Below are 288,358 nucleotides of genomic sequence, written 5' to 3'. Positions count from 1 at the left end.
GTTGGTCTCTCTATGTCCTTACTATACTCTCCTGGGGTTTTCTGGTTTCTACCTTCATCCAGACTTCTGGTTTACCACCAGAGACAACCTCACATAGGTCTTCTGCTATGAGGCTACTACAAGGTTGCTGGTTTTGCTACCCATACTACACTGCCAAACTCCTCTGGAACCAGAAAGCTCTAGATCTGCATCACCCTCCAGTCCTCCAACTCATCAGCTCCCATCATCCTTTGTACATGATTGTCTCTGTGTTGACTCCCCAGGCTTTCTCCCCTTACAAAGTTGAAAGTTAAACAAAGCTCAATAGCTGTGAGTGTCTTTAGTGGAGGAATCTCAGAACCACAAAGGGAAGGGAGTTGTTCCTCTTCTTCCTCCTCCTTCCCCTCCATCCCTCTTCATTCCCCTCAGTCTCCTTGTGTTTCTCTAATGAAAACTTGTGGAGTTTGAGGAAATACCAAACACCATTCTCTCAATAGCTCCCTTTTTTATTTATTTTTTTAACCTTTGTACTTATCACTGCAACATCTTAGAGCCAAGAGCTAACAGTCGTGTATTTAAATACTCTCTATGATCTCTCCTCTATATATTTCCCAGATTTAAATCCTTTAGAGTCAACCAAACAGCAGAAAATTCTATTATCTTTCAAGTTCTCCCTTCAGTATCTCTACCATGAATGCCACTGTGATTTTTCACTCTGAGTAGAGCTGTTCATTCCTTTTCATTTTCATGGCAGTTTTCTGGGACTCTGTCATATAACCCATCCTCCTTTGTCTCCTAGTTAGTGGCACATTTGATACAATTAAATATATTATACTATTTAATAGTATAATATTATATTAATATATGAATAGTACATTAAATATTTATTATAACATATGATATATTATATGAAAATATACTGCAATACATTTATGATATAATAAAATTGTAATATGCACATATAATATATATGATCATATATTATATATGATATATATTATGATATATATAGATATAGTCCAAGAGACTCCTAAAACAGTATAGACTATTGCTATTGCCTTTGGTTTCCTCCTAGAAGGTAATCCCCTATTGCTAAAGATACCATGTCTTTGAACACAAGACTCACAGGATCCAAGTTGGCTGTGAACTGAAAGCTCCCTCCCTGAGGCTTTTGTAATACCAGAAGGTTCTATGTGAGCTAACAATGAAAGGAAGCAATTGATAGTCCTACACAACTATGTGTGTGAACCACAACAATGTGGCATGGCAGGATATCCTTAAGGGTGCAAGAGTGGCATGCCTATCTTGGTAGCAACCAACAGTTATCTAATTGAATTTAAGGCCAGCTCAACAGGAGAGAAGTTATGTCTGGTACTAGACACTTAGTCAACTACCCAGATCTAGAGAAATCCTGGATCTTAAAGGAAAGCCTACAACCTCCACCTTCCTAGACCTAACTATTCTAAGACTTATACTTAGATCCACAGAGAAGTTTAGCTCTCACCAATCATCAAAGAAGCTTCTCTCTGTCTTTGTGTCAGAGACCTTTATTAAAAACCACAAACATGCTAAATGCAGAGAACATTGCTGTTCGCTTCCAGGGGACACGTGCAGTATGCAACCCCTACACCTAAGATGCAGGGAACATCTCAGAAGATGAGGGAGAAAAGAGGGTAAGAGAGGCAGGAAATCTGCTGTGATACTGTGTCTCCAAAAAATAACAAGGAATCTCCACTCAATAATACCTCAACAATATGGCTGCCCAAAGAAGTCCCGAAAAAGAACAATACCGTAGACATGCTAACACAGGAAGGGGAATATCACAGGGCAGCAAGCCTAGACAAAAAGTCACAGGCAACTAAGAAATGCCGAGAGGTGGAGAATTAGTCTTTTGCAGGGGTAAGCCCCTTGATCAGTTAGCCAATGCCAAGTAGGCAGTATGAAACCGTGTACATACAACCAATACTAATGGACTATATTTATATATTTAAATACCTATATGTGTAGCAATAATAAAGAAAACGAGTTTAACTTTTTTTTTAATTCTCAAGAATTTAGAGGGAACAAAGGACGGATACAAGGAGTTGAGGGATAAAATGACAGGGGGAAACGGTCTAATTGTATTTTAATTTTTAAAAAGCTAAAGTAAAAAAAAAAATACCTGCCACATCTAACTAGATAGTTTACAGTGTTTCTCTGTAAAAATGGCCTTCTCTAGTCCCTGAAGGGACCAAAGAAAAACCTTTGGCTTCATAGTTATGAATTAAGAAGAGAAAATCATAAATATGCCCAGAGTTTGGCAAATATCATCTTCAAAACTTTATTGGGCAGAGTAACATTTGCTGGCTCCAGAGTGCTGACAGTCATCCAAGGTAATTTTACAGCAAGTTCTCGTACTTAAAATCTTGACTTGGATATCCACCAAGTCCATGCAGGAGTATTCTTATATGGCCAGAATAGCTCGACTGCTCTGGGAGAAGACTTTCTCCTTAAGAAGTGCTGTAGAATAGCCCAAGGAGGAGGAGCTAGTTGCCCTCCTGGGTGTCAGAAGCTACAAAAGTGCATCCTGGGATGGCAGCCAGATTCAGGTGTAATCAGGCATAGTACAAGCAGCATTAGAATGGGAATCGAAAGGCCTAGGGCACAATCGGGAGGAATAACTGGTCCTTAGGCCACCTGCTGTTTGAATGTGGCTAAGGGATGTTCTAACATTCCATTCTGTAATGACTGCCTTTCTCCTGGTCGGTAAACCTCTTTTTCCTTAGCTCAGAGGTATGAGCTCAACTTAGTCCCTGTAAGTATGATGTGCATGGTGTGAGCAGTTTATAGAACCACATTTGATCTTCCTCACATGGTGTAAATGCTTGGTGGGTTTGCTCTTGAATGCAAGCCTCTAAAATCTACCCACTCTTCCCCTTTATGACCTGGCTTTCATCAGTTTTGCTTCTTGATGAATTCCTAGATGGCGCTCCTTAGAGATGAATGCATTGTTTATTATCATGCTTCTGTTCCTGAACTGCAGATTTTAATTGCAGGTCTTCTTATAAACCTCCAGGCCTCTGGAGCTCTCCTTTCTCCTTTGATTGTTAGTGTGTAGTTCCTGCCATTTCCAGTTGCTGAGTTCTAAAGGATATCAGGTTAGTCGCGTGTTCCTCTCCCTGTTTCCTGACTTTCACGTGCTGCTGCCTACCTGGATGTTGGCCCATGATGAGATAGAATGTTTCAGACTCACACAGGACTGGATATTCCTGTGTCTCTCGCTGAAAAGTAGCTTCATTTGGATACCTGAAATGGGCAGATATTTCTATCTGCCAGGAATCTGCTCCCAGAGTCATTGCCCACCCCACCAAGAGCCAACACCTGGACTGGACCAATTTCCTTACATTTCACTCTTTTTCCACACATGTTCTACAGATCTCTATTTCATCAGTGTTGGAAGACATAATATACAAAAAGGGCTTCGCAGCTGAACTTGAGAGAAGGAGACCAGGTGAGACTTTTCAACCAGATGCTTTAGAGGAAGAATTTGTGGCACCTTTGTTCTGGGAACATAAGGACCATACGTAAGGAGGGGCAGAGTTGTCTACAAAGTTCACATTATCCTGTGTTTTAGTTTGGTTTTACATTCCTGTGACAAACACCATGACCAAAAGCAACTTGAGGAGGAAAGGGTTAATCTACATTATGGTTCCACATCCCCTTCATTGAAGGAAGTCAGGGTAGGAACTCAAGCAGGAGCAAAGGCAGGAAATGGGAGAAGTACTGCTTACTGGCTTTGCCTCCTAGAACCAGCAGCCCAAGGATAGCACCACCTACAGTGAGCTGGGCTCTCCCACATCTGTCATCATTCAAGAAAATGCTTCACTGATTTGCCTAAAGACCAACTGAGGGAAGCATTTTCTCAGTTGAAATTCTTTATTCCCATGACCCTACCTTATGTCAAGTTGAAAACAAAAATCAGAATACCATATCATGTTTAACCTGATATTTATTATTACACTTAATGTTTATGGAATAGACATTGAGAAATGTTATCTAGAGGAGAACCTACTATCATTGCATAACAGTCTTTCTTGCTTCCATTTCAAGTTAGTGCTGGTTGTCTGTAGTTTCTGAAGAGAAAAAATAAGAATGTGATAATTCAGCATGCCTTCTTTTGTCTGAGCTTCCAGAAAACTTCAAACCTAATTCAAAACTCTGTCGAAGATTTTTGATATTTCAGAGGCACAAAAAATTGAAGACAGTGTTCTCTGTCAGATTTCACTGGGGTTCTCAAGAGTTTCATAGATAGATAGATAGATAGATAGATAGATAGATAGATAGATAGACAGACAGACAGAGGAACTGAATGAAATGACTGAGGTGGAGATGTAGCTTCTGGAAGCTAAAGACCTTGAGAGTATGGGGCATAAGACCTGGAGTGTTGATACCAGATTGCCTTGCACTCTCCTATCCAAACATGAGGAAGAGCACGGCCTATCTTTCAGAAGGAGAGGAGTTGCCTTTGTCCTGACTGGATCCTAGGCCATTGAATGGCACTCACTTGGGTTGGAGACAAATGTTCCCACTCAATTTACAGACACAAGACAATCCTCTCTGTAAACCCTCAAAGATTTACTCAGACTCTGTTTTAACAGTTCTTGAAGTATATTTTTAATCCAGCCAAGTTGACAATTAAAGTCAGCCGTCATCATGTTTGCCATGTTTAGTCATGATGAAAATGCAAAGCAAAGCCGTAATGCCATGCTCACTGAAAAGCCTTTAACAAGAAGACAGACTATAACAAATGTTGACAAGGATGTGGATAGAATAGGACATTCATTGACTGCTGGTAAAAATTGTAAAGTGGAACAGCTGCTTTGGAAAATAGCTTGGCACTTCCTTGAAAGTTAAATATATCATTACAGTGTTACCTAGAATTTCTACCCCTAGATACTCATAAGAAATGAGCACTGATCTCTCTGTCTCTCTATCTGTCTCTGTCTCTCTCTGTCTCTCTGTCTCTCTGTGTCTCTCTCTCTGTCTCTCTGTCTCTCTGTCTCTCTGTCTCTCTCTCTCTCTCTCTCTCTCTCTCTCACACACACACACACACACACACACACACACACACACACACACCATTACAACTATACCATACTATTTAATTAATGGTAACATCCTAAATGTTCATCAACTGGAAAATCAATGGAGCAGCATATCTACACACTAATACTATTTCATTCGTTCATCAGAGGAAAGGAAGAGTCCAGCACAGATAAGTGTTGAAACATTTCGTAAAGTGAACAAAGTCAGTCACCAAAAGACATATCATCAATGATTCCTTTACATGTAGTGTGTGCATGTAATTTATACATCATCTATGTTTCCTTTACATGTAATGTATAAAATAAGGAAACTTACAGAGACAGAAAATGGGAGCTTTCCAGGAATGGGAAATGAAATTGACAGGTGAGAGGATTCTTTCTCTTATAACATAAATGTTTTAAAATTAGACTTTGATTACATAATTGCATAATTCTATGAATATACTGAAGAACCTTAAAAAACAATTTAGATGGTAATTGTAAAGTGTGTAACTTATATCCTCCTAAACTATTAATTTTTTGACTAAAAATGGTTGCCCTTTCTCTGTATCATTTCTTTTTGAGAGCTGTCAAATAAACGTAAGTTTAGTTAGATAGGAAGAGTTCAGAGAATCGATTGTAAAACAATAATAATATTGTCTTTCTTTACAAATAGGTTTCAAGTTTTCACATCACTGGAGATGGCAAACATGAGACGATACACGCTCTCTTGCTCAAATTAGCCAGGCATCAGTGTATCCATGTTTCAGTGCAGCATATTTTACATCCTCAGTAGACACACTTTAATTTGTCAAAAATCCACTGGTTATTTTATGTCACTTGGCTAAATGCCTAACAGAAGCAACATAGGGGAAGAAACATTTATTTTGGTTCACAGTTTGAGCCATCAGGGTATGGAAGGCATGGTGTCTGGAGCTCTGTACATGTTGGAAGAATCTTGATTGGTCCAGAAGGAAAAAGAGCTTCAACTAAACCAGCAGTAGATTTCCAGCTTCAAGGATAGCTCCCAGAAATCTAGTTTCTAACTAAACACTAGAATCCAAAACTGGCACATCTCAGAACAGTACCACCAACTATGGACTCACAAACATAAACCTCTTGGGGACATCCAAAGCGTAAGAAGGTAAGATGGACAGGACATGGGTAGAAATAACTTGTACAGCAGTTTCCTCTGATGTTAAAACCTTTCATCTTGTAGAGCAACGTCTTAGGACATAAGATATGAAAGGGGAGGTAAAACAACATGGTACTTTAAGACAAAATGTATACAAGGAAGTGAAGCATTACACTCTGTAGGGAAACTTGTAAGGCAGAAAATAAACTACTCAAAAGAACTTCAGGAAGTCCCTGAAACTGACCATATTCATTAGGTCCCTCCAACCTCAAGAGTATATACACCGTGAAGACTGCTGAGAAAAGACTCCCAGACAAGCCAAGGATCAAAAAAAAAAAAAGGCTCTGAGAGAAGCCAGGAAGCTGAAAAGCCTGCAAGAAGCAGAAGTCAACTAAACCACCTGAAAAGGACACTCTGTAACCTATTGAATGGCCTTCAAGCTGTGCAGTGAGCTCCAGGTTGCCAGATTTTATGAGCCATCACACATGCTGGGGTGGGCTTTGGTAGTGCAGCTGTTTTAGGGGTCATCCTGCACCTATAAGTAAAGAGTTATGCACACTCTTGTAAATAACCGCAATAAAATTCACTGTTTCATCGTATCCATATTTTGTTGTTGGTTCCCTGTGTCTACCTGGAGTGAGCGGACATTTATGCACATGTCCCAAGGAGTAGTGTCACACAACAATAAGGAATAATGGGAATAAGGAGGAAAGACAGAAGTATGAAAAGAGAGAAAGAAGGAGAGAGGAGAGGAAGGCATCAAGAGCTGTTGGTGAAATGAAGTAACATATTCTGGTGGTGTAACCATACCACTGTCTTAAGAAGGCAGTTCTGTATTGAATAGGCAATTATCACAGGGAAGGAAAAAAGTATAAATGACTCAAAATTCTCACCACAAGCCCAGAACAATTGGGTCCAAGTCACCCTTTCTTCTCAGTCCCTTGGTATTTGTCACAGTCATAGAGTTTGCTATTAATGCTGGCATTCTACCCCCTAGCACTTCAGGTCATGCTAAATTATCTTGTTTTTATCCTACTATAATAATAACTGGAATTTATGAAGACTAAATGCTACGAACTTTTCAAAATCTTCATACATTTTTTTCTCTTGCATTACTAGGGCCTTGAATATACTAAGTAAGTGTGTTATCATTTAACCATACCCTGAGCCTTCTTTTCACCTTGGTTTGTGTTTGTTCATTTGTTTGTTTGTTTGTTTGTTTGTTTGTTTGGGGTAGTGTTGAGGATTGAATCCAGGAACATACATGTGATAGGCAAGCACCCTAGCACTCACCTGTACCCTGTGCATCCTTTGACTTGAATTTTGAGACTGAGTCTCACTAAGTTGATGAAGCTAGCTTTGACCTTGCCATCCTTTTGTCTCATCTGTGATGATGTGTCTGTGGCATGGGGCCTGGCTTCACTTTGGGAGATCTTAAGTAGCCTGTAGAACAAACGACACTACCTATTTTCTGCAGACAAATTAATGTGAGGCTAGAGGTGGTTAAGAGCTGTGCCTGCTTCTAACACAGCCCCTGGTGAAAGAAATGCTGGACTTTCCTCAGCTCTTCTTCTTGGCTTGGATCCAGTGAGAGGGTCAGACGCTGTTCTTCTATCTCCTGGAAAACAGTGAGACCAGTGCTCAAACCCCAGGAGACAGATGGTTGCTCCAGATTCATGACATTTGGTGAGTCACAAACTTGTCCTGAGTGTCACCTCTCCTGTCTAGGTAGGGATTTCATCACTGACTTGTCATATGAGGTTAATTTGGCCACGACAGCATCTTCTAGGTAACACCTGATTTGACTGGAGGGGAATCTTCCATTTGACCTTCAGCCCAGGCTTAGGAGGGCAGAGACAAACAGTGGAGCCCAGTTGGGTGAGTCTTCAGGCTTGGCACTCTGTTCTGCCCGGGCTGCTATTAGTGAGGACAGAGAAGGAACTTGTACTACCATTAGCAAGGAAACAGAGCTGACTGCATAGGTGCAAATTCCAGGAGGAAACCTGCCTCCCACTTCAGAGCCCAGGAACAATGAGAGCCTTGTTCTTCTTACAGCCACTGGCCTGGCATGGATAAAGGCTTATGTGTCCTTCAGTTTCGTGCCCCATCTCTGTAATCCCCCAGCAGGCTTCAGCCAAGAATCCTGGGCTTCCTCTTTCTATTTCCTCTCTTAACCCGAGGGCCTGTCGATGCATGCTCTAGAAGAACTGCCCCTCATGAGAGATCTTTGCTTTTCCACCTACACTTGGAATGCTATCAATCTTCCATGAGTTCATATAGAACAAAGCCTCTTGTTTTCTCCACTCTGTTTTTCTAGCTCTTATATTTGGCCTTCCCAATGCTTTGAATATCTCCCGAGTACTTTCCAATTCTCTGAGCATCTCTCCAGTGCTTCCCAAAGCTTTGATTATCTCCCTAATGCTTCCCATGCTCTGAGCATCTCCACAAAGCTTTGAGTGTCTCCCCAATGCTTCCCAAGGCTTTGAGTGTCTCCCCAGTGGGTGTTACATATGCTGATGACCAAGACCACATGCTACAATTCTCTCGCACTCCTTTCTTTTAAATGCCTTTGTCCATGACTATAGAGTACTTTTAGAAGAAAAATTAAGAGAAAAGGAAAGAAAAGGTACAGAAAGTAGGACATGAGCCTAGAACAGTGAAGTCCTGGGGAAAACCAGCCAACCAACCATGCAACAGTATCCATCTGGAAGGCCTCAACTTTTAGAAACTGGTGGGAAAGTGGTTCCACATTTCAGAATTGGTCCTCAGTGCTGCCTCTCCCAAGAACCAAGTGGGTCAAACTTTAGACAGGTTCAGCTTTGTCTGATGGTTGCCAGGTCACACTAAGTGTCTCCACAGCCTGAGTGCTGGTTCTAATATCTGTGGTGGGATACAGACCATTGGAAGATTTCGCAAGACTGGTCGAGCTTAATATAGTAATTATGTGAAATAAGTGTGATCATTATCCTAAGAAAACAAAGCAAGGAACCCAGAAATCGTGGGGTGAGCAGCACTGGTACTCAGGACAGTGGCTCCTGCCAGTTGCTGAGAACAACTTGGACATTTATCTTCCCAAGTCCACTTTAGTGACATTGAGCCATTAGCTGAGATTCAGAAATCCTGAGACTATTGGCACTTTAGAAATCAGCAAAGGCCACAAATTAGGCCTTTCTGTTTGTTTGCTTGTTTTTCTGAAACCCAGCACTGCAGTCCTAAGTCCCTCCCTTGAGGCTGGACTAGGGCCTTGCTCAGGTAATACATTGTCATCCAGTGAGCGTGTCACCAAATGCCTCATAATTTTGTATTTGTGGCCCAGTTCCTACCCTTGGTCAGTATTGTGTTCTCTTTAAAGTGTGCCTCCAAGCACACATTCTGCCCGAACTATTACCTGTTTAATAACTTTGCTCAATCCTCAGAAAGTTTTATATGCATAAAGATGTTTTTGAAGGGAAAACTTATGAATAATGGGTTGTTTTGTTTTGTTTTTCTTTTTTTTTAAGTTCAAAAAAATCCAAAGGGCTATGAGTCTGGAGACGTGCTCATTTGCAGTGGAGGACAGAGAATGTGGAGACAGAAGTGCATTCTGGGAAGGAGGCATTAATGTCAAGGGCTTAGGGAAAGTTGGTGATGAAAGAGGAAAATGTTCCAGTTGGGGGTGTACCCTGAGGACGAGAGATCAGAGGATGTGATATGTATCTGTGCCACTGCTCTGACTGAGAAAATACCAGGACTCAGGGAAAAGTGGATCCTGATGGAAGGCTGAGGAGGGCTTGTGAAGGTTGGAACGAAGCAATGCAACAGCTGAGTTGTGCAGGCTACTGCGGGAGATGGAACTCAGAGGAAGGCCGTGATGTGTCTCACGAGGGTGGGAGTTACTATTCTGGACTGTGCCAGGGAACACATAATGTTGATCATCTTTCAGAGACATTGTGGCATCCACAGTCATCTGCATGAATCCAAGGGACAAAGAGACAGACAGACAGACAGACACACACACACACACACACACAAACACACAAACACACACACACACACACACACACACACACACACACACACACACACACACACACTGGGAACATGGCCTTCTAACAAACCAGCAAAGCTCATTGTACCTAGAGGAAAATGAAGTCATGTGCTTGACCCTTCTTAGGGGAACCTTGTCGCTGTTGGACTGACCTGAATGTGTGTTTTTCCACGTTCTAAACAGTTCACTGTCAGATACAGTGCTTGCATCCATATTAAGTGTGGGATTTTCAAATTTTCAGGCTCACTACTGTTTTCCTAAATAGAGACAAGAGGGAAGTGGGGAGAAATCAGCCTACAGGTAAGATGTCAGCACTAAGGGTCAGGGGAGCAGGAAGAAGAGAAGGAATCGTGAGTTATGCCAAGCAGATCCCTGTTCCATGTCAGCTCTGCTTGGTCCCAACTGTTAGATAAACAGCATTAGGCCTAGAAGACATTGGGAATGGACCCTTATCCTATTTCCCTGAAAACCTTAGAACAAGAAACAGAACAACTGTCCCCTTAAGATTTAAGCTTCTACAGGAAAAGGTGAAGATGTTGGGGCTTGTTGGACCTATCAGGAGAAAACTACTTCCTCCTGGTCAAAGGTTTTATCCCCATCCCTGACATCCCTGGGACATTGTTATTTGCCCAAAGATATATACTATTGTTCCCTCCCTTAAAATGTACTCCAACTGGGCCTGTCAATCACCTGACTAGGAAACCACCCCTCAGGAAGACTGATTCACAGGAAGACATACTAAGGAGATGGGAGGGATAATTTTCCCCTCATGAAGTCATGGTCTTACCCCTTCCAGAAGCCCCTAGTTCAGTGGAAGCCTCGCATCACTAACATTACCCATTAGCTGAGTTATACCTTTCCTCTTCCTATCTTTTTCTTCTAGATCCTAGCTAAAAGCCTATACACGTTTTCCCTGATAATAGGGTGATAGGTTATAACAAATATCAAAATAGAAGAGGCTAGAGAACACTTGCTCAACTAGGAACTCTTGGGGTTCAAGTAGAGATTGTAACCCATTGACAAAAACAAACAAAGCAAAACAAAACACCCTGATCAGGAGAATCTGCTTTCTGACCTGCGTGCAGACCCAGCATTCCAGCTGAGCTGAGTCCATCACAGGGCCAAGAGACCACCGCAAGGAAGGTGGACTCACCCTGACCCATGCTAAAGGATGGATGAGAGATCTTTTACTTTAAGCAGACTGTTGTTTCCCTCCCCAAATCCCCATTCCCCAGCATAGTCCCTAAGTGGTGCAGCTACAAGGTATAGTGAGGTCTGCTCAGCTTTCTGAGTCTAGACAAGACAGAACTTTTCTGTCTTTTTCTCTTTTTTTCCTTTTTCTTCTTGTTTTCCTTTTCTTTCTTTCTCACATTGGTTAGAACCTTATCTGTGGTTTCTTTTGTTTTTGGGTTTTTTTTTTCTGATACCTTAGACTTCCTTATTTTTTCTCACTCTTTCTTTAAAGCCTACTCCCTTTCATGTGCTCGCTTGACAAATATCTTTTTTTTTTAATTTCTCTTTATTCTCCTCCTCCAGGCAGCTGCTGAGATTTATAGCTGCCCTGCCCTGGAGTCTTTTATTCATGTAAACGCTTAATGAAACTCTAACATATTATCCGTGAACTTCTGTGTAAGTCCATTCTTAAATTCTCTTATTAATGATTCCCCTCCCCATTATCATCTGGCAAGCACAAAAGGATTTCCCCCAAACTCTAGTAACAATGCCTGCCGCCGTCTCAGAGTCACTGTCATCAATAAGCATGACTTACTTAAGTCAATCCTTTCCAACGTGCTGTTCTGCGGCAGCTGCCACACCTTGGAATTTGTTAGAAATGCAACTGGGGTCTCACCCCAGCCCTAGTGAGTCGGAAGGGAGTGGGGACCTGCCATCTGGATTTTAATAAGCAGCCCTCCAGGGGATTTGGTACCCACTCAAGTGTGAAAACCATTTCCTTAAATGTACTGGGAGAAGAGAATTTGCATGAATGTTTCCTATTATTAATGATGAGTGCTTGATTTGAAGTCAGGGGTTAGCATCCTTCTGCATTCTTTGTCGCAGCCCTTGAATGTGGGCGGTCTTAAACCCTCCTAAGTTGAGACTATTTTTTACACTTTTCTTTCTTTTTTTAAAAATTTGTTTATGGGTGTGGTACATGTGTCATGGCAGAGAGGGAAAAGTCAGAAGGTGACGTGCAGGAGTCAGTTCTCATCTTCCACCAAGTGACCCCAGTTCATCATGCTTCACAGGGCCATCGCCCCGTCTCTGGGTTTAGAATCTTAAGTGACTGAGCTGGTGCTTCTGGAAAACTGAGTCGTGGGCATGTATTACTGAAGCCATATTAGAATAGTCTCCACTTCTCTTAGGGCTATACTGCGGTGTCAAGGTAAGAATTTGTTTTCTTCCTAGAGACATATACTATAGTGTTTTCTACTTTTTAAAATTGCCATAGCTGTGGCATCTTATAATTTGGGCCTGCTACACATAGATTCTCTCTCTCTCTCTCTCTCTCTCTCTCTCTCTCTCTCTCTCTCTCTCTCTGTGTGTGTGTGTGTGTGTGTGTGTGTGTGTGTGTGTTGTTAAATAATTTTAAGCTCTGATTTTTTTTCCCTCTTAATATGCAACTGGAGGGTTCGGTGTTATAAGTTCTGTGAATATTTGTGTAGAGCAACCTGCTCCAGAGATAATTGCATTAGCAGCATTCAGGGCCGATGGGTATCACCGGCACAGTGTGATCATGTTAGAGGGGAAGTGTCTTTCACCCGGGGACTCTAACATGTGGTTACTGTCTCCATAATTAACCCATCGACCTTGAAAAAGGAATGTAATTAGAAGCAAAGGCAATTAATTCCTTCTAAGTGATTTCACTGCCATACCCATTGCCACCCCAGAAAGGGGATTCCAGAAGGGCTGGGAGGAAGCAAGAGGATGGGAACAGCCAGAAAGATCACATCAGGAGTGCTAATGAGGCTTTAGTGTCTGGGAGAGCCAAACAGTTCAGAAAGTGAGGAATCCCTACGTTTCCAGGGTTATGCACCCTCCCATTGACTCCCCTGGAACACCAAAGGCCCGAGTTTTCAGGGTTCAAAACCAAAGAGCAATGCTACTATTCACTAATCCTAGGCATTCCATGTAACACGTCTGTAACACCATAGCATCCCCTTCCTCGGGGAGTGTTAGGGTGGAAATACGGTAACTGTAAAAGGATTTTAAACATATAGCACCAGACTCATCTAAGATCAAAATCATTGTTCTGGTCCTCAGAGCATCCGACAGGCTCCGGATGGAGCTCCGGGCTGATCTGGAGCTCACTGTCTTTCTGCTTCCGAGTACTGAGATTACAGGTGCATCCCAGCATATCGGGCATGTGGCAGCCTTGGGGGAATTTTCTGTCCCTTCCATTAAAATGCGTACCGTATATTTTTCTGAAATGATAAAGATAACCTCTGCTTCCTGATAGAAGGGATTCAAAGCCTATTATACAGCTCCAGATCAAAATGAAGTAATACTTAGTTTCTACAAACTGCAATTCCAAGCCATTTGAAGGTTCTCTGAGGACATCTCTACAGCCTTAAAGCTGTATAAAGACACCAGGGAACGATGCTCCCTGGTTACAGGAGTGAGTAAAAAATCCAGCACTAAGCATGGGCAGGGACATGCATCCAGAAAGGTAAATGGCATCTGTAAAGAACTTGGAAAGAAACAAAGATATATAGCCTGTTTGGGGAAGTTTGCATAGTTCAGAAGGTTGGGTTAGAGAATGTGTAGGCTTACAAGTTGGGGTGGGAGGTAGCATGGAGACAAAGCCTATGTAAGAACAGCCTGTTTGAAGTTATGATGCACTCATATGCAGGAGGCTGGGCTGCACAAGGCCTTTGAGACTAATCGAGAGTCAATGACATGAATAACCAAAAATTTGCCTCATTATCTAGTTTGCGTTGGCTGCCTATTAAGTGAAATCTCTCTTGGATGGAATTCTTGGCTCTTGGATCATTGGGTCTGTTTGTCTGTCAGCTGTGCTTGTCATACCACAAACACTACTCACCCCTACTGTGTGTGAATGAAAGGTTAAAATAGACTGGGATGTTATGTCAGCAACAATAAGGAGTCACTGCAGAGTGCTGCCTCAGATTTGCATGTTTCATGCTTTGTGCCAAGGGTGAAGAGGCCCGAGGCAGAGCCAGGTATGTAGAGAGGGAGGTGTTTTTCATCCTGCGAAGGAGAGCTCGCTCTTGCTTAAAGGACTGGATAGGCACGGTGCCCAGTGGTATTTGTTGTTGTTGATGGTGTTATTGTGGTTATTGTAGGCGATGGTGTTTTGGTTGGTTGATTGGTTGGTTGATTGGTTAGTTTTTAGAGGCATGGTCTACTATTGTAGCCCAGAATGGCTTAGAGCTTACTATGTAGTTGAGGATCCCCTGGAACTAGTGGCAGTCCTCCTAGAATAGTGTCCCAGGCGCTAAGATTACAGATGAGAGCCACCAATCTTGACTGTGGTAGCAATTCTAAACCAGGCATATTGTAGAGTACACAGAACACAGGAAGGGAGAAAATGAAAGCACTTCAATTCTAAACCCCGGATCATTTCTAGAAAGGCTGAGTCCTAAGTGTAATGCAACAGTCCCCGAACCCTCCAATAGAGATAACACATCCTAAATAACTTTATGCAGACACATTATAGTCAAATGAACTATTCTAACTAGTGTGTTGTGAGTACTGCCATCAGGGGCCTGAATGAAGATATTGGGCCATAAAGAAGAGAAACTATACATGGGGAATAATTACAGGTCTTCTTATGCCTTGTATGTAACTCAGTAAGGGAAACTGAGGACAACTGCTTGCCTTCTGAAATTCATGTTACTTTTCAATACAGCCTCTTGCCACACCAGTTCATTTTTTGGCTCTGAAAGTACATTATAGGGTCACAAATTATACAGGGTTTAGCATTGCAGTTGGTACATCTTGCTAGTGATCAAAATTTAGGATGAATCATTTCAGGAAGTACTGAACAAACACCAACCAGACTAACTCCATCCCGGAGTATCACAGAAAACACTGACTAGGTGCAAAGCCCATGAGGGTAGTAGCACTCTGGGTAGAAAGCAAGGTTGTGAAACATATGCTTCTGACCTGGAAGGGAGATGGAATTACCACCTTTCTCCTGATGGTGTGAAATCAAGGAAGCCTGGGGTCAGGCGATCTGTGCAGAGACAGCCCAGGAGCTCCAATTCTAGTTCTGTTTCAGAAAGCAGACGTGACATGCCTTCAGACTCAAAAGTAAGGACATGCCCCTATTTGTTCTCTCACCTTACTTTCCCATTATTGTCACTGAAGGTCACCATACAATGCCTGAATTAGGTGACCCATGACAGCCTGAAGCCCTAGAGTAGACACAGCTTCCTTTCTGATAAGATCTGCAGTCCTGAGCATCAGAAAGTGTCCCTGCACCTCCATGGATCTTTGCTTTGCTGCCCTACCTCATGGCTTACCAGACAGAATAATAGAAAGTACAGATTAGAGCGAAATAAATAGCACCTCACCTTTCTATCCATAGGAGAGCCCCAGGGTGACTGAAAATGCAAAAGGAATCGGGAAAAATGGAGGAGATCTCCTGAGCCACCCATAGGTGTTTACCAATCACTAAACTTAGCCAGAAGCAGTGAGCGTTAAATATGGACCCCAGCAGTGCGCTAAAGTCTGTGAGCACAGAGAGCCCATCCAAGTGCAAATTGACCACAGGGTGGAACGTACACAGGACAGACCCAGATAAATATTTTGAAAACATGACCAGCATGGAAACCACAACCCACTAAAGGCTGGTCAGAACTTCAACCTGAGCCTGATGGTTGCTGAAACAGACCTGTCAACATCCTGTCTACAACACACATCAGGCTCAAAGCCTCACACATTCCTAGTAAAGAAAATGTCCCACAAAAAGCAAACACACATGAAAACAAAACAGAAATCCTCCGTTCAGACAGGAAGTGGCACTCGACAGAAACAAATGCCGACAGAACGCACCGTTAAAGTCACATGCCTGAACCACACTTTGAGAGGAGCAGGAAACAGGTAGTAGCAGAGAAACAATACAAGACAGACCAAACAATGGATGGAAATTAAAACTATAATGACCAAAAATTGAAACATCTCTGAGTGAGACTGAGCTGGCATTACAGAAGACTGGAAGCCATGGTGTCCCTGTGGAAGAGCAGGAAGACCTCTCACCACTCCAGCCTAACAGTAACTTAAATTTAAAGATGACTCCAGTAACCAAATTTCTTGTGAGAAGCAATGGAGGCTGCAGTCCACCCGGAATTCTGTGGCCAGTGAGCGTGCCTGTGTCTCAGTCATGGTTTCTATTCCATCAGGACCAAGAAGCAAGCTGGGGAGGAAAGGGTTTATTCAGCTTACACTTCCACATGCTGTTCATCACCAAAGGCAGTCAGGACTGGAACTCACACAGGTCAGGAAGCAGGAGCTGATGCAGAGGCCATGGAGGGATGTTACTTACTGGCTTGCTTCCCCTGGCTTGCTCAGTTTGCTCTCTTATAGAACCCAGGACCACCAGGCCAGGGACGGCACCACCCACAATGGGCTGGGTCCTCCCGCTTGATCACTAATTGAGAAAATGCCTTTCAGCTGGGTCTCATGGAGGCATTTACTCTGGGGAGGCTCCTTTCTCTAGCTTGTGTCAAGCTAACATATAAAACCAGCCAGTACAGTCCTTAAGGTGGAAATGACTAGAAACGAGCTAAGTGAAGACCTGAGACACCATCTGAAGCAGGCCTTTTCTCTTAAAGAGACAAAGACACACACTCCCAGCACTGTCTTTGGGCTTCAGTGTATGCAGAGGTAGCATTCAAAATGCCTATTAGGTGAAGGGTAAAGGAGAAGGAAAGGTAACCCAAGCATTAAAGGCTCCTATATCCCACCTGCAGTGAGGGAAGATGGGCCCAGTGTAGATTATAAAGATGCATGTGTCTATAGTCACCACAGCAATCAATAAAATCATTGCGCTCAGTTGGTTGACTTGGTTTGGAGTTTTGAAAGAGGCTCTGTAGCTCTGGCTGTCCTGAAACTCCCTCCTGAGGCTGGTCTTGACTCATAGAGATCTGGATGCCTTTACCCTGAGTGCTGGGATTTATGGCATGGGCCACTACATTCAGCTCAAACAACCAATAAAATTGTATGAAAATATTTAATCAAAAGTACTAGATAGGCTCACATATAGTATTAACAGCAGTCCAGATATAGCAGGGGAGTAGAAAAGAAACATAGAAATGGAGACACAGTAAACAAAAATAAATGACTTTTAATTAAAGATTAATTTATTTATTGTGATATAATATATGCAGCAAATTGTAATTATGTATTAACCACATGAACTATTATGTATAGCAGGTATAATATTTAAAAGTATCAATATGATTATATTTTCTTTAAATGTAAATTCATCAAATATGTTGATTAAAAAGAAGAAATTAAAATATGATCTAAGAGCACTCAATCCTGATGTAATAATATAAGCAGTCTCAAAGCAAAACATAGAACAAGAGCATCATGGGAAACATTGCACAGAGCGAGCTGCGGTGGCTATGATGGACTCTGGACTACAGAACAGAGAAAATCACCAGGAGGTGCAGATGGCCTCATGCAGAGCACCAGCCAAAAGTACTTCTGAATAGATAAGCCATAATAACAGACTCATACATAACACATAAAAGCCATGAAAGAAAGGAAAGAAGGGAAGGGAGATGTAGAGAGGGAGAGGGGAGGTGACTGCAGTGGATAGGAGGGGAGGGAAGAGTAGGGAAGAAAATGGAAAGAAGGGACAGGAAGGAAAGGGAAGGAAAGGGAGAAAACACATCTAGGTTACAATAAACTCCAAATATCCAGAGTAGTGGTCACTCAGGGACCTTCTCCAATTATCATGGAACCAATCCTGAAAACAGTATTTAATTCTAGGAAGGAAATCTTGTGCTTGTGATACACTGAGACTAGGCTGTGCTCTTCTAAATAATGAGTGTCACACCGGAAGTGTCAAGGGAAACTAGAAAACATTTTGAACCAAATAACACGAAAATACAAATAATCAAATCCATGAACTTCAGCTAAAGGAGCAGAGGAAAACTGGGGGCCTGGAATGTAGAGTCTAAGGAGAAGGAAGTTACAGAGCTCTCACTCAAGTGTCCTCCCTGACGGGAAAGCACAAAGCAAATTGAAAATAGGAAAAAGATTGGTGAACCAGTAGGGGTTGAAGGAAGTCTTGATTGATTCTGTGCTGTTGACATGGGCACGAGCCATGTCAAGGACTCCGATGCTTCAGACTCACAGGAATTGCCAAGTCCCAGCCTCGCCTATCTGTGATGAGGCTCAGAGATATGGCAGAGTCTTCCTCTGGTCCAAGTGCAAATGTTGATAGTGTGTGCAAAAGGTGTCCACCATAGCTTCCCACCACTGCACTCTCCACTCCGGAATATTCACATCCCGAAGACTGCTCCCTACAGAGCCTGCTCTTATTGAAATGAGCTAAATCTAACTCCTTGTCTGCTTGTGTTTAATATTCCCACTTCCGTTTTATCTGTATGTAGTAGTCCAACCTCCCTATTCAACAGTGTTTATAAATACCTCCCAGAGCCTTGAGGCATTTCCACCAGAGTCCAAACCACCTGTGTTGTAGAATTAGCCAATCGATTCTACTCAAATCTTCCTGGCGATGGAAGTCCTCCTCACTACCGGCCCCAGTGTACTGGGTTCTCAAATGAAAGACATACACACACACACACACACACACACACACACACACACACACACACACACACACAGCCTAACATTTTAGTATGTCTTACACAGCTCAATGGTTGGGCCACTTCCTAGCTCCACGTGGCTGATGTACTTTTCAATAATCACTCACTAATCACTCTATACTCCATCTTGGCTGCCCCAAACCCAGACCTACAGTCTTCCTGGGCCATGATCCCAGCTCTTCCATGTCGACCATCTCTCTATCCTGCCCTTCTCAGGTGCAGCAACTACTCCATTCCCCGGCAGCTACCTCCTTTCTCCTCCCTCGGTCCCTGGCCCAAGACTCCCAAAAGTCCCGCCTCTGTCTCCCTGCTGGCTTCCTGTTGGCTGCCAGCAACTTTATTTACCAACCAAAACCAACTGGTTGCAGGCACCCTCAGCATCTTCTATACACGGAGTTCTGAGTAATTTTGGGGACCAAATTAACATAATGTACGTGGCATTAGATCAAATCCACAACACACCTGCTCCCAGATTTTTTAGGTCCATGTTTTTTCCTCATCCCCTCACTGCCCCAGTCAGTTCGAGCCTGGAGTCTGTCTTGGATGTGCAGACTCCACCAAAAGCCTGAGGGAGAAGAGCAAGAGACTGGGCACACTGCCAGCTCAGAGTCAAAAGCAGGGACTCTTAAGGGCTACATGGCTCACAAGTTGGGGAATTTGAGGAAAATCACTTTCAGGTTCCTCTCCCAAATATTCAACTCTAAAAGACACTGAAACCCAACATAGCATTGCCTTTAGGACCATGACAATGTGAACATTCCCTGCTGGAGGCCACCATGGTGCTCTGGTATGTCAGAACCACTGGCTCCTTAATTCTTGTTACTCTAACTACCATGGCTTCCTTACTCAAGATGGCCTCACTATGCAAGGTGGCTGCTGAAGCGAATCATGGACATTCGTGTCATCTGGGAGTTCATGAGAGATGTAGAGAAGCACACTCAGAGGAATCATCTCCGAAAACTGGAACATCACTTCCACGTTACCTTTTTGATTGATGGGACTTTGTGCAGTCACTGTAAGGGATACTGAAAACTGTGCTCTCTCCCCAGTGCTCAGATACATATATAAAATGGGAAAGGAAGAAACCGATAAACCACAGACTTAAAACCAGTAGCATTTGCCAGAGAAGCCTTCTCAAGATGGTCTCAGAATAGTTTATACCCATGAGGAAACTACCAGGAGGGAAGGAACAGCATGCCCTGTGGGACCATCTGGGAAACCCCACTTTCAGCCCCAAGTCCATCTGGGCTCATTTGCTGTAGATTTGGCAGAATGTGACATACTGCAAAGTCCTTCATTTCTCCCCATAAAAATGAGACCCCCATGCTCATGCAGAACCATCTGCATCCCTGTGCCCCAATTTCCCTCATCCCGAGGGATGCTTCAGCTCAGATATGTTTCCAATCTGAAAGGAAGACAGTAGCCACCTGGGAGAAGCTACAATGGCCAGGGTCCTCTGAGATTCCGAAAGGCTGGGGTACCCTGGAGACTTTACACCCTTACTTTTCCTGTGTCTTTATTTCTCCTCATGCCTTCTCTTTCCTCCACCACCCTGGTTAACTCAAAACTCCCTCTGCATGAAACTTCTAAATAGTTCACTATTCCCGCCTCTGTGTCATTCAGTTGTCTCAGTATCTGCGGGAGGCTGGCTCCGGGTCTCTGTGTAAAATGCTTAGCATCTGTGTGTCCTGTGTGCACCCTCCTGTGTTCTTTGCATATCCCTAGCATTCTAATAATATGTAGTGCAATGTGGATACTATATAAATAGTCATCATACTGTTTAGGGGAATGGTGTCAGGAAAAAGAAACTTGCACGCTCTCAGTGCAGGCACAGAATTTTCATCAAACCAGTTTTCTCCCTTTTAAGATAAGGTCTCACATAGCTCAGGCTGGTTGTGTAGCCAGGGTCGACCTTCAACTCCTTCCTTTTAAGTCCTGGGTTGCATCAGGCTCCCTAAATATTTTTATTCTGAGTCTAATTGAATCCATACAGACATGGGGACACAGGAGTGACTAGACACCTGTTACAGTTGTCCTGCCTCCTTAACATATCCTTTTATTTAAAAAATAATTTATGTGTGTGTGTGTCCACCCCATATGTGTCTATAAGTCCACAGATGTCCAAAGAGGCTACTGATTTTCTAAAACTTCAGTTATAAGTGGTATGCAACACCATGTGGGTGCTAAAAGCCAAATCTAGATCCTCTGCAAGAGCAGTGAGCACAATTAACCTCTGAGCCATCTCTCAGGCCCCTTTAACATATCCTGAATCTTCATGGCTAAAGAAAGACCTAGCATCCTCATAGGTCTATGCCAGGGGTCAGAAAGCATTTGCTATAAACAACTGGTAGAATACAGTTCTGACTTTGAGGAGCATTCATCATCCATTTCATTTCCTTCCTCTGACTTGCAGAACATTCATGGATACAGAAACTGATGTCTGTGATTGTGCCAATAAAATTTTGTGTTTTATTTATTTGTTTTATTCTCCTCTTATAAAATACATCCTAACCACAGTTCCCCTCCCACCCCCAATCCTCTCTTCTCGTCCCCTCTCACCCAGATCCACTCCTGTTTCCCTTCAGAAAAGAGCAGGCCTCCCAGTGATATCGACCACACATTACATAACAAGATACAATGAGACTAGGGATAAACCCTCATAACCAAGGCAGGATTGGGAAATCCAGTAGGACGAAAAGGATCCCAAGAGCAGGCAAAAGAATCAGAAACATCCCCATCTGCTGCTGCTAGGAGTCTTCCAGAATCACCAACTCTACAACCATAACGTACATGCACTGGATCTAGCACAGACTGGTGCAGGCTCTGTGAGTGCTCCTTCAATCTTGTGAGCTCATATGAGCCCTGCTTAGTTGATTCTGTGGGCTGTGCTCTAAGCTCCAAGGGGAGTACCCAATAAAGATCCTCTCTCTCTCTCTGTCTCTCTCTGTCTCTCTCTCTCTCTCTGTCTTTCTCCCTCTCCCTCTCTCCTTTCCTCCCTCCTTCTCCCTCTCCCTTTCCCTCACCCTCTCCCTCTCCCTCCATCTCCCCCCTCCCTCCCTCTCTTTGCGCCTAATGATTGGCTGTGGGTCTCTGCATCTGCTCCCATCAGCTGCCGGAGGAAGTTCTGATGAGACCTGAGCTAGGCTTAGATCTCTGAGCATAGCAGACTATCACCAAGAACCATCTCGTTGATCTTTATTTTAAATTTTATTTTCAAAAACAAGCAGTGGACTGAATTGACATTCTACAACCCCTGGTCTAGAATCTGACTGGGCTAAGTTCCTGTAGCTGACTTTACAGCACAGTCTTCTGTCTTTGTCTTTATTCCTCAGAGGTGAACGAAACCCTTCAAAGCTCACTGTCCTGTATTGTATTACATAGCACTTTCAACCTCATCGCTTCATCTGGTCACCGATCTGAGAACACACACTGGAATGACTTTTTCGGCACTGAGCTGAGGGGTGATCATCCTGAACAGCTGCAATCAATACTTCTTCATGTCTGACCTTTCTTGATAGCCATCTCGGGGAAGAATTGCTCCACAGATACCCTTTTCATTCCTACTGAAGAACTAAACACTCGAATTAATGAATTCCCCCATTAAACTTTTTCCTTCTCTCTGAACTTTAGCTAAGAGTAGAAGGACAGCTAAATTGAAAATGAATCAAGTTTGCACTTCCCGTTCTGTCTAAGGGAATATCAGGGCTCAAAATGTATTTGTTCTGGAGGTTTTCCAGGGTGAGAAGGAGACATCCAGTGTCACACAAGAGGTACAGGATATGAGTATGAAAAAGAGTGGAATGATCCCAGGTAGAAAGAGAAGTTACAAATCAATGATCCATCCAGGGCCTGAATCGAACCCAGAGGCCTCTTGTTTAGCCTTCAAAGAAACTTTAAACAATCTGAAGCACTAAAAAAGGATAAGATTTTTATATACAAATATCCAGATATCCTGACTATCTGAACAAGTGACCAGCCATGGTCCAAACTCTCTCAGACCAATAATAACAAGCCACACCTGGGCAGGCTCTGTTAGACGGGAAGTAAGCTCATTTCACACCATGCCTCCTCCAAGCTGTCATCCAGCCCCGAAGCTCATAGATTACTTCTGTCGGTATTCTTCTGTTTACAACAAAGATGTGTTTTCCTACACTCTTTTCACCATCAAAAACTAGTAAATAAATGACAGAAGCCAAACCGTGTGGCTCATGGACACATGCAGAATACAGCTCATTCCCCAGTCTGTAGGCATTTGGGTTTTAGCCAAGTACAGGCTAAGAGGCAGGGGTTGCATTGAGTTCTTGCTTCTATCCTCAGTTAGTGTGAGCGCCCTTCTAAGGAAGGTGCACACTCCTTTTCTCTGACTCAGTTTCTTCCCTTACACAATAAAGAAGAGGATTTTTTCCCTTTCTTTTTTTTCTTCTTATGTGTGTTCGCATGTGTTCGCATGTGTGCGCGGGTGCACTTGAGGCGAGGGCTGTCAATCAAAGCCTTGGGATTGCCCCATCTGAGCCATCTGGAGGCTAGGCTTGCCAGCTACTCTGCCGTGTCCATTCCCATTCATGTGTGTGTGTTGTGGGGATCCAGATTTTAACCCTCCTGCTTGCTGACAATTGCTTTAACTGTCAACCATCTCCATAGCCCTTATGACACATGTATGTTGAAGTCACAATGTTTGAACTGCAGGAGGGAAAAGGTGCTTATTTGAGAGGATTCCAGCTATCATAAATGGAGCTGCAACTGAAAAAAAAAAAAACAAAAAACAAAAAACCAACCCTGAGAAGAAGGAACCTAGAAGCTTAGTGGGGAAAGCAGCAGAAACCCAGACCTGCCACAGAGCCAGGTTGGGCAACGGAGGGGCAAGGTCCTGGTTTTTATCCTCTACAGCTCCTGCACACTGCTTAAAAGTCCCCACATGGCTTTCTGCAAGTGACAGCAGGTCAGAGAGCCAACAAGCCTGGGAAAAGAAGGCTGAGCGGCCGTGTGCCGAGATATAATTATAGTCCCAATGAGTCTTCGACAAGCAGGAGAAGAGGCAATTCCTTTGCAGGAGATAAGACAAAATCCTACGTGGAACCCAGCTACGCGATATACGTGAGTCCAGCAGCTCTGTCAGAAGCAGCAGCCCTGCCTGCTTCTCAGTGACTTCCTGACTTCCCGCTGTGCTTCAGCTTCAATGGGCTTCTCACTCAAGGCCTATAGAGCCCAGGAGGTCACAAGACAAGGAAATCTGTATAGTCTTCGAAAGCAGAATCGTTGCCCTTTGAGGGAAGGCCAGAGAAATTGGCGGAGTGTCTACCAGCTGATTGTGCTCAGAGATTCTAACTAGACAATGTCTGTAAAATAAATCTTGTCAGAGAGTTGAGTCAGGAGAATTGTTCCCCTGAGAAAGGAAATACCACCAGTACACCGTTCTCATTGAGTATTGATTCAGGACCTGGCTCCCAGATCACTCACATCAGAGACATTGATGTCCATGTTGACAGCTAATCATCACCAGCACCTCAGCATGTGACACGCCTCTGCTACTGCTGGATGGCCAGGGACATCTCCCAGGCCACCTGTCCTGTGCGCATCAGTATGTCTTCATCCCCTGTCTAGCACAGGCAGGAGCTGATGAGCAAACAGACCCCTGTGAGCTCTTAGCATGAGTGATCAGCAGGAAGAAGCAAGGAATGTGAGAAAAAAATATCATATTTACCAAAGAGCTGTTTTGAATAACAAGCCACTTGGGTACAAGCAGCTGGAAGCAAGCTCTGAAAGTGCTTAGGTGTTTACATTGAGCTGTTCTAATCGCACACAACAGCAGAGAAGGCTGGGCCTTGTAGAAATCATCAACACTGGGGCTTTTAGGATAATTTTTTCCCATTCAGCAAATACCCCAACATCACACTGTTTTATCTGCCAAGTATCTCTGTGGGACTTGTGTTTGGACAGGACACATGCAGCTTGGTCAGCAAACAAAAGATTTCTTTTTGCAAAAATTCCATTTGCCAACTCTTAATTGAGTCTTCATGTGTGACAATCCAAGGGAGAATTGAAGAGATTTAGGCCTTGAGGTGGAAACTATAGAGTAGGCTCAGTACCTTATCAGAAAGGCCAGGGGGACTGCCCTCATGCTTTTTGACCATGTGAAGACCCAGCACAAAGAAGCCAGCAAGTAGCTAGGAAGCCCACCTTCCCCAGATACAAATGCCACGTTCTTGGACTTCAAAGCCTCCTTATTGTTTATACACACCTCAACTCACAATGTTTTGCCATTTCCATCCTAACAGACTAAAGTAGCTATTGATAATAAAAAAGTTACTAAATGAAAAACTTTAAAACCTTCACTATCCAAGGGGGGATGCTGGGATCACTGTGGCTACTCATAGGTGATAAGAAGTGCTGTCTCTCAGCCAAAGAAGGTCAATCTCCAAAAAAGCACCAGAAGAAAGGTTGGAGGTTGTGGAGGGAAGACCCATCTCCTTAATATCATAGGATTCAGGAAGAATTCCCTGGCCTTGCCGCTGGGCAGGCATGCTTTAGACCTTCTGAGGACAAGTTCCAGGAGCCAGTGAGTCAGCTCAAACACTCCTTGCTGCATATGGGCTCATCTGAATCACACAGGAAACTCAGCTAACAGCAGAGAAACTTGTCTGTCCCAGAAAGAAGCCTTGAGATACCTGACCAGTGGTCCTCGGTCTCAGCTGCTCCCCTTATCACATAAGGACAAGGGAATGTGTCCCAGCCCAAGCACTGGAGACCTGAATATTAATCTCCAGGGCTGCCACACACACAGCCTGGGTGATCTTGACTCTGGCTCTTTTCTTTTTTCCCATTTGCAAGTTTTAAATATATCTCAGTTGGCACATGGAGGGTTGAAGGAGGAGCGTGCTACAGGGGCTTCTCAAGGCGCTTCCTACATAACACTGCTCTAAAAGCACTGGCCTCATCGTCACAGACTGCCCAGCAGCTCCAGTCTTCTCATAATTCGGGGTATGATAGAGTTCCCTGGGGAAATGGGTTCAATACTTACCTACATGGGCTCTGCTCCAGACAACAGCACCAAGCTCAGGTTACTGAGCTTGAGGCTCAGACAGACAGATGTGTTTCCACTGAGCTCTGCTGGTGACTCAGAACAGACTAGAGGTTGAGGTCTATGCTTATGATTGGAAGCAGGCTTATAAATGTAGTCAAAGCCAAAGGCTCAGCCATACTCACACAGTCAACACAACCAAGAGAATGAGGCGAGCAAAGGACCACAAAGGTGGAGATAGAACCAGCCCCTCGTGACTGCAAGTGTTTCAGTTCTGAGGGGAAAGGCTTCCTCAACACAATTGTTACAGCCCTGGAGGGAAAGGTGGTAACCTGGCAGTCAGGAACACAGGAATATTACAAAGTCACACCACACAACAAACCTCACACCAAAGATTCGTTGGGAAAGGAACAAGAGGGTGGCCACTTCTACTCAGACAAGAAGCAGCAGGGAACTGAGCCGAGACAGGCTTCTATATAATTTCTTGGAGGTAAAGTTTTCCAGGGTGGAGAATCCAGGTTGGGGATTAGTGGGATTTCAGGTCTTGAGTTTGGAGCAAGCCTGGTGATTAGTGGGTTTTTGGGGTTTTTGAGCTTGGAAATTGAGGGAAAGTTTTTCAACCCAGAAGTGAGCTTGGAACTTTTACTCTAAAGTGACCATCCCCAAACCAGTCTATAATCACATGTACAACCTACAGATGCCTGCAATCTCTCATGACTAAAAATTTTAATAGTGGCCAAACTCACTAGCTAAGACCACACAGAGGAGATAAATGTCTTAGTGGACTCAGCTAGGTAACAATTGCCCCACCTTTTACCCATTGGCCCTCATTGGTAAAAATTATACCTGTCCTATGTTTACCATTTTGTCATGGAAAAATTATTCCAGGTGAGTTTTTATCAGTGTTGCCAATGTGCTTTGTGAGCCAGTGATGATTGGGCAGAAAGCAGAATGAAGAACTAACTGGCTGCTGTGAGATTAGAAAAGCAGGGAAGACTTCTCAAGTCCCTTTCTCCTGGTTTCTGACTCTGGCATGAGAGTCCAACAGTTTATTCTCGTAAGTCCTGACATTTCCCAATGTGCCTTAAAAAACTTCCAGCCCCATATACCCTGGGTCACTGCAATGATGCTGGGCTCTGGGTAAGTGGATTGCTTGTTATGGTTTTCTTATGTTTTCAAACAATCTTAGAATGTAGCCCTGGCTGGCCTGCAACATATTATGTAGACCAAGCTAGACTCTAACTCACAGAGATCCACCTGCCTGTGTCTCTGCCTCCACCTCCCAGCTTCTGGGATTAAGGGCGTGTCCCACTACACCCTCAAATCTCAATCTTCCTGCCTCTGTGAAGGCTAAGTGCTGGGATTGTAGGCAGGCGTCACACTACCATGCCTGGCTCAGTACCTGGCATTTTAAATTTAGAGATGTATCCATGGCTGATTGCCAGTGTTTTAAGTAAAGTTTTGTGCACTGTTTTTTTAAATGCCACACCGAGGAAATATTTCAAGCTGTTAACGCATTCAATGCTTTAATATCTCTGGTGGTTTCTTCAGAGTTGCTAAAGTAAAAAAGCAACCATGATACATACTTGATACCAAAAACAAAAAGGTGTTTGTTATCAGAAAGTCAAATTATCTCAGCACTTTTCTTTTTATTTATTACATGTGTCTCCCTTCCCTGAGGACCGCAGGGTAAACTGGGAGATATTGCCAAGAAATGAGAGGAGAAGAGGAACAGAGGACTCCATTGACTGGCTTGTCATCCCCCTTCATTCCTCTGGTAACCACGTTGTATCTTCCTTTAGAGACTCCTCTTTCCCTCCCCGTCTATGCGGTTAGAGTGTGTTCACAACATGACGTTGTTCCTGCTGCTGTCACCATGACCAGCATGGACACAGTGTACTTAATCCACAGTGCACCAAAGGGACGCCAATCCAAAATCTTTGTGTAACTTTGTGGGAAGAGACACTCTTAGCATCCCATGGGGTAACTTCTTGAATTATTGGAAATATCAGTCCAGCTGAGACACAAAAGATCAGGTTCTTTGGAACTGTGGCACCAGACATACTTAGAATCTGGAATTAGCTTTTTTTCCCCCTATGCCAAGCAATTGATGATGGTGGTGGTGGTAATAGTGGGGGTGGGGTGGGATGATTATGTTTAGCTCATAGTAATTTCAGTTAGTTTGCTGCTGTTAGCTCCTTCAAGAAAGTCAAATCCAATACATAGCTGTGTGGGTAGAGAAGCTGAGGTACAAAGATAAGCTGTTGCTTGCTTTAATGGATGTCTTGTGACACTATAAATGGTCCCTTCATGTGCACCAGTGAAATTCCACTAACTACAGTTTATAGATGCCCCACTGTTCCTAATTGCATCTTTCCTCCTTTCTCACCTCGTAGCTTGTTCCTTCTATCATGGTGTGTTTCATACATCACAGCTGCTCATAAGGGCACCCTCAGAGGCTTTCCTTATCTCTGTAGGCCTGGCCAGAACTCTGAACCTCAGAGGTGCTGAAGCAGTGTTTGTTAAATTAAACCGTCTGTCCTTTGCATGACTATATTGAAGCACAGTTGGGTATATTGCAGAAGTGAGCAAAGGCGCGCGCGCGCGCACACACACACACACACACACACACACACACACAGAGAGAGAGAGAGAGAGAGAGAGAGAGAGAGAGAGAGAGCACTTCCAGTGCCATCCTTACACACACAGAGGCACACGCACAGGCACACACACACACACACACACACACACACACACACGCACTGCTTCCAGTGCCTTCTTTGCATGTGCATGAAGATCAGCTGTGGCTTCTGTGTTCACCCCCACCCCTCATCACGCCATTCGACTTTCGTTTCACCAAATTAATATGAGCCATGTTTAGTTACTGCTTCCCTCCATAGCCACAGGGGATTGGTTCCAGGGCATCCCTGCAGATACCTAAGTCTGCAAATGCTCGAATCCCTAATGTTAGATTGGTCAGTCTTCCCCAGCAGCCTCCCATTTACACCATCACCAGGTATGTAATGGCGTGCCTCTGAGTTACCTGCCTCACTTAATACAGTGCAATGCTGTGTAGAAGCCCAACCTACCACGCTAAGAAAGAACAAAAATATATGTATATCCAATACAGGCATTACTCTTTTCAAATATTTTCAGTCCTCGGGTGGTTGAAAACCACCATGGAGGCTGAGAGAACTATCCAGTCCACACTCACTTTAAGGGCTCTGTAATCACAGGACATTCAAACTCACTTTATTCCGATTGGAATAAAAGTAGCTAATCGGCACGTCCCCGTGAATACAGTTCATAGTTGGTCAGGTCCACAAATGAAGAGACATCCAAGAGCTGGCCACACAGATGGCCTGTGGTGCTGGAAGCAGGGGGTGATGGCTTGAAGTACATGCTGACCCAAAAGGAACAGCATGATGGTCAGAGAATGCAGTTCCCCTGAGGCCGAATGGGGCGCCTGGTTTCCCATCACCTAACTGAAGGATTCTGGGCCCATCTTTACTCCCATGCTTCGCTAGCAAGTGCAAAACCAAAAGGCAGCCCTCTGAGATATGGGGAGTGGCGGCCTTCTTTGCTTCTCCTTCAGACTATGACAGGAGGACATGGCCTTCTTCTGAGAGTGTGACACCTGACAGTGTCTCTGTGTGCCCCTTTGTAGACTGGCACAGGCATTTCTTTTGAACTTCCCTATGCAACATTGAACTGTGATGAAAATCAGCCCCCTCCCCAATTAAGCTCGCTAAGAGCATTCACACTCTACAGGGGGGCTCAGCTCTGGCTGCTAAGAATTCATAGCATTAGATCCTATGAAAGTGCTTTCAGGAACCAACTGGGCTGTTAAGTTAGGAAATCTGACTGGTCCTTCCTAAGTCATCAATTAACAATAACTGGAGCCTTAATCTGGCAGAAACCTCTCACCACCAGGCAATGAGTACTTTGAAGCCTTAGAGGGGTCACAGGAGCTCCCATTCAGGGGATTCCCTTTGAGTGGCTTGTCTCTTATCTTGGGGAAGATATTACAAGCAGTGTCAACCCATGTCTGGGGATCATGGCTAGATACTGCCACTGCCTAAGAGGACTGTCTCCATGTTCTACTTTAGAACTGCCCATCACCCGTTTACTCTGAGAGATTTATTCTCCAGTTAGGAAACCTATCTTGAGTAGCAGTGACAGGGCTAATTACAGAGGAAGAAGGCTCATGACACAATCCTTTTAAAATGAAGAAAGGGCATGTGGGAGAAAAGAAGCTCAAAGGGCTTCACTTCAAATGGCTTGAAAGGAGGGCTGCGCTAATTCCTTCTGGAGATTATTCAGTGGTGTATCCTGGTCTTGGGGAGCTCTCAGGGAAGATAAATTGTGGGTGTGGGCCCATCTGACTGATGTAGTTCCATAGTCCCTGGGATGATTTTGGAGGCCCTGAAGACAATGTGGAGTTTCTGAGCCTTCTCTCTTTGGCACAGGTTAAAGGGGTCAGAGATCCTGGAGTGCACCCAAGGCTAACCCTACTTGACATATTCCTTGACAACTCTTCTATCTTGAACTTGATTCCCCAAGACAACATTTCTCCTCTTTGAAAGGACCACGGTCTTTTTGAACAGCTGTGCTCATCAAAATATCTGGGATTTTGTTTGTTCTTAGCAGAGGCTAAATTAAATGGTTTTCCTGGTAAATTTCACATGGTGGTCCTGGCTAGATGGCCCAGAACATGAGAGAATCATGTGTACTCCTCCAGAGACAGTCTCAGGCACCTGTTCCCCAAGTCAGTTGTCTTCTGATATTGCTTCTCCAGTTGTAGGGAGCACCTATGGAAGGCAGGGCGAGTTTGTCTCTGTTTCTGCCCAATGTCTGTTCTTCTGCACAGAACAGGTATTATTAACATGCACAGACACCGTGGACATAGAGTACGGTGATATTTTTTTGCATGCCTTCTTTACTCAAACCAATATTTCTTTTCAACATTTCGAAACAATCTTACTGTGTAGACAAGGTTGATCTTGAACTTATGGTAATCCTCCTACCTCTGCCTCCAGAAAGCTGGGATCACCGCATGTGCCACTATGACTGCCTCAAGAAATATTTTTAAAATCATAAGGGGTTGTTGTAGAAGGGTTTAAAAGAGAGTAAAACATTACCCAGAGAGCCTTTGGTGATTAATTCTTTGATGCAGAAAAAAATTAGCCACTTTGGAGTGTGAAAGATAATCTTTGTTGTCAGTTGGACAAAATCTGGAATCAATGAAACCCAAGCATCTGGTGATGCTCATGAGGAATTTTCTTGAGGAATTTTCTTGTTTGGGTCCTTTGAGATGAGAAAACCTACCTCAAATTGGGCAATACTTTGGTAGCACTCACATAAGAGGACATGGAAGATGGCAGCTTTGGCTTTTTCCTGCTTGCTCTCATGCTTGCTGTTGCTGGGCCATTCCTTGCTGGCATTCGAACCTACTTCCTCAGGATTCTAACACAGACCAACACCAGATGAGATATCCAATCTCGGGTCTGAGGAATTACCAGACTCTTACCCTTTCTGCAAACAGATAGCTATTGTTGGACACAGCTTATATGCCTCTCTAATAAATATAATATTCATATGTGTATATATGTATGTATGAATATATATGTGATTGTAAGTTCTTGTTCTTTAGAGCAGTGGTTCTCAACCTTCCTGATGCTGCGACCTTTTAATACAGTTCCTCATGTTGTGGTGACTCCCAACCATAAAATCATTTTCATTGCTACTTCATACCTGTAATTTTGCTACTCTTGTGGATGGTAGTATAAGTATCTGATATGCAGGATATCCGATATTCGACCCCTGTGAAAGGATTACTTGATACACCCCCAGAGGAGTGGAAACCCACAGGTTGAGAACCACCACTTTAGATAATCCTAATACACTGAGAAAAATCATCATTTACTGAAGAATGGCTATTGAGAAAAAAAATGATCCAGCATCATGCTGGCTTTGCTGGTGTGATGGCCAGTCCTCCTTGCCAACTTTAGAATTACCGTGGGTACGTCTGGGGTAGAGCACATTTCTAGAGAGGTTTAACTGAGGTGGGAAGGCCTGAGTGTGAGTAGCACCATGCAGGAGGATGGGACTGCAAAAACAAGCAGAGCATTGGAAGAATTCACGGAGAGGATCATCTCTCCTATCTCCTGCCAATGTGATGTGGCCACACCCGCCCTCCTGCCACAGTTCCTTCCCAGGCATGATGCACTGCACCCTCAAACTGTGAGCTGAACTAAACTGTCCTTCAGCTGTTCCTTATCAGGGTCCTTAAGCAGTGTGAGTAGTAACTAGGACAAGCCGCCTACCCCTAGGAGTTGTTGTTTCCTCATGATGACACACAGAAATCCAGGACTGCTCTGGGGACAAAGCCTTCCAGCTAACTCAGCTATTTACAACTTTTACTGTTTACACAGCACAAATAACGTTATCTCATGACTGCTGCTTGGCTCTGAGGAGGCAAGGGTTCGCTACTTGTGGGGCACGACCACCTTGTGGGTCAAGTGACCCTTTAACAGAGGTTACCTAAGACCATTGGAAAACACAGATATTACACTATGATTCATAACCATAGCAAAATTCCAATCATGAAGTAGCAATGAAAAGAATTTTGCAGTTCATGGTCTCCACAATAAGAGGAACTGTATTAAAGGGCTGAAGCGTTAGGAAGATTGAGCACCCCTGTTCTAAAGCCACGTGGTGTACTCACCAGTAGCATGCTTATAACATGCTTCTTCTACTGGGTTTCCATGGTCAGTGGGCTCAACCCTTTTAAACTGAATTGACTCACCTGTTGGGTTCAAACTCAGCCAAAACAGTGTTGACATGGTCTTTGATTCCCTTTGTCCCAATGGCTGATCTGAGCAGCCACATTCCTACTAATCACCCTCCCTATACTAATATTGACACTGGAAAACAAACAGAATTTTGGGATCTATGCATTTGCCTGGTGCTCAAAGACCCAGGTCAGTGATGTGAAAGCCCCATGGGCCAGCAGACATTAAGAGAGAAACCCCCATGCATTGAGCTGTGTTTGTTGTTTTGACAAAGTGGAGAGTTTAAGGACAGGGGGACGGTTAATTGCCATCATCAGGGTCACTGTATAAGATGCATGATTTTGGGAACAAGAGTCAAAGAGTCAAGAACTCTGGCATAAAACAAACCATCTTTGTCTGCGTGGACAATGAAGGGAATCTGCTCCTAAGACCGAGTTCAGAAAGGCAGCATGGGGTAGTGCCAAGTTCTGTGCATGATCTCTGCAAAGCTTTCTGGGTCTGCCAAGCTGCACCCAAGCAGAAGACTAGGCCCCAGGGAAGCTATGGCTTAGCACAAACCGTGTCTTGCAGTCCCAGATGTAGAAATAACTAAGGTTTTGTCATCTGGGTCACCATAAGTGACCTATGTCACAACTGTACTGTGAGAAAGGGGACTGGTCTGCCCTGCATGCTAGTGTTGGGTAGATCACACCATCTACTTTGTAGAATGTCATTGATACCCACACAGTGTCCCTGTCTCTAATGATTACATCGTTTCTAAATTAGGAGGACACTGAGTTTTGACTACCAGGAAGATAGTTAATACTACTTTACAAACATACGTAGGTGTGCGTATCTTACAGTACGTGTCTATAATATTGGATGTGTTTTACATTATATATTATGTATTTCACAAATTAAATATAATAATTAGGTTCTGCATACAATATTACATTTGTATAGTCTGTTTTGCATTAAAATAATGCCCAGAGGACCTTAGCATCCTTACTTATTGTCAGCATCATGGGGGCCAAGTCCATGTCCTGCCACCTCTACGTCCCCCACAGAGCATCCCTGCAGGCGCTCCATCTGGGCTGGTTGAATTCTTCTTAACTTGACAGACAGCTGCAGTGCTGTCCTGTCAGATCTCCCTGTGATGTCATTTACAATAGCAGCTTCCTGCCACTCTCAGGGTTGCCAACTCTCTTCCTTACGTCCTCTCTCTCATCTTCTTTTTCTGGCAGAGATGGTCAATTTTGTCTTTTCCCATACCATCTTTCCCAGAGACAGAGGGACCTGGCAACTACTCATATTTCAGCATTTACTCCATAGTACACCAGGGAATTAGTTGAAATGCCATCTGATAGACACACTTATTTGGTTTGTGAACAGAAGATAGGATTCACTTACTTCTCTTCTGTGCTAGTTAATTTTTGTTAACATGACACAAACCTAGACATATTCTGGGAAAAGAGAATCTCAACTTAGGAATTAACTCCATCAGATTGGCCTATACATAGGCTACTCGGTGCGGGCATTTTCTTGATTAATGATTGATATGGGAGTGCCACCCTTGGGTAGGTAAGCCTGGGCTGCACAGGGACTGTAGCTAAGCCAACCAGGGGAAGCAAGCCAATACACAACAATTCTCCATGGTCTCTATTTCAGTTTCTACTTCCAGGTTCCTGATGAGTTCCTGCCTTGACTTCTGTCCATAATGGATTGTGATGTGGAAATTAAAGCAGAAGAACCTTTCCTTCCCTATGTTCAGTGTTTTTCACAGAAGCAGAGAAGCAAATTAGTACAGTATCCATTTAACAACACAATAACATTGGCGTCTCTTCTAGGGCCTTATTACCTCCCAAGGCACAAACTTTCATATTATAGGACCAGTCATGGTTCTCCTGTCAATCAGGCCTTAATGCAAATCAGAAAAGAGTTCTATCCATAACGGTGGTACCACTGTTGTACCACTGAGCACATAGCACTGGAATGTTAATGGGATAGAATAAAGGTCTGCAGCCAAGTAGAACTGTGTGTGCACCCTGTCCTAGCAGGTCATAGGCCAGAGGCTATGGTTCCCATGGAAGGGAAGTTATGCTGAGCTGATGAGGCCTTTGGGTGACTTCACTGCAAGATGCATTATCTTCAGTCACATTCTATCACTGTACTGACATAGCCTAATTGAAAGCAGAGGAATCAACAATGAGGCCCTCTCTGTTTGTCCTCCTCACTCTAGATATACACACACCCACAAATATACATTTGAATCCATGCATGCAAGCACACACAAACACATAAGCATGTGTATATATGGGCATACGAACATATATATACATACCATAAGATTCAGGCATATACAAGCATGTACATGTATACATACACAGAAACATATGCACACACATACAAATTAAAAGGAGCATGCATCTACACACTAATAGATGTGAGCATGTGCACATATACACAGAAATGCATGCAAAGGTAAACATGGACATATGTAAGCAAAAAAGCCCCCACATAAACACACTTACATGCACTAATAGACACAAATAAGCTCACACATGCATACATTCACACACACATACATACATTCATATGCACATGCAAATGAATAGATTCACATGCATGTCTGTGTGATCCAGTCATACACATCCTCACACATAGGCACCCACACAGACGTATTTAGAAACATTAAAATACACAAACATAGATAGACTATATACATAAGCTAACACAAAGGGTAATGCATATATATATATATATACACACATATATACCTATATATACATGTATATACATATATACAAATGCACATACACAGACATATACAGTCTAATGCACACCTACCCCATACATACATTCCTATACATGCATGTGCATGCACCTAATATATGAATACACACACATCCATGCTTACAACCACACAGGCATACATGTGTATGCAGTCACACATTTGTGCACTTGAATATACAATCACATATACATATCTGCTCATACATGTGCATGCACACATCCCATCATCATATTTTAACTTCCTAACTGACTATTTTTTTTCTTATTTGTTGAAAAGTTTTGCTTGAGATTTATACCTACACTTCCTGGGAAGAAGTCTTCAGTTTTGCCAAGATCATGTCTCCTAAGATCACCCTAGTTTTCTGTCAGTGGGGCATCATAGCATGTCCACACAGCTTCAGAAAAACATGTACAAGTGCATACGCACCTACATGCATGCACACGCACTTTTGTTGTACTAGCACCTTCAAATCCAGTGCATATGTAATTTTTTTAATTCACCAATCAGCTGAATAGAGGAGTATTATTATAACTTGGGTTAAATTGACTAAAACAAAATCCTTTCTTTAAATATAATACCCTTGATGTCCAATAATGGCCAGAATGCACAGCAAGCTTGCATAGTAAGTTCTGAAGACTTTACAATAAAAATATAGAAATGTTAAAAGAAACTCCATTTCAGATATGCATCAGTCATGGAGGTAAAACTAAATGGGCTTCCCATCTCCTCTCCGGGCCAGTTGCCAGGATTAGTCATTTTATTAAAGAAGTCTCCATAGACCTTCCGGCCGACTTTTCCTTTCTTTGGAGATAGGAATGCAATGATGTTAAGGATGGATTAAAACCAGGGTACAGGTCGGACTCCCCAAAGTTCAAATTCTGGCTTTGCCTCTGAATGTGTGACGTTAAACAAGTCTTCACTCCCTACACCAATAAAAGGTGGATTATGGCAACAGCCTCACAGAGTGGAGGGTTACAGAAGATGATGATAAATCAGGGTCCCACCCCACCTCTTCTTCTTGGTTTGCACTGTGCCTCTGAGCACTTCTCACTGTCTACTGGCACACACTACACGGAAATCACCCCAACTAAGGAGAGATTAACTGAAGAAAGAAATCCACACAGAGTCCTGTATGCTTTCCCTCGGCAACTGATGCCTCTCTCATTCGGAAACTGGAGAATGGTTGTTAAATTGGGAGAGATCGTGCTTTAAACAGCATCGGAAATATTATACTGACTTTGTCCCCATAAATAGGATTAAATATTTTCAGTAGGTGGCTCACAACTGAAGTGTAACTACAACTGTAAGAATAATTTAGAGCCAGGAAAGTAATGCTGTGTGTGACTTTTTAAAGCCTGAATGAATAAAGTTTTCAGGAATGGATTAATTTTCTTGATATGTTTATTTGCCGAAAAGGATTCTAATTACAGATCATCTGAGCATGGTCGATAACATGAGGGGAGGGCCCCACTAACATCCTTTGTGGCCAGTGCAGCACTGCGAGGCTAACCGAGAATTCCCTGACACCTTTTATGTGCATGATGTAGTTCAGAGTGCTTATGACCACTCTGTACCTTCTGAGGTTAGAGAACCCCAGGTTGAGAACCATTTGTCCATAAAACCCTGAATCAGTGCTGAGGAAGCAAGAACGCCTGGCCCCACTGTTGTATAAGTAATAATGATATTACTAATCATTTGCAAGAGCCCACTAGGGACTTCGGAAATAACCTCAAAGCAATTAACTAATGACCTCCCTTTGATTATTTCTCCTGCTTTGAAAGCAAAAGGTTAGAGTTCATCCGCCAGACTGACGCTGAGAGAGTGACACAGCCTGGTGGCCACCACCCTCACGAAGGGAACCCGAGACTCCTCTCACTGTACTTCCTGGAGATGCTAATCTTTACAGCCTTTTAACATTTCTATAACGTCTTTTTTTTTCTTCATTCTAATCTAACTGAACGAACTATTGTTCAGTGTGGAAAACCGTAAGGACTACAGAGAAGCACAAAGGTTTTAAAATGAGATTGTTAACCATATCCCTGTCCTGTGCTCCAAGGCTGCTTTGGACATTTTGTGTTCAGGTTTCCCACCTATGAGCATATAGTGTCTTTGTCAACAAGCATCAAGAGTTCCCAAATGCTATTTCTGCTTCTTTCCATGAGAACTCACTTGTACATGGGCTTCCACAACAGTGAGCGCACAGTAGTTCAGGCTTTCCTTTAATTCCTTTCTCTCAAAAATGGAAGCAGCTCCCAGTGTCTTGACCCTGGAAGTGATGCTGAGGGTGACAGCTGCTGTCCTTTCTCACAGGAACAAGTCTCCTCCCACCCACATACTGACAGCAAGAACACATTTCCAAGTGAGCTTCTGTCAGCACATAATAAACACGTATGTATAAAGCATGTTTGAATGCCTTCCCCCAGAACTTTCGTTTCTACCTTATTTTTCTTTGGAAGTATACTTAAAGGTGTTTTCTTCCCCCAGAGTTAAGAAGCTGAATATTGCAGGGATGGATAAACTACAGCACCCCCGTGTTTCTGCTTGTGTGGCTTTGGGTAGTAATCAAGTGAAACGCTCTTCTTATGGACTATTAGCGGTTCCACTGGACTTCTTCTGAGCTATGATGTATGTCCTTTGAACATTTTCTCTACCAGGATATTAACCTTTACTTATTGATTTCCTAATTGGTTTTCTGATTGACTTATTGTCATTTTTATCGTGGCCATCTCTGCAAGTTGGTAGGTATAAGGCTAACATCTTTTGTTATCTTTTATAAATTGTACTAAGTATTTTAAAGTATCCAGGTGATATTTGGGTATCCAATATGCCTTCGTATTTGTAGGTTTTTGTATTTTGTGTGGACTTATTTCTCTGTGTGTGCAGAATGAACACTTAAAGGAATCAAGTCCCATCGTGCATAATAAATTCAACACGCAGGCTTTTTCTTGTCTCATCCCATTCCTTCACCATTCCCACCTTCACCACACATTTGCAATAAGTTATGCTAATGAACTAGCATGCATCTCTTTTATTTTATCCATTTTCTAATAGTATCTCAAGGTACACACAAATACAAAAAGAAGCATGTACAAAGCCAGAATTTTGTCATTTATCATTTTATAAAAATGAAATTGTAGTATTTTTTGTGTCTTGCTTTTCTCTTTCAATATCTCATTTTTTTAAAAAAAAAAAAAAAGCCCTTCCAGAGTAATTGATATAACTCTAATTCATCTTTTTTAGAAGCTATATAAGGTTCCCTCGGGTAAGTGGACCACAATTTATTCGACCGTTTCCCCTTCACTGGCACTCACTTTTTTTCTTTTGCAACCACAAAAGGGGCTGCAATAAATGCCTCCAAGGGGGCCACGGCCGCAAGGTGTTTAGAGTTTGATGGGATGGATTCCCAGGAAGGAAACTGCAGAGTCAAAGCGTATCATCAGCTTGCTTTTTATTTTCACTGATGCCACCAAATTGTCCCCAAAAAAGCTTATAACAATTCATAATGCCACTAGCAATGCATGATTTCCCCCACGTCTGCATTACCAATAAATGTTATAGTTGTTCTCAATGTTGGTACATTTGGAAAGTGGAGACCGGGCCCTGGCCACTTGAGAGCACAAATATTACCTGACTTAACGACCTTTTGGATTCCATATCTCTGAAACACCATTTATTCCTTGCTCTGGTTTTTTATCCCCATTTTCCCATGCAAATTTACATAATTTTACATAATATAGATTTTAGCTGTCAGTTGCACTGCAGGCAATGTTTTTCCAGAGTTCACACGTAATATGTGCTTTATGAGCAGCAGGGCTTCTTCAGTTCTCTGTGGCAAAGGCCCCAATGTTTTTAAATTGCCAATGCCAGCCCAATTACTGATTCAAAATAGACAAAATCACAGACTCAAATGTCATGGAGATACTAAGTCTGGGTGAATGTTTGTGAATGTTTATTCTCCATCTGGGTGCTCCCTAGCACTCTATTCTCCGCCTGAGTGCTCCCTAGCACTCTATTCTCTGCCTGAGTGCTCCCTAGCACTCTATTCTCCGCCTGAGTGCTCCCTAGCACTCTATTCTCCACCTGAGTGCTCCCTAGCCCTTCATTCTCTGTCCAAGTGCTCCCTAGCACTCTATTCTCCACCTGAGTGCTCCCTAGCACTCCATTCTCCACCTGAGTGCTCTCTAGCCCTTCATTCTCTGTCCAAGTGCTCCCTAGCACTCTATTCTCTATCTGAGTGCTCCCTAGCACTTCATTCTCTATCTGAGTGCTCCCTAGCCCTTCATTCTCTGTCCAAGTGCTCCCTAGCCCTTCATTCTCTGTCCAAGTGCTCCCTAGCACTCTATTCTCCACCTGAGTGCTCCCTAGCCCTTCATTCTCTGTCCAAGTGCTCCCTAGCACTCTATTCTCTATCTTAGTGCTCCCTAGCACTTCATTCTCTATCTGAGTGCTCCCTAGCCCTTCACTCTCTGTCCAAGTGCTCCCTAGCACTCTATTCTCTATCTGAGTGCTCCCTAGCAGCAACCTGTAGACTGATGATGATCCACCAGCCACATTCAGAGTAACCCTAAGGTTTATCGTCTTTTGCTCTGATTAGAATATCTCACTTTTGCAGAGTCAAAAATATTTTCATCTATAATATCTGGTGTGATCTCTGGTCCTTAAGTATTTGGTCTTGTTCCTAAAATTTCATCGCTAATAACCACCCATTTCAGTCGAGTCCAGGCAGATCACTTTTCTGATTTAATTTTCTGTATCTTTCTTCCTCTTACTTCTGAATTTCTTAAGGGAATGGTATCTAGTCTTTCTCTCTCAGGCATACTACCACATTACCTTTGTCACCATAGAGAATGCCATGGCCTGGCTCCCTCAGAAGCCATTCCCTCTCCTACTCAGTTTGACTTCTCAAAATATCATGCAGAGGTTCTCAACCTGTGGGCCGCAACCCCATTAAAGGTCAAACAGCCTTTTCATAGGGGTCACCTAAAACCTACAGAAGACACAGATGTTTACATTATATTGTAAATTTATAGTAGCAAAATTACAATTATGAAGTAGCAATGAAAATAATTTTATGGTTGGGGGGGGTCACCACAATACACAGAACTTCTAAAGGGTCACAGCATAGGAAGATTGAGAACCACTGATATAGAACCTAGAAAAAAAAAGAAAGAAAGAAAGAAATCTCATCACATCTGCTGCTATATGGCGCCACTTGTCAGGCAGACACACACAAAGTGGGTCTTAGAGCAAAGAACAACATGACAAGTGGCTTCCCACAGGCAAGTTCACTCTCTTGGGTAGCATATTTTGAACTCCTGGGGCAGCAGCAAGGGGGACAGTCTCAAATTCTTCCAGCATAAATGCCAACAAATCACAGTAGGACAGGTGCACTGTGCTTGAATAATCTCCCAAGTGCGTGGATACCCTTGCTAGCTACACATCACCACACCTTTATGTTCTAGTGTCTAGACCAGCCCATAAATATATATATATATATATGTGTGTGTGTGTGTGTGTATGTATGTATGTATGTATGTATGTATGTATGTATGTATGTATCTTCATCTGTTGAATGCACTGAAATGAATTCCATGGTTTGCAACAGAAAGCCTAGGAAAGAAGGCATGTTTTTTAATGATGTCACATTCGGAGGGGCTTCCTCACATGGATTCCTGTGCTTCTTTGATCCGTTTTCAATGGTCAGTATCCATGTGTTCAAACCTTCAGATTTCACCAGGAGGGTTTGCAATGGGCTCTGTGCTGTTTAACTCGATTTTTTTCCCTCCTCCCCGACAATCAGAACTCCCTTGGAACACTGAGATAATCGTGTTGCATTAAGTAAACGAAGGAAGAAATACACAAGTCCCAGCTAAATAGAGCCTTAGGAAAGCTGAGGGCAGGCAAACCAAGGTGTCACTAAAGTACCACCAAGATCATTACCATGAGAACCCTTATGTACAAAATCCAGCTAATGGCTGCAGAAGCTAAAGCCATGAGGCTTGTATGGATGAAGTTCACATGAGATCTGAGTATATGCTGCTGAATGTCCACTGTATCTGCTCACAGCTGGCTACTGCTCTGCTGTTAGGAGTGTGTGTGTGTGTGTGTGTGTGTGTGTGTGTGTGTGTGTGTCTTTGGGTGTGCGTACGTGCATGCGTGCATGTATACATATTGTTTTTTCTTTCAAGCAGCCCAGGCTAAAATCTGAGTTTTATAGCTCAAGCTGACCTTGAACTCAAATTCCTCCAACTCAGACTTCCAGAGAGTGAAGGTATACTCTCTGGAAATAAAATACTATAGAAACTGGACTTAATGTGACCAGACATAGAAGAGGGAGGAGAGGATAGTTAGCCCAGGAGCTAGAATATTTTGTCTGTGAAAATGCACTTGGTAAATATTTAACTTTAATGAGCCAGATGGCCTCTATGCAACTCATCAGCTCCACAACTTCCCTGGAGACAGCCTCGGAGGATGCTAAAGCCGTGTGCCAGAGAACTATTTTGAAAATTTGACAGTGGCTGGATTTGGCCAAACAGCAATAGTTTACAGACCCCAGTCTAGAGTGGTGGCAGGAAGGTGGAGTTAAAGCCCACATCTGAGCAGAGAGGCTCTCAGCATCTCTCTCTAATTAGTCACATCTTACCTCATTCTCCCACCCACTAAAACCGGAAATTAGCAAGCTAAAATACTTCTCTCTTTGTGCCCTTTCTCCATTATTAATTGAGAATTTATAATTTAATAATCTCAATTATTAAAAATTAGCATATCCAAACTTACTACTTTGTATGCGTGTGTGTGTGTGTGTGTGTGTGTGTGTGTGTGGTGTTTATTTACATGGGGTTTTTTTTTTGGTTTTTTTTTTTTTTTTGTAGCAACCTAGATTAAACTCTGAGGCTCAGGCTGGCCTTGAACTCAAAAGTCCCCTTGCTCAGACTACCAAGTGAAGGGACTCCAGGTGTGCGCTCTCCCATCCAGCTGTGGTATACTTGATTAGGGAAATCATTTCCTTTTAGGTAGGACCTTAAGTGTACTGACACACAAGACTTCGATGCAGAGTATGGATGAGCCATCTAGTTTCTTCCCTCTCCGTGACAAGAACCCTCTGCTTAAGTCCTGTCTGTCTTTTCTCTCACAGCACTAAATTGATTTGTTGGTACCTTTGATTATCCAGCATTTGAATTTGTTTGTCCTTCCCCTTATTTGCTTTATTGCAATAAACACTTGTTAAATAACTAAATGACAAGCTGTAGCCAACACAGCCTCCCCATTTTCCACAGACCTGTGGACCACTAAGACCACAGAGAGCATCAGCTTCTGTGCATCTCATTCCTTCCCTGCACTTATTCAATAGCAAACTTCATTTATAAATCAAGCACAGCGAGAGGATGATAACTACTAACAAGATTTAATAATTACCCTAAACAGGATATGCAAATATGAAAGCTGTGTATGTTCATCCCCCTTTCTTGCCCATTTCCCTCCCATCTTATATAATGCTTACCTTCTTGTTGGCTGTGGCTGAACACAGATAAGGGAAGGCCACCGCAGAATGATTCTGGAGTTTATCTGTTTGATCTGAGAGAAAATGTGTTGACTGAGGAATCTTGAGTTCTCTTAAGGACACCCAAACCTAAGAGTTGAATGAGGTGGGAGAGATCAGAAACAAAGGAGATTGACAAGAAATCTGATAAGTAAGAGAAAAACCAGGGAAGCATGGTTATCTTCATCCCAGAAGTGTCACAAGATAGAGAACCCTGTCAACAGCCCCCAGAAGTCCTCCGGAGCTTCTTGATTAAGAGCCTACAAGTATCTGAGCGTTCACCAGAGAATAGAGTGTGAACGACCTTTGCCAGGGCAACTCTGATGTTAGCTGCAAAGGCCAGGTTGCAGTAAGCAAAAGAGCAATGAGGGAGGGAGGGAGGGAGGGAGGGAGGGAGGGAGGGAGGGAGGGAGGGAGGGAGGGAGACTGGTCAGGAACAGAAATATATGTACCTGTAACTCCATGAACCGTCAGGCAGAGGCAAAAGGATTGAGTTTGATAACAGTTTGGGCTTCACTGAAAACCTGAAGCCTGGTTGAGCTGCTGAGAAATCTCCAGGTCAACCTGGGACACTGGGAGACACAGGAAAGACTGTCTCAGACATTCCTCCCCTCGTCTGTGAAAGCCTCACATGTACTTTAAATGAACTGGGAGAAGGTGCTCCAAGGTGTTGGGTGGAGGCACTGAGGGGGAAGGCAAGAGCACAATTGCAGATTAAACTCCCTCCCTCCTCTTTTCCTCAGATGACAGAACATCCGAGGTCCTCCAAGGGAGAACATGCTTTTGTAGATGGAAGGAAGGAGGCTATGGAAATCAGATGGAAATCTATAAATTCTAACCAGCACACTTAGAATCCACACATCCGACACTTGAACTGCCATGAAGGCGAATGAACCTTTGTCGTCATTCTGCTCCTGAGCCACCCCCATCCCCCATAGAAGGACCTTCCATCAGCACCGGAGCCTGTTTAAGATGTGAGTCTACACATGTGGCAGCCTTCACATCGGAATAAAGATGAATGAATGGCTTGGTCCAGGGATGCCTGCAGGGAAGACAATCCTGATGGCTGCTCTGTTATCTGGGAGATTCTAGAACTCTGCCTGTGTCTACCCACCCTTCACCCAAGTAGCCCCAATTTCCAAGTCTTCTTTTCTGCCTTTGCTATTGAAGGAAAAAAATTAGCCTTTGTGAAACTTGGCAAGACAGGCTCTTAACCTACCTCTTAGACTCAGCATTCACACTGGAGTCTGAAGGTCACGAGTTAGGACCGTTCCCTCCCTGACAGATCAAGGTCAGAGACTCTGTATGAACTCCCTAGAGCTAGGCAGTGCTGGGGCTAAGAAGGGAAGGAGCTGAGATGTATTTTCTGTCATACATTCTTGTGATTTTCTCTAGTGAAAGAAAGGCTGCCAATCTCAGCTTTATTTTATGCTATTTTTTATTTCAAAAGAAAAATATATACATATATGTATATATATACATACATATACACATATACCAATAAACGTACATTTATATGTCTGTACGTTTCTATGTACATTCTATGCAATCTATCCATTGTGTGTGTTCTATATGAAGATACTATAGTCGAGCTAGTCCATGCACATCTAAAGACTACATGAATAGAAAATTAGTGAGAAATAAAATTTTCTTCTCTACACCTCAGCAGCGAATATACATTCATTTGTAGTAAGAAAGAAATCAATAGAATGTATTCTTTCAAAGTCATCTCATTTAAACAAATTTTTCCTAATAGCAGATTTAAAAAACATAAAACCAGATTCTCATATTGTTCATCTGCATTTGGAGAAAGCTTTTCCAACATGTCTTGTATATCCTTAATTTGATTTCCACATGGGAAGAATCAGCTTTGAACAAAATTTTAAATTCCAATAGACTATGTTTACTTACACAAAATTCTTTTCTTATCTAATTTCTTTTAATTCCTGCTTAGACTCGTTCTGTTTCCTTCTCAGCTCAAATTGCTTCTTATTCATCTTTCGTCTCATTTGTTTGTGTTTCCTCCAGTCAGAAGAGTGAGGCCACATTGAATAGTTTCTTCTGCTTGCTGCAGTAGCATTTTTAATCAGTATTTTTGTCTTTCCTTCCCTCTGTATTACAGCATTTCTTCACAGGCCCCACCCTGGTTTGCAATCATTTACCTCCTTCTATATAATGGGAGATACAACAGTTTATCCTGAATGTTAATACATCCCACACTGTTCTTAGATGCTCTTATCATTGGGATCTGTCACCTGACCTAGAACCAGTGCAATGACCCAGTAGTCTGGGAAGAGCTAGGACCAAAGGAATTCTGCCTAGGTGGGGTGCCTCCTGGTTTTCTGCTGAAGCCTCTCTTGGAAGGGGCTGACATCATATATAGTTCATTTTCTTTTTCATTGCTTTAAGAAGTCCTGCCTCCAAGGATTAGAAAGATGGTTCCGTGGCCAAAAGCATTGTTATTATTGCAGAGGACTCAGATTCAAGACAGTTTACAACCATCTATAACTCAAATTCCCCATCATCCAATGTCCTCTTCTAACCTCTGTGTATACCAGGGTGCACACATGGTGCACAGACATACATGAAGGCAAAACACTTATACACATAAAATCAAATAAATAAATCTAAGAATAATATTTAAAAGATTCATTTAAAAATTTGAAAAGAAGATGACTTGGGTCAAGACCAAAGCAGCCTGTGACATCCTAACCTTCAAACAAAATTGATCCTGAATTCTTCTTTTTATTTTACAGACCAAAGCCCCAGCATCTAACCTCAGAGAAGAAAGCTATCTTATACAGAGGGGCATGCCCCTGCTGCTGAGTGCTCTGTATGCTGTCTATGCCTGAGCCTCTGGCCAGCTCTCTTTATCTCCCTTTCTTCTTGCTCTGAGTACCCTGCCTCTCTTCTGCTCAGGGACTGCTAGAGTTCCCAGCACAGGGATACCAGGGGGCAGCCTACAGAGACATAAGAGATCCCAGGACAGGTGTTTATCTGCCTGCATCCTCTTCCCACCTTGTTTCAGTTAGAACTCTATTGCTATGAAAAGTCACCATGACCAAGGTAATTTATGAAAGGAACCAATAATTCAGGGCCTGCTTATACTTTCAGAGGGTGAGTCTATTGTCATTGTGGTAGGAAGAACGGATACAGGCAGGCATGGTGCTAGAGAAGTAGCTGAGAGCTATTCTCTGGCCTACAAACAGAGAGAGAGAGAGAGAGAGAGAGAGAGAGAGAGAGAGAGAGAGAGAGACTCTGAGCCTGTCATGGACTTTTTGAAACCTCTAAGTTCTAAGTCCACCCCTAGTGACACACTTCCTCCAACAAGGCCACACCTCCTAATCCTTCCAAACATTTCAGCAGCTAGAGACTAAGCATGCACATATACAAGCCTTTAAGGAAAGTAGAGGGCATCATTCTCTTTCAAACCACGCATACTTCATCTCTTGTCTGTTTGGTCATGGGATGTTCAAGGATTTGGGACCCCTGTTTTCTATCCTTGTAAGCTTTCTTGGCCTCGTCCCATGCAAACTCATCAGTACCACACCTAGAGGTAGACAGTTGGCATTTATAACATGCAGATGTTAGAAACCACAGCCTCCTCTACAACTGGGCCTCTACCACCTTCAAGGAGCTGTGTTTGTTCTTCATTAAATTCTGCCCCTCACCCTCATCTGTAAAGCAGAGGAGACAGACGCATCCCTCCACGTCGCTGCCAGGAATGGCATCCTGGACCACGGGGAGGAGTCAGTCCCTTGTCTAGAACCAAGTAGCCATTGATCCAGTCAGTGTAAATTTAGGTGTAAAGTCACTCCTGAACTCATTTAGATCAGAACAATGACTAATACCTGGCGAGGCTCCCTTGTGGAAGTGGTGTGCCAAGTATGAAGTAGTGTTTGTAGTTGGGCCCACATGATTTTTCTAGCTATGAATGACTGACTTCAAAGACGTGCAGAGACCCCTTGCATATAATGGAGAGGCTTCTTGTGTAGGCAAGAGGTGCTGGCAATGTCAGGACTCACTCAGGAACCATTGCCAAGTCCAGGTCATCCATGGGAGGAAGGGACCCCACTACACAGGATCTGGCTCCTTTACAGGCCAAACCAGATGAAGGCCAAATGGTGGTCTGGTTAGTAACCTCAGCTCACTTGCAGAAACCATTTTCACTAAAACTTCCCAGAGGCCAGATCTGGATTCTAGGGCAACTTTATGAGGTGTTACCCTGAGGTAATGAACGCATTTTTACCAAATGTTCCAGACTCACAGAAGCAAGTGTTGAAAATGCCCCTTTGTCAATCCCCCCAGAGCCGGCAGCAGATCATAATCCTCAATCGGTATCTGAGATTTACAAAAGCCAGCAGGGCTCTGGAGCCACAAACTCGATGAAGCATGTCACCATCTAAGCCCAGTATCCAAGACTATAAAACGAAAGTCTCCCATCGTGAGACTTTATCGTCTTCATGATGAATCAAAGAAACTTTTTTAAAAATAAAATTTATTTTCTTTTATGATCTTTGTGACCCAAACCAGTATTGAAAGTAGCGTGAGTGACAAAGGAAGACGGCTGCAGTGATGGGCAGCAGACTAGCATCTATATTGAGTCGCCATGGTGACGATGCCACGAGAACAAGCTTGCCAGAAAGGTGGGCGTTTTATTTTATAAAAGGGTATTTCAAAACACAAAAACTTCAAAAACTAAGCATGGGGCAAACAAACAACTTGTTTCTTAAAATATAAAAACCAGATGAGAAGCTGAAGAAAGAGTTCTCAGAAGAAAAAACACTAATGGCCAACTAATATTTTTAAAGTGTCCAAGCCGGGCAGTGCTGGTGGTACACGCCTTTGATCCCAGCACTTGGGAGGCAGAGGCAGGTGGATCTATGAGTTCGAGGCCAGCCTACAGAGTGAGTTCCAGGACAGCCAGGCCTACACAAAGAAACATTGTCTCAAAATGAACAAACCAACCAAACAAACAAAAAAACAGAAACAACCCAAAAAGTGTCCAATATCCTTAGCCATCAAGGAAATGGAAGTTAATATGGCTTTGAGATTCTGTCTCACCCATGTCAGAATAGCCATCAAGAAAACAAATGACAGCCAATGCTGGTAAAGACATGGGGAGAACAGAACTCTCCTCTACTGGTGACAGGAGTGCTGACTGGTGTGGAGAGTCCTCAAATAGCTAAAAATAGAACTAACATGTGACCCACCTAACCACTCCTGAGGATATACCTTAATGGTGTCGCATCCCATTACAGAGATAATCATTCATGTTCAATGTTGCTCTGTTCATTATCGGTAGGAAATGGCATCAGCCTGGATGTCCACCATCTGATGACTAGATAATAAAAATGTGAAATGTACAAGCCCTGAAGGGTATAGGAACTCCACAGGAAGACCACAGGGTCAACTAACCCGGACCCTTGAGGCTCTCAGAGTCTGAAACACCAACCAAAGAACATGGGTAGCAGATGTATAGCTTGATCTTCATGTGGGGCTATGTCCAAAGCTGTTGCCTGTCTGTGGGATGTGTTCTTCTAGCTGGGCTGTCTTGTCTGGGAGAGGAAGTGCCTAGACTCACAGGGACTTGAAGTGCCAGGGTTGGGGAATTCACAGGGGATGCTCCCACCTCCTCAGAGAAGAAGGAGCCAGGGGCTGGGGGAAGGATTGTGGTAGCAGTAATCAGGAGGGGAGCAGTGAGTAGCTAGAAAGTGAATCAGTAAAAAATAAAGTAAAATGTTTAAAAACTGTGAAATATAAGCACATGTGTAAATATAAATGGAAGTTTATCCAACCATAAAGAAAACTTAAAATTTCGAGAAAATGGGTGGAACTAGAGAAAAAAACTATACTATGTGAGGTAATCCAATCCCAGACAAACACCGTGTGTTCTCTTTGCATGTGTATCCTAGTTTTTATATTTGTGTGTGTCAAGTGACTGTAGAGACCCAAAACAAGAGTGAATCCAGCGTCAAGGGAGATCACAAGGGGAAGTTCTTAAGAGAGCAGGGATAGAAGTGCATGTGCTTTTATATAAAGCACGGGAGGTGGGGAGGTACTGGGGGGCAGAGAGGTGTAGGTAAAGGTGGGGTGAAGGGGATAGAAAGGACAATTAACCAAACGTAAGAATGTCTGGGAGAACCATTTGAAACCTACCTCTCTATAAGCCCATTAGGCAGATAATGCTACCATAACGAGACAAAAATCAGAGTCCCTGGCCTTGGAGCAAAGTCTTAGCTATTAAAAGCACTGGATGATCTTCCAAAGGACCCAGGTTCAATTACCAGCACCTACATTCCAGTTGCAAAGAATCCAGCACTGTCTTCTGGTCTACTTGGACAAAGCACATATGTGGTGCACAGACAAAACACATGCATTAAATGAAACAAAACGAAGACACCTCAGTGCCAGATATGACATGTTGGTCCCGGATGTCCTGGAGGTACCCCAAACAATATGGTCTATTCTCATTGCTCCTAACAGAAATAGATGCTTAAGATCCTATCATTAACGATTTATTGCAGGACAAAGAGAAATCACATTGGAACTGAGCTGGAATCTTCTTCCCTGATGCCTAGCTTTCATAGGATTGGATGGTGGGATGCAGGCTGCTGGAGGAGAAAAGTCATCAAGGGACTTTCCCAGCTAGTGGCCCTGTAGGCTGCAGTATTGATCTCCGGGTAGGATATGGCTACGGGGTAACAGTGGCATGACTGTAATGGGCTAATCAATTGCTTCCTGACTGGACTTGAGGACCACTCTGGGTGACAGAGTTCATGCCTGGTGCTGTAAACGCAGCCTAACGCCCGTGGCTGGGAAATGTCACAGACTCGAAGGGGAACCAACTAAGGCTGTTGCATGACGTGATCATGCTGTGAAAATGCCATCTAAGTGTTTATGTTTAATGTCTATAGATCTGTGGGGCTCCCTGCCTTGTTCAGAGAAGCTTCTTATTGCAGTGGGCAACAGTTAATACAGATGCTTCATCCCAGGCTAAAGAGCTGAGAATGAGTGACTGCTCATCCCTAAGTAAGATGCTAATGTTACCCCCTCCAGAGCCCAGGAAATGTTATCCAGCTCTTAAGAGCTGAAGGATGAGGAGGAGTGCTGTGAGATTGTCTTAAGGACATTGCAATAGTGCTATCACAGCCTGTGGTTAGCAGCACAGACCTGTACAAGACTGCCCATCCACATTCTCCACCACAGATGGGGGAGGGGCTCATGAAGCCTCCCTCTCCTCGCCAAGAACAGCTGTAAGCAATGGTTGCCAAGGGAGAGAAGCCATTTTTCTTCAGTGGTATAGCCACTGCATGTTGTCCTCGCTCCCCACACAGCCTTATAATTAAATTTCATTAAACACAGTGGATCCCAAACAAACAAAACAGATTGACTAAGGTCCTGAAATGAACCATGTTCAGAGTCATTCCAAACCATCGTTATCATCACAAGGTGCCACCACCCAGAACCAGGAGATCACAGGGCTCCTCCATCATTAACAGCATTTTGCTTCTGTGACTAGCTCTGAGTATTTCCCAGCATATCCTTATACCAAGGAGGAGGCAAGATTAGCTTCCTACTGGGCAATTCTCCACACTTCCTGGGAGAAAGAAAATGGCAATTCAAATGTTAACCCTTCCTAGAAACACCTCAGAGACACACCCAGGACTCTTGTTTGATATGACTTACCCTCTCATACTCCAGTCAGTGTGGGGGCTTTAAGAGAGAACTAGGCTGTGAGGGGATTAAACCCTTATTGCCCGAGACTGAATTCATGTACAGAGAGTAAGGGTGTTAGAAAGTGACGGACACTCTCTCTTTGGCGTGTCCCACCAGGCATCAAAGTACTGTGAGGCCTTCACCAAAAAGAGCTGACCAGTCTTAGACTTCCTAGCCTCCAGAATTGAGAACCTCAATAAACATAAAACATCCAGTTTCAGGTATTCTGTTACAGCAACAGAAAAGGGACAAGGAAGCCCAGGAATGTTTTGTGTTCCAATCATGTAAGCATGAGATGAACATCACACTTCCTTGTTTACAGTCACACCTTTGATAGGGGAGGTTTGACACCTGACCCCTGGTATAGTCAGTGACATCAAGTTTTTAGTTTTCAGTGAATAAATATAAATGTTACGTTAGGGGCTGGAGAGATGGTTCGGCCGTTAAGAACACTGGCTGCTTGCTTTTCCAGCAGACGTGAGTTTGATTCCCAGCACTCACATGGTGGCTAACAGCAGTCTGTGATCCCAGTTCCAGGGGGCCCAATACACTCTTCTGGATCCTGTGGGCGCCATCCATGTACATGTTGCACAGACATACATGCAGGCAAAAAGCTCACACACAAGATGTCTTTTATATGTATGGTTTATTTTTATGTTACATGCATTGGTGGTTTGCCTCCGTGCATGTCTGTGTGAGGGTATCAGAAGTCCTAGAACTGGAGTTGTGGACTTGTGTAAGCTGCCATGTGGGTGCTGGGAATTGAACCCAGGTTCTCTGGAAGAGCGGGCAGTTCTCTTAACTGCTGAGCCATCTCTCCAGCCCAAGATGTATTGTTTATTACCTTTATTTTTTTACAGTCCAGTCATTGCCCCACTCCTGGTCCACCCTCCCACAGTTCCTCATCCTCCTCCTCCTCCCCTCTGTCTTCAAAAGACTGCCACCCCCCCCCAAGATGTATGTTTTTAAACATTGTGTTTATAGTATATTATAACCCACCAGGTTTGAAACAGCATTGTACATAAAAGATGCATATTATTGCCTTAAACAAATCTGTGGCTTATAGTCCTAATGGTTCTTTGATATCTCAGGAAAGGGAGAGGCTTTCGTAGAGTTCTTTGGGAAGCTCAGTCAGGGATGTAAACTAAAATAGAATGTACCCGTGTGCACTGTTGCACGGGACAGGCACTTCAGTACAGGCTAGGCACACAGCAAGTATGCTATCTCGTGGCAGTGCCACCTCAGGATATTAAAGACTTATTCTAGAAGAAGCCTAATAGCAAAGAAAGAAGCCTCCTTAACAAGGTTCAGTATAGTGAGGTCAAGTTTTATTTGCGTATCTCTTCTACCAACATTCTCAGGATCGCACTCCAAAAATACCAACTTGGTTTCCGAGTTTATAAATTTGGGGGCCTAAAACTTAAATATAGCTTATGGACACACGTTGATATTTTATGAGCGATTTGTTATTACTTCGGAGTGACTTAATCCAGGTTTTTTTTTAAGTGGGAGATATTTTTAAAAGTCTGGATCTTAAAATCTGTTTTTAAAATGGAAAGACCTGTTATCAGTAAAACTGTATCTTCTACTGGTAACACTGGGTGTGCCTGGTACACTTTTTCACCACGGGGTGGGATGGCGTGAGCTCGCAGCCACACGCGAGCAGAGTTTTTGGGAGTTGCCTGCACCAGTGTTCCAGCGAATGTCCAAACCTGGCCACTGTATCAGTGGGAGTTACTTGCCCTGCTGACAGCTGTGTAGAGTTGTCAGTGTCTGTGAAGAACTGATTGCAGGGCCACCTCCCTGACCCTGACCTACAGACGCTTGAGTCCCTTAGATAACGTGGCATGGCGATTGCCTATAACCTAAGCACATCCTCCACATAGCCTGAACCATACCCAATTAGAGAGTAATAAGTTACTATTATTATAGTGTGAGTGCTAGACATACTATTTGTTTAGGAGATAATGGCCAGGAGGGAACTCTGTACACATTTAATCATGGTGGAGGTAAAAGATATTTTTATTTCTTTGCATGCGCGCGCCTGTGTGAGTGTGTGTGTGTGTGTGTGTGTGTGTGTGTGTGTGTGTGTGTGTGTGTATGTGTGTCCGCATGCTCATGATCATAGGCATGCAAGCCTATGTGCTGCCTTCTGCCTCTTTGCACCTCATCCATTAAGATAGGGTCTCTCACTCAACTAGAAGCTTACGGTTCCAGCTAGGATGGCTGGCCAGGGAGATCCCAGGGTCTGCCTGCTTCTGTCATTTGACACTGGGCTTGAAAGCACGTTCAGCCACGCCTGCCTCTTATGTGGGTGCTGGGTATTTAAATTCAGCCCCTCACACTTGCATCCAAGGTGTGTTGTCCACTGAACCATCTTCCCACCACATTGAGAATCCAGGAGTTGACCCCACAGACAGAACCAAAGGGTATCACAAGCCAATCCAATACACCTGCTACCTAAGCCCAGTCATCCTGATCTTCAGACTAGTAAAACAATGTGAAGCTGGAATGTTTGTAGCCTTGCATTTAAAGTCACCTCATTAGTAGACGGTGACCAGGACTGTCCCCACATCTCCAGCCAGTCCCATACGCTGCTTTGGTTTCCTACCAATGTTCATCCATTTTCGCTTCTTCTCTCTCCACACCTTAAGAGAACCACAGAATCCGTGAGCCCCATCCCATCACGTGCACTCAATTAGGTGATTCTCTGCCTGACACAAGCTGGCTCTCCACTCATCACTTAATGAGATACTGACATGAACAAACCAAGGGCCGAGGGAGCCCCTGTGGAGGCCAGAATTCCCACTGTGATACCGGAGATCGCCCCAAATTCCTTAGATAATAGCTCAGCCTTCTTGTTTGGACTTAATCAAAACATCATGTCCAGGGCTGAGAAAGAGCACCCAGGCTCTGAGCAGAGCCCCAGCTTGAGGCAGAAGGAGATAGTTCCTCTGGGCGGGATGCCAAAGCTGCCAGGATTTAACTACTCCCAGAGGAAAAAGCGTTCCTCCCTGCACGATTCAAATCTCCGATGGCTGATGCTTATCTTAAGGCCAAGGCCAATGGCATCCCGCCCCCCTTTATAACAAGAGTTAATTTCCCTGGGGAGCTTCAACTACATTTAATAAGAGAATACTTATCTTAGAGAACACACTCCCGTGTGTGTGTGTGTGTGTGTGTGTGTGTGTGTGTGTGTGTGTGTGTGTGTATAGAATGTGTGCATGCTCTAATATCTGTGTTAGTGTGAAGTTAACCTGGTGCACTCAGGACTTCTTCTATCCTTGCGAGTCTCTTGTGGTGATATAAGAAGTGATCTGTAGAAGAAAATACTAGAGTCAGACGTTTAAAAAATAAAACAGGTACACTCATGAAGCCGAAGAACAAAGAGTGGTTCAACTTCAGTGGCCCTTTCTCTACTTAGCCCACTGCATGCTGGGATCTAAGCAGAGTGTGTGAGGAAAGAAGATACAGTCTCCTAGTTCTGCACATTTTCAAATGCCAGCTTTTATATCTTCCCAAGAAAAGTTCGCATTTCCATCTCCTCATGATAATGCATACTGGCTCACTGGAGGGAAATCCCATGGAGGGAAATCTAAAGACTGCCTAAGATCAGCCTTGGGAGACGTCGCCTGACTTCCATGTCTCCCTGCAGCAGCTGAGGTTAAGCCCAAATGACCATGCAGAAGCATAGCAAGTCTGAGATCTGTGATTCCTTCTGCACAGCAGGCAGCAGCAATTTGCACACGCTTCTGTGGCTCTGGCAGAAGCAGGGGCTGAGGAAAGCTGTGTCCTCCTGCGAGGTAAGAAGCACATACCAGGGACCAGTGAGAGGAAGAAAGAGGAGGGAGGGTGGGAGAAGAGAAGACCACATGAAGGCTTGTGGTGTCCACCTCCATTGAGACTTGAAATTGTGTGCTTTTTTTCCCCCAGAGAGCAGTCTTGCAGAAGTTAGGATAAGCAACTGGTTTGGGGAAAATCAAACAACCAAGAAAGATTTTATTTTCCTGTTAGCTCACCAGAGAATCAAAGGTCATAAAAGGAGACACCAATCATAGCCCCAACCCTGCTTACTAGCGGGGTAGCTATGTAGTCAGTGGTCCATAGGCACCAGGTCCACCTTGCCTTGCTACTGTCTACAAGGTTGTAGAGAAAGTGTATAGAGCATCCAAATTGTTTTCAAAAGGACACTGTATCTGTCCTTTTGACACTTCAGCTTATTATCCACAGATTTAGGGAACACCAGGCTGAGTACATTTTTCACCCAGAATAGGAACCAGTAAGTGGGGTCCTTGTACAGGCAAGAGAGCAAAAAGAGCTGGGCTGGGGATGGTCTGCAATCTCAGACTTTGGGGAAGGGATGGACACCTACTTCCTTTCAATGAGGTACACACCTGCTGACCCAGCCGGGACCTGTAAAACTCGCTGCATCTGGACTCAGTGGTTAAGAGTACTGTCTGTTCTTCGAAAGGACCCAAGTTAACTCCTAGCACCCACATGGTAGCTTATAACCTTCTGCAACTCCAGGTTCAGGGGACTCCAACACCCTCATATGGACATGCAGGCAGGCAAAACACCAGTGAACATAAAGTAAAAAGAACTAAGTAAGCAAACAAGCAAGCAAATAAATAGTAAAGCAAAAGATGTTGACTATATCTAAAAGCCCTTAAGTAGCAAGATGAGTCCAGTGACAAGGAGCTCCTTCCGAGTCAGTGGAACTATGGTGGAGAGTTTAGAAACAGGGAGCAGACGAGGGAATGGGTAAAAGGGTATCTCCAAAGGAACCGAAATGTGCACAGTAAGAAACGTAAACACGCGAAGGGGCTGGGGTCTTGGCTTAGTAACTATGAGGACTTTCTGCTCTTGCAGGGATCTGAGTTTGGTTTCCATCATGGCTGCTCAGACCCAGGGGATCTGATGTCCTCTGTGTATATGTGGCGCCCATGTAGTGAAGCAGGCTCACACATGAGCACATCCATAAAAACAATGAATAAATCATTGCTTTTAAAGGAGTACTAAATGTTCCTCGTATCTCAGACAGAGCATACATGCCAGGTTCAGCTGCACCACCCTATGGGACATGCTCTCCTCTGGGCTTACCTCAACTTACCCAGCTAGGACACGTGTAGGGAGTGGACAAAGTCCTGAGTGAGTATGCATTATTGACATGAACACAGCCATGTCAAGAACCACAATGCCTCAGACCTGTGGGACAAGCAAAGCCTTTCTTTGATCCAAGTACAAACCTTAGAAAGGGTTGATCTTCAGCTGAATTAAATTTGTGTAAAAACTCTCAACCACAGTTTCCCTCTCCCAGATGACTGAAGCCTAAAATTGTTCCCCAACAGAAACTCCCTATGAAGATTAGCTAACCCATGTCTGCTTCATTCCTATTGACCAGTCTTCCTGTTCAGCTGTATATAACAAACATGGGGAATCCTTGGGCTGCTGGTGCCTCTCCGTCAGCTCACATGCCTCACCTGATCCCAACTTTTCCGTACATGAATCTTTGAGTTTCTTTTTTTCTTCAGTCCCTCATATTCCCACCCCAAAGCTGAGCTGGTCAACCATACATGAGACAGGAGGTAGGAGATGGCATACAAAACCGGCTGTGGCCAGAGGGCATGAGAATGGGAGAACTGGCCTTAGCCCTTGCCACTTGAAGCAGGCAGGAGAGCTGGCCCTGGTGGTATGGCACAGGAGAGCTGGTGGTCTGACAGACTCAGCCACCACCCAGACATAATTCCACAACCCAAGCCCAAGCAAAGGGAGGAAAGAGCCTAGCCTGGGTTGTAGGCTCATTGTTACCCAAAGAAAAGTAGCCAGAAGGCTCTGGGCATCTCTGGGATTCCATCTATGGCGTAGCAAGGACGCTGACAAAGCAGGCTGCACATGTGGGAAGACCGGAAGTAATGAGCTGAGCAGCTACAGTGGCTACAGGACTGTGCTTGTGGGACCATCCACCTCTCTATGCCTCATCTTGTTAACTAGGCATGATGGGAAATCCTACACACTCATTTAATTTAACCCTACAAATTTATTTAAGCCTACAAATTTAATTTAATCCTACAAATTATTTTCTTTCACAAAGGTAATGTATTAGCACGACACAGGAGAGTCTCTGAGCTTGGCATATTACCTGACCAAATCCTCTGCTATTGACCTCACCCTCCCTACTGGCTTTCCCCCATCCCTCCTGACAAACAGCATCTGCAAAGGGCAAAGATGTTAAACATGAATTTATAAGTGGAAAGAAAAAAAAAAAAAGAAAGAGGGATGCCTGACAATGAGATTGACTACCTGAGACTCAATAATGTCAATTTAAAAGAACGACAAAAGAATTACAGTTTGAAAAGATGGAAGGGGTAAGAAAAGAACAAAGTGACCCACAAGAGGCAAGATGTTCAGAGTCAGAGGGGAGACAAGAGAGAGGGAGGGATGCCCAGGACACGGGATATAGGAAGAAAGGGAGTGGACAGGTTGGCTCCCTGATGGTGTTTAAAACAGATGAAAGAAAGGTGAGACAGAGGAGAGAAGGAGACAGATTAGGGAGGGGAGGGAAAGGAAAGGCATATTTAAATACGAGACACCTAAATGGACCTGGGGCTTTTGTAGTAGCCTGGGAATGGAAGGAGAAGGAGCTTTCCAGTTTGCTGGGGCCCACGGCAAGGGTCAGAAGGTAACTAACAGGTTGCCCTGACCAGCCCCAGCAAGCCTCTGGTTGAATGAAAGGAAACACATCAAAGCAAGATGCTGGGCTACTTGCCAAATGCAAGGCGGAGCCCGTGCATCTGTTTGGGAGCCTTGGTGCCAAATCCGCACCGCAGTCAGGTGTGCTACCCCAGAGCCACGGAAGAGCCTTCTGTGCCAAGTTGGGGGTGAGCCACAAGGACAACAGCCCCCATGATAACGGGAGACTTAAAAGAGCCCTTCAAACAGGACACCTCTCCTCCCAGACTGCAACACCTGCGCCTGGCTGTTGTTTTATAACCAGACACATCGGGAAGAAGGGGAAAGAATTCAGCTGCGGAGCTTTGAAGGCCCTGCTAAGCGGTCTGAATTAAGTTACCTGTGACAGGAGCGAGCAGAGCTCAGACGGAAGCCACGAAACTAATTTCTGTCTGTGTGGCCTCTTGTCCCACGTTCAACACGAAACCGTACATCTTGGGATTGCCGTTAGACTTAAGCTGGCCTAGAGTGGGAAGTGAGACAAAATGCTGAGGCCCTGGAATTTTCCATGTGCTTTTATGTTCCTTTTTACTCCTTGGATGGCAATTTAAAAAAAAAAGGCAAAGACAAAATTGTGTAAAGGGTGTGTATGTGTGTCCAGGAGTGTATGTGTGTGTGTATGTGTGTGGGCGCGCGAGCATGAGTGTGTATATGTGCATGAGTGTGTGTGTGTGTTGCAGTTGTTTTCCCAGTCAATAAAATTAGCTTTCTCCCATTCCTCTCTTCATAATTGCCTCAATATTAAAGGTGCTTGTATCACTGTGTTCTTTTAAAAACAAAGCATTTATTTAAAACATTTTTATTTATTTAAAATGTATATTTACATTAACATAATATTTGTTATATTAATTCAAAATACTAGCATTCCTTTAAAAGCAATGGTTTACTTGTTTGTTTTAATGGATGTGCTTGTGTGCGAGCCTGCTTGAGTGCATGAGCACCACGTCCATATAAGAGGACCTCGGATCCCTCGGAACTGCATTACAGGTGGTTCTGAGCAGCCATGTAGGAGGAGGAAACACATAAAATAAAATCATTATTTTATTTTACTTTATGTGTATGGGAGTTTTGCCCGTACATACATACCAAATGTATGTACACCAAATGTATGCAGTTCCCACAGAAGCTAGAAGAAGGCTTAGGTCATTTAAACTGGAGTTAGGGATGGCTGTAAGCCACTCGAGAAGTGCGTAAGTTCACAGGAGACACTTTCATTTCCCTGAGTATTAGAGGGGTAATCACTGTAATAACTCAAAATAGTAAAACGGTGGCCTTCCTCCTCCATGACATTGAGGAGCTAGGAGCCCCAGCTTCATTACATTGCAGAATAGTCTGTCTACACAAATGAGAAAGTAGAGAATCCTGACAGTTCTGTGAAGTGACAGTACAGAAGCATCTTCATTTCACACGGCTGTGTCTAGTCCACTGAATGCTCAACTCGGTTGTCTTTATGCAACAGGGGGGAAAGGACAGCAACCAGTACCCTGCCTCAAACTGCTGCTAAGGCTCCATCCTTCCTCCCAAAGCCAAACAAGATCCCTCTGAGCGGGGACTCCCTCCCCTAAGTGCATACTGTCACTGCACTAAAGGAGATGATGCAGAATCAAGAGTTAGAACGGACAACACCTCACTTTCTTTCCCACCCACCATTTGTATTTCACGTTTGCATCCATGTGTTGTGATGCCAAGGAGTTAAGCACTTTCCCAATCAGGGCAGAAGTCTATAGAAGTTCTTGTTTATGGCTTCCACGCATTTCCCCGGGCCGTACATTTTAGCTTTCATATCTTTCCAAGAGATTCCTCCCACTATCTTGGCAGTGGAGGAACTTGGAGGAGGCCTATTCTCCATCCCCATAACTGCTGCCCCAACCCCAGACAGGCCCAGCCTTGCTGAAGTACTGGCTACTCCCTAGAACCCCTTCCCTTACTACAAGCACACCCTGAGTCTAGGTCCCTCATCCCCAAAGCAATAGATGCAACGAACGGGATGGTGGCTCCTTCTAGACTAGTTTGGGTTGGGCCAATCTCTTCGTCTCAGAGTGGACATCTGTTTGGTTAGAACTTTGAAAACCCCATCTTACCTCAACCCCATCACTTATCAATACTCCCAATACTCCATTGTGTTGATTTTTAAGACAATCTCATGTGTGCCCGGACTGCCCTCCCACTTGCTTTGTAGCCAAGAACGACCTTGAACTTCAGATTCTTCTGCTTCCAGCTCTCCAGTGTTGGAATGACAGACATCTGTTACCATGCTGTTTTTATGCAATGCTGAAGATGAACTCCAGTGCCGGGTTTCCTACATGTCAGGCAGGTTCTCTACCCACTAAGCTAGGGCACAGATGTACCTGACTCTTGCAACTCCAGTGTGATGGCTTGAGTGTGACATGTCACCACACTGGCTCATGTGTCTGAGGCCTTGCTTGACCCCCAGCTGGTGGAGATCAAAGTAGGTATCCAGGCAGACACCATGGCTACTGTATCTTACAGCCCATATCAGTCACTAGGTAAATTGTGTAGAATCCTTAACCAGGTGGATCCCAAAGGATACACTATGCAATAAATGATTATATTTCACAAATTCCAGTGTTGGAATTCTAAGCCTCCGGGGGATTATATCAAAAAAGTGAGGACTTGGGGGATGATCATATTATGGAGTATGGACCTTATGAATGAGATTAATATTTGTTTTAAAATACACTGAGGGGTGATTCTTTGGGAAGAAATAAGATAAGGTACTCATGTGCAAACCAGGACCCATGCCAGATGCTGAGATCCACCTTGACCTTGGACTAATCAGCCGTCAGAACTTAAGAGATACATTCTTTTCTTTACGTCATCCAGTCTAGGGATATCTCCTCCAGAAATCTGAACTCAGAGGAGGCCCCAGACTTCTCTCTGGAAGCTTTTTAGTCACTGATTTCTATGCCCATTGCTCCTACGTCCCAAAAAGAATCTGAGACAAATTTTAACCTTAAGGACAGACGTGGTGGCACATGCCTTTAATCCTAGCATGCAGAAGGCAGAGGCAATCGGCTCCCTGTGAGTTTGAGACCAGCCTGGTCTACAATAGTGAGTTCAAAGCGTCAGCTGCAACAGCTAGTAAGATCTGCTCTCTAATTTTCTTTCTTTTAACTTCAAAATGCATGCAAAATATTTTCTTCAGACAAAGAAAAAAGCCAAGCCTTGGCTGCCATGTGTTTTAATGAAAAAATACAGAAAGATTCTCAAAATGGATGTTTCACGCACACCCGTTAGATAAAAGCTCGGGAAAGGCATTAAATCTTAATGGAGAGAGGCAGCTCTGGAGGGGCCTGAGATAATATGGACCAGACACATGGCTTTCTGAAGAGCTAACTCAATATCAGTCCTGAGCTCAAAGAATGCAGATGAATGGGTGTTTAACACGAACCTCGACAGTCTCTTACACACATCAAATGTCTCCAGTCAGCTTCTTGCTGAATCGGAGCAAACTCTTGATGCATTTCCCCGATGAGTTCCCAAAGTGTCCGTGGATCTTCTCTAACCTGTGAAAACCAAAGGCAACCTTCCAGGATGATGGGAACGCCACAGGGATTATGGGAGGAGCTTCGGGACAGCCGCAGCCAGGTGCCACAGGCAGCAGCCCTCCCTTAGAGCAAACCTCACCACATCCCTGCCCTGTTCAGCTTTCTTCAGAGACTCCCCATCAGCTTCTAAATAAAATCCACACCCATTGGAGGGAGAGAAAGGGGTCTTCTTAGAAAAAACGCAAGTCAGAGCTCTGCCCCATGCTCTAAACCCAAATACCTTCCAGATGGATGAAAGAGGCGAATGGAAGAAATAAAACCAAAAAGAATCTGGTGGAAAAGACACAGGAATAAGCCTTCTCTGATCTGGGTACTGCAGAGATTTATCGAACAGACAAGCAACAGGGAGAAGATGTATAGATTGGACCGTATAAAAATTAGAAAGGTCTATATATCACAAAAACGAAACCATGAAACCAAAAGGCAAGTGGCGAATGGGAGAAGATGTTTTACTATGTGATGAAGAGTTAATGTCTTTGAAATGGAAACAGCTCTTTGCAAAATAAAAGGGGGCAGGGGGGATGTGGCAATAGAAAACCATGAATATAAGCTATGAGTAAAAGTTGAAATAGGAATTCATTGATTTCTTCAACTCCAGATCTCCTGTTCATCCACATAAAGTGGAATTGTAATTAGAGGGTGCCATGGGCTGTCCACCACAGTGCCTGCTGGGGGAAGACTTGGCTGCTGGGGTTCTGCTCCTGGGTTTTTCGTGAAACCACCTCTTCTTGAGCAAAGCTAGTTGCTGCTTCTTGTTTGTATCCCTCCAGGCAGAAACCCTTATTCCTGGTACTGGTCCACCTTGGGGCTACCAAGTGTTCAAGGAAACTCTCAAGATGACCCAGGTTACACCATTCTGTCCCTGGCTTGACAATGCTTGTTCAGTCTTTCTTGTGGGCCCCTAGGATGATTAGTCTGCAGAGTCCTTGCAATCGAAACACCTCAGGTCAATTTCCTGATGTGAGGCAGGTGTTTAGTTTAACCAGGGGCCAATGACATGCAAACGTAAGCAGTAAAATGCCTTCTTACCAAGTAAGTTAAAAAAGATATTTCTAAATGATAATACCCAATAGTTCTGACTTTGGAAAAATTATTATTTAATTGTACAAATTTATGGGGTACAGCATGACAATTTCGTACACATATGTGATGTATGATGGTTAAACCAAGATAGTGAACAGTTCCATCTCGTTATACATGGTTTTATGTTTTTGTACAATATGAAATAATTATACATATTTATAAGGTACACCATGATATTTCAATATGAATATATATGCTATGTACTGATCAAATCAGGGTAATAAATATCTCCAGCTCTTCAGGACTTTGTGTCTGGTATCTTCAAGCTCTTCTCCTCTACTGATTCACAAAACAGACAATAGAAAGACAGTAACTTACAATACCTTACCCAATACCCAGGATGTGACCCTACCAGGATGCTCTTGATGTGACCCTACCAGGATGTCCAATAGAAAGACAGTAACTTACCCAATGCTTCTACAGAAACAGCCTCTCTAATCAATCTAGCAAGATGCAAAATGGTGAGACAATTTACCAGCACACCAGAATGATAAAACTATGCATCTCTTGTGATGCTTCCAGTTCTAAAGGCTTCCTCTCAGAGAAATATCCTCTACCTGCATGACTTCTGTGTCAGACATCCTCAATATGGGAGACTATACTTGCTGAGACCTTCAACCAAGTTAAAAAAATTCAATAAATTATGTCATAGACCTACTGTGCCCACTCAAAATCATCTTCTAGAATATAAAGGCATAGGAAAGTAACTACTAAGCTCAAGCATTAGTAGATAGTTGACAAAATAGTAAGCATGCTATGAGCTTGGGCATCACAACTTACATAGAAGAAGACTGATGGAACTTGGCCCTGAAAAGTCCCCCCAAAGGGGAGACTCATGTCTTAAAGACTTTGTCCCCTCTTAGCACTATTGACAGGAGGTGGAACCTTTCAGAGGTATAGTCTGCTGAGAGGTCTTAGGTCACAGTTTCTCTTTTGCTTCCTGGCCATGGTCTTTCTTCTGGGCGAGCTCTCCCACCATGACATGCTCCTACCAAAATGCCCATGATTTACCCCTATAACAATATTCATAATGTGACCCTTTCATGATGTCTGTGATGTGCCTCTACCATAATACTCATGATATGTCCCTACCAGAAGGCCCATGATGTATCCCTACTGTGATATTCTTGATGTGACCATAGCAGGATGTCCAGGATGTTCCCCTACCATGATGTCCAGCATGTGTCTCTGCCTTGATACCCATGACATACCTTTACCAGGATTTCTATGATGTTCCCTGCCTTGTTGCCTGTGATCTGCCCCTACCATGAGCTCCATAATATGCCTCTACCATGGTGCCCATGAGGTGCCCTTTAACCACAGACCTTGAACTGAATCATCTGAACTGGTGTGTGACACACACACACACACACACACACACACACACACACACACACCCTTCTCTCTTATAAGGTTGATTTACCTCCCATGATGTTTGGGACACTGGAAAGTTGACTCACACATCCTCACTATTCACTATCAGATTCTGTCACAGCACAGGACAGAGAGATGAGTTTGGCTTACAGTTACATTGTAGTGGGCTCAAGAACAATAAAAATTTTAAATAAATGTTATGCCCTTTTGATGGCCATATGATAAACTGCCCTATAGCCCCCACTATTCTTTATTAACCTGGTTGCTTTTTCTGTCTGTTTTTGTTTGTTTGCTTTGTTTTCTCACAATTACTAAAGCCATTCAATTCAGGACTCCAGTATAAAGGTTGGAAATGAAAGAAGGAAGCAACTCAGGAAGTGGCTTTTATTTAAGTAAAAATGTTATGGACCATTTTGATCGCTGTGCTGGCTAGTTCTATGTCAACTTGACACATGCTAGAGACATGGGAAAAGAAAATCTCCATTGAGAAAACGTTTCCACCAAACAGGGATCTGGGCAAGCCTGTGGTACATTTTCTTGGTTAATGATTGGTGTGGGAGAGCGCAGCACATTATAGGCAATGCCACCCCTTGGCTGGTGGTCCTGGATGCTATAAGAGAGCAGTCTAAGCAAGCCATGTGGAGAAACCAGGAAGAAGCATGCATCCCTCCACCACCTCTGCATCAGCTGCTGCATTGAGTTCCTCCCCTGAGCAATGGAGTGTGGTGTAAAACTATAAGCTGGAATCTACCCTTTACTCCCTGAGTTGCTTTTGGTCATTGTTTCTCACAGCAAAAGAAGCCTTAAGACAATTGTAGAAAAAGTACTTTAAAGCGGGTTACTTTCTTTACATGAGCAAATACAAACATTTGTGCCTCTCCGTACAATGGGACCTGGGAAGGGGAAAGATTCCTGGAGGCACTTGTGTGATAGCCAACTAACGACGTCCAGTGCCAGTACCAACACCAGATCTGAATCTGAGTGGAGATGAGAATGAAAGGAGACCTTGCACAAGTGCCTGTGAGGCATATGACAGTACCCACAGAGAGAGCTTCAGTCCCAATATTGCTCAACCGAGAACAGCTGCAAACCTGTTGGGTTCCCCTTTCTCAAGGGACACTTTTTCTAAGATTTCTTAGACACAGCTTTCTGCTTTCTCTTTCTGGGAAATAAAAGTCCAAGAAAGAAAACAATAGGGCAGCATGGGCCAGAAATCCAGCTTTTGGGAGGTAGAGACAGGAGGATTAGGAGCTCAAGGTTGACCTCTGCTACAAGGCAGGTCCAAGGCAGCCTGTTACACCTGAGATCCTGTTTCAAAAAGGAAACAAATAGTTTCGGAAAGGTTGGCAATCTGATAAAGAAACATACCCATGTAACAGTTTTGTTCTAATTTGCTGTCTGTTGCTGTGATAAAAACCATAGCTAAAAGTAATTTGAGAGGGAAAGGGTTTGTTTGCTTATATGTTTCAGTCACCATCTGCCAGTGATGGAGAGTCAGAAGGAACTCAAGCAGGATCAGAACAGAACTCAAGACAGGAACTGACCAGGAAAAGTAGAGGAATGCTGCTTACTGGATTGCTCACCAGGGCTTGTTCAGCCTGCTTTATTATACAGTCCAGGACTGCCTGCCCAGGGAACACACCACCCCCAATGGACTGATCCTCCCACATCAATCCCTAATCAAGAAAATGCCCCACAGACATGTCTACAGGTCAACCTGACGCAGGCAGTTTCTCAGTTGACTTTCTTTCTTTCCCCATGGCCCTTACTTATGTCAAGTTGGCAAAATTTTAACAAGCCTAGGAAGTAGTGACTACATGTAACAAAAGACACAGCCAAAGAGAGTAAGCTAATGGTTTTTAAAAGCAGCCCTTGAATGCAGCAATAATCAGGGGTTGCGCAATCATGCAAAGATCTTCAGGGGCAAAAACAATTAAAATTTGAGGAGACAAGTAACTCAACTCATTTGAAATGTAAAACCGAGGTATGTGTGTGAGAGAGAGTTAGGTTGTAGCTGATGTGACAAACGTGACAGAAGATAGTTAGGTGAGGGTTTGTTTAACTCACAGTTTAAAGAGGGATGGGGAAGGCAGGATAGTAGGAGTGGGGAATGCTGTGTCTACAGCCAGGAAGCAGAGAACGATGTTGGTGTTGAGCTCAGTTTTTATTCATTCAGGGATCCCAGCCCATGGTACTGTGCTACCCACATTTATAGTAGGTCTTGCCTCCTGTATTAAGCCTTTCTGAAGTCTTCCTCAGACACACCCAAGAGTGTGTTACGATGGTGATCCTAAAACCATGACAAGTAGCATACACATTTTTTAGAACAGTCCACATTTCTGTGCATTTAGTAGCATTTATACATGCATGTACGTGCACGATCTATACAGTCACAAGCAAGGGTCAGCAAACCACTCTAAAAAGCAGAGAATAATTAACCTCTGTGCAGCACATGATCTACGTCAACTAACCTGCCATTGTAAAGTTTCCACAGAGAGGCTTTCTTCAGGACCTCTTAAACTTAGCTTGGATCATAATTCACTTGGAAGGCCTGAGAAATAAGGTAGGGCTTGAAAGTTTGTGTTTTTAACATGTACCCACTTGCCGAGGCTGCTGGACCTAGGACCACACCTGGACAAGCACTGCTCTAGGCTCTACTGTGAGGGATAGCTCTCTTATTAAGGTGGAAATCCATGGAAAGGATAGTGTTTTCTACTTCTTTTAAGGCTAATCTGTCTCCTTTGGACAACAAAAGAAAACTCTACTTCTATCTTACCAATAGGCAACAGTCTACCTTCAGAGTTCATGTGCATTGTTACATAGTGACCCTGGGTCTTTTCCTGTTCGGGATGTATGAGACAATAAAAACGGCCTCCAAAGCCTCATATTCTGCATGCCTAGCCCTTAGTTGGTGAAATATTTGGAAATGATTAGAAGGCATGGCCTTGTTGGACAAAGTGTGTTACTGAGAAGGGCTTTGAAGTTTCAAAAGTCAAGGCCAGGTCCAGGTACCATGCCTATCTGCTTCCTAACATGATGACCATAGACTAACCCTAACTGTAAGCAAGACCCCCAAATCAAATACTTTTTTTATAAGTTGCCTTGCCCATGGTGTCTCCTCATAGTAGTAGAACAGTCACAACAGTCACTTCACTAGAAGAGTGCCCAATTCCCAAGCCTTCAGATGTGTCACTGGCTTAGAGGGTCACCGGATTGCAGTTCCCATTATGTCTAACACATGGGCAACCTCATTCTAGCTGCCAATGAGACATTGTACAAACCACAGTATGTGAGCCTTAGCCCAGGGTTCTGTGTCAGCTCCAGCATGCCCAGAAGGAAAATGGTGGGCAAGAAGATCTCTGCTGCTAAATACCCAGTGACTCCACTCAGCTCAGCACCAGGCTGGCTAGTCTCTCCATGAGTCATGAGCCTGAGAGATGGAGTACTAGGATAGCCCTCATGGCTCTAGTAGAAACCAGTTTAAATGGTACAGCTTTTTAGAGCCTCTCCCAGAAGCCCTTCCTTCCCACACATCCCTTGGCCTGCTCATTTTCTGAGGGGGTTCTAGTGAGCTCCTCATTTTGTCTGGTCAGAACGGCAGAAACTGACTCAGTTCCTAGGACCTTGTGCTTCATCCTGCCTGGTTTTAGCCACTTGAGGCTCAGGGGTTATAGAAACAGAGCAGGGCCCACAACCTACTATTCACCAGAACAGCCTAAGCAGTAATTGTTTACCTCCAGATCTTCTGGCTTAACTGAACTGAAGTATGAATGATATTAGAGACTGAACCATGGCCAGCAAACATGCACAGCTCATGGCCTACACAAATGCACACCCCCTTGTCCTGCACACGTACACTACCCCTGGCCTACACACATGCACTAGCCATTGCCTGCACACAGGCACACAGGCACTACTCCTGGCCTATGCCTTAAAGTTTAACACTGGCTTTCCACTCCTTTATCTTAAGCTAGATCTTGCTGACACGTTAAAGCTGAGACCTATCCTGCAATCCTCCTGCATCAGGGTCTTGGGTAGCTGGAATTACTCATCTGCCTCCATGCCTTGCTTTCTGTTGTGCAGAGAGGATTGGCAATGCTAAGTTGGAATGGAAGTGCAAGCAGTGAGCTGTTTTCCAGAAGAAAATACTCCGCACCCACAATGAGAGAACCAGAACCCAGAAAGGAGATGACTGCCTCACGGCCACAGGCTGGTCACTGCACAAGCATGCTTGGAACCTGAACCCTACGCACTCTAGTCTGCCACTCCCTATACCTGACATTCATTCTTGGTGTCTGAGAAGCCACGCCAAAGGCCTTCACCCTTCTTAACATTCCTATGACAGAGGCTGGAGGACTCAGGCGCTCACCTCATATCCCCCTTTTTTCCATAAGGAGCTTGCTGGTTTGTATGCTACAGGAGGATAAGCTAGGTGTGACAGTTCCATCGGTATATAATGAGATGTCTTTGAAACACGATTCTCCACCAACCTGAGGGAAAATGTTTGCTTGGCCTGTCGTGTGCTCACAAATACACAAGGGGGCGGGGGGGGGGAGAGAAAGAAAAAAAATGATTAAATTTACTTTTATGTTACCAAATGTGCCATGCAGGTTTGTAATTGACCATGAGAGTGTCGGGAAAATATGATCTGTCCTCTATAAATCAGAAAGTCTTCAACAGGCTCTCTAATCGTAAATGCCGGCCCTGGCACTGTCCGAAAAGACTCATGTTTATAAATTGTTCCCTGATGTTTTAAGTAAGTGCACAAACACAAATCATACAAAGGGCTTCAGAAAAGACTTAGCTGTGTGGCGATTTATTATAAGCTGTGTAATTTTCATCAGTCAGGCAGCCACGGACTGTAATTACCTCTCTACCCAGAGTCACAATTGCTTTCATTACATTTTCCTAGTCACGTGTTTCTCCCGATAGCCACAGAGACACTGGGTGGAAAATGCATTTATTTACTGCCAGCCCTCCTAATGGCTCCTTACTTGGTTTCTAAAGATGTTATCGAGTCTCTAGCTCGCCTTCTTCCTCCCTGCCCCCCACTCAGACATTTATAGAAGAGAAAAAAGAGACTTTAACTTGAAACTCTCAGCTCCTATGGAAATTTCCCAAACCTCCCCCACCATCCACAGATAGCAAAGCTCTGGTGGGAAGGCCTTGATATGTTGGCTAAAGTCCAAATGCCGGAGGTAGATTAAAACCATTGGGTACAACTACCAGTCTCCTAGTCATATGGTGTGTGTGTGTGTGTGTGTGTGTGTGTGTGTGTGTGTGTGTGTGTGTGTGTGATCGGGGTGCCTGCATTACATTCACTGTCCTTAAGGCCTTGCACAAACATCTAAAGAGATGGAAAAGTCAACTTCCCATCCTGACTCTCATGTGCTTGAGTGTGTTGATTAGAGAAAATTTGTCTTGGACCTTAAAACATCCAAGAGGAGGGATATGTCTTCTCTCACCTAGTCTTATTGCTTCTGATATATTAAAAGTGAAACTAGAAACAGAGGCGTCAAGTATGGATTGTGGGAGCAGAGTCTACCACTGTGGTAATGAGTTTTCTCAGGCCAAGCTATCAGACCCGTAGGGATGAAGAGTCTACCTGTTGCTTACAGGAAGGGGCAACTCCAAGTCACCAGTCATGGGGTCTTCCCAAGGCTCTGTAGAGTGATTGCTACTCTGCTATCAGTAGCTATGATCTGAGCACAGCAGTTAACCTTGGTGAACCTCTGCTCCTGAAACAGCCACGGCCCTTTCAGCTTTCACACAACTTGAGTACCTAAGGAAAGTAAAGGATTGTGTACAAATACCAGGAGAATTCCTCCCTGTGCTTGTGCTTGCGCTCTTGTCTTTCCCTATTTAAATACTTGTTTACATACATAAGCATTATCGTCCACCTGAGAAAGCCTCACTGCTGGTGTTGGGAAAGCTAAGCTGACCAGATATAAGGAATGCTGGGAGTGTAAGTCTAGGGTGGAGTGATATGGTCCGCCCTAGTAGTCTCACTGTATAAAGTTGTAGAGATGGCTAATAAAAGAATAGAATCAAAGGTCTACTTAATCGCCAGTATCCCAAAGACCAAACCAGACTCAGTCCTTCCAAGTCACCCCTTCTTAGCACCTTGCTTGAGTGACAAAGCTGCTACAGATGGTGTCCACCTGGCATGGTCTCTTACCATCATGAGGTGTTCTTCTCTGTCGTGTTTGAAAAATCTCTTAGAGGAAAGCCCTGGTGTCAATGAAATCTGTATGCTCTGGCTGATAAGAGTCACAGGCCTGGGTTTAGGAATAAAACTAGAATCTTTCCACTAGGGATGGCTCTCAAGACAACAGGCACATAGCATGAACAGTGGCCAGCTCTTGGTAACTGCTGAACACTTGAGAGTGTCCCCATCCTACCTCACCTGATTCCTATGAGAATGGGAGGCACATCTTTCCAAGTCACCCCAGATGAGTGCTCATTTCTGTGCTACAACTAGATTACACAAATCTGAAGGCTCCTCACGACAGGTACATGGAAACGAATACTTTAGAAGGCTGGCTCGTTGTAGGTAACAGTTCTAGTTGGTGTGATTTGTCAAGGAGAAGCAGGCACTCTTGCTTCGGACAAGGCTGTCACTCCAGCAGAAATCCTACACCCTTCATTTCCCCCATTCACTTGTTTTCACAAATGGCCGCATCATTGTGTCAAAATGTGGAACCACTTGGAAATTGGGCATGGAGTTTTGCATAATCATTCATGTCATGCCTGTGACATCGTGATTACACATAATGGCCCCGGGGGAGCCCCGATACAGGAAATACTCTCTGGTCCACTCTGGGGCCGATGCCTTGTAGTTGTCACATGTACTGGGACATTGAAGAGAACAGTCACACCGGGTCTCACACACACACACACACACACACACACACACACACACACACACACACACACACACCTGTCTCCGAGATATAGCAGGAGAGAGGGGAAGACACTCAACTGGGCAGACTCATCTAAAGTTAACCCTCTTAAATATTACTACAATTACGTTAACTTTGGTGCCCAGACACTTCAACCAAGTATCACTAGAAGAAAGTTTTAACTGAAGACAGCTGACCTTTCTCTAAGAGGGTTTAAAAGAAATAAGAGTGAAAAGAAACCATTGGTGGTAAAAATTGAGTGGCATCCACACAGAAATTTATTGCTACTCCCTCTTCTCTATATCATGAACATTTTTTTACATTAAACCTTTTTTTTTTAAACATTGGCTCCCATTCTGTGGCCTGGAACTTGCTGTGTAGATCAGGCCATGAATTACAAATATTTACCTCTGCTTTCTGAGTGCTGGGATTAAAGGCATGCACCATGAGTCCCAGTTCACATTAAACTTTTAGTTGTTTGTAGCTTTATTTGCAGATGTTTTTCCATATGTTGACTTCCAGGTATTTAGAAAAGTAAGTAGACCACAGAGAAGCAAAGCCTCCTAAAAGGAGGTGAGATGGCGGAAGAGACATACTCCCTGACTTACTGACCCACTTACTGACCTAGGGAGGACTGCCCAGTGTTTAGGGTACATGTCTTACACACTCTCACAGAGTCTCCCAGGCTCTTCCTTGGTAAGGAGCATGAGACATGGGGTGCACATACTGGGCAGTGACATTGGGGCACAGTAATATTGAGGGTGTGGAAAGGTTGGACAAGAAAGACCAGGCAAGAGGAATCAAGAAAACCTTAGCAAGTGTTGTGCAGCCGGATGACATCCAGAATGCAACGTACCCAGAACTTTGAAATGTCCCAAAGAAATGGGAACAAGGATCCTGGAATGGCAGGCATTATGTTCCCGATGACCAGAGAGTGAAAACTAGATCAAGCTACAGACAATGAAGTTCAATTCACGGCACATTTGAGTGAGAAACAGAGTTCCACCCCTGCCCCTCGGTCCTGCCGAGAAGCCACCTGTTCTGTGCCTTACACTTTAAATTGGCTTATGTATTTGAGTGGAGCACACATGTGGGCACGATGGCGTGAGGATGCCACAGTGTGCTTGTGGAGGTCAGGGGACAGTGCTTTGGGTATCAGTTTCCTCCTCTCATCTTGCTGAGGCAGGGCCTCTCTTGTTTCTGCCTCTCTGTTGTGTACCCCAGGTTAGTTGGCTGTGAGGTTTCAAGTGAGTCTCCAGTCTCTGTGTTGAGACTTCAAATGTACCCCACCACATCGAATTTTTTTACATGGGTTCTGGGGAATTGAACTTGTGCCCATAACCTTCGCAGTAAGCACTTGTACCCACTGGGCCATCCCCGTGGCCCAACTTCCACATCTTATCACTACTCAATTCTCAAGACTCTGCCAAAGATCACTACAACCATGGACCCTGTCCTGGAGAATCTAATACTCGATCAACCCTTAGTTATTCAGCCCCTTCTCCATGTATGTGCTCCTCCCTCTCTTTTTAGGGTTTCTTTGTAAACTCATCTCGTAGGTTAGGCTCCTCTCCCCGACAGACTGTCCATCCCAAGAGGACTGAGACTAAGTCGCACACCATAAAGCTTCCTAGAATTAGTTTAATGCCTACCTTTGAGGAACTGGAGAGATAGTGCAGCAGTCAAGATCATGCACTGCTCTTCCAGGGGTCCTGAGTTCAATTCCCAGCACACTCTCAGGCAGCCTACAAGTGCCAGTAATTCCAACTCCAGGGGAATGTGACGCCTCTGGTCTTTGGGAGTGCCTCTGCTCATGAGTATGCACACACCCTCACATAGATGCACACATAGACAGGTAACTCAAAAATTAAAGTAAAAACTTAAAGATAATAAACCTGCTACTATGCAGTTGTCTCCAGTGAACGGCCTACAGCATCCTCACATGGAGCATTCTAATGCCTGTATCACAGCTAATGTGTAGAGACATTCTCAGCAAATGGTATGTCTGCATTAATTAAATGGCAGAGTAATGGTGATTTCTGCGGGGTGCTGTGGGAGGGAAGAGTGACAGGCTCTCAGTTGCCTATGGCTGCTTCCGGCCTTGGTCTTTTCTATCCTTGTCCACATCTGTCCTGGACTTGATGGAAGCTCTGGGTAAGACTGTGCAACTTAACAATTATTTGGCTTGGGATCTGTCAGCTTCAGGATGTACAGAAGCAGCATACAGCCAATAAGGGCATGCTTTGAACTTTGAAATTTGGTCTCTTTTCAGGCAGCATAGAGCCCAGCTCCAGCCTGCCTTGCAGGATGAAGTTAGACAGCCCAGACCTTACAGCATACTAGGGTGCTATGCTATGCTGGTCCTTTAGGGTTTATGGGAATGCAACCCCATTACACATCAAGGTGCAACTAATACTACCTATGCCTCAGCTCCTTTGGAAAGCATGAGATGCCACCATGGCCAAGGAGATGTCAAGAGCGTTCCATGAGGAGATCAAGGGTGGTTTTTGCTTTGGTCAACAATGGGAACAAACACAACAGACAAACCTCTTCTTTCTTTGCCCTGCCTGTCTTTTCGATTCAGTGCGGTATCTCAGGTTACACCTGGTGATCACGGAATGGGGTAAAAGCAGGGCAAAGTTGCTGGGTCTGACCTCACTGAGCTGCTGAAACAAAGCCAGAATCAGAGCTGATGGGAATCCCCGACACCGGTACCTGGTAGCATCTGACACAAAAGACTTCACAGATTTAAGCATATCATAAAAAGAAAATGGAAGGAAATGGAAAATGGCATAGCAAAGGAAACTTAACCTAGTCCCTAGGAAATGGACTAAAAAGAGCCAAGGAATAACCATCATGGGAGGAGGCCTCTTGGGCAGCCTCAGAAGCTGGCAACAGTTCACCGTGACGGACAGGGATGAGTGAGGAAGCAGGCACCTGAACAGAGACCTATACAGAACCAGTCTATCAGAACCCCATAACTCAGAGTGGGACTACTACTCTACCTAAGACAGATTAAGACAGACACAAAACCAAAGAAATAAGCAAAAAAAACACATCAGTCAAAGGTCATAAGTAATAGAGATGGGACTATTTAATTTGGTTGTAAACTTAAATGGAAGTTGAATCCCATTATTTTAAAAACAATACTCATTTGAAAAGCTTTGTTTTCTTGACAATTGCATAGATTCACACATATACATTTATACAGTATATTCTATGTTCACCTCATTAGCTTGTTTTGTCGCCATTCTGCTCCTGGTAAGTAATAATACCCTTTAATTAGGAAATATGCTATACCTACAGTTAGATACGATCACTCTTTGCATAGAAAGTACTCTGCATTGTGGTTATGATAGAGTGGGTTATGACTAAGTTTGCCAAAACTCACAGGACATTTTGAAACGTACGTGAATTATATTTTAGTGAAAGATAAATGTCTGCCCATAAAATTTAAGCCTTAACAAAAAGAATTCTTAAAAGAGAAATAACAAAAGGAAATTAAAAGTGCATGCAGGCTAGAGAGATGGCTCAGGGGGGAAAAGCATAGAGTTCCTGCAGAGAATCTGAGTTCAAGTCTCTCTCTGTCCTCTCTCTCTCTCTCTCTCTCTCTCTCTCTCTCTCTCTCTCTCTTCTCCTTCTCCTTCTCCTTCTTTTCTTCTTCTTCTTCTTCTTCTTCTTCTTCTTCTTCTTCTTCTTCTTCTTCTTCTTCTTCTTCTTCTTCTTCTTCTTCTTCTTCTTCTTCTTCTTTCTCTGCTTCATATCTCAGTCTCCTGTAATGGTAGCTCTAAGGTAATCTGTCCCCTCTGGCAACTATGAGTATTTGCACTCAGGTACATATACATATCCACAAACACAATCTAAAAGAATGTACATAGACCTTATGAGAAAAAGAAAACAATTGCAGTCATCTTGGGGAAAGTACAAACAGCATGTTAAGTCAGAACAATATTAAATGCAGTGACTACTGCCGTATTTTGTTGAAAACCAATGCAAACCTACAAGAAAGACACAAATACAAATCCCTCAGTGCTATAGAGCATCTCACCCAAACCTAGGGCTCCAAACAGAAAGCAACAGCAATAATCATACCCAGGAAATTTAATATATCATTGTGAATTTTATGGCACAGATTAGGCAACATAAAAACAAGATTACAGAGACATTTCACTATGAAATCAACAAAGTGGAATTTGTAGCTTATCACACTTTGAGAATGAGTTACTAATCTTTCACTGGAGATATGTAGATATTGATCAAATATCTTTCAATAAAACCTCAAGTTTTTCTAATATAAATAACATACCAACCCTGTTTTCCATTGACTATGTCAATAAACAGCATTTTTAAAGGACTTTGTTTTATTTTGAATTATCTTGAACATGGTGACGGGGTAGTACATGCACACAAATGCAGGGCTCACTGAGGCCAGAGAGGATGACGGGTCCCCAGGAGGTTGTGAGCTGCCCAACATGGGTGCTGGGAACTAAACTTAGGTCCTCTGCAAGAGCAGCAAGGCTCTTCACTGCAGAGCCTCAAACGCAACGGAACTCTCCACTCCAACGGATTTTCTTTTAATCATTGTGAAATGTGAGAAGGAACTAAAACCTCTTCATTAAAACACAAATCAACAACGGGAAAGTCAAAATGCCATGAGCACTGACCAGAGAGCTTTCCCGTGCCTGCTGGCCCTGCTCAGAGGATGCCACCAACATCATGCATTTTAACCTATTAAACCGTAATCAAGAAAAAGACACTGCACAGACACCTAAGAGAGCTGAAAAGGAGAAGTAACTGAACTGATGCGGAGACCCGAACCTCCTAAAATAATAAAAATTGAAAGTATTGAGTTAGAAGAGGAGAGGAGGAAGAGGGGGGAGAGAGAGAAAGAGGGAGGGAGAAGAGGAGAGGGACTGGAGAGAGAGAGAGAGAGAGAGAGAGAGAGAGAATAAATTTGATCATTAAATCTAGATATGGTCCTTAGACACATCAGTGTAATAAAGGGTGAGGGCTCCTCTCCTGTTAGGTCCAGGTACTAACTTCACAGACTTTGGAAGCCACACACAGCGTCTGCTGTATAGTCTGTTTCTTTGCTTGCTTGTGACTGATTCCCAGCTTCAAGGCCAAAGGAGAGGAGGCTGAGCCCCACATCAGGCCAGCCGGCCACTGTTTACCGTCACCCAGAGCTTCTCCAACCCTGGCTGAATCCTCAAACCTAGAATAATTTTTAAAAAAGAAGTCCTGGCACCTGGATCCTACCATTTCCCCATTCAAATCTCCTGGTTGAAATTGGGCAGCATTTGAGAGCCTTTGCAACAGACACGAGGTTCTGGGTGTTAGAAATGCACATTCTTGGGACTTCCCTCACATTTAATGAGTTAGAAAGACCTGGAGTGAGACCCGGAGACCCACACAAGCTCTGTGCAACCCTCTGTGGCACACTTGAAGGCTTGGAAAAGACCAGCCAGGGACCAAATGTATTGTGCTGGTGGTCTGTAAAACCGCTGAAGAGTGTGAACCTGGAAAAGCATTTTAAACAAACACCTCTGGTAAGCTATTATGGTTTTCAAATTATAAGAGCATATTGGGCCAGTGAGAAGACAATTTCACAAATACTAATATTATAAATTTTTAAATGTTTGAAATGACAGATTCACATGCGATTTGTAAACAAATAGAGGAGTCTCTACATAGGAAATATGTTTGGATTTCTCGAAAACTGGTCTTACCAATTCGTAAGCATTCCACATTATGTTACAAGTGATTCATTTTTATATCTTCCAGAAACAGATAATTCCCATGCAGAGAGTCGAGTCTAACTTGAAGCTGGCTCAGATGGTTGGCACAGCATTTGTCAAAATTAGGGTCTACCAACATCAAGCTTCCCAGATAATTTCAGAGCTCCAGCCGAGACAGGGCGCAGACAGAAGCCGACCAAGAATGCTGTGGGACCAAAATGCTGCCAGAGAAAGACAGCATTTCATGTGGAGCCTGGCTACCAGTTCCGAAGTGAAATCAGCACTTACAAGGGCCTTAAGGAGTGGGTCCAAAGTGAGATCTGTTTAGTCTGCTTAGGAGGGATTTGTATGTGTCTAAAGTGGTAAAGAAGCGACAAAAAAGAAACACACATATATATAAAACCAGGCATGTGGTGGGACTGAGAGAAGATTCTGGTCTCCCACTCCATAAAGCTTACCAAAAGGTGGGGACTGCAGGACCAGCCGGAAAGAGGAAATTGAAACTGACCTGAGGAGTAAGCAACAGTACCGTCCAGAAGCTACACCCTATGCACAGAGAAGAGACTCACAACGTGCTGTATTGTGGTTCGCCATGTGAAAAAGTAGGACAGAGAAACCAAAGCAGGGGAACTGCCCAGAGTTGGTGGGAGGCAGGGAAACAATGGAAGAAAGGAGGAGAACCTCCTCCCAGACAATAGGCCTCAAATAGCTTGAAGGAAGCCCAGCATGAGAAGAACTGTGTGTTTTCCTGTTTCTGGGCCTGAGAAACACAAGGGTCATCACCTAAAAGTCCCATGAGACAAAGGAGCTCATGAAAGATGGATTAACCAGCCTGGGCAGATGAGACTTCAATAAACGAAGGGCCACAGAGTCAGATAGGAAAATAAAGGTCAAATGAACAAAAAGATAGATGAAGGAAAATGACAGAGACCGATCACTGCAGCCTTGGTTGCTGGCCTGGTTCTACACTTGCCTTTCCAGGTGTCAGTGAGGATGCTGAAAGAAGGAGACCATCGTAACGAGTGTGTCTGAGGACAAAGATGTGTCTGGTCTCTTTACAGCAAGGTATATAGAATATAACATTAAAGGCAACCCAGTTTCTCTTCAGGAAATATAAAATAAAGGCTACCCAGAAGGTCTGTTCTGTGCTGATGTTATACACTAACAACAGAAACGGGAAGAAAAGAGTGTTAGGAAGAGACACTTTCGGTCTAAAGAGAGAGCCCAAGGAGCCAGTGTGAGAGGGCAGATGCTGGCATGGGAAGAACTCTTAGAACAAGGGCAGGGAGGTACAGCCAGCAGGCATGGTAAAGTGTAGTAATTCAGAGGACCAGAAGAATAAGACTGTGCAGAAGATAGCATCTGGCATGGAGGCTCATGTTTTTAACTCTAGAGGCTGAAGCAGAGAATCATCATGAGCTCAAGGCCAGTCTGGGCTAGTGAGTGAGCTTTGGTATAACCTTAGCTACATGGCAAGACTATGTAGCCCTGGCTGCTCTGGAATTCAGTTTGTAGATCATACTAGCCTCGAACTCATAGAGAAACTCCTGCCTATTTCTTCTGAATCCTGAGACTAAAGGTATGTACCACCACATCAAGCTAGGCAAGGCTGTCTTTTAAAACAAATACTGAATTTCTGTGTCCCTTGTCGACAGATTTCAAGGTCAAACCTCTTATTTCTCTCCTTGATTGGACTATTGCTATCTTACTTAGGGCATTAGCAATACAATAAGATAAATATGGTGATAATTAATGATTATTCTAATATCCAAAGCTACTCTTTCAGTACATATAGCCAGGAGTCTGCTCCTTCAAACTGTTCACAGTAAATCCACAGCCGATTATCTCCTGCTCCTCTGGAAGGAAGATCTTAGCTGGGAGGTCTAAGCTAGACTCAGCACTTTTAATAACAGGGAATGGACTGACTGGGAACACACAAGTCATCCCTCTTTCCAAACTTCCAAACTACAGAGCCAGAAGTGGCAGCTTCAGGCCCAGAGATTTATAAGGCTCACTCAAGAAATGCAAATTAAAACCACTTTGAAATGCCATCTCATGACAGTTAGCAAGGACATCAGCAAGAATAAAAAGCAAGACCGTGGGGGAGGAGGAACCCAGATCCACTGTGGGCTGGCATGCAAATGTGTATAGTCACTATGGAGATGAATGGGAAGTTCCTCAAGCAAATGAATAGAGGGACTATATGATCCAGATTGAGCACTCTTGAGTATCCAGGTCAGCACACCACAGAGATGACAGCACATCCTTGCTTCCTGCAACACTGTTCACAGAGCTAAGTAGGGGAACCAGCCCAGACATCCATTCACAGAGGAAGAGACAGAGGCACAGTCACTGTGCACATGGGCTCTACTCATTTGTAAGGAAGAATAGAATCATGTCTCTGACAGGAAACAGATGGGACTAGAGACCATTGGGTGAAGGAGACCAATAGATTCAGACAAATGCCAAGTAGACACACTCACACATACATACATGTGTATGTACACACATGTCATGAGAGTGTAATGGATTATGTGAGAGAAGGAAGAATCTGAGGGAGGATGGACAAGAGAGGATAATGGAGGATAAAGACAAACCTCTCTCTCTCTCTCTCTCTCTCTCTCTCTGTGTGTGTGTGTGTGTGTGTCTGTGTGTGTGTGTGTTTATGGAAGAATGGGGGTGACAGAAGCAGAAGAGAAGAGGTACTGCTATCGATTAGTAGGAAGAGGATCATTGCAGGAAGGGAAGGACAGAGGATGATAGTGGTCAAGGTGGATAGGTACAAGGAGGTGCGTGCAGGCAGGTCATAATGAAGCCCGTTATTCTGCAGGCCAACTAAAAGCTAAGCTTCTACACCAGGAGTATTCTGGAATGCATGGGCCATGCCAAGAAAGGCTCCTCTCCCCGTCTCAGTACCACTCCTGAAACATTTTCAATCAAGAGCTTATATGAGAGTGAGTTTTGTGCCAGTCTAAATTTGGAGGCCATGCATATTGCCTCTTAGACATTTTCTGGGTTAGTTTTTTGCTATGTACCACACTGCCATGGAGCAATGATATGAGACATTAATTTAGCTCATTGTTCAAGGAGTGGGTAAACTTGCTGGACCACAGAACCAGTTCTGCAGCTCTCAACAGAGTGACAGCATTGACCTCCATTGTCCATTGTCTCCTTACAGGACAGTAGATATCAGGTAAGCTTCTGTCTAATTTCCCACATCTCAGGCAAGTCACATGCCCAAGAAACACAGAGAAACCAGAAATACATCTTTCCCTCTTGATGAGGGGAGATAAAATATCACATTGCATGGTTATAGGCAGTTGGCATTTGTGGCCACCCGTGAGTCTTCCACGGAAGGTGAACCATGTAGGGACTCCATAAGTTAGAACTTGGAAACTGTGGGCTCAGCTATCTGTGGGCCCAGACTCTGCTGGGTGCACAACTTGTAGCCTACCTCAGAAGTGTGTAGGGAGGCATCTGTGTCTACTTGCCTCATTTCCTACATGCTTCTAGGCCAGCAAAGGTGACTCTGAAACCCCAGGGAGTCATCATTTATCTTGCTTCCCCAGGCTTGGCCATTTGCCCTCACGATGCCAATTCCCTTCAAAGGCAGCCTTAGTGATAGGGTCCACAGGCTGTCCAGAGACCTTGGGGAATCAGGCTGCCTTTGAGGGTGGTGCATCCTGCTGACACTTTAGAGTTGTTCAAAGTGTGGTAATTTACAGCTCTCATTTGACCCAAAGAATATATCTGTCTTTTGATCCACCTTCCAGTCTGACAAATGCTCCCTTTCCCTATCACATTCAAACATGCAACCCCTTCAGAAGCCTGGAAAATCATCCCCTGCCCAGGAATGGGTTTCTCCCAGATTGCTCAAGCCGAGTGATAAAGGGGTTTAATGTCCAAGTTCATTTCTCAGTAGCTAACCCAGATACACCCGACACAGCAAAGTGCCTAAGCTTTTCTGCAGTCATTAAACTGTTATCCCTAATTCTTTGGAGCTGCAACACAGCAGCCATGATTCTGAGGCCACTTTCTATCAAATCTGCATTTTGCAAATGGAGAGATAAAGGCAGGCCAGCTCACCCAGTTATAAGGACAACATAGGTGCTCCTGCAGGCTGCTGGGTATCCACAGTTTTACTCTATCCAGAAGGCTGTGCAAGGGGATCCCTTACCTCTCATGGTCGAGGCCCATATGCTAAGTTTGCACAAATACTTTCTGAGCAGGAGCGAGTATATCCAGTGAGCAGAAAATAGGATAAGGTCCCAGACACACCCATTCCAAACCAAAAGTCAACTGTGTAGTGTGATATAAAAAAGGGGGTCTCCCAAGATGGATAAAGCAAAGAAGTGCAGACCGACAGGAGCCGGATATAGATTGCTCCTGAGAGACACAGCCAGAATACAGCAAATACAGAGGCGAATGCCAGCAGCAAACCACTGAACTGAGAATAGGACCCCCGTTGAAGGAGTCAGAGAAAGAACTGGAAGAGCTTGAAGGGGCTCGAGACCCCATATGTACAACAATGCCAAGCAACCAGAGCTTCCAGGGACTAAGCCACTACCTAAAGACTATACATGGACTGACCCTGGACTCTGACCTCATAGGTAGCAATGAATATCCTAGTAAGAGCACCAGTGGAAGGGGAAGCCCTGGGTCCTGCTAAGACTGAACCCTCAGTGAACTAGACTGTTGGGGGAAGGGTGGCAATGGGGGGAGGGTTGGGAGGGGAACACCCATAAGGAAGGGGAGGGGGAGGGGGATGTTTGCCTGGAAACCGGGAAAGGGAATACCACTTGAAATGTATATAAGAAATACTCAAGTTAATAATAAAAAAATAAATAAATAAAATAAATAAAAATAAAAATAAAAATAAAAAAGGGGGTCTCCAACCAGTGACCATTTCTCCAGGTAAAGATGTAAAGGCTGTACTAAAGAACGTGGACAACATACCATCATGAATCGCTGAATAACAGCAGACATTCTGAAAACTGTCTCCTTAGTTGGTTTTGTCTCTTGGGCATCATAGAGTAAATTTCATGAACATAGATAGTATGACCTACACACACCTATGCTGTGGGGCAGAACCCATTGCTCTTAGATGATGTAGCCAACCATATGCCTAGGCTCCGTGGCACAGCCTGTTCCTAGGCTGCAGTCCTGTACAGGGCGCTCCATACTGAACACCACAGGCACCTGAAAGCCAACAGTATTTGTGTACCTAAGAATAGATAAACTTAGAAAAAGGAATTATTAACCTGTAATCATGTTTCCTTTTGCACATATTTTGTCACATAAAGATGACATATTGGAGGAACATGATGAGACACTTTTAACCAGTGAAGAGCATTTAATAAATAGTGTCTTGGAAGCTCACCACACAAAGAAGATCATGATAATGGTCAACACTGTTGACCTCTAAGTCTTTTTGTCCCTAAGTTCACAGCCCCTCATCCTTGAAACTCAGTCACACACCATGAAGTCACTACAGAGTACAGACGAGTGAACAGGTTGTATGTATGTCTGCATTTACCTGCTATTCTATTTTCTCAAACTGAATCCTATCATTCTAGATGACCAGCAGACTCACAGAGACCTTTTCCATGGTGGGGTGTGTACATGTACATGTGCATGTGAGGGTGTGTACAGGTACACTGGTGTGCGAAAGCCCATGGAAGCAAGAGTTCAGCCATGCACGCTGTTCTTCAGTTGTTGCCCACCTTGCTCTCAGACACATGGTCTCTCATTGGTGTGGAAGGCATCACTTCTGCTGGGCTGACTAGCGATGTCCCATGGTGCTGGGATTACAAGCGTGCACCACTGTGCCTGGCTTTTTCAAGTGGGTCTGGAGAGTTGAACTTGGGGTCTAGTGCTTGAACAGTGAGCACTTAATCAGTTCTTCCATCTTCCCAGCCCTGAGGCTGATGAACACTTTCCAGGGTACAAGTGTAAGTTAGGACCTAAGACAGTGTCCTGCTCTTTTTGAGCCATCATTCTCTCCTAAATGGAGGACCTCTCATGAACACTTTACAATAGCCCCTGAACATTGTGAACAGACATTTAAAGCAGCCTCAAGCCCCAAGACTGCTGGGATCTATTTTATCCCCAGACTGCTGGGATCCCTTTCTGTGGGTAGTCATGTTTTAGCTCCCAATCTCTGTAGGCTGGCAGGGTTTGTGGGTTTTGTTTTTCTTTGTTTGTTTGGCTGGTTGGTTATTTGGTTCATTGGGGGGAGGGCAGGGTTCCTAGCCAGTTGAATGTGGGTGAGATCATGTGACCTAACATCACTGTAGCCCACTTGCTAGAGTTCCCATCCCCTACCACCAGGCTGCTTTTGAGAAACCAAGTGGCCACAGAGGTGCCATAGGGGTCATTATTTAGACAATCTCAGGAACCAATGTTCTGCTATCTACTAAAATAAGCTTAAAAGTGGCTCATTACCCAGTATAGTCTCAAATGGGAGTTCACCCCTGGTGAACCTCTTGGTCTCAGTCACACAGAAGATGCAAGGGAGCAAAGCCAGACTCTTGAGGCACAAGAACTGAAATGATAAACAAGTATAGTTTTAATCCCACAGTAGTAGATCAGTACTAGATGATGTTATAGTTAGGACTTCTAGCCCTGTGATGAAGCACAATGATGAAAAAGCAAGTTGGGGCTGAAATAGTTTACTTGGCTTACACTTCCATATCAGTCTTCATCATCGAAGGCAGCCAGGACAGAGACTCAAACATGGCAGGAACCTGGAAGCAAGAGCTGACACAGAAATTATGAAGGAATGCTTTTTATTAGCTTGCTCATCAAGATTTGCTCAGCCTGCTTTCTTAGAGAGCTGAGGGCCAGCAGCTCAGTGGTAACTCCACTCACAATGGGCTAGACCCTCCCCCATTAATCACTAATTAAGAAAATATCCTACAGGCTTGCCTATAGCCTGATTTTATGGGGGCAGTTTCTCAGTTGAGGTTCCCTCCTCTCAGATGACTCTAGCGCATGTCAAGTAGACATAAAACAGATGACAAATGCACATGCTTCTGTTACATTACAGATAAAGGCTGGATACTCTGTTCAGAAGATACAGCCAAGCTCAGCCAGGCCTGGAGGACTGTGCTTGTCATCCTAGCACCAGGGATATATAGGTAAGAGGAGGGTAATTAAAATGAGCCCGCTATATATTGTGAGATCTTGTCTTAAGAGAAAAAGAAAAATGAAAACCCAACCCCCCAAAAGACAGGATCAGGACTGAAATATAGGCACCTGGCTCTGATTCTAACCCAGCCCCAATGCTCTGAGACACCGCAGTTCACCAGTCACTGATGTTGCTCTTCCCTCTCTTTTCAAAGGGTGAAGACTCCCAGCTACAGGAGAAGAATGTAGGTCCTTGGTATCCTAGTTAGGTTTTGATTTCTGTAATAAAACACTGACCAAAGACCCTGACCTGTGTCCTGTGCCTGTCAACTCCCCCTTACAGCATACCTAATAGCTGTAAACTGTACCCTATCCCTTGGGCTCCATGTTGCTGCCCACAACTTTGGCAGAAGACCTCTGTTTTCCCAGAAGCCATGCTGGTTTTAGGGACCTCAGAGACAATGTTGGCACCCAAAATGGCAGAGGTTGTACAGGCCATTGAAAACCCAGTAAAGACACTCTGCAAGACCTGAAGACTCACTAGGCACTAGAACTCCATGCCACTCATGCCAGAAGATCAGAGAGGAAACAGAAGAAAAAGGGTAAAAATATTCAAAAACCACCTGTATAACAAAGATAAACTTAGAAATTAGCATTTCCACCTATAATAACCTGAGAACCCAGGTGACTAGAGGCCAGCATAGGAACATAATCAACCAGAGTCAGGGCACTGTGGCACCACCGGAGCCCAGCGATCCTGCTACAGCAAGTCCTGGATGCTTCAACACAGCAGAAGCACAAGAAAATGACCTTAAATATAATTTTATGACAATGGTAGAGTCCTTTAAGGAGGAAATGAATAAATCCCTTAAAGAAGCACAGGAAAATACAATCAAACCAGGTAAAGGAAATGAATGAAACTGTTCAAGATCTGAAATGGAAATAGAAGCAATAAAGAAAACATAAACTGAGGAAATAGTGGAGATGGAAAACCTAGGCAAGTTAGCAGGAACTACAGTTGCAAATATCACCAACAGAATACAAGAGATGGAAGAGATAATCTCTGGCATAGACAATATGACAAAGGAAATTGATAGATCAGTCAAAGAAAATATTAAATCTAAAAAGTTTCTGACCAAAAACATCCAGAAAATCTGGGACACTATGAAAAGACCAAATCTAAGAATAATAGGTGAAGGTTCCCAGCTCCAAGGTCCAGAAAATATTTTCAACAAAATCATAGAAGAAAATCCTCTAACCTAAAGAAAGAGATGCCTATAAACATACAAGAAGCTTACAGAACACCAAATAGATTGAATCAGAAAGGAAAATCCTCCCACTACATAATAATTAAAACACTAAATGTACAGAGCAAAGAAAGTATATTTAAAATCTGCAAAGGAAAAAGGTTAGGTAACATATAATGGTATAATACGTCTCTCAGAATTATACCCAACATCTGAACAGAGACTCTAAAAGCCAGAAAGACCTGGGAAGGTGTGTTTCTATGTCAGCCCAGGCTATTATGCATATCAAAACTTACAAACACCATAGATTGAAAAAACAAAATATTCCATGAGAAAACCAAATTTAAATAATATCTATCCACAAATCCAGTGCTGTAGAAGATATTAGAAGGAAAATTAAAGCCTAAGGAAGTCAACTAAACCAAAGAAAACATAGGAAATAAATAATTTCACTTGACTAAACTAAAAGAAGAGAAATACACACACACACACACACACACACACACACACACACACACACACACTCATTACCAACAACAACAACAAAAAGAACAGAAATTAATAATCATTAATATCTCTCATCATCAATGGATTAAATTCCCCAGTTTTAAAAAAAGAAAAGAATCTAAAAGAATGGATACAAAAATAGGATTCATTATTTTGCTGCATAGAAGAAACACCTCAACACCAAAGAACTACCTCAGAATAAAGGGCTGCAAAAAGATTTTCCAAGCAAATGGACCCAGAAAGCAAGCTGTGTAGCCATTCTCATATCTAACAAAATCTAATATCCAACCAAAATTAATCAAGGGAAATGGTAAAGACACTTCATACTTATCAAAGAAAACATACACTCAAATGATGTTTTAATTCTGAATATCTATGTTTTAAATGCAAGGACACAAACATATGTAAATGAAACATTATTAAAGCTTAATTCATATATCGAACCCCACCCATTAATACTGGGAGGCTTCAACAGCCCGCTCTCCCAATAAACAAGTCATCCAGACAGAAGCTTACCAGAGAAATATTGGAACTAACTGAAATGTGAATCAAACAGATCCAGCATAACTATAGAACATTTCACCCAAACACAAAAGAATATACTGTCTTCTCATAGATCCTTTTCCAAAATTGACCATATATTCAGTCACAAAAGCAGTTTCAACATATACAAGAAAATAGAAACAACACCCTGTGTCTTATTAAACTGCCATGGATTGAAGCTGGACTTCAACAACAGCAGAAACAACAAAAGGCCTACAAACCTAGGGAAACTAAACAATGCTGTACTCAGTGACCACTGGGTCAAGAAGGAAATAAAGAAAGATACAAACTCATGGAAACTGAACAACTCTCTCCTCGGTGACCATTGGGTCAAGAAATAAAGAAGTTAAAATTTTTCTAGAATTCAATTAAAATGAAGGCACGACATACATACACAAACTTATGGTACACAATGAAAGCAGTGCTAAGAGGAAATTCATATCACCAAGTGCCTTCATAATGAAACTAGTGAGATCTCATACTAGTGACTGAACAGCACATGAAATCTCTAGAACAAAAAAAAAATCACACCCAAAAGGAGTATATGGCAGGAAATAATCAAACTCAGGGCTCAAATCAATAAATTAGAAAAAAAACCAATACAAAGAATCAATGAAACAAGGAGGTGGTTCTTTGTGAAAAATCAACAAGATAGACAAACCCTTAGCCAAACTAACTATAAGGCAGACAGAAAATATCCAAATTGAGAAATGAAAAGGGGGACATAACAACAGCCACCAAGAAAATTCAAAGACTCATTAGGTCTTATTCCAAAGTCCTGTACTCCACAAAATTGTAAAATATAAACAAATGGATGATTTTCTTGATAGATATCACTTACCAAAGTTAAGTCAAGATCAGATAAACTATCTAAATAGACCTGTATCTCCTATGGAAAGAATTCTTTAAAGTCCTTAAAAGTCCCTCAAACAAAAATGAGCCCAGGGCCAGATGGTTTTAGCACAGAATTCTACCAGACTTTCAAAGGAGAGTTAATGCCAATACTCCTCAAACTATTTCATAAAATAGAAACAGAAGGTATACTGCCAAATTCACTTTATGAGGCTACAATAACCCCAATACCTATACCAAGGAAAGGTTCAACAAAGAAAGAGAATTTCAGGCCAATTTCTGCCATGAACATTAATACAAAAATACTCAATAAAATACAAAACAAATCTAGGGACACATCATAAAATTCATCCACCATGGTCAAGTAGGCTTATCCTAGAGATGCAGGGATGGTTCAACAAATGAAAATCTGTCAATATAATTCATATAAACACATTGAAAGAAAAAGCCACATGATCATTTCATTAGATGCTGAAAAAGTCTTTGAAAAAATCCAACAGCCTCTCATGATAAAAATCTTGGCAAGATTGGGGATACAAAGCACATATCAAAATACAATAAAAGCAATATACGCTAAGCCAATATCAAATTAAATGGAGAAGAATTTAAAGCAATTCCACTAAAATCAGGGGCTAGGCAATGCTGCCCACTCTCTCTTTATCTATTCAATATAGTACTTGAAGTTTTAGTTAGAGTAATAAGGCGACTGAAAGAAATCAAAAGAATACAAGGTATAAAAGAACTCAAAGTATTGCTATTCAAAGATGATAGATAACATATAAATGACCCCCAAAATTCCACCAAAGAGCTCCTACAGCTGATAAACATGTTCAGTGAAGTGGTGGCATACAAATTTAACTCAAAAAATTAAGAGCCCTTCTACATACAAATGATAAACGGGTTGAGAAAAAAATTAGAAAACAACACCCTTCACAATAGCTATAAATAATATAAAATATTTTGGTGTAACTCTAGCCAAGTAAGTGAAAGACCTGTGTGACAAGAACTTAAAGTCTTTGAAGAAAAAAGTCAAAGACCACACAAGATGGACAGAGCTCCCACGCTCATGGATCAGTAGGATTATCATAGTAAAATGGCCATCTTACCAAAAGCAATCTACAGATTGAAGGCAATTTCCATCAAAATTCCAATACAACTGTTACAGGCCTTAAAAGATCAATTCTACGATTCCTATGGAAAAACACAAAAGCAAGGATATAGTGAGCCTTCTGCCCTTGTGATATTCAGACGCTGTTGGAAGCCAGGCCAGAATGAAGAAGCAAAGCTTGTCCAGCAGGTGGGTTTGCTGAGGGGAGAAGGCCTTCTCCCAGCTGGCTTTTCAGTGTTACAGTTCCACTCTATTGGAAGAAATGAAACAGCTCCTCTAGATGATGTTCAGTGAAACAGCTTTCTTTTATTCAAAAGATAACAAGGGCTATATAAACTTTGAGGAGTGGGCAGAGGTTTTCATGGAGAGCATACATTATTGGCTGGGGCGGAGGGGGGGGTGCTGGGAATGCTTCATTTGCATGAAGGGGAACTCCAGGTGCTTAAACTTGTAATTTGGCCAAGAGATTATGTGCGGTCCTCAAGAAGGATGAAAGTGGGGATTGCACAAGACTACGTGTACCGGGACATGTAGGCCTGGAACAGGGAAATAGGAATCCTTATTCTGGCCAGTCTCAAGACGAGATTTCTGGGGTTTTAGACATGTCTAACTCCACTCTTGCTCTGGATCAGCTCCTTTGGTTGCACAGCTTACCTGCCCACATTTCCTTTCCTTTAATAAAGGGGATTCATCATAGTCCTCAGCCTCTATGTTGGGAATTGTTTGGCATTGAACCAGAACCTGATTGTGAGTGATTTTTGCAATACTATTTATCTGCCATTTTAGAAATTGGATGAGGCAGGGTGCCAGGAGGAATAGGGCTCTGATGAACAGTATGGGGCCAAGGATGGGAAGTAACCAGGCTACAAGAGGGTTTAAGTATCATGGGGTATGGATCTTGGGCACATATCATGCTCAGAGATATTGCTGGAGCTCTTTGAACATTTGAATGTCTTATTTCACCAGTCCAGATTCAGTGGCATAGAAACATTTCTCCCCTAGCATAATGCATGCCCCTCCAGTTCAGTCCTTAAGTCCAGAGTGCTCCAGTTTTGGAGAATAACTCCTGCTAGGTAGGGGATCTGTTGTTGAAGGAACTCGAGACTGTCTCTAGTATAAGTCACTGCCTGCTCAAGTTCGTCTTGGAAGTGACTGGCCAGATTGAATGTTTGGACAAGGACTGTTCCATGACTCCCATGGTAACCAGAGAAAAATTGAGACCCAGTTTGACAAGGAGAGGGATAAAGATCTCCCTTTTCTTTCTGTCTCCTCCTAACTGTAAAGTTATTCAGGCTCATAGAGATAATCCTGGGGAACGATCATAACTGGGATACGGAAATCTTGAAAGGAGGTCTAATCCAGGAACAGATAGTGTCATTGAACAAGAGAAGAATGGAGGTGTGAGGGAGTGAGGTTAGCACATTGATGATAGTGATGTTTCAGAAACATGTAGGATGGGATCTTGAAGAGGCTCCTGTAAGGCAAAAGAGGAGAGGTTGATTAAAGAGAGAATGTTTTGTAACTTTCATCTGGGTAAGGGTCCATGGAGTTCATGGTGTTAATGGGAACGTGTCTAATGGCCAGAAGCACTTAAAGAAATGCTCGACCTCTTTAGCCATCAGGGAAATGCAAATCAGAATGACTCTGAGATTCCACCTTACACCCATTAGAATGACTAACATAAAAAACTCAAGGGACGGGGTTGGGAATTTAGCTCAGCGGTAGAGCTCTTGCCTAGCAAGCACAAGGCCCTGGGTTCGGTCCCCAGCTCCGAAAAAAAAGAAAAAAGAAAAAAAAAACTCAAAGGACAACACATACTGGCAAGGATGTGGAGCAAGGAGAACACTTCTCCATTGCTGGTGGGAGTGTAAACTTGTACAGTCACTATGGAAATCAATGTGGTGGTTCCTCAGAAAATTTGGAATAGTTCTACCTCAAGACCCAGCTGTACCACTCCTGGGCATATAGCCAAAGGATGTTCCAACATACCACGAGGGCACTTGATCAACTGTGTTCACAGCAGTGTTTTTCATAATAGCCAGAAACTGAAAACAACCTATACATCCCTTAATCAAAGAATGGATAAAGAAAACATGGTACATTTACACAATGGAGTATTACTCAGCTATTAACAAAATGGCATCCTGAAATTTGCAGGAAAGCAGATGGAACTTGAAAATATCATCCTGAGTGAGATAAGTCAGACCCAGAAGACAAACATGGTAAGTACTCACTCATAAGTGGATGTTAGCTGTAAAGAATACATGCTATAATCCACAGACCCAAAGAAGCTAAACAACAAGGAGGGCTCAAGGGACAACATGTGAATCTCACTGAGATGGGGAAATAGAATAGATATCATGGGTGGATGGAGGGGTATTGAAGGAACTGGACAGGGATAGGGATGGGAACAGGAGGGATCATGTGGGGGGAGGATGGAGAGAGAGAGAGAGAGAGAGAGAGAGAGAGAGAGAGAGAGAGAGAGAGAGAGAGAGACTGCTGGGAGAGACAACTAGAAACAGGGGTAGAAGGAGGGCATCTCATTCCTAGCAATTGGGGATATGGAGACTCAGTTGGCCTTCTCCTGTAACCAGACAAGAACTCCAATGGAGGAATTGAGATATCAACCCAGCCATGAAACCTTTGACCTCCAGTTTGTTCTGGCTACAAGATGTGCACAGGCAAAGATTGAGCAGAAATTGAGGGAATAGCCAACCAATGACTGACCCAGTTGAGACCTATGCCATGAGAGGGAGCCTCGCCCTGACACTGTTAATGATGTTCTTCTATATTTTCATACAGGAACATAACATAACTGTCACCAGAGAGGCTTCGCCCATTGACTGATGGGAACAGATGCAGAGACCTACAGCCAACTTAGGCAGAACTTAGGGAATCCTATGAAAGAAGGGGACAAAGGATTGTAGGAGCCAGAGGGGTTGGGGACACCACAAGAAAACCTACAGAATCAACTAACTTGGACCCATAGGGGCTCACAAAAACTGAACCACCAACCAGAGAGTATACACGGAACTGACCTAAGACTGCACATATGTTACAGTTGTGCAGCTTCGTCTTCATGTGTTATTCCTAACGGTGGGGTCAGGGGCTGTCTCTGACTCTGTTGCCTGCCTTTGGTACCCTTTTTCCCTACTTGGCTGCCTCATCTTGTCTCGATATAAAAAGATGGGCCTAGTCTTACTGCAATTTGATATTCCATGGTTAGTTGGTATCCATGGGAGTCCTCCCTTTTCTGAAGAGAAAGGAAGGAAGAGGAGATGGGAGAGGGTAGGGTAGGAGAAAGTGAAGGGAAAGGACCAGGAGGAGGGAGGGACCTTGGTTGAGATGACCAATAGCAACTTGGGGAGGAGAGGCTTTATTTCAGCTTAGAGTTTACAGTCCATCATGAAGGGGGGTTAGGGCTGGGACTCAAGGCTGGAGCCTAGAGGCAGGAACTAAAGCCAAGGCAAGAACTGAAGCTGAGGCCATGAGGGGTGCTCTGTACTAGCTTGCTCCCCATGGTTTGCTTTCTTATGTACTCCAGGACCACCTGCTCTGGGATGGCCCTGTCCACTGTGGGCTGGGTTGTCCCACATCAGTCATCAATTAAGAAAATGCCCCCAAAGACTTGCCTACAGACCAGTCTGATGGAGCAATTCCTAGTTCATGTTCTCTTTTCCCAGATGACTCTAGCTTGTATCCAGTTGACTGGAAGATGAAGTAACACAGAGGAGATTAAGGAGTAGGCTTTCTGTATAACAAGCCATCTCTTTAGGACTGACTCAGCTTTAATCCCTTCCAGGGTAAAACCCCACATGACCTCATTAGTTTGCACTAAGACCTAATTTCTCAAAGGCTCCCTTATCTCTAACCTACTCTCAAAAACTGTTCTCAATGAAGCAAGTAGGAGGTAGGAAATATCTGCCTTTCTCACACTCCTGCCATGATGTCATCTGACAAAGTCCTCTCCTGAGCTGAGAAGACACTGGGGCCGTGTTCTTGATTATCCAAATGCAATGGGCTAAGTAAACATTTAGATAGATAGATAGATAGATAGATAGATAGATAGATAGATAGATAGATAGATAGATGGCAGATAGATAGGCAGAAAATAGGTAGATAGACAGATAGACCCATCAATTGATTGATCAATCTATAGATAGAGATAGACCCAGCCTCTGACATTTTGCTATAGCAACAGAAAATGGACTGACAGACACAGAAAACAACACCAATGCAAAGGTTGTGGCGCAGCCTTTGTGCAGCATAAAGGAGGGAGGTAGGGCTATGAAGTCACACCACTTCTTCCACAGCCCTGGCATCTGGGGGAAAAAAAGCGAAGCTTAGCAGTGATCATTGGCTCCAGCTGTCTGTGGCTCTGAATAAGCTCTGCCAATAACTCAAGTTTCCCCACAAATAAAGAAGAAAAAATGAGTCTGTGGGTGTCACAGAGAGAGCCTTGGCATGAAAGTGAGGAGAATTGGGCGCTAAACTTCACAGTGCCAACTGGAACCGTGGGAACCTGAGCCAGTGACTTCAAACTCTGGGCCCCTTCCTCATCTCCAAAGACAGGGCTTTGGGTTCGGGGATGGATTTTTAAATCTCCAATTTCCCCCATAATTCCAAGATTTAAAATCACTTAAAGCCCTCCTTCCCTTCCTAACTACAGGTCAGAAGGGGCCTTCATTTCAGTGCCTGGTTGCGAAACTCAGGTGACATATTTCTTATGGAGAAAGCTGGGAAGAAACAGAGAAAGAAAGGAACCTCATGTGGTCAGAGACACAAGGAAGGAAGGGATAATAGCTGCAAAAAGGAATTCTCCCCCAATGCTATAGAAACCCTGAGCTGCCAGCCTGGGCGTTTTCTGCACGCTGCCCAAGCTTGCCTTGTGTCTTCCTTTCCCCTTGTAGATTGAGTCCCAGCCTGCATGACAGCCTCATTTTTCACTGAATGCTCGCAGTGAATGCTCAACTGTAATCTCTTTTTGCATGCTTTGGTCCTAAATTCATAACTGGTGGAGCAGACCTCTGCAAGCAATCACTGCCCGCTCCTTACTCCTCTGCCCAGCAGAGCCGGGCAGTCCTCAACCCCATGGCTTTCTCCAGCTTCACACTTTGTCAAAACGCATCACGACTGACACAAAGAAACAGTCCCTGGAAACGCCCCGCTTTCCCAATCCTTTTACTATATAATTGTTTTTCTTCTTCAAGGATTGGCCATCCTCAGAATAGGCTGGAGTCCTTGCCTGGATTGTTTCCATTTTAAAGCAGAATTCACTACAAAAGGGAGGCCCTTCCCACAGTTCAGTGCTCTCCCAAGCTCACTGGCATTGTCTGGGTCTCTGCTTCCTCTGCCTGGGCATAAGTCTCCCCCACAGCAGACTCCTAACCCGTAACTCTAGGTGGTCAATCCCTTCCTTGTAGCTCCTAAAATGTGGATCCATGAAGATAACCTGTAAGGGGCAAAGAAGGGGGCACCTTTAGAGTCTTTCCTTTGCATGTAGGATGATGTCGACACTTTGCCATGAGCCTCAAGTCTTCCCTGCCTCCCATTCTGCTCAGCAGGTCTTGGAGACACTTTCTTCCTTTCAATCTAGTCTTCAGGTTCTTTGTCAACTATCATAATGTGCTAAGGGGCTTTGAGCATTCTCTTCCCTCCACCCTGAGTGCTCCTTTTCCAGCCCTCCCCACCCCTGCTGTTTCTCAGGTCCCAATGGGGACTCTGCCTTGAACATTTTCAGACCATTGGCACCCAGTCTATCCAGAAATAGATCAAGTTGAATGTACCAATGAATTCGTGTCCCCAGGAGCAGTCAACACTCGGAAACTTGACCATCAGCAGTAATTGTGGCTCTGAGAGTTTAAGCTCCAGTTGCCTATGGGTAAACTACCTGGCAGCATACCCTTTCTTGTCCCATGTCCCCACTCCTCTGTCAGTCTGGGATGTTTTTGCTTTCCCACTCAACTACCCACTCCAAAATACCTCTCCCCCTCTCTCTCCCTCTCCCTCTCCCTCTTCCTCTCCTTCTCCCTCTCCCTCTCCCTCTCTCCCTTCCTCTCCCTCTCTTTCTCCCTCTCCCTCTCCCTCTTTCTCTCCCTACCCCTTCTTACTCTCTCCCTCTCCCCCCACTCTCTCTCCTCCCTCTCCCTCTTTACCCCCCTTTCTCTCTCCAGGTTATCCTTTTATGTGCCCTTATTTAATATAAGCCATCTCTGAATAAGTTTCCTGGTGTGTAGCTGCTTATTTAAAAGGGCATCTCTATACAGAGTTGGCTTTGTGAAAGGAGTTTTTCTCTGAATCTAAACTGTGCAGGGAACATAGGTAGGTGTTCAAGAAATGAGAACTGCACAAGCTCCCCATCTGCAACCTACTCTTTGGTATTTTCAATAGCATTCCCAGTCAAGGTTTAATAAGCTAGCGAGCATCCTCCTGTATCCTCCAGAGTGGAGCCATAGTTCCCTCCTTGGAGGAACCAGAACATAATTTCCAGTGCCCTGGATGTCACAGTCCTCAGGTGATACCAGCCCTGCTCACAGAGATCTGCATGTAGGTCCTGCACAGGAGGAAGCATTCATCTGACAGCATTTGTCTGAATTCTTGGGACAATGTAATTATTGGGAAGCCTGGCTCTTTGGCCCAAATTTAACTTTTCTTTCTGTCACATGAAAAACACATTGTGTCCAGTGACTGTCTTTCTCCTGTGGGTTTTCTCTGGTTAACTGGATCTTGGACTTCATTCTTTAATCAGTGAATGAGGTTGCCAATTAGATGACTGCTAAATGGCAGCTAAGTGAAGCTGTGTCTTTCTAAACACACTTACATTCTGAATGCTCCATCACACTGAGTATCTGAGGTGCACATCACCCCCAGGTGCTGATCCCATAGTGATACTGAATGTCACCCATGCCCGCTTCTCCACATGTACCCATGCCTTCTCCATCTGTCCAATCTTCCTGAATTCTAAGCATCAGAAAGTACCGTACACCATACCTATTAATTCCTCATTGTATACGCAAAGATTACCATAGTTACAGTACACAGTCAATATATACACACATATACAGTAGACATTCAATGTGTGCACGGTGAGAGAATGTGCACCCGCATGCCTAGATCTCAAACTGCCAAAAGATGGACCACTAAAGTACTCCAGAATCATTCCTGATGTGTTAATAGGCAGCAGAGTCCTGTGGAGAAAGGCACTATGGGAAAGATATCTTGCTAAGAAAAAGCCACTGTGTTGACAGTAGGTGATAAATGGTGCTGGGAGAGAGACTTGGACCAACACTGGATGATTTGGGAACAGACGACCACATCTTAGCTGTAAGATAAACTATTAGAGAGGCTAATCTCACTCCCAAGCTAGTATAATATTGCTACAGCAGTATCTGCCAAAGACATCGAAGTCACTCTGTGATCATGAGGGCCACACCCAGCTCTGCTTCTTACACCCCAAAAGCCTAGTGCACAGTGAGTATGAGAAGAGGACTTGGTGAGGCACTCGGCTAGGGAGGCTGGAGGCTGCAAAAGCGGGCCCTGGACTGGAGTGCGATGATGAATCGGAGGCATTCTGTGAACCGTAAATCGCTCCTCCATACTGTATGTTTTTACGATGGTGATAAATATTGCTGTTAAGTGTGTTCAGTGGGTAATTAGTCCCAGATGATGCCCCATGTATATGGGGTGTCCGGGGGCTAGGAAGTCAGAGTGGAACATTTGAAAATGCAGGTAGGTCGTGCTCTGTCCCTGCCCAAAAACCTCCAGAAGTTTCTATCTCACTTACAGCCAAAAGTCAGACTCGTCCCAATTATAGACTGCAAGGGTACTGTGGCCAGTCCCACCCCTGTCGCCGTCTTCTTCAGCTGTGCCAGACTTCCACTCATCTTCCTGTTTCCCCTTAGAGCACCCTTCATGCAAACTCTACATGGACCCTGTGGGGAAACGCAGAAAAGCCATCAGAGATCTGCAGGTTAAAGCCACAAGGAGTGTACCCCATCAGGATGTAAAGTGTCAAAGAAGACAAGAGATGAACATGTTTCTGGGGAAGAAGGGAAATCAGAAGCTTTCTGTGGGGATGAGTTTGGCCGAAAGCTGTCCATATTTCTCAAGCTTAGAGATTGTCACTCTACAGAGAACTGTAGACTGACGTGTACACAGACTGAACCAGCTCTTAGAGAGACTAACCTTGTCTCAGCCAGCCACAAGTTGCACCAACTCTTCAAACCACGTTCAAAGGCTGTTCTTCGTGTGTACTTTCCTTCACTGGCTATACATATGATCTGCTCACCCGGTGTGGTGGGACATTCTCAACCATTTTTTTTCACCCAGACTGTTACATGATTCATAAACAGAGCCAAATATAATCTACAAAAGTAGATTTGCAGCAATTTTGTATATAACAGAAGATAAAATGTGATTACCTCTGTAGAAAACAGTCGGGTAGTGCCTTAAAAGTTAAAAATAGAAGAATGCAGAATCTGGTCATTCCTTTTTGGAGTGTACATCCCAGAGATTGAAAGCAGATGTCTGAGCAGACATTGGCACATTCGTGTTCACAGCCATGTCGTTCACTGTAACTATTGATGGAAGCAAGTCAAGTATCTGCTGATGGAAGGATGGACCAACAAGATGCGGTCTATCCACAGGACATGGTGCCAGCCAGCATATAATGGAAAGAATTCTCACACATTCTACTGTGTGGATGGAAGTGGAATATGTCAGACACTAAGAGAAAAGCGCTGTGGGTCTACCTCCACAGCTGATAATGATCCTTGTATTCATAGGACAGAGAAGACAATGGTGATTGCCAGAGGCAGAAACAAGGCAGGAGTGGGGAGTCCATATTTAGTGGATAGAATTTGAGTTTTGTATGATCCAGCATTGTGACTGGGTTAGAGACCAGTTGTATTCATTGTTTTACCTGTTGCTCTGTGACCAAAAATCACTGACAGATGCAACTTAAGGGAAGAAGGGTTTGTTCTGCCTTGTGGGTTGAAAAAAGTACAAGTCCATTATGATAGTGAAGATATGCCCCAGTTGTGAGTGGCAGGAACTTGCAGCTAGGAACTCCTCACATGCCAGCAGGCCAGGAACCAGAGCTCTGGCTTTAACCATCCTACAACCTTCCAACTCAGTCTTTACAGTCCTATAACTGCCACAAACTGGGGACCAGTCACCTGAATTCATGAGCCTACAGGGGACATTTTACATCTAAACCACAATATCAATGAATAGAAAGGCCGAAAAAAAAAGTTAAAAGTATGTGTGCGTGGAAGTCGGAGAACAGTTTTTGGAAGTAAGTTTTCTGCCTCAGGGTGTGTCCCGGGAATGCCACCTAGGCCCATCAGTCTCAGTGGCAAGCTTCTTTAGCTTCTGAGCATCCTGCTGGCTACTTATTTAAGCCTTCTGCCATAGTTACACTATTGAGACTTACAGGCTGCAGCATGATGGTGGAAAATGTTACATGCCTTAATTTTCCATAATTAAACCGCCATGTTCTATAAGAACAGAAAAGTTGCAAGCGTAGTAAAAACACTGCCATTCATAATGTTCAGTGTGGAATGTGACTGAGCTACGCAGTAGCATTGCCCGGCTAGCTCAGTCAATAGATCATGAGACTCTGAATCTCAGGGTTGTGGGTTCGAGCCCCATATTGGGCACCACCTTTTGCAGTAAAATTATAACTGGCGCCTGTCCTGGTTACCAAGAGTTCCCGCTCTGTGCAGGATCTGCCTGCTCTAAGCTGTTTTCTCTGTTACCACTTTCACACACTGTCCCGTCGTCGGTTGTTACCACACCTGAGATTCACATCACATTCTGTGGGCAATGCTAGCATGGCCCCATGCAATGCTAGTCCCAACCATCTTATAGCCTAGCATGGCTTCCTGTCACAGACTCTGCTCACACTCCCAACTACCCAGTGAAATCATTACTCAGCAAACTAGACCCCAACAACCAGATTTATGTGTTAAATGCTCAAGGTACAATACATCTACACAAGTAACTTACAACCAATTGATAAGGATATAAACTGCCCTCCTAGATAAGATATATTTTTGTTCATCTAGACATACAAAGCCCCATACACATCCATCCCTTAAGAATAGTCATAATAACCTGTAGATGTGCAGAGAGAAATCTTAACATACGCTGCCATGTTCTCTCAGCTGCTCCCTCTCACTCTAGTCTCCACTCCTCTCTAAAACTTTTCTCCCGCCCATCCTTCCTTCTCATCCAATGGCAGGCCTTGTTCTATCCTGAACCTGCCTTCACCTGCATAAGGACATCAACCTACAGCAAGATGGCATGTGTCCTGCAGAATGAACGTGCTTGCCTTCAAAGCTAAGACTGCAGTAGAGCCGTGAGCTGCGTTAGTCTTTACCTGTTTGAATCTGAATTTGTCTTTGATCGATCTCTGCATGTTCACTAAACTTCCACTGTTGCTAATGTGTTTGTAGCCTTCCATTAAGCATGGGAGGAAGCTAGACACTGGAGGATAGTTGTGTCCTTGAGTGACTATGAACCTCTATTACACCGTGTGAGGTGTTACTGTACCTCAGGCCTTCTGTCTAGCTCACCCTAGTTACAACGATTGGGTGTGTGTCAGCCCAAGCTGCACTGATGGGTTATACGCCAGTGTTTAGACAAGGTTAACATGCCAGACACAGGGAGAGAGGCCAGGGAGAGTCAGTCCTCTTCAGTTTACAGTCCAAAACATTACCCACTGGAGGAATTACTGATAAAAGGCAGTGGCAGAGCCCGGTCCTTGAAGGTACTATGCTGTCTGGAAACCAGAGGACTTGTTACATGGTCCTTGTCGTCCTCAGAAACCCTGGGACAGGAAAAGCTCACCTTCAGTGAAATAAAATACCAGCAGGAGTTTAGGAAAGGGTGGCACTCAAGTGTTGGCAGGGAGTGGGAAGGGCCCTGAGGTGAAGCAACTACCTTGTGTCTTTGTGACGGTACGAGCTATGTGGTTCTATTTTTAAACCCCAAATATATTCTGTGCCTACTCATTTCCTTCTTGCAAACTTGACCTTTAAAATTAAACTAGTCCCACAAATCCTCTGACCTACACACACATACACACAAGAGAGAGAGAGAGAGAGAGAGAGAGAGAGAGAGAGAGAGAGAGATGGATGAATGGATGCACGGATAAATGAGTGAATAAATATATAATGGTAAATACAATAGATCTATAAGCAAATATTGAGCTGAGTTAATATTGATTTGTGTACTGATCTATTGGAGTAACAGGTTCTGAGGTCTACAACTTTGAAGAATAAGATAATGTGATTTTTTAAAGCAAAATATTAACAATTGTACACATCTGGGAAGTTAGGCTCCATGTGTTGTTATGACAATTAATTCAACTTTTCTGTTTGTTTAAAAAATTCCCAACACAATTTGAGAGGAGTGGAATTATAGTGTAAAAAGTTTAAGGTGCTCAGCTCTCACCTTGCTGCAAGCCCTGTCAGAATGTTAGAGTTGTGTGACCAATTGGTAGCCCTAGAATGGAGATTCTCAAACCGTTCCATGAAGCACTGTAGGGCAACCCTCCCATAGGGTAAAGTGCCTCTCTTTAATCCGTATCACATATGGTATTTATTGTACGACTTACATTTGAAAATGGCGTCATCCTATTTAAGACTTGGTGCTTCTGGACACTGGGAGCTCAGCATCTGAAGATGGCTGTGCTTTGCTGGGCACCACAGAACCTGCAATCTGGCGTGGCTGCAGCCCCTGAAACCCCCGCATGGCTGTACTTTTTTAAACCTGGTCTTCAGGACCCAAAGTACCTCCTGCATCATTATCCCCTGAACACGCATGCTCTGTAGACATATAGGAGCTCAGAACCAAGAACCTCATGCACACGGTCCAGTGTTCCACCACTGAGCCACACCCTCAGTCCTGGGGCCGAAGTTCTCAAATACTGAAACTGTTGAAAGAGATGATTATTGTGTACGTTTGTGAATCTGGGTCAGTTGTCCTCGAAGGAAATAGTTGTGATGATTTACAGCTCTGGGTCCTTAAAGAGGGAAGAAATGGTTGCCCTGGTCATACACACTTTTGTGTATGTGTTTTTGGTAACCATCTACTGACCTCTGCAAGGGAGTCAGCTGCCTTCTAGTGTCTTTTAAAAAGGGTCCCTATGATTCTTAGAAGGTCCCTATGCATAATACAGATAGTAAAACCCAGAGCAGAGTGACAGTCTGCTGAATGTCGCTTTGCTTTCTTCCAAGAATGTGGGAATGAAAAACTGAATGGGGAGTGAGTGAGAACAGATGTCTAATATCATTTAAGCCGGCTCCAAAAGAACCCAGAACTCAGTTTGGTATATTAATCCTCTATTTATCTTTAAGCACAGATGGCTATTTTTTTTATTGGTATTACTTTGTTTATCTAGTTTCAAGAAAAGTTAGTTCAAGGGGCAGATGCCTGTGTTGTGGGAGCACATCCCTGTGAGGGAGGGGAAGGACAGGGCAAGCGCTCGTTGAAACTTTAATTAAGAGAACTGGAGTTAGAGATGTTGCCAACTGTTGCCTGATCTAACGAGGCCAGTTGCAGCCACAAATGGACAGGCGAGGAGGATATTGATAAGCTTCGGCTCTCCTGCCTCTCCTACTCCCCATCTGCAGAGAAAGCCATCACTTTACTGCTGACCTCCCCCACGCAAAATGGACCCGACAGATTTCAACTTCTAAAAAAGGAGATGGCTAGTGAACAGCTGGTAATCACCTAAGTTGACCAGGGCAAGAGCCCCCGCACTGATGTCCTGGTTATGAGCACGTGGGCCTTCCAGAAACTTCCACGAAAAGCAATTTCCACACGGCTTCCAGCTTTTGTGGCTTTTATTATATGATCACCTGGTATTCTAGGGGAATGCCCAGTGTGCGTGCGTGCATGCGTGCATGTGTGTGTGTGTGGTGTGTGTGTGTGTGTGTGTGTGTGTGTGTGTGTGTGTGTGTGTGGATGTGTGAAACTGGAATTTATCTCCAAGTCACTCTTTGTGGAGGAATTAAATGGGATTATGGGCCGACATATCCAGGAAATTCCCTTTCTGGATTGGATTAGGTGTACCCACAGTACCACTTGCAGAACCCCACAGTTACCACCTGACCTCTCTCTCGGAGTATTCGCCACTGAAGCCTCAGTGGATGAGTCCCCCCACCAGCAGCATGACTCCTTGTTATTCATCATCTTCCCATTTGGTTTTCCCGATATCCGTGTAGACACCAGAAAAGCAAGTGTGTACGGATGAGGTAGGTGGCATAGACTTCACTATCTAAAAGTCTGAGCATGAGAGTCAGTCACGTTAAATGCCCTGTCCCGAGGCCAGAGGCCACATGCTTAGCCACGCTCTGACAGATTGTTCTGTGTGGAAGGTGAGAATGGTCAATTCTATCCCACCCATCTGACAGAGTTGCTCCTTCTAGAACAAGGTCTCTGTCTGGAGGGCATCATTTTCTGCCTTGATGACATGTGGCTCTTACTCTCTTCCCTCACCCCCATTGTTATTATATTAGATTCTTCTGAGTCACTGTGACCCTCACACTTGACAGAAACAACTGAAGGTTGTGATGCTTATTTTGGATCAAGGTTTGGAGGGTTTCATCGATCACCATGGGGACCACATGGTTGATCAATTCAGTCCACAGGCATGGAAGAGGCTGCTTTCATAGTGAATCAAGAACTTGGGAGGATGACAGGAAGCGCCTATCACACCCCAAGGACCTGAGGTTCAAGTCCTGTCAAGTGTGCAGAACTTCCTAACATAGCGCCATCAGCTGGGGACCAAGTATTTAAGACATGAGCCTCTGCTGAGTGCTTCAAATTCATATCCTAATACTTGTGCCCCAAGCCAGTCATCTTTCCTCTATTTTCAAAATCCCCACTTTCATCTCTTTTCCCATTCTTTCTGCTACTGGAAACCCTTCCACAAGGCCAAAGTCACTCCTCCTCATGTATCATACCATGGTCCATGTAAACCCAAATGTTTCACAAGAACACCCCCCCTCCATGACTGCCAGTGACTCTAATTAGCATACCAGATTAGCATATTGTGATATGCTTGCTAGCATAGGCAAGTGTGTATGTATAGTTTCTTCCCTTTCTCCCATGACCGTTCCAGATATCCCCCCTTAAATAGGTATGCTTTGGCTCATGGAGACCCTTGCCACCAACCTTGGTCTCACTGTTTCCTCTTCCTAGAAGGTGTTCCTTTCTCTCCTTGTGCAGGCTCAGCCCTGACCCAGAATACAGCCCTCACCCTTACAGCCCTCATCCTCTCTCTATTCAATGCCTGCATACCTCTCTCATGCACTTATTTTCAATTCCCTATCAATGTATTTATTTATTACATAGTTATTGTTATAAAAGCATCCTTAAGGGCAAGGCTTGTACCTGGTTCATTTTTTTCAGCCCCTGAGTATACAGCATAGAGTAGACACTCAGTAAATGCCCTTGACTGTGGGGTGGACATGTCAGGACATGCCTTGCCTCTCCAATGTCAGTGTGCAAGAAGAATTGAGGAGCCTTCTGGAAAAGAACCCATCCTGAGGGAGCAAAGGTAAGGCAGCCACTCTTGGCCTCATAACAAAACCTTAGTCATGGCAGCAAGAGCTTGGGTTTAGAGCATAATGCTTGTCTTTCAGCTTTGTCTGCCCACCCAAGAGCTGTTTACTGAAGAAAAAAAATCTAGAAGGTATTGGAATACAAACAGCACAATTTTAAGATGCCTGGGAAAACACAGGGAGTGGAAAGTCATCTTTCTCCTGATTGGAATGATGTGAAATGCTTCTGACTCTCCACACGCTCCAGAGGACACAGGGCTGTCACTTGGATGCTTTAAGGACACAGCTCAAAACCTCCAGAGGGACTAGTAAGAGTGAAGAAAAATAACGCAGAGGAGACACAGGACCTGACAAGTGATTGGTGTGCACTTGGGGTCCCCTCTAGGGACCTCCAAAAGTAATTTGTACGGAGTCGGGAATTATAGTGCCTAGGGTCCCTTTGAGATCAGGTAGATATGACACAAAGAAGGAGCAGATCACGTGACTCGGGGGCTTGGGGATAAGAGAATAGAGTCTACACACAAAGGGATTGCCACGGCCCATCTAGCCACAGGTTTGGGTTGTTATGATTAATTGGTTTTGCCGGTTTCTCCTGGTTCTGTAAACACAGTCGTACAATCTCAGAGTCTTGTGAGTGTAGAATGAAACTGTCTCCCAGGACCTTCCACCCTTCTTCCATGCAATTGTCTTTTTCGTACCCCATCATTTTCTCCTTATGGGTTATGTCTATTTCATCACCCCTCCAAGGCTGTCATACCTAAGTCCATTGAGCCAAGGGGATGCATGTGGCTCGCCCCAGGGTCTTCTGTTTATCATTGTAAAGGCTGACTATCAGACAGGAGCAAGGGGAAGACATGATCTATGCCCCTGGAGTTTGGCAACTTTTTGAAACGGTAGAAAAGGAGATGAGAGGAACTGGTAAGCTAGACCAGCCTGCCGAACTGCTCCTCTTTTCTCATGCCTGATGATTATTAATTACGGTCCTGCGCTGACACAATTTGCTAGCGTCCTGTGTAGGTGAATTGTGCTTAGTCTTCTTGGCATTTTTAAATGTAAATGAAAAATCGCCCAACTCTCCAAGCCAGAAGCAAGAAAGATAAATAACACCAGGAAGCTGGTCGTGGCCCGTCTGTCATGAAATTTCATTAGTTTTGACAGTTTACACAACATAAGCAATAAATGAATGCTAACTCTACTTCCATGCCTGTCCATTCCTGTAAGTCATCAGCAAAGCACAGGCCAGGAGAGGGGCCACCTGAAGGACTGGCTGTCTGAATAAAGGGACACTTTCACATTAGCACAGGTGGATCCAGCAGTGCACAGCAGAGGTGCACCAAGGTCCCAGCAGGATGAGAGGAGGTTTGATCGAACCATAGTGAATAACCTGTATATGAGAGATACGGCCATTGACTGGAGCTCTCTTCCAAGACTCATTCATTAAACATGTGCTGGGCCCTACACTGAATACTGGAAATTTGAGAATCCATGAAGCAAATGCATCATAATGGAAAAGGCCAAGGCAATAGGCACATAGGGAAAGGATGGGTGTAGCTGGACAAACAGCAGTAGCAAGTTTCTCATTGATCATGGGGTAGTATGGGCTTTGGAGTATCAGGAATAAGAGACATCCTGGAGTCTGGGGTCTTCTGTGACTGATGAGCATGAAGGTAAAGGTTTTTACTTGCTTAAAAGGCTCGTGGTTAAGCTTCTGAGTGGGTCAGAATCTGCTCATATATAGTGTAGGAAGGGGAATGAGCATGGTAGCTCAATGATGTCAGAGTAACAAGAGTGGTCTGGGTTTCATGAGCCACAGGTTGCATGATAGGGAACTATTAGGAGAAGAAAGGCATCTGGCCTCTGCAATGGACGTGAAGATGGCAAGTTCTGAATACCCAGGATCTGAGTAGAGGAAGAACCATCTCCATAGAGAGATGGCCAAGCCCAGGGGGTCATCTCCCTCAGGGTAAGCAGGAAACCCTACTCAGAAGGACTTGGCATAGGGGAATGGGTCAGAGCCCCAGCAAGGCCAGAGAAAAATTTCTCATAGGTGTTCTAGGGCTTGAGGGGTCTGAGGTCTGAGCTGGGTAGGATGCAGGGACATCTGGACACACTTGTCTATTCAAAGTATGGTGACCTATATAAGGTGAAGTTGGCATCACGCAGAGGAGCGGCTGGGGTGAGCAAGACAGGATAGTGCTACGTAGGACAGTAAAACCAAGAGGGATGGGGCGCTCCCTAAAGGAGGGTTTACCAAATAAGCAAGCAAGGAAATGGAGACCTAGTATCTTCCTACCAGAGAATTAAGGCATACATCGGGACAGAAAGAAATAAGAAACACACCCTATGGAAGCCCTTGGTCCTGCTAAGACTGAACCCCCAGTGAACGTGATTGTTGGGGGGAGGGCAGCAATGGGGGGAGGATGGGGAGGGGAACACCCATAAAGAAGAGGAGGGGGAGGGATTAGGGGGATGTTTGCCTGGAAACCTGGAAAGGGAATAACACTCGAAATGTAAATAAGAAACACTCAAGTTTAAAAAAAAAAAGAATTTATCATGAAAAAAAAAAGAAAGAAACACACCCTATGCTATGCTCCTGGAGGAGCCAGAGTGGACACAGTTCCCACTAAGGAGACAGATGTAGAAATAAAGTCAGCCGTGCACACATATGTGTTCCCTTCCTGGATCCATCCAGAACAGATGAGCAGGACCGTAACACAGATAAGCCCATCCTTCTTCCCAAGGTGTGGCTGACAACATAAAGCCTAGAGATGAATGCAACATCTTTACCAGCACAAACAGGGAAGTGGTCTGGGAATGAGACCAGCACAGTAATGGAAAGTAAAGAGATTCTATCACAGCAATATCTTTTGAACCTCTGGATCCAGCTGTGCCTGAAACTCACTTGTATGTGAGCAAGGTTATTAATTGGTAAGATAGATTCCAGGCATCCTAGTTTTTCTTAAGGTGTTACATTTCTTTTATTCATTTAAAAAGTATAGATTGTGTATCTACAATGCACCAGGTGCTATGGCTAAGTTCTTGGGATACTTCAACAAGGCAAACGGTTAGGAAGTCTTATTCTAGAAGCTAGTAGACACTACACAGAAGCAATGCATCAGTAGAGATGCTGAGGGGTGGGGGGCAGAGGAGAAAACAGAGCATGGTGTTGACTAGCAGTCCAGGAGCAGGACGTGAGATCTCAGATAATGTAGACAAGATACAACACAGTGAGAAGGAGATATATATATATATATATATATATATATATATATATATATATATATATATATATATATATACCAAGACTTGAGGGCACTGAACACACCAGAGGCAGAGCAAACACTGGAGGCAGAGGCTTGTCTGGAGTGTCAAGGAAACCTAAGACATCACTATGGCTACAGCTGCAGAGAGAGGCTAGGAGTGGTGATCCAGGTAATACCAGGCTTGGGGGCCACTAACAATGGACCTCTGCTCAGGATCCACTTTGGACCCCACCTCCTGTCTCTCTCTTGAGGCTAGAAGTGAAACGTCACAGTTGCTCCTCTCTTGGCTTTAAACTGCTGCATGAGACGTAGAGACTTCACAAATGCATCTGAGGTCGACCTGTCATTCTGTCTACTCCAAAGATTAGATCATTACATTCTATTGTCTTGTCCTTTAACAGTTAATCCAGGAGGGCCAGATACCACTCCCCAGGAAGGCTCATTCACCTGAAGATAAGCTAAGGAGTAATTGCCCTTTAATGGGTTGATGTATTTGTCCCACCCAGAAGCCCCTGTTTACAGAGCTTCATCATGCAATACCACCAAGCTTGCTTACTCTTCTAAGTTCCAACTTAAAAAAAAAAAGTAACTGTCCTTTCCTTCTTTCTATCATGCTTTCTTTGGGATCCTGACCATAAGCAGGCTTTCCCTGGTGCTCTGAACTCCCTCACCCCTCTGCATCCCCCACCCTCCAGCCATGCACCTGCTTGCTGACCAATGTTGCTTAATATGTTGGCTTTCTCCCACTCTAAGTTAAAAGTCATTACTCTTTTCCTCTTTTCTTGTTTTCCTACTCTTGTCAGCTGCCAACATCTATAGCTTCCCTGTCATGCAGTTTTTCTGTGATCGGTAATAAAAATTTCCTCGTGCTGCCTCCCAAATTTGTTTCTAAACTTTTTTAATAAGGAGACTCCAAACCCACAAAAGATTTTCCTGATAACAATGGCGGGCTCTGCCAGGGCAAGTCCAGCCGTAGATAAGACTATGGCCATTTGAAAGTAGCTGAGTTGACGAAGAATGAAAGGAGGTGTCCACATACCATTTTCAGTAGCAAAGTGCCTGGCCTTGGGTAGTCAGCAGACGAGCTGAAGGACCAAGGTGGGGAAGTCAGAGGTCAGAGAACAGGTGTTAGTGACTCTCTCTTAGAGGAGTAACACCAGAAGTCCAAAGTTATTCGGGAGTTTGTATTGATCAACCACATTGACAAAATCACCATGAGCTAAATGGGAAAGGCTACACCACACCTGGAGAACTCTGAGGGCCAAAGGTTAGATCAGCAATGGACATAGGAAATATCTCTGACTCATCCGCATGGAGATGTTGAGAATCCGTTACAAACAAGAATGGGGGGGTGTTATAAAGATGAACTGAGATGGTGGCTTTATTCATTTTTTCACACGTTTTTACAAAACTCTGCTGATAGAAACATTATCTCTGTTCAGAATTGCAGACCCACACCCCTGCACATACATTACCAGTAGTTTCAGTTCCCATGGCAGGGGAGATGGCTGTGTCCCTGCCACCGTAGTCTACATCCCAGTCTCAGGCAGTCTGAAGGCCTCTGAGACTGTGTCAGAGGACACAGCAAGTCAGAATTATTAAGATAGTGTGAAAACATCGCTAACATGTTTTCACTGGTGTTCTCTCGTGATGGTGTAGTAGAATTTTCCAGAAACTTCAGAACCAGTGCTGTGGGCAGCAGATTGAATGTAGGAACAGCTAGCAGCATTCTGCTTCCCTTAACTAAACCGATGGAGTAACAAATTTCTCCAACTGTAAATAAAGCTGCCGCTCACCAAAACTGTCCGCTGTGGTAAAATATGTTTATTTTAGAGGCTGTTTGTATGAACGTGAGAGGAGCTACGATTGTTCTTTTACGTCATTAATAAAACTTACATGCAGTGTTAAAAGATGGAAGCCACGCTCTCGAGCGGTCGTCAGGGTTCTCTGAGCTGTGGACTGCTGGATTCTAGCCAGCGCGTGAGGCCCTTGCAGGATCCGCGCCACAGAGAGAAACTGTCCCACACCCGCGGATCCCGGCCCGCAGCAGCTCTCTGCTCCCAGACCCGGTGAGAGAGAGACCCAACCGCCTGGTCAGGTGGGCACTCCTGAGGCTGCAGAGCGGAAGAGACCACCAACACTGCTCACCCCTGCCCACATCCCTGGCCCAAGAGGAAACTGTATAAGGCCTCTGGGCTCCCGTGGGGGAGGGCCCAGGAGCGGCAGGACTTCTGCGCCTGAGACACCGCCGCCGGAACCTGAAAGAAACAGACCGGATAAACAGTTCTCTGCACCCAAATCCCGTGGGAGGGAGAGCTAAACCTTCAGAGAGGCAGACAAGCCTGGGAAACCAGAAGAGACTGCTCCCTGCACACACATCTCGGACGCCAGAGGAAAAAGCCAAAGACCATCTGGAACCCTGGTGCACTGAAGCTCCCGGAAGGGGCGGCACAGGTCTTCCTGGTTGCTGCCGCTGCAGAGAGCCCCTGGGCAGCAACCCACGAGCGAACCTGAGCCTCGGGACCACAGGTAAGACCAAATTTTCTGCTGCAAGAAAGCTGCCTGGTGAACTCAAGACACAGGCCCACAAGAACAGCTGAAGACCTGTAGAGAGGAAAAACTACACGCCGGAAAGCAGAACACACTGTCCCCATAACTGACTGAAAGAGAGGAAAACAGGTCTACAGCACTCCTGACACACAGGCTTATAGGTCAGTCTAGCCACTGTCAGAAATAGCAGAACAAAGTAACACTAGAGATAATCTGATGGCGAGAGGCAAGCGCAGGAACCCAAGCAACAGAAACCAAGACTGCATGCCATCATCTGAGCCCAATTCTCCCGCCAAAACAAACATGGAATATCCAAACACACCAGAAAAGCAAGATCTAGTTTCAAAATCATATTTGATCATGATGCTGGAGGACTTCAAGAAAGACATGAACACACTTAGGGAAACACAGGAAATCATTAATAAACAAGTAGAGGCCTACAGAGAGGAATGGCAAAAATCCCTGAAAGAATTCCAGGAAAACACAATCAAACAGATGAAGGAATTAAAAATGGAAATAGAAGCAATCAAGAAAGAACACATGGAAACAACCCTGGATATAGAAAACCAAAAGAAGAGACAAGGAGCTGTAGATACAAGCTTCACCAACAGAATACAAGAGATGGAAGAGAGAATCTCAGGAGCGGAAGATTCCATAGAAATCATTGACTCAACTGTCAAAGATAATGTAAAGCGGAAAAAGCTACTGGTCCAAAACATACAGGAAATCCAGGACTCAATGAGAAGATCAAACCTAAGGATAATAGGTATAGAAGAGAGTGAAGACTCCCAGCTCAAAGGACCAGTAAATATCTTCAACAAAATCATAGAAGAAAACTTCCCTAACCTAAAAAAAGAGATACCCATAGGCATACAAGAAGCCTACAGAACTCCAAATAGATTGGACCAGAAAAGAAACACCTCCCGTCACATAATTGTCAAAACACCAAACGCACAAAATAAAGAAAGAATATTAAAAGCAGTAAGGGAAAAAGGTCAAGTAACATATAAAGGGAGACCTATCAGAATCACACCAGACTTCTCGCCAGAAACTATGAAGGCCAGAAGATCCTGGACTGATGTCATACAGACCCTAAGAGAACACAAATGCCAGCCCAGGTTACTGTATCCAGCAAAACTCTCAATTAACATTGATGGAGAAACCAAGATATTCCATGACAAAACCAAATTTACACAATATCTTTCTACAAATCCAGCACTACAAAGGATAATAAATGGTAAAGCCCACCATAAGGAGGCAAGCTATACCCTAGAAGAAGCAAGAAACTAATCGTCTTGGCAACAAAACAAAGAGAATGAAAGCACACAAACATAACCTCACATCCAAATATGAATATAAAGGGAAACAATAATCACTATTCCTTAATATCTCTCAATATCAATGGCCTCAACTCCCCAATAAAAAGACATAGATTAACAAACTGGATACGCAACGAGGACCCTGCATTCTGCTGCCTACAGGAAACACACCTCAGAGACAAAGACAGACACTACCTCAGAGTGAAAGGCTGGAAAACAACTTTCCAAGCAAATGGTCAGAAGAAGCAAGCTGGAGTAGCCATTCTAATATCAAATAAAATCAATTTCCAACTAAAAGTCATCAAAAAAGATAAGGAAGGACACTTCATATTCATCAAAGGAAAAATCCACCAAGATGAACTCTCAATCCTAAATATCTATGCCCCAAATACAAGGGCACCTACATACGTAAAAGAAACCTTACTAAAGCTCAAAACACACATTGCACCTCACACAATAATAGTGGGAGATTTCAACACCCCACTCTCATCAATGGACAGATCATGGAAACAGAAATTAAACAGTGATGTCGACAGACTAAGAGAAGTCATGAACCAAATGGACTTAACGGATATTTATAGAACATTCTATCCTAAAGCAAAAGGATATACCTTCTTCTCAGCTCCTCATGGTACTTTCTCCAAAATTGACCATATAATTGGTCAAAAAACGGGCCTCAACAGGTACAGAAAGATAGAAATAATCCCATGCGTGCTATCGGACCACCACGGCCTAAAACTGGTCTTCAATAACAATAAGGGAAGAATGCCCACATATACGTGGAAATTGAACAATGCTCTACTCAATGATAACCTGGTCAAGGAAGAAATAAAGAAAGAAATTAAAAACTTCTTAGAATTTAATGAAAATGAAGATACAACATACCCAAACTTATGGGACACAATGAAAGCTGTGCTAAGAGGAAAACTCATAGCGCTGAGTGCCTGCAGAAAGAAACAGGAAAGAGCATATGTCAGCAGCTTGACAGCACACCTAAAAGCTCTAGAACAAAAAGAAGCAAATACACCCAGGAGGAGTAGAAGGCAGGAAATAATCAAACTCAGAGCTGAAATCAACCAAGTAGAAACAAAAAGGACCATAGAAAGAATCAACAGGACCAAAAGTTGGTTCTTTGAGAAAATCAACAAGATAGATAAACCCTTAGCCAGACTAACGAGAGGACACAGAGAGTGCGTCCAAATTAACAAAATCAGAAATGAAAAGGGAGACATAACTACAGATTCAGAGGAAATTCAAAAAATCATCAGATCTTACTATAAAAACCTATATTCAACAAAATTTGAAAATCTTCAGGAAATGGACTATTTCCTAGACAGATACAAGGTATCAAAGTTAAATCAGGAACAGATAAACCAGTTAAACAACCCCATAACTCCTAAGGAAATAGAAGCAGTCATTAAAGGTCTCCCAACCAAAAAGAGCCCAGGTCCAGATGGGTTTAGTGCAGAATTCTATCAAACCTTCATAGAAGACCTCATACCAATATTATCCAAACTATTCCACAAAATTGAAACAGATGGAGCCCTACCGAATTCCTTCTACGAATCTACAATTACTCTTATACCTAAACCACACAAAGACACAACAAAGAAAGAGAACTTCAGACCAATTTCCCTTATGAATATCGACGCAAAAATACTCAATAAAATTCTGGCAAACCGAATTCAAGAGCACATCAAAACAATCATCCACCATGATCAAGTAGGCTTCATCCCAGGCATGCAGGGATGGTTTAATATACGGAAAACCATCAACGTGATCCATTATATAAACAAACTGAAAGAACAGAACCACATGATCATTTCATTAGATGCTGAGAAAGCATTTGACAAAATTCAACACCCCTTCATGATAAAAGTCCTGGAAAGAATAGGAATTCAAGGCCCATACCTAAACATAGTAAAAGCCATATACAGCAAACCAGTTGCTAACATTAAACTAAATGGAGAGAAACTTGAAGCAATCCCACTAAAATCAGGGACTAGACAAGGCTGCCCACTCTCTCCCTACTTATTCAATATAGTTCTTGAAGTTCTAGCCAGAGCAATCAGACAACAAAAGGAGATCAAAGGGATACAGATCGGAAAAGAAGAGGTCAAAATATCACTATTTGCAGATGATATGATAGTATATTTAAGTGATCCCAAAAGTTCCACCAGAGAACTACTAAAGCTGATAAACAACTTCAACAAAGTGGCTGGGTATAAAATTAACTCAAATAAATCAGTTGCCTTCCTCTATACAAAAGAGAAACAAGCCGAGAAAGAAATTAGGGAAACGACACCCTTCATAATAGACCCAAATAATATAAAGTACCTCGGTGTGACTTTAACCAAGCAAGTAAAAGATCTGTACAATAAGAACTTCAAGTCACTGAAGAAAGAAATTGAAGAAGACCTCAGAAGATGGAAAGATCTCCCATGCTCATGGATTGGCAGGATTAATATAGTAAAAATGGCCATTTTACCAAAAGCAATCTACAGATTCAATGCAATCCCCATCAAAATACCAATCCAATTCTTCAAAGAGTTAGACAGAACAATTTGCAAATTCATCTGGAATAACAAAAAACCCAGGATAGCTAAAGCTATCCTCAACAATAAAAGGACTTCAGGGGGAATCACTATCCCTGAACTCAAGCAGTATTACAGAGCAATAGTGATAAAAACTGCATGGTATTGGTACAGAGGCAGACAGATAGACCAATGGAATAGAATTGAAGACCCAGAAATGAACCCACACACCTATGGTCACTTGATTTTTGACAAAGGAGCCAAAACCATCCAATGGAAAAAAGATAGCATTTTCAGCAAATGGTGCTGGTTCAACTGGAGGGCAACATGTAGAAGAATGCAGATCGATCCATGCTTATCACCCTGTACAAAGCTTAAGTCCAAGTGGATCAAGGACCTCCACATCAAACCAGACACACTCAAACTAATAGAAGAAAAACTAGGGAAGCATCTGGAACACATGGGCACTGGAAAAAATTTCCTGAACAAAACACCAATGGCTTATGCTCTAAGATCAAGAATTGACAAATGGGATCTCATAAAACTGCAAAGCTTCTGTAAGGCAAAGGACACTGTGGTTAGGACAAAACGGCAACCAACAGATTGGGAAAAGATCTTTACCAACCCTACAACAGATAGAGGCCTTATATCCAAAATATACAAAGAACTCAAGAAGTTAGACCGCAGGGAAACAAATAACCCTATTAAAAAATGGGGTTCAGAGCTAAACAAAGAATTCACAGCTGAGGAATGCCGAATGGCTGAGAAACACCTAAAGAAATGTTCAACATCTTTAGTCATAAGGGAAATGCAAATCAAAACAACCCTGAGATTTCACCTCACACCAGTGCGATTGGCTAAGATCAAAAACTCAGGTGACAGCAGATGCTGGCGAGGTTGTGGAGAAAGAGGAACACTCCTCCATTGTTGGTGGGATTGCAGACTGGTAAAACCATTCTGGAAATCAGTCTGGAGGTTCCTCAGAAAATTGGACATTGAACTGCCTGAGGATCCAGCTATACCTCTCTTGGGCATATACCCAAAAGATGCCTCAACATATAAAAGAGACACGTGCTCCACTATGTTCATCGCAGCCTTATTTATAATAGCCAGAAAATGGAAAGAACCCAGATGCCCTTCAACAGAGGAATGGATACAGAAAATGTGGTACATCTACACAATGGAATACTACTCAGCTATCAAAAACAACGAGTTTATGAAATTCGTAGGCAAATGGTTGGAACTGGAAAATATCATCCTGAGTGAACTAACCCAATCACAGAAAGACATACATGGTATGCACTCATTGATAAGTGGCTATTAGCCCAAATGCTTGAATTACCCTAGATCCCTTGAACAAACGAAACTCAAGACGGATGATCAAAATGTGAATGCTTCACTCCTTCTTTAAATGAGGAAAAAGAATACCCTTGGCAGGGAAGGGAGAGGCAAAGATTAAAACAGAGACTGAAGGAACACCCATTCAGAGCCTGTCCCACATTTGGCCCATACATATACAGCCACCCAATTGGACTAGATGGATGAAGCAAAGAAGTGCAGACCGACAGGAGCCGGATGTAGATCGCTCCTGAGAGACACAGCCAGAATACAGCAAATACAGAGGCGAATGCCAGCAGCAAACCACTGAACCGAGAATAGGTCCCCTATTGAAGGAATCAGAGAAAGAACTGGAAGAGCTTAAAGGGGCTCGAGACCCCAAAAGTACAACAATGCCAAGCAACCAGAGCTTCCAGGGACTAAGCCACTACCTAAAGACTATACATGGACTGACCCTGGACTCTGACCCCATAGGTAGCAATGAATATCCTAGTAAGAGCACCAGTGGAAGGGGAAGCCCTGGGTCCTGCTAAGACTGAACCCCCAGTGAACTAGTCTATGGGGGGAGGGCGGCAATGGTGGGAGGGTTGGGAGGGGAACACCCATAAGGAAGGGGAGGGGGGAGGGGGATGTTTGCCCGGAAACCGGGAAAGGGAATAACACTCGAAATGTATATAAGAAATACTCAAGTTAATAAAAAAAAAAAAAAAGGAAAAAAAAAAAAAAAAAAGATGGAAGCCATTTGCAGTCATTCTCCCAGGGTGGGTGGGGGCAGTCATCAGTAATATTTAGGAGTGTAAGGACAGACATGTAAGGGCCACTCTGCCCTGCATTGTGTCTTTGAGATCCTCAGTGGGATACCAGCATCTGGGCCCTCCGAACCCTCACTCACCGGCCCTCTTCATTGACAAGCACCTATATGTGGGTAAGCATCATCCGCTGCACATTGGAGAAGCTTTTTTTTTTCATTCTTTATCAATTTTATTTTCCTTTTCTTTTTTTTAAGTGTCTAATACTTTTTTTTATTAACTTGAGTATTTCTTATTTACATTTCGAGTGTTATTCCCTTTACCGGATTATGAACCAACATCCCCCTAACCCCTCCCCCTCCCCTTCTTTATGGGTGTTCCCCTCCCCATCCTCCCCCCATTGCCGCCCTCCCCCCAACAATCACATTCACTGGGGGTTCAGTCTTAGCAGGACCCAGGGCTTCCCCTTCCACTGGTGCTCTTACTAGGATATTCATTGCTACCTATGAGGTCAGAGTCCAGGGTCAGTCCATGTATAGTATTTAGGTAGTGGCTTAGTCCCTGGAAGCTCTGGTTGGTTGGCATTGTTGTTCATATGGGGTCTTGAGCCCCTTCAAGCTTTCCAGTTCTTTCTCTGATTCCTTCAACGGGGGTCCTGTTCTCAGTTCAGTGGTTTGCTGCTGGCATTCGCCTCTGTATTTGCTGTATTCTGGCTGTGTCTCTCAGGAGAGATCTACATCCGGCTCCTGTCTGCCTGCACTTCTTTGCTTCATCCATCTTGTCTAATTGAGTGGCTGTATATGTATGGGCCACATGTGGGGCAGGCTCTGAATGGGTGTTCCTTCTGTGTCTGTTTTAATCTTTGCCTCTCTATTCCCTGCCAAGGGTATTCTTGTTCCCCTTTTAAAGAAGGAGTGAAGCATTCACATTTTGATCATCCGTCTTGAGTTTCATTTGTTCTAGGCATCTAGGGTAATTCAAGCATTTGGGCTAATAGCCACTTATCAATGAGTGCATACCATGTGTGATTTTCTGTGATTGGGTTACCTCACTCAGGATGATAGTTTCCAGTTCCAACCATTTGCCTACGAATTTCATAAAGTCATTGTTTTTGATAGCTGAGTAATATTCCATTGTGTAGATGTACCACATTTTCTGTATCCATTCCTCTGTTGAAGGGCATCTGGGTTCTTTCCAGCTTCTGGCTATTATAAATAAGGCTGCTATGAACATAGTGGAGCACGTGTCTTTTTTATATGTTGGGGCGTCTTTTGGGTATATGCCCAAGAGAGGTATAGCTGGATCCTCAGGCAGTTCAATGTCCACTTTTCTGAGGAACCTCCAGACTGATTTCCAGAATGGTTGTACCAGTCTGCAATCCCACCAACAATGGAGGAGTGTTCCTCTTTCTCCACATCCTCGCCAGCATTTGCTGTCACCTGAGTTTTTGATCTTAGCCATTCTCACTGGTGTGAGGTGAAATCTCAGGGTTGTTTTGATTTGCATTTCCCTTATAACTAAAGATGTTGAACATTTCTTTAGGTGTTTCTCAGCCATTCGGCATTCCTCAGCTGTGAATTCTTTGTTTAGCTCTGAACCCCATTTTTTAATAGGGTTATTTGTCTCCCTGCGGTCTAACTTCTTGAGTTCTTTGTATATTTTGGATATAAGGCCTCTATCTGTTGTAGGATTGGTAAAGATCTTTTCCCAATCTGTTGGTTGCCGTTTTGTCCTAACCACAGTATCCTTTGCCTTACAGAAGCTTTGCAGTTTTATGAGATCCCATTTGTCGATTCTTGATCTTAGAGCATAAGCCATTGGTGTTTTGTTCAGGAAATTTTTTCCAGTGCCCATGTGTTCGAGATGCTGCCCTACAAAGCTTTAAGGGAGAGCATGCATCTTCTATGTGCTGAGTGTTGAACATTAATGAAAGGAAAAACTTGCTCAGAAGATGATTCTCGGGGAAAGAAACTGAGGGAAATTAACCCAGTTTATTTCACAAGCAGTTTCACAGGGGAATCTGTAGTCAGTTGTCTCACTTACCTCTCAAGCTAAGTTTTACAAAGTTAGAGTATGAAATGAACCCCTCACAAACACCAAAAAAATGAGTCACAAAGTTTGCCTAACAAATACAAGCACATGGCGCTTTTTAATTTGGTAAAACTATTGGCAAACCAATGTTGACTGAAAGCAAATACAAATTCATATCACAAGTTTTCCTTCCAGGGTGGTGTTCTGAGCCTCCCTTGTTGGTTTCAGAGTACATGAAGCCTTTTAAAAATTCTATCTAGTATTTTTATTACAAATATCTTGCCCATTATCGGGCTGGTGATCCTCCCACCAGGGGACAACACATTCCTTTCCCAGAAGAGAAAAGGCTTAAGAGAAAAGCTCCTCCTCCCCCAACAATAAACAAAACCCATCCCTACACACAATAATTCCCAATTCACTTCTCAAAAGCCCTTGTTAAATAGTGTAAAGTTTAGTTGAAACAGGGAATTTCTGATTCAAAAGGACAGTTAATTATGCATGCCTTAGGTTTTTCCCAGTCTTAGATAAAATACAAGGAAAAAAAGTCTTACCAAGGAAATCCACTCATTCTTCAGTAAGGGCTAGAGATACAACTTAATATCAGAACTGATATTGAATAGAACTGATAGACATTGAAGCCACTGAGGTGGCTCTGGGTTAAAGGTGCTTTCTCCAAGGTCTGTCTCTGTATCGGTCTCTCTGTCTCTCTCTCTCTGTCTCTCTCTCTCTCTGTCTCTCTGTCTCTCTCTCTCTCTCTCTCACACACACACACACACACACACACACACACACATATACACACACTAAAATAAATACATGTAGTCTAAATTTTCTTTTAAAAAAAGGAAAAAAATCTGATAAAAATCAACATTTTTTTCAATAAGAAAAAGAAAAAGGATTTTGCCTGTGAGGCAGATATGAAATCAAATTTTAGATATGTCATGACCATAAAGATAAATTGGTTGGAAATATATGTATCATATGCCACTGGGGGAAAAAACACAAATGCATTACAGTGGCACGCAGAAAAAAGTCCAAGTATAAATGATGGGCCCAAGACAAGCAATGCCTCTACTGGGATGAATATCACAGAGGGAGGAGCTAGCTCCATTGCACACCCAGGGGTGTAAATCGATACAACTCTTTGGTCATATGACTTAGCAATATATGTGCATACCCTTATAATTTCATATACATATTAACCCAGAAATTTTATTTTAGAAACTTTTCCCTCAGTTTCATAATCAAAAGCGTTCCACATTTATGAGAAAAATGTGCAGGAAGATTTTCTTACAGGCATGTATGTCATAATATTCTTTAAAAACATCTTTGTCTTTGGAGGTCAGAGCTATGACCCACTAACCAAGTGGCTCCATGTCCCTCCCAAAGAACTCCATGGGCGGGCACATGAGTTCTAAAAAGAGGCCCTGCCTTAGCCTGGCCCCAGCCCTGTCACAGAGAAAGCCTCCTCTATTCTCAACTAATTTGTGGTGAGATGATCGAGTCTTCCACATGTACCCCAAACATTTTCCAATACCACTGTGGGCTTCTCTCCATGGAACCATTGCCTTTGCTGTCTACCCAGAACTCCCCACTTGTGCAGTGTTCGTTCTGTGAATTGTTATAAGCATAACCAACATACATCCATATGCTTCCATGGGCACACACATACCCTGAGACATAGACACAGAGGGAAAAGAGATTCCCTCTATAAAGATAATAATTAAAGCAGTGGTGATCATTTGAATTTGAAATGTCAATATGAGCCGTGTGTGTGTGTGTGTGTGTGTGTGTGTGTGTGTGTGTGTGTGACTGTCCTCTGTACTCTTAAGATACCTAAAAGTACATATATCTTCTTTTAAGGGTTACCATCACAACAGACGCCGTGGCTCTTCAGAGAAGCAGAACAGGGGTCCTACATCAAGAACTTGAAAATCTGTAGGTCAGAAAGCAGAGGTATATTTGGACTTTTATGGGAGTTGAATTAAAAAGCCTCAGGAATCACTTGTCAAAACTCACACTGGCCATTTTTTTTTCACACTGGCCATTTTTAGCACAACTTGAGTGTCAAAGAGAATAACAACTGCACTCTACCAAATAAAGATCCAAGATTCCATGGTGACTGATAATAATAAAAAAGAAAAGGAAATTTACTTGTGGCTTAGATGATAAGCTATGAAGGAAAACAAACCTCGAGCCAGCCGCTATATCTAGCAGAGAGAAAGCAGACAGTCTCCTTATCTACATGTTTTATGGGGGTTTCTGTATGCATCTGGCTGCTTACTGACTAAAACAAAACACTCAGATCTTAAATCTGCCGCCAAACAAATGATGGTGTGAGGGAACCACAGGGATGAAGGATGAGACCCCCAGAGTTGGTGGAGTTACAGATGACGCTCACGTCTCTTCTGAATCTCTGCAATGACCATGCATCACTCTGAGCACAAAACAGCCGTCTTCAGCCACTATCCACACTCAGAAATCCTGCAGCTCTAACCTCTCAACTCCTCTCAATTTGAGCAGTCATACCTCTATTTGCCTCTAACAGTCATCTTTTTGCTCTCTCTCTCTCTCTCTCTCTCTCTCTCTCTCTCTCTCTCTCTCTCTCTCTCTCTCCCCCCTCCCTCCCTCCATCCCTCTCTCTCTCTCTCTCTCTCTCTCTCTCTCTCTCTCTCTCTCTCTCTCTCTCTCTCTCTGAAGAGATTGTAGAAAAAGAAATTAGTTACAGATGTCTTGGTTAAGTACAATGCTTTGACAAGCATGCAAACTACTTTATCTAGGCCTGAGTTTCATGGAAGCCATACAAACTTGTGAAATTAGACTACAAAACAATGATACAAGCTACTATTAGTTTTTGGTTTTTGGTTTGTTTTTATATTTGTATTTGTTTTTTCAGCATCAAAACTAGCCTGACTCACCCTGCTTGGTCACACCTTCCTTAAGGAGCTTCCACACCACGAATCTCTCAGCTATGAAGTAAATTTCACTTTTGGAAACAACCAAAATTTATTCAAAATGAAGTCTGATAAATAAGGAGGTTGATGAAAAATGACATAAATTTTTGGTTTAAAATGAAGTATAAACATGGAGTGGTGAGAAAGAAGGTACACACTAGTCTGGAAGCCATGTCCAGTTGAAAATTGTATTCATCTGAAGTGCTGAGTCTTTTCTCACTATTTTCATTCCCTGGTCATTTCTCTCTTCAAAGGAGGATGTAACGTGCCTCATGCTCACTATCCTCCCTCTGGGGACACATGCTCTTTCAGGACAGCCATCGTCCACTTCAAGGCTGAAAAATGAGTTGAAAGTCTCTGCCTTCTCTACTAGGTCTGGAGTCCAAACACCCTCTATAGCCAACGACCTCCCTTTGTACTTCAGTTTGCTGGGAAGTAGCTGATCTCTGAAGCTGATGTAAGAGAGTAGCAGCAGCCCCAGGATGCCACAATGTGGCTCTCTGCTAAGAGGTCATTGTAGCTCTAGAATGTGGCTGGGATGAACACAGGAGGACCAGAAGGTCTTGGGAACCATCTGTCTGTTCTGGACCCTCGTAGAAGTAGAGCACTGGGCACCATGGCAGCATAGCTGAACACTGGATAGGTAAACCTCAGCCTATGGATCAGGCTGAGCTTGAAAAACCGAACAATGCTCCTGACAATAAAATAAAAAGGGTAGGAGAGGGAAGATGGTGTGAAGCCACGTTGACTGCTTCTTTCCTTGACTAAGCTCACTCAGTATGTGCTGTGGATTAAACCTGCTTCTCACTCGGGTGAACAGGATTAACTGCAAAGACTCCTTTGTGTGTGTGTGTGTGTGTGTGTGTGTGTGTGTGTGTGTGTGTGTGTGTGTGTGTGAAGCTTAGTCTATAAACATAGCTATTTGCTAATAAATGTGAATTTAAATCACATTATCTAACTAGAGACTTACCCTGTGCACAGGGCAAAGGGTGGGGCACAGGGAAGGAAAAAAAAAAGAGGAGTGGAGAGGAACACCCAGGAAAAAAACCCAGGCAAAACCAAACACAGCCTCTCCCTCAACCACCAAGGCCTTCAGCAAACCTCAGTATCTTTTCAGTGTGGTAAGTATCAAATGCACATCAGGTATGAAGTGAATCTGGCAGGGATGAGAAGTGAGTGGAGCATCATCATTGTCTTCAAGGATTGCACATGGTGACCATAAGACCCTCACTCATAATATATGGCTGCGGCTGCGAAAAATGGTGACCTCCAAGTTGGCTCTACAAGGATTTTTATTGTTTTTGGCAGACAGAAAGTGTGGAGATTATTTTGAGAAAACAGCAGAGTCCAGCTTTGGAACATGAGAGAGAATTAGTCCCATCACACACAGCATGCACTGACATTTGATCAGTGGTAGACCATGTGTCCTATGCTGCTCTCATAAGATCTTCCAGTATTTGTCATAGCCATCTTAGTTTTCCAGAAATGTACTCTGTAATATTCATACAACACTCAGCCATACATTTCTCAGAAGGTAGCCGTGTAATTTTGTGATGGTATTCATTAAATGGTATTCATTTACTAAAGTGTTTGGAAATGAAAAGATTCATGAGCTCAAATAGCCTGAGAATAGGCTACATAAAACAGATAACAGTAGGATAATTAAACTGATTATGTACAGCCAAATATCGTGTAAAAGACTATTGGGCCATTCCAGAGCCTTCTGTACTTTGTGACCGAAAACGTAGGGTTGAGTGAACCCAGGGAAAGGGTAATAAAAGCAATCCTGTTATAGCTTTGAGTACTCAGAAGAGGAATTTGTGGTTTCAGTTGAAGATTTTTATTGCAGAAAGTCTCCAAGACCAGGGACAGAGCAAGTCATTTGGAGACGAGGGACAGGGAAGGCAATTTAACACAAGAAAACAGACAAGCCCTTAGACCAAGGGAGGAAGGAAAGGAAGAAGAGTCATCTAGGATATGCCTTTACTGTTTTCAATCCCATCACAGATCAAGCACCATCCCTAACTTGAAAATTCAGAACCCAAGGTCTCCATGTTCTTAAACTGGCTGGATGTTGATGGACATTACAAGTGGAACAATTCCACACCATAAAACTAAGTCTCATGCAAAAAAAATTATCTAAATACCATAAAAATATACAAATAGGTTAGGTATATAAAGTGTATATGCAAAACATAAATGAATTTCATGTTGGATTTGGGATCCATCCCCTAGATCTCTCAGTGTGTGTGTCTGTGTGTCTGTGTGTGTCTCTGTGTGTGTCTGTGTGTCTGTGTGTGTGTGTGTGTGTGTGTGTGTGTGTGTGTATGAGAAATTTTCAAACCTGAAAACTAGTCTGAACCCTGAAACACGTCTGACCCAGAATTTCTGATCGGTGACCCTAGATCTGTGTGGCAGCCCCTGTGCTCTCTTGTCGGCAGTGTTCATTTAGTCCTATCTCACTTCCCCTCCATCTCTCTATCTAAAATCTATGGTTGCATTTAACGATGATGCTTCTGTTCTTAGCCCATCATGCCCACCAACTAACTCCACAAGAGGCAGCGGAGGAAGCAGCCAAGAGCCACACCCAGCTCTTGAAACCCAGTACAAATGTAGTAATTGTTTGTTATATGAATCTCTAATGTGTGGGTAAGAAGCCAGAAGAGAGGAGATCATACAGAAGCAGATCAATTGCACACCACTATTAGTCTGGAGCCTGACTTCCACCCTGCTTCATTTTTCCCTGTGCTTCCAAGATGTTCTTGCTCTCCCTCTACAGTGCTGTGTGCTTACTCACACTCCTGTTTCCCATCCCCCTCCTTTGGCATTAGCCAATGTCCCCAGATTTAGTAAGGTAATGCAAACATTTTCCCCCGCCCGGTAGAAGCATCTCAGGAGCATCTCCAGAGCTCAGTGATATAAAGTGTTTCATTCTGGGGTTGTCGTTTTGTTTGTTTTGTTAGGGAGTGAGCTAGGCTTTCACCGTGTACCATGTATAGTTACTATGGACAGTAGAGCCCAAAGCTCCCGATCTTCCTGCTCCAACTTGGGGAGTGCTGAGATTCCAAGTGTAAGCCATTGTGCCAGGATTACACACGTTAGTAGGCTGGGAGCATTCACTATGTTTTCACAACTGTAGAACCTAAGAATGTCTAGGGTTCAGTGTGCCCTCTTTCTCTGGATCTTTATCTTATAAATAAGTCCTGGGATCTTGGATTATTGTACCTGGAGTTATAAGAGCTGTTCACTGGAAACCACGTAACACATGGATTGCATGCTGCAAAGGGGAGTGAGGGGAAGCTGGTTAGAATTCATACTCCGCTGTGTCCGACATGTATCAGAACATGCACACCGCGCTCTCTGCAATTACTTATCTGCCATCACCCATCTGGTAAACCATCTGTTTTCTTACACCTAGCTGCTTGCTTAGGACTCTTGGGCTCTTAAACACATGATTGATTAAATTATTGCTCATATTTTCAACGTTTCTAGAGGTCCCTAGAAATTCTAGACTTCTGAATATTTAGTATTTGTTCTTCCCCAATGTACTTCCGAGTCCTTTACATATAACCATTTTCTTTCCCTCCAACCCACCTACATATCAGGATCACTTAATCGTGGTCCTCAAACTGTGGCTTGTGGCCCCTTTGCAGGTCATGTATCAGATACCCTGAATATCAAATATTTACATTACAATTCACAATGATAGCAAAGCTGCAGTTATGAAGCAGGAACAAAATACTTTTATGCTTGAGGGTCACCACAACATGAGAAACTGTATTAAAGGGTCATAGGATTAGGAAGGTTTAGAACCATTGACTTAATGGGGTACTGGCACATACAGGTGAACATGTTCTCACACACACACACACACACACACACACACACACACACACACACAAAGAAATGTCCTAAGTCCTTTCAAACACCAGGTGTCATATTTGTACTTTGGCCTCAGACACTTTTCCTCCATTGGCAATAAAGGTTCATCTTAGCCCTCTATGTAATAAATCCATCTAAACCAACGTCTATATGAGTCATGGTCTTTCACAGGCTTTTCAAGACTGAGTAAGATGAACAGTCCTATGGCAAATAAGGCTGTTATGTTCTCTACAAATCTATTGAGTATGTAACATACCAGAGGCTGTGGCCATTGTAGACACAGGATGCATCTTAAGCCTGAGGAAGTCTAGATGAGGGTAGCTTGTGAGTGTATGTGTTCTAATGAGTATTGGACACAATGGAGTGTGACGTCTAACCAGCTAGCTTGTGCTAGCTCACCTATTCATCATGCAAACCATGTGTACGTGGGTCTCAGAAAGAGGGTATAGGGCACTGAAGGTGGGTTCATTAGTTGGGACCATATAAACAAGTGATAGGGAAGCAGTTTGGATCATGAGAGTCTGAAGATTGTTTATTTGTGAGTGCAAATAATCCAAAAAGAGTTTGACAGAATTAAGACCTCGCCATAGAAATAGTTAAATGTCAGCACTGTGTGGGTACAGCTTAAACACACTGCTTCCTCTGGCTGCCTTCCTGGCATTCCCTGCTCCTAGATCCAAATGCTAGATCTAAAGAGGTCACACAACCATCTCCCGAGATGGTGCCTGGTTATGAGACCCTCTGTATTACCAGCTGATATTTTCAATTGTTTGCGCTGACTTAGTTCATTGCCTGTGTCTCTTCTCTCTTCTAAATCATGAGCTCCCTAGAGCAGATATGCTCTGTCATACGGCATTCACAGATCCTTGAGGATTATAGCATGATGAATAAATCCTGGGTGGTCACCTTAAACATGGAAGTGTGGTGGAAGAGGCAAGGAAAAGCTAGGAGAGAGGAAGCCTGACAAGGTGAAAGTTGCAGACAAAGGAGCAGTAAGGGATGAGGGGAGCCCAGACACAAACAGGCAGTTCACAAAATACAGAACTGAAACATCAAAACATACTGATTTTTGCACGCAAAAACACACACGATCTCATAGCTATTAAAGAAGCACTAGCTAAAACAATTAGTGCTAAAACTGACACATTTAAAACATACTTGCGAAGCTGAGAATGGGTGCTATTTCTCAAAATCAGCACTATTTCTGGAGGGCGGGGGGGGGGGTCGTGGGGGGCGGGTGGTTCGGCTTCCAATCCTGGGTAATCGATCACTTGACCCAGCAATTCCTCACTTAGAATTTATCTTAGCAAATAATTAGGCAAAATCGCGCCTCAGGAGCGTGAGTCTCAGGACTGTTTATAAAAGTGAAAAATTGAAAACTGCATAAACGTGTCACGATGGGCAATTAGTTTAATGGATTATGGTGTGTGCACGCAATCGGTCCGTATGCATCCATTAAATAGGTTGTTTTAGGCATGAAAGATGTTCATGATGCATTACTTGGAGGGGGGAAAATCATTTAAAGAACAGTGGATGGAGTAAGAATCCATTTTCATCAAAACAAAACAAAAAATCAAATGTGTGCTCTGGGAATAAGTTAGACTTCTGGGACCCAGCAGGTAAAAAGAGAAGCCCCTGCTGTATCCATCCGCTCAGGTGAAGTTTCTGAGTTTGCCTATAAACTGTGAAGTTGTATTAGTGGTACACTTAAAGAAACTAAGGGACGGCTCTGAGAGATTGTTAACTCTAGCAAGAGCAGGAATCGATAGCAAAGGAACAAAAGCTTCAATACCTAGGAACTGAACTGAGGCATTTGCAAGTGCCAGACTCGGACATTAACAGAGACCCTTAGAACTACCCTTGGAGAAAAGCATGCATTTCAGGGAAGTTCAGGACAGCTGAGTGTCCTCCTCCTGGAGAAAAAAAAAAAGCCAAAAGATAATGTGTAACGGAAAAGCCAATAAAAACAGCAATTTTTACTATAAGCATATTACAGAGTTGTTGATATGCACATACCCATGCTGATTTGGTGAAAACAGAAACTGGAGGAAAAGTTGGAAATTTTTGCAGAAATTATTTTGATTTTCTGCTTCATTTGGACTTGGTTAGATGCCAACTATTACTTGATACAATTAGAAAAAAATCAAATTAATAACAAACAGTGTAGTGAAGGCTGGATCAGCTTTCCTTGGTTGTATTTATTTCTAGGGCAACGTTTACAAAGATAAAATGACTCAAGATGCAAAGTGCTTCCCCTCTCAAGGATGCAGAAAGCCCCAGTGAATCAGACCAAACCAACAATGCTTGCCCCTTGCAGCAGAGTGAAGGGTCTAGCCATCTCTAGTGGCTACAGCTCCTCCCTGAGGCATGACCCCACTTAGCCTCTCCCACAGTACAAGCAAGAGAGGGAAGGAGGGGTAGTGGCAGAGAAAAACTAACAAAGGAAGAAGTACTGGGGCCTGGGGAGACGGCACAGGTGTTGCAGTGCATAAGCCTAAAGATCTCAATTCAGTCTTTCCATCAAAAAGCCATTTGTAATCCTACAGCTGAAGAAGAGGGAAAACAATCCCTAGAGTTTGGGGGCCAGCCAGGCTGTCCCAATCAGTGAGTCCCAGGTCCTAGTCTCAAAAAAGAAGGTCAGGGCCTCCTGAGGAAGAACACACAGGATGCTCTCTGGCCTTCACATGCATATGAACACACACACATGAGCACACTCATGCAAATATGCACATGGGCACATAGAAAGAAATGCTATGTCTGTTCAAACCTCTCTCCGGCACACCAGACATGGTGCTGGGCTCTGGTGTTACTAACCTCCCGTTTGGGAAGACTGAACACATGTGGCAAATGCTAAGACAAAGATGATCACAGGGAATGGAGGGACACATCCTCCAAGGCTAGAGAACTCTAGTTCAAAGGCAAGATGAAGGACTAAGAAAGAAGGAATATGATTAAGTGATTAAGACAGATTTAAAATGTGATGGTCCTAGCAAAAGACAGACCTTGACTGTAATCCCAGCTCCATCGTTTATGGAACCAATAGCGACTTAATTTCTCTGAGCTTTATTTTCCGACTTGTCCAGTGGGGAGGGTAGCTGTCACTCTCAAGGCTGAGAGAAACCGCATGCTCAATGAATAGCTGGCACTGAAAAAGATGATCCTCTAAGTATGTCCAAATCTTACAACTGACACCATTGATAAGGGATGAAGTCTTCTGTCTAGAACTCATCACTTGGGTATGAATATGTGTGGATGTTCCTGTGCATGATGGGTGATGATCACATGCATAGCAGCTTACATGTAAAGGTCAGAGCACATGTCTGTGGGGTCAGTGCTCTCTTTCTAACCCTGGGTGGGTGCTGGGAATTAGATTCAGATGACAAGACTGCACAGCAAGCTCCTTTCTCTAGCTTCCCATCTCACTGGTCCTGAAGGAGGATTCTTGGTGTTTCAGAGGACCAGGCAGGGAAAAGGGCTCTGTCCCTGTTGGTGAACTTATTATTGATCATTGATATTGATTATTAATCTAAAGGAAAAGAAAAGAACATGCACACTGAGAGAGAGAGAGAGAGAGAGAGAGAGAGAGAGGAGATAATTGAATAATTCAGGGTAGACTGTGCTCTACAATGTACTCAGTTAAAAAGGTAGGCATGAGCAGAAAGCCACAGAAGTAGGTACGTGACAGTTAGCCAGTCCCTGGGAGAGTTACCAAGCCAGATTACTTGGGAATTTGCCCCAATTTCTCTCAGTGCTGTTTGTTGAGAGAAAATTGAGACTAGAAATCTGCCCACTGCTCCAGACAGACAGTAAGGAAATTGTTTCATCCATGACACTAGTTAGAAAAATAAACTTCATCAATAAATAATTCTCCTACCAGAATGTAGCATCCCTGCCCCGAATGTTTGGAGTTTATTTTGCACAGCATTTGTGGCAGGAGGAATCCGTAAGGTGAGCAGTGATGTGAAAATAGTTTTGGGCTGATGATGGGTCTGGGTTGTTCAAAGTAAACAAAACACCCCAAAGAGAGTCTGTAATGACTCAGGCTGCCCAGATTCTCAAAGTGAAGGAAAGTCCCTTATATTACAAAGTCATTACCAGTACAAGGAAAATATTCATTGTGCACACAAGTCAATGGGAAACACAAGCATGAAAAGTGGAGTTTTTATGAAAATCCCCGCTGATGAGGATTAACAGACTCACTAATCTTTGGGTACAAAAATTAATCACTGGCCCGCTTGAAAGCAGCTGTTGTATTTTGGTTTTATAGTAAATTAATCGAGTGACCTACAATTGGTCAAGGTGCAGAGAACAAGACACATCTGAATGCGCAGCCATAATGGGACATCTGTATTACACACCCTCCTCCCAAGGACCAGGGATTACTTATGAAAAGGGAAACGAAGAATTGTGAGAACCAGAAGTGACAGATAATGGCAAGGAACCGGTGTCTTCTCTCACAGCAGGGCAGAGGCACACATGAGCATTTGTGCACACGTGAGCATCTGTGGCAACATGCACAAGACCTGTGCAAGGTAAAGCCAGACCAAAGCCAGGTATGAAGAGGTAGGGATGGAATCCCGCCCCTGACTAAGAAGCTATTATCAATCGAGAGCTACTGGGAGAGGGAGAGTCTGTTTTCTTTAATGGTGCAGCCAACCATGCCCCAATGAAGGCCACACATCGAAGACCATGTGGGCAGCACAAACTACTGAATGAAGCAAAACAACCCCAAAGAGTTAGGTGGTGGGAAATGAGCCTTGGGTGGGGGTGAACCTGGAGAGATTGTGGGGAGCAGGTGAATATGATCAAAATACAATCTACAAAAATCTCAGACAACCAATAAAAATGAGGGGAAATTTTAAAAACAAACACTACAGATCCAAAATCTGAAATACTGGGCAATTGTCTGGGAAGGAGTGTGCCGGGACAGGTTTGTGAGGAGTGCATAAGATGCAGGAATAAACAGGTGAGGGGACTGGGCAGGGACAGGGGTCGACTCTGCACGCATTGCCCAGGAGTGCAAAGCCCTGCCCAGCACACAGCATGAAAGAGGAAGAAATTAGGAATGTAGAGGAGTCACAGGACAGACTTGAGATGGAGAAAATCTAACGCATACCTACCACCAAGTATTACAGGCTGAGATGGATGAAGAATAACAATAATTGAGAAATATACAGATTTCACCCGGGAGCGTGCCACGCCCCAGCCTTGGGTTCAGCTCCCTGTGCTGCAGGGTGTGGGATGGAAACTCTTACACAAGGAAAAAAAAAGATAGATGGTCTTTAGGAGAAACCTGCCTAAAACTTCACAGAAAAAAATGAGAAAAAATAAATTGTAAACCAAGCAAATCTTGACTGGTGTCCACATAGTGTCCCACAAAGGATATAATTAAGGCAAAAGACACTATTAAAATAAAGAAGATCCTACTAATAATTAAAGAAAAACTTGACAGAAAAATCTTTTAGTCATATTTATATCTAACAGTAAGACCACAAAATATATAAGCCAAAACTTGCTGTACACAAAAAGAGTTTATAAACTAACATAATGGAGAGTTGATTATTACTTTCTCAGGATGGGTAAACCAGCAATGACTGATGGAAAAGTCAGAGAGAGAGAGAGAGCAGTGGTGACAGGGCCTTTTAAATGACACAACAAGGTTTAGCCCAGGGGATGTGTAAGGGGTGCCGAGGATGAAGGGAGGCACGTGTTTCCATGCATACACAAAACCTACAGAAAAGTTCATCACACACTATACTGCTAACAGCCCCAACAAATGCCAGAGCATTGGAATCCCTTGGCCAACTCAATAAAATGAAAGGTAGCTGGGAGCGAGGTCAGTGTCAGAGTTCATGCTGGCCTGTATCAAACGCCATGAGCATTCTTTAAAAGAAGTAAAATGTGCAATGGAAATGCTCAATGTATCTGGAAATGTGTAAAGTAGTAATAATAATTTTAAGCAACCAAGGAGAGGAAACACTAGAGTTATGGAACGGACTCATGGAACAAACATTAACTGGCAGACCTAGGAAGGAAGCAGCAGTGCGTGAGCGACACTTTCTGACAGGTCCTCAGGGTGGTAGGAATGCTCAGAGTGTGTGGTGCTGTGGAAGCACCTCTGACCATGGAGTTGGCCAAACACAGACTGTGTGCACCAGGGGGTTTCAAGCTACCAAAAGCTGGCGTTGGAAGGATTATACAGAAGCAACCTGCATACACCGGTGAGACGTCAGTGTGAGCGGCTGAGGTGAACCTTTAAACAATGTATTAATCCAGAGAGAAAGACTAGGGATGACTGTACAGAGGGCACGAGTGACAGGATAAACGTGAAGAAATCAGAGGATGAGAAAGGGGATTAATAACGTTAAAAAATGAGAAGCCAGGAAGATGATTCATAAAAGAAAAAAAAATATTCTAGGAGACAAAGGAAGCATCACACTAACTTGATCAAAAGAAGTAGAAATAATAATGCCTCCCCTCCCCGTATTCTACATAGAAGAACGTAATAAAAATGCAGGCGAAATAAAAGGTGGATGTGATAAACAGCATCTTGGCAACCAATGTGAAGACTTAGATTAGAAAGGCAATTTTCCAGAAGAATATAGGAAAACTGATTCAAAAAGAGACATAAAGCACGAGTGTACAAATTGCTCTCAAGGACAGTAGATTAATCTCCACGCCCTGCTGTTCCCCTCCCTGGGTACGATCTCCAAGCCTGGATGGTTTTACAGGTCCATGCCACCTTCAAGAAATGCATAACAACATAATAAAATTGCTTCGGAAGACCAGGAGGAGGAATAATGCTCGTCAGCTCACGTTAGGACGGTACTAAATCTCAAAACAACAACAAAAAAAAAAAGAAAACTGAAAAACTATAGTCTGATGTCCTGCAAACACACTAAACACCTCATTTTAGTCATAATTTCTTAAATCACCCCTAATTAAGTTTTTTTAAACATGCAAAAGTAGGTTCTGTTACTATAAATCGTTGTTCTACCAGATTAAAGAACTGAATGCAATTCGATAACTGCACTTGCTTAACCAAACAGATCTCCAAATAAATTACCTTAACGAGCTAACTACGCGGAACTTCCTTAATGTCACAAAGTGTATCATTCAAAAAGGTGTTGTCGGTACCAAAATTGTGTCAAAAACATAATCAGAACCGCCTAATTTTAGTGCCATGTAGAAGAAGGTCCTGTTCAACATAACAGATGAAAAAAGGAAAAAGAGAAGAAAAAAAGAAACACTGCTCTGTTGCAATGTTTATTTACCAAACTGACAATCTCAGAACAGCCCAAATGTCCACCAATAGGAGATGGACACCATGGACTGGTGTTCGTCCATATCAGAGAGAAGAGACTGCCACTACAGATGAGAACAAGGAAGAATCTTCCCATGACATCAGGCCACCTACAGTCATCTGTATTTCATATGCAGTTAGGACAGAGTTCAAGGAGAGGGAGCGAACAGATTATAACAGAGAGAAGACCGTGCTTGCCTAGGGCAGGGAGAGCGAGTTGGGGGAGGACAGGTGACTGAAGCACTGTGTGTCTGAACCGGGGCTGTTAATTATGTGAATGTATATAATTATCAAAGCTGACAGACCTGAATAATTAAGATCTGTGCTCTTTGTCTTGTGGTAATTATATCTCAAGTTTTTAAAGCAGAATAGACATTTTTTTTAAAAAATTGCTAATAATTGGGAAAAGAGGATAGTAAACGGAACATATAAGGGAATCTGCAAATAAATATTAATCCTAATAAGAAAGTTCAGCAAAGGTGCCAGAAATCAATACCTGAAAATAGATAGTGATTTTTTAAATGTAGCTTTTAATGTACATTATTAAGTATGGCAGTAAAAACTTTAGGATGCACATAAATAAATCTAACAAATGATGTGTGTGATGTTTATGGGAAAACAACAAAACTTTATTGAAGGGGACGAAGAAAGAGTCTTTTACCACATTTATGGGAGGGCGGGTTCCATATTTTAAAGATGACAATTTCCCCAAACTCACCCTTAAATTCAAGGCAATTTCAATAAAGATCCCAGTGGGGTTTTCATAAAACATACAAGATGATTCTAAAACACATAGAAAAACAAAAGCCAAGACTAGGCTAGGGGATTGCAGAGAAGAGAAAGGGGTGGGGTGAGTGGAGGGAGGAAGGGCTCTGCTTTGGAATATTAACAGCATATCATCATCATGCAAACCCGCACTAATGTAAACAGTGTGATAACGCCACAGGGGAGAGTTTAGAAATAAGCCACTGCGGAAGTCTGAAAGACGACGGAGGAGGAAGCGCACGGCGGTGGGCTGATAAAACAGTCCATCAATGACCTGGCGACAAATGAGAGCAACATGGAATAAGATTGGTCCAGCTGCTCACACGGAAGAGCGCAGAACCAGGTATCTGACTCAGCGTTCGCAGACCTGGCCCCTAACGCGAAAAACGAAGGCATTAAAGGAAGCACAGAACGGGCTAATAGCATCGGGTACTGCCCGGTTCTTACCACATCAAAATCGCAAACCGTGTTGAGAAAAGAGACCAAGGCTATAACTGTCATGCTAAGAATGCCTACGAATGAAGGCGATAAAGAGGAATGACCCAACAGTCACACAGGAAGGGGTTCCCAAGCCTGGAGTGCAAAATCTGACAACTAGCGCTCTGGCTAGAAGACCCAGAGGGTCTTTGCCCTGGAGTGACAGGTGCCCTGGTGATGCACCAGAGGCAGCTCACCAACACATTGTTTGCAATCGCCAAAGACTACACCCGGTTACCAACTATATGGTCATAGAGAAATTACTTCACTTTTCCTTCTTAACAGTTTATCTTCAAAAGTAAGGGGCAAATGTGACATATGACAAATTTAACTCTGTGGGCGTTAAAGGGGTTGATGTATGTAAAGTGACAGACATTGTTGCTGTCACCGTGCCTGTCACCAGGTAAAGGGGATGAGGAGGTAAAGCCACAGTGTCCTTTATATTACAGCTGTTCATTGTCACTCATTGAACCTGGGTTTGAGCGCAAGCTGTGTTCCTGAGGGCATCATGGCTGTTGTCATAGACCTCTGTGAGCTTTACTGTGTGTGGGTTGGGGGGCTGTTTAGTACGATGGGAAACTGTATTTATCTTGAATGACTAAGCACAAGGAAATTGTGAGAACACATTTTTATGCAAATATTGGGTAGCTAGCTAGTTACATACCCAAGAAAGTTAAAAAACAAAAATAAAACACCACACACACACACACACACACACACACACACACACACACAAAAGAAATCCTCTCAGGCTGGAGGGATAGCTCAGTGGGAGCATGTATTGCTCTTAGAGAGGACCCAAGTGGAGAACCCAGCATCTACATCAAGCTGTTCATAGCCTTCTGCAATTCCAGTTCCAAGGGATCCAACTCTTCTGGCCTCCAAAGGCATATGCATTCATATGCATATACCCAAACACGAACATACTCACACAGATAATTAAAAATAAAATACAACTTTAAGGGTTTTTCTTTTTTTCAGATTTTTGTTTCCTTTATTGTATGGGTGGTTTGCCTGCATGTGTCTCTGTGTGCTGAGTGCATAGAAAGCCTTCAGAGCCAAACGAGGGTGTTGGGTCTCCTGGGACTGAAGTTACAGACAGGTTGGAGCCATCACATGGGTGTTGGGAATTGAACCCAGGTCCTCTAGAAGATCAGCCAGTGCTCTTAACTACTGAGCCATCCCTCCAGCTCCCAAAATAAAATAAATCTTTTTTTAAATGTTTTCTAGAAAAATCTGATCCCTAAGCCATGAATCAGCGTACAGAAATGGTTTCCAGGAAGGATTATACACAGAGGTGTAGCAGAGGAATACTTGGTTGGTACTGGTAGCTAAAGAGACAGGGTTTCCTAAGGAACCGTTCAGGAACCTGTAAAAACGCACTTATGTTTGAATGGATATTCATTGAGCCTGAATTCTTTATACACGTTTATTTTCTTCTTGGTTTTCCTTTTGTGGTTGTTTTTGAAGGGTGGAGAGATAGCTCAGTGGTTCATAGCACTGAGAACCTGGATTCAATTCCCCGCACGGACAAGTCATCTCACTACCATCTGAAGCTCTGGGTCCAGGGGATCTGACACCACACACATGGTAGACAGGCATGGATACAGGCAGAACACACATATGCATACAAATAATCAAATAGTTTGAACAAAAATTTTGAAAGACATTGCTTGAAGCATACCCTGGCGGCTGTACTTATCAGTCTTTTTTCAACTATTATCGTCTGAATATCGTCTCTGAAATTGATGTGCTAAAAAACGAAGCCCCAGTAATACACTTCTCATGAGTAAGAAAGTTTCCTGACTCCCAAGAGAAGCCAGAGATTGGCAGGGCATTGGGACACAGGAGGTGTGAAAATGATGATTCCTGAAGTCAAGGAGTTTAGAAACCAGGTGATGGTGAAATTTAAATGCTTCCCTCATTTCTAAACAAGTGGTTCCCCTGCTCTCTGAGATGGTACATGCTATCACCTGCTGTCAGCCAAGTGGCAGATTGCGCTGTGGCTCCTGTAATGTAGCAAATGGCAGGTTCCCTCGCTACCCAGCTCACCGTATCCTAACGCATACTGGGCAAATCTTCAATTTCATAAGCTCAGTCTTTCTCTTGAAATTGCTACTGGCATCTGAATAGATTGACTTTCCCCCCTGAGCAGACTGAACATCCAAAAGCAAAAATTACCATGTCCGTTTCCTCCCTTAAATCATTTTACCACGTATGAATACTCGCCGTGGACTCATTAATTAGTGAGGCTAAATGAATGAGTCCTTGCTGTAATTTCATTTGAGTGGTGCTATTTCTGATTGGATGATTTATCTTTTTTTTCATTTGTCGCTCAGAGCAAATGGGGAGACAGACCACAGCAACTGAATACTCCCTTCTGGTGTGAGTAAGCATCATGTTTGCAGGGAAAATGCCCAGGGCTGGGAGAACCTTGGCTAACAGGCACTCTGCCTGTGGGAGAACCCCATGGGTGGGGGGGGGGTGAAGAATGCTGAGCCACAAGGAAGATAGCAGCCCAGAAAGGAATGGCTTCAGTTCTTTATGTGTCTATTCAAGGTAAAGTTATTAAGACTTCGTGTCAGGTCTCAAAGAAATGCACCAGTATTGCTGCCACTCCCAGCTCGACCAGGTGTGAGCTCCCTTTTGTCTTCCGGTTCTTTAAAGAACAGAAAAGTGGAAATTGTTTGGCAAAGCTGGCCTTTCTTTCCATTTGAAAATACTTAATTGACAAAATAAAGTCATGTGCCATTTGTATGTGCTTGCACGTGTGAGAGTGCTTAAAATCCAATTATCTTCTCAGAGTTCAATAAATAACACAGTCTTATCAGCTATAACGGCTAGGTCTGCAGTAGAGTGTCCAAGCCTACTACTCATCTTAAGGCTGAAAACCTGATCCCTTGGGGTAACATCTCAGTGTTTCACACCTTTCCATCCCCCGGGAGCTGCTATGTACTTCTTGCTTCTAGGGCTTTAACATGTTAGAGTTTACGCAGCAGAGAGTTCATCTGACATTTACCACCCTGGACCTCTCTTACTTCACTTCGTATAAACGCCTTCCATGTTTGCCAGTGTTTTTGCAAATGGCGGGTTTCTACTTTTGTGGCTTAATAGTAGTCCACTCAGCATAAAGCATTTTCTTGATTTTCCTTCTGTTAGACTGTAGGGTTGTTTCTGTAGCTTGGCTATTGTACAGTAAACGTGAGAGCACAAACAACTCTGAGATGCTTGCCTCCCTTCCCTTCAGAGGTGGCTCTCTAAGGATGGCTGGCTCACGTGACAATTCTGTATTTAATTCTTTAAAGGCCCCTTCCTGCTGTTTTCTGTGATCCCAGCCTCCTTCCTGTAAACAGCAATCAAGTTTCCCTTTCCTCTATTCCCTTTCCCTCCACTTCCTACTTCTTGTCTTTCTATGACAGTCCAGTTTTCCCACTACAGTGCAAGGAGTGTGATGGCGGATGCAGAATAGTTCTGTTGCAGCCTTCCCCACAAGATCGTTAAAAGGCCTTAGATTCTGCCTCTGCAGTTTCATATTCAAGAAGCATGAGTTGGGCCTGCCGGAAGAAACACCACTAACGGAGGACAATCAGCCCAGCTGAAATCCAACTAGAAATCATCGGTGGGGTTGCCAAGAAGAGGACGTGATAGCTAATCTTGATTCTCAACAGGATTATATCTGGATTCAAACTGCTGGACAAGTCGGTCAGGGATTTTCTTGATTGGTTCATTTAAGATGGGAAATTCCATCCCGAATCCTGGATCTCAATGTCTAGTGACATCTAGTCTACAAAGAAGGGTATGGGAGAAGGAAGCCTTGCTTTTTGTCTGCTTGCCCTCACTCTCATCGGTAAGTCTATCCTGTTGCTATGGCTGGTCCTAAACGTAGACTGAAAACCAGCATCCAGCCGGGATAGTCCAACATAGACTAGTAACCAGCATCCAGTCAGGGATGTTCTTGGACGCCACCATCACACTGGGACTGCTGAGAGATCCAATTGTAGAGATTATGGACTGGGCTCCTACCAATTTCTCTGCCTCTCCATTGTGAAACAGACATTGTGGGGTAACCCAGACTAAATCCTGTAGGCCGGTCCCCTCTAATGTCAATTCTACCCATTTTGATCCTTTAGAGCATCTCGACTAATACAAGTGGAAAAGTCAGGTAGAAGATGGAATGCATCTCAAAGGACCAAGTAAGTCTTTCAGCTTCTAAATCTCCCTCCTCACCAGGGCATTTGCTCTGACAGATGGTCTTGCCCGCCCCACTTTTAGCAGAGTCCTGAGATCCTGAAGAATAGCAACACCACACCGACACTTAAGTGAGCACGAATTCATGTCACAATCAGGAGAAACAAGGGCAGAAGGAGAAACTGCCACACAGTGGAGAAGATGGAGGACCAGTCAACACACGTCATAACTAAACACAATGTAATATCCTGGTTGAGTCACAGAGTAGACAACAAACGTGAGTGGGAAGGGCTTTAGAAGTCCAACTACAGTTCGAAGTGTCGTTGATACCATATACCCCGTTCATTTCTGTTTTATCAATATTCCATGGGTTATAGGAGATCTGACCAGGAAGGTTATAGAACACATCAAATATCCAGCCTGTATTTTCCTGGACAGTAAAGATTTACTACATAAGACCAAATTTAAAAGTAAAAACTTTCAAAACATTATTTTCTGTATGACAAAAAAAAATCCTCAGCGTGATTTTCTCCAGAGAGAAACTAATGGTGGCTACATGATACCTGGCGAGCACACTGAAGAAACTGACTGTCTTTCAAGGTTGATGTAATGCTTACTGTTGAGCTAATGGCACAGCTCTATGTCTCTGGTGTGGTCTACAGAGCGAGGGAAGGTTGCAGTGTGCTTTGCGAACACTGTTTCCCATTACGTACTTTCTATGGGTTAATCCATTTAACATCTACCTTCTGGGAGAGAACTAGAGTTTGAGGAATCCTTGTGGCAGGCGGGGAACTCCACTCAAGTGAGAGGTGTGGACCTTGGCTTCTCAGCCTCGTGCAGAGTATCTGTTTTCAACCTGCTCTTCATAGACTAAATTCTTGCACAAGACCTTATTTGGTAGAAAGTGTCTTTTTGCCTAAATCTGCCTGTGGAGTGCAAGGAGGGGCCTCGTTGTTTGCTCTTTAATTTTCCCCTTAAAGGAAACTTAAAATATCTGCAGAATAGAGTGGCTCTGTGTAACCCATTCATTCATCATCACACTTCAGTAATTACCACCTCATGGTCACTCCTGTTCAGTCCACACTGTAATTGCTCCCCGGAGACTGTCTTGCAGCTACTCCCAGATGTTGCATCATCTGCTTGTAAATATTTCTTTACGTATCTCCAGAAGAGATTGCAGTTGTTTAAAGCTCAACCACAACAGCTTTATCTGACCTGGGAAATTAACGCTTACGCTTCCCTGTCAAATACCCAGGCCACGTTGAAATGGTCACAGTTGTGCATACTTTCCTTTTTAACGGTTTGTTGAATAAGGGTTATCTATGTCTTCCAGGTATCTCTTGATCACTGCATAATCTAATCGTGATGGCTTGTCCCTTTGTGATGGGGAGTCCATCTGTGTTTGGATGGTGGCTCCATTTAGCTCATCCTCCTTTCTGCTGAGACTTTCTAAAACAGTACATGGCGCTTTCGCTTGGGCCCAACAGTGATCTCACTCCTCTCAAAGGCTTTATGGCAGTCACATGACAGCCACACAGCCAGCTGTCTAGAAGAGACTGCCATTAGACAGAGCGGTTACCTTCCACCATGCTCCACGTGGTGGCCAAGCGGGCTTCTGCCTGGTGTTGGCACCATGGCTTTGTGACTTCTCCTAGAGCAGTGGTTCTGAACCTTCTGGACCCATTTATACTGGACCCATTAATACACTTCCTCGCGTTGGGGTGACCAAATTATTTAGTTGCTCCTTCATAACAGTACGTTTGCTACTGTTCCGAATGATAATGCAAAAGTCTGATGCGCAGGATATCAAATATACAGCCATCAAGGGGGTCATGACCCACAGGTTGCTCTCTCTCTCTCTCTCTCTCTCTCTCTCTCTCTCTCTCTCTCTCTCTCTCTCTCTCGTGTCCCTTCTCTTCAGTGGATGAAGAACACTGCACAGGAGATATCAGGTAGAAAGGCAGCAACCTGTTTGTTTCCTCATCCTCCATCCTTCACGTCCCACCAGTCCGGCTGCCATCAGTCCTGTGAGAGCCACCTCACGCACACGTGTTTGTTTTCTAAGAATACTCTCACTGATGTCCCGAGTGTCTCACGCCCAGATGACTTCCACAGGCTCTTGTTTTCCTGACACTATTAGGCTACTTAATTGGTTTTCGGTTTTACATTCCAAATGCTTCTGTAGAACAAACTGATCGTGTTTCTCTTCTAGAAACTTCCTGTGGCTCCCCATTGCTCTTAGAGCACTTCACGCAGAACCTGGCCCTTTACTGTCTGTCCACTCTTGCCTCTCCCACTTCACACTCCCAGGAGCTCCCTCACAACATCTACAGATGTCTCCAGACTCCTATGTCCTCTATGTACACAAATTATGGTCCCTTTGCCAGCTTAAACCCAAGTTTGAGCTTCTCCATCTGTCTAGCCCTCTCCACTGGAACTTCTCTGAGAGAGAACAGCCCTGCCCTGGTACCTATAGGTTGCTATGACAACACCTCCCACTGTCCCAACTACCTCCTCTTCACACATCTCCTCATTCCTCTCTCACATGCTATCATCATTCAAGGCCATGACACAAAGAGCCTTTGCCAGATCTTGAGGTCATGGTTTTGCAGCTTTCCGCCTACCAGTGGAATCATTAGGCATACACCTCTTCTTTTAGACACTACCTAGTAGCACACCTCTTAAGGTAACACAGAGCAGACTTTAGCAGCCACCGTGTAGGTGAGAGGTTCTCAATCTGTGGGCCAAGACCTCACTGGGGTCATTAGACCCTTTCCCAGGAGTCAACTAAGACCATCAGAAAACGTGGCTATTTATATTAAGATTCATAACAGTAGCAAAATTATAGTTATGAAATAGTAATAAAAAGAATTTTATGGTTGGGGGGGGTCTCCACAACATGAAGAACTGTATTAAAGGACCACAGCATTATGGAGAGGTTGAAAACCACCGGTCTAGGCAATGTTATTCTAGAATAGCTATGAAGTTCCTAGCAGAGTTGAGTATCAGTAGGAAACCAACAGGGCACACCGGGAAGGCAAACAGCTCATTCTCATTAGTCACAGCCTAATAAATAACAAAGTCCTCTACAGTGTGAGCCGAATGGGAATTTCGGTTCTGTTTTTCCACTGTGCTTGACATAATAAACTGAAGTAGGCTTAATCTAGACTTGTGACATATAATTCTAAAAGGGTCATTATTTCCGGATAATCAACATAAGTTATTTGGGAACACTTTAAATAGCTGAGAAGCAGTAATTTCTGACTTCTCCTGCTTCTGTTGTCCATTTGACATTTTGTTGCGTTTCCTGTCTGTGCAATTCCCAAGTCTGGGGATTTGTGGCAATTTTTGGAGAATGTAAGATGATGGGTGTTGAACTGCACTGTGATGTGCAGTTTCTTTTAATTAATGTTCCTGTGTACGTTGATCCTTGGTCATAGCAACAATGATGGCTTAAATTGTAACTTCTTTCCTGTCCTTGCCATACATTGTATTAGATGTCCCCATCTATTTTGTACCATGTTTTCTCTTCCTGAATTCTTTGTTACTCATCATTTTTCGGAGAACAGCATTTTCAGGGGATTCTTTCCCCTTTTATTTACTTCCAAGGTGAGTGTAGTTTTAAAAAGTCATCACCAAGGGGTTGGGGATTTGGCTCAGTGGTAGAGCGCTTGCCTAGGAAGCGCAAGGTCCTGGGTTCAATCCCCAGCCCCGAAAAATAGAAAAGGAAAAAAAAAAGGCATCACCAAATTCAAGGTCACCTGGATTTCTTCCTGTATTGGCTTTGAGTTAATTTTTTTGAGAAGTATAAGGTCTGCGTTTAGAATCCCCCTCCCCCTTTTTATAGGTGACTATCCAGGCCACCATTTTGTGTTTTCTCTCTCTAATAACTGATATCAGTTATTCTGTCTCTGAGAACTGGGAGAAACTATTGAACTTCTGCAAACTGCTGCATTTTCTATTCCCCCTCTTCTGTCCCCAGGTCTACTGTTTGGTTGTCTCTAACTCAGTACTTGGATTTTATCTGATTCTATCTAGATTTCCTTGTTCTGGGAGATAAATGCTGACTGCTCTGATATTCTTTGAAAGCATGAAGCAAAGACCTAAAAAAAAAAAAATAAATGTTTAAAAGAAAATTGCATAGGCCTATATTCTGTGGAATCTATGCCTGTTATTCTCCCAGAGGAGGGGGATCAATAGCTAAATTAAATAGCTAAAAGGTGTCCAAAAGTGTCCCAATCTGGACAATGGGTTTAACGATCACTCCACATACCACACAAAGCTTAGGTGTTTTCCTACACGGTTCAGCCTTGTTCATATGCTCCCTTCAGAGTTTTCGTGGCCAAAATCAATCAATAATTAGTCTTCACTTCTTTTCAGGATGCCCCTCACCCCGCCCCAGCTCATCTTCCTACACACGTGATGCCATTTAACACACAGCTCCACAGGTTAAAACACCCAGAATCACCATTTTTGCTAAAGGGAAAACCGACGTCTAGACTGATGGGAATGCCCGGTGCTTTCTGCTTTCAGTGCCTGGAGGCAAGAGAAGGAAGCGTTAAGGCAGCTCACCTGTGCTGAGGACCCTTCGCTTCCCGTGCCTTCCTGGGCTTAAGCAGGGAACAAAAGCAGACAAACTGCACCTACAGGGTCCTTAGAGAAGGTCAGAAACCCAACTCAACTGTCATGGTCAAAGATTAGGAGACAGTATAGAGAAGGGGTAAAAGCAGCAAATGGTGGGGAAATGACCCAAACCTGACCAAGTCACCAAGGCATGGGCTCTCTCACCTGTGCCCCAGCCCTTCCTCCTTTATAAGAGAACACCTTATTATATGAGCAGTGGGGTAGGGCCACAAAGGGCAGTTGCCTGCAAGTGGACTGACTTAAGCTGAAATTTCAGCTGAATGGTAGAGGAGAAACGTGGAAGGTTTTCAGCTTCCATGGGCTGCCTGGGAGGTGCCGGGGGCTCGTTCTGGTATTTCGGGGTTGAGAATCGTGCTCAGCAAAAGCGTGCAGCTGTCCTCCAGCTTGGTGTTTTTCATTTGTTTTGTTGTAGGTCGGTACTGGTGTCAAACCTGAGGCCTCCTTAGCTATGAGGCAGGCACTCAATTATCATCTAAACTTCCATTGTTGGGGTGTGGTGGGCACACACAGACAGAAGAGGACAACTTTCAGGTGTCAGATCTCTCCTTCCACCATGTGGGGTCTGCGGGTGAACTCAGGCCCCCCAGCAAGGTGGTAACTGCCCCTGAGCCGTATGGGCAGCCTTTACACCGTGCTTTCAAAGCCCACACTAGCTCCTTACTTTAGTTTTAACTTTGCAAATGATGTAATTCACTAGAAAGGAGACTTTTCGTTGATGTTGTCTTTTGTCTTAAGTTAACAAGGCTGGGTTCTTAAAACCAACTTGTAAGGCATTCATAAGACAACTCAAATGCTTGAACCAAAAGTAGGGGAATGTTCTGGAATCTTGTGTTCTGAAAAGACAAAGCTTTCTAGCTGGACAAATATTTCATATTTCTTTGATCAAATAATCAGTAGGAAGTACTGGTTATTCTGTCGATGTTTAAAACACACGGACTCGTTTATCTGAGCACCACGGCTCTGCTGTTACATTTTTAAAGGACAAATTAGTTTTGAGCCCAAACTGAAAATTTTATGTAAAAAAAATAGTTAATGCTAATAGCACATTTTGACCTAGTTTGAGGCAGCCACCTGGTGGGTCCACACAGGCTTGGTAAATACGGTCTCTGGCTTTCTCTGTGAGGCAATGGTGGGAGATGAATAAAAACTGTTTCGGAGGCAGTAGTTTTCCATTTGGCTCTTGTGCAGCCCCCTTCAGCTCTCCAGTATTTATATCAGCTCGCCCCAGTGATTATGTGAGGGACATGGCCTTAAGGTAGGCAGTGGCACTAGTCCTCTACTTAAGACATGCTTCCCTTTTCAATGTGGACGACTGGGAGGCTCTCTGTGCTTGGATGCCTCTGCCTTGCCTTATGGTGTCTACACACAAGAAGCATCTTCCCTGTTCACAAGTGAAATGAAAGACACCACATGTTTCTTAACTTTCCCCATCACAAACTTTTACATCTAGTGTACACACAAATCCAGACATCCCACTTAAAGTCCCAAGTCTGCAAGTCGTCCGCTAACCCTCGTCATGGGCTGTAGCTGATTAGCACCCAGTCAGTCACACGTTCTAGTCAGAGGCGCTTTACATCTCCTTTTCCTCCTCAGTCTCCCTGCCACAAGAAGCTTCATCACATTCTTACCAACCTCTATGTCTCTTCTGTTGTGCTGTGCCCTTCACTTTGAATTCCGTCTGTAAAATGGCCTCTTCCAGACAACCACCCTTGGGTATGCAGTACAGGAGTCCTCCTTATCTGGGGTTTTACTTTTGACCATTTCATTTACCTACAGCCAACAAGGTTGTAACATTAAGTGGAATGTTAATTGGAAAATGTTAAGTGGAAAATTCAAGTTTTAAGTAGGAATAATTGGTGCAGTGCAAGGTCTGAGTCATGGTCAATATACCCAGTGTCATTCCATTGGAGAACACTGATTTTCCCTTTCTCAGTGGGTATTAATTGAAAATAGCTTCTTAGTGGGTGGGGTCCCAGGTTCACTCACCTTTCTCAGTGCTGGGATTTTTTTGTCTGGTTCAAGCCTGTGCAGGTCTTCTGTGTGTTACCACAGCCTCTGGGTTCATATGGGTATGAGTCCTGTTGTGTCTACAAGACACAGTTTCCTTAGAGTCATCCACCACAATCCTTCTATCTCTTCTTCCTCACAACTCCCGGAGCCTTAGAAGGAAGAGATCGATAAAGACATTCTGTGTAGGGCTGAGTGCTCTCAAGACTCTCACTGTCTGCACACGTTAGCTCCCTCTCTGGTCAGTGAAGCACTCATCAGTGGGTACAATGGCATGCCATTAGGAATCATTTTATTGCTGTGTTCCTTTAGCAGGATAATAGCAGAAGGTTTTTCCCCTTTATGGTCATATGTTACCTGTCAATAGCCAAGAAAATTACCCTTGCTCCTAAAAGGCATCTCCAAGGGAAATACACTCTTGTGGATAAAATTCACTCCAGGATAAATGAATAGTATTGGGATGACGTAACATTTAAGAATATGATTGCTTTTGTGGATGGCACAACATGTTCACTAGTTCTTGTCAACTTGACATAATCTGTAGTCACCCTGGAAGAGGGAACCATTTAGTGAGCCGTCCTGGCTGTCAGTGGGCTTCAGCGGTTCCCTTGGAGGAACTGGGAGTCTATGGCTGTTGCAAGCCCAGTTCATACAAGTTGTGCTCTGTCCGCATGGCACACCTGCTTGGCAAAATGGTAAGAAAAGCCACTGAGGGGGAGTGACAAGCTCCAGGTTTTAAACCATTTAGAAAGCATGACTTAAAAACTCAGTTGAGGGAGGTGTTGACTAAATGACAGAAACTCGATGTAGAGAGGAGGAATAGTTTCAAGACACCTATTGTACAGCATTGGAGTCAGGAACAGTGTCGAGCACTTGAAAATAGCCAAGATAGGAAATGGTAAGCATTCAAACAGGTATGTGAGGTAATGTGCAACTACCTTCTTTGTTCGGTTTGCCCTGTTCGTTATATAGTCATATTTCAAAACATTGTGTTGCATGCTATAAATACACACATCTTTTACTTTTCACTTTAAAAACAAGAAAAGGGGATGTTAATTAGTTGACTTTCAAAAACATTATCTATTTTTTGTTGTTGTTGACTTAAAAGATGATTCTGAGTACACAACAACCCCAAGGCAGATAAGAACATTTATTCACAGCCCATGCCGCCAGGCTCAGGGCATACATGCCATCAGGGCAAACGTACTTTTAGATTTTCACAGGGCGGCACAGTACCCACCCTTCCAGCCTTCTCAGCCTACCTCACTTCTGTCTGTACCTGCATCTGCCTTGGCTTCTCGAACTCCCGGATCTGTTTCCTGGATCCTTAGCAAATGAATAACTCACTCTGAACAGTCAATCGGAAACAACTGCTGACAGCAAAATGCTCCCTTGATTTGCATGTCCATGAGGTAAGAGCTTTTAGTTATGGCCTGTGATGCAGCCCCACGTGGTGTTTTACTGAGGTAAGACACATGGGAGGACATGTGCTGTTTGGAGCGAGGACAAATGGGACCCAGCGGACAGTGATGGGTGCTTGCATCGCTAACCTTGCAGTGCTTCCTAGGTCTCTCATCTTTGCTAATTTTTACTTCACTGTTGGAGACAAACAGAGAATTTCTCCTGGCATCCCAGCTGGTTCTGGTCGCTCCTGTTGACTTGTGCAGATTTGGCAAAGGCCTGGCTGTTTCGGCTGGATGGTGCCATCGCTGCTGATTCCTGTTAGGCATCCTGACACTACTAAACTGGACTGCTGGTATTCTGACAAACAAAAATTGAAATCGCCACCCCAAACTACTTCTAAACAGGCCCAGATCCCATCCTATTTGCCATTTTTTCTCCCCTATCTCTGGCCAGTGGGCTAGAAGCAGGGAGCCAAGGTTTTTCAAAACCCCTATTAAAAATAGGTTTTTAAAAATCTAAGCCTCCATGTTCAACACTTAGCTCAAACAAATGACTGGCTGTGGAGGGATTTTAACCCCCACACAGGCAGCACTGAACTTTCAGATGGAGGATGTTTGTTTGTCCCTGAGCTGGGCAGGCAACAGCCTCTGGTAAACAATAAAGTCACAACTGAAGAGCTTACCCTTAGTGTGTGCTCATTCACAAACACATGATAAATCCTATTGATCAATGAGTAAATCCTATTGATCGACCTGTTTTTACTTCAACATTCTGGAAGACATTGGATTTCTGGGCTTGGACTTTCTTCTTTTTGAGCAGAGAGGCTAAAACAGTAACCAAATAAGGTGGAATGCCTTCTAGATACAAAGGATGCTACTTTGTGCCTTAGGGGAACCATGGGTTTAATTTATAATTATAAGTTATAATTCTATAGTTTACATTCTACAAGTTTTATTTTGCAGACATCACTCAGAAAGGCTGCTCAGCCAAAGACCAATCAAATGTGACAGGCAGGCTTGATCCAGGGCAGCACTGCTTGATTGACTTTCCTTTCACCACTCGCTGTTTCACATGAAAACGTAAGGTTTTCTACCTGAGCTCCAGAGGGTTTGGCATTAGGAGTGCCTAATCATTGATTTGGGAAAGTGGTCGTCACTACAAAGAAAATAAGATTAGCCAGGCGTTATAGTGACTCAGATGGGGGGGAATCATATGAACCTCTGCTTTCTATAGATTTGAATTTTCTGTAACAAACAGAAGCGGGTAGGAATTTTCACATCTCATAAAAGCATTGAATAGTACAGATGGTTCAACATTGGCTTAAGGCACTGGCTTCAGTCCCCAACACCACAAAAAGGAACGAGTCAAAATAGCAAAAACAAATGGCTCAGAATCTAACCAGGACTTCAAAAGGTTCTGCCTGATCTGGCTATGTAGACACACATACTCATACAGTCACACACATGACATTCACACAGAGAGAGAGAGAGAGAGAGAGAGAGAGAGAGAGAGAGAGAGAGAGAATAAGAGAGAAGAATGTGAGAGAGAGAGAATAAGAGAGAAGAATGTGAGAGAGAGAGAGAGAGAGAGAGAGAGAGAGAGACTCACATAGATACACACATTCACACAGACACACACAGTCATACGGTTTAAAGCATCTTCTAGCATCAACAACGTAAATGTGGTATTAATCAGTCGTGAAGGCACAAACCAGAAGCTTCGAAGTCTCGGTGTTTCTGGCATATCACATAAGCAAATGTTCCAGTTTCATGTGTGAACCAAAGCACTCAGAACTATTCACTGTCTTGTGTTCCTTTTCATTTATCCAAACCCAGCCAAAGCAAACCAGGGAGCACCGGTGGAAAGAACTGCAAATGTTTGCGAGCGGCAAGCAAATGAGGAGAAAGTCTGAGATTTAGGGAGACTTGAATTATTGTGTGTAGATATAAATAAACATTGTTCCCCGCTCAGGTTCTGTCAACACTCTGGCATGCCACACAAATTCATCCAAAGATAAATGAGCTAGTGTTACTCATACCTGAGAGCCCTGAAGCCTCCTGAAGGGCACACGCTGTACTCTGCTGAGCTTGTTTGCCGAAGTCAACCCTTGGAATACAAAGCCACCACAAAGTATGCAGCCAGCTCTGAAATCTGAGTGTTCAGCAGGCAACCACAGGGCAAAGCAACCATTCTCTCCTGTCGAGCCACACTTCATGTCTCGGCACTGAATATCCCTAGAGTACCATGGCTTCAGTCTCCACTCTGTCTGTTTTTCAATCAAGTAAGACATGCTTTATTGCACAGCATTTGTAAAAAATTAACCGAAGTAGAAAGGTAAATGTGTATTAATTCTAACAACTATTTTGAGTCTGACTGTACGCTTTTAGACATTTTAAGTTATATACTCTTCAATACTAAGATAGGACCAGGTTGAAAGGACCTTAGTTCAAATCCAGCCTGTGGACTTTTAGTTCCTGTAAGCATTCTTCTCAGGAGTCACAGTGTGCACACCTGGGATTATGTCATTTATTCAGTCAATATGTGCTATTGGTCATTCACCAAGGATTATTGTTATGTTCAAGAAATTTTCAGGTTGGGCCCTTCAAACTGAACTTGCGTAAATATCTTATAGGTGAGCATTTTTCTAATGCCCTCAGTATGAATGTTTAGAAGTAGGGTGCACAGATACGAACTTTTGGAGGCCTTCCATACAAATTGCCTCCAGGAGATAATGTATGTAATTTTCTCTCAGCCCAACCCCACTCACCAGCAGTTGCTGTCTTTCTTGTCATCCTTTCCAGGTCAAAGGGCAGATGATGTGCCATCTTATTTGAATATATAACTCTTCTAGTTGATACCCTTTACCTGTAATCCTGGCACTCAGGAGACCGAGGCAGGAAATCAGTACAAGTTTGAGGACAGCTTGGGCTACAGGTTGAATTGTAGGCCACCTTAGGCTCCAAGAGATTCTGTTGTAAAAGGAAAACTAGTATTAACCTCTGTCTTTGTCTCTCTGCTCTCTCCCTGTCTGTCTCATGCAGCTACACACCTGCCTGTGTTCAATGTTTAACACTTGTTTAGTTTCGTAAGCACTGAACCTAACAATATATTCTTTGGTTCTGGCTTTGCATTCTTTTCAGTGATCTTGTTACCCAGACTTGGGCAAACACCAGCAGACTCTTGATATATTTATCAATATAAATATACTATCAACATTTTGTAACACATCTCTTTACCCCAGTTCATTTTTGTTAGTAAATTCCTCCCTTGGGACGGGGGAGTTACAAGATCTACTCCTCCTCATAAGGTCCCAACAACAAACCAAAGTAGGATTACAAGCAGAGCCCCTCCTGGGAGAGCCATGAGTTTATTGGGCTAACTTTTAGAGCATGGGTGAGAAGTTAATGGCCACGGCATGAGTGACCCCATAGCAACTGCACTGGAAGTCTGAGCCCAGCAAGGATGCTGAAGGCTTCTCCAGCTGCATAAATGGAGTCTCTCACACCCACCCCAGTTAACCTCTGAACGCTCTAGCTCCTCTCAAAGACCTCAAGGTCCCGTGCAATTAGGGTAGTGATGCACACAAATGGACGGAAGCAGTGGCTGGGTACCCTGGTGAGGGTCCAGTGATCCTCCCATCCACTCCATTCCTGAGGCAATTTCAATAGTGCACAGACCCAGCTCTACAGCAGGCAGAACAATCAGCTGATGAAAATGGCTGCTGTTTGCTGTGTTGGTGTAGGGGATAAGATACGGTGTCATACAACAACTTTGCAGTTTCTCTTGGCTATTTCTTACTTATTTTACACAAAACTCTTTAGAATCATTTTATCGGTATCCGAGATTACAAATTTTATTGGACAAATTAACAGGGTTCCATTTTTACCGCACTAATACAGAAATACAGTCTGGAGGTCATAAAAATACTGTCTAGTCTAGTACTCATTTGTATTTACAACGTTATTTGGACCTTGGCAATCCTAGTAGGATGATCTGATTAGTTTAAACTCAGCTGGGGGCCAAAAGCTAGTTGCAAGTTTTCATCTAAAAGAATCAAGGAATTGTCAAGATTTTTAAATTAAATGTCTGTAATGGATTCCCTGTATACAAAAAGGGCTTAAAATATTTCACATAGTTATTGGTGAAAAAAAAATCAGTAATACCAATAGTGACTGAACTGCTGTATGGTACAGAGAAATAAGTAATGTGCTGGGTATAACAGATTTTACACATCACTTTTCCAATTGCTCTCTGTTGTGCCTCCATTAAAAGATGAGCTAGTTGAAGCACAGAAGGGTAGATAAAAATCTCAGCAGGGTACAGACCTCAGACACCAAGGAGCAGAGTTCTGTTTGATTTACTTTAATATTCCACATACCAGAGAATGTGAACGTTTATAGGGTGAGGACTCTGTGGCTGTGCCCAACTATTTCTATCCCTGATTGTGGTTCTAAGGCACAGGGCTTCAAGCCAATGCTTCAGGCCAAAATCAAGCAAGTCCACAAAGTTCTTAGGTGTGTGTGTGTGTGTGTATGTGTGTATGTGTGTGTATGTGTGTATGTGTGTGTATGTGTGTATGTGTGTGTGCATGCACACATATACACACATGTATATATATGTGTGTGTACGTACACACATGTATATATATGTACATACACACATGTATATACTGTACATACACACACATATATATATACATATATATATATAAAATTATTTTAGTTATGTGTTTATCACGTGTGTGCAGGTACCTGAAGAAGCCAGAGAGGGCATCAGGGCTGAGTTATAGGCGATTGGGAGGCACCTGACTTGGGTGCTGAGGAACTGAACTCCAGTTCCCAATGCTTGGTTTTAAGGCAGCTTTACAGTAGCCCTGCCTTTCTCCAGTGAGAGAAACTCCTCCCCGGTGAAAGCTTCTTAGCCTCTTCACACTCAACTAACTCCAACTCTGGCTGTCCTGGCTCCTGACTCTTTCGTACTGAGATTTGAGAACGGGGTACTTCTTGATTATGCACACTGGCCTTTCTTCCTTCTCCAAGGGTACATCTCGCCCCGCACATGCCTCGGATCACGGACTGATGGGCCAGTCTCTTGATGTATTCTTATCTATACCAAAGTTGTAGAAATTCTTAGCAAATAGAGTCAAATGAACACGAGCCAGTTTAAGATGTAGATGCACACTTTCAGAGAATTTGGGAGAACGAATTAAATGCCCAAATCATTTTAAACATGGGGGTCCCTTCACAATAGTCCCATGAATATTTGAAAAACATGAATTGGAAACCCAGATGTTGGCTGAGGGAAGAAGTTAGCATCTCTCGACCCCCACCACCCTCTTTATGTGGAAGGGAGTAGTAACCGAGAGATTTATTTTCCCACTGAAACTTTCCTTAGAAAATGGAAACGATTACAGTTAGTTTTGAATATTATTTTTCCTGCAGTGGCATAAATCTCAGAGTGCTCGCCAGTGCTCATTTTCAGTTTCTGTCCTGAGTTCCCCACACTTCCTGGATTTCAAACCCCCATTCATGGATGAGATCTTATCTACAGGGGGAAAAAACGTTCTTTATTTTTCCGGGGCACATAGATATTAAATAAAGATATTTTTCATAAAACTAAATTATTCAATGTAAATAGCTATCAGGTTATATCCCTGGAATAATTTTTCACATTAAGATGATTTGTCTTTTACAAAACGACTACAGTGTTAGATGATAGTTTGACTTAATTTAAACACCCTTACAACGTTAAAAGTTGGCAACCCTGTGTTGGTTTTAAATTTATTTTTGAAATGTTTTCTGTTCGAAATAACCCCAAACCCACTGAACCACCAGAATGTATCTTCAAATAGTTTTTCAATTAGTTGGAATCATTGGCAAGGTCCTGCATTTCTGAGAATGCCTGCCTGTCCTGACGATAGACAAATCGTTGGCTGTAGTGATCTTAGGTCATAACTCCCCCCTCAAGACCCTGGGGAGTCATTTGGCATGGAACTATTGGAAAGGAAATGCCTGAAGCCAACCCAAAGTTTTATTGTCTTACAAATTTTTACCCAATACTCGTTCTCCCTCCCGCTGCATTTACATGTCTCGCTTTCTGAAGACTTTGTACACAGCCCTCCCAAGCACATGCTACTGAGAAAATGTCTGGCCTCTCTGAAGTCTGGGTTCAGTTTCCAGGCCTTACCATCCACAGCATCCCTGTGCAGAATTACAGGCCGATGGGTGTCTTTCCACATGTTCGGTTTCTAATGTGATATTAATTGGAAACAGGGTCATGCAGATAAAATCAAATTGAGGTTGTTGACGATGGAGTGTAAATCAACTTGACAGGTGATTTTTCGAGAAGTTACCTTTAAAGCTGGGCATGGTGGTGCATGCCTGTAATCCCAGCACTAAGGAGGGTGAGGCAGAAGAACTAAATTCCAGGGCAACCTGCGGTACACCGTGACACTCTGTGTACTAGCCACTTTGCCATTGCTGTGATAAAACACCAGGCCTGAAAGCAACTTGAAGAAGAGCTTACTTTAGTTTACAGTTCCGGAAGAACTCAGCCTATCAAGCCACACAAAGATCTGACATGCAAACTAGGAGATGGCATGTTCGTTCACACACAGGAAGCAGAGAAACGGAGCAAGCAAGAAGTGGAATGCCTGTCCCCATGGATACATCTTCCAGACAGGCTGTACATCCTAAAGGTTCCAGGCCCTTCCCAAACAGTGCCTCAAACTGGGGACCGAATGCTCAGACACGTGAGCCTATGGGGGATATTTCCCATGCAGACCATCATACTCTAGTTGAGAAATGCAAAACAACAGAAAGGGTAAAATTGATCACAGAGGCCGCCATATGGAGACACGAAGAGGAAAGATGACTGTATTTAGGAGGGGTCTGAGATTGGGGTTCTGCTGCAAACAATGCCTTGGGACTTCCAGGAGACCATGATCTCCTATTAAGCTATTAAAGGGCACGGCCTGCTGGCATTTGTCATCTCCACAGTGGGGAGACAATACACATCTGCTGCTTTAAGTTGCCCGGTCTATGGTGTTTATGAAACCAAGGACGATCTCCCAAACACTCTCAGCTCTAGTTCCTAGATGTAGGCAGCCTAAACGGTTGTTGAGATGATGTGTAAGCATGGCGAATCGTATCAAATAACAAGTTATTTTGCTATCCTCACTCTCGCCAGCACCAACTACATCAGCGCACCTTTTCTCAACTGGGGTGGTTTGTCTCGGTAATGTGCCCTGTAGGCTCAGGTATTTGAACACGTGGTCTCCAGTTGGTAGTGCTGTGTGGGGAGGTTATGGGACCTTTAGTTAGGTAGAGCTTGCTGGAGGAGGTGTGTCACTGAGGTCAGGCTTTGAGGACTTATAGCTTGACCTGACTTCCTGCTCCACTTCCTGTGTATGGTTGAGACAAGCTGTTTCAACTTCCCGTGCTTGCAAACACATCTTGCCTTCCCCCACCATGACTGACTCTGTCCCTCTGGGACTCTTTTGACAGCTGGGCTAGAAGTCATTCATGTTGAGTTTTTCAAAGAATCTGGCTGCTTTCTGTCCCATTCTAAGGACGTGAGCGAGGTTAACTTTAAAGGTAATGGGCTCGTTTCTTTGACAGAGAAAACATCAAGACAGCTTCATGTTATGTGCTGGAAACGAGGCTGTGATGATGACAATTAGCTCCATTAAAGAGATGCCCTTTGGTTTGCATTGGAAAGACATGAAATCTTCACTCAGGGCAAGATAGGACACCCGTAAGCTTGTAAAAGACAGCCAGCGAGGTTTCCTGCTCCTACAGAAGTTGCAGCAATTGTGACCCGAGGAGGTGAAGGTCCATCCAAGATTGGCACCTGAACCTGGCAGTGTTCGGTTTTGAAAACAAGAAAGATAGAGGATTGAGGGGGTCATGGATTCTTCCTCTGGAGATTTAGAGAGCCACCGAGTGCAGGCAAGTGTGGCAGGCTGAGTTTCCAACAAGCCCCTGGAAGACCACTGGGTGAAGCTGTAAGGGCGAAAACTGAGGTACAGTAACATCTATATTTTGGGGATGTCAGAGCCATGAGACATTGAGCAAGGGGAGCTGCATACAAGGAATAGAACCAGAAGGATGAGCAAAGCTTGAGGAGCAGAGTCATCCAAGGCTCTTGAAACTGAAGACCTGGATACTGGACAGGGAGCTACAGGATTTGTTATTTGCCTTGTCAGGTGTTGGTCTTGCTTTGGTCCAATCTTTTATTCTGTGCCACTGTACGTCAAAAATATGTAATTCACTTTTTCCCCTTACTAGGGAGTCACAGAGAAGAGATTGCCTTGAGGCTCAAAAGAACTTGGGACTTTTCAACAGTGTTGAGACTGTCATGACTGGGAACTTACAAAGTTAGTTACATGCGTTTTGTATCGTGAGAAGGCCATAGCTTAGAAGACCAATGTTGTTTGAATGAAAAATGTTCCCCACAGGCTTTGAATACTTGGTCCCAAGTTAGTGATGTCATTTGGGGAGATATGAAACCTTTAGAAGGTAGAGTCCTACTGACCATGGAGTTATTTTTGAGAGCTTATAACCTCACCATATTTCTTACTCTTTGCTTCTTCTGTCCAGCTGGATTAGCTCTCAATATTCTACTCCTGCTGCCTTGCACTCTGTCCTTCTGAAACCAAAAGGTAAATGAACTCCTCCTTAGGTTGCTTTCTGTAATGGTATTTTATCATAGCAACAGAAACATAACTAGCACAATGAGCTCTTATTTTCATATATGGTTTATGTGACTTGCAGAAAACTGCAATAATTTTTGAAGCTGAATTGCCAGGTCCACCATCAAAGCTTTTGTTTTAAGAGCTCTTAGGTAGAAACTGGGTATTCTTATGAAGGTCCAGATGTTGGCTAGGTACTAACAGTGTAAATTAAAGTCATGGACCCTGGTATTAGCATCCTGTCCTATACATGGACAAACCTGAGTCAAATGAAATTGAGTGCAAGTCAGAAAATTTAAAATTCAAGCAAAATTTTAAGGCTGAACTTCAATGACTGGTTTGATGAAATAAAAGAATTCTGGAATAGAATGAAGAAAATAAAATCTAGATCCCAGGGACTGTATAACACAGATCATTGTAGTAGAACTGGAAACATGTGCACTGGTATCAGAAAGGCTTAAATTCTAGTTGTGGCACTTTTCAGAATGTGAATGTGGAAAAATGGGTGACTCGTCTGAAATGTCAATACAGCGTATCTTGAGAAAAAGTTCTTGAGAGAAAGCAGTAAGACTATCATGAGCAGCACTGGTGGATGCTAAAGGATAATGCTTTGCAAATATGTGATGTATTGTCCTAATAACAGAAGCCTGACAAGCTCAACTCAACTCCTGCAGTGAACTCATGGGAGGAGGAGTGGACCAACTCCTGAAAGTTGTCCTCTAATCCTCATACTCATACCATGGCTCACATGAGGAAGTACACGCACACACACACACACACACAGACACACAGACACATACACACACACGCACATGCACACACACAGACACACACACACAAAATTAAAAATAATAAAATAAATTTTGTTTGTTGTTGGTCTAAAGGTTAAAGGTATAAATGCAGAAAAAAAAAGAGGCTCATGGACAAGAAGTAACTGGTTCCAGAAAATATATAAGGAGGTTGGCACATTCTTAGTCATTTATTAAAGATTGTTGTCCTGGAAGTCACCTAACTGGGATTCTGCTTGCTAAATTATCTTCCCCACATTTTGTACTTCAGACTTGTATAGTATACAGATGGTTCACTTATGCGAACACATAACCATTTCCCCATAGCTAAAAAAAAAAAAAAAAAAAAAAAAAACCAAACCAACAATAACAACCAAAAAACCCTAGTCTTTAACAGGGTTCTTAAGGTTATGATTTTTCTCAAACATAGGATTTTTTTTTCCTATGCTTAGAACATTTTACCATCACTAGGCTCCGATATGGTGAAAAGGACCAAACAAGGAGAGGAATGCCTTCCTGCTGTGGTAAACCAGCTATTCTGACATCATCAAAGCAGATGTGTGCACAGTAAACAAGAAACACAAAACAAAGCTGTACAAAATGGCCTTTTATTATTAGTGTTACTTAAAGCATTACAGGTTGATTTTATATTAGAAATGGTTAACACCTCAACCTGATGGAGCACACCTGCACTCCTACTACTCAGAAGGCTCAGGCAGGAGAAACACCAGTTTAAAGACAGTCGTAGGCACTGAGGTTGTCTGGGAAAAAAAAGTACAGACTCAAACTCCACTGTTTGACTTTTCACTGGGCATGGCATCTTTTGTGGAGAGCTGCCACAATCTCAGTTGTCTCTGTCTCGTGTATCTTCAGCAAGCTTTAATGCACGCTGCTCAGCCCCCTAGGCCATCCACTGAATACATCACCCAGGATACAAGAAACTGGGGTTTATTTATTCCTCCGGCTTGTTATAGCTTCAGGATGGCTGTTTCAGCTCCAAGGATTTTCATTCCCAACCCTGCTTCCTGAAAATAAAACAGGCAAGGCAGAAAGAGTACCTCCCTTCCATGTTCAGTAAACAAACAAAAGTTCTCCAGAACGTCACCAGCAGACTCCTCTTTCTCTTCTCCTATCTGGGCCATCCTACTTTCCAAAAGTCTGAAAAACAGAGTGACAGGTGAGGGTGGATGAAATTATGCCATACCATTGGTATTGGGAATTCTGCTTCCCTTGACACAATCAGGGTCTATTGATTACAAAGGTGGCAAAGAAAGCTCACCCAGTGCATTTCCTGCCACTCTGCCATTCTAAATAACTGTAATCTTCCCTCTTAGTGTCCCAAGAGTCAAGGACGGAGCTGAGCCCTGGGAAGGAAGCAAGGAAAAGGGTGCATGCAGACTATAACTGAGGTGCCTATCTGGAATGAATTCAGAGGATGATCCTACCCTGATGTGATCAGTCACCTTGGAGGAACAAGGAGGAACTCTGGCCAGCTGAACTGGGTGGTCAAGTTCCCATGAGGCTGTAAATTCCAATCACTTAAGAGTAGAATATCTACTCTTAAGACTTCCCATCAGTAATCTACAAAGCGGCTATGTAGAACTGTACCTAGAGCTGGGGATGGGCCAGCCACTTTGTTGCAGTTGTCCTGCATGGCTCTGCCCACGAGGGCTACAGTGTAGCAAGAGTGGTGCAAGGAGAAGGGACTAGTTTCTCTTCCTTCCCTTTTCCAATCTGCCTGTTCTTCCTGGAAGCGCCTTTTAAAGATGTTACTCTTTAGCAGTAGCTGAGTCCTCTTGCAGTTTTTTTCATCATTCAAAGAATCAGCTTGGGGCTGGAAGCAGACTTAGGAGTGCTTGCCTCACTTAAACACTCATTAGCAAGGAACAAAGGAACCACTCCAACTCATGTCCATTCATATACGTGTCTTTTATTGTAAGTCTCTTTGCAGAAGGGAGGTATGCTTATGCCAGGGAATACTGAGCAGAGGCTGGGGAACACGTTACTAGTGAGAAGCTGGCATGATGCATAATGAAAACTGAGGGAGTTTATAGTGGTTTGAAAAAAACAAAAAGCCCCACATAGGACCATAGGGAATAGCAATGTCAGGAGGTATGGCCTTGTTGAAGGAAGTGTGTCACTGAGGGGTGAACTTTGAGGTCTCAGATGCTCAAACCAAGCCCAGAAGGGCAGTCTCTTCCTGCTGCCTTCACATGCAGATGTAGAGCTCTCAGTTCTCTAGTACCATGTCTGCCTGAGTGCCATTATGCTTCCTACCATGATGATATGAACTAAACCTTTGACTATAAGCCACCCTCAATTAAGTGCTTTCCTTTGTAAGAGTTGCTGTGGTTGGTACTTCTTCACAGCAATTGAAATCCTAACTAAGACAGAGATGGATAGTCTTTAGCATATTTCTTTTTAAAAAAATACTTATCATCATAATATATTCATGTATGAATGAAATATATGAAAGCAATGATGTGTAGCTATCTTCAAAAAGATTTTACATCTAAAAAATGGTATCAACTGTCTACACTAAAGTTTTAAATATATTGAGAGTTGTACAACTACCATTACAATCAATTTAGGGATATTTTCATTTTCTCTCTATCTAAATGAGCCCTGTACCCATCAGCAACATTCCTCTTTTCTCTCTACCCCTTCTACTAGCACTAGGAAATTACTTACATACTGCCTCTCTTTAATGTTTTTTTTTTTTTTTTTTTTGGTTCTTTTTTTCGGAGCTGGGGACCGAACCCAGGGCCTTGCGCTTCCTAGGTAAGCGCTCTACCACTGAGCTAAATCCCCAGCCCCTTTAATGTTTTTAAGAATTCTGGAATTTTCAGATACATGGGAACTATCAAATACTTGGCCTTTTGTGATTGACTTCTTCATTTTAATATTGTTTTCATGGTTGTTGTATGTATTTACACTTCATTTTCATTTCATGGCAAATAGACTACTATGTGGACATATTTATCACAGAATATGTACAATTGGTTGATGAGCACTCAAGTTATATCCACTTTGGGCTACTACGATGTTATAAGTGAATGAATGTTGTCATTTGTCTTGGGTATATTCCTGGGAAAGGCACAGCTGGGCCATGAGGTAGCACTGTGTTTAACTTATTGAGGTACACCTAAACTGCTTTTCCAAAGTGGCTACAATATTTTACATTCCCATAAGCAATGTATCAGGATTCCTTTCTTTACTAATTTTCCAACTCCTACTATTGATTAGTTTTATTTATAGCCATCTTACAAGTATACAGTCCTATCACTTTTTGGTTTTATAACATAAATTTTAAGAGACAAATATAAAGGGACAGGAAGCATTGCTGTACAACCTACTGTTTGAATCACTCAATCTCTCTTGCCCTTGGGTTCCATATCTTGTAACCATCCTGGTAGGCATCTGAGGCCTAGTTTGTAAAGGACTAATTTATAATGATCAGCTTTCCAGAAACGGTGGGTTTAATTAATCAAGATGGCTGCAAAGCAGAAGGCCTGATTCATCTAAGCAACACTCACTGTTGGTGTGACTAGATCCCAAACTGTGCTTTTCATTTGTGTATTTACGGCTTGTACTTCGTGATATTTCACTTAACTTAACACAACATGTTTCAAGCCCTTGCAAAACGGTGGATTGAACAAAGTTGTTAACTTTTCAGTTATTCATCAGAAATTCATCCTCTTCTTCCTCAGTTTAACATTTATTTGATGGGGACACCCATTATCCTAGGTCCGCAGTGATGAATTGTGACGGGTCTCAGAGAATCAATCCCATTCTCTGCTCTGTCTTCCTGGTAAACTTTAAAGATCTCAGTTTCTTCTACTTAGCAGCAAGTTGGCTCTTAAAAGCCTTTCTTTAGCCTACTTCACAGAAATGTTAATCTCATTCCATAGTTAACCTCATTTCTACCTTATCCCTCTCAAGATGATTCTTACAGTGACCAGTTCTTACTGCAGAGATACAGTGCATGCTCCTACACAATCCGAGAGTCTCCTGTCTCAGTGCCCCAAGATTAGCACCTAGGGTAAACCACAGAGATCTCACCTTGTTGCCGAAAGCAAGCACAAACTGCCCTTGTAAGACAGATTTCGCTCTTTTAAGGAGTTCTTTCGCGTTTCTTTTACTTACCAAACTCCACCAGAAGCCAACAGGCTGTGCAAGAACAAGCCTGGTTGACAATTGTGGAGGCATTCAATTCTCTCAAGCTCACGGGACTGCCAGACCGGTCCCGTGCCCTAACCCCGCCACGACACTCTTTCCGCCCGCGCGCTCCGGCGATTTGTCCCTCCGGAGCATCGCGTTTACCTAATCTAGAAGTGGAGCATTTGAGGGGAAGGCGAAGGCTCCACCGTCGGATCTGTATAAGCTCCGGTTGTCTAGCTTTCAGAGACCACAGGGAGGCGGAAGTGATGAGAGGAAGTCCCGCCTCAGTCAGAGGGCGGGCTAACAAGATGGCGGCGCCCAGGAGCCGGTGAGGTGAGAGGACGCTGGGGTCCTGGGGACTGCTGCACCAGTGCGTTATGGCCGCGTCCCCGCACACTATTTCCTCGCGCCTCCTCACAGGTACTGTACCTAATCGGGAACGATTGTGGGAGAATTCTTTTCTTTCTACCACGCGCGGGACCGTGTTTCCGGCTGCCTGCAACCTTGGAAGCCCTTGGCTTGTCACTTAGCAGGGAGGTGACCTTTGGGGTAACCTGAAGGGACGAGGCCAAGAACTGTGGACCAGCTGTGCACTATAGGCCAGGTGGCCCCTAACTTTTGGTGTCTCGTGCTCTTTGGAGTCTCAGACAGTGCAAGTTGGAGGGCAGAGTAAACCATGGGGCTCCACAAGCCTGGCATGTGAGAGCTGCGGTTTCTAGCCACTGCCTTTTAATGACAAGAGGCACACCTGTCCCCATTAACCATGATGATGATAACTGCAGATTGAACTTCATTGAGACAGCGCTGTACCATTAGTACGGCTCCTTCCATCAGAAGAACTTTTGACAGATATACGTTTCTCACAAACTCTTGGACCAGTCTTATATTTTACCTTTTCAGAGAAGCCAACCTTAGCACCCCATCTATAATAGAAGCCTTTATCCTTCTTTCCTTATATTACACTAGCTTATCATGGTTAACACATGCTATAATTGTTCACACACGCAATACAAATGTACAACGATTTAGTATGTTTTTCCCAATCAGGTATACACTTTGTGAAGGTAGAGATTGTCCGTCTGTCTAGTTCACCACTGTATCCCTCATGTCCAGAACAATGCCTATGCATGTTGATGATGCTCAGTCATTTGGGAATGAATGAGATTGTACTGGTAGAAATATTAAAGAGGAGGTTGGTTTTGCGGTTTTGTTGGTATCCATGGATGATGGCAAGGTGGTCCATAGTACAGACAAGACAGAAGTCAAGGTGTACCTTCTCACATCCCAGAACTATTGTGTAGGCCTTCCTGTCACATACACACTGCCCACAGTGTCTGGCTGACTGGCATGACCACGGTGCTTCTGTGAAGCTCTTTTTTCTCCCATGCTTTTGTGTGATCTCAGTGCAGATCATTTGACTTTTCCTTAATGAAATATCAATGTGTCTATAATGAGGTAACTGAGCTAGATGATTTCAGAGGTAACTTCTGGCTCATAAAGTAGGGTAGCAAGTAGAAGAGTGGGTAGAAGAGACAAGGTTGGGCAGTACTTGGTAACTGTTGGAGTTGGGTGTGAGTAATGGAGACTCCTTGGACACCTCTGTTTATATATCATTTTCTATAATAAAAAGTTTTGGGAATTTTTCTTGTGTGTGGGGTGGTGGTGGTGGTGAGTCTTTTTAGTCACTTCTTTGTTACTTTCTGTAATCCCTGACTGTGAGTATTCCTTGATGCTGACCTGTGGTACTCATTTTTAGAGGGTTCATCTCTTCTTAGTGCTTGACTATTCCCTCTGTGCAGAAGCTTCTTCTTTATATACGTTTTCCTCAGATCAGCCTTTCTTTCTACCCTTCTGTTTTGTATTTCTTATAGGACAATTCTATTTTGATTCTTGAGTGTCATAGTGCTAGGAGATAGGTTGCACATGGCCCTCCTGTTCCAGGATCAGTCTCTGGAGTGGTAGAATAGAGGAAACTAATAGCTACTTTTCTGAAATTGAGCATATCTTCAGAAAAATCTGCTCATATATAAATCTATGAAAGATCCCGCTCAGAAGTTTGGTGGGAAGAGTTGGCAGAGAAGGAACATTAGGGTTGTTAAGTAACTAGCAGTTACTTCTGAGTTGCCTCATAAAAGTTCAAGTTCTCATTTCCATTAAATATGGTTCATGAACTTTAAGTCTCCTTAGTTGATTTACAAAGCCCTACAGTTGCACTCCAGTGTTAATGATGAATAGAGGTGTTCTGATTATCTCTTCAGGTTTTAATGTATCTGTTGTAAGCTCTGGGTATCTTAAAGTGTGCATGTATTTACCTAGGCCTGAAATAGTTTTCATTTTCTAGGTACTTGTTCATGGACACTTGGCACACTTTAAATAAACCAACTATTGCCACCATTGACAAATACAGTTTCCAAGCTCTGTCCCTCCCCACCCCTCACCCCTCACCCCTCACCCCCACCCCTCACTCCTCACCCCTCACCCCTCACCCCTCACAGTGGTGAAGTTACTGCGATTCTGTAAAATTTCAGCTTGGCCCATCTAATCTAGAAAGAATTTCCAGGGTGGTTCCAAGGCAAACATATATCCATTCACTTGAAAATAAGTGTCATAATTGTGATTTGAGGATATGACTTTAGTGCCATTGGCTTACCTCTACTTTAAGATAATGAATGGCCTTCTATTTCCGAGGGCAGAACTTGTTCTCACAGCTCAGGAAGTCTACTTGGGCTAGTCAGTTACCAAACAGCATTTCACTTTAGTATATGGCAAATGTCCAGGAGCTGTCATAGCAGAGTTGACTAAAGGAGAAACTCTGCCATCAGAAAACTAAACACTATGATGATGGTGTCTTAAGAAATCTTTCCTTGGGGAGACAGAAACAATGTCTACTCTTTCATTATGAAGTCCTAATCAAAAACCAAAGTATGGTTCCACCAAAGTTCAACCTAGGGAACCATTGTTTTTATTCGGTTGCCTATAGAACATGGGTGAGGGGGTTACTGGCAGGGGTAGGAGGGGATCTTAAAGCAGCTGCACTTGCAAGTGTGGACCCAATGTGAATGATGGCTTCCCCACAGTCACAAGCTGGAACCTTTCCCAGCCTTATTACTCTAGTATCTCTAAGCCCTCAGGCCACATGCAGTTAAGGCAGAATTGCAAGCAAATGATTGTGAGGAGTGGCTGGAATCTTAGGTGAGAGTCCAACTCCTCCCCACCCCTTCTATGAGGGAATGTCAGCAGCTATCAAGCTGGGTCTTGATGGGCTCTTGCAAGCAGGCATTGCCAGTCTGATAAAGATGGAGGCTGTTTTATTCAGAGCACTGCATTCTATAACAGATGGGAACAGTTTGCATTTGGAAGACATCAGCTGTAGAGATCCACAGCCAAATATTAGGCAGAGGCTGGGGAAGCCCATGGGCGAGGAGGAGGAAGGATTGTTGGAGCCAGAGAGGTCAAAGGACACCATAAGAACATGACCCACAGAATCAACTAACCAGGGCTCAGGGATTCATAGAACTGACAGTCAGGGAGCTGCATGGGTCTTACTGAGGTCCTCATGTTATGGTTGTATAGATCGGTGTTCTTACGGGATTCCTAACAGTGGAAGTGGAGGCTGCCTCTGACTGTTCTTGAGACTCTTTTTCTTCTACTGTGTTGTTTTGCCTTAATATGAGGGGATAGTTGGTCTTATTGTAACCTGTTATGCTATGTTTGGTTGATAACCCTTGGGAGGCCTACCCTTTTTTTTTTTTTTCTGAAGAGAAATGGAGAAGGAATGGATCTGGGAGGGAGGGGAGGTTGGGGTGAGAGGCTGGAAGGGGAAAGTAGTCGTGGTGTAACATATGAGAGAAGAATAAAAGAAGTGCTGTCATGAAACACGATATAACAGGATAGTGGAAAGAGATTGGAAATTTGATAGGTAGAGAATAGATTGCATACAAGGGAACAGTGTAAATAAAGTTGCTTCAGTTATGTGTAGTCTGCCTAGCTGTAAGATCATGAAGCAGCATTGCTGTGATAAAGTAGACATCGATGTTTGCGTGAGTAATATATGTCGGGTATGCTGGTCTGACTACAGGCACAGACATTTGAACATTCAGTCCCAAGATGGTAGTATTGTTCAGGGAAGTTTAAGGGGTGCAATCTGTGAACCATGGGTTGGAAAAGAAAGGAGATGCATGAAGGCAGGGTGACTGTCTTCACTCTGACTGCCATTACTCTGCTCCAGTGTGAGATCATTCAGTAGGAGTAGAAAGATAAGAAGGACATGTCAGAGTTGAGTGGACTTATTGATGCATTAGGTGAGAAAGGAAGAGTTCAAGATGCTCCCGAAGCCTGCAGTGAAGGCTAGGGATGCATGTGAGGAAGACATGGCTTTAGAGACATAAGGCTATCCACTCGCATGGAGACACCAAAAGCAATCAGATACAGGCACAATGTGGCTTCAGAGATGAGTTAAAGATTAATAACTAACCATTTTTTTAGGGACAAGTTTGTCTTGGTTACTTTTCTCTTGCTGTGAAGAGACACCATGACCAAGGTAACTTACAAAAGAAAGAATTTACTGTGTGACTCAAGATTCTAGAGGGTAAGAATCCATGACAATCATGTGTGTGTGTGTGTGTGTGTGTGTGTGTGAGAGAGAGAGAGAGAGAGAGAGAGAGAGAGAGAGAGAGAGAGAGAGCGCACTAATTGGGAATGGCATGAACATTTGAAACCTCAAAGCCCATCCCTATTAACACTTCCTCCAACAAGGCCACGCCTTTGAATTCGTCTCAAACTGTTCCACAAATTGGGGCCCAGGCACTCAAATCTATGAGCCATTCTCATTCAAATCACCACAGTATTGTTTAGATAAACTGACAGATAATTATATCTTTTATGTATGGAGACCTGAGTATCCATTCACCTCAAATAGGGCATTAGGTGCCTGAACAAGAAACTAGTCCACCCACGTCTAACTTGGTACCAGTGAGTTCATTTGGATATTTACAGGAGTACCAGTGAGGGGTTACCTACAGGAGTGGGGGAGGAGTGGGCATCACTGGAAAGGCCACCCCAGTATGGGGAATGGATAGCTCAGGAAAGCTGCATCCCTCCAGTTCCTGCACCTGCAGGAGCTCCACACAGGAGTCTGCTCTTACCTTGCAACTGTTACTGCTTGTCTAACTCCATGGAGGGACCTTTGCAATCCTAAAGCTTTCTAAGCTTACTGAACCCTGGAAGTTTGTCAGCTTCTTGAGTATTACAAACCTTCCTCTAGGAGGGGATACTTAAATCCAGTTCAGATACCTACACAATACATAGAAAATTGAAGCACATTGGGAAATGGAAAAGCAGAAAAGAGCACAGAGAAACTAGATTGTGGAAGCCACAAGAGAAGATACTTTAAAAAAGATCAGGTGGAGACCTAGGGGGTAACTGCAGTATATATTGTCACACACTGATTTGAGAGGTTTAGTAAAGTGATTAAAATCCGAATTTGAAGCAACAGAAGAAGGTTATTCCTAACTAGGTTGACCATCGTATTTTACTGAAAAGTTATTTCCCCTTGTAGTTGTCTTAACTACATAATCACAACCGAAATGTAAACCTTCATCTCAGTTTACTGGCATTTAGTAAGAAAAGATGCATGCCACTGTTTCTACTTTTTAAAGTGAACTCACTGCATTGTATTTTCTTCTTAGAAACATGTACTGTATGGTAGTCTCCACTCTCCACTGAATTGTAATAAGCATAATGATGTGAAAGTGACGTTCCCCAGTCCTCCTGAAGACTGTCTCTGATCTAAGCCTAAGGCTGACGGGTGGCACTATTCCCAGGTTGGAAGCAGAGGTGATTTGGAGGCCAGCCTCACACAGAGCAGCAGTCTGCTTGGCTTTGCCTCCAGGTGGATGTGGGCACTGTAAATGAGCAGCTGTCATTTCTACATGTCTTCCTTTCCTTGTCTCTCTGTTTCAGGCTCAGTAGGACGAAGTGTCTGGTATTTAGAGAGAAGAGCTATACAGGGATTGCCACACAGGGTCACACGTCTGTTCAGGAATGTCACTAATCAGTGGGTCACGGTTCAGCACTTGAGCTTCCTCAAGCGCATGGTAAGTAGAAGCCATCCCAGTTGCCTTCTGCCTCTGCTTTTCTCTGGGGTAGGGGTTGCAAAGATTCTGGTTAGAAGAAAAGTTTTAGGAAGTACTGTTTGAAAGGGGGCTTTTATTTAATGTTCTCTTAAGTTTATCCAAAACTTTAATCTCTTGTTTTGATTATTTTTAACTGAAACCAGAATAATTCTGGCATTTGAGGTTAAATACACAATCTTGAATTTATTGATTAAGTTTGGCGAAAGATTGAAAACTTATGGCATATTTCGACCAGGCTAAAATTAGGAAAAGCTGAACTTGTACGATGCATCTTTTATACATTCTTTGAAGTTCTATAAATACGTCAGAAATACAGAAGTAGTTGTTTAACAGTGTGACCCCTTTATTTTCTTAGACCATCTGTGTATTTGAAAAGTCTTTAAAATTATTTCTGAGGGACTGAGGAATGGCTCAGTCAGTAAAGCGCTTGCATTGCCACCATGAAGATCTGTGTTCGATCCTCAGAACCAACATAAAGAGCTAGGCATGGAACTAGTGAGCACTCGTCATGTCAGCTCCGAAGAGGCAAAGTTAGGGCCCCTGGGCTCACTAGCCAGCACCTCAGCTTATTTAATGTGATTGTCTCAAAATAAGATGTATGTCTCCTGAGGAGAGACACTCAAGGCTGACTTGTGACTGTGTTTGTACCCTCTCTACATGTGATCATGCATGCGCGCACACACACACACACACACACACACACACACACACACACACACACACACATCCAAATCACTCTAGTTCTTACCGGCCTGTATACATGCTGACACACCATGATCTTGGGGCAGCACAATGACACAGTCTATAGGAAAAGCCAGAGAATGATAATAGAGTTAGAAATTCACAGGACTAACGTGGGCGGCTCCCAAATTCATAGTCTAATGTTCTATTTGGAAGCATCTCACCCTTTCATTTAAAACACCCACTTTAACTTAAAATTTAAAGAATGTAAAATCTTACTAAAATTCAGTTTTGCCAATTTTAGAATTTTAATGTTCTCATTTATAAATAAAAGAGTTATTAATAATGAGTTGTCTTTAAATACCGTTGGAAAGATTAACTGAGGTGTATATGATATAAGAAATAAGGAGTCTCATAATGTCACTAGTAATTACCAGTTTTGCTAGTCAGTGAGTGACAGACAAAACTGACAATAACTCAACAACTAGTGTCCTTGCCACATCCCGCCGTCCCATATGGCTCTACAAATTTAAAACCATAGACCAGGAATTAACTTGGCCTTTCTTCTTTCAGTGCTGCTGTCTGTGTCGCACACACTGTTGGTGCTTGCTGTGCTAGCCAATCGTGATGTAAGAAGCTTTTCCAAGTCATAAAAATGTGACTGGTGGAAGACATTGACCAGCATCCTCATTTTAGTAACGTGTCCTATTCGTCTGTCTGTCTAGTATGTCACACAGCTGCACAGGGGCCTTAACCAGCGAGTCAAACCAAAACCAGCGCCGCCGGCTTCTCCTCTTCTTGAGCACACATCTTCAGGGCAGGCTAGAGCAGAAGTGGATGAGCTGCCACCTTTCCCAGCACCCAGTCTGCCTCTGTCCCAGAAGCCAAATGAGTTGATGGAGCTGGAGGCGACCTCCATAGTGGACCATTCCCTCGACACAGCCAAAGAGCAAAAGGAAGAAAGGCAGTGGAAAGAGATGAAGCTTCACACCGATGATCTGCCTGGCATTTTGGCCCGGCTGTCCAAGATCAAACTCACAGGTACCTGGCTTTCAGTACGGTTTTTATTTCTACTGAGCTGTATTTACTACGTCCCTTAAACTTTGAAACTCAAGATTTTTCTTCCTTTTCCTTAGGGTCACACTCAGATATTCTGAATTTTGCTTATACAAGATAGTGGATTGCCTTACATGGTAACCTTTCTGCCAAAATTAGTCTCACAAGAATTAAAGTGGACGTTTGCTCTGCCTACTTTCCAGTGTTTACTATGTTTGTACCCACTGTGCTTTTAAAAAGCTGCACTGCACTGCAAAGTGTGGGCCCAGGATGGTCATGGGGACTTTAGCCACTCTGTTCTGTTCCCTTGGGGCCTCTGGGGTTATCCTATATGTGCAAAACTAGATTACTCCAGGAATGTTTGGAAGTGTTTCCCTTCTGATTCCAGTGTATTAGATCTGATTTTATTGCATCCAGCTACAGTGTTGTCTATTGTATGGGCTGTCCCGGGAGTCATCGGATAGCTAGAGTTGTACACAATTCTCACAGCCACTGTTCAGGTTACCCAACAGACTGAAGGCGTGCACCTCTTGAATGAAAACAAAGGGTCAGAATGTGATAAGCTGTGGTCAGGTTAAACCAGATGCTCTCTGAAGACAGAAAGTGGTAGATAGAGTCTCATCAGATGGACAGCAGTGAGGGCTCAGAGCAGAGAGAAGGATGAGAGAAAGAATAACTTCATTGTCTGTAGAGGTACAGATCCTCAAAATCCAGGGTGAAGGGTGGGAACCAGACAACTTCTTTTCTCAGTGACTTAAAGTTACTTAAAATTCTCTTTTTGGTGGAAGTGGGGTAGAGTGTTAAAGGAACATAGTGAGTGTAATGGAGTCTGGCGAGAGTTCTGTGGTATAACAGGATATATAACTCTGTGTGGGGATATGTCTGCGTGCCTCATTCCCACTGAGCAAGAGCCTACCATACCTCTAAAGCATGACTTTGTGGTCTTCACAGGAAGTCTGGGTGTCATGTTGTTGACATGTCACCTAAGAAGTGGGACCTCTCAGGAGGTCAGCCTCAGAAGTGGCCCCTGTCAACAGCAGGGTCTTCTTTGTATAGTGTCATTTGACACGTGCAGGCTGCAGATTGGTCCACTTCTCTTATCATCCATTCTCTGTCAGGAATAGTAGCAGCATTCTCTCCTCAGCTGAGAAGCAAGTCTCTTTCAACCCTGGTCAGGAGTCTGAGTGTTACTGAGAGAACCGTTTGCAGTTTGTCTAAATATGCTTTTCCCTCTGCAAGTGCTATTCCAACTCAGGCTGCAAATATCCAGGGTCTATGCTTTTTGGGATTTATTTATTTTTAGTTTTATGTGTATAGGTGTTTTGCCTGCATGTATGTCTACATGCCATGTGCATCTGTGGTGTCCACAAGCTAGAAGAGGGCATCAAACCGCCTGGAACTGGAGTTACAGACGTTATGAGCAGCCTTGTGGGTGAACTGTGGTCCTCTGGTAAAGCCAATACTCTGAACCACTAAAGCCATCTTACCAGCATCCATCCATCCATCCATCCATCCATCCATCCATCCATCCATCCATCCATCCGCAGCTCCTTTTTGTCCCTTTGTCCCCGCCACAGTTCATGTCACTCAGAGCTGCCAGCTACTTTCCCCAGATGCCACTTCCAGTCAGTTTTTCTAAACTACACAAGAGAACTTTGTGTCCCCACATTACTTTCTGCCCCGACTCTGTCTGCTTCTAAGTCAGTGTACTGTAGTGACAGCCAGTCCTCACATCTCAGCTTACCTGTCCCATGCTATCAGGGCCTGATCTGCCCATCTCACTTCTAGTCAGATCCTCTAGGCCTCTCCAGGAAGCCTGCAATCGGTTCCAGTCTTGAGATCCTAGATGGGACATGTACTCACCAGTGTGGTTTTAGGCAGTTTTTCTTCTCCCTATTGAGACCCACATCTGGAATGGAGGAAATACAGCATGTCATTGAGAATTTTATTTGTGATGTATTAACACCGCCCAACAGTGTTCCTTATAAATGGGAGGTATAGAAAGTGAGTTTGTGGATAGTTACCAGTAAATATTTACGCATCTTCTTACTGTGTATTTCTGGGGGAATTGTTTCTATCCATGCAGATTGTAAACGTGAGTGAAGGTTAGGTAGGCAGGGAGATGAGAGACGGGAAGCAGCAGCAGATGCCTGAACAGAGGCCAAGAACATTGCTGCATCCTGGCATGGGGTCCATAGGGGAGGTGCTAGGGGCGCTAGTGTTGTCCTGTGGACACTTACTCTATTGAAGAACTGCACTGTTGAACCACAGTTGTAACAAGTTCTGAAGGTTTCTTAGAGAAAGTGATCACTTTGTGATTTGTTTCTGTTTTAAGTGTCTGGGTTCCCACCAGGTTACCGAGGGCTAAGTCAAGCCCAGACTTCAGTGCCAAGCTATGCATCTTCAGCCAAGAGTGCTTGCCTTATAGCCCAGAAGAGCAGGTTTGTGAACTTGGACCGTGTTCACTTGCCTGTCACCCCCAGCTGCACCCTCCCATGTTTCCTTCTCTTTCCCTCAGTACTTCCATTCATCTTCTGTCTATTTTTATGTTGATCTCATGAGAGAAAACATGTGGCATTTGACTTTCTTAGTCTGCCTTGTTACGGTGACCACGATCTCTGCTTCCATCCATTTTTCTACAGACAACATGATTTCATACTTCTTCACGTCTGGTGTATACGGAGCATGTTTTCTTTACTTGGTTTTCCATTGGTGGATACCTAGGCTGATGTGACTTGGCTGCTGTGACCGGAGCTACAGTAAGCAGGATCCATAGGTAGCACTAGTGTATGCTGACGTGGAGTCCCTGTGTCCTTTGGTTACATATTTGAGAGACGTACAGCTGGATCATGGTAGTTTGTGCGCAGTATAGGAGAGAGAGAGAGAGAGAGAGAGAGAGAGAGACACACAGAGAGAGAGAGAGAGAGAGAGACAGAGAGACAGAGAGAGAGAGAGAGATGGGGGGAGGGAGGGAGAACATCTTGTGGCATAGTCTTCACTTTTTTGGTCTGCCATCACTTACCTGACTAACCTAAGGGGCACCTTGAGACCTTGAGGGCGATTTCAGCAGTTTCTAGTTTGATTTGTCTCTTTGCAACAGTATACCATTATGTAGCCCATGTCAACTGAAAGCTTGCTGCATAGCCCAGGCGGACTGTAATCCTTCTCCTCCCTTCCCCTCCTGCTAGGATTATAGGAGTGAGTCACAAAGTCTGCATGTCTAGTTCTCTGCACTTAAGACTTGGATTCAGTGACTAACTTCTGTGAATATCTGTCCTTCCACACTTCCATACCTCTTGCTGTCTTGCGTAGACTGTAATGACAGGCTTCAGACATTTTAAGTTTTGATAAGTAAACTTGTCCCTAGAAAGTCAATGCAGTGTGCAGACCATACCTATATATGTGTAATTTACTGAGTTTTGCTAGTTTGATCCCTGAAAAAGATTTTTGTGTTAGTTTGCCCTGCATAGACCTTCTGGACCTCTTTCTCAAGTTTTGAATATTTTCTCCAGTTTGCTTCTTACATCCTCGGTTGCTGTTTTATTTTTCCTTTTGCACGTACACATGTATATGTGGTACACGTGTGGAGGCCAGAGGTGGACATTGGATGTCTTCCTCAGATACTCTCCACTTTACTATTCGGGGCAGGGTCTCACTGAACTTGAAGCTCACTGATGTGGTTAAGCGGGCTGGCTAGTGAGCCACATTGATCCTGCTGTCTCCACCTTCCCTCAGGGGCTTTTTATGTGGGAGCTGGAGATTTGAACTCAAATCCCAGCAAATACTTTACTAACTGAGCTACTCTCCAGCCCCAGTTTTCTTTTTAAAAGCAAATCTCACACAATAGCCCCAACTGGCGTGAGTGCATGAAAATCCTGCATCGGTCTCCCAGTTTCCAGGGTTGCAGGCATGTGCTACTGTGTACCGATTCTCAGTCTCAGTCTTGACCTTTTGAAGTTAGACTAGGTGTGTTGTATTATGAGATGGCCATGAGCCCATGGGGCAGGAATGTTACAATTTGGATGTGAAATGATTCCTATAAGTCCGTTGTCTCCATCCTTTGTTCCAAGCCAGTGGCACCACTTGGAGGTTATGGGACCTTTGGGAAGTGGGGCCTTGCTGACAAAAGGGGCTTTCTATGAGTGGGCTCCATGGGTTACAGCCTGGCCCTGCTCTAGCTGGAATCTTCTCTGCTTCCTGATTGGCCCCAGGAAATAATTGAGCTGCCTTCTGGCCCCTGAACCATTCCCGCCACCCTAAACACGGCCCGCCTGTGCAGCCTCAAAACTGAGCTAAACTGAAACTGAATAAAAGAGCTCTTCTACCCAGAAGTGCTTTAGCCAGATCTTGTCCCTGTGACCTTAGCAAAGCAGCCCTTCTGCCCACAAGTGCTATATACCCAGGATTCTGCCACTGGAACCCGAGCAAAGTAGCCCTTCCTCCTGTCTGGACAATTGCGAAGAGCAGCATCACCTTACCATGAGGCGTGCTCGTGCAAGTGTTTCTGTTCCATGCTTCAGCTTTGTATCTGTGACACCTCACTGTTTTATTTTGCCCCACTCACCTTTCCCGTCAGTGAATTTAGACCTGTATGATTAGGAAGGGCTGACTGCCACATGGCATAAAGGCCTAGTTCAAGGTTTTTGTGATGTGCTTGTGTGTTTGTTCAGTCTGTAAGGTTTTTGCCTTCTGTCATGTTATCTGTTTCACTAGAAATGGAATTTAGGCACATGGCTCAGTGTCCTGCTGAGCCAGACTCTTCTGTATCCTTAAGGAAGGTTTTATTGGTGCCCAGTCACATCTTCAGTCTTATAGCTTTCGAGGTTGAAGCAGGCTGATTTCTGAGTAGAAGGTCAGCCAGGGCTATGCTTTTTTTCCTAAGGGGGAAAAAAAAAAGAAAGAAAGGAATATATGAATTTAATTTTGGCAAATTCTTTGGGCAAGGCACTTCAAAGATCTGAAGTCAGACAGAATTGTGTTCTGGAGTGCTAGGGGTCTTCAGATGGAGTTATCAGGGAGTCACAGTCAAGAACAGGCTTTGGGGCATGCTAGGTCGATGGAGTAGAGCAGAGGGCCCAGGGCAGAGTTCCTTAGTCAGTTCTTCTAGACCCTACGGAGGTCTGTAAGGCGCCAGCAAGCAAGCAGATGGTCAGAAGACGGGAAAACAAGAAGGGGCTCGGTCACGAGCAGAAGTGCAGACCCTTTCCACCAGGAAGGACTGAGACCACACTGCAGATGCAGGAGGACAGCTCAGAAGCCTGGCTGGAACCAGTCAGGAAGTGCCCACTGCCTGGTGAGTCAGGAAGCGACGAGCCGAGTTCCTTCTAAATGCTTACAGGACCTGCTTTGAATCTACTTCATTTTAGAAACTTCATGCCATGAGTATTTCATTAGTAACAAATAAAGGGTGACTAATTTAAGGTCAGATTTTTTTTTTTTTGCTACAACTTTCCTATATTCTGGCTATTGTACTGTTTTTCCTTTTATGTGGTTTATGTGGTTGTGTATCTGAGTTGGCATTCCAGATAGGGCAGGGTTTAATATGTAAAACGTGATGTCTGAACTCTTAAGCAGGTGGTAATCATTTAATATCTTAATTATTCGTCAGCGTGTATGGATGCAGTGGCTCCCAAGTGTCAGAGGGGCCAGGGGCACTGATGGCACACTTGGTAAACTGGTCATTTCTTGCCTTGTGCTGGAAATTCAGCTACCCTGGGTCCAGGACATGACCCGGAGGGCTTCATGGTGTTACATCCTTCTTGTTACCTTTACAGTCAGTAACCCAGGGGAGGCAGGATCAGTCATCAGCTCAGTCCCAGCCCCGTTGGTGTGGCTGGTGCTGGAGAGAGCTTGATCATTGAGAGCCAGAGCTGCCGGATAGGACAGTTGGCCACAGGAGAGGCAGCTGGGCAGAGCCTGGACCACACAAGAGAGCCATGCAAAAGCAAGATGTTCTAAGGAAAGGGGGCTACCACCTCACCTACAGCCATGGATGGAAGAGAGCTGGGGTCATGATTTCCCTCAGATGATTTTATTCATCCCATGTGACTAATTGAATTAAAGCCATTTCCTTCTGCTTATTCCATTTAAAGAGGTAGCACCCTGTAGTGACCCTTAGCCCTCTCACCTGACTGACCTTGTGCTTCCCCCTTTAGTCTGTCACTTGAGTTCACACAGTCTGGAGTCAGCAGGGGTATTTCTTTAAGGAGATCCCTAATATATGTAAATTGAATCCTCTCGGACTCGTAACATCATAGAAAATTCATTTCTAGCTAATGGCAGCTGAGGTACGAATTTTTGAGAGTCAGCAGTCACGTTATAGAATGACTCTGTGCTTCCTCTGTTTAAAGCTATACTGTGCCAAGGAAGGGCCATCCACTGATCAGATTATATTCCCTTTGTAGGAAGGCAGGCTAGCTGCAGCCTGAATCCTTGACACCTCTATTCAGAAATGGGCCAAACCTGTAAGGCTGAGTTCACAAAGGAGTAATAGGCCTTGCTTGAGCCCCCTGCCAGCTGAACTATTTACAATATGTTTTTGCAGTTTATTGCAGGGTGTTCCACACCGGGGTGAGGAAATTTTATTTGGATTAGGATCATAAGAGGCTGTAGTAACTAAACTGAGCTTAGACTGAATATTGGTTAATAAAAAGCAGGACTTTTCCTGACGAACATCTGTGCTGAAAAGTTATATTTCCGAAGGCCGGCATACTAAATGGGTTGTTTATTGGAACCAATAGTTGAAGCTATTGCTGGAGATGATGGAGACCACAGTGAGTATACCTTCCCCACAGCTCTGAGCGCTGCTTTTTACTCAGAGAAAAGTAGAACCAGGGTGCTGTGCTTTTCAGATTGCTCTGTGTGGCGTACCACGGTTTGTGGTGGTTGCGGGACCAGGCAGCCCCCAGGCTCCCTGGTGATGCTGTTCTATTGCAGAGTCAGAGCAAGCAATCTCTGAGGCTGACATTTTGAACAGTGGGTAGCAATGTGCTTACTAAACCTTTCTGTAGTCTTTTACGTCTTGGAACTGTTAAGTATGTGTTTTAAGAAAATACAAATAGTTTTTAAAAATTGAAATGCTCTTACAAGTCTACCATGTCACAATGCCTATCACTTTCTAGATTTTGGCAAATTAGCTTGTAGAATTTAATTTCATACTCATCTTTTTGTATGACACTCTGATATTGCTGACTTAGGTTTTTGTTTTCTGTTGTATTTTAGATTTCTTAAGACAGAATATAAAATAGAGGGTGGGACAGATGGCTCAGTGGTTAAGAACACTGCTATTCCAGAGGACCTAGATTAAGTCTTAGCACCCGCACTGGGTAGCTCACAACAGCTGGTAGCTCCAGTCTAGGGTCTAAAGTCCTCTCCGGCCTCTGTTGGAACTAGTATGCAAATGGTAGACATTCATGTGCATATGAGTACATGTGTACACACACACATATACTAAAAAGAAATGAATCATTTTAGAAGATAGAAAATAATATATGAAGACTTCCATTTGAGTCATCTAACATCTCTCTGTACAACTTTCAGCCCCTCCCTACCGGTGCACACTCGGTCGGTCTAAAGTTAACAGTCTATGCTGTACAGTTTGACTGAGCTGGAACCCCTCATTTGTAAAATATGGACTGTACATATTATTGGCACATTTGTTTGATGTCTTAAAAGCTCATTTGCAACTATAAAATGGGAACAATTCCATGTGAGAAGATTACTGTAAATTTATAAGAAATAATTTAGATGAACAATTTACTGCCTGCTTAATGTTCAAGGAAAATTAATTATTATTATTTCACGGTGCTAATATATGTGTAAAACATTTGAATAATTTTCAATATCATCGCCATATATCTTTGCATGTGTTTATTCTAAAAGTCAGGTCCCTAGAAATAAACTCTTCCATGTTTTTATTGTCATGTACTAATTGTTCAAAATAATGGGCCTGATGTGGCATTTCTCATGCATATTGTGTGCTTTGGATATGTTCACCCCCCTGCTGGCCTCTCTTGCTCCTCCCAGCCCATGTGTGAGTAGACAGTGGCGGTAGCCGCCACTGCATGGCTGGACCACAGTTTATTTGCTCCCTTCTGCCTTGGTAGGTCCCATTTTGTTCTCATTGCTGGAGATAGTGCTGAAAAGAATATCTTTGTCTTTCATCCGGGATGATTCCCCGGGGAGATACATGCAGGTAGAATATGCATGCTGTCGGAGCTTTTGATTGGCAAATTTCACTGATGAAATGCTGTACCATGTGATACTATGGCCAAGTGGGCGGCCTACCATACCTTCAGCACTCATTGCTGGCTAATGCTGTAATTTTATAAATAGTGTGAAGAGATGTGTAAAAAATTGTCACGCAAACTTGTTTTATGTTTAAAACTCTTCCCTTCTGTTTGACTTATTGTTTGCAAGGACTCTTTACATATTATAGTCATTCAGTCCTGGTTTATGTGTGTGGACACGCATGTGTGTGTGAGCATTCGTGTGCCCTTTGCTGTTTTTCATTCACCAGCATTTGATTGTAAAAGTTAATTTTGTGGTAACCAAATCTATTTTTCTGAGAGTCTGGTCTCATACCATATTTAAGCTTTTCCATATGAAGACTGTATAAATGTCTACCTTCTTGTCAGCATTATATTTGTATAATTTTATATTGTGTATTAAGCTTCTTTCTTTTCAGGATGTGCGTTTTAGTTAGTGGTATGCAATGGGCGTATAACCAGGTTTCCTGTCCTTACGCATGTCACGGTATTGGATTCACAGGCTTAAGAATTTATAAAGCTTTATCTGTAGAATCCTTCCTGTTTCCTGTCCTTCCCTAGTTCCACCCTAAGTTCTTCTAGTATCTTAAGTGGAATTTCAGTATGTTCAGGGTTTAATTCAGGTTGTATTGATGTCTTTACGGTATCACATTATCTTCATTTATCTGACTCTTCCTTTATTCTTTTTAAATTTTCTAGTTTTCTTTAAATAGGTCAAAATATTTGGAACTAAATTGACTTGATGCGGGTTATTTTTAAATATTTTTTCAATTGACTGTTTCTTGAATTTTTCAGGAAAGCAACCTAATGGTGATCAGATTATCTCTTTTATCTTTGTATTTGAGTTATTCTACTTTCTGGGACATTTCTTCTTGGCTGGCACTGTCCAGTAGCTTTCCTGTCTGTCCTATCTCACCTTTTGGCTAGGCCCTCTGGGGTGTTCTGTCCGCTGCTGGTTTGAATCTCACATTTCCATCTCATTACTTCTCATAACGTTTCTGATTGAGCTGTGGCAGGCACTGTTTTTGTCATTTTGTCTCCCTATGGCCCCACCCCCCACCCCCAGAGCTGAGGACTGAACTCAGGGCCTTGCGCTTGCTAGGCAAGCGCTCTACCACTGAGCTAAATCCCCAACCTGGCACTGTTTTTTCACAGTACTTTAACCTACTCTTTCCTTTTTATTAGATATTTTATTTATTTACATTTCAAATGTTATCCCTTTTCCTGTTCTCCTCTGGAAACACATCCTCCCTCCTCCTGCTTCTATGAGGGTGCTCCCCCAACCACTCCTGCCTCCCCACTCTGCCATTTCCCTATACTGGGGCATCGAGCCTTCCCAGGACCAAGGGCTTCTCCTCCCATTAATGTCCAACAAGACCATCCTCTGTTACATATGCAGCTGGAGCCATGGGTCCCTCCATATGTACTCATTGGTTGGTGGTTTAGTCCTGGGAGCTCTGGGGGTTGGGGGTAGGTCAGGTTGGTTGATATTGTTGTTCTTCCTATGGGTTGCAAACCCCTTTGGCTCCTTCAGTCCTTTCTCTAACTCCTCCATTGGGGACCCCATGTCATCATGCACTTCTTGGCATCCACAATAGTGTCTGGGTTTGGTGGCAGTATATAGGATGAATCCCCAGGTGGGGCAGTCTTTAGATGGCCTTTCCTTCAGTCTCTGCTCCACACTTGGTCTCTGTATATCTCCCTTGAGTATCTTTTCCCCCCTTCTAAGAAGGACTGAAGTATCCATTCTTTGGTTACCCACTCTTGCCAGAGTACACATACCTATAGTCACTTCATACTCATTGAGCACTACTACATTTATTTTTGCATGTTGGGGACAGAATGAGGTATGATGAACTCCTCCTTGCTCTCGTGGACCCTTTGATACAGTGTATGCTTCACACGCATGTGTATACCACATGCTATAAGCTGGTGGCTGAGTGCAGGCATGCTGGATTTTTCCCTCATTGAACAGTTTCTCTGTGTGGCAGGACTTCTCTCAGGAGGTAAGTTACAGGAAGGGCGATCGCCACTTTACATTCTTGATATAACAATCCTGTGGCCTGGAGGCAGATAAAGAGGCAATATTAGAACCGGATCTATTTCTCAAAAAGACATTCCTTTGGTGTTGCTGGATTCTCAGTGCTGTGTGTCCTGGCCTTGATTTTTAGTGTCCTTTCTCTTTACTCAGAACATGTGTGTGTGTGCTTAGCCATTTCTCTGATACCACTGCCTGCTGAGTTGGAGGATTGCCCCTGTGTGTCACGGTGTGATGGTTGCCAGTCACCTGTATACTGGATGAGGGCACAAAGAATGGCTTTGCCACAGAGAGAATTTGCTGAGGAAGGACCCTGTTCTGCTCTTTTTAGAGTGACCTCTCCAGCCCTTCTCTTACACTTAGGATGCAGTCGCTCTAGCCACCCCTGGGCTGTGGTAGCAAGGGCCTTTTCATGGAGTCTTCCCACTTAACCATCACTCTGCTTAGCCTCCTCTGTTGTTCAACAAGGAGTAAAGGTACTGTCTGGATAGCCTCTATTTCCAGTTTTTACCCAGATCTTTACTGTGACTATTTACTTATTCTTTTTCTTATTCAAATAATGAAAATAGAGAACACGATTGTGTCTCAGCTGTAGGTACTTGCTTATCATACACAAGACCCTGGCTTCTATCCCAGCGTGACATGTGCACCATGAGAGTAGTTAGCCATCTCAGTGACTTCCTTAAGTCTCATCTGACCTACATTTAAAATATACTCCCTGAGGCCGTTAGTGTCCTCTGTAGCATTTACTGAAGTTGCAGGTTTTCTTCATTTTCATTCTTATTTCGTTTCTGTCCTGGTTTGGCTTTGTGTTGCTGTGATGAACACCCCGACCAAAAGCAACCTGGGGAAGCAAGGGTTTACTTCATCTCACAGTTCATAGTCCATCCTGCAGGGAAGTCAGGCAGGGAGTCCTCCCCCAGCCCTGGCATCTCCACTATCCTGGGATCTTCACTACTGCTGCATCTACATCTTCCTCGACGGCCTCTGCTGGCCTTTCTTCAGGGACCCTGACCCTGCTTCATGGAGCCAGGCCTTGGCTGCTCTCCATAGCCTTGCAGTCTGCTGGCATCCATGCTGCCTAAACTCACATTACCAAGCTCAGCTGCTGTCTTGGGATACAACCTTTGCCTCTTGTGGACCACAGCTCTGCCCTTAAGGAAATACTTCCTAGTAGATTTCACCTCAGTGGTGCTGGTCTGTTGTTAATCATAGCTGTTTCTTCAGTCCCAACTAACCAGCATTAATATTTCCAATAAAGTTTACTTCAGTAATGCTAGTCTCTTGTTGATCACAATTGATTCTTCAGACCCAGCTGATCATAAACTATCCTAGGATCTTAATACAAAATACCTCATGAATGGCCCTGATAAATCTTTCAGGGATTCTCAGCTTCCCTCTGAAACTTCACAACCCTGGCGTCCATCATGTGCATGTCTCTCAGGAGTGTTTTACTATTCCTACAGAACAGCTCACTAAAAACTCTGAGAACTCAATGGCTTTTCCAGGCCAAAGTCCAAATACTTCCATAGTCCTCTCAAGAAATAACCTGGTCAGGTCTGTCACAGGAACACCCTACTCCTAGTACCAAGTTCTGTCCTAGCTTGACGTTGTATTGCTGTAATAAACACCACAGCATGATCAGATGCAACCTGGGGAGGAACGGGCTCATTTTATCTCATAGCTTCTAGTTCATCATGAAGGGAAGCCAGGGAAAGGAGCCTGGAGGCAGATAATAAAGCAGAGGCCGTGGAGGGACTCTGCCTACCACCTTGCTCCTCATGGCTTACTCAGCCTGCTTTTTAATATAACCTGGACCTCCTGCTACAGGACTGTCATGGTCTACAGTGCACTGGGCTCTTTCACATCATCATTAATCTAGATAGTGGCCCCACAGACTTGTGTACAGGCCAAGCTGGCAAAAACTCATCCGTTATGTATGGGGGTGAAGGGGAGGGGATGATATGGTTTTGGTTTCATGACAGGGTTTCTCTGTGTAGCCCTGGCTATCCTGGGACTTGCTCCATGGACCAGGCTGGCTTCAAATTTACTTGCCTTTCCCTCTTGAGTGCTAGGAATAAAAGCATGTTTGAACTTCCACTTGCTGCTTTTTTTTTTAACCTTCTTTTTTCTTTAATGACTTATTTATTTTTATTTTATGTGCATTGGTGTTTTGCCTGTATTTATGTCTGTGTGAGGGTGTCAGATCCCCTGGAACCGGGTTCGCAGATAGCAGTTAGCTACCATGTGGATGCTGGGAATTGAACCCTGGTCCTTTGAAACTACAGTCAGAGCTCTTAAACCTCTGAGCCATCTCTCTAGACTTTAACCAGATTCTTTTAACTTAGATGAATAATTTAGCTAGCTTGCTCTGTTTTCTGGTCATGTAATTACTAATTTGGGATTTACTTCTTTAAATTTAATTCATGTTGATTGAACTCATTGTTTAGTAAAAAACAATGCTGTAGTTGAAGCTAGACAAGGGTAAAAATAAATTTCTCCTGAGGATGAAAATCACTTTCAAATAATATTGGCAACTCTAAAGGAGGAAGAGGGAGAGGGAAAGGGGGAGGGAGAGAGGGAGAAGGAGACGGGGAGGGGGAGAGGGAGAGGGAGGGGGAGAGGGAAAAGGAGAGGGAGAGAGAGAGAGAGCGCGCGCGCATGAATGAACAAACTGAGAATGGGCTCAGCTGCATGGTGCCCTTTACCTCTTTCTTTATCACTGCTTGATGGTGTGTGACCCTGAGGCCACCAGTCCTCTTCTACACCCTCCTCGCCCTCTAGGCTCATACCTGAAAATGATCAAAGGTCAGGAACCATCTTACAAGAAGGGGAAGGAAAGCTCCTGATAGGAGCCTCCTCACCACTCCGGCCAGGTTGTGTATCATGTAGCCAGCTCCAAGGGAGGCTGTAAAGTACGGCAGTTTCCATAGTCATCATTAAAAGGCCCAAACATTGAAATTCCAGCCCAATAAACTCTCTAGTATTTCTCTAACGTCATATGCCTTAGAGATCCTTGGGGTCTTGTTTTAATGCAAGTTTCTGGGTATCTCCTCCCAAAATTCCTTCACTCTTGGCCTGAGTTGCATCCTAGGAATCAGAATTTCAACTGATGACCCTGATACAAATGGTTCCCATAGCATACCTGGAGAGGACAGTGCTGAACTCCCTCTCCTGATCCCACTTAACTCTCAGAAAGCTGTCTCATTCCTCATTCCACACAACATACGGACTCAGTTCCTGTCTAGTGGGAGAATGCCCTCCTGCCATTATCTTCCTGTCCCTCTGCCCCTTTACACAGCCTCCACCCATTACTCTGATACTGAGTTTCTATTAGATTCTGCAGCTCCAAACAGATTACCTTCTGGGAGGAGGCTGTCTGAAGTTCCCAGTCGACATGCTAGACTTGGCTGTGTGCTTAGTTATTCGTTGGGAGTAATATTGAGGGCTTAGTTTTCAGTTCAAAGCAAAACATGGTAGTATCACTTTTATTAAGATTAAGGGATGCAGTAAAATGGTTCTAGGTAAAAGCCCTTTTCTGTACACCTCACAACTTAAGTTTGATTCCTAGAATCCATGTAAAAATGGAACAAGAGAACCACGTCTATAAAGTTGTCCTTTGACCTCTTATTCTTACACCATAGCACTTACATGCCTACATAATACACACATCATGCATACGTGTGCATGCCCACACATCAAAACAATACTAAGTAAAATAATGAATTGGTTTTTCAAACATTAGGAAATGGAACCCTAACAGAAATAATGAAAGAACGCTCCAAGTTTGATGAATACCAAGGGAAGATTTTACCCATTGTTATTTTAGAAACCTTTCTGCAAACTCTTTGGTAAGCCCTGTGGTAAAGTAGACAGTTTACAAATGTCTTTCTTAAACCACAAATGTGAAGGAATAGTAAGCATGGATGTCAAGAATAGAAAGAGAAGGGCTGTTGTGTGCTCACTGACTTCATAAAGACAGGGGTGTAGTTTCTTCAGTATTTAGCTCTGAGAGACTTCATTTCTGCATGGGGAGAGGCTGCCCAGTCTCTTACCCTGGAGCTCTTGAGCCAGCCCTTCCATCTGTCTCTAGGACACACACCTCCTCCTCCTCCCTGTAGGCTAGGCACCCCTGCCCTGTTCTTCACAGAGTTCTTGGTGTTACACGCGAGACTTCATTACCACTGCGTGAAGTGTGTGCTGGGGGACTTGTAGCATAGAATGAGTCTATGTTGAGCCTCACTTTTCACTGACTAGTATCTAGTGCCTTGCACACAGGGTGTTCAGGAGCTAGCCACTCAACAGTGAAAGAAAGTGTAATGGATTCTGTTCCACCATTTTGCTCAGAGCCCATTCTTTTAATGACAAATCATCTCTTATAAGATTGCAGTGCTTAGTGATGGACCTGTTCTGGCAGGTGGCTTCATTGTGCAGACAACAGAGAGTGCTAACCACCAAACCAGGGTAGGCATAATGTCACTAGGTGATAACATCTTGTGAGCCCACACTTGCATATGTGGTCTATTTTGTCTGAAGTCATTAATGCGGTCTATGACTGTGTTTTACTGCACTGTAGTGATTTACTGCTTAGGGACAGCTCAGAGATCCTTTTCCTAACCACGTGGCTGGAGGCTGCTGTGTTTCTTGGTCCTTAATTAGCTTACTGCTGACAGTGTGTCCTGACGTCTATAATCTGCTGGGTTTTTTTTCAGCTCAGCATATCTCTTGAGTATTGAAGGTGGCCCCACTTCATACCTCTTAAAAGTTCATCATATGTGTAAAAACTGTACCCTTCGGGCTCAGAGAATCGTCAAAGACTTTGATTTGTTCTAAATGGTGTATTCTTCAGTTAATAATCATCTTTCTTGCTCAGGTAAAGACTGAAGGTAAGTGTTACCAGTGAATCCCACTAGGCTAGGAAAGCAACTCTTGCTATCCAGGTTTACCTAAAGGCCATGGCCACAAGGGCCTTCCTCCAAGTGCTCTTTACCAGACAGAGTTGAGTGCTGTTCTTGCTGGGAAGCTGCACTGGCTGCCTAGAGTGCAGCTCAGTTACCGCTGCCGCATGCTCACTGCCACGGTGGAGGGCTGTCACTCAGCGAGGCCTGAACTGGCAAAGGACGGAGCCAGGCCCAGAAAAGAGCAGTGGGTCAGTCCTGACTCAGCAGTCGTGTGTAAGAAAGTATTCAGTCCCCGGGGACCAGAATGAAGACACACACTGAAATGCATGGCTATCAGGGTCTTTCGTTGGTGTCCATGGCCTGAGTTACCACCAAAGGCCATGCTGATGTCCGTGGGCTGTGCTGCTGCTGGGGGCCATACTTTTCTGAGTGTCTTGTACTGCCACCTAAGGCCATGTTGATGTCTCTGGTCTGGGCTGCCTCCAAGAGCCTTGTCTGGGTATGGTTCTACTACACCTGGGGGCAGTGATTATGATCTGTGCTGTCCTCAGAAAATTATGGAGGCCCATGATCCATCCTCCCGCTGACTGTGAGGACCAAGGAGGCTACTTCTGTTGTGATATAGATGACTGCCAACACATAGCTGAGAGGGAGGGACAGATTGATATAGATGGCTGCCAACACATAGCTGAGAGGGAGGGACAGATGTCTCCTGTGACAACCCCTACCCTACTCCTACCCCTCCACCAAAGTAACATCCTGGACAGGAAGCCACGGAAGAGAACTTTTAAAAGAGTGATGGGGATGCTGAAGCGTAGCTCTCTGCAATTGAGGGCAAACAAAGGCCTTGGTTCTATCTAAGGGGCAGTCTGCTAAGAGTTTGGCCATGCTCCACTGAGAATATAGATAACACAAATTGGACTGGTTAATTTTCATTTTTCTATATTTTTATTTTTAATTTTTGGGGGGAGGTCGTAAGAGGAGAGGAGGCATGGAAGGACTGGGAATTGAGAGGGATCTGACTGCATGATGGGAAATTTCCAGGGAATCATTAAAAATGTTATGTTGGAAAAAAAAGTGTGTTTCTGATATAATAAACTTGCATGAGTATAAAGAATAAAATGCTTGGCTGTAGGTGGTCACACCGAACAGTTCTATAAGAAACTGAGAGAAGCTTTACTGTTTAGTGGAAACTGCTTGGCTAACAATTCCCTTTTGCCAAACTCTTTTTCGGGACGACACTCCCTAAAAAACTCTACTTCTCTGAAGTTTAACCTTTGTGTCTGAGCTTTGGCTTTGGAGGGTCCATTTTATGGAAAGGTTGTAAATATCTATCCATTACATCTCAAAGGAAAACAACAAGGTTGTAAAGTTCTTGAGTGTAGGAAATATATTAAGAAGAAATAGTTCATTGTTGGGGGGGAAGCCTAAGAATAGGGTAACTAGGGTAAGAAAGCAGAAAAGGTCTCAGCTTCAAAGAAAATGGGTAATTGAAAGAGCTATCTGGGGGTCTCACCTAGTGGAGGCATTAGCTTAGTGTATAAACAACTCTTATTTATATTTTCATGAGGGCTGAGGGACACTTGATTACCCTTTGCTGACTGCTAACTCTAAATGCAAACCAAATGCTCCTTGGTCAATTGCCATGGTAACCATACTGAAACACTTCATTCTGGCAGCGGTGCATTGGAAGGGAAAGGTTTAATTTGGTCCTACCTACATCTCTCAGAGCAGACTTTGTCATTAAGAATATAGGAGAGGAAAAAGGGGGGAGGAGAGAAGGGGAGAGAGCTAGCAAGTTCTGTAGCTGTTATTTTAAATCTCTATGAAACATTTCATGTCTTCACCCAAAGTGATTGTAGATAATCAGCTACTCCAGACTGATGTCCTGCCTGTCATCAATGGACCTCTTCAGTAACAATATGCATGAGAGTTGTCATCCCGCTTCGATATGGGTGCTGATGAGAAGACTGTTTGAGGAAGTTTGGAGGAGACTGCCAGCCTAGCAAGCCTAAAAACCTCACTTCAATTAGAAATTCAACAAATGAAATCTAGGATGTTAGTAGGAATGGAGACAAACATGGCTGTCACAAGAACGGCCATTTAGTAAAAGATACAGTCATTAGTAAGGCAGAAGAGACTGCCTCCTGCCTCTGAATTAAGTTAGATTGAACTCTGAGACTTACTAACTAAAAATCATACCACTTCCCAGGAACACACATACAAACTCATTAACTACCTGTTCTTAGCCTCTCCGTAAAGAGCCCCAGTGAGAACACAGTCAGGCTGTGGAGTTTGGCTTCTGATGTCGAACAGCGTCTGCACTGATGTATTAGCTCTAAGCCAGTTGACTTCCACAACTACCATGCTGAATGAAAACTGTCAGTTGACTGGATCAGTTCATCACTGTTTCACTTCACTTAATCCCTTTGGGAGTGAATATTAAAAAATAAAGGGTATTAAGAGGCAGAGTTTATGGGAAATCAGGATGTAGATGACCAGGGAGCGTGATCCTTGTGGTCCATTTGACGGTCTGAGAAGGGAAAGGACATGTATTCATTATGTGTGTGTTCAGAGGCCTGTGATTCCCAGAGTAGAAGGCCTTTAAAGATCTTGATGAAACTGAGTTTCTGAGGAAGCCTCCTGCACATCAGAAAAGGGGAAACCTTCCCAGGGTTAGTTGCTGTTCTAGAGACTACACTGTGAGGCTGGAATTAGGGTGCTGGCTAAATCTGTCCCACAAGTTCTGGAAAGGTCGGTTTCCAGTGACAGAGAAACCCAACTCCTTCACCACTGCAGTGCGCACCCTGGCACTGCCAGCATTAGGCTTTCTCCTCTGGGACCCTTAAAACTTCCCTCACACCTGTGGAGTTTTTTGTGCATCCTACACAGGGTCTGAAAACTTGACTTGCCTTCTTATGATTTTGTAATCTGTTAGGCAAGTGTGTGGGTGTCTTCCCTTCATTGAGTAGGATTTTCATCTTTATGAAAACGAGCCTTTGTAGCACTTACTGGAGAATTTTCCATAAAACAGAGAACTAAATGCTATACCATACGATTCCTGCTGAGGCTGTAATTGATTGCATAGCTCCTTGTTTATAAAATCAACTGCTAGTACTTGTTATGTAGACCAGGCTTCTTGAACTTCGTTAACCACCTTCATTGAAAAGTGTTGCTATATAGGGATATATTTATAATTAATATATACAAATATCATAGAAAATAGTTATTTCTAAATGAAATTCATGTACTCCTATACTGATAGATTCACTTTGAGATGTGCAGAATGCCAGTTGTAAAATAAAGAATTGGGGTTGTACTTAGTTAGCATGTTAAACAGTGGGTTCTGTTCCCAGGAGACACACACACACACACACACACACACACACACACACACACACACACACACACACGTACACATGTAGGGGTGAGAGAGGGAGAGAGGGAAGACAGACAGACAGACAGACAGACAGACAGACAGACAGACAGAGGGGCTGGTCAAATATAAGCAGGAGTCTTATTTCCTACCTCGTGCCTGGGATAGCCACATGCCACTGTTGAAGTGCCGTGGTTTTGATGCTTGAATAAGTGTAAAGACTCTTTGACTTTGGCATTGTGAAGTGCTTCACTTTCTTATAAATTGTTTACCCTATTGCTTTACCAACACCTCAGACTGAGCACTTTGGCTGGCAAGCTTCCTTCTGTCCCTTTACGTGATGCTTTAGTGTGTGAAGTCCAAGCTCAGTGGCCTGAGGAGTGCCGCTCTGGAGCTCTAGGGGCTCATTTTAATAGTTACCAAAGCACTGCTTAATTAAGCTCTTGACATTCACCATCTTTGTGCTGAGTGCTTTTGATGAAGTGAAACCCTTTGTGCCTCCACAAAGTGTCCTCAGCTCTAGCAGGGACAGGAGTCTGGAATCCAAGCTTGGTTGGTTACCAGGGATACTTCACTGAGAGGAGAGGGGACTTGGGGCACGGTTGCTTGTGTATAATCGAAGCTTTGTATCAAGAAAGTAGGTTCTTCCCAGTGTTGCAGAGGCAGAAACTGCATCCATAGGTAAGTGTGTTAGGACTCGCTTTAGACTGGGTATGAGGGCACAGTGGGATAGCTCCCAAGCCCCAAGGGGTCAGTCAGGAAGAAATAGCTTTTCCTCACCAGATTTGGGGCTAACATTCTCCAGAGAGAGATTTGACTAAGTGACTTTTCTTTTTTTTTTTTTTTTTTTTTTTTTTTTGTCGGAGCTGGGGACCGAACCCAGGGCCTTGGTGCTTGCTAGGCAAGTGCTCTACCACTGAGCTAAATCCCCTACCCGACTAAGTGACTTTTAACATTAACATTTTATAATTTTTCTCATAACACTTTGTCATTCTGTGAGCTTGGGAGTTTTCTTTCTGTTCTGTACTCTAACCACTCATATTTCTTCAGTCATAAAGCCCTGAGCTGTTTACACGGCTGCCGCTGGCATGGACCTTCAAGTCTTCCCACCTCGTACACTACAGAGGGCTGGGAGGGGTCCCAGAGTACATCTGCCTCTACTCTTCACTGATGCCATGCTTGTCTTGCTAAGCACCTACCTTACCACCGAGTTACTGTTTCACCATTTTCCCACGTGAGCTGTTTAGACCTGGTATGGTAGATCCTCTGCTTCCATGGGCTGGAATCAAGGCAGCTGTTGGTCAGGACCGTCATCCTCATTTGGAGCACAGTTCAGGGCTGTTGGCAGATTCTATGCCCTCAAATCTGTGCGTGGCTCAGGGCTCGGTTCCTTCTGCTGGCTGCTGTGCTGCTCTTCTGAGCTCTAGAAATACCTGGGAGTCTTTGGCAGGTGGCCCTCGGAGGCAAGTCTGAGTAGGTCAGTCAGGGTGTGCGTGAGAATTTTAGGGGACCTACTTTGAGATCTCCCCAGAGGAGGCAGGCAGGCAGGCAAATGAACCTTGTCAGTGGCGGGCCTGCAGATAGGATGCCCTGGCCCGTGGGCATGTAGTTGGGCCTCAGTGGTGCCTTGTACCTCCTGGCAGGCGGCTAAGGGGAGCTGCAGCTCACTCTCTTAAAGTGAGTGTATAGATAGAGTTCTCTGGTTGACCACCCTCTCCAGAGCACCAGTGCGTTAGGCTCTGAGGAGTGGGGCTGTTACTCTTCCTTGGGGTTTCTCAGGCGCCTGCCTGCAGTGCCACACTTCTGGGCCTGGATTGAACAGGTTCATGCTTGGTTGGCAGCATTGATTTTATGTTTATTGTGAAGGGACAGAGTATGAGATTACCAAATAAAATATGATTTCAAAAGTTATTAATGAAAGAATATATTACATTCTCTTTTAATGAGATCCTGGTGTTACAAAATGATTCTGTGTAATGAGTCCCAGGAAATCAATGTAAAGTGTAATTGCGGCTGCGGCCACATTGTATAGGGACATTACTCTGCTCGGTGTTACTAGTACAATTCATCAACCTTCTCTTCCTTTCTCCGTAAATTAATTGCTTTGATGAAGTCAGTAAATATATTTATTGTTAGCTTGTGATCCTTTCTAGAAAGGTCTTAAGAGATCCCATGTTCTACCACAGTAATAAGTGGTTGCTGTCATTTTTCTGTGTGTTACCATTTGTACATTCTAAAGTCCAAATTCTGTAAACTTTTCATTGTTACTTCTTTCTAAAATCCTTTGTTAGCCTTTGCAAACCATTTTCCGTGTCTTCTCAGCTTATTGGATAGACCCGTGTATGAGTCAGAAATCTGAAGTGTTTTCTCTGTCCGTTGATCTCTCTCTTTCTCCTTCCCTTTCTCCCTCTTCCCTCCTCCCCTGTCTCTCTCCTCTCCACTCCCCCCACCCTCTCCCCCCACCCCCCATGCCTTGTTTTCAGACAGAGTTTGTCTGTGTAGCCCTGGCTGGCTGTTCTGGAACTTACTCTGTAAACCAGGCTGGCCTCAAACTCAGATCTGTCTACCCCTGTTTCCCAAGTGTTGGGATTAAAGGCCTGCCTCACTGCTGTCTTAAGTTTTCTTACACTTGTGTACCCTTTTCAACTTTAAAGAAGGCAGTCTTCAGGCTTTCTTTGTTTTTGACAGTTCATTGTTTATAGCACTTTGTCAGCTACTGTGATGGTAACTGACACAACAGTTGTTTTCAAGGCCTGGAATCACCATGGAGTTGTCTTTGGAGCATAAGTCATTACAGAACCAGTGCTAAAAAACTGCTTCCAAAAGGTTTCCTTTGACATAAATGTCGTTTGAGTGCTGAGCCTACTGCACTGTCCCAGGTCCTGCCAGGTGCCATGCCTGTCTTTGCACCTCTTGTGACTTACACTGCTGTGTCTGGGGAACAAGTAGACTGTCCCCCAAATAGAAGGATTGCTGTGTGCCTCTAGTATCTGACCAGCCTCCTTTGTTCCTTCATCTCCTGACTTGCCTGTCCTCTGTAGCCCTCATAAAGCCCTGCTCCTCATCCCTTGCTCCGTTGCTCCATAGTCCTTTGCCTGTCTGCTCTGCTCTGGAGGAAGCGCCCATGGGAACTCCAGGTTCTCATTGCATTTGCACCCACTGTGCCAAAGGAAGGGCCTTTTGCCCAAGAAGCATGCTGTTAGAGAATCTTATTTGGGGAACATAGAGAATCTTATTTGGGGAACGCTTTGATGAAGTTGGTAAATATATTCATTGTTGGCTTGTCATCCTTTCTAGAAAGGTCTTAGAGATCCCAAATTCTACCACAGTAATGAGTGGTTGCTGTCATTTCCATATGTTGATTCTCTCAGGTACTTGTTCTAGTCACAGAAAGCTGGCTGGCATAGACAGTATTCTAAGCACATACACTTGTTTTACCTTTCAAACTGACATGGAACACAGTTAAAGAAAAATAGAAATTTAAGAAACCAGACTGAGGAGATGGCCTAGTAAACAAAATATTTGCTGTGCAAGCCATGGGGGGAGGGGGTTGGGGGGCTGACTTTGGATCTCCATTTCCCATATAAAAGCTGTTGTGAAGGTGCATGCCTGGGGTCCTGCCACTGGAACGAAGAGACAAGAAGAGCTCCATGTCTTGTTGGCCAGCTGTCTTGTGAGCCTCAAGTTAAGTGAGAAAGCTTAGCTCAAGGAAAAGGCAGGGGAGGGATAGAGAGAACACTGGGAAATGAAGAAGACACTTGATGTCAGCCTGTGACCTACATATGTGCATGTAACACACACACACACACACACACACACACACACACACACGGAAGCTGTATCTGGTCCAGGTATTAAGAAAGGGCTTGTCCATATTGTAAAGTGTGAAGGACTCTGTCAGCTCCTGCTGAGACTAGACTGAAGGACATTCTGTAGGTGATACTAGCGTGAGGAGTCAGTAGTCCCACCCTATTCCCTTCCTGTAGCATCTCATGTAACTTTCAGGAATGCACTCATCTTCATGATTCTAATCTCCAAGTCTTTGTATCTTCCATGCTTTCCCTCAAGTCTCTTCTGAGCTCCCATTTTGTGCCTTGTCTACTTTCCATATACGTTTACCCCCATGCCCTGTGGTTCCTCAGAAGCGGCACATTTCCTGACACAGTTCCATTGCTGGTGCTCTACTGTGCTCTTCTGTGGTCTCCTCAGGACTGCCTGCGTGTAACACTCTCCTTCCTTCTCCTTGTTGTTTTCTTCCCACCTTTCCTCTGCTCATGGCACTCTGACCTTTCTCTTAATTCAAATCAAGGTTGTCATCCCGTACAGCACTTGCACCTCAGTGTTCCCATTGCTCACTCTCCTGTGCTCATTCACAGGGGATTAATGTGGTAACTTTGTAGATTGTTTCTCTGCCCCTGCATGGCCTGGGGCTGAACCTTACCAGTGGGTCTCCTTCCTGCCCAGACTCCCAGGGACTCTGAGCTGGCTACCAAATGACATAAAGTTCAGTCTGGGGGCCATGACCTTCCCTCCTCTGTCTCCAGTACATACTACTCTATTCCTGCCATGATAACAACACTGAAAACAGCAGGGAACTCTGCCCACAGGACTTCATGGAGCTTACATTTCTGTGAGGAGTCAGTGTGCAGTGAGTGCCGGTAGAAAATACAAAGGGTGGTCTCGGGAGGGAGATTCTGGACTGATGACTTTTAGATGAGATGGCCAGCGGTGTTCTCCCTAAGAAGGATGTCTTAGATGGAACCCAGAGACAGAGAAGGGACCAGTTCAAAGGGGCAGAGGGCAAGGACCCTGAAGCGCATGGCTGCCCGTGACTGGGCAGTAGTGAGCCCGCTGAGCAGCTGGATGCACTTCTGGATGGCCAAGGAGAGTGTGAGCGTTATTGCAGGTACAGTCAACCACCTCCATTGGAAGTGCGGTGCTGTGATCGCACCCGCTGTGTTCCCAGTTCACTCCAGAGAGAAGCACAGTGGGATTGGGAGATCAGGCAGGGAAGAAGCTCCGGTAGAGATGGACTGGACTAGGTCAGAGTGTTAGAGTTTCTGGGTTAGAGTTGACAGAAAGTTGTTGTGGGCTTTCCTGTGCACTCATGAGAGAGATGGGCAGAAAACAGCATCTTCTCTTTTCCCAGTTATAGCAACTAAAACTAGTTCCTGGCCTGGGAGCGTAGTTCATTCAGCAAATTGGAGGATCCAAGTTTTACTTCCACAATCTAGAAGAAAAAAGAAAAAGCCTGACATGGCGGACATTTATAATCAGAGTACTGCAGAGAGGCAGAGGCTGGAGGGTCCCTGGGGCCTCAAGGGCCAGCAGCTTAGCCTAATTATCAAACCTTAGGCAGTGGTGAAACTCCATCTCTAAAACCCACGTTGGCTCCACCGACACTGAAGCAACGTATGAGGTTGTCTTCTGATGTATGTCTGCACCTGCACATTCAGACACACAGTGTCTTCAGACATTGCCCATATCCCCCTGATACAAAGCCACTCTGAGTTGAAAACCACTGCCTTGGACGGTGGCCGTTGTGCTGGTTTGAAAGGCATTGTCCATGTAGAACACACAGCGTTCCCATCTCCCCGTTGTGTTGTGTACCCTATCACACTCCACTCTCCTTACTCCGTAGAGCAGTGCTATCTTGAAGCTTTCCTGACTGGCTCACCATTGAAGAATTTTCTGGGGAATTCTTACTTCTTACCTCCATGCTTCTCATAGATTCTTCTTGGCTCTATCAACTTCTCTAAGCCCAAAGAAAGAAACACCAGGGCCTCCCAAGAAGCAGGAACCTCTGTGCTAGTGCCAGCCTTATGGCTCTGTTTGCAAACCGATAGTGGCTATGGTGCTACCATCTTCCTCTATTCCATTATGGCCCAGGAACTTCTTCTTTTGCAGGCAAGGCCTCTGTTACTATTGTCTGGAGTTAACTGCAGAGTTCAAGTCCTTACTGTTTGCCATTGTGTGGCATAGTTACTAAACCAGTGTCCTATCTCTCTCTGTGTTGTCAGAACACTAAGTACAGCTTTATCTTTTATAGTTGCCAGCATTGGTACATTATTCCTCAGAAATTGCTAGTCCCTAAATATTTGTTGAATGAATAAGTGAATGATGAATTTGGAAGACCCGTTTTATTTTCCCACCTTTAAGTCTAATGGACTTTAAAAGGAAATATTTTTATGAATTCTATATCTATAACTTTTAAATCATCAAACTGCATATTTTAAAAATATATTACTCTGTGTGTGTAGATGTATATATGTGTGTATGGTGTGTATGTGGCTGTTGTAAGGACAACTTAAAGGAGTTGGGCCCTAAGGTTTGAATTCAGGTTGTCAGGCTTGGTGTCAGGAGCTTTTTCCCATCGAGCCATCTTGCTAGCCTTGTCCTAGAAATCCAGCAACTGACCAGCATCTCTGTGTCTGTATTGCAGCTCTTGTGGTAAGCACCACTTCAGCAGGCTTTGCACTGGCTCCATGCCCATTCGACTGGTCCTGCTTCCTGCTCACTTCCCTTGGAACCGGCCTCGCATCCTGTGCTGCCAACTCCATCAATCAGGTCAGTTCTTCTCCAAGCCAGATGATGCTGTTGTTACTTGCTGGCTGGTGGTACCTTGGTGTTTGAAGAACTCCCCAGATCCTGTCCCCTACTGGAGAAGCATCCTGAACCCACAGAGATGGAGGTCTCTTTTGGTTTGGTTTGGTTTGGTTTGGTTTGGTTTGGTTTGGTTTGGTTTGGTTTGGTTTGGTTTGGTTTGGTTTGGTCTGCTCTGGTTTGCTCTGGTCTGCTCTGGTCTGCTCTGGTCTGCTCTGGTTTGCTCTGGTTTGCTCTGGTCTGGTCTGATCTAGTCTGGTCTGATCTAGTCTGGTCTGATCTAGTCTGGTCTGGTTGGGTTTTTGAAGCAAATGATTTTCAGAGTGCAGCAGAGTATGTACTTGAAATGACCAGGATTCTTTGAATTAAAAAGTATTAAAAATTGCCAGAACTTTGTGTTTTCTTTATTTGGGAAACATTTCCTTGAATTCATCACGGTTATATGTTGTTGATATAGCTTTAGTTCTTCCTGTTTAACTTTTTTTCATTTGCTCGTCTTTTTTGTTTTTTTTTTTTTTAATCAAGGTTTAACTCTGTCACTGCAAAAGGTCCTCCTACCGCTGTCTCCTGGAGGCTAGTATTAGCAATATGCTACAATGTACAACTTCTGCATTTTAAGCCACCACTATGCAAAACACAATATTTCAAATATTTCATTTTTGTTGGTTTTTAGGGGGGTGTGCCTACATGTGGCTATGTGCATGTGAGTACAGATGTCTGGGGAAGGTAGAGGTGTCACATTTCTTAGCGTTAGAGTTACAGGTGGTTGTAATCTGCCTGACCTGGGTGTGAGAAGGTGAACTCAGTCCCTCTGGAAGAGCAGCACATGCTCTTGACTTCTGAGCCATCTCTCCAGCTCTAGAATGTTTAAAAGGAACATACTCAGCCTTTTGAAAAAACCAGTAGTTCAGCACTACTGTTTACTTGGTATGTACAGCCAGATTATATCATAGAATTAATAGTAAAGTATTATTTTTAATGGATCGTTTTTCTTTTTGCTATTTTAAGCACCCAGATGGCTCTCTGAAATAGTTTTTTCCTTTGCTTGGCCACTGTGGTGTGTCCCAGCGTTGTGGGTTTTTTTCCATAAGATATTCTAGTGAAAAAGTCTTGGCTAAAACTTAAGGAAAATTGCCTCATCACCAGAACACCCAGGAGCAGTTGGCACAATTTTCAAACAGGAATTCACATTACCATTAGGAACCAGCTTGAATGTTCATAGAATGCTGTTTAGAAGAAGTTAGTCTGCAAAATATGGGGAAGTAATTTGATTATGCTTAAAGCCATGTGCCTCCAGAAAGTATTAACCACTGTTTGGAGAATGTTACTTGTTTCAAGTAGGGTTTCTTATTGTTATTGCTTTTGACACAGCGTCTCCCCGGCCTGCACCTCACTGTGTAGACCAAGTGGACCTTCCAGAGATCTGCTTGCCTCTGCTTCCCCAGTGCTTGGATTAAAGGCATGTGACACCACACGTGGCCTGTTGTTATTTTTAACATCAAAACAATCTTATAGCAAGGCCAGCATGAGGGAGGATGACGTCGTTCTTAAGAAAAGGACAGCAAGCCTGCAGTCTGTAGTGAGGGCCTTTATGCTAACTTCCATGATGGAGTCTGTCTCTCCATCTGTAACTGTGACGTCTGTATATTAGGAGATCTAGGTCAGAGGGATAAGCCAGGGTACCTTTGAGTTTCTAGCCTCCCTGTTGTAAAGTAGGAACTGTACATAGCCTCACGATTAATTATTGTCTTCATTTAAATTGTATAAACTCAGAGTAAATATTTTATATAAATGTGTGAGAATTGATGTTAAAAAAAAAAAAAGAAAAAACAACTAAAAAGTACCAAATGGTTTTTAAACGTCAGAATATTATAAAATATAAAAGTGGTGAGCCAGTGAGATTCTGGCTAAGGGTTTAGGGGTGCTAGTTGCCAATCCTGTGGTGACCTGAGTTCAAGTCCCAAAGCACATGTGGTGGAAGGAGAGAACTAACTCTGTTCATTGTTCTCTGACCTCCACACTGTCACTAAAGGACACATGTGCATGCACACACATACACGTGCATGCAGACACATAGAATATAATAACGCACACAAATAAATGAAATGTAATTTTTAAAAATGTTGCTTTGACTAGGAGCGACTTTCTCACCCATATTTCCTACCCTTACCCTCCAAAATGTTAGCACAAGGATTTTTTTTTTAAATGAATACAACTCTCTTAGGGGCGGGAGAAGTAGTTCAGTTCATCAGGTGATTCCCAAATCATGTGAGAAAAAAGCCAAGTGTGGTAGCAGGCTTGTAATTCCAGTGACAGGGAGATGGAAACACATAGATCCCTGGAGCTAGGTGGCTGGCTGGCTAGCCTAGTCCCTGGGGCAAGTTGCAGGCCACTGAACAGAACCTGAGGTAGACCTCGTACTGCCGTGCATGTACACACATGCACACAGGTGCACGCACAGACAGACAAGTGCACACACAAGAAAACTGTGACCCTTTTAGTCATTGAGGGCAATGGCATTCATTTAGGCAGAACCTTCTAGGAAGTGAACCCCAGCCAAGGTATTAGAAACGTTAAAGAACTGCACATTTTTTTCCAGCTGTATACCTGCATGCTGGCACACAGGGTGGATTAGGCTCGGTAAGATATTAAAAGCATGGAGGAAAGCCACAGCATCCATGATGGGATTCTTTGGCTACCACACCATTGCACTGTTGGCCCCTGTGGTGATATTTCCTTCTCCGTTTGTTTTCCAGTCCTGCACCACCACCACCACCCTCCCCCTCACATCACAGCCCTCATTCCTAGGACATTTTGTCACATTCTTTGCCATGTGTCCCTGCCATCCCCCTTGAGTGCTATGAGTGGTGCTTGCTCAGTGAGTACACGTCAACAGACAGGTTTCTCATATCTGTTGTGGGCCTTCTTCCATTGATCCGGGATCTGGTTGCATTTGGGAGCATTGTAGTACTTGAGAAACTTTGTGGATTCTAGTGTTAGGGTTTCACCAGCTTCCCCTGCCGTAATTGCTTTTTCAGTAATGCAATACTAGAGTCTAGTTTGCATTATTATTAGATAGTCTCATGAACTCAAGAAACAAAAGGGTACCGGCCATTTTACCAGCAGTCTTAAATGGTATGAACAGAGCAAAGAGCAAGCCCAGTAGGCACTAAACTAAGATCTATTTATTTTTATTTTATATGCGTGAATATTCTGTCTGCATTTATGTCTGGGCACCACATGCACATCCCTGGTGCCTGTGGAGATTAGACTTCCTGGAACTGTAGTAGATACAGATGGGTGTGGGCTGTCAGGTAGGTTGTGAGAACCAAGACTGGGTCCCCTGCAGCCAGTGCTCTTGCCTGCCGATCCACCGCTCCAGCCCTGGTGTTTGAATAACAGTTAGGGAAAGATAAATGTTTTGAAAGCTTGTGTTCACATTAAAGAGTGTGTCAGCTACTCAGAGGGGTCTGTGGGAGGGGAAAAAAATCCTGTTCATATTTATAAACAAATTCAAATAACGTCTTTCATGTATTCTTGATTTTATGTACTTTATTTGAGCCGTTATTCATTTAGTCCTGTTTCTTCTTTGCATCCAGCTTCTGCGATCTCTGTGTGAAGGAAAACAGTAAAGTGTTGGAAAGCGTTTCTTCCATTTGTTTTAAGGAGAGAAAATGAGATTTGGTTTTTGAGGGACAAGGCAGTAACAGGACTTAGAGCTGTGTGCGAGAAACCACGGACACTGACACGTGAAAGCAAAGCACTAGAACGTTCTGTGATGTGTGTACACATGCCATTCAGAATCCGAGCGTGGCTTTAAAGTGGCATGCCTTCAAAGGATGAAAGCCATCCGTGAGTGTCTCCAGTTTAACCACTAAGAGATGGGGCACTGTGCCTGTCTTTGACTGACCAGCTCTTGACAAATGATAAGCATAGCCGACAAAATTCAAGCAGAATGAATTAACAATTAAAAAAAGAAAAGTAGTCAGAAAAATTAGAATTCAGTATTTAATGTGATGAGCTGTAATTGGGTTTATTTTACTCATTTTATGTGTACAGTGGTCTCCTCTAGTTTTCTGTGTTTCAGCCACAATGAACTACTCAAAAAATTCCATAAATAAATAATTCATAAATTTTAAATAGCTTATCACATGTTTTAATTTTTTGTTTCATTACTGCTGATGCTACTCTTTTGCTTCACCTGGTTTGTAAATTAAGCTCTATCACATGTATGTACATCTGAGGATAAATGCAGGGGTTTGTCTAATTCTCAAGCATCTGGTAAGGGTCTCAGAGTATAGTTCCTGCGAATAAAGGAGGGCTACTGTACACGGCTTTGTAGGAGAGGTTGTGTTGATAAATGAGTTTATTTCTATATATAGTTTACTAGCAGTGACACAGCATTCCACTTCATGCTTCAGCTTCTGCAGCTACCAGTGAATTGGAGAGCTTTGATTATGTGTGGTATTCTATCTGTTTACAATATTCCTGGAGGAGTCTCCTTTGCTCGTTGGTTCCCAAGGCTTTCTAGGTGGTCAGCTATGAAGAATGAAACTCTCTTCTTCATGTTGAACCTTAAGCTGCTACCTTACAACTTCAACCTGTTGGTCATAGTTGTCCATGCTGGGAGAGTCTGAGTGCTCTCTCCGCATCCATGTGACCATGCTTGCAGCACATCATGTAACTGTGGTGGCTGGGCCCTTTGCTATTATATATGATAATCCATTCTTTTGCATTCTCTTCTTTAGAGTGCTTACTTCCTTGAAGTGAATGATTATGAATTACTTATTTCATCCATCACCTCTGCCGATAGCACAGGAGGAGGCCAGTGGTGTACCATTTTGAAGGCAGATATAGGGAGACGAATGGCAAAAGATGTGTAGTAATAATTACAGACAGTAACCTTACTTAGCACTCACTGTGTGTCAGATAAAGTTCCGAGCATATACACGGTAGACTGTATTTGCATCTGTGTTCACAGGATTTTTTTTAAATGGCTCTTTTGGAAGATCAAATGGATCAAGAAGGAACTCATAAGTTGAACCTGTCTTTTAAAAGAACCATTGATGTTCTTAGCGACTTCATTTTAGAGGAGATTACAAGAAAACATAAAACATAAATAGCCTCAGGTCTGAGTAGTAGGTTGTATTTAGGAAGGCAATGTGATAAGGAATGTTATCTTTGGGATCTAGTGTGCCTCCAGATGTTGAACATTTTCATGAAGGAAGTGAAAGAGATCAAGAGGTGTGAATAAAATAAAATAGGGTCAAGAAGAGACGTGATTTTTGTTTGCTCCTAACAGTATTTGAGAGACTTTCATGGCTGAAATGAGGTAAAAAGAAAGGGCTTTGGATAAAGAGCTCTGAATTATAAGGCAGTTAAAGAAAAGGAAATTTGTACTCTTTTAAACTCTGAAAGGAGAACCAAGCGAAGATTTTTTTTTCCCTTGGTGAATATGAGATTAATATCTAATGCCTCTTTGCAGTTTCCTCTTTCTCTGATGTCTCTTTTGTTTTGACTGCACAGTCTGCCCAGAGCAACAGCAATTGGCTTTCATCTTCCATGGTGAACAAAAGCAGCCAGAGAATTTGGTGTTGTCCTCTAGAAGAAGACAGCTCTTAGCGAATAGCAGTGATAGGATTTGTTTAACATCATATGTGCAGGACTAATCAATGAGAAGTGTATTAACTTTGAACTTGCAGTCATTCAAGGCTCTGGAGGTCCTGCTTATGGCTTATTCAGATAAGCGACCGCACCACATAAGGTTTACAGAAAGGATCTTTGAATGTAGTTGGAGAGTCTCCAACTAAATACGGTTTTTATATATAAGGAAAACGATGAGCATTGCTGAACAACGTCAAAAAGAAAGTGTGTTTTAAATGCAGTCTGTTTTCCTGAATTTCTATAGCCCTAAATGGCTCCTAAATTATATTTTATTCTCCTGTCCAGAGTGATCGATCTAAGTGGGATAAGTTTGTCACTGGCATTCACTGCCAAAATCATTCCAGGTGAAGTCCTGCCAGCAGACGCACAGATGACGATTTGAACATGATGTTCCAGATAGGTTTTTAAAGTAATTTCTGCCATATCAACTGGTTGTTATTTTATTGGCTTCTTGCGATGAGTCTGTGAGGTGGCTTTATTTCTGTGTTTTAGAAAAATAAAATGAAGCTTGGTGGTGTCATTGCTCACACGTTTGGAAATGGCCAAACCAGGCCTAGAATGTGTGGACCCACCTCGTGGCTTCATCTTCTTAGCTGAATTATCAGTCAGTCACCACCATAGAATCAGGCAGTTCTCATCAGCCAGTCCTGCTGCCTTCAGGATACCTTACAGCACTGCTGCTAGGGTAGGAGGTGACAGTGCTCAGCGGGCAGAGCCATGTGGTAATCTCTTGAGTAACAGGGAAGATCCTGAGCACTGAATGAATACTCAAGCCAGACCAACGTGCTCTCAGGGCTCTTGTTAAAAGAAGGCTTGCTCCAGGTCTGGGCCATGGCTACTATACTTCCGGAATAGGCTGTCTTCCAGTTGTCCCTATTTAGGGTCTTAGTAGAGAACTGAAAGACACAATGTGCCTTTCCCTAGTTTACCTGGAGGCCTGGGTTCTCCCTTGTCTGAAAGATGTGGGAACCAATAGAAGGGTTTTGAACTTTAGATCCTTTCAGATTGTATTATGTTAGCATACATATATAATAACATAATATATAATAAGATAACTCGAGGAGGGACACAAATCAAACATGAAATTCATTAATGTTTCATATGTACCTTATATAGTAGTCTGAAGGTAATTGTAGGCAAATTTACCTAAAGTTTTACATTTTGATTCTTTCAGGTAGGTATGGGATTTTTATTGTTGGCACTCAAAAAGTTTAAGCTTTTGGATTTTAGAGTACGGAGCCCCATCTGTGCTCATAAACTGTAATATGTGTGTGAATATGGTATGTATTTATTGCAAGTTTGTATACATTGCATGTTTATTGTTTACATGTGACTAAGGAAAAGCAGTTATTGAGTTACGTGTGTAGTTCTGGAAAGGTTGGTGCGTAGGTGTGGGGGCTGGCTGGAGGGCTGGCTCAGTAGTTAGTACGAAAGTGTGCGCCGCTCTAACTGAGGGGCCGAGTTGCTTTTCGAGCACCTAAATCCACCAGTTTGTAACCTTGGCAACTGAAGCTCCAGGGGATCTGATACCTTCTTTTGGCCTCTTGCAGGTACCTGTGTGCAAGCAAGCAAACACACACACACACACACACACACACACACACACACACACACTTCTTTAAGCAGACATTTAGTTGAGATGTGATGGCAAATGGTAGCCACATGACTTTTGGAGTTAGGCTTCTTGGCTTGTGACCCTGTGTGTGATAAGATCTGCTTTGGGTGGCTTGTTTCCTTCCTGCATATCTCTGTCACCCCCACCTAGCAGAGGTCAAGCTGAGGTTCTTTGTGAATATCTCTCTTTCTTTTCCTGATCTTTGGTTGTGTTTCGCCTTTCCTGACAGTTTGTTCTGAATCCCATTAGCCAGTGGTTCTCTGCTCTCAACCACAGATCCCCCTGCCCACCCTGTCTTTTCTACCAGGCTGACTCTTGGTTTACTGATGACTGATGGTGCTGATGGAGAAGCAAGCTGTGTGGCCACTGCCTGGGAGACTGCTTCCTTATCTCTGCCCCATACTCCTTTAGTGGTATAAGGCTTTTAAGGTTTTCATATGTAAAAAGCAAAACAAAAAGCCCTTGATGCCTCACTATGTATTTAAAAATGGAGTCTTGGGGTGATTCTGACTGCATGCTGAGCCCCATGTGTGGATAGGATAAGAACTGAAATACTGAAGGCAGGAGGATAGCCAGTGGAGCCTTTTTCCTCAGCTCATCTTGAGAATTGTCTGTGGTGCCTCTGGCTTATACTTCCCGGGCCCTCCAGGCTGGGTTGGGCAAGCTATTCAACCGTTACAATGTAGTATGACTGATTTAAGTCAGTCCTAAGATTCCCATTTTTGTGACCACACAGTCCTGTCTTACTGTTTTTCTAAGAAGTTTTAGAAAATATTGTTTGGTGAGGAGGGGAAATTACTTACCTGCGTGATTAATCTTAAGGAAAATTTCACCATGGCATTTCCTTCAGATCTGATGCCAGATTTCTCCCGGAAGCACTGATCACAGGGAACAAAGAGAGTCCTGGATCTGAGTGATGGAATGTGGAGATAGAGTGGAACAGCAGAGAGATGTGGGTACTTAATACAATTCCCAAGTGCTTACAGCTTATGGTATGTTTATATCCTCAAATGCACCATGTGAACTGGAAGTGCTAAGAAAACAGGAAGCTTTTGCTTTTATCCTGATTGAGATGTCCTTAGTAGAAAAGATACATATCTGCTGGCTTCTAAGAAAGGAAAGTGCCATTGACCAATGTCTAACGTTCCTAGGTTCTTAGCTGAGAAAACGGAGCCTGTTCCGTTAGTGCTTTGGTCAGTGTGTGTGTGGTAGTCTAGAAAAGGCATTGCCTGTGTTGCCTTTGGGTGGACTGAGTAAGAAGGGTTAAGAGGAGTTACGTACAGATTTCTTACACAGTTAAGGTGGGGAAGATCCTTCACCCAATGCTACTTATACTGTCTACTGATTTAAAGTAATGGGGATTAAGTACAATGCCTGACTTTAAAAACGTAACTCACAGTTATTAAAATGCCCACTGAATTGCCAGTGAGTAAGGAGCTGAACTTACTGAGCCTGGTTTCTCTTGTTGATTTTCACTTGCTGTGGAGTGACTGGCTGACCAGATGGCTCGCTAGCATATGTAAGTAAGCATGTAGTTAATTACATTTGAACATAGAGTCGTTGTCAGTGGCCCAATCCCCAGTCTTATGTGTCTTCTTCCCACAAGAGGAGAAACTGCTTACAAGTTTCTAGGCATCTCATCAGCTCTGGCTTAAGTAGTCACTTGTTTCAGAGTCACCCTTTGTAAGCACTCAGTGAACATTCAGGCTTTTTTGAGAGGCAGGGAAATGTGGCCACACCTGTTCCTGTCAAAAACTTCCTTTATTCTGCTCAATACAGGCTAAAAAGATTGGGATAAGTAACTTTTGCTCTCCTCCTTTTCATTGGCCTGTGATTCATCCAGAACTAGAAGGCAGGGTGTCCTTAAGCAGTGGGAATACATTGTTGGTTGTGGTTTTCTGAACCTATTCTTGGATAGCTGTTGATTGCTTTTGCTAGAGATAACAAGATTGCTCCCTCCTTTACAGAGGCTGCGCAGTAAACCATGAAATGTGCTGGCAGAGTGAAAAAGGAAGCCATGGCTGTGGCCTTTTCTACCTCCTAGGCCAAGGAAACTCAGAGAAGTGAGTTCTGTTGTGAGGATAAGGGTCTGGTTTCCCTGGGTGTGCACAGGTTAGGGCAGCTTCCGAGGCAGAGGGAACATGGTGAGTAAAGACTAGACAGAGATGAGAAGTCTTGTTACATACAGGAAGAACATTCTGGAAACAGCAAACATGGCAGTGCTGCATTAGCCTGAGGCACAAGGTAGGCAAAGTATCTTGAGTACAGGGGAGAGACTCAGCAGAGGCAGACAAGGGAGGGCTTCTTGTACCTTGCCAAGGCAGCCAGGTTTACAGTGTGCCAGGCTAATACTGGGAGGCTTAAAGTCAGTAAACACAGATAACGGCTACCTGTTCTCTGTGGAGAGGAACAAGTCTCCACTGCGTGGCTCACTTCTCTTCAAGTCACATCTCTTTCTCTCGCCTCTGTCTGTCACCTTCTGTGCCATCATTCAAGAGGCTTCTTCTAAGCTCTCTTTCTTCCAGGCACTATACTCCAGTGAGATGCAGGCAATCCCTCTTGTGGAAAGGTGAGCTATAAACGTATTACTAAGAAAATACCAGGCACGAATCTATGCAATAATTGGATCAGAGGCAAGGGTGATGGCTCAGCCGTTGGAGCACTTACTGTTCATGTAGAGGACTGAAGTTTAGCTCCTAGCACCCACATGACAACTTGCTCATAACTACCTAGAACTCCAGAGGATCTAACTTACACTCTCTTCTGATCTCTGTGATCACCATGTGTGTACATAGCACACATACATACATATAGGTGAAACATACATACAATAAATGCCAATAAATCTTTTTTAAAAATCAGCTAAAGTGAAAACACTATGGGGTCCTCAGAGGAGATGTCCCTGCTGCCATCCACTTCCTGGTCAGTCCTTTCTCAAGTGGAACAGACTGTCAGCTGGAAAAGCCCAAGCGCTTGGCCACTTCTGTCTTCTCCGTTTGACATGAGCTCACTGAGAGTGGGGACTGTTTGGGCCTAGGATTGCTGAGAATGTCATGCATCTCTGGCACATAAGGTGCTCAGTGACACCTGATCAGTCAGAGCCAGGCCACCTGGCAGCAAGCCTGTATCTGCCACTTGCTAGCTCTGTGGCTTTGGGCTGTTGATATAACCTTTCTGAACCTGCATTTTTCTTGTCTGCAAATAGATAAGGTTGAGAGAATGAAGTCTGTATTTTTAATGCCTGGATGTGGTGCTTGTGGCCACTGTGGTCTAAGAATTATTCTCCCCACACCAAATCCACACCCAAGAGCGTGTGAGGTCCTGCAATTCCCTCTCCGCCCAAAATCAGAGCCGCTCAAGGGAGCTCAGTCCTCACCGCTCCCTCCCACTGCCTCCTCCAGTCTCAGTAGAGTTGGCACAATACCACACGCCGACAGAAGTTGGCACAAAACATCCTATCTCTTGTTTCTCTCCTAAGGGCCCACTTACCTTCCTTCAGATTCTTCTCTTTTCCCATTCGTGTTTTTCTCTCTCATCTTCTAGTGAGATGCTGTTTCCGCTTCCCCAGTTCACAGCTCTTGGAGTATCTGCTCTCATGTGAAGCCCATGTGCTTGTTCAGAAGGTTGGGAAGGTGGCTCAGGCAAAGCCAGGGTGTAACACAGGCCTATAATCCCAATCCTGAGAAGCTGAGGAGGTTGGTGAGTGAGCCTGGCCTAGACTGCACAGTGAGTTCAAGGCCAGCATGATCTATAAAATGGAGCCTTATCTTAAATAAATAAAGGAATAAGTAAACTTGTGTTCTTACCTATTAACCCACCCTCAGTGTCACATACAAGACCCCAGTTCTGAACCTAAGATCTGAAATCCTCAGGGAGTCTGAGGTAGGAGCCTGCTGTTAGTAAGGATGCAATTAATGTTAACTATTGCTACTCTTTATCATGAAAACTACCAAATAGGGGATGAGATGGGGAGAGAGGTTTTCTTTTAAAATGTAGTTGACTTCCTGTGATCCTGAGGGAGCATTGTTAGCGGGAAGCTGAGCTAGAAACAGTCTCACTGATCGTCCTTGTGGGAAAGGAAAGGACCATCAAGCTTTTAGATTTCTGACATGGTTAAGTATATGGAAAGAGTATCTCATTCAATGATGTCTTGCTGGGAAATAGTATTGATGCCCTCCACAAATAAATTGCGTGTTTTGTTTTATTTTTTGTAAGTTGTTCTTTGGTCTCAAAGAACCTGCCTCAGTTCCCCATGGGACACTTTTTATTCTCAGAGGCATGTGATCTTCAGTATCTAGTCCTGGTCTCTTGTTTTAGGGTTGTCGTAGGTTGGTATGCCTGAACCCTAACCAGAGGGAGCAGCTGCCATGATGGGCCTCAGCAAACGAAGGCCTGGTTTTCAACAGTGACTAGGCCTTTGGTTTTTCTCTAAAGTCTCTTTTTCTTCTTCTTTTTTTTTTTTTTTTTTCCGGAGCTGGGGACCGAACCCAGGGTCTTGCGCTTGCTAGGCAAGCGCTCTACCACTGAGCTAAATCCCCAACCCCTTCTCTAAAGTCTCATGATTTTAAACTTAGCAGTTTTTCCTCACAATGTACTGGACTGCACCTATGGGTGACTTGGGGCTAACTCCTGATTCTACCGTTAAGTGGAAACATATCAAGAGGGTAAAGATCTGCGTGCTGAAAAGCGAAATCTTTATAGCAAAATAATGGAGTACAGCGCTCCCCCAACACACACACACACACACACACACACACACACACACACACACACACACACACAAGTTTTATGTTGACTGAAAACTACAGGCAGAGTACCTCAGTGGTGTGAAAACAAAGCTGTGGCCCCGAGCTGAGCTCGTAGGCCTTAGCTGTAGCAGAGAGGGCCTTGTTATTTCTAACTGAGTACATTAGTATTTTAGCACTCCAAAGGTGAAGTAAGGAGGGGCAATTCAAAATTGCTTCAAGAAACACCTGGGAGTCGCAGATGTGCTCACTGCTGATGGCGTCATGTTTCAGAGGGGGCCATTAATTGTTGTAGTCATATGGAGCTCTTTGTGAAATTTAAATCCGTTGGATATCAACACCTTCAAAGACAATAAAATTCCAGCCTGCGTTTGTCTATTCCCATGTGAGGAGTTACTACAGCGTGCAGGCATCACTCCATGAGAGATCCTTGAGCTTAAAGTTCTCTGGCATATAGGCAGTTGTCTGAGGTCAGTTTTCCATTTCGCAGTTGTCAAACAGCTGTCAAACTAAAACACCAGGTCTTAAAGCTAATTTTCATTTCATGGCATTCCAAATTAGCATGTTTCTTGACTTAAGAATTTTAAATGTTTCCCACATTTCATCAGAATCCTTCAATTATTCCATTTTTCCCAAATGTCCACATGTATTCTAAATATGATACCTCAAATGTCTTGTTTTCTAACCATAGATTCAGGAAATTTTCATAAGCCTTTTAGAAGCACTTGAGTGGGCCTTCCACATTGAATCCCACTGGTTTCTACAAAAAAGAGAAGGTCAAATCTTTGTAAACCTATCACCCCTAGTTTCAGGGTCACACTTTATTGTTATCTTTTTAACTTTCCTTCAAATTGAAATCATAACTGAACATGGCATTCTTACTTTCTAAATGCAGTGTAGGTTAGTATGATTAAAATAAATTCAGGTTGACTTTCAGTAATTCATTGACGAAGAGATTTCTGACTGTGCCATTGGTGTTGTGCTAGAAAACATCTCAGTTGCCTGTGGGCCATATTAAAGTCACACCTTCTCTAAGGTGCCATCAGAGACACCTGGCCAGTGTGTTGGAGTTGTTATCTAGTGAAATTAGGAGTTATACGGAAACACCTTCAAAGGTACTCTTAAATTCTAAGGATTACTGTGTGGTCACACAAAACCATTTCTAGGACATTATAAATTAATGTCCTTTTCAATATTTAGTTCTTATTCTTCATGCACTCCTGAGTTAGGGTACGATTTAACCGATTTCAGCTTGTTCTGTTCTGATGTCACATAGCTCCGTTACACTTGGCTGGCTTACATTTTGTCTTCTGACATATCTGAAGGCCTCTTGCCTGTGCACCCCTCTGACTGGCTAGGAGAGCTGGTTTTAGTTATTTGACAAGTGCATGCTCAGGGAATAGTTGGAATGGATGAGAACTAGTCAGCAGAGGAAATAAACTCCAGGTAAGAAAGCATAACTTAGGAAAACTGCCATCTTAAAATGAATTTACTTTTTCGAGAAAGTCTTCAACTCCTGTCTATCCTAGGACTCACTATGTAGACCAAGTTGGCCTTGAACTCAAAGAGATCTTCCTGCCTCTGCTTCCCAAGTGCTAGAATTAAAGGTGAGTGCAGATTTTGGTAGTCATCTCTAAAAGGTTAACATTGGGATTATTATAAAACATTTTGAAGATTGTTCTTTATTAGCTGGAATACCAGAATGATTTGACTGGCGGTACCAACATGAGTTGCAAATGTGCTCAGTGGGATTGTATCCAAAGCTACCTGTAATGTCCCAGCAACTGCTTTTCTTCAGAGCCTTTGAAACTGGATGATCGGCCATCAGGAAGCCAAGTGTTTGGTTTTGTGGTATAGCATAGCCATGTCTACAGCTTACCTTCAACCCACCCTCAAACCTGCCCACATACCTCCTCCCTGGTGCTCTCACTTGAACTGTCAGCTGCTCAGGCCAAAAACTTGGGGGTTACTGATGACTCCTGGCTTTCGAAACCCTACTTCCCAGCCATCAACAAGTTCTGCTTACACATATATGTGCACATGCATGCACATTCTTGTTGGAATGCTCTGAGAAGTGTCCCGGTGGTTGGGTTCTCCATGTAGCTCTGTGTCGTCCTTGCCAGGGTTTTCTGTCTCCAGGGAGGTGGTGTTGCTTCCACTTCCCTGCACTGTTCTTGATTTATGTTATGGGGCTGTCTCAGCGTATAAGCTAGAACCTCCCGGAGACTCCAGGCTCTTTCAGCAAAGGCCCTGTGTTTATAATGGCTTTACCTACAAAGAATCATTGTATTTTATTTGTTCATTGCTCTGATTATTCTGTCTTTGCTTCAGGTAGCATGATGACATCTTTTTTATTGACATGCAAGACGTTTGTTTGTTTTGTTGTTGTTGTTGTTTTTAGACCTTAACCCTTTACTCTGAGGCTGTTCTTTCTGGTCTTAATGTTTGTGTTAGTTTGGGATACAGAGAAACCTTATATTTAAACATCTCAATTCTGTTGTTCTTTTGTCATTTCTTCCTTGAGGAAGCTCATGTAAACTTGTGGAATAACAACAACAACAACGACAATAATAATGCTTGCCGAGACAGTTCCCTGGGTACCAGGAATTGAACTTAGGTTGTTCAGGCTTAACACTTCTGCCCACTGAGCTGTCCTGCCAACTCCATTTTTTCTTTAAAGATACTGTCTTACATTGTAGCCCTGAGTGGCTTGGAATTCACTGTGGGAACCATGTTGGCCTAAATAGCAACAGTCCCCCTGCCTCAGCCTCTCAGGTACTAGGATTACAGGTATGTATGTAACATCATGCCTTACCTATGCATTACCTAGATAATGATGGATTTTTCATTTCTTTAAAATGTTTTTTTAACCAGTTTCTCTCTCTCTCCCTCTCTCTCTCTCTCTCTCTCTCTCTCTCTCTCTCTCTCTCTCCCCCTCTGTGTGTGTGTGTGTGTGGGGGGGGGTGTTTCATGGTGTTTATGTGTGGATGTGAGGCGGTGTACACTCACAAACAACAAAACAGGATGATACCTTCTCTATTGTTCTTCATCGACATTTCTTTGCTGCAGGGTCTCTTGTTGAACAGGAAGGCCACTTTTGGGATAGTGGCTGGCGTCAAGTTCTCAGAGTCTTTCTGAGTCCACCTCACTTCACACTGGAGTTACAGGCAGCAAGGCAGCGTGCTGCTGGGGACCCAGATCCCAGTGGGCCGTCCTGGCAGGCCTCTCAGCTGGTTTCTTACCTTTGCTTGTATTTAGGCAGCTCTCTCCCATGTCTGTGCTGCCATGCCCTCCAGTAGCTCTCACGGTTTTGATGTAGAAAGCCAATGCTTTTCATAATTTTGCCTGTAGTCCCCCCCCACTGCACAACAGACTTCCCACTGCCTGCCTGTCCCCTCTTTTATTTTCCCCTTACTTGGGGAGTTTGGCCATCTCATGGCTGTTATTTTTGTTTGTTGCCCAGTGGACTAAGAACAGTGTTTCCATGCAGTGTTGGCTCATATCCATCATGCATATGAGACCCCCTTGGCTCTGCAGGACAATGGGCTTGTTACAGTCTTCATTTCTGCTCTTTTAGATCCACTTGACTGCAGTGTACAGACTTCACTGTCGTGACTCTGGGCCACACTAACCTCTGCTCCATGGTGGCTGATGGCAGACCAGTTATCACTGTTGTTACCCACTTGACTGCACTGTCGATACTGCAGTGTTGTGACTCTGGGCCACAGGAACTTCTGCTCCATGGTGGCTGCTGGTCATTGCGGGCCAAAAAGAAATTTTTTTACCCCAAGGGAGGTATAGGTACACACTTACTTAGTCATCTACCTGGAGAGAATAATTTTAACTAGGAACATTTGTGGGATCAAATGTTGTGTGGCCTGAAAGCTGCATTGTTCAACAGAAAGTAGAAGTTGATCTTGAAGAGGATAAGAGAAAACAGTGTCTTAGAAACAGGAGCACATTTCAAGGGCAAGAACATCTTATTGTACGATGTTGAGCTGGGCGTGGTAGCATACACCTTTAATCCCAGCACTCAGGGGGTAGAGGCAGGTGGATCTCTGTGAGTTTGAGGCCAGCCTGGTCTACATAACAAGCTCTGGCCAGCCAGAGACAAAAAGATTAGGTCGTTAGCTGAAGACTAGAGAAGTTTTTTGGGTTGAATGTGAGGAGATCTTTGAAGCACAGCCCTTCTAAGAGCTGTTTTCTTGGGGTTTGGGGTAAGGAATCAATGGGCTGACGTGGAGGCAGAATTAGCAAGCAATATTCACATGGGATAAAAATGAGTGTTACTGTTAGGGTGCTAGTTGGATGCCAGAGGCTTGAGCTCACTGGGGATGGACTCCTCCCTCCATAATCAGCAGGGCTCAGAGTACTGGCCAAAAGAAAGGGATACAAGTTGCCCCTCAGGTCCAGGATGAAGATGTGACATCTGAACTGCACCAGCTGTAAGATAACTGTGTAGTCAGACTTTCTGTTGATAAGGAAAGACGTACCATTACTTAATCTATTAAGATTTAGTCCAAATGGGGCTCTTCACTCACCTGATTAGAACACCTGATTAGGAAGATAGAAGAGAAACTGTCTTTGGAGAAGGACTTTGGAGATAGTGTAAAGTCCTAAAGTGTAGGTTGGCCCAGTGGTCTCTTTGGCTACTGTTTACTCTTTCCTCTCTAGCATGTTGTTGACAGCCGTCCCTTGGTCACTGTCTAGTCTCACCCCTGAGAGTGTTTTACTTTGCCCTGTAGTAAACTACTAGTCTTCTAAACGGCACTCTGTTTCTTATCTGAATTCTTTCTATGAAGATTGTAAGGACCAAGGAGCTAAAGAGAAACCATAGTGAGATTCTGGTTCCAGCATGCCCGAGAGTTATATGCCACAGTGGCCATGGGAAACGAGAACAAAGGGAGGGAGGGAGGGAGAGAGGGAGAGCCATAAAACAGGCAGTAAAGCCTAGCAGCTTCATGTGAAGCCTTTTCAGCTCATGGTATTGTAACCTTAAAACTTGACCAAGTCTGGCAGCTACATACCTGTAATCTCAAGTACTTGGGAGGCTGAGCAGAAGAATCAGAGTTTGAGGCCTTCTTGGGGCTATACAGAGAGAGAATCTATCTCTAAAAATAGAACAACGAGAACATTAGATCCTTAGACATGCAGCAGTCATGATGCGGGGAATCTGTCTGTCTGACTTCATTTGTTTTCCTCTGTGACTACATAAAGAAGCCGGAACCATGAGACCATCCCACTGACGCCTGGCTTACTTTTCATCAGCTCTTAGTCTTGAAATGTCCTAGTCTTGATCCCAATCCTGCAACTGTTTTAAAGCTGTTTACTCTTATCTTCCAGCTCTCTTCTTATTCCTCATGCGCCTCACCTCATTTTTCACGTCAAGATTTGTTACCCGAATTTTATTTTGAGTAGGGAATAGACATCTGTATACAAAGTTTGCTTTTTAAAAGAAACCAACAAGAAAAAATAGTAATGTGTGAGGGCACAGGCAGAACTGGTAGAAAGCCGTGGTGGAGGGTGTAGTGGGGGGAACATGGACCCCACTCACTCACTACCGTCCTCACTGCAGCTTCTACACTGAGACTTCAAGTAGTGAACGAAAAGATGTGGAGACCATGTTAACATGTCAGTGTCCTGCTCTAGGCCATGACACCTAGGGACAGTAACTGGGATCCTGTCACTAACTGTGTGGCATGGGACGGAGGATAGAACTGCTTTGTTTTGATTTGTCTGTAAAAGGAGGCACCATTGTATAGTCTACCTGTATCATGTGGCGTCCTCGGAAAGAGGCAAATGAGACATTATCTCTCCCACAGCAGCATGGTGGGAAACGTAAGGAATGCTCACAGATAACAGCAACTTAGGGCAGAAAACACATAAGAGAAATTAAGTGGTGTATGATATCACAGAGGAGAGATTATATCTAGCTTCTGAGGTAGAGAGAGTGAAGTTCTTAGAGGCCACCCATTTAGTTGGACTGTGTGAGGTGTTCATGTCTTAAAGATGGGGAAAAGCAGGTTTTAGTCAGAACAAATAGTCCAGCCAAGAGGGAACTGGAGAGCACACATACTCCTGCATGTGTGCTGTGCACAGAGGCCTCTAATGTGCCAGGGCGCAGGGAGGAAGCAGTTTGTCTGTTCTTTTCAGAGTCACAGTTGCCATGATGAGAGCATGATTCGACTCAGTGGGAAATAAGGAGCCTGGAGTAAGGAAGGCCTAAGGCGTGGTCTCCAGCTATGGCATTGCCACCACAGCCCAGCAGCTGCAGGGAAGAAAAGCAAACCTGGTGACAATTCCAATAGGAGGATTTCAGGAGGGCTTCACTCTGAAAACTCTGACTTCCGCAGATAGCTTCACTGGGCTGCAGGTGTGCATGCCAGCTCAGGAACGCTGGGCTCTCTGGCCCCTCCTTGGAAAGCTCCTGTGCCAGGGGCATGTTCACGTCACTGTTGGACAGTTAGGTGAGTGGTGTCAGGAGCTGCAGTCTCACAGACCCTGTCTGTCTACTTCATATAGGTCACCTTTCGGCCACATTTCCTTAAAAACAGTGAAAATAAGAGGTGTTTAACATAGTTACAAATAAAACGATCTCTGTGTTCCTAATTAGAAGTAAATAATCAGCCATGCTTTTACATGAAATTGAAAAGAAGTCCTCCTAAATGAATGTATTTGTTTTGTTCTTTATTTACACCGAAGGACATATGCCATGTGTAGGCAGTGTGGGATGTGTCAGGGGAACACCGGTTCAGAGTCAGACTGTCAGGCCGGGTGGGTAAGGCCCTGCTTTCTTCACCTCCTGAGCTGTCTCACCAGCCCCTTCTCTCTCTCCTAGGCCTGTTTTCAAAAAGGAAGTGCTGAGCTTTTCATTAAATCCTTACTTGTATGTTATCTTGCTACCTTTTGCTAAATAGAATTTTCAAGACTATTAAAGTTTATGCTTGTTACACCAAGACAGATTTGCTCGGTGATGGTCAGTTCTTATACATTCCCACCCTAGCATGACGTTTCAGTGTGGTTGTGGAAGTGTGTCCATGTTTGATGCTGATGAAGATCAGCGGGCAAGCAGGGGGAGCAAAACCAGCTAACTGCTGGAAGGGCCAGCCATTCCCCACAGGGCTTTGTTCCCCACCTTTCCCAGTGGCTGCAGGAGGAATGGTGGCATGGTAAGAAGAGTGTCTCCTCCAAGAGGAAGTCTGCTGTCCTGGGTACATATGAGCAGTTCTGAGTTGTGTAATTTCTTTCTCAGTAGACATATTAGTTTTCCAATACAGGGAAACTGATTCCCAGGTAGCTGCACCGTTAGCAGATTATAGCATGGCTGGAGTTTACCTGATAGAGGCTGCTGACTTTCCTACACTGACTCTCTTCAGTAAGGGGTTCCATAATCTGCCTGCCTCTCCTGTGTATGTGTCCGTGCCTCATTAAGATTAACACTGTAGGGCTCAGGCCCTTCTTCCTGGGGCTAATTTCTTGTGCCTCCTAGTTCTTGCTCAGTAAGCTAGATTTTGAATTTTCTACTTTGTCCAGCTTGCAAGGAGCAACACCCCACCCCAGCTGTCCCTTGGTCACACTGAGTCCTCTCACTCCAGTATGCCATTTTGCAAATAATTGCAATCAAAGTAAAAATGGTGATAACAGAAAGAATGGTCTCACTCGAGGTCACTGTGAACCTTACATTTATCATCTATTTGATCTGTATAGTAACCCTTTGTGCTCCGTGCTATCAACATCATCTGACAGGTGAGAAATGGGTGCTCGGAGGAGGTGCACAAATCGCTTAAGGTCATTTGGCCAAATGCCGGACTCCAAGGCAAGCTGCCTTATCTCGTTAAGACTCTGGCTTAGCCACCTGATTCCACGTCTGCCCACACACAGTGCACCTGTGCCCAGGCACTTACCTCTCTTCTGCTGGCCGCAGGTCTCTGGACCTGGCCAGTGTTCCACAGTGTCCTGTGTGGACTGCTGTGTTGGAGGTTCCAGTGGTAGTGATTGTTGGAACTCTTAGGGCTGGAATATTCTTTGCCAAATGAAAGCTCCTGTCTGAGGGGAATGGTGCTAACTGCTGACCTTTGACATGCCCACTGCCAACAAAATGCACTGCACTGTCTCTCACAAATACAAGGGCTCCACAAGTGCCATTGTTTCAATAAATCATACTAAATTAATATCTGCTCAAGACTACACATCTTCCAGAAAGTAAATTCTATGTGTAGCCATGGAACCAAGAGCTTGCCTCTGCAGGCACTCCTGCATAGTCTACCTGCTTCAAAGAACATTTCCAAATAGAAGCCAAGCCAGTCAGGCCCTAACAGTTGTGGTTGGATGCATAGGGAGGGGTGGCAGTGATCACCGGTGGCCTTGTCTTTGTAGAGCACTGTATAGAAGACCTGTGTCTCGTGCCAAGGCTTTGATCCTCCCCGAGTTCTGTGAGGTCAGATTAGGCACTCCAGGCTATGTCCAGCACCTTCTCTCAGCACACAGTGAGCTTGTGATTTTGAGTAGCGATTGCTTTTCAGTTTTCTTTAGGTAGATACTCACCAGTCGACCAGAATAATCTCTTAGCAGCATTAGTTTGGCCATTTTCTTAAGACCATTAGAGTAGAAAAGACTCACATAGTCAATCTAGTAATACTTGAGCTGTGAAAATGAAAACTTTGGGGGGAAATTCAGGATTATTTTCACCGTATGAATAAAGTAGCCTGCAGCATGATGAAAACACGTGAGACTAATTTGTCTGGTTGAAAAAATATATACAAATCATAAAATTAGGGAGGCAGCTTATAATGAAAGACATTGACTAGAAAATGTCAATGTTATTTCTCTGGTCTATTTGGTATCACATCTTAATGTAAACAGTGTATCCAAAGAAACTGTGAAATTGATTAATAAATCCACTCTCCTTCACCACCAGGCAATGTGAGATGGAGTTGGCCAGGGCTTTCTAGCCATGGCGGAATTCTCATGGTCACAGGGCTGTGCAAGAGCTGCCACCATGAGAACAACAGGTGCATGCAATTTATGCTCAGAGTAGTTTAATATCTTTAATCAGTTGCTCTAAGTCAAACCATATGATGTGCAGACCTAGACATTTTCCCTCCCTTTCACCATCAAACAGTTCCCCTTCCCTTGGCCACAGTCTTAGCAGTGGCCAGCTGTGAAGCCAGGCTTCTTTTGTTACTTAGGAGGACATACAATGTTTACTGAAGTTACAGTTGATTGCATGGTGGTTAGTTTCCCATTTCTCCCTCCTGTCAAGGTGATGGCGGGTCTCTGAAGAATAAATCAGGATGCCTGACTCTTGTGTTCTGCTCATTTCAGCTATAAATAGGTTAGTGGTTGCATCAAATACTGCACAGTGACCACTCTCATTAGGTTTGGCAGGTTTTTTTTACTGATAAAAAGAACTGCTTAATCTTTACCCCTCAGCAGACAGTCCACACACTGCTGACAAGCACTTGAGTAAGGTGGGCATCTAGAATATACTGTACTTCGCTGCTGCCTTTTTATCAAAGCTGGAGACGGTGGGATAGTTACTATGAACAGAGCAATCGTCTAGGAACATTCCACACAAGTGTCTCTTTGTTTTTCTAATTTCCTTTAGCATAAAATTAAAATATTAGATGAAATTCTCTAAGACACAGCACATGGGTCATTTTTCTTCCTCCATTCAGACTAGCTGTGGGGAGAGCTGGTGCATTCGTTGTCCTTCCTTGGCCTGTGTTTGTCTTCTCAGTTCTTGTTGCCCATGTAATTTGTTAATGGGCCTCTTGGTAATTAAGATGGTGTAGTCATTTCATAACACCCAGCTGTTACGTGATTGCCTCTGGGGATTACATGAGGAAGAGGAAGAATGGCCCGCCATGTTCTTTCTGTCCCTCAGTGGTCCACACTATAAGGGTTAAGAGAGCCACCATGGTTTCAGGGTACAGTCTGCTTTCCCATATGGGCTTCTCCAAATTTTCTCTCCCACTCCAGGGCCATACAAGGGTTGGCTTCTGAGCACTGTGAATGCTGCAGACGATGGCTCTTACTTGTATACTACTGAGCTGGTTATAAGTTACACTGGAAACAAATGTCCCTGTTGTATACAGTGATTTCGGTCTTTCTTCTTCCTATCACTTTCCCAGGTCTAGCTTTGGTTTGAAATCCACTAGAAAGCGACCAGTAAAAGCAGGTGACAAATTGATTTATGAGATGCTGGCTGGGCTTTCCCCCTGAAACGTGAACAATGAAATGTGAACTCCGTCTTTAAATATATTTACACAGGTTGTCACTGACGAATGCGCAAGGGGGAAGGAAGCAGGAAGGTTTTTATCTAGCCACGACTGTAGAAACCTCAGAGGCTGCAGTTTCTAACATGCTCAGAAAAAGATAAAGTGACAGCTTACCCATGTGCACAGCATTGTCACCTCACTAACAGACATGTACTGAACCCTGAAAGTGAGGAGGGCAGACTTTATTTAGGTCTTACTGTAATGTTTAGAGCACTACATTCAAGGTAACCTTTCCCTATGGGCGTTTATGTGCAACTGAGAGGGAAAAGAAATCTTGACACACACACACACACACCCTCCCTCCCCCCACCAAAAAAAAACTTTTTTGCTTCCGATACTGAAAATCACTTTGTAAAAATTAGAGCACTTTCAGAAGTGAAAAATGAAATGCAGCTCTTCAGGAGGCAGATACCTTTGAAAGACACCACAGAAAGGAACACAGAGTGTAAGGAGCTAACACCAGACTCCTCCAAACCTCAGCGGCTGTGTGCTTCATGTACATTGTGTGTGCTCTGAGAAGCTTACAGCTAGTGTTCTGGGTACTAAGAGAGCATCCAGTTCGCTTTCAGGTTTTAAAATACACGTCAGGACTTAAGTGGGGTAGACAGCAGCACTAATCATATTAAGCACAGTGTCTGACTCTCAGAGAATGCATAATTAATGCATTGTTTTAAAGGACCTAATATATTAGTCAGGGCCAGAGCTTCATGCATTGCTGGTGTGGTGGGTGAGGAGCAGAGCTGTCCGGGCGCTGCCTGCACCACCACAGCTAACTCCACTCACTAAATCTATTTTGTTACATCTCTAATACGAGCCAAAGCCGTCAGACAACCTCCATTAGAGTGTTTGCTGCAGAGAACTCTCTCTGGGCTAGTAAATGCTAATTCAGTGTCAATTAGAAAAAATGCTTCTAACAACACAGGGAGATTAATAAGGGGCGCTGTGTTGACTCATCCCTGGGACTTCCCCTAGTTCCGTATAAGGACTCGCCTTTCATTACCTTCTATTTATTATTTTAAATATGTTTAGCTTGAAGGCACTTTGCTATTTCATCTTTATTTTAAAATGGACCCAAATGTTTACTTCTCCATCAATATCCATTTAAACTTAAGCCATTTGGGTCTCACTGATTTAAATTCCTCTAGTCAAACCATTGAATAAAAGGTTCAGTATAAACTCTTGAATTATTGCATTTAAACACTTTTTAAAGTTTCTGATTTCTGTAATCCTCCTCTTAGTCTCAAAGAGGTATAATGTGTATTTTAAAAATAAACATCCTGTTAATGTATATTAATAAACATCCTGTTTCCATAGCTAATTAACAACTGAAAGCTAAACCCTTTCTTTGCAAATTTCATACTTTTTGTCATGGATGGATTCAGGTTTTTGTACAGTATTCTGTGTTTCTGTGTGTGCATATTTTACACTGCCTGATTAAATGGTATGCATTTCATGGTGACAGTGCTTACAGTTTTTCTTATTACTTTTATGAAAATCATCTTTTGTTGAGCTTGGTGATGTGCGGTGGTGAGCCCAGGGAGGGCCTGCTGACTGGACATGCAGAAGTTGTTCCAGGACTGTGAGGATTGGATCATGTTCCTGTAAACAGTTGGTGTTTCACTTGGCTCTTGGAAGCCCCTGCTGAGGCACTAGTGTAATGTTCCGTAATGTTTGGGAATTATGGGGAAATACTTTCAGTATTAATAAGTGCGAGCATTGCTGAAGTGTGGGAAACTACTGATTCGCTCTCACATGTGTTTCGAACTTTAGAAAAAAACTTAATGACTAATTTGTATTTTTTTGTAAAATAAAATCAAAAATTCTGGACAAAGGATTAAATAACCCATGCATCATATTTATATATTATTTTGAACTTAAATTTTGAAAGAAAATGGTATCTGATGAAACAAGGAAGGAACGACCTTTGTCTCTTAAGAAGTGGGCTATTGAAGTAACTTGTAAGCTTAAGCTGGTTTCTTTACTGAGCCAACTTCTGTACTGTGGGGTGTGTTTTCTTTAGTGATTTGACTGGATTCTTCTCTGAAAAACATTCTTCCTGTGCCTCTGCTGGTGCTGTCTCCAAGTGCAGTGACAGTATAGAGGCCTCTGAGTGGGGTTGGCCTCACTGTGCCGTTAGCATGCAGGGGCTTCTTACCTCTATCTCCTCATGCATTTGTGTGCTAGGGGCAAGCACATTATATTTGGTGTAAAATAAGAATTTTTAAGATCACTTAAAAAAACCTAAATGTGGCAGTGTTTTCTACATAGATTTGTGTGGGTCAGAACTATGAATATTATGGTATTGATTTTCATCAAATAAGTATTACATGTGTTAATGTAAGTGTTGTCTCGACAAGTTAGATTCTTGCTTTTTGTTTCCAATTAAAATATTAATTCATTTACTGTATTTCTGTATTTAAAACTGGGGGGTAATTTTTTTTGCATACCTAGATTTAGGTGTCATTCTAATAACTATGTGCTACTAAAGAGTTTGCTCTCGAGTACCAAACAGCCCAGTAACAAGACCACATCAAAGTGAGTGTGTTTAACCACCTTCTCAAGTGTGTGTTTAATTTTTTTCCCAAAAGTTGCATTTTTAATAATAATTTGACAAAGAGAAAAAAAGAGAGAGTGGATGTGTGTATGTGGTTTTTAAGTTACTACAAGGAACATTGAAGGCGTGCGCACACACGCGCGCACACACACACACACACACACACACACACACACACACACGCGCACACATGTGCCAGGATCTGAGAATTACTGTAGATGCTGCTTATGAATCTAACTGTTCTTTTCTATAGCATAGGCACTTTATGTTTAATTTTACTTTTTGTTACCTCTAATAGTTTAATCAATAGGTTTTAGTGAACTGAATTCTTAATTATAGGAACAGATTTAAAAATCTGAATGGATTATAGAATTATGTTATTTTATCTATATTTTAATGATGCAATTTTAAGCAGTTTCATTTTCAGCTGTAATGTTGTTTATTTTTCCTATATTTATGAGACAAGCATTTGTTTTGAATGTTGTAGATGAGGTGTGTTTGATAGAAGACTCTGCCTGTGGTCATTACGTTTGAACACTATCAGATATGTATCCCACTTCCTTATGCTGTGACTGTAGTTCCTGTCTTCTTACTACTCTGGTATGTTTCTGCAAATGAGCATATTCATTTGTCCATAATATCCATTAGAATTTGATGGTTTTGAGTGTAAATTATCCAGAATTACTTTAATAAGGAATGCCTATGTAGAGTACAGATATTAACATGTTATTTGCATGTATGAATCTTTGTAAAATATTTTAACCCTAAATATTTAGATAATTAGATAAAGGATATTTGGAGAAGGAAACATGGTACTTTGAGAGGGAGAGGTTAGACATTTTATGGATGGATTTATGATCATACAGACTGGGCTGAACTATGGCAGGACCATAGAAGACATCAGTATTCAATTCAAAGAGAACAGGCCTCAGACTCTCAGACTGTATTTCTAAATCTGTATTTCTACACTTATTTTTTAAACACATTCCACATTCTTCCCAAAAAAAAAAACAAAACCACTATTTCTCTTTGAATTTCAGTTACTATCATTGCATTTAAATCTCACAGTGAAATTTCTTCTCTCTGCTTAAATAAGACTTTATATTTCAAGACCTGTGTCAGAACTGCATCAGTGTGTAAGCACAGAAACCGGTCCTTGGCTTTCCCAGTGTTCCAGTGTTTGCTCTCCAGTGGGGCTGCTCTCACTTGGGCTTATGTGGATGGAACGGCTCCTCTAATTCTCATGTGCGCACTTGCTTTCAGATCCCTTGAGAACCTTTTCCGCCATCATTTTCAGCATCTTCTGTAAGCTTCGTAAGCCTTGCGCTCCTCTAACTAAGGATGTTTACTCTTCACTAAAAAGCAGGCCTATGGAAAAGCGAGCCGAAACAGTCTGCCTGACGGGCATGTGTGCTTCGTGTGGTGTCTTTCTTTAATGAAGAGTCAGAGTGGAAGTTTATCTCTCCTCCTTCAGCATGTTCGCCAACCTGTCAAGATAATACTACGACCACAGTAAAGGAGCTGGTGACACTCTTCACTCCCAGGTGTCTCTAGTGACCTGCTGTGTCCACTCATCTCTTCCCCTATGAGTAGAATGAATTGCTGAAGCCTGCAGAGCCCCTCTGGGTGGGATTCAGGACTCTGGGAGAAAAGCTGCCCTGGGGCCATCAGTGAGGAGGCCTGTCAGACTCCTCTTTTACTGGCTGGCACTGTGAGCATCTCGAGAATGATTGAGTTCTGCCTCTTGTCAGTGACATTCCTCTCTTCTGAAGAGAACATTGCTGTCATATTTTTAAAATACTTTTACAAGTAAAGGATTGGCTATATGTCATTTGGGATAATTCCACTTCTTTAAGGTAGCATCTGAAGGGGCTACAAAAGATTGGGTGGTTTGAAACCTATCACTGCTTCCAAAGTGCAGCTTCACAACCAGTTAAGAATTCCCAAGCATCTGAGAGTTGTTAAAATGGATAGAAATTCATGTGCTGGGGCGGAGGGAGGGCTTGGGTTGAGAGTAGAAGAGGCACAGATTGAGCCCTGCTTACCAAGAGCACTGCCTACATCTCATTCAATCTCTGTCATGTGTAAACTGGCTCCCGAAGCATCCACGCTGAGGATGGAAAATGAGGAAGTTTGCTTACTTTAAACTCTCTCCTGGGTTTTCCTCCTGGTCTTCGCTCCCTACTGTTTGCCCATGTCATCACTGCCTTATGCATAGCCACCTTGTCCTTCACGTTGCTGTCTCTCTTCTTTGTTCCTCTCCCTCTTTTGCAGTCTGTTTTTCTTCATCTGTTGATCCACTTCCCCCACCACCTCTTCCCTTTGCTCTGAACCTCCTCTCCCCAACTGTAGCCCTGTTATCTCTGAAGAGAGCTCTCAGTACCTTCCAGGTCCTTCTGAGGCTGCTGCTGCCGCACGCCTTGTCCCCAGAGGCTCACGGCATGATTAATAAGGTTCCTCTCAGATAGAAGTGCACAGTGGGGTGTGATTTGCGTGTATTCAAGTCGCTCAAATGGCCAGCTAATCTGGGGGAAAGTACAGGCCTTGTCTAAATGTTTGTGGTGATGTAGAATGAGCACGAAGCAGCATAAGGAAAGGCAGGGACATTGTTTAAAAGTTCACCTTGGTGCACCTACTGAAGCAAAGCCTTCGAGGTGTTAAAGAACACCATGGGCAGATCTGCTCATCCATATTCTTTTATGGAAATTATATTTACCATAAAGTAAAAGAGCATGTACAACAGCATGGACATATGAAGACATTGATCAAACTAATTTTTCATCTAAAATTCAGGCTTATTTTTTTCTTTGTGTTTCCTAATTTTGTTACCAGAAAATATCATGTAACATTAAAAAACTAAAGGTGGTGGGTTCTCTTGCCTTCTTGTGTCTGTCCTTTCCTGCTTCCCAGTCTCCCTGTTCCCCTGCCCCCTCTCTTCAAGTGCTAATGGCCAGCCTCTACCCCTGCTCGCTCTTCTCTCTCTCTCTCTCTCTCTCTCTCTCTCTCTCTCTCTCTCTCTCTCTCTCTTTGTCTCTACTATCCTCTCAGTTCCCCTCCTCATGCCCTGAACAAACTCTATTCTATACTTAAAACAAAAAAACAAAACGAAGATTGTTTTCTGTATTAAATGCTGTAAATAACTACACTTAACTCTGAGTAGCCTACCTAGCTTGAAATTACCATGAAAACAACAGAGTTTCAAAGTTAAATAGAATAGAATAGTCTTCAGTGGTCCATTTTTTGGAATTTTCTCTGTCTAGAAATTTTGAATATGTCCTTCGTAATCAAAAATACCACCTTGTCCCAGCTTAACCTGACAGGTGAATTGAGAACTATAAATTAGTGCTCCGAGCACAGGTTCTCCTCAGCAGAATTTCTGGCAAATACTGCACATTTACCCCTCCATTTTCTATACATTTTTGTAAATTTGAGAGAGGACTCAAAAAGTGTTTAATTGTCTTCATTCCATTGTTAAGAACAAGATGGCAGTGCTACTGAACCCAGACCTTCCGTAGAAGAACCAGAACACATTGGAATACCCAGGATTTTATTTGAGAGCTGATGTGTAAAAGATACTGCTGGCATAGGATACCATTTGGGGTCTTTAAAGTACATCATCTACAAGGACATCAAGACTTCTGTGGCACTTCAGTCAGGAACAGCAGCCTGTGTGAGGGCAGAGTGGGCAGTCCTGTGTGTGAAAAGAGATGTTTGTAGATAGCTTTGGCCTTGGCCCTCCCTGTCTCCTTCAGGCCCTCTGAGGCCTCCAGTGCCCCCTTGCCCAGGCTACCAACCTCAGCCAAGTGTCTGGGCATTTCTTCTGTTTTCTTTTGTTTTTCTGTGCTGCTGCTGCTGCTGCTGCTGCTGCTGCTGCTGCTGCTGCTGCTGCTGCTGCTGCTAATGGTTTAAAAGAGGTTCTCGCTGTTACCCAGACTGTCCCCAGCTCAAACTCATAGAGATCTGCCTAGGCTTCCTGAGTGCTAGGATTAAAAGTGCATCACCCACCCAGTTTGTTTCATTTCTTTTGAGGATTGACTATTTTGGATTGTTCTGCTATCAGTTGCTTTTATATTATAGTTTAAAAGATCACATTTAAGTAATTTTTGCATCAAAAGCATGTGTGAATTTCCATACTAAAGCTTTTACCTTGTTTTATTTCTGGTCTGTCTCCTGTTTGTTATCAGGAAACATAAACTGAAAGGCTGTGCACTCAAGTCTTGATCCAGAAGAAAAGGTAAAAGCAGCATGACATGAAATAACCAGAAACAAAGAGTAGCCCAAACTCAGGCGTCTCATCAGTGAGGAGTACTTCAGGTTCGCATGTGTGAAGCAGACATTGTCGAAGCTGTGAAGTGATAGTTCAGCTAACTCACTAAGTCTGTGAAGCTGAGATCTTTGCAGTGTTTGATAGAAATAGGTTGAGGCGACTGGAAAACGACTTAGTGAGTAAGGGAGCTCGCTGCACCAGCCCAATGACCTGAGTTTCAGTCTCTGGCACCCAGGTAAAAAGGCCGTACAGCTGTGCCTGTGAAAACAAGTGGAACCCAGGAGCTGGTGGTGAGCAGCCTGACTGTATCGTGGGAATTCAAGAGTGCACAGAACAGGGTAGCCAATATCCTCTGAGGATACACACACACACACACACACACACACACACGACCAGATGCACTCCCCTATACACACATGATTTTTTTAAAGAGTAGATTGATTGCAAATGGCAAAGTGTTGCTTGATGACTGCAGAATAGTAAGGAGGGAGCACTTTGTTTATGCTGGTTGCCAACACTCCCTTGTCTCTGTAACCTTGTAAAGGACAGGAATTATCTGTGGAGAGTCAACAAGACAAATTAGGCAAAGCACAGAAGCCCCTGGGTTACTTGTGCCCTCTATTCCCAGGCTGAATTCTTACAGGCCAAGGAGCCACTGCCTCCTGAATTCCTCTCTAGGGAAACTAGAGATATGTTGAAACTTCCCCCCCATATCTGCCAGAACCCTTCAGCAAGAATTACAGGGGAATAGAGAAGGGCAGGTTCCAGCCGCCCGCTTGTTTTCACTGAGAAGGGTGAGAGCCTGGGAGGAGATTTGCTCTGGCCCTGGGTTTGCATGATGAAAGAGTTTCATGTAACTGGAAGGCCTGGGCAATCACAGTACACCATGAAGACTGGGCCAGAAACAGGCAAAACTTTATACCCTGTGTCCTGGTGGCACTAAATGAGACCGGAGAATTAGGAAATGTTATTATCAAGCAGATTATTTCCCCTTAAAACAAACCATACCCTAGCCTGCCTGGTTGTCACATGGTCATACACACATGAGCTGTTATGGAAGTACAGTCGCCGTGGGAAACACCACACAGCCAGTCTCAGAGGTAGATGTGTGGAGAATGTGGCTGGTCTCTGCTTCTAAGGCATCTTTCTATGGAAAGCCAATGCTGAGAATAACAGTGGCAGGAATCACTGGCAAGAACTTTCCCCAAACAATGCTCCTCCTCACCATTTATGTCTGTATTAAAAGTACTTACATTTGCTTTTGTTTGGGTTTTAATGCCCATCACAGTTCTATAGCTTATGATAGAATTTAATCATAAACCAAATACCTCATCATTCTTCAGCCAAACGTCATGAAATCACTGTTGATGAGGGGAGGAGATAAAGTAATTGAATTAGGAATGGGTGGTTTAAGTTTACACCATTTTATTATATCAGGAATTTTTGATATTTGAGCTGTGGCTTTCCACAGCTGTGCAGTCACTTGTGCCTGGGATACGGTATAAGCCAGGTGCTATGACTTTGTCGCCTTACATTCCAAAGGAAGATGTGTGTGGAGATGGTCAAGTATACTACTGTAGTGAGCGTTGCATGAAATAAAACACTGATCTTTCAACTCTTGCGGCACGGAGCTGTGGTCCGTACAGTCCCGGGCTTTTTGTCCTCTGCTTACTCCTCCGCTGTGAGGAGTGGAGTCTATGGCAGCAGCAGCGTGGCAGCTCCTACATTTCTGTCTGTAATAATTTCCTAGTCACAAAGGTATGCATTTTAGTCTTGCAAATAGATTGCTCTCATAGAGTGCTCTTATGAAATATTAATTTCCTGTAGTCCACAGTCATTGTTTGAACTTCTAAGCAGTTGGTTTGTAGAAATGGAGAGAGAAGTCTCTGTAGCATGAGGAATGCCCATGCCATAGAGGATTCCTGGCTTTGTTTAATTTTCCTATCTCCATTTTGATTCTAAATCATAGCTTAGCATATTAAATTTAAAAATAAATACTAAAGAAAAAGGATGCATTGTTACTTGCAGAAACTTAATGTTCAAATAATTTGGAAGGGGTTGTGTGAGAATGTTAAGTATGATTTTACGTTTAGTTCATTTTAGGTTTATGCAAGACTGAAAGGAGCACAACTCAGTCGGTCTGAGCGTCTGTTGAAATGGTTTAACTGTAACATGATGAGCGGCAGCATGTGGGCATGTGTATCTGAGATGTGTGCCTAGGAACATTTGTGAAGTTCCCCAAGAAAATCGCTCGCAACTCTTGGCCTAGTTCATTTAATAAAATTCTTTAGAACGCTCCGTAGATTTATTTTAAAAATAAGCCACACGCATTCAAACAGGCCCCTGCTTATTTTATCAGCGGTGGTGTGCTAATGTGTGGAAGCCTGTGTTCTCATCCAGTCAGACGGAGCTAAAGGCACTTTCTGTGCTTCTGTAAACACAAAATGTGGGGACATGAGTGACCTGTTTTCAAGTTACTGAGAGCACTATAAAAATGCACATTTAGATCAAAACAAGTGAATTGTTAGGAAAATATCTCTGACACTCTTTAAAAGAGGCTAGAGCTAAATTACACAAAATTAGACTATCAGGGTTTATAAGAAGTTTATTTTTTCTGAAAAAATAAATATTGCTATTTTAAAATTGAGTTAGAATGATGGTCCTTGAAGAATTCCCAAGTGAGGGGTCTTGTATCTATTTTTGTATGCCTAATTTAATTGAATTAACAGATTATAAATTATAACTGCATTCAATGTGTGATGTCAGGCACTTGGTACACTCAAGATGTTCCACTGATGGTCAAGCTTTTTAAATGCTATCACCGATACCAAATATATTAAAGCTGGGAAATTGTGTCTGTTGAATTTAAAAAAAAAAAAATGCTAAGTTGGGGATCCCTTACGTCCTGCCTTTGCTATGAATGTCAGAAAACCACTAGAAAGTGTAAATTGAGAGATTTTTATTATAATTGAAATTAAGGAAATACCTTTTGTTTAAAACTTGTCTCTGATTCAGATTCCTCATTAGTTCCCAAAAAATCTCAAGTAAGGCTTTGTGGAATAGCATCATAGGACATGCGTGACATTTGATATGTCACACAGGGTCTTTCGATTTTGCATAGATGTCTCCTGTCAGGCGACACTGAGCTGGTGTTTACAGACTGGACCCTGTGGTCACTGTGCTCTTCCAGTTATACGTTCTGGTTGCTTTTTGCTTTGTTATTAGAGAAATTCCTCCCATTTCATAAATGGTATTTTTAGTTTCTTTGCTAAACTGTTTCATGATATAGATTCCACAATGTCTTTGAGTTCAGCAACTGTTACAAACTGGAGAGAAAAAAGAATGAGTCTTTGGTTGTTAAAAACATCACTATCTGTGGGTGCTTTTTTGTAATACAGGGAGCTGTAGTGCTGGGTAAAAAGCTGTGTTCAGTGGTACTTTAGCAAACTGATCACTTACTCTAGGCTGGATTAAAAGGTCTCCAGATTTGTTCTGTGTAATAAATCCCTTGTAGTAGCACTGCCTGAAAAGCAGGCCCTGTCTCTGCTCCAGGTTTGTCTGTTTTAGGAGACTGGGAATCCACACTGGGACCAGCTTAGGTCACCTGGGCTTCATTTGACAGATTTCTTAAACCCATAGCCAGGAATTCAGGAGGTTGAACAGCATGGACTAGACTTTCAGAGCCCAAAAACAATTCTGTGGTTTAATACATTTATCTAACAGAATTCCAGTTTTAAGTAAAAACAGAAGACATCTAAACAAGTGAGTTAGCTTATAGATGGAGAGAGGCAGGAAGCACCTGTCTAGATCTAAAAAGAAATGGTGATGGGAGAATGGAAGGTTAAGTCTTCTGTCTCCCATAACTATACCAGTATGTTTCAATAAGAGAAAAACCCGTGCAGTTGGATGGTCCTCAGGCGATATTCACAGGCAGCATGTCGCAACGTCGCATCAGTGCTGTGTGGAGAGGCAGTGTGTACAACACAAAGTACTTGTGCTACGTGTGTGGCGACAGGGCTGCCGGGAGTCATTTGATATGCCACGGATGACTACTGCCAGAACACTCCAGATTCATCGTGGCTTTCACTCTGCTTGTTATCTGTTTACAAACCTTTACTGTTGTCATTGTCCACACTCAGTGATGCAGTGCACCAGATGTGGCAGTGTGGATCAGAGGCCCAGGAGCCAAAGTGCCTGGGCAGGTGTGAGGGCCATGGCCTGGGCAAGTTTCCTCACCTTCACAGGGGAAGTAATGACGGTCCCAAATAGGACTGAAGTGAGGGTTACTTGAGGTAACACTCAGAAGCTTCTCTTTGTCTTTGGTGTGAGTGAGCCCTCGGGAGGAGTGAAAGCACTGGGAATTGATTTCTGACTGAAAGTGGTGAGTCAGTGCCTGGCTGCAGCTCCTCAGTACACAAGCACTGCAGGCTACGCTGGTGTCCTCGGTTTGCTTATCTTCTCTGTTTATTCCAGCGCTCGCCACTTTGATGAGGTGATGAATGTGTGTCCCAAGTTAGCCTATTAACCCTCATGAGGTTAGCTCATAATTCAAATAAATTATTTGTTCAAAACAAATTTGCCATTTGACTCGGTGGAAATAACATTTCTTTAGCTGAGAATGTATGTGATTCTTCAGCTGCAAAATTGATTTTAAAAAAGATTTTGCCATGCGTGCTGGTACATGTTCTCAGTCCTAGCACCCAGGACGCAGAGGCAGGTAGGTACACGTGAGTTCCAGGCCAGCCAGGGCTACGTAACGAGACCCTGCCTAGATAAATAGTTTCAGATTTGTATTAGTGAGTTTTTCCTTTAAGACTTTCAAATGAAATTACCTCAGCACATGGGGGGACGGCTCAGCAGTTGAGAGCGCTTGCTGCTCCAGAGAACCAGAATTCAGCTTGCAGGATCCATGAGCTCACACCTGCCTGCAACTCCAGTTTCAGAGTTGCCTCAGGCACTTACATACCCATAGGTAAAAAGTAAAACATAAGCTTTAAAATTTTAAAAAAGTAACCCCAGCACATTTTTATGTGTAAATAAATAGCATGTATTATCAGTTAAACTAAACATGGAAAGATATAAAACTCACATCGTGGAACTGGTGGTCAGTTCGTTCAGTAAAGTGCTTGTATTTGATAAGCAGAGCACGTGTGACAAGACAGGGTAGTGTGTGTGTGCTCCCAGCCCTGGGGAGGTGGAGGCTCACAGATCTCGGGGATCACTGAGCACACAGCCTACTAGGCAAGCCCCAGGCCAGTGAGAGACCCTCTTTCAAAAATGAGGTAGGTGCTGCCTGATGGACAGCACGTGAGCTTGTCCTCTGTGTGACTTCTACATGCATGTTACACATGTGTGCATGTGCATCCTCACACACATGCACCAACAGGTTATAAACAAGCTCACATCTCACATTATGTTTCCATACTTGGACATTTTACTCATAATCATCACAAATTTAGGTGAAAAAATGGGGCGCACAGAAGCTGCTCTCTTGCAGTGTTCCTCGGCCTGTTTTGCTGTGCTGTACAACATGAACAAATTGTAGTAGTGTACAAGGGTAACGATGACAGAAGGCCAGACTCTTAGCAACATCACTGAGGCCAGGTTACAGGAACAAGGCGCTTCGCTAACAGAGTTGAAGAATAAGAAACTCAAACAGGAGCACCTTCTCCAGGGGCTTAACCAGCCCTCTGCAGAAAGACCCTCCTCACACTGACTTTAAAAGGGCCTTATGAGGATGTTTCACATTTCTAATGTGTTTTGGAAAAATCTAGATTTAATGTGGCTTTAAAAATATAATGTTGAACTTTGAAAAACTTTCCATACCAAACCATCTACAAATCCTTTGTAGGAAACACATAGCCACATCTATCTGTGTTATTGATTCTGTTTATGACTGGGCTGCAGCTTATTATAATAAAGGAAACTTTGAAAGTGAACAGAAAGCCCATAGCTCACCGCTCTGAAGCCAACCCTGGTGCTCAGTGCAGCGTTAGTTTGCTGTCTCCCCATTTATGAAGCATCCCTTGGTTGTTTTGAAGTCCTTTTCCTCACGGCCTCTAGTTTTTCTTCTAGCTTGTACCTGTTCAAAGCGTTGCAGTACTGAACACTTTACGTGGCTCCTCCTTCCCTCCGTAGCTTTCTTCAGGTGTGGGCTCCCATGGGCCTAGTTTCAGAGGTGCAGTACGTGGCAGCAAGCTGACCCCTTTCCCTCCTCTCCGACGTCCGTATGGGCCCCTTTCCTTCCCTAGTGACAGAAGCAGAATACACCTGTCTGCATGGACTTGTTCCATTTTTAAGCTCTTGGCATGCTTAATAGTAATCCATCTGACCGTCCAGGAAGCTGTCCGGACTTCCGGTAGTTAGGTACTGTGTGTGTTCTGTGCACAGTCAGTAATCCTCAGGGAGTTTCCTCAGAGTTACAGTGTTACAAATGATCTCTTTGCCGCATAACTTTTAGGCGTTTGACTTATTTTTAATTACCAAGTAATAGCATATTCTGTTATATAATTGGCATTCTTAGGTATGCATAGATTGTAAAATGACCAAACCAGTCTAATTAGCATATCCTCACCACAAAAACTCACCCTTTCTTTGTGATGAGACACTCAGTCCACGCTTAGCTCCCTGAAATACTCGAGCCACTAGGAAATAATCGCCACCATGCTGTGCAATAGATCATGTAGTAGTGAATTTCTTTTAAAAATAACTTTTGGCTGAGTGACTGTCACACCGTGATGATAAATGGTAAAGGAAATGATGCCTCAAATATAGTTACTTATTAGAACCATCATTTTGAAAAATCACATTAGTTTATGCTAGGGTCTCTCTCATGGCGCTAGCCATATAAAATTTTTATGCATGAATTCTGACTGAGACTTTTTGACTAGCCATAGCCTGCAGTGTTAATTTCTCTGCCTTACATCACATTCTATATTGTAATGTTTAAAAGTAACCATTATTAGATGTCAGTTGACATGTGTGCATTTGCCTCTACAGACAGCCCCATGTAGGGATAAGGACTATTTTAGTTCATCGTCCTTATGGAATAAGAGCCACTAAACTCTAGATTAGTGTGGTATTGTTATAAAATTTGGTATCACAGACTATTAGATTATAGGGAACTTATTTTCTAATGCTGCCTTATAGTATGTACCTTATATCTGAATACTCTATTTACCTTTTTTATACTTTGTGATCATTGTAATAGTTAGTGTTAATACTCTATTCTAGAATGTTTACCTTAGAATTCCATTGCCTCAGATCCAGAGAGATGGCTTAGCTGGAAATGGTGCTTGTCACTAAGCCAAATGACCTACTGACTTTGCTCCAAGACCTACATGGTAGAATGAGATTGTCCTCTGACAGCCATATGTACAGCAGGGCACACACATGCCCATATATGTACACGTTGGATGGATGGATGTATAGATAGATAGATAGATAGATAGATAGATAGATAGATAGATAGATAGATAGATAGAGAATTTCACTCATGCACTACAAAGGAATACTACATAATATGGAAGGATTTCAGAGGCTATGACATGGCTTGGTGGGTAAAAGCACCTGCCACCAAGCCTGGTGACCCGAGTTTGATCTCAGGAATCCACGTGGTAAAAGAAGAAAACCAGCTCCCCAAAGTTGCCCTCTGACATGGCGTGCACACACACACACACACACACACACACACACACACACACACGTGTAAATGTTTCCTTTGTTTCATTTTGTTTATGAGATAGATGTAGCCTTGGCTGGCCTAAAACTTAGATCTGCCTGTCTTTGTCTCCAAGTACTAAGATTATTTATACACACAACACACACATGCTCACACACGCAGGCATACATACATGTATGTCACAGTTCATGTGACATTTCTAAGTAAAGTCTGATGTGAAGTGTACTTATCTGTACAATTTGGTATCAAATATTATTTACCATGTGTCTTTTGGGGGCTGTTCTTCACCATGTCTTATTTTAATAAACATACTGCTAATATCCAGCCTTCTTTCTATGTTCCCTTGCCTCGATACAAGGAAGTTAAGAAAACAAGGGCACTTCTTGGAAACCATCTTTCCAACCTGGGCCTGTAATCCCAGGTAACTGGAGGCTAAACACAGACAATTCTGCTTTCAGGACTTGCTTAGGCTTCAAGGAAGTTCAAGACCAGCCTGAGCAATTTCTGAGACCCTATCTTAAAATAAAATGTAAGAGCAGACTGGGCACACAGTTTCTTGGTAGACTGTTTATCCAGAGAATTCACAATATTCCAGATTCGACCTCCATTTGGGACCAAGAGGGCATCTTCCGGTTAACTGAAACCCAGTATTTGAAATTAAAAGTATTCATTGCTCCTGGCCTTTTAGCTAGGACCACGTATAGTTCTGTTCTCACGTCTAATGTCATGTGCAGCATCCTCTGTCTGAGGTGTGTAAATGGAGTTCTGGGGCAGAGATGAAATGGGAGTCCTGCTCCACCAACCCCCATGCCCCACTTACCGCAATATCCCAGGAATGACACACCCCTTCAGAGGATTAAAGTAAGTTCTCAAAAATTAAAATAATATGCAAAACAAGTTTAGCTGTTATACAGAATTGTTATGCAGAATGTTTAATGACAAACTAACATGTCTTTATTTGTACTTGTCACAAGATTTCGCTCCCATTGTACATGTACAACTAAGAAGGAGCACTAGTGCTTCCTGTCTTTTAGGAATTATGTCAGAAAAGTGACATAGATACATGAGACTTACTGTGACTCTCTTAATGTTGGGATTTGATGACCAAATGGAACCGTCTGAGCTCTCCTGAGTCACGCAGCAGTTACTTCCTGGGCATTTTAACAGGTTAACCTAGAACCTGGAAAGATGAATGACTATGAAAAGTACCAGCTGCTCTCGCAGGGGACATGGTTCCGTTCTCAGTCCCACAACCAGCTCCAACTCCAGTTCCCCACGATCTGACTCCCTCTCTGACCTCTGTGGGCAGCTACACCTGTGCAGGCAGAGCATCCATACACACAAAACCAAGAAACCTTAAACGTGTGGGCCTGCCTAATGGAGTTTAAATTTCTCTTTAGCAGAGAGTTAAGAGTAAATTCCTACTGCACCACTCAGTTATTGGTTGCTTAGTTAGTTTGTTAAAGTTAAGGAGTCACTGTAAACCAATCGTGAATGTTATCCTGTTGTTTATCTTTTGCTGTGAATTTTTCATCGTTGTTTTTGGTTTTACTTTGTTGTTTGGTTGTTTTGTTTTGTTTTCAGTTGTTAAAGACAGCGTTTTTCTGTGTAGCTCTGACTGTCATGGAACTCACTGTGTAGACCAGGCTGACCTAGAATTCACAGAGATAGACCTGCCTCTTGAGTGCTAGGATCAAAGGCGTGCACCACCACTGTTGGGCTGATTGCAAACCTTGATCCTTACCATGGCTTCATCTTTTTTAGCATCACCTAATATCTTGTATTTATTCATATACTGGAAAAGACATCTACTGTTGGCAGGAAACTTGGCCCCCACATGGGTTGGTTGGCCATGTTGCTGTCCTCAGACCCCTTGGTAAGGGGGAAATGTACATATGTGGCGCTCTCCAGGACAGCATTGCGCTCAATAAATGATTTTCTGTGGCTTCTGAGAGAAAAGCCTATAAAGAGCTTAAATTCTGAGGGTTCTAAGCAGCTACCCAGCATTCCTACCCGTCCTGCATGACAAACGTCTTGCCCTGTTGTAGGAATTTCCAGCCTTTTCATATCTTTCAGTAGGAACCGCTACCCCTTCTCACACACAGGGACCCGCTTGTACACACATGCGGCTTACCAACTAGAGCGAAGGCAGTTTCAGTCATCAGAGTGAAAGCGGAACAGAAAAAATACAGGGCAGGGGCAGTTAAAACCTGATAGGAATATCCCCATCAGCAATTGCTTTCCCCAATCCAGATGTGCAGAAATAGCCTTGTACTTTTCTTTCTCATTTAATTTGCGTGTTATTCTATTGTTATTATTGAAAGGCGATGTTTCTTGCTTTTACTTACTGTTATAGTTTTCCACTACGGTTCACAAGGAAACACATTTTGTAATATTGAGGTTTTGTTAAGGTTGTAATGTGCTATGATTGCCCCAGGACAGCATCTCAAGGACTTGAAGAATATAGTAAAATATCAATTTCTCATAATAACCAGGTCATTTCCCTCTACAGGTTCATAGTGTCTAAAGTTCAAAGGCACACTGTAATATTTGGGACAGTTCATAGAAAGCAAACGTAACTACCATTGAAAAGGTCAGTGCGTGTAGTGCTGTGTTTGCTGATAAGCGGAGTAAGACCTGCATTCTTCCCTCCTTCTGCCCCTCCTCTTCTGCTGCCTAGAATAATCTCTCACAGATGATTAGACAACAGGTGCCAGGAGAGCGAGGCAAACTGGCTTTGTGCCACATGTGCACTGTGGAGATCCAGTGTCACCCCAGGTTTTGGTGTGTCGCTGGGTCCTTCCACGGGAAGGGATAACCCAGTTGAAATACATACTGCAGCTCCTGAGGGATTAGGTGTTTCCTTTGCTTTATAGTACAGAATTTTACAGTGCCTTTGTTTGGGGGTTCTCAGATTGCTTAATGATTTCTCTAACCCTGCCACCCCCACCCACTGTGACCAGATGTGTGTTACAGCAGCGTCGACTCTCTGCAGGTTGACTGATTTCACTGCACCACTTGTGATCGAGCTTTTCTTTATTTAACAATGACATGTAAATGTTTTGCATTTTAGGGAGCCAATTCAGAGTTAAGATGTTCTATTGTTTAATCTTCAATCTTATGTGGTTTAATATCATGACATTCTATAAGATGCCCCTATAGGGGGCTGGGGATTTAGCTCAGTGGTAGAGCGCTTAGCTAGGAAGCGCAAGGCCCTGGGTTCGGTCCCCAGCTCCGAAAAAAAGAACAAAAAAAAAAAAAAAAAAAAAAAAAAGATGCCCCTATAGTGCTTCAGTTGTAGCTAGAGAGTTCTAAAGGATTTTATTCATCATTCAGATTTATGTCTATATTAAGCCACAACTGGAGTTGTGCTAATTGATCGTTTTTCCCATCTCTTAAAGCCAAGGGGTTTTGTTTGTCATTGTAGTCTCTGCTGATGCCAGTAACTTTGGGTAACCTTTGGTACATTTATTTACTTTTCAAAATAGCTTTTAGAACTCACTATTTTAAGAATAGACTTTGAGGGAATTGTAGCCTTTGGCAGCTGTTTGAATGAAAATTCCTTAGAGCTTTCTTAGAAGTTTTAGAAGACTCAACTCACCCTGGATGCCACATTGAGGAAGCGGATTTGGGAACTCAACTCACCCCCTCTCTCCAGTTCACCTTGTGCTGAAATAGATAATGCTCTTGGAAGATGCGAAGCTAAGAGGAGGGTTGGCTGGGGAGCTCTGCCCTTGTTTAGGTGTGCAGGAAAATAATCCATTGCTGAGAAACACAGCTACATCTGCTGAAAGGAGCATTGGTGCACTCGAAGGTAGGAGACAGGAGAGCCAGCTCAAGTGGGGACACAAGCCAAGGCTTAATAGCATTAAGGAAGAGGCTACATTTGGTTGCAGGTTAAGAGTAGGAAAAGAAATTTGGGTCCTGTTAGAGGAGCTGGTGCTCAGTAACAGAGTTACCAGTGTTGAAGGAGGAGGAAGGAGAAAAGCAACAGTTGCTTAAGAATGGCTGAAGTGAAAGACCTCCCTGCCGGCTGGAGCAATGGAGCTGAATGGGGTTGTGGCGAGGTTGGCAGAGAGTAGTAATGAGGACCTAGTGGACCTTGGCAAGCATGTGGTGAGAACGGTGGTACCCACCATGGCAGTGTTTTACAGTAAAGTGTCTCTGTACAGGCATGGCTCAGAACATGGAATCTAGGGTTGCCTAGGCAACCCTGATGTGGGCAAGCAGGGCCCCACAGGCTGCAGCATGGTGTGTACTGCTAAAAGCATGCCTCTGAAGAACTGGTGAGTTGCTTAGAGTGGGCCATGTAGAGAGAGGTAGAGAACAGAAGAATCAGAAACGTGGATGGCTAAGAGAGCTTTGCAAACCATGATGGAGTATTCACTTCATTCCCTGTGCTGGACAGGGCAGAGGGGTTTTGTTTTATACTGGAAAAGAACGTGCCCGGCTTAGCTCCTAGAAAGATCACTGACTGCTCTATACAGAATGAAAGGAAGGAGATAATGGCGTTGTGGGGAAGTGGTAGAAAAGTAGCTAGTGACTAGGAGGCCTGAGCCCATGGAGCATTCTGGGTGGGATAGTGACTATATGTGACCTGCTTAAGATTAGAATTTTGTCTTCCTATGTGACTCTGTGGGAAGAACAGATTATGATTGGTTAGGGTTCCCTTAATGCTGGTTTTGTACTGAGTGAGCTTAGTAATTATATTATTCATTTAACCTAGAGAGAGGTGTTGTAGCAGTTAGGTAGAAACTTTGGTTTGGGTTCTGAGACAGTTTGGTCATGCAGTCAGGGTAGGCTCTAACTCCCCGTCTCCCTGATTCCCCCTTCAAGGCTGTAATTAAAGGCGTGTACCAGCAGCACACCTGGCTTGGGATTACTTTCAGTTTTTCCCTAAATAGAAAATGCATGGTCTTTATAGACACTGAAAAATCGAGAAGATAAGAATAATAAATCACCCTCCCTCACTGCCCAGAGACAGGTATTATAAATATTTCCATTTCCTTCCATCTTTTGTCAGAAAACAGTGTTTACAAATTGAGATCCTCCCAGCAGGAACAGCAGGTCACTTTATGTAGAGGCTCTGAGGCGAGGCCTAGCTAGGCTCCCTTTTACTGTAGGATGCAGTAGTTGCCTTTAATAAGGACTAGGTTATGTTTTGAGCCTTTTTTTTTTTCTTTTGAGGACAAAACCTTCATGAGAGATGGCCGGTATGACCTGTTCAAAGAACGTTGCACAGTCACCGTAGGCATGAAAGCCACTTTTGATGAATGCCAGACTGCCTGCATTTGCTATTTCAGATGCCTCATGGGGAAAAATCTCAATGAAAATGAGTCATGGTTTGTTTATTGGAGGTAGACCAGTAGGACATGGGTAACAGGGGAAAAGTAACAGCTCACTGGGCATCTTAACTGGTTTGTAAGAAGAAATGTTATATGGGTCCTATAGGTGCCCCTCCATGAGCTCCTTTTTAAACATCCCCTTTAATCTGGTTGAAGATTGATGGAGATATTATCTTGAGCTGTTAGGAGCTGTGAGCTAGGTCGGAATGACAAACACACACTGACAGCTTTTGAGATGGAGTAACAAGCTCTGAACTCCAGCAGGCTGCAGGGTTTGTTCTTCTGTGGGGCCTTCAGAGGAATGTTGCTCTCACTCAGCGGGGGGAGGGGGAAATGTAGCTGTAAGTGGCTTTAAGGTACCCATCTGCCTAGCACCTTCATAGTTTCTTCTGAGCATGGACTTTTTCTTTAGTGTGTAGAAACTAGCACTTGTGGTTTGAGTGGGAGCACTGAGTCACAGTTTCTCCACCAGCACCTCCCTGTGCTTTCAGGATAGGCCCAGGGCCTGTTGGTTCTGAACTTTTCTCTTAAGACTAGCAGGGACTCAGCTTCCTGAGTGAGGCAGAGAACACTAGAACCTACTTCCTGCTTCCCAGAGGAAGTACATGCAGGAATAGACAAAGCAGACTCAAGACCCCGAACTAGACACAGCCGTGATGGCTGACCTGATGTCATGTGAAGGTGACTGCAGGTTGCACAAGGTGCATGAGCTAGCAAGGCCCTGTCCTCTGGGCTAGGCTGACTTCTGTTTCTACTGCTCTTCACTCTAGGAGTGGAAGCGCACAGCTAGTCTCGGAGTTGCTGGAGGGCAGGGAGCCTATAGCTGAGGGTGTAACAAGGCCATGAGCCTGAGGAAGAAAGGAAAAGTTCAAAATGAAAAATGTCCAAACGGTTGGTGGATTTTTACAAAAACAGACTGAGAGGAAAACGCCCTTTTGAAATTTTAACCTAGACAGAAAATATATTGTTCGCTAAGGGGACAAAGAGCTAAGGGTATTCATGGCTCCAGTGTTTAGAATTTCTTCTTCCTCGTCCTCCCAGGACAGCACAGTACCCGGGAAACTTTCAACTAAACTGAAGAAGTAGAGGTGAGGACCTTCCAGATCACTGCCCCCAGCATTGGTAGCTCCCCTGTTTTATTTTCTCTGCATGTTATTCTGTGGCCAGTGAAAGAAGCTGGTCACAGTTCCCTGGGCACTGCCTTGTACTGTCCCAGGAAAAAAGTCTCAGCTGGTCCAATTTAGATGAGATGGGCTCTTAGGAGACCAGAGGAGTGGTCCTGTGGCCACTCAAACCTTGAGCAGAACCTTCTGTTAAAAGAGCAGCTTAGGCCCAAGAGAGACCTGTGAGCTGTCCATCTCTCTCAATGCGCTATGAACTCTCCTGGGTACAGTTAGTTCATCCTTGTTTTATCTTTTATTTTTTATTGCATGGTCCATAAATTTAAGCCACAAGTCAGGAGTGTTTGACTTCAGGACACGTGTCTGTGCTGAGTCAGCACGCTCTTCCTTGTGTCCTGCTGCAGCCGTACATACAGTTCAGCAGCCATTTCACTGCTTCACTGTGGTAGAGCAAGCAACCTGGCGGTGACATAGAGCATGTGGAAGTGTGACCATACGCTGTGTGCCTTACTTCCCATTCCTTTTATAGGACTTGAATATCCACGACATCTTGAAACCAATCTCCCTTGGGTATCAAGGAAACCGTACATTCTGAGAGTTCATATCATATTTGTCTTTTATATTCAACACATTGCAAGAATTCAAGTTGTGCTTCAGAAATAGTTAAAGCCATGAAAGCCTTATAGACAAAAAAAATTATAAACCACAGGGAAACATGAGTAGGCAGCGGTCGCTACATGTAAGATCTATAGTCTTAACTGCTAAAGAGCGCGTAAACTTTCGTCTGAACATACTCTGCTCTGTGTTTTGGAAATGAGGTTTAAATATCTAAACCAGAGCAATGACCTAACTGAAGGACACTCTATAAAGTGCATGGAAAACAGAATCAGGCAGTGTGAGCTCTAATCCCTTGGTGTGTGGAAGGGGCGTCATGCCCTCACTGAAATGAACCCTAAGTCTTGGTTAGCATGGCATTTCTGCCCAGATGTGGCTTCTGAGGAATGAGGCCCTCGCAGAGTCCAGAGCTGCTGCCGATCTGTGGCCTGGAGTTCGCTACTGCTTTCTAGTCCCGGTCACCATGTTTGGATGGCTGGATTCCCAGAAATACAGAAACCGCTTCATCTTTCCTATCTGGATGAACTAATTCATTAAAATGTCTACAAATGTCAAGCACTTGTATGCACACCCATGACAGAGCTCAAGCCCTAAAAAGTATTTACCACCAGTCTCTGTATCATGTTAGAGTAACACCTTATAGACTACAACATAACAGTTTATGACTGAAACCCTTAGTAGTCCCATGGAATGAAACTAATACACACATTTCAGACCAGAAAGAAAAAGTCACCCCAAATGTCCAAAACTGTATTTGAAAGTTGGGGTAAGGGGATGACGTGAACATTTACAACAGAATCTTTTAACATGAGACTTCAGTTAATTCAATACAGAATGTAGATTCTAATAGGCAGGTTAACACTTACAAATTATGCATCGCTTTTTACTGAATCTAACAGGCCATGCCTATGAGCATTGCTTGCACTGATGGCTCATGGAGCGTTCACTGAGGACTCATTTGCATAGTGTTATACTGTTTCTCTTTAACGTCGAGAATTTTATATTCACATCTTAAAACGTCTGCCCCTCGGATTAATAAGTAATGAAAATTCCCTTTAAAACAAATTGTAATTACATGCATATAATTAATGCATGGGTGTGTACGGTTCATATGGAGGTTAAAAGCACCAGCCCCATAGAGCTGGGTTCTGGGTCACTGTGAGCTACCTGATATCGGGTGCAGAGGAGTCAAGAGCAGTACATGCACTTAACTGCTAAATCACCTCTTCAGTTCCAAGTCAAGCCCTTAATAGTAGCCATGTTAAAAGTAAGTGCAGAAACCTGTGTCAGCGATAGCTTGATCAGAATGTCAGTCCCACAGTGAGTAACATAAGGGATCAGCTTTTCTGCAACCTAAGCACTGAACAGGTTATGTAAGGTTGATTTACTTGTGCATGGTGCTAGGTCCATAAACAAAGCCATGATGAAGAAAGCAGAGGAGTAGGGTAGCAGTGTGGGGTCTGAAGCACAGTGACTAGTGAGGGCAAGCCTGACCCTCTGGACTCCTGCAAGCAACTGCCGCCGATGCTCCAGGTGACCTGCGAAGAACTGGTGCACTTTGCCAGAGAGCAGCACACAAACTTGGCTGAAGATCTTTAGAAGCTGGAAGAACTTGGAAGCAGGCTGAGGAGATCTGTCCTGAGCCGGAGAAGCTGCAGACCCAGTGCTGCTGGACGCCAACAGTGTGTGGCCATCAGTTCTGTAACTGAGTGTGAGCTACAAATAGCACCTGCCACCATACCGGCTTTCCAAGAATCAGCATGGCTGCTGCCTCACGTCTACTCCCAGAGCTCACTGAAGCTCTGTGACAGACTATCCCACAGCTACACAGGAAGAAACTTTGGGCAGTGCCCAAACAGAGTGACATGGAATGGAGCCATCCCTTTGAGCATGGCACTCAGATACACCATTCAAGCAAATTTAATTTCCAAACAGACCATAGCAGTATAGTTCGTGTGCTGTACAGCCGCCTCACAAAGGCATTAACATCTCCCCTAAAGGTGGAAAGACATTATTTGTCTTTGGGTCCTATCCATTTTCTTCAAGCTTTTTGGCTTCTTGATATTGGGCAGCTTATACTAAGTAAAATGTGGGAAGTAAACCAGTAACCAACACTTAAGAAACTTCGATTTTTAAAGTGATGTTATATATTTTAAAGAGACTAAACTTTTAAAATGCTTGAATTTTTAAAGGCTGTAGGACTTCCAATTTTCAAAATACTTCAGAATACAACTTTGCTTGATTCTTAATCTGTGTGTGTGTGTGTGTGTGTGTGTGTGTGTGTGTGTGTGTGTGTGTGTCCTGGTTATTTCTTTGTCAACTTAACAAAAGCTAGAGTTATTTCAAAGATGAACCTCAGTTGAGAAAATGCCTCCCTCAGGCTGGCCTATAGGCAAACGTATGGAGCATTTTCTTGATTAATGGTTGATGTGGGAGGGCCCAGCCTATTGGAGATGGTGTTCCTGTCAGTCATTCCTGGGGGTTGTAAGACAGAAAGCTTAACAAGAAGAGCCATGGGAGCAAGCCAGGAAACAGTGTCCTCCGTGGTCTTCAGTTCCTGACTTAAACTTCTGCCTCAGCTTCCCTCAGTGATAGAGTATGTCAGATGAAGCAAAACCTTTTTCCACAAGTTATTTCTGGCCAGTAGTATTTGATCTCAGCAGAAAAAAGCAAACTGAGACAAAAATTGTTACCAGAAATAGAATATTGCTGTAGCAGACCTGGCCATGTCACTTTGGGGAAGACTGTAGTAAAAGTGTTTGGAACCTGGGGCTGGAAAGGCCACTGACTGCTCAGAGCTTAATGAATTGTTATGAGAACTTAAGAGTATCAGAATACTTCTGATCAGATGCGATATTTCAGGAGGAAGCAAAGACCCTATCAAGACTGTCGAGGTTGTTGACTAAGAATTCGTAGCAATGAAACCTTTGTTTTACTAGGACAGGTGATGATGAGTAGCTGGGACTGAAAAATCAGCTTTGATTAATAAGAGACAAACATCACTGAAATAAAATCTTCTTGGGGTATTTTCTCAAGTTCAGCACATAGAAGGTATGACATAGAAAGGGCCAAGGCCAGCTCATGCTGGCAGCCAAAGTTGGTGTGCCAGGTGGTAGGTTTTAAAGGCAGGCAGGGGTCATGGAAAGCAGCTGAGACCTGTCACTGTGAGGGGCCAGGAGAGACACTGGAAAAGTGCCTGAGTTGCATTGGAAACACTAGGAATGAAGGGGTCATGGAGAGAAGTTGAGGTTTGACACCGTGTAGCTGGGTCAGAGTCCGTGAAGCATGCCCAGGAGAGGTTTGTGATACAGGTGCAGCCTGTAGAGACCCTGCCATACTGGAGAGGACAGACTCCGAGGGCTCTCCAAGGGCAGTGGCAGGCATGGTGTGGAGCCGGCCTGAGCCTCTGAGGCAAGCTGTGTGTGCTAAGGATGGTGGAGCTGAGAGGGGCGAGCTGCCTAAGCCCTTTGGAGCCCAGAACAGCAGAGTGTATCCCAGATGGAAGACCTTGAGTTGCAGGATTTGATTTACACGTTGGAGTTTGGCTTTCATTTGGTTTGTTTGTAACCATGTCCTGACTCCTCCTCCTTAGAGTAAGAAGTTTGTAACTTAGTTTTGAGTTCACAGGGACAATTGAGAGACTTCAAATTGTAAAGTGGTGTTAGGTATTTTAAAGAGGCTGAACTTTTAGAAGTGTTTGAGTTTTTAAAGACTGTGGAGCTTTCTAAAGTTGGAATGTATTTTATCTTGTAATGTTGGTATTAATGTGAGATCTTGGGTAGAAATAAGAAAGGAAAGTTATCGGTATGTCAAAGTGACATGCGGTCAATTGTCCTGGTTGGATTTGTTTGTTTGCCAACTTGATGCACACTAGTTTTGTCTGGGAAGAAGAACCAACCTCGGTTTAGAATGCTCCCGTCAGATTGCTTGCAGACAAGTCTCTAGGGCATTTTGATGACTAATATGGGAGGGCCCAGTGTACTGTGAATGGTGCCATCCCTGGGCTGGTGGTCCTATACTATAGTCTAAGAAAGCAGCCTGAGCAAGCCGTGGGAAGTAAGCTGGTGTCCCACATTACTCCACGTTCTCTGCTTCAGTTCCTGGGTCCAGGTGCCTGCCTTGAGTTCCTGCCTTGCCTTCCTTTCCCTCCATAATGAAGTGGGACCTGAGAGTTGTAAAGTAAATAAACCCTTTCCTTCCCAAGTTGCTTACGGCTGTGGTGTTTCATCGTAGCAATAGAAAGAAAGCACATGTGTTTGTTACTAGGGGGCATCGCAAGGCTCCTGTAAGTACCCCAGCCCTTCCTACACTGCTCTCCATAGCCACACTTTCCTCTAACCTGTGGAGCTCTGAGTGCAGAGGCCAGCATCTAGAGCTACAGTCTGCACACATGTACAGTTGATTCCTATCACTGAGTAGACTCAGTCCAGACATTTCTGAAATCTGTTAAACATGTTTTTCTTGAAAAAAAGATTTCATGCTCAAGTAAGTTTTGGAAACACAGAGTGAGCAGCATTAATTAGATTTATTCCTGTTAGTGTTTCTCAGAGCCCTTATCGCATTAGTGTGATTTGACCATTGAGTCACTGTGGGAACAGCTCCCGGGGTTCTTAAGGAGCATGGCTGAAGATAGATTAACTTCTGTTGAGTTACTGCTGCTTCTGCTGGTCCGCCTTCAGCCCATTTAATCAAAGGCTTTCTCAGATAATCTGATCAGGTTCTGGATTACGTTTATACCCCTAACGTTGGCAAGTAGGAGACATTGATAACAAATTATAGAACCTATTTATATAGTTTATCACGGGTTTGGAAATTTCTCGGGCTGCCTTTTGACAGGTAAACAGGGGTAAAAAGAGAACTTTAGTGTGTGGGCATGAGAGACGACCGCTGAATGTGTCTAGGCTAGGGTGCTGTAAGCTTTATGAACACGTGAAATCTAGCCTTTGCCAGGCAGAGCAAGAAGACCAAAATCATAGCCTCACCTCAACGCTTTCATCTGGGCCCTTAATTACTCCTGGTCTCAGGAGCAGTGCTGATGGCCGATATACATAAGGCTTTGGGGAGTGTGGCAGACTCAAGTGTGAAGGGTTCTACTGCCTTAAACCTGGAACTACACCGGGGTTTAAAGATTGTATCTGTGTACTTAAGCAAACCGTTCTCAATGAGAATAAAAGTACATATTCTTTACAGTACATTTTTTAAAAAGTTTGTCTCTCCCAGAGAATTTTTCCTTAGGAAATGACACAGTATTGCTTCATGTTGAAATGAGAAGCAGGGGTATCTTAGTGGGATGGAGGTCTCCAGCACCACCACCACCAAAAAGAAGGGATAGGGCTAAAATCTGCTGAGGAAAAAGCGTGAATGTCAAAGCAGAATTGCTTTGTGTGATATTTAATACCTTCCTGTTTTCTCCCTGTTCTTACAGTTTTTTGAGGTGCCGTTTGACTCAAACATGAGTAGAACAAAGAACAGACCTCTGGTTCGTGGACAGATCAGGTAAGCCATGATTGATCCTCCTCTCCATCCATCGGCTTGCTCACCCTGAAGCCTGTCTTATTGTCCTGCTCATTTAGCAGGATAATTATGGTAAGTTTTCACCTAGCTCCCATGACCTATCTAGTCTCAGCTTCTTGGCCTCATTGGCAGTGTCAGATGAGTTCACTTGTAGAGTGAGCCTTAAATCCAATCAACAAGGTATCAGATGGCTGTTCCCATCACATTTGTACTACTGTTGTACCAATAGCTTGCAGACAGGTCACTGTTGTAGCTCTCGGGGCTCACAGCTGGGTAAGGCTGATGACTTTTTCTCAAGTAACGTGTATGGCACTCTCCAGCACCGTGAGCAATATTAGTCAGTAGAGATGAAACATCCAGTGAGTGCCAGCTAGACCCCTTCATGTTCTGTGCCATAAGTAAGTGGTGTCTTCAACAATGGGGTCTGTCTAGTTAGGACATTGCCCTCCCCATTATATGATAAGTTCATTTAAATTCCATTCATATGTGTACATATTTTAGGAACCTTCTGTGGTCGTAGGTTTCAGTATGGTTTTCCTAAGGCCCGTAGTGTTAGCTGTTCCTCCTCATACTTCCTCGTCTATGCTGCCCTCCCATCTTCCTCCCCATGTGATCCTCCTAATTCCCCATTCATCCACTTTAATAGTATATCTCCCGTCCTATGGAAGAGCCAGAGAGAGAGAGAGAGAGAGAGAGAGAGAGAGAGAGAGAGAGAGAGAGAATGAATATGGGCGTGTGCTTTAATTCACTTACCAGACAGGCAGTGTCATAGACTGAAGGGCAGTGATGACTGAAGTAACAGTTCTGTTTCTCACAGGATACCAACTTCTTAAGCAGCTTGTACAGTGTTCCAGATTCTACACAGAGACCTATCCTGGTGATTTGTAAATACAATAAAGAGTATCTGACCCAAGCACAGGATCTCCCTCTTCTCTTGCCCCATCTGCCCCGTTTATTCTTCTATTGCAGACCACTGTTCTGAGCCCAGAGGTTCTGGAGACCTCTGTCGAGTGCCCTGCACAGGCTATGTCTTCACCTCTGCCCTTTTCCTTACATTTCTTCATGTGTTTTCTAAAGCCAGGCACTTGGAGGCAGCCTTGGGCTTCCTTTGACCCTGTCTTTGTGTTTAGTGCCTCCTGGCCTTCTGGCCTTCTGGACAGTCCTAGACCTTGTGTGGTGTTGCCCACACTTGCTGGGCCTCTTCAGGTGGGTGCAGGTTGCTCAGCAGCAATGGGAGAACCATTCTCTTGCTTCCCCTCAGTTGGCAGATGCATCTTCCAATGATCAAATTAGTTCTCACTTAAACCTTTTCCCAAAATGCAGTGAAGACAGAACATTTTGTCTCTCCAGTGTCGCCGAGGCCTGTTCTCAGTGCATGTCCCTGCGGCTCTTCTGCCTCACCCTGAGGGTCTGTTCTCTTGATCTCATTGCCCTCACCCTGTGCATGCCATGCTCCTCCTGTGTGCCAGGCTGACTATGCCCGCAGTGCCCTGGAGCTGTAGGCTTTGCTGTGCTGCTGTTGCTACATCCCACTTCGTACCAGGCGCTGTCGCAGCCCTGCTCAGCACTGTCTCTCCTGTACTAAGTTCTGAGACCACAGTCTGACAGAAGTCTTGTGATGGATGCACCAGTGAACGTGGCAGAGTACTGATGGCAGCTGTCTTCATTAGGGTTTCTATGGCTGTGATAAAACACCAGGACCTAAAGCAACTTGGAGAGAAAGGGTTGGTTTCATCTTAAGTGTCCAGGTCACACTATCTCTGCAGCAAGTCAAGGTAGGAACAGAGGCCATGGGGGAGCACTGCCTACTTGCTTGCTCCTCACGGCTTGTTCAGACTGCTTTCTTAGGCATCTCAGGTCCACCATCCCAGGGATGGCACCTGAGCTGAGCTGGGCCCTGCCACACCCGTCATTAATCAGGACAGTGCCCCCACAGACTTGCCCACAAGCCAGTCTGCAAAGTATTTTCTCACCTAATAGCTCTTCGCAAATGACTCTAGCTTATGTGACATATATTAAAGCTGGCTAGCACAGCCGTGATGAGTGGATAGACAAACAGATGGACAGATGAGTAGACAATAGAGAGTAGAATTATCTCCCGAGGGGTTGGGGATTTAGCTCAGTGGTAGAGCGCTTGCCTAGGAAGCGCAAGGCCCTGGGTTCGGTCCCCAGCTCCAAAAAAAAGAACCAAAAAAAAAAAAAAAAAAAGAATTATCTCCTGGACCAGACAAATACAAAAGTCAGGATATTTTTGGTTTCCTGACATGTCTGTCAAAGCAAGCACACATGACATAGACTGCCAAGGCACCGGGGTCAGGAGTGAAGGATGAGTCCGTGAGCTTTAAGATTAGAGGACGCCAGCCATACAGGATGGCAAAGCAGGTTAAGGCGCTTGCTGCCAAGCGTAATGACTTCAGTTCAGTCCCCTGGGTCCACTTGTTAGAAAGAGAGAACTGATTTCCTCAAGTTGACCTCTGACCTCCACAAGCATGCTGTGCATGCATACACATATAATAAATAATAAATGACAAGATTATAAATAAATGGAACTGTAAATGCTTTCAAAGGGGATAAGAGGAGTGCACCTTTAAAAACAGCGCTGGACTCAATGGGCAGGGTAAAGCAGATGGCGCAGGCTAAGGAACAAGGAAGAGAAGGCTATGAGATGCAGTTGGAAGAAACCACTGCAAGAACTCAGATACACCTGGGAAGCCAGAGGCAGTCACATGTGTGCCACACTGGAGCCAAGTTTCAGCTAAAACAGGCCCTCAGGGGGTGAGGATCACTAGTAGAGAAAAAAGTGGAGACCTGTTACAAGTCCCAGAGGATGACCTCAACGACAGCTAGGAGGAGGAAAAGGGTGGGAGTGGGAAGACTGAGTTACAACATTGAAGACCCTGAAGTCCTACTGTGTCTAACCAGGCTGATGAGAGGGCGGCTGGCGGCTGCTTTCCAAGACTCTGCCTGCTATGTGGACTGCCTGTCCCCCACAGAAGGGCTCTGCCCACTCCACCTCCCTACCTCACCACTGTGACTTTTTGCCCGCTTTTTTCTTCTCCCACAACTCTTGCTCTCTGACATGGCCCTGCACTACTTTTGTCAAGTCCTACAGGTCTCAGGTAGTTCCTAAGGCAGAGGAGCCAAGAAAGGTTAGAACGGAATCATTGAGACCTAGTGTGCAGCCTAGTCCTCTGACCACCGCCAACCTGAAGGCAGAAGGGAAGAGACAGGCAGCCTTCCCACCACAGCCTCCTGATGGCCAAGTGCTTTGATGCTAAGTCTCTGCAACCTTTGCTTTCGTCCCCCTGCAACATCACTAGACCATTCTCCAACTTGAGTGAACATAGCCACTGTCCCCTAGATGTGTGTGGACATAACCCCGCATGTCCTCTATGGATGACTTCAGGGGACCGTGAAGGATAATTTAGAGTCTAATATGTTTCCATTTAGGGCTGACCTACATAAACTGAATACATTGTGGAACTGGGGTGTCTAGCCTGAGACAGCCTCAGCCCTCAGTGCTGCTTACCTGTCCTTATAATTGCTGCCGTTTTTACAGCTTTCTTACACGGGGGAGGGGTGATGCTGGTTGTAGCTGATAACTAAGGAAGAGCAGCGAGTTAATTCACTTTTTTAAATAATGAAAACATACTCTTTATATTTTAAATAATGAAAACATACTCTTTATATTTTAAACATAGAAATTTTCTTTATTTTTATTAGGATCGAAGGGTGAAATAGAGTTAAAATATAGTCTAATGAAAACAAACTTAAAAAAAATTATAATCTTTCTCACCTTCCCAAGACAAGTACAGAGGACAGTACCTCAGTTTTACTTACCTGCCAATAACCTGTATAAAATGCCACTTGCCATCTGGCATGGTGGACCATACCTGTGATCCGGGTAGTTAGAAGGCTAAGAGGGAGATCACAAACTTGAAGCAGCGCAGACTGCACACTGACTGTACTGGAAAGCACCAAGTATTTCAGATACAAAATGCCAGCCGCAGCTGTCGCTCAGTTGGTGCAGTCTGTACTCAGCATATGCCTGACACTGATTCCTGCCACCACAAAAGCCACTTCCTCCACTGTTCTGTTGTCACTTACAATTTAAAAAAATTTAAAAATAAATAAGCAATTGTTAATCTTACCCCATTTGAAAAATACTGCTTCCGTTTTCCACTCTAGTGAACAAAATGGTGCCTTATGTTACGATGGGTGCCTGGACTCATCCTACAACATACAGACATGATTCTTTGAGTGTGTATCCTGGACCAGTGGTGCCTTACAACAGCACAGGTAGTTAATGGACACATCTTTATAGCTTCTAGTTACCAGTGTCTTTCCTGTGGAAACACTTGACCCTGTGGCTTTCTGCATTTTCCTTCAACTCTGGGGCCTTTGTGACAGAATGATTCATCAGGCTCTTTAGTGGCATGGGAGTCACATGTGCACATCACTCAGGAAGGGCCCAGATGCACGAGAAGCCTCCTGGAGCCACAGTGCTCTCGGGTAAAGCGCTCTTGTATCTGCCTGGGAGGACGTGTGCAGAGAAGTGCTCCAGGGGGTTGGTAATGGAACTGTCTTAACCTTGCTGTCGTCTCCACGAGTGTAGGCCTATTGGAGCCAAAGCACCGCAGCTGTGCTCCTGGGAACATGTGATCTCTGACTTCAGACTGACCACTTCACTGCCAGTAGGGATTTGTCATGTGCAAAGTTAAAAAGCGGGAGGTTCCTGGGGCTCTGGTATCCTGTTGTTTGCATATTCTCACAGATCTTTTCTTCCTACCCTTTGTTACACAACTGTCCAGTGTTGTTGAACTGTCCTACCCAGTAAGGCTCCCATCTCCTGGGCACATTATTCCTAATCGGATAAAATGGACTTAGTAGTCCAAAGCTGTCTGGAGCAATGGTTTGACATGAACAGTCCCAGTATTTCCGCAAGATTTACTTTAGTTGCTGTAGGATAAGAACAAGCAGTTGTGTACAGCACATTAGAGCTATGGCACATAGAAGCTCTTGGGGAGTTGTTGGGAGCACTGGCTAGTCCTCCAGGCTCTGCCCAAGTCTGCTGAAAGCAAGTCATTCCGCCCAGACTCACTCAGAGGCCTCTCTCAGGACTTTCCAGCCATGCCACCCCTGGGGTCTCTTCTCTGGCTGAACACTTAGACAGGGCGACTTGTCTCCTAGACAGACGCCTGCCAGCTGTGTACAGTGGCTCTTCTGTTTGTCCTCTTTAGAGAGAGCATTCCCCTTAGCACTTGCTGCTTGCAGCTGACTGCCAGTTTCCTGGTCACCTCTGCTTCTTTGCCGCACCCTGCATTGTGCTCTCCAATGCTAACCTTCTGCAGCCCTCTCTCACTTAGATTCACACATCCCCAAAGTGACCATCTCAGCCTTAGCCCTCTGTCTTCAGTTTAGTTCTCTCAAAGCTCTAAGAGAAAAAACTCCATAGCCCAAGTGTGAGCTGGTAGTTCACCCCTGACCCAGATCCCTGGGGCAAAAGAAAAGCAAACTCGCAGTTGAATGTTAGAGATAGCAGGAGACAGAGGCTGCTGTGCCTGGGCAGCTTGTGCCTGACTTCAGGTGATGTTCATCTCCAGCTCTGGGTCCACCCGATGACTTCCGGCTATAATCCACCTGTCCTGCCTCAGCACGCACTTAATCCTGTCTGTGCTTCATTCCTTACACTCAGTTCCAAAGAGGACTCTTAAACATAGTAATAACTGCATTTGTTTGCTTCAGATGCAGAGGCCTCTCTACCCCTCCCCTCCCCTTCCCCCTCCCCTCCCCTTCTCTCCCCCTTCCCTCCTCCCCGTCTGGCAGGTCTTTCTCAGCATTTCATTGTTCTGTCGGAGTTGAAACTTTCTGTTTTCCTTGTTTTCTGAGAGTACAGAGAGATAAAGTCACCTATAATCTATCTTCATCAAACTCAGTTTAAATTTCCAATGTGCCTTATATGGTAGTAGTTCAGTGACACCCCTGTCATTGGTATGTCCAGATAAATTCATATCTCTAATATTCTCAAGGCCTATTATTTCTTCTAAATGTTTTAGAATTCTCACTTTTAATTCAACTCATCAAAAATGTATTGATTACCTGTGGTAACAGCATTATGCATGCTGTTTGTGTCATGGCAAACACTTTATAAAATGGACAGGAAAATTGGATGGGCAGCCCCAGCGTTAAATGAAATTAATACATTGGTGTGAACGAAGGTCTCTGAGAAGTCGTAGAAGACACAGAAAAGGACAGGGTGGACATTGCACGCCTGCTGACCAGGACTGCTGGATGAACCTTTACTCCTGTTGTTTTGGAAGGCATCTGTATTTTGATTACATCTCCCTTGAATTTTCCATTTTCCAGCTTGGTGATGCTGACAGAGAAATAATGGATGCCAACATTAGTTTTTCCGAGTTAATGGATCAGATGAGGGTGATCCATAATGCGTAAGCTTAGGTGTGGGCCGTAAGCAGGAGATTGCCTGATAAGAGCTGAGCAGGAGGTTATTTGGGGAGGATAAATGGAAACCCTTGGAATCGGGTCAGCCATACCTGTCTCTAAGATGAATGATGAAGACTGAGTTTTAGAACGAAATGAATGGATTGTTTAGTTGGCATTACTAACTTAAAGAGCAGGGTTTAGCTTAAGTATTACAGGGACTTACAGAAGACATTTTTCAAATTTACTGAAGGTTTTACCAGTAAGCACTTAAGCAAATGTAAACATCGTGTGGGCTACAGGGGAGCTGTATTAGTCACCACCCAGTCCCACTGGTCTAGTGGACGTGGACCCAACCAGGCACAGGCCTGCACAGCTTCCAAGGCTTGTTATGATTAGTCTCTCAGTGTGTGCATGCCACTAATGTAATAAGAACATAAACATTCTGTAAGTATAGAAATTTCTTTCTGTAACATTAACCAGTGATTTGAAGCGGCAGGAAAAACAAATTTGGTCTCAGCTTAGTTACAGAGGTGTTAATGTGGAGAAGATTGTTCTGGAATAAGATCGTTCAGTATCAGAAACCATGGAGTTGAAGAGTCAGCAGAAAGTCTTTGTACATATCCTCATGCTGAGTCATTGCCAAGACACACTGGGAGTCTCTGTCTCTGAAAGGCGTAGTCTCCCTGGTAGTCAGGAGAGGGGAAAGCATGCCTGACTGCGAAGTACTCTGTGTGTGACAGGTTCTTCAGGTCCCACATCCCTACATAATACCTGTAAGATATCCTGATATTCTAATGAACATTCACTAGAAGAGACAGATGTTATACCTTAGGAATTTGATCTGTTTTTCTTTTTGCTGTTGTTGTTTTGCTTAACAATAGTCAAGGTACACATAGGCTAATGTTCCTCTTCTCAAGACTGGACTGTACAAATTCCGTTCTCACTGGTGAGTGTGAGTGTGGGCTTAGGCGCTGTCTTTCTCGTGGTCTGTAGGAGTTTATTGGGCAGCACTCAGGGACAGAGAACATAAGTTAAACGTTGTTGAGAGCTACAGACTAACTACATACACTAAAGTACACCCTGGGAGATGTGTAGGCAGGATGGCGGACCCAGTTCTCAAAGACCACAGAGGGTTGCAAGAGCCTCAGAGCAGACATGGAGGTCCCTCTCCCACTGGTGAAGGGGTTCAGGAAGAAAAGGTAAGAGCCCCAGAACAAGCATGGAGGTTCCCCTCCTGCTGGAGGATAAAGGTGAGGAGAAATGTTCTTGGAATATTTATTGCTGTTGCTACGCCAGGGCTTCATGCATGAAGACCATAAGGGAGGTGTTGGTACACCAGCCTACACCAACACTCTTGTCTATCCACAAGCTGAGGAGAAGCATGAGGAGCAGCATTCATAAAGTTAGCAGGCACTTGCTCTCCTACCTAGACCCAAGAGAACAAACTATGGAGAGACCACAGAGCAAGTCCAGACTGCGGGGGCCTGCTGTGCCTGCCCTAGCTGGCAGCATTTAAAAATAGAAGAACCTCACATCAAATCTGAGACCAAGGTGATACACCCCCACTTGTCTGCACAGCCTGGGCCACTCCCTTTCTTGTTGGAGGGGGTATGGAATTGAAGGGTGGGCTTTGAGGTTTCAAAAGCTCATAGACCTCAGGCCCTGGCTCACTTCCTGCCTTGTGGTTGTGTCAGATATAAGCTCTCAGCTACTGCTCCAGAGCCATGCCTGCCTGCCTGCCTACCTGCTGCCACACTTCCTGCCATGATGGTCAAGGACTCAACCTCAGCACTATGCTTCCGTTTATAAGTTGTTTTGATCATGGCATCTCTTCACAGCAATAGAACAGTAACTAAGTAACATTGGAATCACCATCACCTGCAACAGACAGAGAGACAGACACACCACACACACACACACACACACACACACACACACACACACACACACACACACACACACCAGAAATTCCAGTCTGTATACAAACACCTCTTCTCTGTAATTTAAATGAATCTGTATGGCACCCTTGAAAGCTCACTGACTGCTTCTTCCTATCTGAGGAGGTTATCTCAGAAGTCTGCCATATCCTACAGATCTGGTCCTGGAAACCTGACTGGGGTGACAAGGGAATGAAGGACAGATACAGACAGATACATAGAGGAAAGCTGGTGTCTAGTGGGCTACACATATTCAGCCCAGCACAGGAGGAGCTTGGTAAGGTCTGTAGGGAGCAGTCTTAGGCTACAGTCATGGAGGAGGGCGCTGTGCTTGGCAGTGTAGTACCCACTGCTCATCAGTAGTACACATCCTCCTTGGGCCAGTGGATGGCCTTGCCCTCAACAAGGGAAGGCATGGCCATGAGGTAACACACATTCACTCAGAATGTCTTCATCAGCTCCCCATAGAGCTCAGCACAGGGCAAGGCTCACTGACTTCCTGTACTCTTTACAGCCTGACTTTTAAACAGCAGATCCCTCGTATCTTCCTCCTACATTAGTATAAGCAGATGTACTGTTTTCTTCTTTCAAAAAAGTTTTTCATATAACACATCCTCCATGTTTATAATCAATAATAAGTAAAAGTATTTGCTGTTTGTTACATTTCTTGCATTCCTCTTAAATGTGGTTTTAAAATTTACTCTTTTCAGGCTGGGGATTTAGCTCAGTGGTAGAGCGCTTACCTAGGAAGTGCAAGGTCCTGGGTTCGGTCCCCAGCTCCGAAAAAAAGAACAAAAAAAAAAAAATTTAGTCTTTTCAAATAGGATGTATGCCTTCATTTTCCTTGAGTTGTGATTCAGTGTTCTGCTGCTTTACCATATCACAGCTTTAGACTTACACAAGCTACCTAATAGGGTTCTATGGAGACATTTTCAGAACAGTTATCTGTAAAGACATTCCCCAAAAACTCTTTTCAAAGCTCAACTGCGGGATTTATACAGGAAATTAAAGTTAAATTGGCTTGATTTGATGAAGGTTTAAGCTTTTCTTTTGTGTTTGAAGAAAGGAAATTTTATTTTGTAATTTAAAAGTCATTTATTCAGGAAGAATGGCCAAGAAGTATGAGATTAATTTTTGTATAGGCCAAAATTACCTGTGGAGCCATTCATAATATAAAGCAATTTAATACAGTGCTTCCTGGACCCCCAACACACTGCTTACACAGAATGGCCCAGTTTCCCCAGGAAGTTATTTAGAAGTCAAGTAATTTAAATTACATTTATTAAGTGCGATGAATAGACAAACTCAAGCTTATATTTCTCCCTGTTTCTAATATCTATAGAAAATTCTCCTTCAGTAGATCTACATACATCCAGACGAGTATTTAGTAAACAAAGCAATGTTCCATTATAAGGGAGCACGTGTGACCCATGGAAATGTATGGATCAACCCCCACTCTTGTCTGTCAGTTTCTCTTCTGTAGTAGCCTTGGGCAAGAAAAGCAGTAGAGAGATTCGTAATTTGAAAGGTAATTCAGTTTGCATGTGAGTTTTGAAGTAAGCCATTCAGCCCTCATCATGAACCGTGAAGCTATTTGCATGAGCAGATGAGTCTGAAGAAGCACTCTCGGTCCTTCCCATGAACCCACCCTGCTCCACGTATATTAACACTCCTAAATCACTTGCACTTAGTGACTGCATTGCTGACATTGCCATACCCACTTTATGTTCATTTCTGATATTTCCCATACAAATTCATTGCAGCCAGAACCATTCAGAGCCCCTAGTGTCTCTGATCCTACTGAGTGGACACTGTCACAGCTGCTGTGGTAGAAGGTTGGGAACACAAACATTTCTGAAGAATCAGTCAGGTTTTATCTATTGCTAGTTCATGTTTTATTATTTGATAGAACAAAATTAAGTTTTTATACAAGTTGTAACTACAAATGCAAATACCTATGTATGTGTGTGTATATATATTATATATATGTATATATGTATGGATGTGTATATGTATGTATGTATGTATGTATGTATGTATGTATGTATATATATATTCTTAGGTCTGTAGGCTTCAAAATGAACTGGGGAAAGATTCACTCAGCATTTTCAAAGCCCCTCCCTATATCCAGCTCTGCTTAAAAGGTTCTCCCTATTTAAATAATGTCGTCTCCTTGCATGTGCTCTCTCATGCAGCTGATTTTACAGTGATAGCCCATGGGACTTTGGTCTGTGTCGGTGTGTTTAATGTCTATCTTCCTTTCTAAATAAAAATTTCTCATTTTCCCTTCTGTTCTGTTGCCAAGCAGCACAGTGATTGACGGCCCAGGCAGTGAGAAGTATGGGTGAATGAGTGAACAAACCAACAAGTGAAGGCCCTGTGTGGATAGTGAGTGTGCTATTAAGAGGGCCCATGAAGTGTATCCCCACTGAAGCTCCAGAGTAAGAACTCTGCCCAGGCAGCACAGCCGGGCACCGCAGTCCCTCCCCTTCCCTACGCTCTTGCTGTTGAGGCTGTGGACCTAACTGAGTTGAGTTGAGCTCCAGTAACAACACTGAAAGAGCCGAACACCCCAGCACATCTTTCTGTTGAGAAAACAAGGACCACGAGAGGTTAAACATCAGGTCCTGAACTAGAGTGCGTCCTGGCCAGTGTGGTTGGTCAAGAAAGAGGAGGAGGAGGAAGAGGAAGAAGAGGAAGAGGAGGAGGAGGAGGAGGAGGAGGAAATTAAAAGACTGTAAAATAATTTTGTTATAAGAATATTCAACAGGCACTGGAGCAGAGGCAGTAAATGAAGCTCAGGGCTCCCCAGACCTAGAGTTATGGAGTTTTTGATGGTACAAACACTTGAGGCTGTATGACAAAGTCAGTCCCTCTTAGGCGAGTCAGGGAAGTCAAGGGGCACACTGTTTCTCTGCCAGCAACTACTGCTGCTAGGTCATAACCCCATGTTCTTTCCACTTGGAACAGCTCAGAAAGCACACATCGATAGGCACTTAAAGTGGGTCACCCGACCTGGCCAGCCTCGGTGTGCCAGTGACTCCTGTAGGCCCAGAAAGAATACTTTTACCATGGGAGTGCCAACATTGTGTTGGCAGTGGGATGGCATAGTTTATGACCTGTAGCAAGCCTGTTTGGGGTCCTACCTGGTTCCCAGGTATTACCACTGCTCTAGTCTAGGAACCACACCCAGAACTACTGTGTGGAGGGTGGATGCAGAATTCTATCCCTGGTTCTGGGCACAAGGAAAGCCAAGGGGTGCTGCAGAGCCTTTCTTTGGAGCTCACCCCTGGCAGCCAGATGTAGTGCTCCTCGTGGATGAGATTGCTATAGAATTAAGGAACAAACAACAAATGGGGAGGTGCAAAGGAGAGAGTTCTTACTGCAGAGAGTAACAGAAAGAAAGTGGTTCCACATCCTGTGTCAGCTTTGTGTCGTCATGTTGGAGACACTTGTAGAAGCATCAAGGGAGAGGTGCAGATGACTTTCTGAGTGTGCAGAGTGGCTGGCCTGAAGTCACCAGAGCTGCTGCCTTCAGTCTGTGAGACTTTACTCTTTGTAAGCAGAGTCATTGTATTTAACAAGAGGAGAACACTTTTTCCAAATGAAAAATAGGTATCTGTTGAAACTGCCAAGTTTGGGGTTGGGTTCCCACCCAGTGACACAGCACTCAGCCCACTGCCTGTAAACCTTGCTGGGCCCTGTAACCACACACACAGGTAAAAACGCCAAACTTCTACAACTTTATCCCTGTGGTGTTGTCCCTGTCTGAGTAACTTACTTGGACTTTAAAACAAAGCCAATCGCCACTTGCTATATATACTCTCTCTTCCTGGAAGCGCTGTCCTTGCCTTCTTCTTCTTCCACAGGTCTAGAGATCGCACTGAATATCACATTGGATAATTGTTTTAATTTCTAGGTTGCGTTTATTCATGCAGTAGTACATGCATACTTGCATGCTTGTATGCGTGAGTGACTGACAGCACGTATGAAATCAGAGAACAATTTTCAAGAGTTGTTTCTTTCCTACCCAGAGAGCTGAGGTTAAAGTCAGGTCAAGAGGTTTTGAGACGCCCTTACCCACTTCGCTGTCACACAGGGCCTTCTCTGCCTCTTTGCCCTTCTCCCTCTCATCTGTCATTGGGTCTCGGTTTAAACGTTCCCTTCCAGTCAGATATGGCAGTGCACGCCTTTAATCCCTGCGTTAATTAAGTAAAGGAGGATAAGATCAAGTCCTCTTTGAGGCATTTCCCCTCTGTCCTCCCATCCTGACCCACTAAGGTAGATGCTTCCCCTATCTGTTGCTCCAGCCAACGGCGAGCAGGGCAGTGAGCACTCTGTCCTCTCACTGTGTCTGTCCGTCCTTGTCAGGAAGTCGGTGAGCACTGATGGAAATCTGAGGCACAGGAGACAGCTCCCGCTGACAGCCCCCATAGACCTAAGCCGACCCAGGAAATGAGAGGCTCTGCAGGGTAGTCCGCCAGTGTGACCCAAGGCCAGTGGGAACTCTGGCTTCAGCTAATGAACCAGTCTACAAACCCAAGCCGAGGCCCACCCGCCAAGTCACTGTGCTTGTCTTGAGTCTATCCTCACCAGAAAAAATTTTACTTTGTTGGTTTTAAAACTTGTTGTTTGTTTGTTTGGTGGGAAGGGGTGCTGTAGTTGTTTTGAAGACATGATACTGTTTTATATCTGTCCTGTTGGAAGTTTTTGGTTTGGTTTGGCTTCGTTTTCAGTGCCCTACTTTAAAGTAACTATAATAGCACAGGATAAGGCCAGAGACGTACACCATATCTGTCTCTGAATAATTCAGAATTGTTTACTTTTTATTTTTATAGCTATAAATTTTCTGACTTGAAATGTATATTACATTTACAATAAGAATCTTGGCAAAAATGAAATACAACAGTAAAATTAGCCCGTTGGTGCTCTGAAGGTTCCACTTGGGGTGCTCTCTCCTGGTGCTGAGCTTCGCAGGGCATGCTGGGTAATATCTTCATTCTTGTTTGCACAGCCCATCAGCCTATTTGGTTTTCATTCATGCCCCTGAGCATATTGATTTAAATGCTAAAATCAAGCCTTATGATTTTTTGTGTTTCTAACACAGGTCAAAAACCAAACTTCCACCCAAATTGCCTATCTCAATAAATTAAATTCATGTGTGCTTTTCTGAAAGGGCTTTTCATAGCACTAACACACCCTGGACCCAACTACTTCCCCGGCCCTTGGCGACGGGAACAACCCTCTCTTCTTCCTTTTTTTTTTTTTTTTTTTTTATTTAAATACAAGGACCAATTCAGGAAAAATAAATATGTTTATGAACTACATTTTTTTCCACTCAAAATAAAACTAGCCTTTGGAGCCCCATCTATGGGAAGACCTGTTTTCATAAACCGGGAGCTGGCTTACCGAAAGAAGAAGGGTTAGAATGTTTACCCTGGTTTTCAGGTCCTTCTCTCTTCTGGGCATGGTGAGATAGCCAATGCGGCTTCCTGATCTTTCATCTGGAGAGTTCCATTGCATGCTATGCTAGGAAGTCATATGGTTCCATGTCAGCCAGTGCTTGTTACGGTTGAGAGAAATCTGTTTCAGGAATGAAGTGAGTAAAGGCAGTGGGAAATTGCATAATGGAGAAGGCAAAGGTGTATGTCCAACTCAGAACCACACTCTATCTAGAGCTTCACTTTGAAGATAGCACTCACAGCAGGAGGTAGGATGTGTGGAGTAGGAAGACAGTGAGATTTAACAAACAATGGGGAGGTGGGGAGGGATGTGCATGGCTTGGGGCAGACAACAGAGGTGAAGGGTGGAGCTGGAACGATGAGTTAAGAACACTCAGTACCTTTGCTGAAGACCCTGGTTCAGTTCCCAGCACCCAAATGGTAGTTCACAGCCATCTCCAGTCCCAGGGGATCTGACCCTTCTGGCCTCTTCAAGAACCAGGCACGCACGCGCACACACACACACACACACACACACACACACACACACACACACACACACACACACACACGCCATGTAGGCAAACATTCACACACATAAATAAAAATAAAAACTAAACCAATGAAAGAGATTAGGAAGGCAAGTGAGTAAAAGCAGCGAGGTGTGCATCCACACCTCACATCCATGAGAACACAGACAGCCTGTTTCCCTGAACCCAGAGGAGTGGTGCTAGGAAATATAATGTGATAGAATGCAGCGGTGGGAGTAAGGGAGTTCCCGGCGTGTCCCTGCCAACCACACCTTGTGACAGACTTAGTATAAAGAGGATTTATTGTGGGAGAAGGGAACGGGGACCTGAAAAAGATGTAGAAGCAGTGAGAGCAGGGTACAGAGAACAGAAAGAGGAAGAGAGGCCTGCTGGGAACATGTGGGGACAGAGAGAGCGTCAGTAGAAGTGGGGCATAGGTACTGAGCTGTCCTCTCTATTAGCTGTCACCTGGCTCCACACCTGCTGGGCAGCGAGGGATGATGCAAGCCTAGGTCCCTGAGAGGAGCCTAGTAGAAATCTCTGTTAACCAGCAAAGGGAGTGTTAATCATCCCACTGATTGTCACTGCTATGTTAAGACATCTGTCCACACTCTTGGGAGCTAGAGTAAAACTAGGGCTCCCAGAAAGGTGAGCAGTTAGTTCAGGGCCACACAAGACACAGGCTAGAGGTGAACTCTAGCCAGATGCTGTGATTAACCATGCTCTTGCAGTGCTCTGACCAGTATGTTTTCAGAGCCTTTCCCAGCAGGAGCAGAAACAGCAGATGACAGAAAGACTTGTTAGGGTGGGAGGGATGGAGACACAGAGAGAAGGAAAGACTGAGGGTTCCTGAGTCCATCAGAATTCACTGGCTGTAGGTTCCAAAGAGGTGGCCAGGGACAGGTGGGTGCAGATGCACTCAGGTCTTCGCGGTAGCCATGGTCATCCTGTAAGTCTCAGAGTGAGTCTTAACTACCAGGAGACCCCCCAAGTAAGACGGGGTCATCCTTCAATCAGCACCTCATGGCAAGTGACTGGAAGGCAACCCCAATGGCTATAACAAGTAGTTTTTATAGTTTTTAGGGGTACAGGTTACATCAGCAAGGTTACAGTTCAAACTTATTGGCTAGGCATATTGACCTTTGAATCTATTGGCTAGTAAGCATATGACGTGCATTCGGACTCTGTCTGGGACCAGAGGGTCACGTGACTATCCGTACACTCTTCCGTTTTTCAAGAATGTCCCTGCTCCTCCCGAGAACTGTGGGTGGAAAATGGAACTTGGCCTAGCCTTGACCCGAGGCGGGAGCTGGTACTTGGCCTAATCTTGACCTGAGGCAGTGGGTGTAAGGCTGGGGAAAGCCCCCTAGGATCCTTCACAGGAACCCCATAACCTACCTACTTTCTACCAGGCCAAGCTTCTTAGTAGCACTTATACTTAGTAAGAACTATGATCCTTCAATCCTGTTACCTGTGACAGCCCTGTCCCTGTGTGTCCCCTCTTTCCTCAGGACACCCATTCTGCTCTGACCTACCTTCCAGGCAGGGCAGACCATAGTCCCTGAGTAGAAAGGGCCAGCTAAATGAGAGCCAAGCAGAATTTTTACCTAGTGTCCCAGCACAGTGGACTGGTGTCACATGACACTCGAGCTGCTGCTTCTCTGCTCACCCTCCTTTGGAGCAGGAAGAGGCTGAGTCTAATTCAGCCTCACTCTCTAAGTTAGTCCTTCTTAGGGAGCCCAACTCAAAATCCAGAGCACCACTCAGCGGAGGAAGCACACCACAGCCTGACAACAGAGGGGCGTTGCCTCAAGAGATGGCCACCCTTGGAGAACTTACATCAGTAGAACTGAAACCCATTAGAAGCTGCTAAGTTATGACTAGAACTTGTCAGGAAGCATTTTGTGGAACCTATAATTGAGTGGGTACCAGAACACTGCAAACATGATTTTCTTGGGAGGTGAACTGTGGCTTTTGCACAGAAAGCACGGGCTTAAGTAACCTCCATTGACTCCCTAAGAAAAAAACAAATGTGTATATAAACAGGAACCAGGAGGTCACACATATTGAGACTCAAAACATCTTTCACATTCTGGAGTGTTCTTTTTACATACAGAGCCCTCTGTGACCTCTTGTTGACAGTCAAATCCACAAACCAAGTGACATCATTGGCAGTGTGAACCAGCCTCCTGGTGTTGATCCTGGTAAAGGACTGTAGGGCCTTAAGCCTGTACTTCACTGGGGATGTATCATGCAGATTCTCTAGGGCAAACATTGATGTTTGCTGTCCCTGCTTTGGTGACACTTCAAAGTGCAACAAATGAGTAGAATGGCTTCCAGAAGGGATCCTGCTTTTGTCCAGAACTTGCATTATTGCTTGCATCTGTCCCTTATTTAAAAGTAGCCCTGGCTAAGCCTTCACGTCAGCCCTAGAGGAGATGAGTCAGGGGACCTGCAGGTGGGGGGAGTGCAGGGCTCTGCTTCCCACCCGAGCTTCTTTACGGTCTCAGGAAGTCACTCTACAACTGGGAAGGAGGGCCCATCATCCTCCATGAATGTGAAGATGCTAGCTCCACGTCAGTGTGCGCTTTGAGCTGCAGACCAAAGCTAAGTGGACCGTGCTCACTATGTCCTCTGCTCTCTTCCAGCCCACTGCTAGCCGTGTCTTTTGCCACCTGCTGTGCTGTACCAGGAGTGGCCCTGTTGACCTGGGGAGTGAATCCACTGACCGGGGCCTTGGGGGTCTTCAACATTTTCCTGTATACTTGTTGTTACACACCACTGAAGAGGGTCAGCATCGCCAATACCTGGGTTGGAGCCGTGGTTGGTGCCATTCCTCCTGTCATGGGCTGGACAGCTGCCACTGGAAGCCTCGATGCTGGTGAGTGTCCCCTCGTGCAACAGTGGCTTTTCTCAACAGACAGGGTTGTCAGTGCCAGTGGGAGAGCTCCCGAGTCTTCCAAGTGGACCCAGCACCTGCCAGTACAAGGCCCCACAGGGCTTGGAGCAGTTCCATTTTAGTCTGTTGACTCTTGTGGCAAAAGTGTTGATGGGGAAGTCCCAGCTGAAGGGGTCCGTGTCATCCTAGCATGGGAGACATAGGGAAGGCCTAAGAGAAATCAGAAGGCACTGCTGTCTCAGCCTAGGACTGCAGATAGAGGGAGGAAAGGCCCCAAAAGAGTGATAGAATCAGAACACAAGGACCAGCTGATTTGTTTGGGATCCGTTAGGAACCCCCGTCCCCTGCTAAAGCCATGTCACCTGGCTGACAAGCCTTCTTCCTTCCCCTGGATCAGGCTCGTTTTCCCTTGTGAGAGGACAGATTACCTTCATTAGCTCCTCGTTTGCTTTTACATGGTTTGCTGAGACCGTTCATGCTGTCCACAGCAGAAGGGCCCAGTGGCGCCACAGTGTTTGGTGGTGTATCACAGCTGGATTTGTGGGGTGAAAATAGCTCACTTTACCATCTGAGGAAAGCTTCACAGTCTGATTAGTCAAGTAATTGGTGTTTTGACCGACACGTAGGAAGGAAGTGGTGAGGTTTCCTGCAATATCTGTAAGTACATAGTTTTCACATGAGGGATCAAAAGGCAGTGGCCACACACCGTCGCCCTGTGAGCCACACTTCTGAAACTTCATAAAAGCTCATACACTCTGATTTGGCAGACACACAAATGCCATTACACCTTTGCCATGATCATCTCCTAGAATGGTTTTAATATCCTGTAAGTGGTGGGTTTAATGAATACACAAATACAGCATTCTAAAGCTTATGTACTCTGTGATAAACTAAGCTCAAGCCTCATCCACGTGGGAGGCAGCAGCAGCAAAAGGCTCCAGAGCCAGATCTGAGCGCCTGTTTGCTGCTGACCTTGGACCTGAGCGTGGCCCCTTCTGGCAGTCTTCTAATCTGCCACTTGGAGTTCACAATAGTCTCTCCTTGTAGAGTGGTTCTGAGGACAGAGGGCTTGTTACTGTGGATAACTTAGAAGAGGAGGAAATTTATTTTGTACACTGACAGAAGTTGGGGCATTGAAAATGTAAAGGCCAGCAGTTGGGCTATTAGATAAAGGCATCTGCCACCAAGCCTAGTGACCTTAGTTCAATCCCTGAGATCCATGTGGTGGAAGGAGAGAACCAGCTTAAGCAAGTTGTCCTCTCACCTCCATGTGTGCACACACACATACTAAATATATATATTTAATCTGAAAGAACGCTGCATCCAGTAAGGGCCCCAGACTGTTGGTGCATAGAAGAAGAACAACAATAACTAAAAGACAGTGAACATTGATGTGTTTTGTAAAACCAAGATGTGTTTTATAGAACCCTGGGCATGTTTGTAGAGCACAATCTGGTACAGTGGGCAGGGCTGACTCAGTGAGCTCATGCTGAGACACCCCCTCCCGCCCAGGTACCATATGACAGATGTAGTATAAATGGTGACATGGGAAGAGGAGTTGAGAAGGGAGTAGAGGCAGAGAAAGAGAGGGGACAAAGAAGGAGAGAGAGAGAGAGAGAGAGAGAGAGAGAGAGAGAGAGAGAGAGAGAAAGGGGGGGGAGGCTGGCCAGAGGGGAGAAAGGGAGAAAGGTATCAGAGAAAGAAGAGAGTTAGAGTCAGAGAGAGGGAGAGGCCAATCAGTCCCTTTAATAGCAAGCCAGGCCTACATGGGTGTTGCTAGGTAACTGTTGAGCAGAACTTAGAAGAATGCCAACAAACATAATACTCAACTCACAACATAACGATCAGACTCACAGTCACAAACTCCTGTGTGCAAGCATGTGCAACTGTACACACACACATGAATATACCATATGTTCTGTCCCCACACACAAAGATAAATAAATTGATCATTTATATACCCGTATGTGTATATAGAGAAAAAGATTAAGTTTTACACAGTCTTTCTGTAACCCCAATTTTAATTGTATGCAGACATGTAAGTGACGGGAGGCAGAGGGGCCAGGCATGCCTTGTAACCAAATGAAGAGTACGCAGTTGTCTGGAAAATGGTGTCTATCACCAGCTTGAACAGAACCTGGCATGAGACAGAAGATTTCTGAAACCACCAGGGGACATTTCCTGGTCAGCCGTCCACACTGACTTCTGTTCTGTGTCTTGGAATTTTCTAACCCTCCGGCTCAGTGCACTGGGGAAGGAGGAGCACAAGCTTGAGGAGAACCTTAGTAAAACACTTTCAAAGAGAAAACAGATGATCATATACCTAACCGTTGGGGAGGAGGTACAGGAAAGGTGACGCTAGCTCTGTGGAAGAAGGCTCGTGGTGTTCATCCAGCAGAGCCAAGGCGAGAAGGAACAAATCTGTAAGGACCTGTCTCCATTTACAGAGAGCAGAAACCTAAGAGAGTGTGTTACAAGTAATTACTGCTGGCATTTTAGGACCTAAGTTGAATGAAATTAGTACAATTTAGTCATCTTATAGAACTGCCCTGTTCAGGATGGTAACTACTAACCATGGATAGCTATTTCATTTTTAAATCAATAGATGTAAGTTTCCTCGAGCCCACTAGCCGTCAGGTGCGCAGAGCCACATTTGGTTCGTGGCTGCCATACTGACAGCACAGCGCAAAACCTTTGAGAATGGAGCGGGGTTAGATAAATAGGTCATGGGGACACATCCTCACAAGGGCCAGGGCCTCGGTGAGCAGCCTCCTCTGCCACATGCCTGCTGCCCTGCTGCCCTGCTGCTCAAGATCCAAAGTGACTGGGTGGACCGACTACGGTCTGAATTGTGAGCTGTGATACACCTTTTATTTATCATCAGTGTCTGTCAAACTGATTTTCTCTCCAGAAAGTTCATTCAGAAAACACTGCCTAGAAGCAAAGACTCTTTCTGAAGCTGTGTCTGTTTCTTGATATGTGTGCCCTTTAACAGTGATTAATGTATGGACCTGTCCTAGATTCACAGGCTCAGAGCCCATCCATTTTTCCCAGAATGCTACTGGGCCTTTATGTGGCTCTAGTAGTGTCTAAGAATGTCACATCAGTAAGTTCCCAGATGCTGCTAATGCCCCTGGTCCAGGAACCCCAGTGCTCAAGTTTATAAAGACAGAATTCTAAAGAGCCCCAGCCCTAGGTACCTCAGAAGTTCCTAGAGAGTGGGACTGATGCTTGTTCAAACTATGAACAGTATCATGTGTTCTGTCTACAGAGGTCGGCGACCACCAGGGTTCTTGTGGTGGTCTTGGGGAGCATGGGTAGATGGAAAGAGCTTTTCTGAGGAAAAAAGTGGCAGAGCCTTTCCTTCCTTCTGTGGTATCTCCAGCCCATTTAGCCTTTGAGCCTCAGGAGTAGTGACTTTAGAGAGTCCAAAGTATCAGTCTTTGGAATACCTACAGGAGGAGGACTCTGAAGGCCAAGTAGGTATTAAATTAAGGAAGCAGGAGCCGCTGGGAGACTACTCACTAAGCTGCTCAGCTCAGCCCGGGCACTGCCAGTTTACCAGCTTAACAAACTAATGCCCGTAGTCATTCACTGTGCAGGTGTTGGGGCCCTACTTGTGCCTGGCTTTGAGAGATACAAAACTCACCCCTGACCTCATGAAACTGTGCCTGAGCGTCTAGGAGAGACAGACAGACATTACTAAGGCTTAGCTTAGGGTCTTCTGTGGGTGTGGGCTCACCACTCCTCCCCAGATGAGGCTCGAAAGACACCAGTGGACCCGTGAAGGAATGTGAGCCTATTAGTTGAGAGGCAGAGAGATGAAGTTGTGTGGGCCGAGACCAGGCCGGCCGTGACGCCCGCAGAGGAATTGATAGTGCAGTAAAAGATGGTGAAGAGGCATGGTGACTGCACAAGCAGAGTCTGGAGCACTGGGGTTGCTTACATAGGGGTGCACAGCAGGTTCTCCTGTGAGTTTGCAGAGCCTGCCTTCACTGATGGCTCAGGCCCACACGCCTTCTCTCACCCCCCACCCTCCGCTTCACACTCGCTGCTCTTCTCCCTTATACAACTACCTATCCTGGGCCTGCCCTTCATCCTCCCTGGTCAGTATCTCAATGAAGCATCAGTCTGATCACCCTTTGATCCTTGTTAACTCCAACAAATCGGGGTTAGGCGGAGGGTTTAAAAGGAGGCAGATTGGGCTGGAGAGATGGCTCAGTGGTTAAGAGCACTGATTGCTCTTCCAGAGGTCCTGAGTTCAAATCCCAGCAACCACATGGTGGCTCACAACCATCCGTAATGGGATCTGATGTCCCTTTCTGGTGTGTCTGAAGACAGCTACAGTTTACTCATATACAAAATAAACAAATCTTTAAAAAAGGAGGCAGATTGACTGAATTTCCTCTGTTCCTTTACCCCCACTCCCCACCCTAGAAACCAGTGCCCATATAAACCAGCACCAACATTTTAGTGGCCCTGACCATGTCTCCCTCTGCAAAACATTAGTTGGGCTCAGTAGCTAGAGGTCGGGACTGAAGAGGAAGCTGCTCGCCAGCATGTGAGGTGTAAGTCCTGTGGCCTATGGTCCTTCCTGCAGAGAGGAGTATGTAGGAGACAGTGGGTGTGAGGTAAGTCCTGGGGCCTATGGTCCTTCCTGCAGAGAAGAGTATATAGGAGACAGTGGGTGTGAGGTAAGTCCTGTGGCCTATGGTCCTTCCTGCAGAGAGGAGTATATAGGAGACAGTGGGTGTGAGGTAAGTCCTGGGGCCTATGGTCCTTCCTGCAAAGAGGAGTATATAGGAGACAGTGGGTGTGAGGTAAGTCCTGTGGCCTATGGTCCTTCCTGCAGAGAGGAGTATATAGGAGACAGTGGGTGTGAGGTAAGTCCTGTGTGTCAGGTAACCCACCCAGGGAGAAAGGGCAAGGACCATGTCCAGAAGCACTCTCCATCCCTTGTTGGCATGGATTTGTCTGTAGTTTCTGTGCTAGCCACAGGGCTGGGTGATGTCCTTCACAGGCTGCTGGGCAATGAAGTATTTCCCTGGCCTCCACTCGCCTGCAAGAACAAAACACCATGGAGGGAATATATCCCATGAGATTCTGAGTCTTTTCCCACAACTACTTTGATCCCCACCCCACCCCCCTCTTTGTTTCCAATGGTGGAAAAGCATTTGTGCTGAGGGTGCTCTGGTTGGGAAGGCCCTGGCAGCTTCAGATCTGCCTGGGCTGGGCTGTCGTCCATCACAGGACAAGTGAGGTGGGATTTGGGGGTGATGAAGAGGATTAAGCACATTAGCAGGCGAGAATCCTGAAAGCTAAACAAATGTCAGTTGTTCTTGATACTTGCTATTTTATAGCTGCATGGAGGACTGGAAACCACTCAGCTCTCTCCCAGCCGCACAGCCAAAGGCTTTGTTTGTGGCTGTCATATCAAGGCGGTCAGGGTGCGGCAGCCAACTGCTTCTGTGCACTGGGGGTTGTGGGGGGGGGGGGTGCCTTCCTTTTACAAAGCCCTTCTGTCTTTGGAATGAGCCATTATGATGGGATTTTACCTGTACCCACTTTCCTCGGCTTCAGACGTGGCTTTTCCTCCCACCTACCCAATCATCCTGCCTTTATTTTATTAATTTTTTAAAACAGGAAACATTAAAAATACTCTGTGGTTAGATAGAACTCAGGAAGGCGGTCTCCAGCTGCTGACCAGGCTGACCTGCAGCCTCAGGAGCTGAAGCACTTGGTTTGGGGAGCAGTGATGGCAGTGGCTCAAGTGACCTGCTGGAACCCCAGTGAAGAAGTCCCTTGGGGGCCTGGTCAGATAAGTGGCTGAAGCTGACACTCAGCCCCCAGGAAGCGGCCTGGAGCCATACACATTAGGCCTCTCAGGAGTGTTTATCTCCAGAGACTGTTTATCCGAGGCTTGCTGCCTTCTCTTCCCTCCCCCTCTCCAACGCCACCTCCCTGCATCATCTCATTTCTTAGAGATGCTGGGATTCTGTGTTGTCATTTCCTAAATCTAGAGAAACCCCCTGTTTTATTAGTCTTCATTGAGCCTTCTTCATGGTGAAGATGGTAAGAGTCGTTTAGAGTTGATTGCTAGCCTGGTTTATAATTCAGGTGCTGTGTGGTAAACATTAATTATGTCAACCAGCATTGGGTTACAATTGAGGACTCAGAAATGGGCTCTTATCAGGGGGTGACACTTGGCAGATGGATGGCTTTAGTAACAAAAAAAGAGTGAGTTGTTTTAACCTCGGCTGGTAAACTGCAAACCCTAACCCGCTCTCCACGTTATTTCCCTCCGGTAGTCCCAGGTGAGAGAAGAGAGTCAGGGGGGTTCCTCCACTCACTCACTCCGCAAATATTTATGAAAGGCTTACTAAATGCCCGGCACTGTGAACCCGAGCGTTTGAAAAGATTTCCTTTAAAATCCTGTCTCCACTTGACTCAGACAGACGCAATAGTGTCTCTTCCTGAGATGTTACCTTAACTGGCCTGGAGCAGGATTTAGCTAAGATAAACGGAGCCAGAGCCAGAGCGTCTCTTTTCCTTCTTTTGTGGGGTGGGTAGGGGTGGGACAGGACAGAGTCTCACTGTGTAGACCTAGCTGGTCTTGAACTCACAGAAATCTGCCTGCCTCTCCTGAGTGCTGGGAGTAAAGACCAATACCACCACCACCATCAATAAACCCTATCTTTGGAATTCAAAGACAAAACAAGTCTGACTTTTGTAGAAATATTAACAGGATATTTAGAACCCTGTGTTTTACCCAGTGTTTAACATCAGAACAGAAAAAGGCTGTGAAAGAAAGTGCTGTAAGTGTGTTGCTGATAGTATAATTGCAGACAAGCTGCGTTTGTTCAGTTCTCGTTGATGTCACTGCAGACTGGAACTGGTTCTGGCTTTAAGGGCGCTGGACATCCTCAGCGGAACATAGTGTCTGGTGCAGAATGCCCATAGAACTGGCACTGGCGACGCCAGGTAACATTGGAGGATGAGGACTCTGGATGTGAACCAAGGGGGATTTGACTTCTGGAAAGAATTCATGAGGGCCTCAGACTTCTAGGGAGGAGGTCAGAGAAGGGTCGGAGCTTTGTGCTTCCTACCCTTCAAATGCCGCTTCTCCAGAGTCTGTGATGGAAGGTAGAAAGAGCACTCTTAGTCAGGGTTTTACTGCTGTGAATGACGCCATGACCAAGGCAGGTCTTATAAGAACAACGTTTAATTTAACTGGCTGACAGGTTCAGGGGTTCAGTCCAGTATCATCAAGGTGGAAGCATGGCAGCATCCAGGCAGGCCTGGTGCAGGGGGAGCTGAGAGCTCTGCATCTTCGTCTGAAGTCTGCTAGTGGAGACTGGCTTCCAGATAGATAGCGATGATGAGGGTCTTGAGCCCACCGCCACAGTGACCCACCTACTCCGAGGCCACACTTCCTAATAGTGCCACTCCCTGGGCCACGCATATACAAACCATCACACACGCCAAGGTAGAGAGAACCCCAGGTGCCTGCTGCACATCCTCCTCATTATTCCCCAGTCCCTCGCAAAGGAGTCTACAAGCTGGAAATGCCCACTGGTGTTCCTGTTTCCAGACGGCTTGAATGTGGCCTTTCGTCTCCTGTGTGGTTGATAAACCTGCCCCACTTCATGCTCCCTTTATCTGTCTCTCCGTAGAAGTCTATTGCACCAAGGCTGACCACACATGTTAGTCCTCAAAAAAACCCACCAGCTTTAAGGCCTGTGACCCTGGAGCTCTGGGACAGCTCTGCCTCCTCAGCTGGCCAACCCTGACCAGGCAGGGAGTGGATGAGCGTCATGGGCCACACTTAGAGAGGAGCCTGCTGGACCAAAGCCAGTGCAGTGGGGTCTGTCCTTACACGGCCATGTGTGGATGGTGGGGGCCAGCGACTGGACTTCAGTGTGGGAAGCAGGTCCCCACCAGGCATCCCCAAGGGAATTACCAAAGTGCATGCCCATGGTTAGTGCTCCTCCTTAGGCTCCTCGCCCTTCCGGGAAGGCACTGTGTGGCTGGATTGCTGAGCTTCCTTCGTCAATAGTGACAGAAGAGCATTTCTGGACTTGGGCAGAGATGGAAATGAGGGCCAGCACCCCTTCCCCCAGTTGTTTCTTGTAGTAATAATAGTTTTGAAGTGAACTGAAAAGTCTCCCAAGTGTCTATAAGAAGACTGTGCTGAGAGCAGGACTCTGGTTGGGCCAGCATTCTCTCCTGCTGTCCATTCATGCACGGTGCTTGTGCTTCTCTGTCTCTCCCATGAGCAAGGGGATTACTGTGCTGGGTGCTGCATGTGCTCTGGGGTAGCCATTGTTGAGCAGCCTCAGAAAGTCACTCCTAAGGGCCCACTCCCACAGGTCACAGCTGTTCCATAGATGGCGCCTGTGATTAAAGGAAAGAAGAGTTGATGTTTCTCCCAGGTAGGTCTAAGAAAATGAGAGCGCTTACTTAAAAGAAGCAGAAGCCGGGTGTAGTGTCATGTGCTAGTAATCCTGGCACACAGGAGGTAAGGCAGGAGGATTGCTTCTAGTTTGAGGCCACCCTGGGCTACATAGAGAATTCCAACCCAAACTGGCCTGAGAATGAGACACCATCTCTAAAAAGGAAAAAAAAGGAAGAGAACAAAGTCTTCCTAAATGAGTAGGTGGCAGCCTGCCCTGTGATGTGCTTCTTGCAGGGGCCATCCCTCGCTCCCCAAGCCAAGTGAGGTGCCTGCAAGTCCTGCCTGTCCCTAAGGTGTCACTTCCCACAAACTATAACTCCATATGTGTTGTCTCCTTCCCTGGCCAGAGCCCAGCAGAGAAACATTACCCCCTCCCCCTGCCTGCCCCCCAAAACAGTGTCCTCTAGCAGGCAGCTGGTGTCCGCTGTCAGGGAGGACAGGCGGACCCAGTAAAAATGGACTTCTTGGAGGAGTGAGGCTGAGGGGGTGCAGAGCACTTTGTTCGCCCCACCAAGAAGGGGGGCCCCACCACAGCCCTGAGCTGACTCAGGCCTTCCTGCCCCAACTCACCTTATCTTGATGAAGAAAGTGGTTTGTTTTCCTTCTCTTCTGTGAGCAGAGGCAGTTGAAGTGCATCAGGCGGAGCTGTGGGTGGTTTTCTGACTGCAGTCCATTAAGCTGTGGATCCTGAAGTGACTTCATTTGTGACATGAGCCAAACCCATACCAGCTTCCTCTCAAAAACAACAGCTTGCTGCTCTTCCAAAACTGAGCTTCTATCTGGGCTCCCTTGTTCTAAGTAGAACCAAACTTTCTGTTGCACAACACAGACTACTACAGTTGGCACACCAGAGGCTAAAGGGACAGTGAGGGGCAGTACTGGAGAAAGAGTCCCCATTGCTACAGGTTTAACAGTGCCAAGTTTGTTCTTTCTGGTCATTTCTAGAATAAAACCCACCTGGAGCTCTGAGCCTTACCATCCCTCCTCTGGGTTCTTCTGTCTCCCTCACCCATGCCCTGGTTCTGTTGCCACAATGAGTTTTCCTTGACAAGACACTTCCTGCCCTTGTCATAACCCCACCCCCTTCTGTGGCCATCACTACTGTATCTCATACTCAGCCCAAGGCCTATGGGTCCAAGACAACTCGTGAGAGCTACTAGGGCTTCCCAAACGTGATGCTTGGGGTCCTTTTTTCTTTTTTCTTTTTTTTTTTTTTTTTTTTCGGAGCTGGGGACCGAACCCAGGGCCTTGCGCTTGCTAGGCAAGCGCTCTACCACTGAGCTAAATCCCCAACCCGATGCTTGGGGTCCTTAAAGCTGCCCTGTGCCCTGACAATCTCCACCACCAGTCGAAAAGTTACCTGTATTTTCCCATCAAACATGAAGACTCTCAGTCACCACCATTTGCTCCTTCAGCTGCCCCAGCCTTCCCTGCCTGCTTTCCAATTCCCAAGAAGTCTCCATGTCAAGATAAGTGTCCTATGTGTGTCACTGGAATGGGTACCAAGACTCTTATCTTAATAAACTAGAAAGTGCCTCTCTTGTTATTTCCAACAAGCCTCTCCCTTGGGAATCCCTCCTGTGGGAATGGTACTGCTGGTCATGCTAGAATAATCTGGGAGGAGGAACACCAGCTGAGAAAATGCCTCCATCAGATTGGACTGTAGACGGCTCTGTTGGGACATCATCGTCATAATTAATTAATATAGTAAGGCCCAGTCCATTGGGTGCAGCACCAGCTCTGGTCAGGTGGTCCTGGGTTACATAAGAAAGCAGGCTGAGCAAGCCATGGAGAGCAGCCACTAAGCACTGAGATTCCTCCATGGTCTCTCAGTTCCTCCTCTAGTTCCTCCTTGTGTTCCTGCTGCAACCTCTAACCTGAGAGTTGTAAGCAGAAACAAACTCTTGTGATGTCTTTGGTCGTGGTGTTTGCCACAGCATTAGAAAGCCTGAGACAGAAGGGCTGAGACAGGTTGCTGGTCACCTGAGCACAGGCCTCCCAAGTTCACTTCGAGGCTGAGAGAGCCTTGCTTTGGAGATGTCTGCTGGTGCCTAACTCTTTCCTTTTCTCCCCACATTTCCTCACAGGAGCACTTCTTCTGGGAGGGATCCTGTACTCCTGGCAGTTCCCCCACTTCAACGCCCTGAGCTGGGGCCTCCGTGAAGACTACTCCCGAGGAGGCTACTGCATGATGTCTGTCACCCACCCAGCCCTCTGCCGGCGGGTGGCCCTGCGCCACTGCCTGGCCCTGATTGCTTTGTCGACTACTGCCCCTGTCCTGGACATCACCACATGGGTCTTCCCTGTCATCTCCCTCCCTATCAACCTGTACATCTCCTACCTCGGCTTCCGCTTCTATGTGGACGCGGACCGCAAGAGCTCAAGGAAACTGTTCTTCTGTAGCCTGTGGCACCTGCCCCTGCTCCTGCTGCTCATGCTCACCTGTAAGCAGCGGCCAGGTCAGGAGGGGGACAAGGGAGAGGCTCCGAGCTGAAAGGCAGCCAGTCTGTGGGGACCATGAGAGCAGACACATGCAGACACACGCAGGTACAGCACTGCCCCGGGCCAGCAGGAAGGGTATTGTGGTTCCAGCAAGAGGGGAACTGAGTGGTGTCATCTGGTGCTGTGTCTTCACTTACCAGTGCTTTTAATGTCAGTCAGACTGCTTCCCAGATAAGAAAGGACTAGCATACGGAGTCAGTACAGAAGAAGAAGATTTCTTCTCCTCAAAGGTCTTTATGCACCTTTTCCTCCAGCCCTGTGTTCTCTCCCTCACATGATGTATATGCACATCTTCCTCCCCATCCCCACCCCAGTCCCCCCCCCACACACACATACCCCACCTGGAGGCCACCATGGTCGTTGCTCAACCAGGCAAGTGCTTGTGACCCCAACCTCTGAAGTCCTGCATCCTGAAGGTCCTATACACTGCCTCAGAAGAACACATAGTTTGGCTACAGCACCCCTTCTCGGCCAGTGAGATGGGGCCTGACTAGCTTTCCCTACCTACCAGTGTTCTCAACCGTGAATTCCCTCAAGTATCAGAACTCCTTGCCTGGGCTGCTCACCGGGAGTGAGGATTCCAAACAGTTGCCTGTGGAATCCCAGGCTGCGTTGCCAGCACCCACCATCACTTCAATCCCACCCCATATCAGGACTTCAGAAACCCCAGGAGACACACCGCATGTTCATCATTCTCTCAGGCGTGGTCTAAGCATTTCTTTGTGGAAGGGCATCACTCAGCATAATCTGAGGGAGAGGGTGAACTGGGTCAGCAGCCATTTTGCGCCCATTCTTATCCCTTTTGTGCAAACCACATTTCCACACTTTGCCTCCTGAGTCCAGAAATTGGCCTCTGTGCCCAGTGGTATTCAGAGAGGGCCAGCTGGGCTCCTAGTGGCCATGAGTCCAGTTCTGGGACTTCATGGCCTCTAATAGAAAATGCAGGTACCTGTAAGTCGTCAGTCTGTTGTGTACTCCCTCAGGCCCACAGAGAGGAATGTTGCCTTAAAATTGTGGAGCTTGGCAGTGTTTGAGTCAATGATCTCCCAGGGTACTGTGCCCTGTCAGGATTCCTTCAAGGGGTGGTTTAAACCACGTGAAAAACGGTTCTTGAATTTGGACTATTCTTAAAATGTGGAAGGCTTGAGCCATGGCTCAAAGGGAGAGCACTTGCTTAGCTCTGGACTCAGGGTTTGAACTCAAGCAAAACAAAAAAGAGGGGGTGGGGAGTAGGATTGTGTCTAGAGCGACTGCGGACAGGGTGCCTGGTACCTCTTTCTACCTATTGTAACCTTACCTCCTGGCTGTTTCCTGTGGGAACAGGGACTGAGGATGTCTGCAAAGAGCATCTAGGACTTGTTGTAGCTTTTAAGCCTGTAAAGTGTTGATTCTCCTCCTCCTGTAATAAAACAGTTACCGGAGAATACAAGAACCAGAGTGTGTGTCCTGTGTTACCCAGTCATACCAAGCCCCCCAAGGTTCAGCCCTGCACCCTCCTCCAGGAGCTAGCTGCCAGCTACAACTCCTCTGTATTTCCTTCTTTCACTTTTCCTAACTGTGAATTGACAATTATACTTGTATCTATTTATAGAGCACAGAATGATATGATTTATGAATCCACATAGCAGGATCCTAGCATAACCGTTGTCTTAAGTGGGTATCACTGTATGGTGATGATATTTGACGTTTAGTGGTTTTTGAAATGTATGTTATTTTTTTTACTGTATTTACTACATCACACAGTATTTTAAAAATAAATAAATAATGCCCCTCCCGTCCTCCCTCCCTGTCTGGCCATAATCTCCCCTAACTCCTCAGCCAGCCAGCTACCCTCCTGTTTTGGGTTTAAATAGTTTTTATTTTCCTTTGGTTTGGTTTGGTTTGGTTGTGATAGTGATTTTGAGATAGGGTTTCATGCAGCTCAGAGATGTCCTGTATCCCTGATGTGTGTCCACCTCCCACATGCTGGGATTGCAGTTACATGACACCAAGCGCAGCAACAGGGCAGAGCCCACATAGAAATGGAATTGCATGATGTTGGTCTTTCCAAGCCTGACTTACTGTTACAGATGATAAACTTTTACTGTCCTTAAGTGACCGTTCTACTGTAGGTTTGGTCCACGTAATCTTTATCTGTTAATTGCTACCATCATTATTTGAATCTAGGATGTCATCCAAAGACCACAACTGCCTGATCCCCAGACTGTGGTGTGGGAGTGATGGGGCCTCTAAAACACAGGGCCTGGTAGGTTGTCTTCTGGCCTTTGGGAGCCCTTGAAGGTGTGATAGGACCCTAGTGCCTTCCTGTCAATCACATAAGGTAGTAACATTCACCTGCCACAGTCTTCTCAGGACAAGCTGCCTTTGCATAGCTTAAGCATTCCAACACCCTGAGCCAAACACGCCTGCCTTCCTTCTTCACTCAGCTGTCTCCGTCACAGTTCTCACAGTTCTGGGATGCCAGTGCACATCTTCATGCCTAGCCTCTCCTCAAAGCCGTCCAGACTATCAGCTGCCTTCTACTGTTAATCTCCATAGGGGCCTCCCCATCCTGTCAGAGGTCTGACTAGATCTCTTTACACTCAGACCTCACTGTATTCTCCAGTGTTCTCCGCAGCCATCTTCCATGTAGAGCCCCACAACAGGCTGTTGGCAAACTTCCTTAGGGCTCTCTGTGCTCAAGATGGCCCACTCACCAGACACCGCAGCTCCCACAGACATCATGGCCTGTCTTCCTGGGCACTCTGCTTTCTACAGTCCAGTGTCCTAAGATTCCTACCCACTAGAGATTTCTTAGAGTCCAGGGGAACTTGAACATGGGGGACTCAGACCAAACCCTGAAAGACTGGGCCTATGTGAGCAAGTATTTCCCTATCTTTCTAGGCCTAGGACCTTCCTGTATCGACACCCCCTAGTCTTGGGGCCACAGAATGGGCGGTAATGTGTGGTGCTGGCTAGATGCAGGTGCCACCAGTGTGGAAAAACTTGTAGCTTCTATGAAAACTCTGACGTGGTGGAGAGAGTCTCCAATTTGCAATGGTTGGACTTGGGATTTGGAGCTTCTCTGCAGTATGGAAACGGTGCACCACGAATAGAAGCTTCCAGGGATGTTTGACTCTTGAGCCTTTCCAGGGCTGCCAGATGCTTGTGTAGGTGCCAGATGCTGGGCACCAGCAGCAAGCTGTGACTCTTAAGTCAGCACAGGCCTGTGGGGAGACACAGACACTGCTGTTCCTATTGCATTGTCACAGGCGGTGGGCGGGAGACCCCGTGCACTTAATGTAGAGGCCCAATCCTGTTGTAAGCTGAGCAGACTTTATAATGTGTGTGTGTGTGTGTGTGTGTGTGTGTGTGGTGTGGTGTGTGTGTGGCGCATGTGTGCTATGTATGAGGGGGTGTGTGGTGTGTGTGGTGTGGTGTGGTATGTGTGGTGTGGTGTGGTATGTGTGTGGGGTGTGTGTGTGGGGTGTGTATGTAGTATGAGTGAGGGGGTGTGTAGTGTGTGGTATGTGTGAGTGTGTGTGTGGTGTTTGTGAGGGGTGTGTGGTGTGTGTGTGGTGTGTGTGGGGGTACATGTGTGGTGTGTGTGAGGAGGTGTGTGTGGTGTGTGTGTGTGTGGTGTGGTATGTGTAAGGGTGTGTGTGTGTATGTGGTGTGTATGTGTATGTGTGTATATGTGGTGTGTGGTATGTGTGTGTATGTGTGTGGTGTGTGTATATGTGGTTATATGTGTGGTACATGTGTGGTATATGTGGGGGTGTGGTGTGTGCGTGTGTGTGTGTGTGGTGTGTGATATGTGTAAGAGCATGTGTGTGGTGTGTGTGGTGTATATGTGATATGCGTGAGGGTGTATGTGGTATGTGAGTGTGGTGTGTATGTGGTGTGTGTGTGTGTGTGTGGTATGTGTGAGGGTGTGGTGTGTGTGAGGATGTGTATGTGGGCAAGCAAACACACGCGCGCGCGCACATACACACACACACACACACACACACACACACACTGACATCCATCTTTGAAAGACTTTAGCCATGAGAGGATGCCATTTCTCCTCAGTCAGTTTTTCTTTTCAAAAATAAAAATAGGCTCTAATACCCAATAGAAATGGCTGTTAATGAAGATTTTTTTTTATTTTTAATTATACATGTATGTGTTTATCTGTATGTGGATATATGCGCAGGTGGATGCAGTTTCCTGCAAAGGCCATAAGAGGGCATCAGATACCCCAGAGCTTGAGTTAAAGATGATGCTGAATTGCCCACTATGGGGGCTGGAGATTGAAGTTGGGTCCTCTTCCCAGGAGTACATGCTCTTCACTGCTGAGCCATCTCACCGGTCCCAGCAATATCTAACCTTATAGTACTTTAAATATATGTTAGGGATCCCAGGCACTGGTGTTGATAGCCAGAAACAAGAGTGTGGAGCTCTATGGTGCTGTGCTATGACCCTCTACAAGGCTATGCATCTACTCATGGCTTCTCTCTTCTGTATTCCACTGTCCGTCAGTCCTTATCTCTTACTGGCTTTGCTAAGAAATAACTGGGCCCTTGTACATCTTTGCCCAGTGGAATGCTGGGAACAGAGCAGAACCTTTCTGCTTACTGGCCCGCATGTCATGAACACTTGCTCCTCTGACTTCTGCCAGTGCCAGGGTCCCAGTCCTCTGATACCCTCTCTCCCTTGCCTTCCATGTCCCTCCCTCCTACTCCCCAACGCCCTTCAAGTGATAAGGCAGTTATGAGGATGAGGCTCTATGTAGTTCCAGCGGCAGAACCCCATAGGAAACAGATCAAGGGGCTTCCAGTGGCCAAGAAAACAGCTGCCTCCCTTGACCTCAGTGGAGAGCAGGTTGGGGTACTAGCCTGGTTCTTTCTCTGGAGTTGAAGCATGTCGTGATTACCCAAGAAGGTCCCCCAATCACTCCATTAGTGGCATGAGTACTCCATCTATCTACTCAGTGGTGTCAGCCAACCAGGTGACTAGACACAGCTCGAGGAGGGAATAAGAAAGGCCCAGGAAGTCCCTTGGCCTGACACACTACTTTGGCCTTTCCCCACCAGCTTCTATGCCTTTTTAAATACAGTTATATCTGGTAAGTTACTTCCTAGAGAGCCATTGAAGAAGATCACCTTGCAAACCCAAGTATAATTGGCCTCATGCCAGGCAGATTACACTCCCAGCACCTTTTAGTTTCCTAACCTACTGTCAGAAGTGAAATAACATTCTGGAACAGAGAGCTTGTAATACTCACCTCTGATGTCAGCTTTGTCCCTTAGTAGATAGGCCCATGTGTACTGGCTGGTTTTGTGTGCCAACTTGACACAAGCTTGAGTTATCACAGAGAAAGGAGCCTCCCTTGAGGGAAATGCCTCCATGAGATCCAGCTGTAAGGCATTTTCTCAACTAGTGATCAAGGCGGGAGGACCCAGCCCTTGTGGGTGGTGCCCTGGGCTGGTAGTCTTGGGTTCTATAAGAGAGCAAACAGCGCAAGCCAGGGGAAGCAAGCCAGTAAGTAACATCCCTCCATGGCCTCTGCATCAGCTCCTGCTTCCTGACCTGCTTGATTCCAGTCCTGACTTCCTTTGGTGATGAACACAACGTGGTAGTGTACGTTAAATAAACCCTTTCTTCCCCAACTTGCTTCTTGGTCCTGGTGTTTGTTCAAGAATAGAAACCCTGACTGAGACACCATCCCATTCATCATAGAACATATGACAGACAAGGCATCTGACTCCAAACTTAAATTCTGACTGGCTGGCCTGGTCATACATCAGTATGGTAACCATCACCGTTCACCAACTTGTAACTACCTCTCAAGCTTCCGAATGCATCGTCCTTTGCACCCTCACCCCTGCTTTTAACAGCCTCACCTAGGCTTTTTAACATGGCAACCAGAATAATCCAGACACCCGACTTGTCATGTCTGGGCTACCAGGCCTACATAATCTGACCGTGCACCATCCCAGAACCACCCAACCTCAATGCCTTCCAGCTTCCTCCTCCTCCTCCTCTTCTTCTTCTTCCTCCTCCTCCTCCTCCTCCTCCTCTTCTTTGGCTTCCCCACCTCCTTTTTGCTCATCTCTCGGGGCACCTCCTAATTTCAGTAAAATGACACCTTAGGAAGCATTCCTTTTACCAAGCAGCACCCAGCCCTAGCCCAGCTCCAATTGCTCCTCACTGCCCCCAGCATCGTCTTTCCTAACAGTCATCACTGGTGGTAGGCATGGTTGATGTATCTCATACTCGCTTTTTTGTAAACACAGGTTTACATCACTCTTACCTCCAGCACATAAAACACTCAGCATACCACCCCCAAGACTGACCCACTCGCCCTACCCTGGAATGTATCATGAGCCCATATCTACTTTATTTCCAGAAAGCATCTCATTAACTTGCCCAAGGTGGCCTTGAATGCACCCTAGCCCACACTGTCTTGAACTGTGATCTTGTTGCTGCCTCCTAAGTGCTGGGGTTACAGGCCTCCAGCACTAGGACCAACCACCACCAAATTTGAGCTCCCTCATCTCCAGAGTGCATGAGAATCAGCATCATGTCTCCACCAGCTGAGACAGAGCCTTCCAGATTGACCAAAGGAGGAGCAGGTAGCGCAGACAAAGCCAAGGGCCCAGGAACCCCATGAGCAGAGGCTCTGTTGTTCAGGGGAAGCCATGAAGTCCCCGGGTCTTTGGGAGAGCAGGTCTCTTGTTTAGGCGACAGCCAGGGGGCACTGCAGGAGGACATGGGAAGAGAGAGAGGAAGGTATGTGGCTGGGTAACCCTTCCTCCCTGCCCTATCTGCACAGAGGGAGGGGCGGTGCCTAAGACAAACAACTCAGAGTATCCAGGCGAACACAAACAAGGCCTTCCTCCTCCCTGCCCCAACAAACACAAACACAAAGAGAAAAGCCCAAAGCAAACAATGCTGGCACCAAACACCCAGAGAGAGGGTGGGGAGGACTAAGTCCCATTCACTCCTTCTTATCTGGAGCCACAGATTATCAGAGGTGCCTTGCAGTAGCAAGCTGGATCCCAGAGTGTGAGCTCTCAGGCAGCATTGTGGGGACAGAAAGTAGAAAGGGTCCTTTTCCCCGGGTCTTTGGACTCTAAGCTCTACTAGGTCTCCCTACTCAGCATCACCATGACCCCGCTTCTGTCTCGTTTATCCTTCCTTGATTTGGGGCTCGTACCTGTCATCAGATGTGAGCCAGACTCAGAATTCAGCCTCCAGCTCTTTCCTTCCTTGCTGTAATCCAGTATTGTATCAACCCCATTGCTTTCTGTGTACACAAGAAGAACTGAGCCTGCGCAACTGGTACTGCATCGTGCTGAATACTGGAGGCTGGGACATGCCAGAGGCGGGTGAACAAAGGTGAGGGAGGAGGAGGAGCGCAGGTGCCTGGAAGCAGCAGCCGCTCAGCATGGCCCGAGTTTAAAAGCCAGGCAGGGATGGGGAAGGGGAGTCAAGAGAGAAACAGGGAGCCATCTGCCAGGAATCTAAACAACATAGACTGTACCCAAAGCTATAGGGGAGCCCGCAGAGGAGATGACCTGGAAAGCAGCAGCATCCAGTGAGTGCTATAGGAAAAAAGCTCAGCCCACACAATGGAGAAAGTGGGCTTGAAGACGTGGAGAAAACAGGTGAGCTATATCAGGCCTGCATCCCGGCAGACAGAAGGGGATGGGGGCAAGGGAGAAAACCACTCAGACCTGATTTGGATCTTTGGCTGGAAAAAGAACTTGAGATACTCACACTTAGAGACTAGGAGTTAGACTCCTTAGTAGGCAGACCTAGGAGCCACGGTTAAGGTAATAAAGGTAGTGAATTCCCAGGAGAGCCCAGCTTCTTCCTCACCCGCTCCTGACTTGAGACAGAAGCCTGGCAGCTTAAAACAAAAGCCTCCTTGGCTTTTGTCCCCCACTGTCTCCGGATCTACTGGCTCAACAAGTCCAAGGCCTGCTCAGGACATGTCACACAAGAGTTCTGGGCCCACCAACCAGCCTAGCTTTCTGGAGGAGGGCCGCTTCAGAGGCTTTAAAACCTCCCATGCTCAATAAGAGACAGGATTATTTTTGGCAATCCAAGTCCCCCAGCTGCTGTTCTGAGGGCCTTTTCCTCTATGTGTCTGCCATGCATGTGTCCCCTCACCCCCAATAAATGTCTCTCTACAACTGCTGATGCTGTTCGCTGTGATGTGTGTTTCCGCCTCGGCCCACGCTGCACCAGATTGTTCCTACCTGTTCTCCTTTTGTTCCTATTCTTTCTCTTACAGAGAGAGTGAACCCATAGACTGCATCACCAGGGTTCCAGGCAGGGACACAGGAGACAGGGTAATTGAACACAGTGCCTAGGACATTCCTCTGCCATTTCTGATGTCCCCTTCTATTGCTTGAAGTCATAGGCACCCTCTATTGCTAGTCTCATGCTTGAAGAAGCTTGCCACCCCTGGGATGTCTCTGCGCTGTAAGACATACACTATGGCCTTTTGCAACACGTAGGCCTCTCTGGCAACCCTAGGAAAGTCATCTTGAGTGACTGGCACTCAAGGAAAACTCTTCCTACTGATGCTGGTTTGCTGGAGACCCAACACTGACTGCTTTCTGGTTGATGGTAACCCTAGCTCACCAGTCAGGTGCCACAGTTGGAAGATCTCTTGCCAACCTCCTTACCCTCAGCCTGAGCCATACGTTGGAAAAACCCACCAGTTAATTCAGGGCATGCACTTTTTTTTCCAAACAAGAAGAATGGGAAGGCTTATTCGAAACCTGCCTACTCTGAGATCTGAGTGGACAGTTCTCAGAAGGAACACAAAAGGCCACGGTGACATAAGAAATGCTTTGTTGAGTTAGCTGTTAGGGACGGAGTACAGACCAAAACCAGTGAGAGTCCATGTCACTCTTGCAAGAACAGCTATTGTCCCAAAACAAGCGCTGGCAGGGTGACAAGCAGCCCCGATTCAATGTTGAGGTGTGGGTTAGTGTGGACACCTGAAAATAGAGCACTAGAAATTGGGAAGGAGGCTGGGGGCGGGGCAGAGGCTGGGGGCAGGGCAAGGAAGAAGGGAGGGGAGGGGTCAAGGCTGAGTTCGGTCAAGGATGATTTATGCATCGTGTATATGAAACCAGCATGGCAGGTCCCATTAGCCAGTACAGCTAATATGATAATGGTGGTGTTAGCCATTTTAAAAACATGACCCAAATCCTAGCTCCACTCAGACCCAGATTCCTCACACTGCTGTTTGGAACTTACTTCGCTTCAAAATACCAAGCATCTGCCCAGGACCAGACTAGGATAAAAACTTATTAGTCTTCCTGCTAAGCCTATTGTCTAATCACAGGCAGCTTACCCAGGCAGAATGTCTCCCTGTGAGGTGACCATTTGACCAGCCTAGTTTCAGTCTGAATCCATCCTGCACATGACAGGAATCCAGCTGAAGTAGACTCAGTCAAGAGAAGAAATTTGCAGAAATTTGTGGTTCAAGTAGTGAACAGTTTCAGGAATGGCTTGATCCAGGGGTCAGTTCCAGGAATGGTTTAATCCAGGGGTCAGGTAGGTCTCAGTGCCCTCTTGGCAAGACCACTTCCCTCAAGCTGTTAAAGCCTCTGGAAAGATCATTCCCTTGCCTGCCACAGGCCACGTCCTGCTGTAGCTGCTGGGGATGCCACCAGGCATCTACTTTTCTCCCTACAGTATCTCCAGAGAAAAATGCAAAGACTCTGCTGACCCTGGTAGAGAACAGGAAGTCTTGGGACAGCAGGACAGGACTCAGTGGGCCTGACTTAGCTTCATGCTTATTTTTACTGTCAGTCACACTCTATGGAAATGGAGGCTGCAAAGAGTCCCAGGGCCTTGAGGAGATGTGCCAGTCAAAGCAGGCTCACACTGCTCTCTACATCCCCACACTCCCAGCCCTAGCTAAGGCAGGAAGCTGTGTCCTTCCTGCAAGCCCAAGCTCTCTGCAAAAGAAGAAACAGCCCAGAGGAAGGTGACCCAGATGATGTTGGTGTGAAGTCATTGACTAGGTGACAGCCTATGCCTTTTACCACCTGCTAAGACTCCCCAAGTCAAAGCCTTGTTCAGAGTCAGAGTAAAGCAGAGTCCCCAGGGTCAAGAGCATCATGCAGGTGCCTTTGAACTTAAGCAGCTTTCTCTTAGTTTGTAAGGCTCTGTTGCTTCCTCAGGGCATGTGTGGAGTTGGAGGGTCTCAGAGGGAAACTTCTTGAGAAGCCAGCAAAGTCAGCCTCTCCACCTTCCTGTGGCCTGGATTTGCATGGGGACTCAGACAAGGAGTTACACACTCTCTGGTCCTGAGCCTGCTCGCAGGACCAAGGACAGTTAGTGCCCAGACACTGGAGAAAGAGGAAAATGCCTGCCACAAACAAGGTTCTCCCACAGGAAGTCGTCTGCTCCCTCAGAATTGACCCTGTTTCTTCATCTAGAAAGGGATACTTGGCATTCTCCAGGAGCCATTTTAATGCTAATGTGTTTAGTTAAACAGAGGAGGCCAGACAGATGTGGGCCATTTGGCAGGGATGTAGTTCATTTGTTAGCAAGTGCGAGAGGCTGGCTGGCAGGATATTAAATATTACCTTGGTTATTCACAAACACTTCATATTTCAAGAGAGGCAGGGAGGCGAGGGCTGCATCCGATACATCAGCCTCTGTCAAAGGCTGAAAGAGGCAAACGTTTGATAAATCTGTGTCAATGAGCTCAAAGATCAAAGGCCTGAACATATGTGTTTGTGCAACTGGCATCCCGGCAGACAGCTAGAACAGACCCAGTCTGGACAGCGGATACAGAAAGAATTAGCCGATTCCAGTCTGTCATTAGCTGAGTCTCTGGAGCTGTCGGAGAGTCAGCGGCTGACTGCTCTGCCCACAGGAAGGAGGGTCGGTGGTGAGTGACAGGGCAGACGGGGGCATTGCTCAGCCCCTCTGTTGAACTGATGGCGACCATTATGGTTAGTTTTAGCGCCAACTGAACACAAATTCGAATCGCCTGAGTAGGCAGCCTCACCTGAAGAGCTGTTCTGATTGCCTTGATTGACATGAGAAGACAGAGTGAGGACCATGCCTTCTGGTAGCGGCCGATAAAAGGGCATAGCCGAGGAAGAGGCTCCCTTTCCCTCTTGCTGTGGAGATGATTTACTCTGTTGCTGCCACTGATTCCTTCCGATGATCAGGACCAGCATTTCCTAGCTTTTCGTGGATTAGGGGCCAGCGGCTCTCCAGGAACACTCCTGGCTTTTGGCAACAGATTGGGACTGCTAAGGCAGCCAGCCTTGTGGACTGAGTAGCTACTGGTTGTCTCCCCCAGCCCCAGCAGTGAGAGACAGCCTTGGTGGGGTTATTCTGACTACTCAGGGACCCAGTAACTACTAGGCTCAGGCTCTCGGTGTATGCTGTTGTTACTATTTTAAAGGCGAACTAATAAATTCCTAGACAAACACGCACACCCCTGTCAGCCTACCCTCCGGGCTCTTCCTCTTCTCCGTCACTGAAGGAGGTTGCAGAGCTCCCCCTTTGATTGCCCTTCTGTCTCTACTCACCCCTTCCTTGTTCCCATCCATTCTTGAGGCTGCCATGGCTTTAATGTTGCCTTCGATGTTTGCATATTGCAAATGTAACCCTCAAATTCAGTACATAGTATTTGGAGGTAGCATTTGGTGGTCAGTTAGAAACAGTGCTCCCATGATGCTCCATGATGACTTTGGTAGCTCTGTGAAAGGAAGAGAGAATGAGCTTGTGCATCTGCTCTATCTCCTGGGTGCTACCCTCCCTCTACCCCCACCACATGGATGTGCTCTTGGGCAGAGTCAGAAAACAAGGATGCTGTCCGCTTGCTAGTATCCACAGCTTAGACGTCACTGGCTACCTCCAGTCCATCCGCCCCAGTCCATCTCAATTCCATTAGCCGCAGGGGCTGTCTGCAGAGCACAGGGCAAACTCCTGTCCTCTCCAGATCTCTGCCTTCTACTTCCTGGTGGGAGCCACTGCCTGAGATTCCATTTGCTGAGATTCCATTGCTCCAGTCTGGATATACCCCTCTTTCTATCCAACGCCAGACCTGGCTTTCAGGAGTCCCTGCTGTTGGTGCCTTCAGAATGTGCCCAGAATCCAGCCACTCTCCACTGCGCCACCCACAGCATCTTGCTTGCACTGCTTCAATGGCCTTCTTCATTCTCATTCTGTCCTTGTCACATCTTCTTAGCACCGCAGTTGGAAAGATCGTTGGAAATTTTGTTTATCAAGCCAGGCCTTGGCGCTATACTCTTGGTAGTTCTCCAGTCTCCTCAGTTCACGTGACCACCCAAGCCATACGAGACTAATGCCCCATTACCACCTGACTCTGTTTCCCCTCCTGTCTGACCTTGATACCAACTCAGTCTCCCCTTTCTCCCAGTTTTTAGATGGTCACTGTTAGCCTGGGTGCGGGAGTCTTGGGGACATAGCAGCATCTCAGTTCCCTCCTTTGCCCTCCCTTAAATGAATTGTAAAAAGTCTTTCACCTTTGGTGGGCTAGGCTAGCTACAGTAACAAACACCCTTGGAGTCTATTGCTTATTTTATTTATGTTTGTTTGCTCCTTTGTTTGTTTGAGACAGTGTTTCTCTGTGTAGCCCTAGCTGTCTTGGAACTCACTTGCCTTGAACTCAGAGATCTGCCTTCCTGTGCCTCAGGAATGCTGGGATCAAAGGCCTGTGCCACCACTGTGCTTTTTGAGACCTGGTCTCACTCTGTAACACTTGCTGGCCGGAATTCAAGAAAAGATCTACCTTCCTCTGTTTCCTAAGTGCTATGATCAAAGGGTGCACCACCACAGCAGGCCTAAAAATATGATGATGATGATGTTGTTGTTGTTGTTGTTGTTGTTGTTGTCGCCGTCGTTGGCATCAGGAACTGGCTTTAGGTGGCAGGTCACCTCCACATCCAGCGATGACAGTGACATCACCCATAGGCAATTGCCATACATTCCCAGCATCCACCTGCTCCACCCGCCCTCCTTTACCTGCACCATTGGTGTGTACGGTTGTGTCACAGCCCAATTAAAAGGCAGACCCCCCCCCCACTTCCTTCTTCTCCATTGCCTCCCTCGACCTCCCCCCCCACCATAAACCTCTCTCCCATGGAACTGTACTGGCCTGGTGTGATCTGTCCGGACAAGCCATGATTCTAACACAGCAGTTGTTGTTGTTGTAAATTTCGGGTTCCAGCCAGATGCACATCACAAGTGAGATTTTACCCCAGTCCCCGGACTGTGGCAAAGGGAAAGAAAAGCTCGGGCAATCTCTCACTGGAAGCTAAATGCCCCACCTCACGCCACTCCAAACGCCCCACCCAGCCACAAGGGAAAAAAATCCTTCTCTCTGTGCTTGGGGCGCCTAATGTATTTTCCATATCAGAACTCTCAGAATTTACTGAGGCAAAGAGTTTGAGCAACTTTTCCAAACACGTGCTGATGGTTTTTTCAACTCTGATTCTGTATGTGCAGTCCTGGCCCAGAGTCGTACAAATACTGCACCACTGAGCTATGATCCAAGCCCTGATTCTCTCTCTCTCTCCCTCTCCCTCTCCCTCTCTCTCCATCTCTCTTAAAGATTTATTTGATATGTATATTTTGTGTGCATGTATGTATGCGCACATCTGTGCCTGTGCCTGGTACCTGCAGATGCTAGAAGAGGGTGTCTTGTCCGATTCCCGGGACCTAGAGTTACAGTTGGTCATGAGCTGCCATGTAGGTACTGGAACCAGAAGCCAAGCCCTCTGAAAGAGCAGCCGGTGCTTTTAACGAATAAAACATCTTTCCAGCCCCAGCGAACCGAATTAAGCCTGTTTTATGGAGGTGGTAGATGGTTGGTGGGAAGCTGGTCTTTGGAAACAGGGTCTCATGTAGTCCAGGATGACCTCAAACTCAGTAAACAGCCAACGATGACCTTGAACTACTGGTCTGCCTGCTTCCACCTTCCAGTGCTGGGATTATTGACCCACATCACCACACCCAGCTAGAGATATTCTTGAAGAATACTGTCAAATACCACACCAAGAGAAATGCCTGGCTCCTCTCCGTGAGTTGCTGTGAGTGACCTCTTACTACCCAGTGCTGTGCCAGTCCCACTGAGAGTCATACTTGTGGTTTGTCCCAGAATAAAAGCTGCAGCATTGACTATGGAAATGCTACCATACTCTGCCTCTGACTCATAAGGAAGACGACTTTGGGTGGATTTCCGTCTCAATTCTGATAGGGGCAGCTGGGCTCCTGATCTACCCAGGGTGAGCCTACTTCGTTTGTTAGGAGGAGCTGAGTTAGGGACAGGCGTGTGTAGGTCCTGCCTTTGTCTAGTAAGGCTTAAGTTGGGGATGTGAGAAGTTTCAGGAAGGGTTTCTGCATCTGTAAGGACCAGGAGCCCTCCACTTCCTATGAGCATGTGGTACCTGGAGGGGGATACCTCTGGCCTCTGCAGGAGGCCAACAGAGCAGGGAGGCCTACAGCAAAATAAGTTAAAAAAAAAAAAACTGAGTCTGGTGTTAGGCAGAATATATACCATTGTCTTATTTAAAACAGTTTGAGTGACTTTCAGTCATGGGCAACCAGAAGCATGCTGGCTGACAAGGTGAAGGAGAGTTGCAAGGCTCTTTACCTAGTTGCTGGCTAATGTGTCAACTTGACACAGCTAGTCTTCTCACTTGGGGAGAGGAAACCTCAATTAAGAAAATGCCCCCAGCAGATCTACCTATGGGCAAGTCTGTGGAGCATTTTCTTGGTTTATACTTGATGTGGGAGGGCCCAGACCACTGAGGGTGCTGATACCCCAGGGCACTTGGTCCTTGCTTGTATAAGAAAGCAAGCTGAGCAAACCAGGAGGAGCAAGTCCATAAGCAGCGTTTCTTCCTGGCCTCTGCTTCAGTTCCTGCTTCCAAGTTCCTGCCCCACCTTTCCTTCATGATAGACTGTGAGGAGGACATTTAAGTTCTTTTCTACCCAAGCTGCTGTTGATCTTAGGACCACAGCAACAGGGACTGTAACTAAGACACCTGCCTTCCCACAGTTCACATAGGATGCACAGGGTAGACAGCCATAGCAAGCTCCAAGTGGTCCACAAGCTCTGACTCAGATGCTACCTTCAGAAGCCAGCACAGATGGGTGACTGACTTCCTCTATGCAGGGAATGATAGACCCTCAGCTACTGGCTGACCCTTACCCGGTGTTCACCATTGGCTGCATAAACGATTGTCTATGACCTTGATTTATAGAAAGACCACTGGGATTTTCCTACCTTCCTTTGGATCTAAAATGGTCACTTAAGGGATTGCTATTCCTAAAGTCCAAATAGGTATGGCTGAAGCTAAAAGAAGTGGGAATGGATCTGGGTCTTGTCCTCCCTGAAATACAAACAGATATTAGACACAGGCATGTTTCCTGTACCACTATACCACACAGATCTCTCCCTCTTGCCCCTCCCCTCCCCCTTCTCCTCTCCTTCTTCCTCCCCTTCCTGCTATCCCTTTTCTTGCTTGCATCTGCTCTCTTTCTCTCTTTATCTCTCTGAGACAGTCTGGACTGTCTTCATGCTTGCAGCAATCCTCCTGCCTCAGTCTCCCCAGTTGCTGGCATGACAGGTGTGGATGAGCATACCTGGCTATCTCCTCCTCTTTTCTGAAGAAGAGCTGTAGCTTTCTTGGCTGCATTTCCAGTCTTAGAACACGGCTTCTCCTCTTCAGCATTATTCACATTCTGCACCAAATAATTCTGTTTAGGGAACACTGTCCACCGTGAACAGGATTTCAGCAGCTTCCAGCAGTCCACCGCTGCAGCACCTCCAGCTGTGGAAAATAAAACCATCTCTTTTACCCTGGGAACAAGTCACCCATCCCCAGGGAGAACCACCATCTCAGAGAGATGACCTTTTGAAAAATCTGCTTGGTGACTGCACTGCTGAATGCGGTTCCCCAGCTTCTCATGCATGTTTCTTGTGTTACGTGACCCTGACATCCTGGGGCACCAATGCCCCTGTTCTGTTCTTGACTGGCAGGGTTTGGATGGAGCTCATTCTAACCAGGTGCCTCAGGTGACCCGCCACATAGATTAACCGATAGGATTATGTAGTATCACGGCCACAGTGACGATTTCAGCACTGATACGTGTTTCAGGCATTGACCCAGAGCCTCATGCTCAGGCCTTCGTCCACTTGAGCTCCTGGGCCTGCACTTGTAGGAATGTAAGTCTGGACTTCCTGGCTACCATCCTGCTACCCCAAAGGGAAAGTCTGCCTGGGAATGCAGTCAACACAAGAGAAGGTGATTGACAGTTCCTGGTGACAGTATCAGAGTCCCCGAGAAATGCCTATCCAGTACAAGGCCTCCTCCCTTGGACTCTGCTTATATGAGCCAGTCATCGTGTCTGAGGACTTGGGCCATTTGTCTTGAGTTTTCTTCCAGTTTCAATTTTTCTCAGTGCAGCGTTCAGTTATATCACGGCACCAAGGCCTTTCCTGCACACTAGCCATCCCTGCATGCCAACTGTGGGTCATCTGAGTATCTGTTCTCCCTCTTATGTATTCTGTGGTGCTGGGGACAGACCCCAGGACCTGGAGCACACTGATCAAGCCTTTTACCCCTGAGCTATACCTGCAGCCTGCTTTTGCTGTAGGTTGGATCCTAACTGTGTCTGCTGTTCCCCGGCGTGGCTGCTAAGAAGTGGGGCCTAGTGATAGATTTCGGGGACACACCTCCAAAGAGATAATGGGACTCTAGTTTCTCACACCTTGATCAGATGAGCATCCTTGGTTCACCCTGAGTTCTCCATCTCGACCTGCTCGCAACAGCCAAATAAACAATGGAGTCAGCCAACCACAGAGAGACACTGCCAGAACAGTGGATGGCATGAGTTGATTGGCTTGGGTATTTGTTACAGTGACGGAAGGTGTGGTTAAACATTATTCTAGGTGTGTGTGTGTGTGTGTGTGTGTGTGTGTGTGTTTTCTATGTGAGATTAGCATGTGACTAGGAAGTAAAGCAGACTTACTTCTCCAGTGTAGACATACCTCACCCAATCCATAGGCTTGCACAGAATGAAAAGATGGCTATCCATGCACTTCTGCGCTTGGGCTTAGACTAGAAATTGGATTCTCAACCCTCTGGTTCTCAGGCTTTGAAGCCCAAAGTGAACCTGCACCACGGGCAATCCCAGGGTTTCCCCTTGCCAACTGCAGATGTTGGAACTTCTTAAAAACCATGACTGCACAGGTTTTAGCAATAAGCTGTAGAGTATGTGTGAGGGTATATGTAAGAGAATGTGTGTGTGTGTGTGTGTGTGTGTGTGTGTGTGTGTGTGTGTGAGAGAGAGAGAGAGAGAGAGAGAGAGAGAGAGAGAGAGAGAGAGGAGAGAGGAGAGTGGGAAGACAGAGAGGGTTGGGGGAGGTGAGAGAGAAGAGAAAGAGGGTGGGGGGAGGGGAGAGAGAAAGAGAGGAGAGAGAGAAGGGGAGAGAGAAGAGAGAGGGGAGAGGGAGAGGGAGAGAGAAGAGAGAGAGAGAGAGAGAGAGAGAGAGAGAAAGAGAGAGAGATCCTCTTTGTGATCTTTCTCTGGAGGACTCTGACCAGCAGGTGGGTTTGGGCAGGCTAGTGTGTGAGGAAGAAAAGCAGTCCTCCTCCCTGCTTTGGGCTCTCTCTGTCACATTTATTTACACTTCTCCCCGTGCAGATGACAGCATCCTTCTCATGGACTTCACTAAAACGAGTCACGAGGCTTAGAAAGCTTTGGGAACAGGTGGGTCATATGGATACAACACATTAGTACAGTCTGTGCGGAGCGGGAATGTGTGGTGTTGCTGACCTTGCTTTTAGAAGCCTTGTATATCTTTCTAGCACCCTCACCTGCAGAGAAATTCCCTAAGACGGAAACTAAAGCACATTTATACGTCACTAGATCTAAGTTCCTCTTGACGTCTTTATTTGCAGGCTCTGGGTGACTGGTGTTACATTTGGTTAAGTCATTTAGAAAGAGACGGCTACGGAAAAACCCTTGGGTGGCTTTCTCTGCCGAAAGGGGTTGGATGAATATAGCTTGAGACCTCATAAAAGGTCAGAGCCTTGCCACCCAGAAAATGAACATAAAATAGTTTTGCATACATCACGGGGGGGGGGGATGCTGCTCCCCCAAGCTGATGTGTGGATTTCCCAAAGACCTTGGACTGTAGGGTAGCAAAGCTGCCCTCTTCCCCTTTTGCAGTATCTTACTTCCCCCTAGATCATGCTTCATGGTAGCCAGATTCGTTTCTGAGATTTACGGTGCACCTAGATCCATTCATCCTAAACAGGAACGGAGTCATGGCTGGGGCACCAGACCCAGGTTCCAATTTTAGTCTGTCACTCAGCTGTGACCGTGGGTGTGTGAGTCACTGGGAGCTCCTGCCTTTCTCTATACTGGCGTGTAATCTTAGCCGTACCCAAATTAGAGAAGAGAATAGAGTTAGCCCATGCTCTTCCCTCCTGTGTGGGAAAGACACAAGAGCCAACAGCTCTTGGCTCCACTACTGGGTCCCAAATGTGTCGGCGTTTTTCTCACACTAAGCAGTGCTCTGAAGATTGCAGCAGGCTTAGTGCAGGGTGCCACTATCTGCCAGGAGTCAACAGAGACCAGAAGCCAGTGCTTAACCCCACTGGACCCCTTCCATTCCTCAGGCCCCTCAGTGGCCCAGGTTGTTACCTGTACTTCTGTGCAGGCATCTATAAATTACACGGTCTCCTCAGGTTCGACCATCCGCTAAAACAACCCACAAGTATCACGGTACAAGTAGGACCAGTTAGGCAGCAGGCACTAGGAAGGCACACTAGGAAGGCACTAGGAAGGCAGGGCATGAGGCTGGTCTCAGAGCTCCCTGCCTGCTTTTGTTTGTCTCCTGTTGCTGGACTAAAACACCCAGAACAAGCAACCTGGGAGTGGGAGGAGCGTCTTTGCTTAGCTGCCTTTCCTGTATCTGCCTCAGGGTGGTATGTCCCAGCATGGGCTGAACCCTCCTGTCTCAACTGACACGATGAAAGTGCCCCGCAGATGGGTCCACAGCATCGTCCGGTGGAGGCATTCCTCAGGTCAGGTTTCCACTCCCAGTGTGACTGTCGTTTGTGTCAAGTTGACAAAGATGAGTCAGCTCACCTGCCTTGGACACTTCACCTGTCGGGGGCCATGCTCACTTGTCTGAAGCTCTGGAACCCTCTGCTGGGGCTTCGTAAAACATTTGTTGTGTAGGCATGACTGACTATAGCATAGGCCAGTCGTGATGCAGTCACCCTCCTGCCCACCTCTCAGCTCCTCAGGAGATTGTGATGCCAACCTTCCAATATGCCTCTCTGAGGAGACTGCAAAGGTTTTCTGTCAGCAGAACTTAGTGCCAAAAGGGCTTGTGATGATGACTGCCAAAAGACCTTCCTCCACTTTTAGGGAGTGTATGCATGCTTGTGTGTTGTGTGTGTATGTGTGTGCATGTGTGCCTGTGTGTGTGTGCATGTGTGTGCATGCATATGTGTGTACATGAGTGCACATATGTATGTGTGTCTGTGTATGTATGCATGTGTATCTGTGTATGTGCATGACTGTGTACATGTGTGTGGGTGGGTGTAGGAGTATGTATATGTACGTGTGGGTATCATGGTGCACAGATGGAAGTCAGAAGAAAACTTGCAGGAATCAGTGTTCTCTGTGACCACTGAGTCATCAGCCACCTAGCCCAACTTTAGGACTTTTGTTACTTAGGAAACCGTGAGGTCTTAGGAAGAGGGACCAGTAATACATATCATATATACAAACTATACATATGCCTATATATACATAATATACATATTTATAAAGAGAAGGGGGATTTGAGTTCACGTAGAACTATCCTGGATAATTCAGAATAGTCTGTCCCCTGAATATAAACATATAGAGAATACATATATATTACTATAAGTTATGGCTGGGTTTGGCGGCAAACGCCTTATCCCAGCACTTGGAAGGCAGAAGCAGGATTTCTGTAATTCAAGGCCAGCTTGGTCTACATATCAAGCTCCAGGACAGTCAGGACTACATAGAGAGACTCTATCCTTAAAAACACAAAAACAGTTTACAGAGTTATACAACTCTGTGTGTGTGTGTGTGTGTGTGTGTGTGTGTGTGTTTGTGTGTGTGTGTGTGTGTGTGTGTGTGTGTGTGTGTGTGAGTGCATGGCTTGTGGGGGGGTAGAAGGTGTGAAGGATTGAACCTGGGGCTTTGCTCATGCTGGGTAAACTTTTACAGCTCACCTCTGTTTTCTCACTTTTTCTTTTCAGCTTGAGACAGGCTCTCACTAAGTTGCTCAGAGTGTTCTTGAACTCATTCTGTATCCCAGACAGGCCTTGAACTTAACATCATCCTGTCTCAGCCTCTAGAGCAGCTGGGATTGCAGGTCTTCCCCACCAAAACTGGCTGAGTCAC

The 288,358-nt window shown here is 44.3% G+C and overlaps 1 protein-coding gene, 2 long non-coding RNA genes and 1 other non-coding gene across 9 annotated transcripts; 2 read left to right on the top strand and 2 right to left on the bottom strand.

The window, feature by feature from the left end:
• Positions 1-97,218: 97,218 nt before the first annotated feature.
• Trnaq-cug (transfer RNA glutamine (anticodon CUG)) lies at positions 97,219-97,291 on the top strand. Its single transcript has one exon. It is a non-coding gene; the product is annotated as a tRNA-Gln (tRNA).
• Positions 97,292-153,685: 56,394 nt separating this feature from the next.
• Positions 153,686-157,525, bottom strand: LOC120095118 (uncharacterized). Its single transcript, XR_005490278.2, has 2 exons — positions 157,240-157,525; positions 153,686-154,251 (listed from the first exon to the last, which is right to left on the bottom strand). It is a non-coding gene; the product is annotated as an uncharacterized LOC120095118 (long non-coding RNA).
• Positions 157,526-157,547: 22 nt separating this feature from the next.
• Cox10 (cytochrome c oxidase assembly factor heme A:farnesyltransferase COX10) lies at positions 157,548-269,348 on the top strand. Of its 2 annotated transcripts, NM_001398997.1 has the most exons (7): positions 157,548-157,674; positions 163,216-163,349; positions 164,795-165,110; positions 190,150-190,274; positions 239,623-239,693; positions 256,712-256,944; positions 267,505-269,348. In NM_001398997.1, the coding sequence occupies exons 1-7, from the start codon at positions 157,632-157,634 to the stop codon at positions 267,909-267,911; spliced, it is 1,329 nt and encodes a 442-aa protein (NP_001385926.1). In that variant the 5' UTR covers positions 157,548-157,631; the 3' UTR covers positions 267,912-269,348. The 2 variants fall into 2 exon arrangements, with proteins under 2 accessions (NP_001385926.1, XP_063125978.1); XM_063269908.1 differs by lacking the exons at positions 157,548-157,674; positions 163,216-163,349; positions 164,795-165,110 and adding an exon at positions 184,293-184,388.
• Positions 193,843-207,460, bottom strand: LOC120095119 (uncharacterized). 5 transcript variants are annotated; one of them, XR_010055378.1, is made up of 4 exons: positions 201,079-207,460; positions 199,980-200,163; positions 198,393-198,498; positions 193,843-193,921 (listed from the first exon to the last, which is right to left on the bottom strand). It is a non-coding gene; the product is annotated as an uncharacterized LOC120095119 (long non-coding RNA). The 5 variants fall into 5 exon arrangements; XR_010055377.1 differs by having other exon boundaries at positions 199,980-201,276; positions 207,362-207,456; XR_010055380.1 differs by having other exon boundaries at positions 198,393-198,467; positions 199,980-201,276; positions 207,362-207,456.
• Positions 269,349-288,358: the final 19,010 nt, after the last annotated feature.

This window comes from Rattus norvegicus, chromosome 10 (assembly GCF_036323735.1).
Source record: "Rattus norvegicus strain BN/NHsdMcwi chromosome 10, GRCr8, whole genome shotgun sequence".
Taxonomy (NCBI): Eukaryota; Metazoa; Chordata; class Mammalia; order Rodentia; family Muridae; genus Rattus; species Rattus norvegicus.
The sequence above is the reverse complement of the archived record's forward strand: the minus strand, read 5'-3'. Positions and strand labels throughout refer to the sequence as shown.

Excerpts from the sequence above, each read along its gene's own strand:
- Cox10 (NM_001398997.1), top strand. The coding sequence starts at position 157,632 with ATGGCCGCGTCCCCGCACACTATTTCCTCGCGCCTCCTCACAG. Across the intron at positions 163,350-164,794 it reads TGAGCTTCCTCAAGCGCATG|TATGTCACACAGCTGCACAG; the intron begins GTAAGTAGAAGC and ends CTGTCTGTCTAG. Across the intron at positions 239,694-256,711 it reads CTGGTTCGTGGACAGATCAG|CCCACTGCTAGCCGTGTCTT; the intron begins GTAAGCCATGAT and ends GCTCTCTTCCAG.